General features: G+C 41.6%; 1 protein-coding gene and 1 pseudogene across 2 annotated transcripts; one reads left to right on the top strand and one right to left on the bottom strand.

Moving 5' to 3' along the window:
- The first annotated feature begins 241 nt into the window (after positions 1-241).
- Positions 242-203,863, top strand: TTC27 (tetratricopeptide repeat domain 27). 2 transcript variants are annotated; one of them, XM_050951326.1, is made up of 20 exons: positions 242-499; positions 3,699-3,879; positions 7,605-7,734; positions 28,958-29,098; positions 40,768-40,870; positions 50,928-51,092; positions 54,238-54,374; positions 58,616-58,728; positions 74,309-74,375; positions 113,151-113,264; positions 136,919-137,014; positions 140,684-140,806; positions 157,021-157,248; positions 172,557-172,655; positions 174,477-174,529; positions 177,332-177,497; positions 183,618-183,815; positions 188,987-189,098; positions 199,651-199,751; positions 203,479-203,863. In XM_050951326.1, the coding sequence occupies exons 1-20, from the start codon at positions 412-414 to the stop codon at positions 203,599-203,601; spliced, it is 2,538 nt and encodes an 845-aa protein (XP_050807283.1). In that variant the 5' UTR covers positions 242-411; the 3' UTR covers positions 203,602-203,863. The 2 variants fall into 2 exon arrangements, with proteins under 2 accessions (XP_050807283.1, XP_050807284.1); XM_050951327.1 differs by lacking the exon at positions 203,479-203,863 and having other exon boundaries at positions 199,598-199,676.
- Positions 106,213-106,331, bottom strand: LOC127050397 (uncharacterized; annotated as a pseudogene).
- Positions 203,864-204,729: the final 866 nt, after the last annotated feature.

The following is a 204,729-nucleotide window of genomic DNA, read 5'->3' as shown; positions in this document are numbered from 1 at the left end:
GTGAGGCGGTTCGATCTCCGCGCGCGAGCGGAGCGATACCCACGGCATTCTAAACGAGGTGCGCATGCGTCACTCTCCCGCGCGGGGGAAGTGGCAGAAGGGAGACGATGCCTCGCGCGGCATCTCACAGTGACACTCGTTCGACTGCTCAGCAATATGGCGCGCGTGCGCACTCCATCGGCCCCTCAGTGCGCGAGCTAGAAGCAGTTGGTTCCACCGCGCGTGCGCCAACGCTCTCCGCCCAACGTGCTACGCGACGCTGTCATGGCGGCTTCCTCAGACCGGTCGCGGCACATGGGTTGGGAGCTCGGTGTCTGCGGTCAGTGAGGGAGCAGCGCCGCAGTCTGGCTGGTGGGGGGCCAAAGAGTGAGTGCGAGGCGGCGACAGCAGCAGCAGCAGCAGGCGTGGAGGATGTGGGCGCTGGAGCGGGCGCTCCTGAGGGGCTTCCCCAGCGCCGCGGAGTCCCAGTGGGGGAAGCAGAGCGAGTTGGCCGCGGCAGGTGAGAGGCTGGGCCGGGGTCCCCGAGGCTGCGGCGAAGCCGGCCCAGTGAGACGTGCAGATGGTGCCGCCTGTTGGGGATGCTGTAACTGCCCGCTCTGCGGAGTGAACCCGGCCCCAGGCGCTCACCGGGCCGCTTTAGGGCGCCGTGCAGGGGACCGGGGGTTGTTACTTGTAACAACTCAACATACATCTGAGCAGGGCGTTACCAGCTCTGCTGCTGGTGGTGGTGGGGAATGGCACCTTGTTACCCTCGAACAGAAGGGTCAGGTACCATCGCGTCACAGAGTCTGTCTACTGCCACACGGTGCGCGCTCAGCTCGGGTTCCGTGGCTGTGAAGACAGCTGCGTTGGTTAGCAGCTGTAGTTAAGCCTACAGGGCTGCGTCTGCACGGCAAAGTGAAAGTATGATTGTAGCCGGGGCAAACATATTTGTGTTAGCCTTAATTTAGCTAGCTTGGGTATCAATAGGAGCGTAGACATGGTGGCACAGCCTAGCAACCTGAGTATGTTCCCAGGGACCCTGGAGGGTTTGTGCTCTGATTGCTAGCTCAGGTTGAAGCCTGTGCTGGTATGGCTTTGCTACTGTTGTTATCCGTGGTAGTAGACTAGAGCTAGCATAGGTATGTCTGTTTCTGCTACAATCACAGGTTCACTTTGCACTGTAGATGTCTCCTAGAAGGAGTTTGTGGTTGAACTTGAACAACTAACTGGAGTTAACAAGCTGAGTTGCTGTGTCTTCACTGCTATTTTAACCCAAGTATGGTAGCTTGAGTTAGAGCACTTCTTTCTTTGCCATGCTGACATACCCAAAATGACATAATTTAGCTTGTGTCAACCAGGGCTGACTGTACCTGATGCTACAATTACTACTAAGATAAAAAGTGTGTCTACGTTACAATTAAACACCATTGGCTGGCCTGTCTTAACTGATGGGTTTGCATGGCTATAAAGCTGCATCATAGACAGCCTGGCTCAATCTGAAGCCTTGGCTTTGAGACCCTCCTGAGCCTGCCTGCAGTTTTAAAGCCTTTCAGCCCAAGCCTTGCAAGTCCAACTCAGCTGACACGGGCCAGCCAGGCATGATTAATTGCAGTGTAGAGGTACTCAGCCATTGAGGATATCGGGGATGTACTGATTATTGTTTAACTGCACTAAAAATTCTTGGTTTGACTTTAACATGACAAGTTACTGGCATTGGCAAATTGAAATTGGTAATAACATGAAACTCTTTTTTATTGCAGGGAAGGAGAGCAAAACATTGGTACATGCTAGTTATTCCATATTTTTATCAGTCATGTAACTAATTGCAATGAAAGGTACTTTTCTTGAGAGGGTCTGATGAGGCTGTAAGTGACCATTTTTCTTCTAACACACTCAATGGCTTTTTAAATGCAATCTTTCATTCTTCGTGAGGAGACTCTTCTATATTTCAAGCACAAACAAGCATTTGCCCTCTCAAGCCAGTCATCCACCTATTGAAATACTTAAGTGTCAGTGGGGAGAGAGACTTTTGAGCTTTGACTAAGCAGGTGGTGGATTTTGAAAGAGAATGATACTGATCCAGATGACCCTTGTCTGTTTTACTCAAAGAATGTTTTTATACCAATTCCATCACAGTAATATCCAAGCACCTTCCAGTTTTTTATTCAGTGATGTGAACATCATCTGTCATGTGATTTCTCTATTATCTTCTCTCTGGTGAGAGAATTGTGTGTGCAAGGTAATACTGCTGTGTTTGTTTTGTAGAGACAGTAATGCTGAAGTGCACCTTGTACGTGGAACAGAAGGTGGGAAAGTTTGTAATGGTACTTAGTTCCTGGGGGAGTTCATTTTTACCTTCAAACTAGCCATTGAGAAAGTTCTGTCTGTTGCACATTTGTGCTTCACCCTTACTGTAGAGAGTCCTGTGGTGTTTCAGGAGTGGAGTTGTCAACCATGGTCTTCACCCTGGAGCTTTATGTGATCTTTTAGATATGCTGGGTCCAGTCCATTGAGCACCTTGAAGATAAGGTCCAAGATCTTGAACTTGATTTGCTTTTATATAATAATTCAGTTTATAGAATGAAGGAGAGGTTTGATGTACTCACAGTAGTAGCTTATGTTGTTGAAACGGATGTATCCAGGATGGGTTTCTTCATTGTTGGTCACACTATCACATTCCTTCCTTAAACAAGGGATAGGCTGTTCTGGTGAGTGGCAACAGTTGCTCACGACCCTTTCATCAGCCAGGAAGAACATGGGTCAAATTCACAAATCTTGGGTCAAGACAGAGTACTTACAGAGGTCCAGTGCTTCTTGAGGATTGAATGTACTGACCTGCAGGAAAACACGCATGCTATTTGTTGTCCATCATAAGGGAAATAGACCCATGCTGTTTGAGAAGCCTTCCTACTTTTCAGCAATGTAGGATGATAGTTTTTTGCAGTGCTTCACTGGGAATAGAATTAAGCCTAGCCTGAACATTTCTGAAAATCCCATTCCGTGTACAAACTTCTTGATAAGTGGTAAAGTTACCATGGTAAATAATTTCCTTATCTATATAAGAATTTATCTTGCTCATTCCTTGTGAATATCTTTGGCAGCTACAGGAAAGGGTGTGTGACATAGGCTGTTAGATGGAAACTTATTCTTTGAACTCCTTTTATAAGAGTGTGTTGAACTAATCCTTTCTCATTCCTTGTCAGAAAATTTTCTCATGATCTCTGAAAAGGTCTTCTAGCCTGTGATACGGAGCTAGTGTCTCAGTGAGTTACCTATGGCATTTAAGACATTTTTGCACTACAAGTGCTGGTCTCACTTAAGACCATTAAGATCTTGCTATTTATTTTTAATGTGTACATCCTGTACATGTAAAATATTTTCAGGTCTTTTGCCTGAAACTTGAGGTTTCCTTAGTGGTGGTGAAAAATATGATTGTTTATGCTTGAACTCCATAGAGCAGTTCATATTTTCATTGGAAAAGGTAGCACTGATTTGTAAAATTCATCTTGAACATTAAGATCTCAGCCTGCCGGGGGTGTTCTGTTTTGAAGAGGGTGTATTTGCATTTAATGTCAGGTGAATAGAGATTCTTTTTTCCTAGGATGAATGGGGAATGTTTAAAGTTTTGTTTTGGATCAGTCTTATGTGCCTTAAAACATCTATTGTTTTCTATCTTGCTGTCATCGCACTCTGATTTTTATTTTTTTTAATTCCAGGAAGTGAATCCTTGCTGCAATTGCATTTCGAAGGGAACTATGAGGCCATTTTATTAAGTGAAGTGATCCAGGATGTTTTCACTACACTCACGATGACAGAGGAGAATATTGACACCTACTTGGAGAAGCTGATAGTAGCGTACCTGGACTGTTCTGTTGCAGATGCTGATAACGTGGAAAGGTGGTAATCATTCATTTATTATATGTGAGGCTAGAAGAGGTTGTTAGTTTTATTAGAGGTCATTTTATCTTCTATAAAAGTTGACTGTATGGGACCTCTAAAATTTTTGTTCCAGGAGGACAGATGTCAGAGATGAAACCCAAGAAATCTATTTAGAAACAGAAAAATAAATAATGAGTTAATTTCTTTCATTATATTATATTTCAACATAGTGGGTTCAGGTGGTGGTGTTTTTTTGAAGTCACATCCATTGTTGGCAGCGTTTTTGTCTGAAGCTACTGGAGTCAAGAAGTTAATCAGTTTTAAATTAATCTCACCTTTCCTCTGCGTCCACAAACAATTGATCATTCTTTGTAATTCTGTAAACATCAGATTACATACATGTCAATAATTAAAGTTCCGCAAAACATGACATAACACAGTGTTTACATTATGCAGTGTGAGTCACACTGTGAAAATATTTTTATCCTTTTAAAATGACAGATCTTAACTCAAGGACTATTTCCTATGAATAAGAACTATTTTCTCCTCCTGACTTTCTATAAAGCATTTACAGCACTTCCACTGTACAGTACTTTCAAGTCCTCTTTCTAACACTAGATGTTAATATGTCTGGATTTAATGTTTGCAGTTTGTCACATAAATAATATATAGTTTAAGGATTCCTAATTGAATGGAGTTGTGAAAGTGCGGCTTTTTTTTTGCTGTTTGTTTTAGTTTGTTTTTTTAGAGAAAGTGGTAGCAAGGAGAGAAGACCCAGCCCAGTTGGTGTGGTGGGGAGTAGGGGCAGGGTAGGAACCATCTATATTTATAATGTGTACAATAGATAAGGTTAAGATTTTGTTGTTATTTTTAGTAAAAATCACGGACAGGTCACAGGCAATAAACAAAAATGCACGTAAGGCCATGACCTGTCTGTGACTTCTAAAAATTATGGGGGGAAATGCGGGTATGAGAGCCCATGCCCCACTATGGGTAGGGCCCTACCAAATTCATGGCCATGGAAAACATCATGGACCATGAAATCTGATCTCTCTCATGCACACGTATGCACACACCTGGTCTTGTGTGCTTTTACCCTATACACCTCTACCCCGATATAACACGGTCTTCGGGAGACAAAAAAATCTCACCGTGTTATAGGTAAGACTGCATTACATCAAACTTGCTTTGCCCCCCTCGTTCCTTTTTCCCTGACCGGCCCCTCCAGCGACCCCCAGGATCCCACCCCCATCCAACCCCCCTGTCCCCTGACTGCTCTGACCCTATCCACCCCTCCCCGCCCCCGACAGGCACTCACTGGCAGTGGCGGGAAGCGGAGCAGCCCCTCCCCAGTCCGCTCCACCCTGCGAGCTCCCAGCCACAGTGCTCCGCTTTCTGCCGTCGGTGAGTGCGGAGAGGTTGGGGAAAGGATGCCCCCCCTGCACTCACCTGCAGCGAGAAGCGGAAAGACGTGGCCCCAGCCTGCTCTGCTTTCCTTGCCCTGGCCTCAGCCGTGTCGCTGGTGGGTGGCTGAGGAAAGATCCTGCACTCATCTGCGGCGGGAAGCGGATCACCACGGCTGGCAGCTGGTGGAGTGGAGCTGGCTGAGGCTGGGCTGCTCCGCTTCCTGCCACCGGTGAGTGTGGGGAGGTTGGGGAAAGGACGCCCTCTGCACTCACCGGTGGCAGCACAGGGGCACCAACATGAGAGCTGCACTGACAATGGAGAAGCAAGTTGTGATTGCACTATAGAAGCTTGTGATGCCAGATTGATTTCTGACTGACTGGTAATAATTTGAAGTCAGGAAATCCACCATGGCAGTTGGCATGCAAGTGTGCAGGGCTGTTAATTGCCTCCTAATACACAGGACTGTGACTCTGTGAAATGTGCAGGATATAGTGGATAGTTTTGCAGTAATGGGGTTTCCAAACTGCAATGTGGCAATAAATGGCATGCATATCCCTATTTTAGCACCAGACCACAGAGTACATAAACAGAAAGAACTACTCTTCTATGGTAATGCAAGTGTTAATAGGTTACCAGGGACACTTTACCAATATCAATGTGGGCTGATCAGGGAAGGTGCATCATACGCACATCTTTAAGAACACAAGACTGTTCAGAAAGCTTCAAGCAGTGATTTTCTTTCCTGACCAGCAGATTATAATTGTTAATGTTGAAATGTGATGACTGCAGTACATGTAGGAATATAATATTTTCAGCGCACCTATTAATTTTGTTTGAGACTGATTTCATTAGTTGTGTGACACTGCAGTAGCGGGTAATTGGTTCCTTTCAGAACTGCTGAGCACTTGGCCACATATGTTGTGAACTAATAAAGATTAATTATGTTCTAAATAATAGAATTTTATTCTGTAACAAAATCAGTGCAAAAAAAACCTCATGTAATTTTAAAACATTAAAAGCTTAAGTTCTGTTCTATGAATGTGTTAAGGGGAAAGAACATTCATGTCCATTTCAGCTACGTATACACCAACCCTGGCTTTCACAGGTTAATGTATGTGAAGCTGTGATTGTCTTTAATGTCCCTCAACGTAGAGTGGTAGGGATACTTCTGTGACCTCCAATGCCACATGGAATGTTGAGGTGGGATATTGTGTTCTCAATGGGCTGTGAGGGAGGTGAGCCTGAGACTGACTGTTTGAACCTTTACAGGTCCACCAGAGTCTGCAGCATCTGTGTTTGCTGCCTGCGAAACTCTATTATGTCCTCGTGCATTTCCCTCTCCTTTTCCTTCTGGGACTTCTGGCCTTTTTCCTCTCCACTCTTCCCTTCTCCAGGCTATCTGCGATGTTCACAGTCCAGTGTAGCACTGGTTCGCAGATTCTTATTGAACACATCATCCCGAGTCCTCTTCTTTCACCTCCTTATTTGGCATAGGCATTCTGAGGGTGTGGAGGGGGAGACCCTGAAGTCCACGATGGCAGCAGCTGCAGATAAAATACACAGAGATACCATTGTAATTGTATTTACTTCAGAAAGAGAAACTCCTTGGCAGTGGAGTACAGAATGGTGACCAGAGTGGTCAGCATGGGACATTGTGGGACAGCTTCTGAAAAATAGTGAGGTTTGATGTAAGTAACACGGTGTCTGCACCATGCTGCTTTGACCTAAGTACATTGGTCATGGCTCTGTGTCACTGAGGGAGGTGGTGTTCGTCTGTTGGCATAATGGGGCTCTTACATCAATGGGAAATACATTTAAGTGTAGACATACTCACAACCAGGTCAACATAACTTTGTGGTGTAGACCAGACCATAAGAATGGCCATACTGGATCACACCCAAGGTCTGTATAGTCTAGTTTTCTGTCTCTGTGTGGCAAGTACCAAATGCTACAGAGGAAGGTGTAAGATCCTGTAGTGTGCAGATGTGGATTAATCTGCTCTCCACAGTAGGCCTTACCCTGGTCTCTGATAATTAGAGATTGGCTTAAGCAACGAAGCACAGGACTTAATATTGCTTCTAAAATACTTTGGTATTAATTATGACAACTCTGAATATTCTTGATATCCCTATAATATCCATATTCTTATTATTTTCCCCACACAGCTCTACAGTCTTGGATACTGAACTTCTTCATCTTTGTTTTTCTTTCAGTAAGAAATAGCAAATTTTAAGGCTTCAAAGTTTTTTTTTAATTGGTGTGAGACTAAATCTGTTCTAATATGTTTTTTGATGAAAAATATCATCAGTTAATTGCTTTGATTATCTGTCTTGCAGACAAAGGTTGATATTTCTGCTTGGTGTGGGCAGTTTGCAGCTCTTTGTTCAGAGCAATTGGACTGGACCTCCTGTTCACTTACAGCCTCAGGACTTTTTGCCATCTTCATTATTACACCAGTTCTGTGAGGTATGGTTACATTTTAAAAAGCTGTATTTTGGTTAATTATTGTCACTTCTATTCACTGATCGCACATCTCCTGAAACAAGCATACACAGGTGTCCTAAACAAATACAGGCAATGTGAATTAATAGAAATTTACTATCTGTAAGTGGACTTCTGAAACTGAAGCAATTCCCCAAATTCTACTGCTGCAGCTAGGGTAAATGTGAGAGTGTCATGGGGTTTTCTCATTTCTCTGCATGAGCGTCTTCCAAGTATAGTCTTAAGAGAGTATTTCAGAGTGGACACTTCAGTGTCTGGCAAATATAAGGTACAGAAATGTTGCATTCAAAGAACCTGTGGCAACTTATGCCTTGCAAACTCCCGAGAATCGGACTTCAGTTTCTCTGAGATTGTGGCTTTCTGCAAAGATCTGATATATTTCCAAAGCATTCATATTTTCTGTATTAAAACATTCTTCTTAACCTTGTTAACTCCCAGGTAATCCCAGCGATTCTCCACAAGCACCTATTTTAGTGGGCTTCCATGGCCATGCATTAGACTAAGGCACTGGCTTCAAAAGTGCAGTCATAAACTTTGGGAAAGGGGTAATGTCACTTTTGAGCACCTTCAAAGCTGCCATCTGGTGTTCTCACATAGAATAGCATGGGATTTCCCCTCCCCAATTCATAATATTCTATTCCAAACATCTCAAACTGGTCAGACTGCAGAACAAAATGTTACCTAAAAAAAAAAAAATCAGTTTCAACAGAACAGCCAGAGGCAGTGTCTAGGGCAGGGGTGACCAAACTTACTGACCCTCTGAGCCACATACTATAATCTTCAAAAGTTCTCAGGGCTTCAGCCCGCCGGGACTTGTAGCTTAAGCCCCACTCCTGCTGAAGCCCCAAGCCCCGACAGGCATCTCCTGCGGGGCTGAAGCCGCAAGAGCCCCCTGCCCTAGTCTGGTAGGTGGAGGATGGAGGGCTCTGTGAGCTGTACTTTAAGTGCAAATGAGCCACATGCAGCTCACGAGCTGTGTTTGGCCACCCCTGGTCTAGGTCATCTCTCTAATTTATTTGGGATGTGGCAGAGGCTTTAATTGCAATATAGTATATTCGTAATTGCTGTGAGAGTATTTAGCCTACAGTGTTTTGATCCAGTTAAAATGATTAACAAAGAAGCTGTTTCTCAAGGACTGTCAACAAGATTGTCCAACAGAAGGGAAACGGAATGCTTGATGTTCCTGAAACATGCTGAGCATCTATAGCTGAGGTGGATTTCAACAGGAGTTGTGGATGCTCAGCACCTTTTCAGGACCAAACCCTTAAAACATAGGGTTATCATTAAGCATTTTTATATTACTGAGACAAATGGATTTTTAAAGTTAGAACTGGTCGATAATTCTATTTACTTTAGAATCTTTTTCTTCATATACAACAAAGTAATAACTTTTTGAAGTATTATATTTTAGACGTATGTAGTTAGACTGAAGTGTAATTGCCACTTTCTCACCAAGACTTCTCTGTATCTCTCTTCCTGTACTAATAGAAGTTAGTGTCTGCAAAGATCTCCTTATAGGAATACAGTAGCTGATGCTGTTAGTTAAATCTTGGACAAATAAAAATATACATCATCATAGTTTTTTGCAGCTCTTACAGCAACTGACGTAACCATTGCTTAAAACAGATCAGGGAGCTGCTTTGTTTGCACTACTTCGTGATATCAGTTCTTGCATGGAGAAAACAGAACTTGGGACAAGAATAGTTGTATTATAGCTAGTGTAATTATAGACACTATTCTTAGTGTGTGACAAATGCTTATCCTAGTGAGTCATTGTGTGTGTCTGTCCCTAATGAATAGGAATGGGCCAGTGCTGGCTGCTCATCTTCTTAGCTCTTGCTTCTGGCAGGATCACAGCAAAGAGGAGCAGTGCAGCCAGCACTAATGAGTGCTTCTGTATCTGTGGTTCAGCATAATTTCTTTAGTATTAACTCTGTCCTAGAATAATGGAATCAAAGCAACAGAGAGACGCTAACTTCTTCACCCTCTCAGTGGCCTTCAGGGGAGAGTCTAGAGGATTCACATCTTAGTGCTCCCTGTGGTCTTGACTGGAAGTAGGACAAAATGTGTTTGCTTTTGCTTAGATTTTCTCCTTCCCCACTTTCAACAACATGACTACAGTGTGAGAATGAATGAAGATAGGGGTGGAGTTGTGGGCCGACTAAAGAGGGAGAATAAACTGACTACTGACAGCCTCCTAACTAGTCAAAAACAATGTTAAAATTTGGCTCTTCTCCCCTTCCCCAAAAAATGGTCCAGGGACCTTATGCTGTCAGGCAACTCAGCACACAATCGACCCAAAAGCCAAGAAGGGAATCCATGCTGGACTTGTAACTTAGCCTGTATGAAGCTGGAGAGCTCCCACCAACCACTGCCAGCTTAAGCTGTCTTCTAGACAGTAGGTGCTCTAACTTTTTCTCCCCAAGGCATAATTCCTTTCAGTAACTGAGAGGGTTAGCAGAGTTTTCACCTTAGTAGCGCAATATTATATCTGCTTGTACCTTTGCTGCAACAGTGTGTTAGGCGTTAGTTGCTATTTTGTAAGTTATGTTTAGCAACTTGTTGAGACATTAAGGAACTAAAAGTGGACATCATGGTTAGTGTGTACCCTCAGGCAGCCACAACCATACAAGAATAACATTAAGAGTAAGACACATGGTCTGAAAGTACTGATAAATGTACTTAAGCCAGTGTTTTTTCAAACCATGGGTTGCAACCCAGTACTGGGTCACGGCATGTAAGGCACTGGGTTGCCTTGCTCTGTTCAGCGCTGCTGACTGGGATGTTAAAAGTCCCGTCAGCGGTGCTGCCCAGCTAAGGCAGGCTAATGCCTACCTTTTCCGACACTGTGCTGTGCCCTGGAAGTGGCCAGCAGCAGGTCCTGCTTCTAGGCGGGGGACCACGGGGCTCCATGCACAGCCCCTGCCCCGAGCACCAACTCTGCACTCCCATTGACCGGGGACTGATCAACGAGAACAGGGGGTGGGCGGTGCCTGCGGGTGAGAGTCGCGCAAAGCCACTTGCATGCCTCCGCCTAGGAGCTGGACCTGTTGCTGGCCGCTTCTGGGGAGCAGCGTGGTCTGCGGTGCCAGGACAGGCAGGAAGCCTGCCTCTGCACCCCGGCTGCGCCGCTGACTGGGAGCTACCCAAGGTAAGTCTGCTCCCCAGCCCTGAGCCCAAACCCAGAGCCTTTCCTGTACCCCAAACCTCTCATCCCTGGCCCCAGCCCAGAGCCCTGATTCCCTCCCGCACCCCAACCCCCTGCCCCAGCCATGAGCCCAAACTTGGAGCCCCCCCCACCCTGAATCCCTCATCCCTGGCCCCACCCTGCAGCCTTCACCTCCACACCCCAACCCTCTGGCCCAGCCCTGAGCCCCTCCCACACCCCAGACTCCTTATTTCCAGCTCCTTTGGGTTGCGGGGATCAACAACTTTCTTCAGCTGGGTTCCCAGAAAAAAAATTTGAAAATCACTGTACTAAGCTACTTATTTGAGAAAATAATGAAACATAACAAATAGCAAGACTTGACTGAATTTAAAACGTGCAATATCTGCATTGAGAGCCTCCTGGAATAAAACTGAATTGACTTTATCTTTTGAAGGAATGCTCTTTGCTTCTGACAAATCCTCACTGTTACCCATGTTTTTAATTAGACTTAATTGAAACTCTGATATTAGTGGGCTGAGTGATTTATCAAATTGGACTTTTCACCACCACAAGGTCCATTTCTATTTAAGTATTGTCTGCTAATTTTACATCCATACCTGACTTGCTTTGGATATAGAATTATATTATGAAAAAGATTAAAGCAATATAAATAACTGTGATTAAAAACTACAGTATCAAGGAGATGATTTAATGAGCATGATGAAAATAGAATATTAGAAAAATATACATACAAGATTGTGTAATTTAAAAAAATCATTCTTTACTTCATGTTCTACTGGGAAGCTAATTACATTTGCGTGGTGAGGTTAGCCTGTTATAGTGTAGTCTGCTGGTATGTATTTCTAAGTATATTTAAATTCAAGTATGGTATTTTTATATTAAAAACGGACCTATTATTTTGGAGTATGTTAAAGGTGACCTGACCCTCGCCACAAAAAAAAATTGTGTTTTTGCATTTTTTCAGTTTGCTGATCTCCCAGTATATAAAGAGAGCCTGAAATTTCCTGATTGTATTTAACATTAGAAATTCAGATCTTGTTTGGGGTTCAAGAGACCACAGTGAAATTAGGAGGATTATGACTTTGGAAGCTGAGGACGTGAAACCTCATTGAGAGAGGAAAGGATGTTCAAAGTATTTAAAACTAATTCATTTTGACATTTTTGCCATTTGTAAGAGACTATTTTAGGCTGCCTTTATACATCAAAAAGAAGGCACAAACTGCTCCCTTTTTTTTTTTTTAAACCTTTTTGGCTTCAGTAAACTTGATTTGATATCTTAATATAAATTCTAAGAGTTAGTACATATGGGCACTATTGTGTAAGATGGATTTTAACAACTGATTTAGCATCCAGCAGCAACTAATATTGATTTGCCTTTGTCCGCTTCTTAGAGTACCGTATATACTCGATCATAAGCTTGTTTGTTTATAAGCTAACCACCCCAAGATGGATAAGTAAAAATGGAACATTTTTATAACCTGTTCATAAGTCGATCCTATAATTCACGGGTCAGCAAACTTTGGCTCCCAGGCCATCAGGCTAAGCCGCTGGTGGGCCAACATGGTTTGTTTATCTTGAGCGTCTGCAGGCAAGGAGGTAAAGCTAAGTAAACAAAGTGTCTTGGCACGCCAGCGGCTTATCCTGATGGACCGGAACAGCAAATGGTGGGGAAATATTTTTTTGGGGGAGAAGCTGGAAGTCAAGGGAGTAACCCCTGTGACTACCCCCCCACATGACCCCACCCCTAGCCTAGGACCCATACTCTCTCCCCATCCCATCCCTTCCCACCTTATCTGGGGAGGATGTCTCTGGCATGGCCGCAGCGTGCTCCAGCGGTCTGGGCCGGCATGGTCGCAGCCTGCTCTGAGGGGCGGGGCCAAGGGGCATGGTTGCAGCCTGCTAGCCCCGGAGCTGCAGCTGCTTTGGAGACTGGGGGGAGAGCAGCGTGGCCAGAAGCGGAGAGACTCTGGCTCTCCCTCTTCCCTTCTGGCTCTTCTGGCTGTGCTGCCTCTTCTTGCTCCTTCTGTTGGGGGGAGGGGCTATGTCCCACCTCTCCCCCTCTATACCCATTCATAAGCTGACCCCCTTCTCTGGTGCTTCCCTTTTTTATTAAAAAAAATTCGGCTTATGAACCAATATATACGGTACTTTTTTAACCTCCTTGGAAGGATTGTAAAGTCCAGCATTTGTGTCATAGATCAACTAATACAGAGGTCTCCAAACTGGGGGCGTACTCGCTAAGGGGGTGTGGCTTGGTTCTGGGCCAGCCCCCATGAGGGACGGGGAGGGAGTGCTAGCCAGCACCTCCCCCAGCCTCAACCCCCTTACCTCTGTCCATTTCCCCCACTCCCGGAGCCTAGACAGTTTAAATACAAAACAAAAACTTCCGATTTCTATTCTTTTTTTCTCAGTATTCTTAAACTTTCTAACCTATCCAGATATTAGTACTTAATTGTCCTGTTATAGATTACAACAAGAAATATGAGGGAAAACAGAAGAAATACTCTATCAATTAACAAAATAAAAGCCCAATTGAGATGTTTTGTTTCTCTCTGAATCCATTGTTTTTCCACCCTGAATATGCAAATTCAGAGAGAGATCAATAAAGAATGCTGCTGATTTTCTCTGTGCTAAGAAACCGTAGCCCATGCTTCCTTCGCCTACCACTATAACTGCTGCAATGCTTTCTCCTACACCACTTCAAGTCCGAACTTTCCGTACTTAAATGTGCTGCTGCCTGTTTCAAGAATAAAGAAACACAATCATGTCATGTTATCTTAAATACCATAATAGGCCTTCCTTTTCCCCACCTCTGCATCTCATTCATTTCAGAAGCATGTTCAAAACTACCCTTCTTGTTTTCAAAGCTCTATGTGAGCTTGGTCTTAACTTTATGCTGTTTGGTTTATGCCTGCTCCTAGCCAGCAGCAACCTCTCAAGGTATTTCTAATTATAATTGTACTATGAATGCGCTGATAACTGAGTCTGACCATAATTATTTCTGTCCCATGATAAATCAGGTGGAAGAACAAATTGTGAATACTCCTTTTTAGATTAGCTACAGGTCCTTATAGATGCCTTGCATGAGCAGTGTGTTCATGAGGGTGTATACATTTATTCTTCCCCTCTGAATTAATCCAATCCCCACTTAGATTATAGGTAAATTAAAGAATAATCCTGTGGGATCTTTAACAGAATTGAATTATGGTTTGATGCTTATGAGTATAGATATTGAGATGGTTTATAACTTCCAAATGGAGGAACAGCTGACAGTTTAGTAGTAGGTATGTGTTCCATTTCCCTGAAGTGATCTCAGAATGCACAACAACCATTAAGGAACTTGAATGCTTAAATAATCTTCCCAATATTGCCTCAGGTTTTGTATGCGAAATAGTGAAAACTGACAAATAATGACTCTGAATAAAAAAAAACAGGAAAAGAAAGTACATCTAAATTTTTGAACTGAACTTTCTGGGATCAAAAACTTTGGGTGGAGGGAAGAGGTGGCCTCTATGGTAAAAAGTTTTCAATCTGTGGCCCTGATCCTGCAAAGACTTAACCTGTAGTGTAGAAAAGCTCTATATCTGTGTAATTTATATCACTCCATGGTGTAAATAAGCCACTGCCCTGAGTGACATAAATTGCACCAACTGAAGCATCAGTGTGGACATTGCTATGTCAGTGGCAGAGCTTCTCCTGCCAATCTAGCTACCGCCTCTCGCAGAATTAGTTTTAATATCCTGACAGGAGAGCTCTTGCCTGTTGGCTTGGAGCGTCTTCGTCAGATGCGCTGCAGCGACACAGCTACATTGGTGCAGCTGCGCCACTGTAGTGCTTGTAGTGTAGATTAGTGCTTAGTCCACATAAACTGTTAATTTAGTTAAAATTAGCGGACCGGTGAAAGGCTAGGAGGAATTATTTATTTTAAACACCCTGGGGCTTAGACGATCAGTTAGTTTGCAGCAAGCTAGGGTGTAAAACTAGGCTGGTGCTAGCCTTCTTTGAAATGGAAGTATGTTAAAGAGCACTTTTAGAGAACTTTTAGTGTGAGCAATAAGGTCTATATGGCCACTTGGATTTACACCTCCACTTGCCACGAACTAAGTATTCTTGTAGACAAGCCATAGGGTAGTGGTCCCCAACCTTTTCGTCTGGTGGGTACCAGACGAAGGACCGTGGTGGCGGTGGAGCATCCGCCGAAATGCTGCCGAATTTCTGTGGCGTTTCAGCGGCGACGCCTCTCGATGCCGTCACCTGTCGGCAGCAAGTGGCATCATTGAGAGGCGTCGCCGCCAAAATACCACAGAAATTCGGCAGCATTTCAGCAGATGCTCGACCGCTGGCCAGGACGCCTGCACATTTAGATGCCGGCGCCTGCGGGCCCCGCGGTGGGGACCCCTGCCATAGGGTGTTTAAAACAAATAACAATTCCTGCTGGCCTTTCTCCTGTCAGTTCATTTTTATATCACTTTTAAATTGACGAGAAACTCTCTTTTAGCTAATGGGACTTTCATAAAAGCTTTGGGAATCCCTATCCTCACACATTCAAATTGGCACTTCATTTCTTGAATCCTTTTATACATCGTCAGACTGTTCCCTTTGCTGGAAAGTATTAGTATCATTTCACTAAGAGACCAATGAATCTATTCATAAGTCTTGTGAAAAAATGCTAGTGTACCTCACAACACGATGATCCCAAATGCCACATTAGGGACCCCCTTCCATGGCATTATTAATTCAGTCTATTGTTATATAATAAGCTTCATTCTCTTCCCACGCCACATGCAAGCTTATTTCCATCAGGTTTGAGTTAGTCTAATCCAGTGGTTCCCAAACTTTAACAACCCATGAACCCCTTTCACTAAAATGTCAAGTCTCATGAACCCCCTCCTAAAAATAAATGTTTCCAGGGATTTTCTCCTTTACCTGAGTAAATTATAAAAGCAGTGATCTTGGAAATATAAAATTTGTTTTATGACTTGCTAATTACTCACTTATTAATTATTTATCATTACAGTATTTCTATTACATTATGAAAACGGCAACACTGTTCCAAGATCTCACTTTCGTAGCTTTTATCACTTTGAATAAGCCTGTTGTAAGACGAGGCTCCTATATTTCATCAAGGAGTATCAGATGGGAAACGGCATGAAGGTATTTAAGAAGCCAACTCAGTGTTCCTCCTACACTAACTTTCAGATCTTGAGCAGTCCAGGCAAACAACACGCATTACAACAAAACTTCTTCTTCATAATTTAAAAAACAATAATAGCTGCATATTTAATTTTAAAAACAGCAAAAAATATCCACCTCCCTTTCCTATAAGGAGTCTTGGAGTTTAAATCTCTTTAGTGTGATAGATATGCTTGCTTTGATCTGCTTAGCTCTTGGAAGTCCAGGGGTCCCTATGGACAGCTCTGTCGGCCATGACGGATTTTTTTCCCTGAGAACTCCTTGTAACATTTCTTGAACCTCCAGGATTCACGAACTCCAGTTTGAGAACCATTGGTCAAACCTATCCAGAAAGTACAGGGAGTCAGAAGTATGGCCAAGTCAACTGAGCTGCCTGGAGAATTTCATGGAACCCAGTGTTCTGGAAGTTGAACCGCTGAAATTGTTATAACTACCTCTCCTGTTCAGGCAGATGTGGGGAAGTAGGTGTTGAGCCAGGCTGCCTTGAGAGCACTGCAGGAGGCAAAACATGGTGATCTGCTGAAGCTGGCTACAAGCTCCCTTTTTGCTATGCATGTACAGGAGGAAGGAGGCTCTTAGTAGGGCTCTCTGAAGAATATTGCTGCAGACAATGACTGGGTAGTTAGAGAGTGAAGTTAGGCCTCCTAGAGAACTTGACAAAATATTAATTATCAAAAATGTCCATATGTGAAGTGTTCCAGGCAGCCCAGCAAACCAGCATATAATTTTAGCTCACCCTCTGTTCCCTGGCTGTAACCTAGACTCCACTGCTGACTCCCTTACCTTGGCTGTTTGGCTCCAGAGGAGCACAGTGTAAGGAGCATGTGCTATAATACAATTAACTCTTTTTTTCAGGAACTACAATAGGCATAGGAAGTAGTGTCCAGCCTGAATTTGATCTTAGTTACAGAAAGACTACTAATTTATGGCTTGTAGAAATGAATGCATAATCAGCTGTGCTTCAGAGATCTTTTTTTTTTTTAATATTTAGAATGCCTTCTGAAGTATACTTTGTTTTTCCACTTGTGAGTTCATGAATTGTTGAATGGAGCTATTAGTAGGGAGTTTTGTGCTTAGCAGAGAGTTTTTTGAGCAAGTCACTGAAAGTACTCTCCAGTATGTGTTTCAGTTTCTGTATTCTAGCAAAATTGCTTGTCATCAGTACAGTCCTTTTAGGTTTTGGTTGCGGGTCTATTGGAAACTAAAAAACAAACAGTAAAAATTGGGGCAAAAAACAATGTGCAGAGGGAAAGCACAAGAGTTTGTTGGTGGAGGGAAAAAGGTAAAAGGGAGAAAGACGCATACTGCTCTTGCATGTCTTTTAGGTCTAATAAATCTAGACTACAACCTTGAGGATTTTTAAAGTAGTAAAAAATAAAACTATTTTGCTTTGAGTTCTGTAACCAAAATCATAGTGTACCTATTATATTTTGGTGGGGATTTGACTCTTTGCCCCCCACCCCCACCCCCCAGGTCACTCAGACAAGATTTTTTTTCTCTGTGTGTGAGATGACTGGGATGTGTGTGTGTTTGCTTCCTTTCCAAAGGCTGTGGAAGGGAGCTAGTAAGGAGCTGACATGAGATAGGAATTGCCAAATGGCATCAGCCCGTTGTTTCATCTACTCCAGAGTCTTGCATCTGACAGTGGCCAGTTCCAGATGCTTTACAGGAAGTGCAAAAAACCCTACAGAAGGCAATTTGTACAATAATCTGCTATAGGGTCTTGCTAGTCTCCATCAGTTAGTTGCAGCCGTGGCCTGCAAGTTTAATATTCCTTAACCCTATCTACTGTAGATTGTTATCCATAGTTAGGGCCCTGCCAAATTCACGGACATGAAAAATGCATCACGGACTGTGAAATTTGTTCTCTCCCTGTGAAAGCTGGTCTTTTTTGTGCTTTTACCCTATACCAGGGGTGGGCAACCTATGGCACGGGTGCCAGAGGCGGCACACAAACTGATTTTCAGTGGCACTGTCGCTGCCCGGGTCCTAGCCACCAGTCTGGGGGGCTCTGCATTTTAAGTCAATTTTAAATGAAGCTTCTTAAACATTTTAAAAGCCTTATTTACTTTATATACAACAATAGTTTAGTTATGTATATAGACTTATAGAAAGAGACCTTCTGAAAAGGTTAAAATGTATTACTGGCACATGAAACCTTAAATTAGAGTGAAGAAATGAAGACTCGGTACACCACTTCTGAAAGGTTGCCGACCCCTGCCTTATACTATACAGGGTGGATTAGATTTAATCAAATTGATTTAAATCACTAGTCAGGAAAACTCAGTTTAATCATGGATTTCTAAATAAAAGTGCATTCTTGTTGGTGATTATAACCTTAATATATATTCTTCACAACTCAGAGATAGATGTAGGTTTCATTTTTAGAAGGTACACACTATACATTTTTAAAGTGAGATTTATTTTGAAAACTTTTCAGATTAGTTTTACAGCTGTATCAGAAAATGAATGATAGTTTGGTTACTTCATTTACCAAAGGTAATTGAAGCAGATATTTATGAAGTCATTGGGAGGTGAGCTATCTCCAGTTCAACAGGTTAATCATTAAGATTGTATTTGGAGGATTTTCTTGCCATGCAGTATTAGTAGGAGAACATCACCAGACAGACATTTAAATTGTTTTATTTAACTAAACAACATTCTGTTTTCTGGATTTTTTTCTTCAACAGCAAACATATAATATTTTAACAAAACAAGCATATGAATTTTTGAATTTAGTTAAACATTCAGTTTTTTAAAATCAGGTTTTTTTTGTTAAAATTGTTTTTAACTAAAATAGTTAAATGAAATATTAAAAAAAAAATTAGACTATGTCAGCCAGGTCAACATGAGAAACTTAAAATATTGGCCTCTGCAGCTAACTCAGTCGTCTTCACCTTCATTTTCCTGTTTGTTCATAATCTGGGGAAAAAAACAAAAAAACAAGCTTTCCTGCTTTTTCAAGTCCCAAATGATTTCTCAATTTGGAATGAATTAGTCCAAAGGAAGAAAATATTCTTTCTACCGACAGAACAAGCTACTGCTGTTAAAAGTGAGATTATCACTTCAACGGTCTGTGAATCCAAGTGCTTAAGTGACTTCCACCAGTTCACTGGTGTGACTTTCTTTAAAACATCATCAGCAAACATATATTTCTTGAATGGTTCACCCTTAGCTTTGAAGTTCATTATAGTTGGCATTATGGAGGGATGATTGCTGGATGCCCATGTCATAGCCAACTCCTCTTCTTCAGCAGTTCAAGTTTGACCCAGCTACTGAGTATTGAGAATATTTGCAAGAAAATGAGCTGAAGATAATGCTTGTAATTTAACTCTGTCATTGAATGTTTTTCTCTTTTAAGATCTCACTCAGTTCCTTCCAAATGTCAACAGCGTCAGCAATAAAACAGCAATTTCCCTGCATTTTGTTCCAGGCTACAGAAATAGGCTTCAGGGTACTCAGCATGTGTTCAGCATTTCTCTTAAACCCTTGTGTTGAGAACTTTGGCTGTGATAGTGCCATCTATTTTTTCATGATTTTGCTTACAAACTGTCACCAGATTAGGTCAGTTCTTGATATAGTGCTCAAAACAGTCCACTACTGAGTTCCATTGCACGTCTTGTGGGAGAGTTAGCTTGGTTCCTCCCCACATTTTTCAGAGCAGCTGCTGCAAAGTGCTTGTTACGGAAGCATTTTGCAATTTCGAAAACATTAGCCTTTGTTTCTGGAACGCAGAAGTCTTTGGCTAGGAAGTGCATCAAATGAGCACTGCAACTGTATGTTGTTAGCTTGGGACTCTCTGCTAAATAGTTTTTTCTCATCTTGGATATATTTGCAGCATTGTCTGTGACTAAGCTGCATACTAGACATTTGAATTTTTTCCCCCACAGTTTGTTACAGCTTTCACTGCTGCTACTTGTAAGTATTCTGCTGTGTGTGCATTTCTTGATGTATTAATTGTTTCTGTAAGGAAGACATTCACTTCTTCTGTTGTCACACAAGCACATACAACAGGATCATTGTGGACATTGCTCCACCCATCAAGACTCAGGTTAACAATTTCACCCTCTAGACCTTTTGCACACTGCTCGATTTCTCTTTCATACACTTTATCCAGCAATTTGCCTGCATCATCTGCTCTGTTAAGTGGACTTTATCCTGGTTTTAATGACTGAACCATGTTAATGAAGTGTGGGTTCTCAGTCATACGGAAAGGAGAGTTTGTTGCATAAACAAACCTGGCAATTTTTCCATCAATTCTCTCTTTTTGTAATCTGCTGGTTCTTTTCACAAACATATCTATGATTGTTTCTGGATGACAGATTTTTTTTTTTTCTTTTTGCTACAGGTGATATACTGTGGCTGTGTGATATACACGATGTGACTGAAACACTGATTGGCAGATAACTCTGAAACTATAGAAAATTATGGTGATTTTGAAGATGGATAGTCTTCAGAATCCTGTATGTTGAGGATGGAGTCTCCTAAACAAAATAAGTCAATGCAGTTATTTAATTATTATTACCGTATTGCTCATTTAGTATTACTCATTGCATTCACTGACACTGTACACTTTAAAGGTGAAATTGTAAAAGGAAGATCTGTCTATTTCAGCTATTTATTTTTTATCACAACTGCATAGAGTAACAACTATATTTTTTGCTCAAACATGAGAATTCAAGAATAGTCCAGAAGGAAGAAGTATGAAATAAAAAAGTTTACCAAGCTGAAGATCCTGCATTTTCAGACATGTTCCTTTCATCATCTTCAATTAAACTTCCTCCTAAGCAGGAACACTTCTCACAAAGTTGTTTCATTTGGGTAACCAGGCCTTGCATTTCTTTGCTGCACTGTTTGCATTTTGCACGCATGCCTGTCTTACTAACAGGTCGAGGAACTTCATTAAAATATTCCCAAACTTGGTCTATTTTACAGCCTGTTGCCATTATAGGTTTTCCTTTCTAGTCAGAGAATGGTATGGTAGATCTCAAATCAATGAAGACTACACTCAAAAAGACCTCAAGACTTCTGGAATATGCTGCTCAAACAGTTTCACTTTTGTTTCTACTGCCTGTGCCTCCCTTCTCACATTTATCTCCAGACTTCTTCTCCTTGTCCAGATCTATTCAGCCTCCAACAATCTTCTATTCCTTGAACTTTTTGAAACTTGGCACTTTTAGAGAGACATAAGGGATTGACTCTGTGTACACAAATTTGCAGAGGGACCATAAGGTTGAGGTCTGTTGTTTCTCACCTCTATCTATCTAATCTATCTAATCTATCTATCTAAACATTTTTGCTATTAACAAGAATGTTATCTGTGGAGACACAAACCCCCAGTTTGATAACTGCAAAACTAACCATCTCGGATGATATCTTCTAGTCTGAGCACTGAGTCCCATTGGTAGATAGAAAGATTAACCTAAATAATGTATACAGAAGCCCCTTGAACCCCTAAGAGTGAGTCCCTAATCCATGAACTATTGGAACTCATTTACAAAACTTTTTTTAAACATTACATGAATGTATTGTCTCATACTATAGAATTAGAATTTATAATCCCTATTCCATTATGAGATATCTGAGCTATCATGTATCTTAATTAAAACGATCTTAGGTTTTTTCCTCAAAAAGCATTTTATCAAAAAAATCAGATCTAAATAAAATCCATTTTTTAAAATCATTGATTTTTATCCACCCTGTACTATACAGATTTCACAGAGGAGACCAGTGTTTCTCAGATTGGGGGTCCTGGACCCAAAGGAAGTTGCAGGGGGATCGCAGGGTTATTTTAGGAGGGGTCAGGTATTGCCACCCTTACTTCTGTGCTGCCTTCAGAGTTGGTGGCTGGAATGTGGCAGCTATTGGCCAGGTGCTCAGCTCTGAAGGCCGCGCCCCTCCATCAGGCAGCAGCACAAAAGTAAGAGTGGCAATACCATACCATGCCATCCTTCTGCGCTGCTGCTGGTGGCAGCTCTGCCTTCAGAGCTAGGCTCCTGGCCAACAGCCACCGCTCTCCAGCTGCCCAGCTCTGAAGGCAGCGCTGGCACCAGCAGCAGCACAGAAGTAAGAGTAGCAGTACCGCAACTTCCCCTACAGTAACTTTGCGACCACCCCACCACCGCAACTCGTTTTTGGATCAGGATCCCTATAGTTAAAACACTGTGAAATTGACCAAAATGGACACTGACACTAGCAGTTCTTATGCTGGCTTTTTTTATATTTGGTGTGTTTTCTGAAACCCCTTCCTGCTGTAGATTAAAGCTTTAAAATGCAATCTCTAATGGCTCAAACACTAGAAGGCAAATAAAAACTCAAAAATATATATATATTTTTAAAACCTCATGATTTCTAGCCAAATCTTAAGATGGAGGAGGTGGGAGTGAGGGACACTTGAGTCATGACTTTTGAATGCTTGATGTTGGTATGGAGATTAATGGAAGGAGGAGGCACACATCAGAGCCCTAGGGGAGCTCCTGTTAGGGCCTTAGTGGGCTCTAGGTGTTCGCTACTTCCTACCACCCAACACAGATGTAATGAGGTTGAATAGTGTCTGCAAAAGAGAAACTAACAACTAATTATTCCTTAAGAAAGGTTTTTAATGACTTATGACTATAAAAGCAGCACAGACAGAATGTGCCTGATGACTTTGTGCCTAATGACTTTGTGTACTGTAACCATCCCCAACGAACACAAGTTCATATGCAATACTAATACATTGATCAACTATATTTTAGTAACCTTAACCTGTTTATAACTTTAATCAATTTATAAACTTTTATTGACTTCTATGATAACTTGATGGTAACTTATACTGAAGACAGGCACAGCAGCTTGCAAAGCTACTATGATTTATAAACTACTAACTTTACCAACGCTGTACCTGTTTCCAGCAAGGCACAAAACATATACAGTTACTATATATTGATTAAACCTATAGTATTAATACAGATTTAAGATTAACCAGCTCGAGCATCACCAGACTGTTTTAGTTCATATCTCACCCTGCGTTCGTCCAAAGATATGTTACCTTTCAGTTGACCATTTCCTGTGCTGGCCAGGCACAAATAGTCAGTGAAGCACAAGTCCCTTTGGTTCAGGGGGTGTACGTGAGCCTCACAAAGAGCGGTTTCTTTTAGGTCAACACACACACACACACGCGCCTCTGCATCTTATTTATACGGTATTTGCTGGCTGTGCTTCAAAACAAGTCAACCAGTCAAGGTGGCCAAATATTCCAGGGTGGCATTTGCGGTTATTTTGAACTTATGAACTGTGCACCAGTGCTCAGCTCATCTCTTCTCTATGCGGCTAATAGTGGTTAATTTGCTAGACTTAAAAATGCTTGAATCAGCTTAAAGAGGTATTTGGTTGCAGAGCATAGTAACCACAAGTCTGTATTTACCTTGACAGTGTTTCCTTTTTAGTCTGTAAAGCTTCCTAGATAGATTTTGCTTATGCTTGCAGGATTTTACTGTACTCTCTTCTTACAGCTTCCGGAAGTTTGAGACCTAACAGTACTTAGCCTGAGACTACTTGACAAGGCTTATGCACATTAATCAGAGTTGGCAGTATTGTAAATGTCTAACCTTTTTTTGTATCTTACTAAGCTCTCATCCTCATTGATATCTTGTAGCAGTAACTTCTGTTGGTTTGGGTTTTATTCCTAAACGCAGTCTGGAGAGCAGGTTTAGAGGATCAGCTGTTGGCTTAGGTTTCTGGACATGAAAAAATGGACTCTCCATGTGGTGGTGGTTGCATGGAGGAGGGCATGACATTCTGAGAGCAACTTAAAAAGAAAAATTGCTATGGCTTTCTGGAAATTGCTATGGCTTTCTAGACCCAACTCTAAGTGTGGGACAGCATTACCACCCATCTCTACCCCTCTTGGTTGTCCTTGTGACACTGCTTTAACTGGGCAGATGTGTCTTTTATTGTGCTAGTGGCTTTGAAATGTGAACTTGTGCCTAATGGATTGCTGCAGCAAATAATTGTACTGTAGATTGCTGCGACATATCAAGGGTCAGAGAACTTGTCTTTATCAAAACAGACGTCTGGTTTGCTGATAGAAGGTGGGTATGCTGTGTGCTGCTTAGTACTTTATTTTATTGTATCTTTAAGCATAGGAAAAATTTAAAAAAGAAAAAAAAGTTTAAAATCGGCACTGAATTTGTGGGTGTATGCATAAATTAGTTTCCAAATGAATCCCTGGTGCTACTCTTTAGCACAATGGTCCCCAAACTTTTCAGATTTGCACCCCCCCCTTATCGCTGTCTTTGCCCCCCCAACTGGGGCCAGGAGCAGGGTCAAGGCTCCAGGGGGAGGGGAGCGTAGACAGAGGTAAATGTTCCGAGGATGGGGCCACAGCTGGGGTGCAGGAGTGGCACCAGGAGCCAGAGCCCCGGACATGGGACTGGCAGACAAGGCTAGGAGCAGAGCTTGGGTGGTGCTCCCTCCCCAGCCTCCATGGTGGGTTGTCATGCGGCCCCAGCCATGCCCCCGAATGATCCTCTGCACCCCCCTACGGGGGTATGCCCCAAAGTTTGGGGACCTCTGCTTTAGCATATTACCTTTTTCATAAAATGAGATCAGTTACGGACGTTGGTAAAATTCTTCCTTTGAGTGGGCCTGGGGTTAGGCTTTTGGTGCAGGTCTTAAACAACTTATTTCCTTTACTGTTTTACTCACAAGTGGTTCATCAGATCATCATAGACTTCATTTTCATGAATGAATTGAAATCACTATGCTGATGTCATGTAAAAATTCCTCTCGGTATCAAACAGTTTGATAACCTGCAGCACTGGCTGCAGGATACAAGGCTGAATTATCTAAATATATATAAATGAATTACAGCACTATCCAGAAAAATCAGGGAGGGAAAAAAGCCAGCTTTATTATGGCAAGGATTTGACTCCACTAAAAACTGAACAACTTCAGTTAGCAAGTTTTTCTTGAGTGAAAATTGACAGTCAAGGTGTTGATTATTGTTTAGATGCAGATAACTTTACTTCATTTGGGAACAAATTAATATTTAAACAGCCATATATATTGCTCAGCTAATATTACATCAGGGCTTGAATAATGCCCACTCACCCAAGATGGCTAAGAATCTTTCTCAGATGAGAGATTCTCCAGAGGTTGAAGGCAAAGCTATTACTTTTGGGGGAAAAAAAGTACATAACTTTTGTTTGCTAAAGAAAGCTTCCAAACATAAAGCAAGAGTAAACTGATGGAGTGACATGAAGACAGATATCTCCAGCTGCCTTTGTAAAGGGAGAAGGCTGTCATTAGTTGGAGGGATGCATGGACTCTGGGTTAAGAGCAGGATGCATTGTGGGGGACGGCACTCATAGCCCATTAAGCAGAGGAGACGTTCTGGAGGGCAGTCCCTTTAGCGGGAGCCATAGAACATAATTTCCCAAGCAGAGAGTTCTGCATGTGCATGAGGGACTGTGCTGACACTATCCCCATGAGAGGACTCTGTGTTGGGGGAGGGAGGAGATAACATGCACTAACTATTAGAGAAACACCCAGCATTAAGTTATTTGGACAATGTAAAGATACACTAAATTGACTTATTTGGGTGACTATAAGGTGACTTAATTAAATTATTGGAGGCAATTTTGTTTAGTTTGTTTGGTGGGCAGCATCGTTAATTGACATGGGATTTATGTGCTGTTAACTGGAGATGCAGACTTTACCCAGAAGTGAACTGGAGTCTTTAAGCTCAGTCTAGCAGGGATACCCAATCAGCAGGAGATGAAGCAAGAAGGGGCAGGCCTTGGGGTGGGGTTGTGGCTTGAGAGTACCAGTGTACGTCAGCCTGGTGAGCAGACTTTATCCTCTGGTCAGTGTGATATTCCCCTCTGGTGTTGTCTGGACCAGTGATCTGCTAGGCCATTCCAATCCTTGACTCTGGGAGCCAGCCTTACCCTGCTTTGCTGTGAGAACCTACATTCCTGGGCTGTTCACACACAGCCTCTGGCATGTAAGCTGTTCCCAGCTGCTTGCAACCGAATGATGCTAGCCCAGGGGTCAGCAACCTACGGCAAGCGTGCCAAAGACGGCACACGAGCCAATTTTTAATGGCACGCTGGAGCCTGCCGGGACTCCAGCATGCCACTAAAAATCCTGCGCAGCCCGGCGCGCTCTCCTCTGCCCTCCACTTCCCCCGCGGGGGCAGGGAGCAGAAGCATAGCCGTGCGCACAGGGTGGGCAAATGGCCCCACTCTCCCGGCACGGCAAGCTGCGGGGTCCGCGCTCCCGGGCCGGAACGCAGGGGCGAGTGCAGCAAGCTGCTGGCCCCTCCCCCAGCTTCTCCCCTCCCCTGGAGCCCTGCCGCCACGCACAGCGCTCTGGGGGTTGGGGCTGCGCGCTCCCGCGGGGCAGCGTTTGGCTCCGCGGGGAGGCAGATACGCTCCCTGCTCAACCAGTAGGGTGGGGCTGTGTGCTCCCATGGAGCAGCTTATCTAGCTCTGTGTGGAGCCTCATGGTAAGGGACCCAGGGCTGGGGGGGTTGGATAAGGGGTGGGGGCAGTTAGGGGACAGGGAGCAGGGTGGGTTGGATGGGGGGGTGGGATCCCGGGGGGTGGTTGGGGCAGGGAGGGTTGGATGGGGCATAGGAGTCCCGGGGTTTGTGAGGGGGCAGGGGGTGAATAGGAGTCAGGGCAGGCAGGGGACTGGGAACAAGGAGGGTGGGAGGTCTCTGTAGGGGGTGGTCAAGGGACGAGCTCGGGGGGTTGTATGAGTTGGGAGTTCTGGGGTCCTGTCAGGAGGCAGGGGTGTGGAAAGGGGTTGAGGCAGGCAGGGAGTGGGGGGGTTGGATGGGTCGGGAGTTCTGGGGGTCCTGTCAGGAGACAGGGAGTGGTTGGATAGGCATGGGAGTCCCGGGGGTCTGGCTGGGGTTGGGGGTATGGAAGAGGGTCGGGGCAGTCAGGGGACAGGTAGGAGGTAGAGTCCAGTCTGGGGACAAGGAACAGGGAGGCTTAGATAGTGGGTGGGGTCCTGGGGGGGGCAGTTGGGGACAGGGGTCCCAGCAGAGGGTAGTCAGGAGACAAGGAGCAGTGGGGTTGAGAGTTTTTAGGGGGGCAGTCACCCAGCACTCTCCCCTGAGCCCTGATCCTCGACCCCCCACACACATACACCACGCCCTCTGCCCTGAGCCCCGCACCCTCCCAGGCCCCTGCTCTGAGCCCTGTACCTCCCTCATACATGCTCAGCCCTCTACTTGACTCCTTCATCCCTCCCCCACCCGCAGCCCTAGCCCTGATTCTGGCACCCCCACCCATACCCAGCGCCCCCTCTGCCCTGAGATCTGCACCCCCTCACATACCCAGCCCTGACTCCAGCCCTCTGCCCCCAGCTCTCTGGGTCCTGGCCGCCAGCCCCGCACAGCCCACTGCTGGTCTGGGGTTCTGGCTGACCCTTGCCAGCCGAGGTCCCGGCCGCAGACCCCACTCAGCCCGCTGCCAGCCTAGGTGAACAGAACCCCAGACCAGCAGCGGGCTGAGCGGGCCGGCAGCATAAGATCAACATTTTAATTTCATTTTAAATGAAGCGTCTTAAACATTTTGAAAACCCTGTTTATTTTACAATACAACACTAGTTTAGTTATATAATATATAGACTTATAGAGAGAGACCTTGTAAAAAACGTTAAAATGTATTACCGGCATGAGAAACCTTAAATTAGAGTGAATAAATGAAGACTCGGCACACCGCTTCTGAAAGGTTGCCTACCCTTGTGCTAGCCAATAACCGAATGACGCTAGCTCTGGTCCCAGACACAAGCCTAGGAACCTCTGTCTTGCAGTGTCCAGTTATACTTGCTGGATGCTGCAAGCTTATATAAGTTTGTCAGTTTAACAAAGAAATTGATATGTACCAGGCTTGTTATCCCAAGGAGAGTCTCTGATCCACTTCAAACCAAATACGCTGCTTTAGGTAGAAGAAACAAATTGATTTATTAACTATAAAGGCAGATTTTAAGTGATTATAAGTCAAAGCATAACGAGTCAGATTTGGTCAAATGAAATAAAAGCAAAACACATTCTAAGCTGATCTTAACACTTTCAATGTCTTTAAAAACTTAAATGCTTCTCACCACAGGCTGGCTGGTTACTTTTCAGTCAGGCTCTCCCCTTTGATCAGTGTTTCAGTTGCTTGGTGGTGGTGTTTGTAGATGTAAGTGGAAGAGAGAGAGAGCATGGCAAAATGTCTCTCCCTTTTATCATGTCCTTTCTTTCCTCTTGGCTTTGCCCTCTTTACCCCTCCCCCCCCTTCAGAGTCAGGTGAGCATTACCTCATTGCAATTCCAAACTGCCCAAAGGAAGGGGTGACTCCCTCGAGGGTCCAACAGATTCTTTTGTTGCTGCCTAAGCCAGTGTCCATTGTTCCTATGAGGCTGGGATGGGTTTGTCCTATCCATGCCCTGACAAGGTGTGAACGGCGTCTCTGTTCTTGGAGAGTTTATGCATGGGCGTGCTTTAAGGCTTAAGCCATGAGGATACATTTTCAGCCTCATAACTGTATACATGAAATTATAACCTATAACCTTACTATAACATTACTGTAACAGTTACTATAACAACCATGCTCAGTGCATTATGAGCCTTCCGAAGACACCCAACATGGCAAACTTTGCATTGGATACCACACAGTTATTTTATAAAAATGAACATGGGAGTGTAGGCTGTTCCCCCGAGGTACAGAGCATCACAGTGAGGTGTTGAGTAATTGTTTTAAAGCCCTGTAATACATTATTTTCTATTTATGTGCTTTAATATTGTCTGGTGCTGATATTATTATTTGTTCTTTCTTTTTTCAGCCCAAAGCATTGTGTACAGCTGTTCTGAGTACGCTGGTTCTGGATGGTGAATCAGTCTATAATCTGACTTCTCTTCCTATCTTGTTGATGTTAGCCAGAGTGATTCTTGTGCATTCGAGACATAAACTTGCTGCTATTCAGGTATGAAATACGTGGAAAGAGTTATTGTGGTTGCCAGCCATGGATTGGTTCTCATTTTTCTTCCAGTGTCTCGTTCTGTCTACTATTTTCTTTCTCTTCCATTTCGTTTGTCTTCCCTCTTTTTTTATTGCCTGTTCTGCTTTCAGAGATGACTTACTCTAAAAGAACAGTTCTACAAAACAAAGCAGTGACTACAATAGTGAGGGAATTAAAATCAAGGTTTATCTTTTCTAAAAGATAAGTTATGTACATTGAATTTCTAATAGCTAAGCCAGAGAAATGACTACTGGGGCTTTTTCCTTTGTGAGGGATGAAGGCAGCTCTTTTTCATGAAGATAATTTCAGTGTTAGAATTTGCTCTTTTTCTTACATATGTAATTAGAAGAACATGAGGGTAAATGTACAGTAGGATGTATAGTTCTAACATACTGTAACCTTTGTTTCTCAAACTTTTACATACTATAAAGTTATTTAAAAACTGCTAATCTTTGTAAGCCAGTGCAGCACATTCTCTGGCTGTTCCCATTCTAGAAAGGATGATAAGAAATTCCTCTCCTTGAGTTTTGAATTTTCAGCTAGATCCTCACCCTGCCAGCACATTAGGAGTACTAAACAACTATGGGGACCATATCCCTATCCGCTCCCCTTTCTGATTTAACATGAAAGACAGAGAGGTTTCCCTGAGTTCCACCTTAAAAAAAAGTTTTCTGACTATTTTGCTCCTTTGCATTAGCTTAAAAGCAGTCTGATTGGCAGAGGGCGATTCTGGAGCCGAGGAGGCCCTTAACAGCAGTGACTTCCCTCCAATGCATTGCAGTTGAGCAGGCCCTGGCTTGAGGTCAGAAGGCTTCCTTGGTCTATCTTGGTGCTTGGGCAGGCAAACCCCTACTTCCAGCTGAATCTTCATAGGGGCCTGAGTTAAACAGTGTGAGAGATGTTCCTGGTTGTTTTGAACTTCTGGAAGGCAGGCTCTCTCTTGTTTTTCCTCTCTCACTCCGGATGAATGCTGTTCAGCTCCAGCAATTAGGTCAGCCAGAAGGGGAGAAAATGTACCTGGTGTACAAACGGGCGCAGTGAGGGACCTCCTCCTGTCCAAAGGCTTGTTTACACTATTAAAAGTGATAAAACCAAGTTTTAATGCTAGTTCAGGAGCAGCAGCTGCTGAAAACCATTTTCTGCAAGTTTCCTAATGTGACCCAGCCATTCTTTCTCATGTAAGTTTAAATCCAATGAAAAACTCTCAATATTTCAGTTCTGTAATATTCATGTAAATAGGCTTAGAATTGGATAAAATTCTGAGAAATCTACCTTTTAAAACATTAATATAGCCCTGTTTTTCACAAATACTATTCTACATGAAAGACTAAATACTTGTCAAATTTTAAAATAATTCAAAAGAAAATCCTGAAACCATCCCCCAAAAATTAAACTTAATAAAATAAGTGCCATGCACAGCTCAACTGACTTATCTGAAATTTTTACAAAAATGTTCTTTTCGACTCTGAGACCTCTGTGTGGCAAACTGTAGGCCAGAGGAAATTTTTATCACTGAGCTTATAATCCCCAGATATATCCTCAGCTACAGGGTTGTGAATAGAATAGTATTCATTTCCTAACACAGTCATGTTTAAATTGCCTTTGGGTTTCTAAACAAAGTGATTGCGGGGGAGGAGGGGAAGGATTTGACCTCTTTTACAAGGTCTCCTGTTTGTGAGCCATTGCTTTGTTCAGCTTGATATCATAAGTCATATTTCATTGCAGTTTAAAATAGATACTATTTTGTACACTTTGATAGCTCCTCTCAAGGCAGATTATAATCAACTGCATGGAAATTGGTTTAGATTTTTTCCCTAGATGCTGTGTGTTTAGTCCTTTTAGGTTGATGTACACTTACGTGTAGAACAGAAGTGTGTATATATAAATACTTTCTTGGCATTTATAGACAGCAGCATATTTTAACAGTTGCTCACACACACACACACACACACACACACACACACACACACACACACACACACACACACACACACACACACACCCAAAATTAACAAATCTGGTAAACATTAAGGGCTTAGTGCCATTCTGTATAGAGATTCATATATATTTATGGATAGTAACCTTACTGTTATATCTTATTTGCAAAATTACACTGCTTGTGAACTCTAGCATGCACATTCTCCCAGTGCAAGCGGAGTGGGATAAGTTAAATTGGGGTAGATTTTTGTATTGCTTATATGTGCACAACTTTAATCAGTTATAATTCTCCTTTGAGCTATGGTCTGAGATAGCCGTAGAACCTTGTCCATCCCTTGTATTACAATTTTGTTTGCCTCAGTTAGGTTTCAAAAGCAAATACTTCATCTTTGTCAGCTGTTCTTTATTATAAAAAAAGCCATTCATGCTTCCTTTCTGTAGCTTCCAAAAAGCTTCTAAAGCCTCATCCAGATTCCATTAAAGTCAGTGGAAAGGCCTCTGCTGAAATCAGTGAGAGTTGGATAGCTCAGAGAGAGAACTGCTTCCTGCTACACATAATGGTAAACCATAATTGAATTTGCATGTATGTGTTCATTTGTATAAAAATCCCTCAGTTTTATTTAAAAAAAGATGCTATGCACACAACATGCATACCTAACTCCAAATCACAAATACAATGAAATGAAAAGCTAAGACGCAATCAGTATGTACCCTCTACTCCTCCACCCACAGACATACCTTACCACTATTGCACCTGTTGTACACTACAGTCGTCAACCTTAATTCTGCTCCTGTTAGGGATGCTAGCTTCTGACCTCAGTATTCTGCAATATACGTAAACATACAGATAGGCGTGGCAGATCTTTGTTTGTTTGTTTATTTTATTTAAATGTTTGTTTTATTTTTTCCCTAAATTTAACAATTTTTATCCGTTAAAAAAAATCTATTTGTAAGTATTTTTATTTTTTTCAGTTGGGGGGTAGTTTTGACAATGGGGCTGCAGGGGGCTTCCTGCAGTGCATTGTGGCACTTGACACTGAATCCTTGCAGGCACAAGGTGAGAGGAAGGCTGGGGTCCTGGCAGAGAAGACAACACCCCCACTCCCCCCACATGCCCTCCCAGGTAGGGCCATGAGGAGGACGACAAGCTTCTGGCCGGGAAGGAAGCCACTCCATTGCTGAATGGCTCTTACTGGAAAAGGAGCCATTCAACAGAGGGGTTGCCTCCTCCGCAGCCAAGGATGATGATGACAGATCATTGCAGTTCTGCCTGGAGGTCTCTGCTCGGCCAGGACTCCCGTCTTCCCCGTGCCTTGTGTCTGCAGGGATCCAGTGTCACGGGCCCCACTCACCAGTCAGGTGTGTGTGAGCGCCATCCTTGGCCAGAAACTGTTCGGAAGGAGAGTGTCCTTCCCTGGAGCCAGGGGCTTGTCACCTTCCTTGCAGTTCTAGCTGGGGGTCTCTGCTCTGCCCTGCCAGGTCCACAGGCTCCCCACACACCTTGTGCCTGCGCAGATTGGGTATCACAGGCCTGAGATACACAGGGAGTCCTCTGCAGCTCTGCTGTCAGGACCTGCTCAGTCTCTGCTGTGACAGCAGGGCTGCAGGGGGCTCCCTGCACAGCCACAGGGCTGCGGACACCCAGTCCCTGTCGGTGCACTGATTATTACCAATTGATATTTTGTGTCAGCTGAAATTGACACTTACTCGTATGATCAGCAGGAAGGGCCAATGCAGTGACGTCCTCCTGATCTGGCCCTAACTTCTTTGTGCCCTTCCTTCCCATCCATATAAACTTCCTCCTTCTCCCCACCAGTTAAAAGGGAGCCCTTAAAGAGGCAACACACCTTTTCTTCCAGCTGGCCAGGCACAGCCCTCCCTTCTCTCTCCCCACATGAAGATCGTGGTGAGCACAGTTTTGGGGAAAACTTAAACCAGACGCATAGACACAAAAAGCTTTACTTCACACTACCAGTCCAGATGCTGATTATTGTTCACTGGAATTAATCCATAAATTCTCACTGTCCTCCTACCTTCCACAGAAGAAAACTGTGTTGTCAAATTTTGATTTCAGATAATAAATAAGACTTTAGAGGAGCTGAACTGTAAAGAAACAAAGACCCAATTTTCATGATTTTTTTGAATGCTCGAGTTTGTCAATATTGCACAGAATCATAGAATAATATTTTTGACTACAAATCAGATACTTTTTTTTTGCAGTGAATTTCATATGTAGATTTACAGAGCAAACCAGACACTTACCTTTATATTCTGTGGGCTTGTTTTAGATGATATACTGAAGATATTAAAATCTACCCAATTGTTGTAGGTTGTGCCTGATGACTCTTATAAGTAAATGAAATTATGTCTTTAAAAGCTACTTTATTTCTTGTAGTGCAAAAAGCTGCATTAATATATCATTGTGGTTGAAAAGAAGAAAATTCAGTTATGACTCCTACAGCAACCGTAACTGCTTCCACATATACGTACAGTAGAACCTCAGAGTTGCGAACACCAGAGTTAAGAACTGACCAGTCGACAACACACATTTGGAACCAGAAGTACACAATCAGACAGCAGCAGAGACCAAAAAAAAAGCAAGTACAGTATAGTACTGCATTAAATGTAAACTACTAAAAAAGTAAAGGGAAAGGAGCATTATTCTTCTGCATAGTAAAGTTTCAAAGCTGTATTAAGTCAGTGTTCAGTTGTAAACTTTGCAAAGAACAATCATAAGATTTTGTTCAGAGTTGCAAACAAGCATTTTCAAGGTTTTGTAACTCTGAGGTTCTACTGTAGTACATTTTGTCTGTCTCAAATTCAAGATTGCTTTAATATTTCTTTGTATTGATTTTATAAAACTATTAACAAGTGTGCTTAGTCACACAACTCACGATGTAATTCAGTATGCAATATGACTTATAAATGTTGCAAGTTTTTAATGTTCACATGTTTATATGCTCATACATTGAAATAAACTTTTTAATGTGCAGAGTTCAAAATATACAGAAGCTGGCCTTGCCTTTTCTCCTAGGTGATGCACATTCTTTGTTAACTTGAAATTTATTTTAAACTGAATTTCTCTGAATATGTCAAAGATACTTGGCCTTATTATTGAGGATAAACTTCATAAACCAGTCTGAAGTTTTAAAAATAGGCTGTTTCAAATTTATCTGTGCACAGTAAAAATGCAAAGCTGCTTGGCACAAAAAAACATGATCTCTTCATGTTCTGGAAACTTAAAAGCAAAGAATTAAAATTAAAGTTTGCTTGTCCTTACTAACCTCAAGCATTTAAACATCATGGTCAGCCTGCGCCGCTCCCCACCACCCCCAAATAAAAATAAAAATAAAAAAATTGCTAGTTTGAGTTAAAAATAATATTTTCAAAAATAATACATTTTAGGTTCTTTGTATTTACCTTCTGGCTTCTTAGTGTGCACTTACTTCACATTTTCAAGCTAAGGCAGGAAACCGTTTTTTAAAAAGCAAAAGGTGAGATTCTCATGTAAATGCCTGATTCCATGACCCGAGGTTCTAAGAGAAACACCAAATACAACCTGTGATAAAACTGCACTGTAATTTGCAGAGAAAAATGTGGAGTTTAGGTAACAAGAATGTTTGTTTTATGTATAAAATGTGGACATAAATATTAAAGCAGTTTTACAAGTATCTCATATTATTGACTACAAGTGAAAATGCAGTGTTGTAGCTGTGTTGGTCCCAGGATATATTAGAGAGATGAGGTGAGTGAGGTAATATCTTTTATTGGACCAACTTCTATTGGTGGGAAAGAGAAGCTTTCCAGCTACTCAGAGCTCTTCCTCAGGTCTGGGAAAGATGCATAGAATGTCACAGTTAACTACAAGATCAGACAGATAGATAGTTTAGCATAAGTAGTTAGCACATATTCTAGGGGACCATTCAAGGTGATGTGGCTGATTAACACCCAGCCCCCCACCCCAAAACAAAAAATGAGTTACGGATTATTGTTGTAATAAGCCCTAAATACAGTGTCTTTATTAAGACCATGATTTATAAATTTAAATTCCCATGCTTGTCTTTTGAAAGTGTTGCGTAGGTTTCCTCTGAGAATGAGGAAATGATAGGTCAGATCTAGAGTGATCACTTTGGGAAAAGTGTTCACACACAGGTGGTGTGGTTTTTTGTTTTTTTTTTTTGTTTTCTTATTTTCCTGTGAGAGTTCATTCAAGAGCTCATGACTTTTCTGGTTTCACCCACATAGTTGTTGTGGCATTTAGTGCTCTGGATATGTTATAATAGGCATGTGAAAATGTCTCTCATGCTATCTCTCATCTTTCCTTCATAGGAATGTATTGAAGTCTCAGAGTTTGGCTACACTTGCAGGTGTGCAGCGCTGGGAGTTACAGCTGTCTTCGTACAGCTGTGTAGGGAAAGCGCTGGAGTGTGGCCACACTGACAGCTACCAGCGCTGCAGTGTGGCCACATTTGCAGCATTTGCAGCGGTGTTGGGCGTGCTGCGTTATGGGCAGCTATCCCACAGAGCATCTCGTCCCATTTTAGCGCCACTTTGGCGTTGTGGGAAGGGGGCGGAGGGGGCGGGTCATTCTGCTTCCTGTACCAACGCCCCATGATGCATCACTTCACATCCCAGCAATCTCTGTTTTTCCTTCCACGTTTGGCGCCATCTTGATTCTCTCAACGGTTTCTGTGCAGCGCGATTTCTGTGGGAAATGGAGCCTGAACTGCTGAGGAGTATGCTGACGAGTCTTGCCAGCACATCACGTTTGGCAGTTGAGCTATTCCTTAGGATACAAAGTGATGAGGAGTCTGACAATGATAGCAAGTTGCCTGACGCGTATGACACTAAATTGCTTCTGGCATTCACGGAAATGCTCAGCACCGTGGAAAGCCGCTTTTGGACTCGGGAAGCAAGCGCTGAGTGGTGGAATCACATCGTCATGGAAGTCTGGAATGGGAGCAGTGGCTGCAGAACTTTCAGATGAGAAAAGCCACTTTCATGGGACAGTGTGCTGAACTTTCCCCCACCCTGCGGCGCAAGGACATGAGATTGAGAGCTGCCCTGACGGTGAAGAAGCGGGTGGCTATTGCAATCTGGAAGCTGGCAACTCCAGACAGCTACCAATTGGTCGGGAACCAGTTTGGAGTGGGAAAGTCGACTGTTGGAAACGTGTTGATGCAAGTTTGCAGGGCCATTAATCACATCCTGCTAAGAAGAACCGTGACTCTGGGGAACATGCAGGACATTGTGGATGGTTTTGCACAAATGGGTTTCCCTAACTGTGGAGGGGCAATAGATGGGACGCATATTCCTATTCTGACACCACCCCACCTAGCATCCAAGTACGTTAATCGGAAGGGGTATTTCTCTATGGTTCTACAGGCACTTGTGGAACACCGTGGGCGTTTCACTGACATTAACGCAGGCTGGCCTGGAAAGGTGCATGATGCATGCATCTTTCGAACACTGGCCTGTTCAGGAAGCTGCAGGCAGGGACTTTTTTCTCAGACCAGAAGATCACAGTAGGGGACGTTGAAATGCCCATTGTGATCCTTGGAGCTCCCTCACCCGTTAATGCCTTGGCTCATGAAACCATATACAGGGAAACTTGACAGGAGCAAAGACTGGTTCAACTACAGGCTGAGCCAGTGCCGAATGACTGTGGAGTGTGCTTTTGGCCATTTAAAGGGACGCTGGTGATCTCTGTATGGGAAGCTAGACTTGGGGGAAAGCAGCATCCCCCCGGTTATATCCGCATGCTGTACTCTCCATAATATTTGTGACAGGAAGGGTGAAAGATTCAGTCAGGCATGGACCTCCGAGGTTCAAAGCCTGGAGGCTGAATTTGCACAGCCAGAGAGCAGGGCTACTAGAGAGGCCCAGCACAGGGCTTCAAGGATTAGGGATGCCTTGAGGGAGGAATTTGAGGCTGAAAACCAATAGTAATGTTTGGTGCCTTGCATGAGAGCAAAGTGCAGTGGTTACAATGTTAGTAGGAATCTGTTTTTCCTAAGCTGATTTGCAGTGCCTGTTCTTTCCTGGGCTAAAATATCTTTGTCTTTCTGCAATAATAAAGACTGTTTTCAAAGCCAAGAATTCATTTACTGAAAAGAAAATAACTTTATTGACAGACACCCAACATTTTGGGAACCTAAAAGGGCAGGGGGGTTGGGTGGGGTGGAGAACTGTACAGTCACAGGTTTGAATATGTCCTGTCTGGAGTGCTGTGCAATGACTGCTGCACTTCAGGATGCTTATACTGCATGGTAATGGGGGTTGAGTGCAGAGGGTAAGGGTTGTAGTTCTCAGGGCTGGTTGGTGAACGTACAGGTGTTGGAGGCAGCTGGTGGTAGTAAGAACCTGGATGCTGGGAAAGGGGGTTTAGAGCTGACATTGGGGCACAAGGGAAAGAGCTTTGGGACGGGGGGAGGGGCCGGCGCGGTAGTGCTCTGCCTGCATGGCTACGAGCGCCTGGATAGAGTCCGCTTGGCGCGCCAGGATGCTTATCAGCTGCTTTGTGCTTTTCTTCCTGGCCGCTGCGTTTTTCTGGCGGATCCTGCTTTCCCTTTCCCTCTAGTCCTGCACTTTTTGATTCTCTGTGGCGGAGTGATCCATAACTGCTTGCAGTAGGTCTTCTTTGCTTTTTCTCGGCTTCTTCCGGAGGTTTTGGAGTCTTTGAGCTGTTGATAACACGGGCAGACAAGAACTCAAAGTTGCTTGTGGAAAGGCAAAAAAGGCAACACTTAACAGAGGCAGCATTGTTTATATATCAGACAGTTATTCCCACATAGTGAAGGAGTAACATTCTTCACAATAGCATGATTTTCCCATACCAAAGAGAGTGCACATAACCCACAGGAGCCCCGAAATGGTGAGTATGGGGGACTGATTGCTTCAGGGCTGTACTGTCCTCGGGGTTTCTATGCGTTGGGGAAAGCAAACAGCTGCAGGGGGCACCTACACTGAACACTCTCCCAACATTTTCCACAGGAGTTGATCCTGGAACATATCTCATTGCTGCGGGTCAGCTGGGAAGAGTGGGAGGGTCTTCTGCAGCAATGCGGATTCCGCCCTGGCCCCTATGCAGCTTGCCTGTGTGCAGCAATGGTCCCCCCACCCCTCGCAGCACAGTGACACGGACGCATTAGCCTGACTGGGACAAGGACCACGATGGCTCTCCCAATAAACTTGCACAAGCGCATTGCCCACGCTCTGGCTGAAACTTGAAGAGATTACCGAGGCCGATTACTGCGACGTGATAGACCACATCAATGCGCTATTCCAGATCTAGACATGCATGCAGAATCCTCCCTCCTCTCCCGAAAAATTTTCATCTTGAAAATAAAAGCCGCTTGCTGGGAACCTGCTCCTCTGTTTGTCCTCTACCACTTCCTCTTGACTTGAGAAGAGCTTCTGGTTGCATGCCACCAGGGACTCCGGGGTGTCTCCCCCCACCCCAGTACCCTCACTCTCGGTTTACTCCTCTCCCACTCTTCTCCCCGCCCCCCCGCTCTGAAGTGTCCATCGTGGTCCTTGGATTGGCGGTGGGGTCACCCCCAAGTATCGCATCCAACTCTTTGTAAAAACGGCAGGTCATGGGGGCAGCGCCGGAGCGGCGGTTTCCCTCGTGGGCTTTGCAATAGGCACTCCGCAGCTCCTTCACTTTAACCCTGCACTGCAGCGCGTCCCGTTCATGGCCCCTTTCCAGCATGGCCTTTGATACCTGCCCAAAGGTATCGTAATTCCTACGGCTGGAGCGCAGCTGGGACTGCACAGCTTTCTCCTCGCAAACACTGATGAGGTCCAGCAACTCGCCATTGCTCCATGCTGGGGCTCGTTTGGTGTGTGGAGGCATAGTCACCTGGAAAGTTTCACTGATTGCACTCCACACTTGGCTGAGCAAACAGGAAGGGGATTTTTAAAATTCTCGGGGCATTTAAAGGGCGGGTCACCTGAGGCCAGGGCAGTAGAGTTCGAACTGATGAGCAGAGTGGCTGGAGAGGCATTCTGGGGTACCTCCGAATACCTCTGAAGGCCAATAACAGCGCTTTTGGTGGCCACACTGGCGGAGCAGCGCTGCATCACCAGCGCTGCAGTCACTCCCCAGGCCAAAGTGGAGTACATGAAGCGCTGTAGCCAGGGAGATGCAGTGCTGTAGCCAGGGAGATGCAGCACTGTATGTGCCTTGCAAGTGTGGACGGTGAGTGAGTTGCAGCGCTGTAAAGCCACCACTAGCGCTGCAACTCTTCAGTATAGCCAAGCCCTCAGTACTTTTTAGTGTAGGTGTAACGACAGCCAGTATGTGTAGAGTAGATAAGGGTATGGCTACACTTGACATTTCAAAGCACTGCCGCGGCAGCGCTGCGAAGTGTGAGTGTAGTCGGAGCGCCAGCGCTGGGAGAGAGCTCTTCCAGCGCTGCACGTAAACCACATCCCTTACGGGTGTAGCTTGCAGCGCTGGAAGCCGCGCTCTCAGCGCTGCAGCACTGATTACACTGAGGCTTTACAGCGCTGTATCTTGCAGCGCTCAGGGGGGTGTTTTTTCACACCCCTGAGCGTGAAAGTTGCAGCGCTGTAAAGTGCCAGTGTAGCCATGGCCTAAGACAACGTTGTTTGTCTGGCTTGTATCTGTAGGATTGAGATCTAGCCCATGTGTTTGATGTAGATTGGATTTTCTGACTCACGTTGGCCTGCCAGAGCCTGGATTTAATTACTCTCAGGATAGGCTTCAAAGATTAGAATGTGGTTTATTTGTTGCAGTGTAGAAAGAAGTACACATGGTTTTCTGTTACTGGACAACCTCAGGAGAGAATTCCTTTATCTCCCTTCCGTATATTAATGGTTATCTATTTATGAATACTAAACTGCACTTTCAGCCATATTAAATTAGCTTGTCTTTTGTTGAGTGTGCTCAGAATGATCTTAATATGAAATCCTAAAATGTCTGATTCTGACAGTTCCTTTACGTATGTGGTGGTGAGATGTGCATGTTCCTTGAATCAAGGAATAGATATCTTGTCAAGGTGTGCTTTAAGTTCTAACATGTAGAAGAAGAAAAACCTTCACTGCCAGTCTTCAACCTGTTGGTGCAGAGCTGTGTCCGAAGAGACAAATGGTGGAAATTTTAAACTACAACCCTTAAAACAGCAAGGAGAAAGAGAGGCAAGGCTGTAGAGAATTCAAATGACAACTAATTGAATTCTCCCTTTTTATTGGGTGACACCTTTTCTCCATTTTATATCAAAAAGCTGTGCGGCATTTGTATTGAACTAGAAATCTGTCATAAAGATATAGTGATAATTGTCTTATCTGTGAGACAGCTTCAAACTTTTAGCACTCCCCTTTTCAGAAGAAAGGAGAAAATGTTTGGAAGGGAGCATTGTTGATTGAAGCCATCATCTGAGGGGAATACGAGAGGGAAAAATTATTAACTGTTAAGTGACTGAGCACCCATCTATATAGTAAGACTTTTTTTTTTTTCTTTTGACTCTTTATTCAGCCTTGATATAATTTGAATCTATACTTTAGGAAACTTCCTACCTTAATCTAATCTCAAATAGATCAGATTTGGTATTGAATTTTTATAAAGCAACTGTATTTGTGTTTTTGAAATTATTTTTTAAAAATCTGTTTATAAAAGAAAATCAGTTGTATTTATCATTCATTTCAAATATTCTTATTCTCCATTTTAGACGTTGCCTTGGTGGACTTTGCGATATGTGAATATTCACCAGCAATTGCTAGAGGAGCGATCACCTGAGCTCTTTGCTCTTGCCCAGAGTTGTATAGAACAAGGTAAGTTTCAAATTATTTGATTATGTTCGCATATAATACCAATCATTTATCAGAAGAGTTTTGTAGATGTGTCACAGTTTGCAGTATTGTGCCTATCAGGTGCTTTTGTAACTGCAGAGAGTAGAAAGGCACTTCTTAAATTTACGTTGGTTTAACAATTACTTCTTGTTGGTGGATGCTCTGTTGGTTAAGGCTCTGTAATCCTGAATACACTCTATCTGCTTGGAAACAAAAAAAAAACGTGTTTCAGTGGTATGCCACTGTTAATATGTATCAAATTGACTTGCAAGCCTTACGCCTGTCTTATCTCTTATTTAACAAGGCTCATTTGAGTTTCAAATGTGAATTCTGGTTTTGTGCAGCTTTGTAAGAGACACTGAGCAATTTTCTACTGCTCCTCCTCACAGAATGTCAGAATTCTTATCAACTTGAACCAGAAATGTTCGGTACCCAATAGTGTCCAATTCCAAAGATGTGCTGGGTTACGTTGCAGAAAAAGGGCATTATTTTTAAATTGAATTTTGAAGTGAATATTGATGCTGAGGAAAGCAGACTAATGGTCTTAGAATTAAACATAAATAAAATACCATTGATTTTTAAGACATTGAGTTTATTTGTTAGCTAAAGATTTTTTGCTATAACTATGAAAGCCTAAAATTACATTTTCAACAGTGTTTGACATTTTTCTTTCCCACTTAGACATGCACTGGCATGTATAGATTTTACCCTTGCCAAAAAAGGTACAGACAATTTTAAATTCCCTATTTTACAGGATGAACTTTTTTTTTTTTTGTAATGAAAGGTTATTTCCTGGGGTTTGAACCAGCTGTAGGATCAAGGCATGACAGTGATGCCCAGAATACCAAATAGTAGTTTGGTGCCCTTGCAAAATCACTATATGAATAGCAAAAACTTGTAAAATACAATGGTAAGATTGAGCATAGAATTATATTGGGCCCAATCCTGTGAACTGGTGAGTGATCTCCACTGCCATTGGGCTGCTCCACCATTGGGTCCATCTACTAAATTCTGTAATGTTTATCTTTCTCTGTTCGAGAGCTTTAAACAAATTTCCACACAGTTGTATTGTATGAGTGTGGGAAAACTTCATTTATGGACTATAAACCATTTAACTTCAGTAATATAGATGTCTAATTGACCAAGTGTCTTTAATCCATAACACTGGGAAACTTGCTGTGTAATCACACTTTTCAGAAGAAAGGAATTCTAGGACACCTTTACTTTCATCACATGAAATTAAATTAGCTGACATACAGGCCAAGGAAATCTTGGACATTAACTGACATCAAGATAAACAACTCTGATTTGAGCTCCTAATATCCTAATTAGCAAATGTATAATCATTTTAGCAAATTCTATTTTTAAGGTAAAAATCAGATGTACTGATCAGTGTCGTAATTGAGCACTTCAGAAAAAAAATTAAACCTAATCAACCTGTTGCTTAAAAAAATCCTATAAAATCTGACCTTTGACATGTGCTGCAAAGCCAGTCTTTCTCTCTCCACTCCACACCCCCCCCCCCGCCTTCTTCAAGGGAAGAATTATGAAGATGGTGAATTGTTGGAGAGAGTTGTTTTGCCTGATTTGCTGGTGAGGGGGGAGTGGGGTGGACTAGATTAAATGAAAATGTTGCTACTTAGTTATAAAGGAATGGGGTTTTGCTATTTCTTTTTTTATCTTCAGGACTCCTAGTTTGGATGGATAGCTGCTTCTTAAAAACTCTGTATAAAATTGACTAAATGTCAGACAGGTGGCTGCTGATGTTTGTTGTTCAGGTTAGGAAGGGGAAGGTGGAGGGATTCCAAAAGCTTTTTCATTATTATAGAGAATGCAAATGACCCATTTGTAATACTCTGCAGTGATTGTTGATTTGAATACAAGAGCTATATAGATGACTAATCAGTGAGAGGGAAACAGTGTCAACATTAGTCTATATGCCAACAGTTATTCAGTTGCACTTGAGACTGTAGTTTATCATTTATTTGGCTGAACATTTCTATGATGACTTTGCTGGAGAGTACAAAGAACGTTAAAAATAAAGTGTTCTTGCTTGTCTGAAACTCTTTCTCAAAGAATCAAGGTAGCAGGAAAAACAAAACCTTGTAATATGGAGTATTTTGTCAGACAGCGATTTTGAGTACAGATGTCCCCCGACTTAACGCAATCATTCTGTTCTGGAAAGCCTTGCATAACTCAAATTTTGCCTAAGTTGGAAACATATACCCATACATTACACAAAAATTTCTGCAACTTGAAAATCCTATTTCTGGCTTATGGAACCTTTTCCATAAGTGCGAATTTGCGTAAGTTGAATCTTGCCTAACCTGAGGAGCATCTATAGTTAGCATGTGTGTTGCCTTAGAAATTCTTAAAAATAAGATTTTAGAGCAAACCTAAAAATAGGATGCTATGATTGAGGCACACTAAGGTTGTATCTGCACTGGTGTGCATACCCTAGTATGGGTTGTGTTCATGCAGGCTTGAGCAAGCCAAACCCACACCAAAAGTCTACATTTGCTCTGCAAGATATGCATATAATGCTGTGTATCCATGTGCATCCACACTGCTGCTGTGGGTACACAAGTTTAGAGCTACTTTTTCAGGGACGGTATGCCAAGTTTCTTGGAATCACATGGAGACACTGTAGGAACCAGTTTTGGGTGTGGTGTTGGTACTATGTTGCAGTCCTTCTTGGACCCATATGTGGAACACATTTCTGCCTTGCCTTCACACATATGCTGATAACAGTTCTGGATCATGTTGCCCTTACTTCTGTTTCTGCAAAACTGGGTTGTAGTCATGGATCTATTGGATAAGCTGTTCCTATTCCTTATTGCAGGTCAAATGTTTATGCAGTGGAGTAGGTGCTTGGCAAGATGCTCGATGGCATTTCAGCATCATTTTTTGCCGAAATCAAAGACAGATGCTTGTAATAACAATTCATTTTTGGCACAGTGGACAGATATGCTGAATGCCGCTGTTGCCTTTGGTGTACCATCATTTCTGGTGCAGGAGAACTAGCACAGTGTGGTGGGATTGCATCATCCTGCAGGCTTGGAAGCAGCAGCAGTGGCTTCAGAGCTTCCACATGAGGAAACAGACCTTCATGGAGCTGTGTGAGACTCTTGCACAACCCTCCAGCACCAGGACACTTGATTGAAGGAAGCCATATTGGTACAGAAGCAGGTTGTTATTGCCCTGTGGAAGTTGGCCATCCCAGACGGCTACATGTCCATTGGAGTTGGAAAGTTCACTGCGAGGCTTGTGAGGTGATTAACACTGTGGTTTACCCACTGGTGGTTGGCATAAGAAACGATTCAGAAATAATAGCTAGTTTTCAAAGGATGGGGTCCCCAAACTGTATTGAGGCCATCAATAGCACTCGTGTATCCATCGTTTGTCACAAGGAACAAGCGAATATGTGAACCACAAGGTTACTATTCCATCATTATGCAAGGTTTGGTGTACTACAGAGGCAGGTTCATGATTACTAACCTGTGGAAAACTCGGGAAAGTTTCATGATGCTAGGGTGCCGAGATCCCCCTTGTACGTTAAGGGGGAAACAAGGACTTTGTTCCCCAGAAATGATATTGTTATAAGCAATGTATCCGTGCCACTTGTTGGTTTTGGGGGAACCCCACATACCACTTCTGCTAGGATTCATGAATCTGTACCCTGACATCAGGAATCCTGGAGAAAAAGAAATTAAATTTAAAGCTCTGTAGGTGCAGGATGCTCATGGAGTGAGCATTTGATAGGCTGAAGGCTCATTGGTGCTGTATATGAATCTGCCTGGATGACAGTGTGGCCTGCTTCACACTGCACCACAGTTACGAGGCTAAAGGCACATATTTCTGCACCAAGTGAACTCAGGATGCTTCGGTTTGCAAACTTAATACAGTCAGCAGCATCGTACACCTGTGCATACTGATGCTGGGTCCAGGCATGCAAAGGAAAATAGGGACACCATGTGTGTATACATCCTAGCAGCGCAGGGAGACAAAGGATGACATGGAACTTTTGCTGCTGCTAAGGGCTACCTTTATAGCCTTCCTGTAAAGCTGCTTTAACATAAGAACAGCCATACTGGGTCAGACCAGTGGTCCGTCTAGCCCAGTATCCTGTTTTCTGACAGTGGCCAATGCCAGGTGCTTCAGAGGGAGTGAACAGAATAGGTAATTCTCAAGTGATCCATCCCCTGTTGCCCATTTCCAGCTTCTGGCAAACAGAGGCTAGGGACACTTCAGAGCATGGTTTTGCATCCCTGCCCATCCTGGCTAATAGCCACTGATAGACCTATCCTCCATTTACTTATCTCTTTTTTGAACCCTTAACCTTTACAACTTCCTCTGGAAAAGAGTTACACAAGTTGACTGTACAGTAACTCCTCACTTAACTACAACGTTATGTTCCTGAAAAATATGACTTCATACAAAATGATGTTAAGCAAATCCAATTTCACCTTAAGAATTAATGTAAATGGAGGGGGTTAGGTTCTAGGGAAATTTTTTTCACCAGACAAAAGACATTATATACATATACAGTATACATTTTAAACAATTTTAAACAAACAGTTTAATATTGTACACAGCAATGAATGATTGTGAAGCTTGGTTGAGGTCCTGGAGTAAGAGGGTAGAATATTTCCCAAGGAATGCCTTGCTGCTAAATGATGAACTAGCACTCGGCTGAGCCCTCAAGGGTTAATACACTGTTAATGTTGCCTCACACTCTACAAGGCAGCATGGACTCAGGCAGGAGGTAAGAAACACAGAAGATGCAGGGCAGTAGCTGCAAACACTTCCCTGCAAAAACTGAACATCATGATGAGCCCACGCTATCCAGCTGGAGCGCACCACTCCCTCCTCCTGACAGCACATGCATGGCTGCACAGGTGCTGACTTTCCAAAGTGTTGGGGGGGCGCGTGCATGAGTGCAAGAGAGAGACACGTGCATTGCCCCTCTAAGTACGTTGACCCCACTTCAAGTACGTTGCCATTTTAAGCTGATCAGACAGGAAACAACAGTTTCCAGCAAGCGCCCTCCTTTCTGTCCCTGAGCCCTGTCCCCCTCCTGTGGAGAGGGGGTACAGAGTGTGGGTGGGGGGCAGGAGCAGGGGGACATCCTGATATCAGCACCCCTCTGCTCCCCTCCCCCAGCAAGCAGGAGGCTCCCGGGAGCAGCTCCAAGACAGAGGACAGGGCAGGAGGAGCACAGCAGTGGCGGGAGAGACAGTTGAACTGCTGCTGGGCAGCTGCCGAGCCAAGTACCTTGCAGGAAATTTATAGTAGCTTTTGGGGGGAGGGAGGGCGGGCCTGCTGGCTGCCCCCCCCCCCCCCCCCCGGTTTTAATCCCCACAAGGAGGGGCTGCTCTTCCAGAGAATCCTGCAAGCAGTGGACAAAACAGGCAGCTGCCAAACAACGCTATAAGGGAGCATTGCACAACTTTAAATGAGCTTGTTCCCTAATAGATCAGCAACGAAACAATGTTAACTGGGACAGCTTTAAGTTAGGAGTTACTATATATCCTGCAAAGCAATACTTCCTTAAACCTTACATGATGCACATGCCAAGCTCAGAGTGTGGTGCAAAAGTTTTTCTTAAGGGTTTTGTGTTCAACTGATTATCACTTGCTGAAGTTTTTACTTTGTTGGTGTTTTACCGATGCATATCTGTGTGAAACCCATCATTACAGGTTACTTCTAATGCATTTACAGTTTGGGATGCAGGTTGTGCTGGGGGCAGTTAAGATAGTGGTGTGACGCATTCCTTTTTCACCGTGCATGTGCTTCTCACTGTCCATATCTGTATGTAACCCATCTTAACAACTTTGCTCTGATGTGTTTACATCTTAGGGTGGCTCTGTTTCTGGCAACAATTACAGCCATTGTTGCTTTGTATTGCTTTTCAGTTTGTATGTGCAACTTGAAACAGTGTGGGGAGCCCATAGTTACAAGATTTCCACAATGTTTTATGGTTCAGTTTGCAGCTGCTGCTGGGGATTGTTGCAGTCTTTTTGAGACTAATTGGGTTTTGAATGTCCCTACTGAATAGTACTATTTATATCTGCAACTTTACTAAGTTTCCCAGGACCCACAACTGCACTAGACATCTCTCTCTTAAACCGCTTTAAAGCTATGCTGGACTGTGCTGTGTTTTCCCCCAGACCAGACCACCCACCCCCTTTGCTCTGTGTGGCCCCAGAAGACTGCATGTATCCTGTAGATAGGCCTGGCCTGACATTCCAGCAAAGAAAAGGAAGTTCAGAGAGAGACACTTCATTAAGTTAGCTTGGTCCCACAGCTGCACCAGAAACCTCTCTTTCAGCCAAATGCAAACCTATCATGAACTCTTCTGTGTTTCCCCCTGAGACCAGACTTCCCACTCCATGCTTTCCCACAACATTCCCTGCCTACCAGGCAGTCAGGAAAGACAGAGGCATGCTGATTTTTACCTTCCCAAGTTTCTATGGAATGTGGTCTGCACCTTAACCCATGCTCCCTGTGATCGTAGATCTTTGGAAAACAGTCAACTTAATGTTTTAAGATCTTTTCCCCCCAGTAGGTCCATTTGAGGGTTGGGAATAGCAGAGGCTGGTTGCAGGGGGAAAGGTGGAGGAGGTGGTATGGAGATGGGCCATCACAGTGGCATGGCTTCAGCATTATTCCTCGCACACAGTAACACACAAGGCAATGCTTGGCATATTATCAAGGGAAGAAAAATAATTGCACATAATTTAAAATATCCTTGATTTTAAAAGTGCAAACTTTGCACTACAAAAAGGGAGGAATATTTTGGAGGGAAGGAGCGGCTCGCATTATTAACTAATCAGCCTGGGATTCTGCACCTTGCCGAGGCACCAGTCCATCTTCAGGGTCCTCCGTAAGGGCTTCTGCAGCCTGATCCTCCTCCTTCCTGACTGCTTCTGGGTCTTCAGGGTTATCCTTGATATTTCTAGCTGCATCAGCACCCTTGTCACTGTCCCATTGAATTATGAGAATGGAAGGCAGGTATCGGGGTAGCCGTGTTAGTCTGTATCCGCAAAAACAACAAGGAGTCCGGTGGCACCTTAAAGACTGATTTATTTGGGCATAAGCTTTTGTAGATTAAAAAACCTCACTTCTTCTCAGACGCATGGAGTGAAAGTTACGGATGCAGGCACTATATAATGACACATGAAGAGAAAGGAGTACCACACAAGTGGAGAACCAGTGATGACAGGGCCAATTCGATCAGGGTGCATGTAGTCCACTCCCAATAATAGATGAGGAGGTCTCAATTCCAGAAGAGGCAAAGCTGCTTTTGTAATGAGACAACCACACAATCCGGGGCTCATTCACCTGCACACCTACTAATGTGATATATGCCATCATGTGCCAGCAATGCCCCTCTGCCAGGTACATTGCCAAACTGGACAGTCCCTACGTAAAAGACTAAATGGACACAAATTGGACATCAGGAATGGTAACATACAAAAGCCAGTAGGTGAACACTTCAACCTCCCTGGACATTCTATAACAGATTTAAAAGTCACTATTCTTGAACAAAAAAAACTTCAGAAACAGACTTCAAAGAGAAACAGCAGAGCTAAAATTCATTTGCAAATTTAAGTTGGGCTTAAATAGGAACTGGTTGGAAAGAGGTTAATGAATGATGGCGAACATCTGCAAAAATGGGTGTCTGAAGTTAGGTTCCTACGTCCTTAACACCTGACTAATGACCAGACTTTCAAAAGTGTTTCATTGGGTGCTGCTGAATACTGAGCACTTTTGAAAATCAGGCTATTTAAGTGTTTAAATTTATGCATACTTCTTGAAAACCTTCGCCCAAGTATCTTAAAACCCAGTGTATTCCTTTGCAATTATGCTACATAAACTCTTCTGTATAAATCCTGGGCAATGTCTACAACTTCAGTTTTAAGGAAATTGTACACCACTGCTAGCAATGATTGGGTGCTAGTGTGTACTAGCCTCTGGCGTTACCTTTGTGATCTGCACCTACAATGCCAGATGGACACTATGATTTAAAAAAAAAAATGTAAACAAGGTCATGGTAGTAGTAGTTCACAGTCCCTGTATCAGCAGGCAAACTGCAGTGTAAACGTGTTGTATTTTGGTAAAGAATCTGTTTTTGTACTAACCTTCTTGTGTTAGTACAAATGCTATTTCAAAATAAAAATATTAAAAAACCATATTGCTGCTTTTTCTGTTTACCTAGGAAATTAAAATTTCTGACATACTTTTCTTATATGAGGATCTTCATTTATAATGTGACAGGAAATTGGATTCCAAAGCCTACACTAATACATTTTAAAGAACCAATTACTTGTACCATGTTTCTCATGATTTTGTATTTCAGTTGCTTAGCTGAAGAACAAACTTGGGAATTCTTAATTCATTTTAATAACCAGAATAGAATGTTTAGTGAGAGAACAAGTAATCATGGTATAAAATAAAGATGATTACTAATAGGGTTGATTACTAAGCTTACTAATAGGGCTTAGCAAGTTTAAAAGAAGGAATTTAACTTGGGGTGTTACAGCTTATCAGAAGATAGCAAATCAAGTCACAATAACAGTAAATATCTTTAGCTTACATCTTGAAGCCTCTTCATCTCTCTGACAGCTGTCATTTTCTTGTGATCACAAGTTCTGTGCCATTTCTAGACTGTGATTGCTTTGGACACTCTTGATTTCTCTCAGCTGTTGTTAGGAAAGTAGTTTTCCTGTCATAGGTAGTGTTATGCTGAATTAGGGTACGTCTTCACTACCGGCCGTATCGGTGGGTAGCAATCGATTTCTTGGGGATCGATATATCACGTCTCATCTAGATGCGATATATCGATCTCCAAACGTGCTCCTATCGACTCCGGAACTGCAGCAACGCTGACGGCGGTAGCGGAGTCAACAGGGGGAGCCGCGGACGTCGATCCCGCGCCGTGAGGACAGTAGGTAACTCGATCTAAGATACTTCAACTTCAGCTACGTTATTCACGTAGCTGAAGTTGCGTATCTTAGATCGATCCCCTCCCCTAATGTAGACCAGTTCTGAGTCTCATCACTCTTAATGTATTGGCTTAGCAATTATTTCTAGACAACTAGCATTAAACTTGTTAATGAAACACAAGTATATGATATACACTTGTCATTCACAGTATCCTCAATTCAGGTGTGCAGTTACTGAGAAGTATTTAAATTAAAATAACCAAGTATTTATTTTAGTAAAGCGAAATAAGTAACAAAAGATTCTGTACACTTATCCGTTGGAACTGGTGTGAAGGTGGACTCTCCAGTTCAGCTGGACAGTCTGCAATGACTGACTTCTCGAGATACTTGGAACTGAAGTTCCTAACTAATTTTCATTCAAGGTGGCGTGACAGATGTATTCTTACTCTTCTCCATTATTGCCATGGTCACCCCAGTGACTAAAAGAGAGTTAACAAGATGGTTGTTTATGAAAAGACTGTACTTGTTATCCTCAGTGACCATCCAGGGGGCTCCAGTTCAGTGTCTGTTTACGTTCTGAAAACATCACATCAGTTCTAAATCAAGCTGAGCTCATTCCCCAAACACATTTCCCATGACACTGTAAATTGGAGAATGAATGTGATTACAAAAAGATAACATTAAATAGGCTTGTCTCTTTCACCAAGAGGATGTCAACTGATTGTCTATGAGTAGGATACCAGTCCTGTGTAGCTTTGCTGTCAAATATAAAAGAGGAAGTTTGAACTGTCCTTCATTTTTCTTATAGCTGATAAAAAAAAAAAAATTGTGTGGCTGTCCTCGCAGAGGAAACTTTAAGAAATTTCTTTAAAAAAAAATATATATCTTTTTAAAAGTTCTGATTAGATTCAGGTAACATATTAACAACCACTTCCAAAGTTTTAAATTTGTGGAGATATAGTGGATGATGGGCCCGCTGTAAGTTTCACAAACTTTCCTTTTTGGGATTTTCAGTCAGTGTTTTTTCTTAGAACTTCATTCCCCTGAGGGTGTTCTAATGTCTTTTTTTCTTCTTGGTTTTTATTTTGCAGTGACAAACTTAGAGACTTTGTTCACAGATGATGAATGTTGGCATTTGGCAGTTCAATTCCATCTTGAATGTGCCTATACATTTTTGAATTACTATGAGTATAAAAATGCTAAAAAGCATTTCAACGCAGCTAAGGACATAACTAAACTACAGATTAATTTGACAGGTAAGTTTTGTTTACAAATATTATGAAAATGTGCTTTAACTAGCCTTGTATTGCTTGAGATTTTTTTAATGGCCACAAAAAAATAGATGTGGTAATGTTTGGGAAATGCTTGCTTGTTAAGGGCAACTGTTCATTTTAAGTGGCTTTTAGGGGGGGAGAAGAGATTGATTCTTGAATTTGTAGCATATTCTGAATTTATATTGGTATCTGTGCAGTTACAGTTTGTGCTTCTGTTCTCTTGTAAATAGTGCTGAGAGGTGCAGAAGAAAAATTAGAATCAACACATCTTCTAAGATACATAGTGTTGTATTGTGATTTCATTTCTAAAAGCACCACTTCCTGAAAAACTGCAGAATAGTAGGCAGTCATTGTTTGTTTGTGAAACATCATTCTATTTCCTGGAAGTACTCATGTACAACATGGACAATGAAGAGTGTGTACGCAGACTGTGAATAGTAGTAACAAATGGCACAAACGGAACGTCAATAAACCCTCTTGCTGTTAGAAAATTAACCTTCTTTTCTGTGTCCTGTATTCTATAGCAAGTGCAATGGATTTTATTACATGTTTTTTTTTCTTCTGGGTATCAAAAGTTTATTCATGATTTGTGAAAGAAGATGTAATGGTAACTCCAGAAATACTACAGAGGAAATGGAGAGGACGGGAATAGAGAGAAAATTCCCCAAACTTTTAAAAATGTCATCTCTACCAAGATGGGACAAGATCTTAAAAATATCTGTCTCAACATCAAATTGACCAAGAAAATTATATACTGTACAGTATTCATAGTAACCTTAGTTTCAAGCTTTTAACATGTGGTTTTCTTGGTCAAAACTAGAATACCATATCCAATATATGAAATCTAAAAAGTGGATCAAGTGATGTCATTCACCAGGAAGGAAAAAGATTTTATTCTGGTTTCTTTGTGTGGTGGATGGTAATCTTTTAAAATCAGCTTTCCACCATCTGAGGAACTGCTTCATGTATTACTGCACTAGGAAACATCCTGATATTTTTCTAGTATCCAAGCAAATTCTTAATGTCAGTCAGTCTCCAGACCTGGCTGATGGCATGCTTCAAAATTTTGGACATAAGAATTGAAACCAATTAACTGTTGGATAGTCTATAATGATAAAACAAGAATGCATGGAGTCTGGATGGCTCAGAGGATTGGTAATTTGATTCAGTCTCATCTCTGTGGCACTGAATTGAGTCTAGTCTATTTCAGTAGAATGCAAAAGTAGTTCTGAAGATTGTTCAGTGCTTATATGGTGGCATCAGTCCAATTGGTAATGAACAGGTGTTGACATCACAGAAGACACTATCATGTGTTTTGGCAATGTTGACAGACAGGACAAGAACTGATTGGCTGTAGAAAGATGGAAATTGAATTGATTCCTCAGAGCAAGGCTTGGGCTTACTGGCTGGGCTGTACAGAGAATCTTGAACTTCTGTTGCCTCTGTTTATACCCCAGGCCATAAATATAGGATTTCCCAACTGTAAATAGGGCACTTTTTGTGAACACTGAGTTTACTTATAAGTCTTTTAAAATGTCTAAGAATGTAAACAAAAAAAATGTTGAATCTAATTTACACCTTCATATTTCATTCATATCTGGACTCAAATGGAAAATCATGTATAATTGTTAAACGAATTGTAAATGTGGTGTTTAAACTTTAGAACCTGGCTTCCTCCCATTTTTCTTCAAGCAGTGTATTCACATAAATGTTTTTCCTCTTAAAACTTAACTTTAGTAATCCTGTAATAAAAACATTGTGTGCTTATTGAATGTCCTTGTGCAACATTCGCTATGGCTTTCACTATTATGAAAGCCATAATGTGAACTCATTGCGGAAAATAATTGCTAAAATCATAGGAAGACTTTCCGCATAATTTGGAATTAATTCCCCAACTGTCTAACTGGCTCCACGCTTTCTTCATTATTCTCTATTTTAAGGGATCAGTAATTTCCTAATTGGTCTTTGATACAAATTGAATAGCATATTCTCCTTTCAGAGAGCCCTAGTACTTTAAGGATTAAGTGGTACATGGTTACAGAGCTGGTTGCAATAGATTTTGAATGTCTAAAAATGTAATATAAGAAATTGATGCTACAGCCAAGGCATGACATTCTGTTGTGTTTTGAATTAAGTGGATGTTAACATTCTAGTATGGAATGTACTACAAACTTGATATTCTAAGGTGGTTTTGTTAAAGTTAATTCAAATAGTTTTCTGTTCATGTATTTTTAAAAAAATCAGTGTCATATGGTAGAGAATCAGAACATAAAAGTTTAACAAGCTAAGAGACAAAAAAAAACACAGCAATGACAGTTGACTTTTGTCAACTGTTGCTTGATTTTACCTAAAACGGCTATAACTATTTTTTCTTAATAAGGGGCTTTAGGGAAATTGCTCATTCAAATGTAAAGATTTAATCTATAGAAGCTATTGTTAAATGGATAAAAATAGTTTGCTGCACTCGATATATGTGTGTTTTCAATTATTACTTTGGCCGGAGGTTGGGATAGCCCTAGAAATGAATAGTGGTGGTCATGCATTTCTCTCAACTAAACTTGTTGTAGCGAGACTCCTAAAAGTATTGTGGTTTCTCTCAGTAAATCTGTCAGAAGGGTTACGAAGATGTCTAATGTGAAGGCAAATAAAATGAGCATGTGGGGATTGTTGACATTCTAGACAAACTTGCTTTGACATTCATGTTTTGGCTAGATAGTAGGAATGTTACATCATCAAAAAAAATTCTGGGTTAATATGAAACATGCAGTCTCCCAGGAAATATAATTGTAAAGCTTTTAAAGAAATATTTCATTTTAAAAAAATGAAATATCTAATTATTTAATGACTATAGTCTTTATTCACTGAACATTTTTTCATCATGAACATATATAATTTTTTAAAGAAAAGGTGATAGTCCCCAGACAGAGTTCAGTAGTGAGCTCTGAATTTTTAAAGTCCAATATTTTAAGAACCAGGGTTAGAAAGAAATACAAAATGCTCCTGGATTTTGTGGGTTAGTTCTCATTTTGTGTTTATTTTACATGAAATTTGTAAGTAAATACATTTTCCAGGAGGTGTTGGAGATCCTGAATCCTCTTAATAGTCAATAAATCTTAATTTTCTGTAGGTGCTTTGGGAAAAAGGACACGATTTCAGGAAAAGCATGTAGCACAGCTTATACTTGATGTCCAAAGGAAAGATGATGTCTTGCTTTTTCACCATGAGCTAAGCCCAGCACCTACTGCTCTAGAAAATTTAACAAAGGTATGCACTGGAAAGAAATTTTGTTCTTTAGTAGTTCACGATTTTTAAAACCCATTTTAACACACAGAAAAGCTTCTTTTCTGGAACATTTGTGGAGAGGGGTCGAGATGTGAGTAGGATGGACTTATTCATTATTCTGAAAGAGTTTTGATTATGATTTCGGGACTATTAGTAGTGGATTTACTTGGTTTAATTTATTTGTTGTGAATTTTGAGTTTTGTAAGGGAAGCTGGACAGGTACTTCTATTATCTTTTATAAATCTAAGTAAATTACAAATAAATGTATATAAATCCCTAAAATGGGTTCTATGGCTTTAGTGACTGTCTTATTCTATTTGAAGCACAGCGATTTTCATGTGTAGATCATATCCAAATGTTGTGATCATACATTCAGTTGGCACACATTTTCCTCTTAAACATGTATAGTGCGCAGATAAAGAAGACTGTTGTTTAATTTAATAACTTTTTAAAGAAAGTACACCTATTTAATCAGGCCTCTGTCCCTGCCCTTATTTCCATCTCCCTGAGAGAGACTTTTGGACCCTTTCATAACCCAAAATGGAACTACTGAAGTTCACCTGGTCATCAGAGATAACACTACATTACCATGTAGGTTTCTAGCACCTGATGCCCTGTCTCTCGCAGTTTAGAGTAAAACTAGCATTAAATGGCTAGGAGCTAAATCTATTGTGGTGCAGAGCAATTTCCACCGACGTCCAAAAATCATTCTGGAGTGCAGTCTGGACCAGTGAGTCTGGGCCAGTTGTGTCAGTGGCGGCGGCTTAGAAGGCTTTGCTGCAGTTGTTCACAACCATCCAACCAGCATGTAGGTCACACCTTGAGTGTCTGTGTGTAGCTGCAGGCCCTGGTTCAGCAGCTCTGACTCCAGCAGCTTGCCAGCAACACACCAGTCACACGCTGGCTTCCTTGTTTACTACTTGCAGGCTGACCCCAACGCACTCCTACTCTGAGATTTTTCACTAAAACGTGCTTTGCAATGTCTAGCCCTCTCCTGGACAGTTCATATATTAAAGTTCATTATCTCTGTAAGGAGTCAGTATTCAACAGTTTGTTACTTTAACTTGACTTATCAAACAGTTCAGTTTAAACACAGCACTGGATTGGTTTAGTGTAAAAATAAAACAAGTTTATTAACAAAAGAAAATAAGATTTTAAGTGAATTCAAGTATAAGAGATAAAGTTAAAAATTATTGTAAGCAAATAAAAAAGAAACATGTCTGAAAGTCTAAAACTTAATCTAGTAAATTTTGGTTTAAGACTCAGGGCTGGTGCAGGAGGGGATGTGGCGTGTGGGCTCCGGGGAGCACTTACCTTAGGCAGCTCCTGGGAAGCGATGTCATGTCTCTCCAGCTCCTGGGCAGAGGCGCAGTCAGGGGGCTCTGCGTGCTGCCTCTGTCTCACAGGTGCCACTCCCACAGCTCCCATTGGCCGTGGTTCCTGGTTAATGGGAGCTGCGGGGGCAGTACATGGAGCCCCTGTGGCTGCCCCTCTGCCTAGGAGTCGGAGAGACATGTCATCCACTTCCGGGAGCAGGGCAGGGAGCCTTTCATCCCTGCTGCACCGGCAGTGCCACCAACCTGACTTTTAACACCATGGTCAGCGATGCTGACCAGAGTCACCAGGGCCCCTTTTCAACCGGGTGTTCCGGTCGAAAACTGGACACCTGGCAACCTTATCCCCTCCCCCTGCTGTCTTGATGACCCTGTTTCCTATTTATACAATAATTCCTCACTTAAAGTCATCCCAGTTAACGTTAATGTTGTTACGTTGCTGATCAGTTAGAGAACATGGTCATTTAACTTGCGCAATGCTCCCTTATAACGTTGTTTGGCAGCCGCCTGCTTTGCCCACTGCTTGCAGAAAGAGCAGCCCTTTGCAGCTAGCTGGTGGGGGCTTGGAACCAGGGTGGACCGGCAGCCCCCCATTCGCTCCCCTAAGTTCCCTGTATGGCAGCCGCCCAGCAGGCTATCAGTTGCTGGCAGTTCAGCTGTCCCTCCCCCCATTGCCATGTGCTGCTCCTGCCCTCTGCCATTGAGATGATCCCAGTAACCTCCTACTTGCTGTGCAGGGGAGAGGGGAAGAGGGAGGCTAATGTCAGGGTGTTCCCCTCCCCCCTGCTCAGGCACAAAATTTGCTTGCCTATCCTTTCATCACTTTTATCTTACGGTTATCATTCTGGCATTTGACTCACCCATCAAGTAAGATGACTTGCATGTCCAAAAAAACTTGTTCCAGGAGTGCGGGAAAGTAGAATTTCTTAATGCGGAGAGAATTAAATACTGTATCATAATGTATAAAAGTGGGACAGTTAAGGCTGTTTGTAACTTCTAAATCTAGCATTTGCTGATTTTTTTTTTGAGTGCATCCTTAAATTCCTCTGTGTTCTGTGGAATATAGAAAAGTCCACTTGACAAAAAACCTATTCATTGCAATATATGGTGAATAATAATTGTACAAAACAAAGCCATTATAGCCATCTGACTTTGTGCTTGACTAGATGGAATCAAGCTGACATAGGTACTCTCTCATGCCATCTGGTGCTGGCCAGCTTTAGGCGGCTACTTCACTGTGAGCTAGGGGTGTGATTGCCCTGCTCACATACACATACTTATGCTAACTCTCATTGAACTAGTGAGAGTATAAATTGCAGTATAGCAGAAGTAGTGTGGGTAGCAGCCGCAGAAACTCACTCACTGGTTTTCATGTGCGCTTAGCAACGGCAAGCTGTGCCTCTGCAGCTGTTATCCATTCTACCATGAGTGCACTATTTGTTAGGTCTGTGAAAGCCAGCATGACTATATGTATTCAGATCACACCCTTAGTTCGTAGTGTAGAGGTAGCCTTGGTGTGTTTGATTGCACCACAAGAAAACATATTTTATATCTCAGAACAAACAGTTTCAAACTTCCTTTTTGTTGCAGGAAGGTAGAAGAATAGAGCTGTGGGATGGTAAATTTCAAAGGCCTTGTCTATAGTCAGACTTACACGGGTTAAACTAAATCTCTTAAAATCATGCCTTTTAGTTAAGTAGGTGCAAGATTGTGTGGAGACAAGGCCTGAGATGTGGGGTGTTAGTTTAGGACTCTTAATGCAATTCAGGTGTATTGAATGTTCTTGGATTAGTCTAAATTGATATCTGAAAACACAGTCCTGATCAGCTTCTTTGTTTTTGCATGTAGTTTGTCAGCTTGGATTGTAAAAACATGTGTAAGACATGATCTAATCTCAGTATAACATATTTCAATTGACCGTCTTACATAAGTAAGTTAATGCGAACTAAACCTGTTCGGTCAGCCTAATGACTGCTGTAAGAAAATTTCTCTGTCTTGTAGACTAGAACTTGGAAACTGCTTATTGATGATCTTATAATGCCTTAATGTAACTTCAGTTACCTCTGATGAAGTAGAATCAGCTGCTCTCTTCTTAAGTGGCTGGCTCATATTGGAAGAGGATATAGCATTTTTTGTTGACTGTGCTTAGTCAATACATAGAAACTGTGGTGAATACCAACACACTCTTGAAATGTACTTTCAGTATACTTTAAAAACAGAACAGAGATGCGTATTTTCACATTAAAAACCCTGTTTGTTTTGAGGAAGGAGATGAATAGAACTTCTTTGTTCTATTTGACATATTGTTTTAGTTCTAAGAATTTTGTACTACCACCAGATTCAAGCTTTTTGGCCTCATGATTAAACTTCAAATTATTGACCATATAGATTATTTTTAGGGCTTAACATTAACTTCACCATTTACAGGGTCAGTAATCATAAAACACTGCATGCTCAGTGAGCATTGAAACATAAGGTAATTACTGAGAATCACTGTAAAATCTATCTTGTGTGACAAACCATAAAAACTGGGAAAAAAATCAGTGAAGATAGTCATAGTTGTTGCCCTTCTCTCTCTTGCAGACAGTATTCACTTTTCTATTAGAGCACTGAAAATGCCCCTAATGTCACATCTTTGACATTCTGCAGCATGATGACTATCATTCTGGCAAAAAAGGACTGGATGATGCTCCTTTCCACTGTTCAGTAAGCTGGAGGGGTTGCAGCTAAAGAATTATAAAAGCTGATTTTCAGTTCAGTTATTTTATAAAATATCTGTTGTGACATTCAGACAGTTAAATATGTTCTCTTGTGATATTGGGGCAACAAAATAAGCTCAAGGTATTACTGTAATATTTTGTCATTTACTTTAAAATGTTTTTTCAACAGAATTATGATTTAAATGATGAGACAGTGCTAAATGAGATAAAATTAGCAGATGCTGATCAGTACCAGTTGCCTGACCTGTGTGCAGAAGAACTTGCTGTTATCCTTGGAGTTTGGTAAGTTTATTGGTATCTTTGTTCCTTTTGTAAAATCTCCCTGGGAATTTTGGACCACCCACATACATAAAAATACTTTTATGTTAAGTTAAGACAATCCAATACATTAAATTAGGTATATATGTTGGTTAATAAATTAGTCTGTAAATGCAAGGCTGTCCCTCTAAGTGAGGCAGTGTAGTAAAAGATACGTGTGCATTTGTGTACATCAATATTTGAGTCCTACAAAAAGGTGCCAGAATTCCCTAGACTTGGCTCCCTGCTCTGGAAGGAGAAATGTCTCGGAAACCTGATCCACTCAGGTTACTCTGCCTCCACCTCTCCTTCCAGAGTGGGGAGCCAGGTCAGAAGTACTTTTTCTTTTCTCTGTCCCCTCCCCCCCCCACACCCATTGTCCCATCCACCAGTGTTAACCCCAATATTTACCCGGCAATTGTGAAGAAAAATTTTTTGCACTGATTGTCACTAATTTCTGTAATAAACACCCATAAGTTCCTGGTAATAGTAAACAAAGGGCCTTGGCTTAGGCTGTATTTACAGTAACATTTACACTCGGATTGTCTACATGTCACCTCTAAATTGTGGATTCTTTCCCTGGAGATCAAGATCATACAATCCAGGAGGGAAGGATGAATTGTACTTGATAACATTTGTTCTTCCCCTTGTTAGATGCATTGACTTGTCAAAAACATGCATTTACTATTGTAGCAAAATAAAGAGGGTAAACCAATAAATAAATCGAAATAATGATTTGAGATGAGAACATAGAGATGGAAGAGCCACTGCCAATACACTTATATTCACTGCTCACATAATTCTTCCCCCTGGAGAGAAGATGAAACAACAAACTACAGTAACTCCTCACTTAAAGTCATCCCAGTTAACGTTCTGTTGCTGATCAGTTAGAGAACATGCTTGTTTAAAGTTGCGCAGTGCTCCCTTATAATGTTGTTTGCCAGCCGCCTGCTTTGTCCAGTGCTTGCAGAAAGAGCAGGCCGTTGGAGCTAGCTGGTGGGGGCTTGGTAGTCCCCTATCAGCTCCCCCAATCAGCTCCCCATTCCCCTAAGTTCTCTGTGCAGCACCCTCCCCGCACCGCCGTGTGCTATTCCTGCTCTCTGCCTTGGCGCTGGTCCCGGAAGCCTCCTGCTTGATGTGCAGGGCAGGAGAAGAGGGTGGCTAATGTCAGGGTGTCATCCTCTCCCTTGCTCCTGCCCCTCGCTTACCCTATCTCCATAGAGCAGGGTGGGGGACACGGCAGGCTCAGGATGGAGAGAGCTTGCCAGAAGCATCTGCTGTATCAACTTGCTGGTCTACATAAAAAGGCAGTGTACTTAAGAGTGCGGTCAGCATACTTAAAGGGGCAATGCACATCTCTCTCTCACACACAGGGTATGTGTCTGTCTGCCATACTATCTCCCCTCCCTCTATTTGTGCTGCCTTGTAGAGTGTGAGGCTACATTAACAACGTGTTAACCCTTGAGGTCTCAGCCAAGTGCTGGATCATTTAGCAGTAAGACATTCCCTGGGAAATATCCCACCCTCTTCCACTCTCTGACTTCACCACCTCAAGCAGGCTTCACAATCATCATTGCTGTGTACAGTATTAAATTGTTTGTTTAAAACTTATACTGTATGCATGTGTTTTATATATATAAATAGTCTTATGTCTAGTGAAAAAAATTTCTCTGGAACCTACCCCCTTTCCCTGCCCCCTCCCGCCCCCATTTACATTAATTCTTATGGGGAAATTGGATTAGCTTAACATCATTTCGCTTAAAGTCACATTTTTCAGGAACATAATTACAACGTTAAGCGAGGAGTTACTGTACGCTGACTATGGTTAGTCATATTGCTAGTGTGTTACTGGACAGTGCGCTGACACTAAGGTGGTGGTGTGATGTGTAGAAAAGATTACCTTGGTACTGAGTTGATGGCAAGTACATTTGAACTTGATGGTTAACAGCAGACTCTCAAGATTTGTTGAAAGGAAGGATTCTCTAAACTTAAGTGAGCTTCCTTTTGTGTTGCAAAGCATGTACCTGCCCAACTCCAGGGTGAACCCACAGGCGTTGGCTCTCAGCTCCTATGTGGTTTTGATTATTGGTAGACGAGTGATGCTTTTGAGTAACTGCCCTTGGCACATTGTCATGATAAAGGATGTAATATGTTGCAGGAGGAGTTAATAGAGTAATTTCCTAGCTCAAGGCTCAAGAGTCCTTAGTTTTGCACCCCAAAGAATCTGCAGTTTCATTAACTTTCAATTTCCAAATCATTTCTGAAATTATGCAGACCTTGCTTTGTTCTGGTCTGTTCTTGTAATTAGTGTTCAGTACCACTTAAATGGCATACATTGCTAACTCCCATTCTTAGCAATGAATTTTTTTTCCGAATGTAAGTAAGACTTTGGGTTATGGAAATCCCATTGAAATCAATGAGAGCTTTGCCATGGCTAAGAGCTATTCAGGATCTGGTCCCATGTCTGTAGCAATACTTGGGGAGAGCACTGCAAATTAAGTTTTATTTCAGCTATTCAGAAAGTATTTAACCACAAATACATAGGATGCAATTGAATTCATAGAATACAGAATGTGTCCTCCTGCAAAAATTCTTAGATTCAAACTGGTTAAAATGCTTACGTAATGAAACAAAATACTATTGCAAATGTTTTCCCTCTAATAAAATTTTGAGAGGATATTAAACGTTTTTAAAAGTCTTAATACCTCATAGCAGATGTCTGCATAAAAATCCAAGAAACACCTCATGCAGTATGTTTGAGCCAATATGGAATTAATGTGTTTTAACTCAAACCAATTCATTTTTTTACCTTATGGTACAGTAACTTCTCACTTAACGTTGTAGTTATGTTTCTGAAAAATGCAACTTTAAGCGAAACGATGTTAAACAAATCCAATTTCCCCATAAGAATGAACGCAAATGAGGGGAGGTTCCAGGGAATTTTTTTTCACTAGACAAAAGACTATATTTTATTTTTATATAAAATATATACACACACACACAATGTAAGTTTTAAACAAACGATTTAATACTGGTACACAGTGATAATGATTGTAAAGTTTGGTTGAAGTGAAGGAATCAGGAGGTGGGATATTTCCCAGGGAATGCCTTACTGCTAAATGATGAACTAGCAATTGGCTGAGCCCTCAAGGGTTAACTCTCTCACTCTACAAGGCAGCAGGAATGGAGGGAGGGGAGACAGCATTGCAGACAGAGACACTTACCTGTGTGTGAGAGAGAGAGAGAGAGATGCGCATTTCCCTTTTAAGTACACTGCCTTGTTAATTAGATCAGCTTGCTGAGACTGCAGCTGCTGCCAGCAAGCTCCCTCCATCCTGAGTCCAGTCGTGTTTCCCCCCTGCTCTATGGAAGATGGGATAAGCGGGGTGCAGGGGGGAGGGGGACACTCTGACATTAGCCTCCTTTTTCCTCCCTTCCCCCCCGCACAGGAAGCAGGAGTCTCGGGGAGCAGCTCCAAGGCAGAGGGCAGGAGCAGCACATGGCAGTGCGGGGAGGGACAGCTGCAATTGCTAGCCTGCTGGGCAGCTGCTGCACAGGGAACTTAGGGGAGCAGGGAGCTGATGGGGGGCTGCCGGTCCACCCTGGTTTCAAGCCGCACCAGCTAGCTGCAATGGACTGCTCTTCCTGTAAGCAGTGAAGAAAGCAGGCAGCTGCCAAATGATGTTAGAAGGGAGCATTGCACAACTTTAAACGAGCATGTTCCCTGGTTGATCAGCAATGTAACAATGAAACAACATTAATCGGGATGACTTTAAGGGTATATCTACACTACAGGATTATTCCTATTTTACAGAAACCGATTTTTGGAAACAGATTGTATAAAGTCGAGGGCACGTGGCCACACTAAGCACATTAATTTGGCGGCTTGCGTCCATGTACCAAGGCTAGCATCGACTTCCGGAGCATTGCACTATGAGTAGCTATCCCATAGTTCCCGCAGTCTCCCCCGCCCATTGGAATTCTGGGTTGAGATCCCAATGCCTGATGGGGCTAAAAATTTGTCACGAGTGGTTATGGGTAAATGTCGTCAGTCAATCCTCCCTCCATGGAAGCAACGGCAGACAATCATTTCGCGCCCTTTTCCCTGGATTGCCCGGGCAGACACCATAGCTCGGCAACCATGGAGCCCGTTCAGCCTTTTTTCACTCTCACCGTATGTCTACTGGATGCCGCTAACAGATGCGGTACTGCAGTGCTACACGGCAGCATCCCCTTGCTTTTGCAAGTTAGCAAAGACGGTTAGCAGCTCTACTGTACCGTTAACTTGCAAAGCAGCAGGCAAAGACGTTACCAGTCATACTGTACTGTCTCTTGCTGTCATGGGTGCTCCTGGCCGGCCTCGGTGAGCTCAGTTGGGGGCACCTGGACAAAAATGGGAATGACTCGTCAGGTCATTCTCTTCTTTAAGTTTTGTCTAATGGAGAGTCAGTCCTGCCTAGAATATCAGGGAGGCGTACTAAAGAACCAGAGAGGCAAACGGCTGCTCCAGGTCAGAGCCCCAGACATCCTGCAGAAATGATGAGCTGCATGCCATTCTAGGGAGTGCCCCTGCAACAACGCCACTCGCCACTCGTTGCTTCCCTCCTCTCCCACCCCTCCTGGGCTACCATGACAGTTATCCCCCCATTTTTGTGATGAAGTAATAAAGAATGCATGAATAAGAAACAACGCTGACTTTATTGCCTCTGCAAGCAGAGATCGAAGCGGGGAGGGGAGGGCGGTTGGCTTACAGCAAAGTAGAGTGAACCACCATTCTGTACTTACTCAGCCTATAGCTGAAAATGGGAATCTGTGACAAGCACTAGGATAGAAGCACAGGCAGGACTGAATCTCCATTTGTGTGTGGGCCTTTGGTTGACACTGGTAAAATACAAAATGTCCCAGGATATGTATGTTAGGGGACAGTTCTAAATGGCAGCTTAATTTTTTTATTTGCGGCAAAATGTAGAGGTCTAAATATCTGATTGTGATCCCTGGTAGCATGGGTTAGGCATGACCGCACAGTGCTGCTGACTGGGGAGAGCAGCCGGAGGCGCAAGCCTCCAGCTGCCATGATATTCCAGGCAGGACTGAATCTCCATTAGACAAAACTTAAAGAAGAGAATGACTTGGAGTCATTCCCATTTTTGTCCAGGCTCCCCCAACCGACTTCACCGAAGCCGGCCAGGAGCACCCACGGGATGACAATGATGGATATCAGTCATATTATACTGTCTGCTGTCTGCAAGGCAAGGGAATGGGATGCTGCTGTGTAGCACTGCAGCATCGCATCTGCCAGCAGCATCCAGTAGACATACGCTGACATTGAAAAAAGGCAAGAAATGATTTTTTTTCCCTTTGCTTTCACCGGGAGGGGAGGGCTGACATATACCCTAAACCACCCATGACAGTGTTTTTGACCCTTCAGGCTTTGGGAGCTCAGCCAAGAATTCAAATAGTTTTCGGAGAGTGCAGGAACTGTGGGATAGCTACAGTCGTCAGTTGCCCCTCCCTCCGTGAGTGTCCATTTGATTCTTTGGCTTTCTGGTACGCTTGTCTCAGCTTAAGTTTCATGCAGCACTGTGTCGAGTCCCTGTTGTGGCCTCTGTCCATTATAGCCTTGGAGATTTTTTCAATTGTTTTGGCATTTCGTCTATTGGAACGGAGTTCTGATAGAACAGATTCATCTCCCCCTACAGAGACCAGATTCAGTATCTCCCGTACGGTCCATACTGGAGCTTTTTTGATACTGGGACTGCATGGTCACCTGTGCTGATCAGCTCTCCACGCTGGGCAAACAGGAAATTAAATCTACAAGTTCGCGAGGCTTTTCCTGTCTACCTGGCCAGTGCATCCAAGTTCAGATTGCTGTACAGAGCAGTCACAATGGCGCACTGTGGTATAGCTCCCAGAGGCCAATACTGTCAAATTGTGGCCACACTAACCCTAATTTGAAATGGCAATACCGATTTCAGCGCTACTCCCCTCATCGGGGAGGAGTACAGATATTGGTATTAAGAGCCCTTTATATCGAAGTAAAGGGCTTTGTTGTGTAGACGGGTGCAGGGTTAATTCAGTTTAACGCTCCTAATTCGAGATAAACTCATAGTGTAGACCAGGCCTTTGTGAGGAGTTACTGTACTCTTACACCAGTATGGCAGGGGAAGAAGGGAGAGAAACCCATTGATAGTAGTTTGGTGTAGCATATTTAATTTTCCCTTTATATATGACATGTTACTATGTGCATTGTCTCCAACCACTTTTCTGTGGCTCCTTTTGTCTTTGCTATGGCACCTTTCATCTTAAATTTGTTGATTTTTAGTTATCTTTTCAATCAGTCTTCATTTGGGTGACTACAGTATTTGGTAGTTTTTAAAATGCCCAGCTGTGGCTTGGTCTGCCTCAGCATGGACATGCTTTTTCTCCTCTGCATCACGTTCTTTGACGCTAAAGATAACTACTTTAAAGCCCCTCTCCTCTGCTTATTCAGTTTGATTCCAACTTCAATCATCACAGTGCACAGGATGGTGATCAGAATAGTGTCTAGCCACCCCTCTTTCTTCTCACATTCTTTTTCCCAAAAAATCCATAATGTCCAGAGAAGCTTTAGTCTAAGGAAAAATAACTTAATACATGCCCCTTGTGGTTTTGAAACAACTGCTGAATTGAGCAACGAAAGGCAAACTCACTTTTCTTAGCTCACACAAAGGGGTCAAGCACTGCAGCTCCTAGCCTTCATGGTATCCAGTGGCCCTGCCTGTATATGAGACCTCTCCAGGCCTCCCTTCTGTCAATATGGGTTCAGTGTCCCTGTGCAATCTGATTACCTCACCACAGCAGTAACCCAGTCCCTGAGGTGGGGGAACAAATACAGAAACCTGATTAAGGGAAAACGTCTAATGGTCAAAATCAGATCCCTCCATCTTTTTGTCTGGGAAATTAGTCCTCCCTGGAATGCAGAAGAAACATCAGTTTGCTGGAACTATGGGCAGTTGGCAGTGTTATGAGACACTTAGTGACCTGCATGATTGTCACTTCTTTCATGATGTAGATCAACAATTGCACCACTGTAGCTTATGTAAACAAAGGAGGATGGGATATACTACTGAGAAAAGAAGATATCTAAATTCTCCTTTGGGTCGAAAAATGCAGAAACTGACAATCTTGGTCTTCTAAGGGAAAACTCAAAATTTAGGTTGATTGACTGAGTCACCCAAACTTGTCCATAGAAGAGCAGGAACTGGACAACAAAGTATTTTAGCTATTCTCCCTGGGATGGTGGTACCACTAGATTGATTTAACTACATTGAATGGGTAATAAATAGTTGGACCTCTTCTGTTCCAGATTTTGGGAGAAAAAGACAGATAACTTGTCATTCAGTTAATCAGACTATCAACTATGTCTTTCTCCAACAAAGCTCTGGTGGCCAGGAAAACTGTAGAGGACAAAGTCATCATCCTACTGATAGTGCTGAATTGGACTTTCAGATCCTGGTTGTCCCAGCTGATGGAAATGTCACTTTGTCCCCCATGAGAGTTACCCCATATTGAAGACCACTGATACAGGAGCTGATGTGTTGTCCATATCAGGGCAGTTTGGAAGTGGTGACCTGTATCTTATAGAGAATACGTCCTTGGAAACTTGGTTACCCTAATCTATGGGTTGATGTCCTCCTTCAGTCTAGGAACGATTCCACTTCCAAAACCTATTTGGCACGTTCTCATCTCCTACAGATGGGTCTCAATTTAAATCAGCATCTAATAAATCTGTCTCCACTTTGATGGATTCATTGAAGGGTTGAATTTTGTATATTAAGTTTCCATGTGGGTGCATGTTAGAAACTTTCTGTGAGAAGTATCCACATGGGAAAAAGTCTTGCATTACAAACTCACGTTTCCATACTGATAAAAGCAGTGGGAAAGCTTCATCCTCTTATAATATATTAACATCATCTGGAGGTTCTATGACAATTGAAAGGGCATCTCTTTGAGCATATGGCTACGACATCATTGTTTTTCTTACCCACAAAAAGCCACTTTAATGGATATTGCAAGAAGAATCAATTGCTTTATTATCTTGTCAGTCAAGAGAGTCTCTTCAGCAGTTCTTTCCTAGACCAAGTGGTACTTCAAACAGCTGAATTTTTACCTAGAATTGGCTCTCCCTACCCCTTAAATGAAGGCCTTACTCCTTATTCTTCCTTTGTTCAGCCCCAATTCTTCTATTTCCTAAAGAAGTTTAAATGGCAGCACCTAGTTGTCTGTAGAGCTTTTAAACTCTTTTTGGACAAGACAGAGTCTTTCAGGAAAACCAATGCTTTCTCTGTCTGATACTGGAAAGAAAAAAGACTTTAAGCCTCTAGTCTAAAGCAACCATAATCTGGCAGCAATAGTTGAATTATGTAGGAAAGCTGGTAAAACTCCTCCGCCTGGTTCTAGACCTTATTTGACAAAATCTATTTCCACTTCTTGTCCAGAGAGAAATAGAAGCTTTCAATAAGGAAATTTGCAAAGCAGCAACATGAACATTTTTGTCACTCATTCAAAGAGGATTATGTGATGTGTAGATCTCCTTACCTCAGATGCAGCCTTCACTTGTTGGGTCCTGCAGTCTACCTTTTTTCTTTGATGCCTATGTTTCAGATGCTCTCTTCCTCTCTTCCCTTTTCTGGATTCTGGATTGCTGATAGTATATTCCAGACTGTTGTGTTGCCTGTATATGATAATACAAGTTTGTTCTTACATGTAAATTTGTTCTTCTGTAAGTCTGTGTATTACCAGACTTACAGTTCAAATTTTAAGCATGGGAAGTTATCTAATGGGGTTGCGTATGTTTATTTTATATTTAGGGTGCTAAAAATTCTGATTTCGCAATGCCTGTTGTAAAAAGACAAACCCATAGGTCAGGTCAACATTTTCTTAATGACCAAGACTGCCAAGGGGAGGCATAGCAGGCGTCCTGGTGGATAATCTGGCAATAAGAATCCCCTATCCTAGTGCCATCACCACCTTCCGCAGGAGCCAGTATTGCACCCAGACTGAAGTGCCTTAGATTGTCTGGTTTGATTCAAGACAGGCCACTTCTAAAGGATACCGTCATCTCTGGTAGGGTATCCAAGCCACTGTTGCACCCATGAAAAAGAGAACCTTTTTTACTTACTAATTTAATACTTTTTCAGGTAATGTAAAAATCATCAGGATTATGGAAATATTTATTAAGCCATATCTATAGTGATATATAAAAGACACCTCTTGTAATGAAGTTTCTCTGTGCATAAGCAGACACCACATCCTATAGAAACTGCACTGTTGAAACACATAATACCTGTATCCATGCTCGAAAAATATATCAGACAACATAATAATCAAAGGTTAATACAAAAAAGAGAGAACCACAGAGATATTATGGGATAGCACACTAATGATAAGCCCAGTATGCTGCCCCTTCCACTTGGCACTCTGGCTGATATGTTAGGGTTTCCACCAATGAGCGTCTCCTTAAGCGTCCGTTACTATTGATAGACACTTAAGCTTAGTTCAGATAATTTTGGAGTGCTCACCCAACTCCAGCATAGAAATGCTGGAAGGGAAGGGGATGCTTTCTTTCTCTCACATCTCCTGGTGGTCTCATCTCCTGGATTTTTATGGCTGCTATAGCGTCATTAGTGAAATTGACCCTTTTTTGAATATTGTATTCTGTTGCTCCTGCTGGGGAAGCCCTATGTGCAAGAATAGCAGATGCAGGCTATGACCTTCACTGCTTTGTGTGTTCTGTGTGGGGAAATGGCAGAAAAAGAGAGAGAGGTGATAAATAATTGATTTCTTCTTTCACTGTTCCCTCCCTCATAGTTTCTTCAGTAACAGCGGATGATTTGCTGGCATTGTAGAATGAAATTTCCAAAAGAAGTCCGTTTTACCTCACCTAATGTGCATATCAAACAAGATGATTTGTAAGAGTTAAACTCTGTTGTTTGAGAAGAACTGTGGGCTGAAGGCGTACTATATCATTGCAAGCCTGTGTGACTAGGAAAGTACTTTCTCTTCCAAGCTGTGGAGTACTATGTGTAACCCACACACCTTCAGGGTGTGGTGTTCTGTCCCATATAGTAGCACCAAGACCACTTAGAGCAGGGGTCTCAAACTCAATTTACCTTAGGGCAAGTGCCAGTCCTCAAATTGTCCCAGCAAGCCAATAATGTCACTGAAGATGGTGTTCAGAAAAGATAACGTTTATATTGTATTTATTTTGAATTTCTTAAAAATAATAAAACTGTCATACAACTTCATACAATTCTTCGCCTGCCAGAGAGTTTTTAATATTTGCCAGACACTTGGCAACACTTCAGTTCTGTCAGTTTGTTGATGTTTGGCTTCAGTGACTGAGCAGTTGAAACCTTCAGGATTGCAGCAAGGTGTACATGAGATAGTTGTGTTTTGGTATTTTGACCTGTTTATATTTGTGGAAAAAAGTGACACTGCCTCCATGGCTGACTCTGCCCAGCAACTAATGATGCTGCCTCCATGGCTGCCTCTGCCTGGTGACTAGTAATGGTATCTCTGTCCCTTTCCCCAGCTAATGGGAGCTGCAGGGGGTGGCGCCTGTAGCAGACAGACCCACGGGGGTGGCTGCATGCATCTCTCCTCTGTGGGCTGCAGTGGGGTGGTTCTTGGGCCACAGATGGCCCGCAGGCTGGGACTTTGAGACCTCTGATTTAGAGAGAGATTAATGAGTTTGCTCTACAGCCTTAGCTAAAAGCCTACTAACTGTTAGCTAAGTCTGTAGAGCGGACTCATAATATCTCTTTCAGTGGTCTCAGTACCACTATATGGGACAGAACACCACACCCAGATGTTGTGTGGGTTACATACTTTGCCTAGCTGAGGAAGCGCATTCCAGTTGAAATCCTGGACGAGCCCCCACTTGTAATGCTGACAGACTCCGGTTGGCGGCGGACGGGATTGAACCTGGGACTTCAGTGCATGAACCTCTACCGCATGAGCTAAAAGCCAGCTGCCTGTTAGCTAAGGCTGTAGAGCAGACTCATTTTTTCTCTCTCTCTCTAAGTGGTCTCAGTGCCACTAGATGGGACAGAACATCACACCCAGAAGGTGTGTGGGTTACATGTGCACAAGTGACTTTGGAAGTCCAGACCTTGTACTAGTTATTTTAGTATAAGGCTTTGTCTACACTGCACAGCTTCTGAAAGGTATGCAGTGTAGCCGTTTTTTGTTGGCAGGAGAGATCTCTCCTGCCGACAAAATAAAACCACCCCCAATGAGGTGCAATAGCTTTGTTGGTGGGAGCGCATCTACTGCAGACACAGCGCTATCCATACCAGCGCTTTTCGTTGGTAAAACTTTTGGTCGGGGAGGTGTTTTTTCACACCCTCAAGTGACAAAAGTTTTAGCGACGGAAGTGCAGTGTAGACATAGCTGAAGAGTAGAAGTCATGCAATAAAATTTCTGTTTATAGGTAGGCAGTGTTTAAAGGTGGTGAAGAGCACTAATAAATATTTGTTGGCAATATGACTCAACTTTAAATTCAGCTCATGGGTATACATTTTTGAGAACAAGCCAGTTAGAAAGTGGTGTCAGACATCTTGCCATGGTCAGTTTGTAATATATTTTTTTAAATTCTAAAATACATTGCTGTACACCAGTAACCACAGCTGTGTTAAGAGAGTCCATTCAGGAAATCATCTTCCTGTCTTGCCATTCAGAACTACTTACATAATGAATTTGTTCATGAATCTGAAGTGTCTGTCATAGAAATTATAGCTCTACAAGACTAAATGAATCATCTTGTCCATCTCCCTGTAATTGCAGATTTCCATTTAAACATATATACTCTGTTTAATTTGGCTTCAGATGACTTGAGCAATGAAGCTTCCACTACTTACCTGGGAACATTTTCCTGCAGCATTATATACCCCATTCTAAGGGTATTTTTTCCTGGTATCAGCATAATTTTATTAATTTAGTCCTTTTATTTCTCCGTCTACTTCATTGGAACACCCATGATGCCTGGTCTCTGTTGTTTATATTGTACATCTACTGACACACTATTATAACCCCTCTTAATTGTTTGGCCAAGGTGTACATAGAAGTATTTATCAATTACAGCAACCCCCTCAGCCTTTTGATTGGTTTCTTTTTGAGTGCCGTGCAAGATAGGACACTTTCTTATATTCCTTTTTTTAGCCTGTTATTCACTGTAGTCATTCTATATGAATTACAGGTTGCTTTTTATTCTTTGAAAAGTACATTTGTCATGCAAATATATTTTCTTGGGATGAAAAGAGAAGGGTAACTGCACATTTTGATTAATAGCTTTTGTACTTTGTGTAGCATGCAGAAGTGGAACCAGGAAGATTCAATTTTATCAAAATTTGAACTCTTCTGTGCTTGCCCTTATTTTTTCTAGATCTGCTGTTAATTCATCTAAAATAATTATGGTTATTAAGAGACTTTTTTTCTGATTTTTATCTATTTTTGGGGATGTTGGGCATATTTTTTGTAGAAATAGAAAATTGACTATCTGCTCCTGTTAATATTCCATACATAAAGTCACAGTCCTATTTGTGAGTCCATTGTTGGTTGCAGTGGAGATGGCTGTAGTGTTCCCCTTAACAGCTGATTTCAGGTAAGGGAAGAAGCAGCTGAAGCCGAGAAAATCTTAAGTTACCAAGTTTCTATTTTCATGAAAACTGCTGTGGTAATTTTTTTTAAAGGAAGGAAAAAAACAGACTGTGACACAGAGGCAAAATTGTTTCTAAATATAGTGTTCTCCAAAGATTTCCATGAAGCATCGGTATCATTTTAAAGAAACATATATCTTCAGGTGGTAAGAGGAAAGGGATGTTTGTTATTGAAGTATGGAAGTAGGTTGTATTTAGCCACATACGTATAATAGCTAATATACAAACCCTTTAGTAGTTGTTAAAAAATATATTGTATTATTCCCTTGGTTACAGTAGTTTTGAGTGTTTTATCTTTAGCTTGAAGGCTGGTATCCCTTTACATGCTTTACTAGATAGTTTACACTTCATATTTGAATGTTACTACTTCAACGAAAAAAAATGAACCAATAAGACAGTAAAATATTGGAAGAGAGATAGCAGCTCTTGTAGTAAGAATACCTCACACTTTCTATTATAACTCCTTGCCGTTTGTAACTTTGAGAAACTTTAACTATCCAGACTGAAACTTTTCATGCTTTGTCTTTGCCTCATATTGACGTTATTTGAAAAGTTTCAGTAAAATGTATGAACTGCTTCAAAGAAGGGAGCCAAATAGAGTTGATCATGTCTGTACAAGCAGCAGGATAGGCTCGCTGCCCCAAGGATGTACACATCTGAGCCTCAAGGCATGTACTTGGAGCCGATAGCACCTCATGTTGTTTCAGCTACACTCTATTTTTAGTGCGCTAGCTTGATGAGGGCTGACGTGAATATAGTTCCTTGACCTAGGAATTACCACCAGCTCCAAATGTAGACGTATCCAACATTACTTTTTTTTTCTGTCTTGCTCACTTAGACTGTAAGCTCTCTGAGGCAGAGGAAACGTCTATCTGTTTGTCCAGCACCTAGAATGATATGGCGTTTAGGCACTATTGGAATACAAATAAAAATTATTGTATTTCTCATCCTCCTTTTTCCCTACTGTGCCCTCTCTGAGACCCCATTATCTTTTTTATCTATGACTGAGTTCTTGAGTCAAATGTAGAGCTCTAGATAAAGTTCCTTGGACAAGGTATCTCTTTCCTTTGTTCTGCAAAACCTATGGTATGCTTCTCGGGTGCTATGTACATATTATATTTGTTACTCTGGAGGAAGCAAAATGGTATTCAATAATTTTTTTTAAATGGGATTAATAAAATCCCATGAGCCGTGAAAATTCCTTCCCAACTCTGAATTAGGTAGTTTTGGTGGATTAGGAGAATGTTCAGTGTGGTGAGAGCAAAGAAAACAAAATGTAGATATATTAGGTACAATACTATATAAAATTTTCAAGTTAAACTTTCTCTATAGATAGACTTCAGTGAGGGAATACATTCTGTATTGAAATTATGTTCTGTGATATTAATGAAACATAAGGTTGAAAAATATAAATGGGCAAAATTCCGGAAATGAAAATATTCTCATTTAATATGCAACTTTAACTGTGTCCATTGTGCTTATGAATGGTGACAGTCTTTAACTACATAGTTGCATATTATGGCTATAATGCAACTATACAATATATGCACAAAGTATAATTATTATTAAAGTTGGAGGATAATTAGATTGGAGACACAAAATTTCTCCCATTTGAAGGATATAGAATTAAAGAGCATAATCACTTTTCATGTTCCGTGGCTCCCATGAGAATCTTTGCAACTTTACCTGAAGAACATTACCACAGTATTCTTTGTATTTTGCAATGTCAGGTACTTGGAAAAAGCAGTTATAAAGTTTCAGTGGTGATCATTATTTGTTTATAGTGTGATTTAGGCCTTAATATAATTTGATGTTTCACATGGGGCTGGAATTATAACCCTGTCGTCCCCTTTTGTACCATTTGATGGACTTCATATATCACTTGTAGTACATTACAGGATTTGGTGAGCTGTTTTGAGTTGTTTGTGTAAGAAGTATCCAATTATTTGGAGTTGTGTACCCATTTCCTTTTTTGGCTTTACAGATACATCCTACTGTGATTAATATCCTTGCCATCTCTCACCTTCTGCTCTGTTTTTGGCTTTTCCCTTGTGTTTGCTTACTACAGCCTGCTGGCAGCTTACTGGACGAGGAGCCTCTGTCAGTGCTCCTTGACAGATTGAAAGGAGGTTGCATGTTTGAGAAATCTTTTACCTTTCAGTACTTCTCTTTAAAGGTTATGGACTTTTTCTCTTTGAAGAAGATTGAGACCAATTACCCATTGATCAGTAATCCTAACACAAACAAGTTTCTGGAAAGACAGAAAATGGATTTAAAATACTAGCTTAATGTATCTCAATTTACACTGCTGATAAGCTTAAACTAGATAAGGTATCTTGGCTTGTTTACAGAAAGAGTGGATAAAAAAAACTAAACACATAACATTCCTTGAAACTAAACCCTTTCTCTGACCACTCTGCTTCTCTGTGTCCCCCTTAACACGCTTATTAAATCCTTCCTCTAGTTCTCCCAGTTTTCTGAAGGCAAAGAGCTATAATAGAAGTTCATAAAACAGTTTTGCTCTCCACTCTCTAGAAGATGGCACTAAGGAAGAGAAAACAATGATTTAATGCCACTTTGAAGGGCCTTTAACAACCTGTCTTGGGTATCATCTTTTGAAAACCTCCTTGACTGGATGTAGCATACCCAAATGTGTTCTTTTTTTTCAATGTTCTGTGATTTATGGACAAAGGCTCAAACTCTCTTGCACGTAAATAATAAAACATTTTTTATTCATAAAAAATGCATTGTCTTCTATAAGGTGTTTTTAGCTTTTTGCAAATTTGAGAAGCATGCTTTATATATAAAGATTGTATTGATTGAACTGAAATTATTTTGTATGTACTGAAATAATTCTTGTTTTACAGCATAGATTTCCAAAAGAACAACCCAATACACAAGCTAACTGAAGAGGAGCTTTTAGCATTTACATCAGTAAGTAACTTATCTCTATATTGTTTGTTTGTTTTTATTATATTTATATCTTCCTTCAACATCTTTAAGTGAAGTACTAAGCTGTGATCCATCAACTATTTTGGTGAAATTATTTATGAATAAAATGTAATCTAGTTTTGGTCTGTTGCTTCCACAATTATGAAAAAGCTGAAATTCAGCCTTGTTTGCTTCACCAGCTCTGCACTATAAAGTTTACATTTAAAAAACCCCACATACTATTTTCATTTCAATGTCTTTTACAAATGTTTAATAAGAGAATTTCTGACTATTTTAGATTCTTATTCCCTATTGGGAGTTGAAATTTAATGATACAGGTCAGGCCCTTACAACAAATTCTTCACACTGATTTAGTGCTGAAAGTACTTTCCTACCTTGTGAACATATAATTCTCAAGAGTCTTTTTTAAATTAAATAGAATAGTGCAGTCAGAAACAGTATTCTGATCCTTGCGAAGCCTTAAACACAAGAGCATACATATTCTTTTTTGGGAGTCAACTGAACTAAAGTAATTGAAAGCTAAATGTGTATTGTTTACACATTTCTTTAGCATGGTTTCTATCTGTTATATTTGACTTATGCTGAAAGTGAAGGATTTTGTAGTGTGCTTTAGAGTGGCCCACTAAATCCAGGTTTTAGCATTAATACTGTATGAACTTGTTCTGTGTTCCATTGTCAAGGTTCATCAACATGTCTGTCATGAAGAAAAGAAATTTGTGGTGGGATGAGGAGACTTCATTGAAGTATTCAAAATTATAATAGTGTTATGAAAATTTATTAATCAGTAGTAATCCAATAGTTGTCCAGTAGTTCAAGAATAAGTGTGTCAGTGAGTGGCCTAAATGCCTGTTAATTGAAGCATTTGTTGTTGGACAAAGAGAAAAAAAATCAGAGGAAGATGATATGGAACTTGCTTACCAATGTGGTAGTGTTAACAGATCAACATTTTAGGGTCTCTGAATCTGGAGTGGCAAAAGCTGACTGGTCTGTAGTTCCCCGGATTCTCTCTCTTCCCTTTTTTAAAGATGGGTACGATATTTGCCTTTTTGCAATTGTCCTGGACCTCCCCAGGCTGCCACAAGTTTTCAAAGATAATGGCCAATGACTCTGCAATCACATCAGCCAACTCCCTCAGCCCCCTCGGATGCATTAATTCCAGACCCATGGACTTGTGCATGTCCAGCATTTCTAAATAGTCCATAACCTGTTCTTTCACCACTGAGGGCTGCTTACCTCTTCCCCATACTGTGCTGCCCAGTGCAGCCATAGGGAGCTGACCTTGTCTGTGAAGACCGAGGCAAAAAAAGCATTGAGTACTTTAGCTTTTTGCACATCTGTCACTAGGTTGCCTCCCCCATTCAATAAGGGGCCCAAATTTTCCCTGAGCACCTTCTTATTGCTAACATACCTGTAGAAACCCTTCTTGTTACCCTTCATATCTCTTGCTGGTTGCAACTCCAGTTATGCTTTGACCTTCCTGATTACACCCCTGCATGCTCAAGCAATATTTTTACACTCCTCCCTAGTCATCTGTCCAAGTTTCCACTTCTTGTAAGCTTCTTTTTTGTGTTTAAGCTCACCAAAGATTTCTCTGTTAAGCCAAGCTGGTCACCTGCCATATTTACTATCCTTTCTGCACATCGGGATGGTTTGTTGCTGTGCCCTCAATAAGGCTTCATTAAAATACAGCCAGCTCTCCTGGACTCCTTTCCTCCTCATATTAGCCTCCCTGGGGATCCTGCCAATTAGTTCCCTGAGGGAGTCAAAGTCTGCTTTTCTGAAGTCCAGGGTCCGTATTCTGCTGCTCTCCTTTCTTCCTTTTGTCAGGATCCTGAAATCGATCATCTCATGGTCACTGCTGCCCAGGTTGCCACCCACTTCTACTTCCCCTACCAATTCTTCCCTGCTTGTGAGCAGCAGGTCAAGAGGAGCACGGCCCCTAGTTGGTTCCTCCAGCACTTGCATCAGGAAGTTGTCCCCAACACTCTCCAAAAACTTCCTGGATTGTCTGTGCACTGCTTTATTGCTCTCCCAGCAGATGTCAGGGTGATTTGAAGTCCTCCATGAGAACCAGGGCCTGTGATCTGGAAACTTCTGTTAGTTGACCAGAGAGAGCCTAGTCTACCTCATCCTCCTGGTCTGGTGGTCTATAGCAGATGTCCACCACAACATCACCCTTGTTGATCTCGCCTCTAAACTTAAGGCTGTTCAGAGTTTTTGGGTTTTCTCCATTTTCATACTGGAGCCCAGAGCAATCACACTGTTCTATTACATACAGTGCAACTCCTCTACCTTTTCTCAGCATGACCACTGTCACTTGAACTAAATTAACTTCAGTGTAGATAACTCAAGTTAATTCTGAAGTGAAGGTTAATCTTATTAGAAGGTAAAAGGACACTGCTAGAAAATAGGTTGGAGGAAACTGACATCCCTGTGAATCGAGTTGTTCAGGGACACAGCCATAAAGTTGATGGTGATGTCTAGTTACATCTTCTGTTCTGGTCTGATCAGAGCATTTTGGAAGATGGGGGCGGTGGGGGGAAGAATTTCTGGGACTCTCCCATCTCACAAGGTCACAGAGCTCCAGCGCTAGCCCAAATGCCTATAATGCGATTTTTATAGCCCTGAAGTCTGAGCCTGAGTCAGCTAATACAGGCCAGTCCCAGTTGTTTTATTGAGGTGTAGACATACCCTGGGCTCGTCCAGACTAGGGGAGGAAAATCGATCTTAGATACGCAACTTCAGCTACGTGAATAACGTAGCTGAAGTAGAATATCTAAGATCGAATTACTCACCCATCCAGATGGCGCGGGATCGATGTCCGCGGCTCTCCATGTCAATTCCGGAACTCCGTTGGGGTTGATGGAATTCCGGAATCGATATAAGCGCACTCGGGGATCGATATATCGCGTCTAGATTAGACGCGATATATCGATCCCCGAGCAATCGATTTTAACCCGCCGATACGGCGGGGTAGTCTGGACGTGGGCCCTGAGTTACTGTAAAGGAGTGTGGTGAAGAGGTCACAACTCCTCTCTGGTTACCTCAGACTCGCTCTTTGGGTTGTCTTCCTCCTAGTATATCTTTAGAATCTGCCTTTGTGGTGCTCATATCTGTCCTCAGCAGCAGCATGATATTGACATTCCTAATACTGTAGTTTCATTGCTACCCAAAGATTCTAGATAGCAGCCGTGAAACTAACCAGAATCTTCTAAAATTCCCTGAGTCATGAACAGAGAGGCGAGGAGATGGAGTTGTCTGCAGAGTCAAGAAGACAATGCTGCATCATTCTGTTCATGTACAGTATGGTTGCAAAGAAAATTTTAAGGCTAGAGATTTCTGCTTTTTTTAATGAAGTCTTGCATTCTGTAGAAATTCATAGCTTAGTTTTCTATGCTCAGCAGGAAAAGAGTGAATTTTTCATGCCCTGTCTATAATTTTAGAGAATACTTAAAACTGAAAAGCTAGATTTGTAAGGAGTTCTGGCTGTTGGAGTGCAGTTAAAACTATGATGAGATGATAAATATGTAGTCTGATTTATTTTTAAGCTCTGAGACTATTAAATATTCAATCTTCCTGGGAAGAAAGCATTTAAATATTCAAGTGGGGAAAATTTCCTAGCTTTTACTGAATTACCTCTAGTGATTTGAGACACTGATCTTTTGTCACAAAATTAAGTATTGAACCAAAAACATCTTTTGTCATGATAAACCAATTTCAAGTGCACTTGATGTTAGACCCCATATTTCTGATGCCCCTTCTTGAAGTCTCTTCCAGTGAGTATCTTCTTTTAGTTAGAGGAATAAGAAAAAGGAAGCAGAAGTAGACGTTCAATAAGGATATGCATTTAGAAATTCATTTTTATGTCTGATACCACTGAAAGGCAGTAAAATTACATTGAACCAGTAAATTGTTTTCCCTTTCCTCATCCCCTGCATTACTGTTAAAAATGATGGCTTTCCACACTTCTAATACCAGCCACTGATGACTCCTTTACTTATCTTTTGTTCTTCCCTGGAGCAGCATCACAGTGTCCCATCTCATGTTTTTTTTCCCTTGTGGAAAAGCAGTGGACTATGATGAAAACAGCAGAATGACATATTTGGAGCTCTTTCAAATCTAGTGTCAGGATAAATGGGGAAATCCACAAATCTGTTTTTATCTAGAGTTGGGCAAATGCTGAAAATTCATGGGCATTAACTCAGGTAAAAACCATGAATTTACATTGATTTTTGTTCATTTTCCATGATTGTCCTATGAATTCTATTTTCTACAAGAAAGTTTGTTATAAGAAATCTCATGAATATCCATACAAGTATGTTCACGAAGATTTGCTCTGATTTATTGTGACCTAAGTGATCATTCAGATACCACATCTAATAATTAGTTGAAGATAAAATGTAGGTGAATCATTTGCAAACAGTGCAGAGGTTGAGAAGTTTGCATAGGATGTTTGAACAATTCTGAAGAACAAGCTAGCAAAGATCAGTCTGCTCTTGGGTAATTCACAAACCAATAAAAGGGCTGACGTTGTCAAATTCTTCATGGTTTATAGCTCTGTTTGTACCTGCGTGATGGGACACAGGGCTCTGGGTTGCAGCATTTGAAAAAGATCTAGGTTTGAGGTATCAAATCTCTCTCTGAATACAGGTATCCAGCTGGTGATCAGATCTTGATTTGAAAAAGTTCCTAAAATGCAAGTCAGCAAGATTTAACCATTAGATTGTTAAACCTAGTGGTTCAGGCTACATTTCTGGAATATCTATAATTTCGAGAGTAGGACTGTGAGAGTATCTTAAAAAATCCATAGCAGATTACAAATTGCAGATATGTTTTGTTCCTCAGCACTGCAATCATAATGTGTTGTTCTAGAAAGATATCTGCCACCTGAGGAAATAGATTAGGATTAAGTACTAAGAGTAAAATCCTGACCTCACTGAAGATGGTGAGAACCCATTGATTTTAATAGGGGCAGGATTTTGCCCTGTAAATTTACAGTTAAGTAATGATTAAAAACAGAGGTTAACTACACTGAACTCTTACCAATCTTTATACTAGATACAAGAAATCAGACTATGAAATACAGAAGTAATATTTCTGCAACAGATATAAATTTAACATCAGTTGGCCAGCCTTGAAGTGGTGGTGGATGTCAGCATTGTATTAATGTGAAGTCTGTTTTAATCTTTTGCACTTCTTTAATGCTTTCCTTGAGAATCTTAAAGCATTTTACAAACATTCAAGGAAGTTTTGTATCTTCACTGAAATACTTTTACAGATGGCTAAACAAGCAGAGTGACTTGCTTTGAAGGTCATACAGCAAGTCAGCAGCACTGGAAATAATTTTTCTCCTTGGCTTGCGGAGCTCCATATGACAACATAATATGTATAGGTGCTTGTAAGTAAATGGTTCAGGAAGCTGAGTGTATCACTATATAAATTACTCACATTTGTTTACATAAGCTTTTCAGCCTTGTACTAGCAGATGATTTAAAATTAGCATTGCTGTGATAGATATATTAAGCCTAGTGATGTACAAGTATTTTTTAGTTTACACACTGACAGCTGTTGTTTGGGTTTGAATTAATACTTTTAAAGGGGAAGGGGGATTGAAAAAGAGTTGGGAAGGAGAAAGATGAATGGTGAAATAAGGGGAAAGGAGAAAGAGTTAAGGTATGAGGGAAGAGGAGAGAATGAGGCTTTACAAGATAATTCCAGAATGAAGGAATAAAAATATTTGAAGAAACGTTAAATGGGGACTAAAAATACAAGAGCGGAGGGAGAGTATTAAAACACACAGTCAGAAAAGAAAAGAGAATTAATGAATTTAGAGAAAAATATGTTTAAACTTAGAAACATTAACCTAAAGGAAAATACATGAGGGTGAGGAGAGAAGATACAAAAAGATATACACTATTAGGAAACAAGAATGTATAAAAGGGGAAAAAACAAAAATAAGATTATCAAGTTTAAACTAAATTTTATATTATAAAAAGTTTGCTAGCATGTTATCGTTATTCTTTGAGTGATGGTCCCTGTTGTATTCCACTGAGGTCTATGCGCATGCGCCATGCATCCAGAACCCCATGTTTTCCTGTAGGTTCCATAATTTTCATAACAAGTGTCTCTGTCTCACTTGTTTTGCTGGAAAACAGTAGATATTGCTAATTATTCGGTGTACTCTTGTGGAAACTCCAAAGTCCTCTTACCCTATTTTAAGTTCTCCATTGCTCTATCAAATTTCCTAGGATCTTCATGTCTTCAATTTCCTGCTCTTCATATCTTTGCTACCTCCTGCACAACTTAATGATGGATGAAATACAGCAACAATCTCTAATTAAATTACTAATTTAAATCGTAGAATCACAGAATATCAGGGTTGGAAGGGACCTCAGGAGGTCATCTAGTTCAATCCCCTGCTCAAAGCAGGACCAATCCCTAACTAAATCATCCCAGACAGGGCTTTGTCAAGCCTGACCTTAAAAATCTCTAAGGAAGGAGATTCCACCACCTCCCTAGGTAACCCATTCCAGTGCTTCATCACCCTCCTAGTGAAAAAGTTTTTCCTAATATACAACCTAAACCTCCCTGACTGCAACTTGAGATCATTACTCTTTGTTCTGTCACCTGGAACCACCGAGAACAGTCTAGATCCATCCTTTTTGGAACCCCCTTTCAGGTAGTTGAAAGCAGCTATCAAATACCCCCTCATTCTTCTCTTCTGCAGACTAAACAATTCCAGTTCCCTCAGCTTCTCCTCATAAATCATGTGCTCCAGCCCCCTAATCATTTTTGTTGCCCTCCACTGGACTCTTTCCAATTTTTCCACATCCTTCTTGTGGACCCAAAACTGGACACAATACTCCAGATGAGACCTCACCAATGTTGAACAGAGGGGAGTGATCACATCCCTTGATCTGCTGGCAATGCCCCTACTTATACAGTCCAAAATGCTGTTAGCCTTCTTGGCAATACGGTCACACTGTTGACTCATATCCAGCTTCTCGTCCAGTGTAACCGCTGAGTCCTTTTCTGCAGAACTTCTGCCTAGCCATTCGGTCCCTAGTCTGTAGCAGTGCATGGGATTCTTCTGTCCTAAGTGCAGGACTCTGCACTTGCCCTTGTTGAACCTCATCAGATTTCTTTTGGCCCAATCCTCTAAGTTGTCTATATAATCCTTTTAATGTTAAATTCCATCATTTAAAAACTATAATTACTAAAAGACAAAACCAGGACTGCCCTCACATGTAAGATATGTACTTATAAATGACCAAAGTTTGGACTGAGACCTACCTTTATAACTTTCTCTTCAAGAATATAAATACTTTTGCTCAGGTGTTAAAACAGGAGACATGAAACCGACATAGCATGTGGGCTATGCAGTAAAAGTCTTATGATCGCTCATGTGATATTGCTTAGGAAATCATACTAACTGATATTTGTGAAATGGCAGAGGCCCATCTTTTGGGTGAATTCTTCATATAGAGCAGGCCTGCACAACGTGCGGCCCGCAGAGGCTCACTGTGCAGCCTGCAGCGGGATTCAAAAGGCTCTGAGCTGCCCGCAGCGGCAGGGAGCCCAGAGCCATTTAAATCTCAGCCGCGGCCGGGATTCAAAAGGCTCTGGGCTGCCCGCAGCGGCAGGGAGCCCAGAGCTCTTTAAATCTCAGCTGCGGCTGGGATTCAAAAGGCTCAGCTGCCCGCAGTGGCGGGGAGCTCAGAGCTCTTTAAATCTCAGCCGCGGCAGGGATTCAAAAGGCTCTGAACTGCCTGCAGCGGCAGGGAGCCTAGAGCTCTTTAAATCTCAGCCGCGGCTGGGATTCAAAAGGCTCTGCGCTGCCCACAGCCGCGGGGAGCCCAGAGTTCTTTAAATCCCAGCCGCGGCCGCGATTCAAAAGGCTCTGAGCTGCCCGCAGTGGCGGGGAGCTCAGAGCTCTTTAAATCTCAGCCGCGGCAGGGATTCAAAAGGCTCTGAACTGCCTGCAGCGGCAGGGAGCCTAGAGCTCTTTAAATCTCAGCCGCGGTTGGGATTCAAAAGGCTTTGGGCTGCCCGCAGCGGTGGGGAGCCCAGAGCCATTTAAATTTCAGCCGCGGCCGGGATTCATAGGGCTCTGGGCTGATGACAGCGGCAGGGAGCTCAGAGCCATTTAAATCTCAGCTGCGGCGGCGATTCAAAAGGCTCTGAGCTGCAGGCAGCCGCGAGCTCAGAGCTCTTTAAATCTCAGGTGCAGCCGGGATTCAAAGGTCTCTGGGCTGCCCGCAGCCGCAGAGAGCCCAGAGCCCTTTAAATCTCAGCCGCCAGGGTCGGCTTTAGGCCAATTCAACCAATTCCCCTGAATCAGCCCGCCCCTAGGAGGACCACATGCCCAAGCCCCAGTACGGTGTACCCGCAAAAGCCAGTGCGCTGTAGCGGGGTGGCCCAGCTTCCCTAGGGGGCAATTTAAAAGGCCTGTGGCTCCCAGGCCTTTTAAATTGCCACCAGAGCTCCATTGTTGGAGCCCTGGGGTAGGGCTGTGGGGCTCTGGGGGCTATTTAAAAAGTCCGGGGTTCCCATCACTTCTACCGCCCCGGCCCTTTAAATAGCCACTGGAGGCCCACCACTTCCCCAGGGTTTCTGTGGTTATTTAAAGGGCTGGGGCGGTAGAAGAAGGGGAGCCCTGGGCCCTTTAAATACTCCCAGAGCCCTGGGGTAGTGGGGGGCTCAGGGGGCTATTTAAAGGGCCGGGGCTCCAGCTGCATCTACCGCACCGGTCCTCAAATAGTCGCTGAAGCCACACCACTTCCCCAGGTCTCCTGCAGCTATTTACAGGGCTGGGACAGTGGAAGCAGGGGAGCCCCAGGCCCTTTAAATAACTCCTGAGCCACAGGCTGCTACTGCTACCCTGGTGGGGGAGGCAGGAGGAGTGGGCACTCACCATACAGGATGGGCTGTACCCCACGTTTCTGCACCAGTTGCCCGCAGCCAACCCCTGCCGCACCTCCTGCCCTGCCTGCACCAGTTCCTGTCTGCAGCCAGCCCTGCACCCCCTTCCCTGTCTCTAGCCAACCCCTGCTGCACCCCCCTGCCTGAAGCCAGCCAGTCCTGCACTCCTTCGTCCCCAGCCCTGCCAACCCGTGTCGCACCCCCCCTGTGGCCCTGCCTGAAGCCAGCAAGCCCATCCCACACGCCGTCTCCAGCCTGCCCCACACCCCTTGCCCAGCCTGCAGCCAGACCCTACCTCCTGCCACCTCCCCCCCACCTCCAGCCAGCCCCATGTCCACTGGTACCCTGTAGTTCCCTGGGAAGTAATCCTGCACACCTGCTTCAATGAGGTGGGCAGGGAGCAGCTGGGACCCACATGTGCACCCTAGCACACCCTCAGGGAGTGGCGGAGCTCATTTCTAGTTCAGGCACATCTTTTTAAAAAAGAACTTTAGGTAGGTTTAACATACATCTGTACTTTCCCGGACATGTCAGGCTTTTTGGATCTTAAATTGCCATCCAGGAGGAAAATATGGACGTATGGTAACCCTATTGGTACAAAAAATACATACTGTGGCAGAACTTTTTATAGGGAACCGGTTGCTAAGAAATGAGAGGCTTTTTTTTTTTTACAATTTTTTTTCTTTCAAGTCATCCCTGCCGAGGCCCGCCAAAAATGTTCGAATTGGGCCCCCACACTTCCTAAAGCTGGCCCTGCCAGCTGCGGACGGGATTCAAAGGCTCTGGGCCCCCCACAGCTGAGATTTAAAGGGCTCAGCACTCCCCGCCGCCATGGGCAGCCCAGAGCCCTTTGAATCCCGGCGGTGGCTCCAGCGGATGTGCTGGGGCTGGGATTTAAAGAGCTCGGGCTCCCCTCAGCAGCAGGAGCTCTGGACCATTTAAATCCCTGCCCCAGCCCCACAAAGCTCTGGGTTCCCGCAGCCACCGGAGCCCCGGGCCCTTTAATTTGACCCTGAGGGCTCCCAGCCAGCTCTTCAGCTGGGAGCCCCTGGTTGATTTAAAATCAAGTATCACCTCCCACCCCCAACCTTCCTTTTTGGCCCACAGCTGTTTTGGTGTGGCGGCACTGGGAAAAGAGGGTTTGTTTCTGCAGAGCTGGGCGGTGCTGGGGCGGAGTGTTTCCGCTGGGCCGGGGGGGGGGGTGTTTCCGCGGGGCTGAGGGGGTTTCGGCCCTCAGCTCTTTTCTTTGGAGTAATGTGGCCCTCGCCGCTTTACGAATTAGAGAAAAAAAAAAAAATAGAATAGCTTTATCATGCCATCTAGTGGCCAACTATTAGAAAATCATGGTGATTTTTACTTGTACTCCCTTCTCAGTATTAGTGTCCCTACCCTCTGTTTGTCAGAGGATGGAGATGGATGGCAGAAGAGAGATCACTTGATCATTACCTGTTAGGTTCACACTCTCTGGGGTACCTGGCATTGGCTACTGTCGGTAGACAGGATACTGGGCTGGATGGACCTTTGGTCTGACCCAGTATGGCCGTTGTTATGTTCTTAGACTAAAACACTTTGAAGCACTTGCCTAGGACCACATAGTTAACTGCACACAGTGACCCTAATCCAAATCTTCATTTCATCTTTTGAGCCAGTTGATCCCTGGCCGCCTTATTGTAACATCGTAAATCCAAGTAAAAATATGTGTGGCTTGTAACCACACAATCCTAAATCTTGCCTGGAATCAAAAGGCACAGATTAGACTCTAGCCTTCATATGGTACTTTATATCAACAAAGGCTTTCTTTGGTTTATGCTTTAACCTGAAATTGTATGTAGTTAGGAAAGGGTCTTGTGGAAGAATCCCAAGTAAAATCTCTGACCTACCCTGCAACTGAGAGAATGAGTCCCATCATATGACTAGGCAAGCCAAATTACATTTTCTGACCTTACAGTGGGTTAAAAAAAAAATAAAAAATGGGGAGAGTTGTCGCATCAAGGGCTCCTAAAGCATGTATTAATGAAGACTTTTAACGGGCACTACATGTGCTTATTTGCTTAGCAGTTGTTTTTCTGTAAATTAATCAGTTGCAATTAATTTAAGTTAGTTCAAAGCACCTTTTAAGCATATAAACAATAACTATACAATGAAATTGGGCAAAAAATCCATATAATAATGCTGCCCTTAGTTCCTCTAGCATTATTTAAACTGCTGTGTGTATGTGTGAGCAGGCATCTTTTCAGCCTACATGTGGATTCCTAAATCTGCAGGCTGGTTAGATGGTTGTCATACGTTCATCTGATATCTGCTGAAATGTGTCTTTCCTGGAAAAAGGAATGCCTTTCAAGATATCTTAGGAAACATCAGAAATCTTAAATCACTTTAATAAGGCAGTGGATCATCATGAGACCCCTTTACTGTGGGCACCTTTAATCGGGAGAGGTACTTGTGGCCTGCAGTTCCCTTTTAATGGATGTAGTTAAATCATAGTTAAAATAGAGGTAGTACAGTAGGGAACATTAACAAAATAAAATCACACTAATGGCCTGATTCTGCCAGGTACCCAGCACCTCTTGGAAGGTTCAGAGTGCTCTGAACACTGAGTGAAGTCTATTTGAGTTGAAGATCTTGGTATCTATCAGGTTCAGGTCCTTAATTGAATTTTTGTATCAATGTTGATTGTAGTCCTAAAATATTGAGAGCTACAGTGGGAACATGAATCATGCTACAAGAATACTGTAGTTGAAAGACATGATTGAACTTGACAGGGAGTTTTGGTATTGCCCTAACAGTACTGATTATTAATTAATAAGTACTAATTAATAGGTACTGTTAATACTATTGAAGCATTATTTTTGTGTCAAATCCTGTTTGTGTCCATAATCTCATTGACTGCAATGGGCCTACATCTGAGTAGGGCAATCTAGATTTAATGTATAGAGTTTTTTGCTCAAACTCTTTAATCAAACATTACATACGCAAATATTTTAATAGCATGTTTTCTTTATATAGTAATTTATAGCTGAAATTAAAGAATCACAATACATAGTAAATTAACTTTAATTTAAATTACATTTTGGGTGTACATAGGACTTTTATCTTTGAATTTAATAGCCTTGGCTGTGCGCAGCTATATGGTAATCTTCAAGATTTTTACAAAAGTACCAGATTGGACACTAAAATTATAACTCTTTTCTAGTGTAGTCATTTCTGGAGCTATCACATTCTTGTGATTAAATTGTTAACTAGATGTCTTCATGGTCAAGGTTTTGGCTCCTATACAAATTATAGTCATCACAAAATGAGTATTTGGATTTAGGTGCGGCTAAAATAGTGATTCCATATTTTACCTGTGTGTTTAAGGATTTAAGGACACACTTTTCTTTAAAGGATTATTTTATCTTATTTCTGTTGTGATAGCACGTGGGGAACCCAAAGGGGAATTAGGGCCCCATTGTGCTAAACATTGCACCATCAAGTAGAGTCCCTGCTCATGGTTAGGCATGTATCATTTTTTCAGACCTTTTGTGTTGTCTTGTTGAATAGCACATAAAACCCAGTAATTTTCAAAAGGGAAAAAATGCCAAGAATTATGACAACAAATGTGCTGTCACCTCTCTTTGGTGCTACTTACACTCTTACACTTCTCTGTCATTATCATCTCTTCAGAATTTGCATTTGTTTCTTAGAACTTTTATGTAGAAAGTGGAAAATACTTAGGTCAAGAAAACAAAGGGGAAGCTAATTCAGAACCTTTCCAGATACTGATTTTATATTGTTTGGGTACTCCCAACTCTGCAAAGATTTAAAATCCCCAAAAATGTATATCAAGTTACCCTTTTTTTGGTTGTCAATGGATTTTCTTAGTTTACGGCTAAGTAATTACAATTGTAGCAGTTACTGGTTTGGTGTAATATTGGGCAGTATTTTTTCCCTACAAGTTCAAAAATATGTAAATAGACGACCTCATGTTTGTGCCATTAATATTTGTATTGGAGTAAAATTCCTTTCCGTGAATCAACAAAAGTGAGTCCTTAAAAACCAAAACGCCCTTTCTCTGTTAAATTTTTGCTCATTTCATTTGTTTACTCTGAATTTCTTTGATCTGGTTAGCGCATTCACTACAGTATGTTTGAGAGGAACAAGTGAACAAGGTAACTGTATGATGTACATGAGACTTCAGAATATTTTGAAAATTAAAAATTGTTAAAAATGTAACATTAAAATATCTATTAAATATGGCTTGTGTGTATACAGTGACCTGTAGGGCAGGAAAGTTCATTATACTGTTACTGGAATGTAAAGTAGTATTATAGTACTTCTGTTGCTTTCTGTAACAGACTGTTGTTATGGCTTCATTTTGTTAAATTCTAGGTTCTTCTCACTCCTTGTTGACATAATCTCCTCCCCAATTTCATGGATTCTATTCAGAAATGATAGACATTTCTGTGAAAAAGGGAGATGCTGGGGACAGGGTAGGGCCGAGCTTTGCCACACCAGTTCAGTGCTATGAGATCCTTTAGATCTCAGGCCAGGGGCATGAGTTAGAGCAGCACAGGGAGGAGTGTTCATTCTTTACACTCCTGGTATATACAATGATCAAAGGACTCGAGCTTCAATAGTGGTACTAGGAACACAATAGTGGGGAGGGAGAACAAATACAAATGGTGCAGGGGAAACTGTCACTATGTGCACCCCACCTTTTCTTGATTTCATTCTCTATCTCGATTTGCCTGTGGAGTGATGAGGAGGAGAAGAGAGGACAAGAAAAGGTGTACTGCATTAATTCACTGTACTTTTAAGATTTCTGTGATTTATGGAGAGTGGAGCAGCTTGGTGCCTTTATTATGATGCATAAAATTGGGCAGGGAAGATTAGCTGTTGTCTCCCTTCAGACATTTTCAATCTGCAAGAGATCTTTTTCTTACCATTTAAAGGGAGAACAAATCTTACATAATAGTTATCCGCCTTACTGTTCTCTTCGTGTTGATCTGACTACAAGAGTTGAACATTCAACCTTCTCTTGCCAAGGAAAATATAGGAATAAGTTAGAAAAATCAGATGAAACACATTGAAAAAACAAGGTATGATTGAGAGGGGGTAGAGGAACCTGTCCAAACCAAAGGAACCAAAAATGGACCAAATGGTAATGCTAGCCATTCTTCCTGTTCCTTGGTTTTCCACTGTGCTGATCCATAATTCCATAAGACTATTTTTACTATGGAATTTGATCTTGAAGTTGGCCTGATTTTTTCAAAGGAGTTGGGCCTCCACGGAAGTCAGTAGGATCCAAAGGTGCTTAGCCCCTTTTTAAATCAGGCAATACATTTTGGTAAACATTTTATTAAATGTATATACATTGAGATTTTTCTCCCTTTAATTGTATGCATTTTTCCCCTTTGTTCTTTTCAACCTCTATATTTCATTTGAGATATTAAAGGAGAACTAGGTACTGATCAAATCAAGGCACATGACATTTTCAATGTCAAATTTTTAGTAATATCTCTGTAAAAGTAACGTGGCAATTCGGTTTATAAAAACTGCTTCTTTGGCTTAAATAAAAGCAGTTCATTTTTGTCTCTGCTGAGAAGAGGAGTGAAGTATCTTTGTTTTTTTATAACCAGAAAAAATACTGAGATTCTCATTAAGAATGCTCTCCTGTTGGAACTTTTGTGGCTCTATAAAAAGTCTTTCACCTTCTCTTCTGATCAGCATAGCCAGAAATGACAGATTCTGTCAGTTACAAGATTATAACACTGCAAAGACTTTCTCACAGCAGAACTGTACTAGTGCCAACAAATGTAAGAGGGTAAATGATTTCAAGACCATTCTACTCTCTTTTTTCCCTCTTCTCTAAGGGGCACTAGTGAAAGGAGTGAATCACTTTCTAGGAATGTCAAGATCCAAAATTTTACTGCTAATTTAATGTATGTATGCTTTCTGGTCCAACTTGCATTGCTGGGAAATCGGATTGCTGCCTCTTGAGTACAGTAGAATCTGAAGTTGCCTCTTCATGCTGATGAGTTGTCATGCACAATGGCTCAAACCGTTTCCGGGGTTCTTGTTCACAAAGTTTTTAGTATGTATGTTTATAAGGTATTATGAGTAGGATTAGCAAAGAATTCTTAATGATTTCTGCTGTTACTATTTTCATTGTGTTTGTGATTTCAGGTTAAAAAAATTAAATGCTGTAGTTCATGTGTCGCAGGGAACAAGTTTGCATTCCATTCCAAGACTGAGATTAAGTAATGGTCAGTTTGAAGTTGCTTTATTTTATAGAACATCATATTTATACATAACTGGCACTTTTTTTCCATGTCCTTAAACTCTATTCCCGTCTCTGGTCTGTGTCTTCAGTGGGTCCACCTGACTGACAGCACTGCTTATAGGAGAGGACTTATAGGAGAGGACTGCTTTAGTAATGTGGTTTGAGAGCAAGAATCTGAAAGAAGGGAGTTTTCAGACACACTTCCTTCTTTGGATGGTTTGTTGTTTGGTACAGTCTGCAAGGAATTACCCAAGCAACAGACTTCAGAGGTCTCATTAAACAATATTTATTAGGAAAAGAACAAGAAAACCACATTAAAACAAAAGAAATGGTTTGGTAGTCTTGTGCTCTGAAAAGTTAAGAAAACTAAATTTGATGACAGTGACTAACAGATTTTCTTCTCTGCCTTTTTATTTCAGCTGCTCACTTTTTCCCTTAGCCAGCCTGGTTGCTGTGTCCCAGGATTCCCCATCCCACCCCTATCAATTTTTTTGGTCAAGTTGTAACTACTATAATTGATTTCAGCTGAAAGATTTTAGAGTTCCTTATAAAACAGGAAGAAGTTACATCCACATTTCAACAAAGTGCTGTTTGATGTGGTGTATCTACTGGGGGCTGATGAAATAGTCTCTGTTCTCCATACGCTGGTTAGTGTCCCTTCTTTATGCTAACATTCCCCTTACTCTCATTTCTACCTCATGGCCTAGTTCTGCAGTGGTCCCCCAACTTCCTGGTTCTCAGTCAAGTGTTTTAAAGGTGGTTTTGACCTTCCTTGCTCCATAACTATCCAAAAAAATCCAGAATTCTGATTTGCATGTTAAATTGTTTCTGGTATTTGACTAAATTAGCTCAGTCTGTACTGTTTCTGTATATTGGACATTTCAGAAGAAATTATTTTCTTCCTGCTAATTCCCTCATATCAGTCATTCTGTATTGTTAAATAGGAATTATTGACAAATGCCAGATCCTTTGTCACAGTCGTATATGACTGGTTATATTTTAAAATTGCAATTAAGTACAATCATTTGGTACTTTTCATTCTGCCTAATCGGCTGTGCTATTGGGAAATATTTTCATACCTTGAATTCATATATTATAACTAAAGAAATCAATGCTAGAAGAGCTTCAATTGGTGAGGTCAATTTATTCTACTCATCTACCTGTTTGAAAAAATAAAATTAATTAGATGAGGACGAACCCAGCTTGAGTCTTCCTTTTAAATGAGAGTTGAGGTGGTTTCTTAATGTAAACATTTAATGTTTTAGTGCAGTTGGAGGTAGAATTGCATGTAAAATTTAATTAGCTCCAGAATTTTAGGTAAGCATCCAAACTTTTATGCATTCTCCCAATTGGATTGTACTTTTGGGGATTCATCAATTAAGACTCTTGTTCAAAATATTTCAGTCCATAAGCTGCTGGACAGAGAAGGAAGAGGCACAAAGGAGGAAGGTTTTTTTTTATTTTTTATATATTGTTTTTTAGTTAATTTAAGGTTTATGGCTTTGATTCTGTGAAGTGTCCAAGCATATGCTTAAGTATTTTCTAAAGTGCTTTGCTGAATCAGGTCCTGTAAAAACACTGGCTTGAGCCAAGTATAATGTGGGAACACAAACAGTAAAGATTCTGTGTTCAGACTTTTAGACTTTGCTGTATTTTCTCCTCTTGTCTCTTAGTAGAGAGTATTTTATTGAATAGTGGGAAAAAATACATTGTAAACATTACTGACTAGAGGTTAAAGCTAAGAATAAACTGAATTTGAATAGCATTTAAATACAGCAGCAGCTACACAAGTATGTTTTATATCCTGAGACTGAATATTGATTGCTCTGAGAGATTCTATATTTAGGGGAAAGGAAGGAACCGTATATCTGGCAGGTTGTTTTGATTTTATTTTCAAGATCATCTCAGAGATTCAAAACAGTTCAAAGATTTGGAGCGTTAATCGTGATCCTGTGGGATATGGAATAGCAGTGGACAGAAAGCAAATATGGCAGTTAAAGTTGTGTGATTAAAGGCCATAATTTACATAGTCCTGCAGTTTATTTCATGGTTATCACTACCATTGCAGTGGGTATATTATGTATTTCTGTCCACTGGACACTGCAAAAATCATATGATTTTTAAAAGTAATATCACATTGTTTCACCTTCCTCCAATTTCTTTTTCACTACTTGCCCACCCCCAGTTCAGGTAAAAATCCAACCATGAATATACCCTTGCTGTTCACTCCATAAAGAGGATTCCACTTGCCATCTCCTCCCAAGGGTGAGGATAACTGCTATTCTCTTCCTCTCTGTCCTAGTATTGCCAGCCACATGTGTTCCAAAATCATGAGTCCAGTGCCAAGAAATCATGACTTTAAAAGGTTCCTTGATTTGCCTTCTGGTTTTTGAGTTTTAAGTTACACCGAATTCATGTTCTCAAGCTTTTCTTCATAGACACAAGAGCTAGAACTGTTTGTTTTAACAAATGTTGAGAATCTCACCTAATTATAATGCCTCAAAAAGCTAAGACTTCAGTTAGCCACCTCCTCCCCACTTTCATCTGCTTGCCATAATTTCCGTCCTCTTTCCTAACACATCCTCCTCTTGCTGCCCTCAGTCTCTTTTGTTTCTGCTTCCTAGCCCTCACATAGAAATTGAAGAGGCCACCATCTTCACTGAGGGCCACGTGGCTTTAGGCCCATTGGAAAACACTGGAATGTAAAGGCCATCTTTGCTGGGCCTGGAGGCAGTCTTACTTTCACCTGTAAAGATTAAAGGGACTTGCTGTTGCTGGGGACAGTCTTTGTCTCATTGATAGTAATGGGAGACGGTGACAATTTTGGGAAAGGGCCAAATTTTGCAAGACCTGAAGGTAGAAATCAGAAATTCATGAGAAACCTTAACCCAAATACTGTGATTGCGGTAATAAAATTGTGAGTTGGTAACATGAGACTTGAAGAGTGTTCTGGAAGGTTGTTGTGACAATCCCAGAATTTCCCCTATAATTGTCAATACCTTCATGAGACCGAAGATGTAGCCCACCAAGTGGCAGCTGAGGTGTGTGTGCGTCTTTCACTCAGCAAGTCACATATGTGAGCGAATTTCTAGTGGTACAACATATAGGAGACTGAACATGTGAGACAGTGGTGGACAGAATTTCTCTGGTGAAAGCTGGCTTCAAAACTGGGTAAGCCAGGTATGCTAAACTCCCAGTAACATCTTGCTTGGAACTGTGGATGCTGCCCTGGTGTGCCTGACCAGTCTGGAAATGTTTTGGTTTTCCCTTGAACTTAACATCACACACCTTAACAGCCTTAATTTTATTATGGCGTTGCTTGATAGTATATTTAGTGCCAAGTCGGTCATAAGATAGGGTTCTCCCCACCTCCAAACTGTCCCTATGTGAGGGGCTGCAGGTAGGGAGCCATAGGATCCAAGTACACCAGTTCTACACTTGCTCGGGACTCCCCCAGGCCAGGGGAATCCACAGCAGGAGGCTTGGGAGGGATTTCATTTCTCGTGTGTTAATCTGAATGGAACAGGGCAGAGACTCTGCCACAAAGTATTTATTGATTATGCTCCCCTGACGTTCTTTAAAATGGTGTCTTTTACCCTGAAGGTGAAATGATTGGAAATCACCAATGTACACATATCGTTTCCTACAGTGGAGACACTTCATTGTCTACAACAGTGGTTTTCAAACTATGGGTCATGGTCCAGTACTATAAGGCACTGGGTTGCGACGGCTCTGTTGAGCACTGCCAACTGGGCTGTTAAAAGTTCCATCGGTGGTGCTGCCCAGCTAAGGCAGGCTAGTTCCTACCTGTTCTGACACTGTGCTGTGCCCTGGATGCAGCCAGCAGCAGGTCCGGCTCTGAGGTGGGGGGGGCCACAGGGCTCCATGTGCTGTCCAAGCACCAGCTCCGCACTTCCATTGGCCTGGGAGCTGAGGGGGCGGTGCTTATGCGCTTCCACCTAGAAGTCAGATCTTCTGGCCGTTTCTGGGGTGCAGCATGGTCTGCAGTGCCAGGACAGGCAGGAAGCTTGCCTTAGCATGCCAGCTGTGCTGCTGACCAGGAGCCGCCCTAGGTAAGCCCGTGCCCCCAACCCTGTGCCCCAATCACCTTCCCTATCCCTGCACCCCCCCAACACAGAGCCCCTTCCTGCACCCCAGAGCCTGCACCTCCAGCCTAGAGCCCTGACCCACTGCCACACCCCAACCCCTTGCCCCATTCCAGAGTCATTTTTACACACACTCACACTCACACTCTGAAGCCCTCATTCCCAGTCCAACCCTGCAGCCCTCACTCCTATCCCTCAGCCCCAGCTCCACTGGGTCGTGGGTATCAACAATTTTCTTCAACTGGATCACCAGAGAAAAAGTTTGAAAACCACTGTTTTACAACATATAAATTAAATCATTCTATATCACGTCCTAAGAAAATCTTGCATTAGTTGCAGGAGTTGAACTACTTTGCAAAACTTAAATTGAACTCAGTTTGTAAATTGTAATACTGAATGAGTTTATTGAAAAACTGAAATTTGTGTACACTAAAGTTCTCGAGCACATGCTGCATTTACATCCTTGGCATTGAGTCTGGAATTTCTGATGCTCAACAATTATGAGACATGCATTATTGTTTAATGTCTAGGGAAATCCTTATCAGTGGTCTCAAAGAGTTAATTTCTTCTCATTTGAATCCAAGTGCCTGATTTATTGCTGTTAAGATTGGACTTTAGGAAATAAATGCAGTACTGTGATGTGGTGTGGAAGTCTGCCCTTACGCTATTTCAGGAACAAATCCAAACCCCAAACCTGAAAAAAGACAATGCTACTACAGTCAAACCTGACTGAAGTGGTTTTCAGCATAACACAGAATAAGTGATATGTTTGGCCAAGTAGAGTATGTCAGTAATATGGCTTGACTCCACTCTTTAAGTGAAAATAGAAGACATATCTTATGTGGTTTCACCCTTCACTGGTCATTGAAAACAAATTTCTTTAAATAAAATAGTATCCTCTTTCTTTGTGACATTTCCTTGTCTTCAGTTTTTTTCTTCTCCTGAAGAAAGTTTTTATTTTAGTGGTGAAATATGTTCCTTAAAACTCTCTATCAAAAAATTCCAGTTAAAGCAATAACAGCACCGAAAATCATCTCCTATCCTTTACAAATATAGGAAGGCTAAATGTATGTACTTCGTAGTATATTTGGAGAGTGGTGAGCTCTTAAAAGCTAAACAGGTACCATTCTACTTATATCCGTTCTGATAGAATATTCAAATAATGGAAGTTTTAACATCGAGTGGATTCTGCAATTTGCAGGGATAAAGTATTGGTGTCAATACTTGTTTGATATACCTATAATATCTTTAGAAAGTGAATCCTAGAGTACACCTCTACCTCGATATAACGCTGTCCTAGGGAGCCAAAAATCTTACCGCGTTATATCGAACTTGCATTGATCCACCGGAGTGGGCAGCCCTCCCCTCCCCACACCCCCCCAGAGCACTGCTTTACCACATTATATCTGAATTTGTGTTATATCAGGTTGGGTTATATCGATGTAGAGGTGTAGTTATTGTAGAAAGTCACACGTCTGTGAAAACATTTAGTCACTAAGCCTGATTTAAATATTTGTTAAGGATGGGATTTTCAGAAGTGCCTAAGTGATTTGGAATCAGATTTGTGCCCCTTCCTAAGCCACTTAAGGCATATGTACACCACCCTGCAGTTTGGACTACTGGGGTGTGAATAGCAATACACAACACAGTGCTGTGATGTAACAGCCCTGTTTGGACACTATTGGTGCAAACTAAAGGGTTCCTAGTTCACATTAATAAATCCTTTTCAAGCAAGATTATTACTAATGCAAACTGGGAATCTTTTAGTTCATTCCCACAGCCTCCATATGGTAGTCCAAAGTACAGGGCAGTGTAGACAAGCCCTTAATTATCTTTGAAAATTCCACCCTAAATTTAACAGCTAAAGAGTGGACTGCATTATGCATAAATATTGAATCATGCTCTTGGCTGTGTATGTAAGTAATATGTCTGTCCTTGTTACTATTTTTATTCTTCTCCTTTGAGACAAATTAGTCTGAATCTGCTTTTTGGTGTCCCTGTGATATTCAAGTCCAAATCAAGACTTTTTATCTTTTGCTGTCCCACATTAGAAACTCTTCATTGCATCCAATATATTCATCTCCTGCATACTTTCACTTAGATATTAATTCCATATGTGTGCTCTCCACCATGAGCTGCACATCTTATTCACTCTTCCATCCACCTGTCCATCCACTGAGACTGATATTCCTCCAACACTCACTTCCCCTTTAACTTCCTTTCCTCTTATACAATGTGCATTGCAAGAGACACTGTACAGCACTCCCATGTGTGCTTCTATCCCCAGAGAAGGCAGGGTAGACTCCTTTTGCCTGGTCGCCTGCTGAATGAGAAATGAAAGTTCTGCCGCCCATTACTCGCAGTTCACTAAAAAGAAATTGGGTCATCTCGTGGTTGGATTTTTTTCTACACATGACAGGATGTCGGGTTCCAGTATATACAGCTAGAACAGATGGGTTTCTTTTGCTCCATAAAGTGTAGACATATTTTGTGTCAATGTGAGACAGGAGATCTTGCAAGAAAAACGGGAAAACCAGCCAGTTTAAATGCGAAGTCATGAAATGATTGATGTTTGTTGTTCTGAAGGAGTTGTTAAAAGCAGGGTGGAGGACCAGGTATGGAGATGAGCTTTGGACAGGAATACTTGGTGTGTATTCTGTATGAGCATTGTGTAGTCTCACCCTATTCGTCACTACCTCACTAAAGAGCAGTTAAAGTAGTCAGAAATGAGATGGTCTTCTTGACTAACTCTTCTCCCTCCCTTTGTGTGTAAAATGAGAATTGGAAGGGAATGACAGCTTCTTTTGGACAATTCTTTCTCTTCCCCTCGTGGATATCTGAAGAGAAGTGGGAGCTGGAAACGTCTTGTCTTGTCTTCTCATTCTCTTCCATCCATTTCCTGAAAACTCCAGAAAACCCACTGAAGAGAAGTGCTGGGCAAGAGATGGCTTGCTCCAGCCCAGGGCCGCCCAGAGGATTCAGGGGGTCTGGGGTCTTCAGAGGCGGCAGGTCCCACTTCGGCGGTAATTCGGCGGCGGGGGGGTCCTTCCGCTCCAGGACCCGCTGCTGAAGTGCCCCGAAGACTTGCGGCAGGGGCCCCACGCCACCGAATTACTGCAGAAGCGGGACCTGCCGCTGAAGTGCCTGGTCTTCAGCGGTAATTCGGTGGCCCCTGAGCAGAAGGACCCTCCGCTGCCGAATTGACGACGACGACCCAGAGTGGAAGAAGCTCTGGGGGCCCGGGCCCTGGGACCCGCGAGAGTTTTCCGGGGCCCCGGAGCGAGTGAAGAATCCCGCTCCATGGGCCCCAAAAAACTCTCATGGGGGCCCCTGCGGGGCCCAGAGCAAATTGCCCCACTTGCCGCCCGCCCCTGGGCGGCCCTGCTCCAGCCTCCAAACCTATGTCCACTAGCCAGAACTGAAGAAAAAGGGGACTTTCCTGGCTCATAATACTCTTGCTGGAGCAGAGACTCTGCTTAGGGCAGCCTTGCATGGCTTTAACCACCACCACCTCCACCAGCGAAGGAAAGATTAAAGAGAGGTGGTCTATCAGGCCCAACTCTTGTTTTCCTCTATTGGACATGGATCTTTTTTCACTAATGGTCCTTCAGCTTTGTTTTCAGTTGAGCCCAAATACCATACACAAATTAATATGAATAAGGAAAAGGGTAGTGGATAGGAATTACCCTTATTTAATTATTTGTAAGACAGAGAAACTACTTTTTAGAGCAAATAGAAGAAATACATAGAAAAGAGTAAAAATGTATGAAGAGCTCTAATGAGGAGAGTGGCATAATATTTTGGAGCCAAGATCTAAGATATTCTTTGCAACATTGTGTTGAAGTTGAAACAGACCCTTCACTAATAAGTAGCGGATACATTTAAGTGATTTAAAATCCAGTACTGATTAGCACTATTCAGTATTGTATCCTAAATATTTTATACTAAAAGGGGAAAATTTGTAGCCTTTTAAATGTAAATTATTATTCCTTATCTGTTTTTCAAAGTGTTAGGTACAGAATGTAACTATTTTGCCTTTTACAATATAGAAGCAACTAGGAGTTTTCACTTCTTTATTTAGAAGGGTAAGGACTTGTCTACTTGGAGGAAAAAGCCTGGAATAGCTAGTACATTTTAAATTCACACCATACTTGCTTTGCACTAACTTCCCCATGAATTCCCCATGTGGACAAGCCCTAACTCTATTATATGTGATTCTTATGCCTTTTTAAAGAGATGTTCAGTTTTTATAGCTGATTTCTGTAAGAACATTACAGTCATGTCTGCAGCCTTCCATCTGCTTTCCAGCACACAGCTGGGTATCTGAACAAGTGCCTAAACTGATATAACGTACTCAGCAAATTTATCTATGTCTCAATAGTTCACTTAACACTGGGTGGGTAGCCATAATAGGATGCAAGGCAACCCGTGATCTCTCATTAAGTCAGCAATTTTTGAAGTAAATAAAGCTTCATTTAAGTTTTTTTTCTCCCACCAGAGACAGAGGAATAAAATTACAAAGCTGTATCTTCATGTCTGTTAAGAGTTGAGGAATCAAGTGTGAGCCAAGATTGGAAAATTTATTTTCTCATGAACAAAATGATTGTTGCCAGTCCTCCAAACAGGTTACTATGTCATACAGCTTTGCAGGAGGCTGAAGTACAGTGGGACTCATATACATTACAGAAATGGATAAAAGGGACAGCTTGGTTTTTGTGCCACCTACATGTGAGCTAATAAAGAAAATAGCATTGTCAGCTGCCCAAAGATGATAGCGTATGATCAGCATTGCAAGATGCTGGTAAAGAGCAGCATCTTGCAATGTGTCTTCCTATAAGCAGAGTAATAGGGGAAGAATATATTCAAACTGAATAGAGCCTTGTCTACACTACCGCAATAAGTCAACCTAAGTTATACTACTCCAATTACATAAATAATGTAACTGGAGTTGATGTAGGTTAGGTCGACTTACTGCAGTGTCTCTTGACTTACCTTACTCTTCTTGTTCCGGTGAAGTACCAGAGTCAACCAGAGAATGCTCTGCGATCAGTTTAGCCGGTCTTCACTAGACCTGCTAAATCAACACCTGCTGCAGCACCAATCTGCCAATAAATGTAGACATGACCTTGGTGTGGAGGTAAAAAGTGAACCAAAGAACCCCACTGGGTTCAATCTCGATGTAGAAGGGAGAGCTGCTCTGTTATGGCAGTGCAGGGCTTGTGCGAGGGGGGAGTGAGAGGGAGTGGAAAGTACACTTTAAAATAGCCTTTTCTGTCTTACACATTGTAATAGAATACTTTCTAAATGTTGTGAGAGGAAAGTGTTTTTCCTTCTAACCTCCTGTACTGTCACACAGCTTGATTATGCTGAGCACCTTCTTGGGGATGCTTAGCATAACTTCAGTTTCTCTCGAATCCAGTGGGAACTGAAGGCATTCAGCCTCCTGCAGATTCAAAGGTAATTAAAGATATTTAGGAAGTTTAAATCTCTATTTTAGATGAGTGCAGTCCAACAGCTACAGGGCTTTGGGATATCATTTGGGACTATGCCAAAGCCTAGTATAAGGACTGTTCTACATCAGAAAATTAGATTGACCCCACCTATATTGCTCAGGGGCATAAAAAATCCTCACACCTGAGTGACTTAGTTAAGCTGACCTAAATCCCATGAAGACAGTGCTTGGTAGATGAAGGAATTCATCTGTTGATCTGCCTACCATCTATTGGGGACGTGGTTTTACTACAGCAATGGGAGAACTCTTCCTATCACTGCATTAAGTGTCTACATTAAGTGTCTACTGAAGCCCTATGGCAGCGCAGCTGCAGCACTACAGCTGTGCCATTTTAGCATTTAAGTGTAGACATAGCTTAGGGAACAGTACGATTAGCTGTTAAAGGCAAACATTTGGAAAAGTGCTCTGATTTTCCTGCTGGGAAAATATGCTTGTTGATGTGGTAACTGATGGGTTGGGGGAGAAAGGGAGGAGAGAAAACTTGTAATAAAATCCTAACGGGGAAAATGCAATACCTGGGTGTATGCAACAAAAAGTTTTTACTATTGTTTTGAGGTGAAAATTCTAGTACAATTATATCCAGCTGTAGCTAATTGTGAAACAACTTATTCGAATAAGCTTATTTCACATGAATTAAAATGTAAAAGTACCCAAATATGTGTTTCACTTTTAAATTACTTTGAAATTTGAAATGGGCAAGTTAAAACCGAAAGTGTAAGCTATTTTTATAATTACGTAATGTTATAACTTTAGTGCATAGGATACTAGACAAGACTAGACAAAGCAAATTTTAAGAATACTTTTCTAATTAAACTGTCCCTTGGTGCAGATCACTGTGTGTGTCTTGGCCTTGCTCTTGATTTTAACACCAGAAGAGGTATTTCTAATGGCTGTGGTTAAGAGCTTTAAGCCCAGCCCTGCTGATGTTCAGCTAACACCTGTTGTGGTGAAATGCTATTTTAGTTGTACATTCCCAGGATTAGTTTTTATGGACTGAAATAAACCCTTGTCATATGCTTGAATGAGCAGCTCTAGTCTCTGGAAAAGACATACTGAATGTGTGGTCTAAACCAACTGAAAAAATATATGGGATATTAGATTAATAGTGGAAAATGGCACTAGCTGTGTGTGCTGATCTCCCAAGCCAATACAAGAGAGTAAATCTCTCTTGCCCTGTCATTCTGATAATTTTAAGATTTCTGTTTTTTCTCTGTCACTTCAGGTGAACAATAATCAACGCTTTTTAAAACAGATAGTGAATTAACTGAATGCTCCAATTCAAGTGTTCAAATAACAATTTGAAGAGATGTGAAAAATGACACCAGTGAAGTGATAATGGGGATATTTTCCTCCTTTTAACATAAATTTTGTAAAAAGTTATGGCTTGGCAGAGCATCTGATCATACATCAAAAAAACACCTACTAAGCTGTTTTAAAAAGCAACACCTGACAGTATCTCTTGCAGAATTAGTTCTTGTGCAGTATTTATGAACTCTTTACCTTATTTCAAGTCCAAAAGGAGGCAGTTAAAATTTTGATTTAAGTGGGACCAGAAAATATGTAAGACATAACCAAGATAATGCCACTTTTTTCCTACATAACATTGAAGGAGTCACATGAATAGGCAACTTCGAATACTAATCTGATATTTTGGGTAGTAGAGCAATTGGATGTTTTTTCACTTGCCCTGTGAATATATTTTTCTTCGTGAAATATCAACTAAAGTAGCTACAGTCACCTTGAATCAGTTGATTCAAGTTGATTATACCGAAAGAATCCCTTTTTTACTAAATGATTACTGGAAAGATATTAAATTATATTTTTAGAGAAAGGAATGTAAACTGAGGGAGAGACGCATTCAGGGTCTGTTAGCTTCACCACATAGGTTTCTGGGGCCACTGGTTTTAAAAACTGAGAATGCTGTTACAAATATCTGGAATGTAATTCATTTTGACCACACAACACAAATCATGAATTTTTCACTAGAAATAGTGTTTTAATACTGTTGCTCCAATACAAAAGTTAATTCCCTTTGCAGGCTTTATCGGCAAAGATTTATGGGTATTTTTCTAAAATGTTTAAATCTAAGTGAAAAAATGTACAGTCAATTTTCTGCTAAAAGTACTACAAGCACAAAATATAGAAAAATATAGGAATTTTTAATAACAAATTGCTTTTAATACCCTACTAAAATTTATTTTCTAGATTTGTAGCTGAAGTATTGGGTTTTCATCCAAAATCATTTTAATTTTTTTCTTTTAAGATCTGAATTAAGTTTAGTGCTTCTGAAAGTGAGACATTAACAGATATGTGTTGAGTGCAGCTTCTGACAGCTACGCGCAAAGTGTCTGCAGCTTGTTTCAGTTTTCTCCCTGTTCAGCATTCTTCTGTCTGTGAGATGTGGAGCAAGTAGGAGATGAGGCTACTGACCACTACAAGATTTTCACTTGTTCCCTAAATGAAGATTTAGAACCTGTTTTTTTTTTTAATGTGGAAAGCTAATGTACTAACTGTAGCAACTGTACTGAAATGTACTGAAGAAATAAATATGTTAACACAACACAACCACGGTACATTATAGGTGCTACAAGGCTCAGCTTAGAAATGCTGTAGTATTAGGGATTCATCTTTTTGAACTGGACCTGATGTACTTGACGCTCACTATTAAGGGGTGTGTATGTAGTTATCTTTCAGTAAATGAGAAGTGGCAGTGCTACATCACAGAACTTTATATCACCAGTTTGCTGAACAGTAAATCTAGGGAGTAAAGGAAAAGGCATAATAGCATGCAAGAGACTTGACTGCATCCATAGAAAATTGGAGGCAACTTCTTCTGAGATGGACTTCTCACAGTAGAGAAGCCATTTGTCTGAGTACAAGGCTATGTTCTCAAAGGGATCAGTGAAAATCAAAACTTTCTGCATAAAGTGGATGTGATGGAAAATAAGGCCCAAATAGTCTCAAAATTGTGAGAGTGCTAGAGAAGCTGGAGCAAAAGCCCTTCCATGTCTTGTCTTTCTTAAATGGATTATAAACCTCTGAGACAGAATCTCTTCAAGTCATCGAATTTCATTTCTGCCTAGAGACTGCTTCTCTCTGTCAAGACTGCACTTATGTCCTTTTAAATTATCCTTATAAGAAACATAATTCTTATAACAGCTATATTTGCAGGGCATTTAAATTTTCAATAAATGAGGGGATTTACAATGCCTATATAGTATATCTCTCCAAGGAGATAACACTCTTAAATGTTGAAAGTCAGCTATGCTGAATAGGATTAGAATTTGTAATAGTGTATCTAGAATAACATGCAGTGAAATTCTACTGGAATAATCTTCTTCACAACTGTAGAAGATATGAAAGTTTTATAGCAAATAAGATGTAAACATCCATATTCACTAATCACAACTTCTACTCAGATTGTTTTATACACAAAGTGACCTTATTCCTGTAAGCAATCAGCTTACTTCTGTTCAAGACGGCGAATCCTTAGAGATACTCATTTTTTTTCATATTAGTATGTATCATCCTGATATTGATACATGAAATGAAGTATTAACTGCATCCCTTGTGCAGTACTTATGAGGATGAGGAATTAATAGAAGGTGCTCAAAGTACCACATTGAGTGGTGTAAATTCCCAAATAGTTATTTGGAAATACTATATGTCATACCAGTGTACTGTAGTACAATCTCTTTATCACAAAAGTTGAACTTACAAATGTAGAATTATGTACCAAAAAAACTGTTTTATTTTTTAATGCAATGTAAAACTTCAGCGCGTACAAGTCCACTCAGTCCTACTTCTTGTTCAGTCAGTCGCTCAGACAAACACATTTGTTTACATTTGCAGAAAATAATGCTGCCGACTTCTTGTTTACAATCTCACCTGAAAGTGAGAACAAGTATTTGCATGGCACTGTTGTAGTCAGTGTTGCAAGGTATTTTATGTGCCAGATATGCTAAACATGTATATGCCTCTTCATGCTTTGATTTGTAGGATCTCAAGTTTTACATTGTTTTGGTTTTGAGTGGTTATGTAAAAAAATTCTACATTTGTAAGTTATGTATAAAAATACAGCGTATCCTCCTCAAAGTCACAGCACTTATTCTTTAACTGTCAAATGAATTAACAGACAATTTACGAGTAAATCTCTTAATTAGTTTAGGAGTGACAGTTATTGTAAAACGTGTAACATCGTGAGAGAATAGTTAAAGTGTTAAGTATCTTTTAATTCAGTTTCATCTGGTCTGGGAGGACTACAAACATTAAAGCTACTTAGTCATAATCATATAAATGTTGCAAAGTAATGCAGGTCAGAGTTAAGGTTGTATAGGTGCCCAGATTGTGCATTTTCATACCTTAACATGTTTGGATTTAAGTTTAAACTCTCTCTTTTCTGTGAAAGAGAGAGAATTGAAGTTCTATGACAAACAATTGGTTAATCCACGGCCAAATTCCATAACACTAAATGCATACACTATTAAACTAAGCTAGCTATTGGAAAGATTTAATAAAAATAAGATCACCCATGAGAATGCTGAAGATATGTACTGGGATAATTCTGTAAAATTAAGCTATTGATGTAAGTAGAACTAAAAATTAATAGTTTTCTTGTGAATTGCCAGATGTGCTTGTAACTAATGTATTACTTTCCACAAAAATTTTAGTCGCTAAGCAACAAAATATTTTGATTGTATTTAAATCTCTATTTAAATGATTTTCTGCTCTTAAATAGAACAGTGCTATAAACTGGAATGGCAAACACTCTTTTTGTTGGGTTTATAAAGAATCTTAAATACAGTTAGTGTAACTTAATGGTGTTCTATTAAAATATATTTGGTAATATACAGTATAGTTGTATGATTTATTTTAGACTTTCTTAGTACCTTCAGCCCAACGAAAGTTTGGTGAACAATAGAGTGATGTGATAGAAACTTGATAATAAGTAAAAGAGCCCATCCTTCAAAATGCAAATGGAATATGAACGGTGTTAGTTTTTAATTAGAATGTTTATGTTGACTGGTGATTATCTGTGGAGAGATGTGCTGTTTTGATTTTTTGTTTTGTATATATTTTAATAAGAAGGATACATACAGCCTAGATAGGCATTTATCTATGTTGTATTTTAAACCAAAGTCAGTAAATAACCTCTGTTTGTCAAACCAGAAATTTACAAGTTCGCATACAAAATAGCTGAACAAAAAATGTTAATATAAACTGACTTGCTGTGTTATGGACCAGGACAGGACAGGAATCTGCTGTCAAAACCAAACTTGTGGTTACAATTAAATCTTTCTCTAAGACTCCCTGATGTATATCTTTGATCCTTCTCATTCAACCACTCAGATGGATTTTGCATGTGAAACTTCTTGTGTAGCAGTTTGGGTGTTTCACTGCTGTGTGCATGTGTGCCTTGAGAGATCCAGTATGCTTCACTTCAGCACTCAGTTCTGTGAGTTGTTGTGTTAGTAGCAGTGCACAGGGGTGGTCTTGCCATGTTGATTGTCAGCAGTGAGATGGGATATGAGTGGACTGTGGGTTTAATCATGAGTAAGTGAAAGTATAGAATTAGTTGTCAGAGTGGGCATAAGGGTGAAGTGATTGTAAAATTTAGCAGATGTGATCATATTTCTGTGTGTGTTTCTAAGTGTGTGTATAAAGCAGGTGTAAATTTCTCCTGTTCAGTACAGTTCTTGCTTTGTGTTCTGAAAGTTCCACTGTCTACAAAGGTAGAGTGTGCATGTCCCATTGAGCCACTTAATTCCTGTGACAATATACTGCCTTTAAAATCCTTTACCTAATCTTGCTGCACATACATGTGTCAATCTCTTTTGTGGTTTAGATTGTTGTGTACCATTCTAAAGAGCCAAACTTGTCTTTCAATAAACAGCATTTCCAATAGCGCTTCCCCAAAGGGGCAGTAGGTATGGCACAGTAGCTGCGATCAACATTGTAACTGAATAAATCAATTGGGGGACAATCAGAACCATAGTTTGAGCCCCACATGTGCACAAAAAATAAGAACTTAATCATGTAAAATTCCGGGGGAGGGAAAGCCTTGCTCAAATGACCTCAAATTTGAACCACGAACCGTATCCAGAACTCGGCAAAGCGTGGCAAATTTCAAGTGAGCAAGTGGGTTTTAGAGCAGCCTTGTCAAGCTTAACTACAGCAGAGCTGATGCCCTGCTATGATATTTTCTTTCAGCTGAAATGAAGAATATCAAAAAGCCTTAGCAAATCAGTGGAAATCATTTCACAGTCAGAAAGTTCTATATTCTGAATATTATCTCCTTGATCCTGGCTGTGAGGGTGCTGCTGTCCAGTTCACCATCTACATGCAGCCTCAGAGAGTTGGTAAGATGTCATGGGCTCATGTGCCAGCAATTTAAATATTGAGGCCCATTGCTTTGATGAAATCAGCCCCTGGATGAAGAACAGCAGATTGAAGCTGAATCTTAGCAAAATGCTGGTGGTCAGAGATAAGCACTTTGAGGAGGCTGTACCCACAATATGGTTTCCTTTGGTTAAAGGGCACACACCCAAAACTGGTGAATTCAGTCCATTGCTTAGGTGTTCTCCTGGATTCCTCCCTGAAGCTAAGCAATTATATAAGTGTTTTGAGTAACAGCTAACCAGAGACAGTAGAAAGTAAGAGATTATATCCCATCTTGGTGGATGATGAGGTGCCTCAGTTGCACATGCCTTCAACGCCTCCCAGCTGGACAACAGCAATGCAATACACTAATGCATGAATCCATCAACTGCTAGACTATTCCAACTAGTTTAGCATATGCCAATGTATTTCCTCAATAACATGCACTTTTATCAAACCTGGCCTCAGTCCTCTGAAACTCTCTTCCAATAGAATATTGAGTCAAGTTCAAGGTTTCAGTCCTTAATTTTTTGGTACTCAGTGGCTGGAGCCCAAGATAAATGAGAAATGTATTAAAATTACAAACAAGACAAAAACACAAGAAAATTGTCTTTCTTTTAACCAGAATATTTACCCAGAGGGAAATGCACCATTCCTGGAAACACTGAAATACCAGGTTGATGCATGGAATGAATGGAGCAAGCTCCTCTTCCACCTCCCTTCTTCAAAAATCCATTTAATATAAAGTTCTCAAAGATAGGCTCTGAAACTCTAGGATCAGGACTGTAGTCAACATTGTAAGTCTTTCCATTGACTTCAGTGCACGCTGCATCAGGCCCATAAACCTTCAGGCTAAGCCTGTCATTTTGGCCAAGGAAGCCAAGTACTAAACTAGACCTCAAATTTTATTGGCTTCTAAATGTTTTCGTTCTTATTAACGAAGGTGGAAAAGTCAAGGTGCCGCAAACTCCTCCCACTCTTTTTGGACAGGTTTTTCTTAAAAAATTTGCTTTTTAACTAAGCAGACTTGGAGCTCTGTTTTAACTTTTAAGTTAAACTCTTCAACAGTTTTCTCATTAAATGGATTTTAGAAGTCTTTAATGTCTTAGAGGGATGCTGTGTCAGTTTATGGAGCAAGGCCCAGATCTTGCAAAGATATGCTTGAGTAACAATGCAAGTGAGGTAGTTGCGTTGAGATCACTGTATCTACTTACTTGTGCATAGTTGGTTGCAGGATTGGGCCACTTTTTAACAAGATACATTGTTACTAATACTTTACATTAATGCCAAAAGGCTCTTTAAGTGAACTTTTCAAAATTAATGCTGGTGGTTTCCCTTTAGCCTTCATTCATTCCATTGTATGAAAAGAAGTTAGTCTTTCATGTCTGTTTCTAGTTAATTTTGCTTTCAACATCAGTACTTCAGTTTTGGGTTACAGATACTGTGTCAGAATATATAAATGCAGCCACGCTTCTAAAGGAAACCCTTATGATCAAGTTTCATAAAATCTTTTACCAGATTTAAATTTTGGGTCTAGACCTCTCTGAAAGTGTGCTTTTAAGACCAAATCATATTTTCCCTAATTTCATTTTCTTCTTCTGGTCCTCAGGATCATGTTCCAAGTTGTTTTTTTGCCTCTAAAATGTAGAAAGACCCTTTCTGAGACACTTAAAAATAAATTAACTGTACAGTAGATGTAAAAAATGACACCCACCAGAAGTGAAGTAACAGGTGTGTGTGTGTGTGTGTGCTACCCAGCTGAAAAATAACCAAGAATTTTGTTCACTTGAGCCCCTGCCACAGGTGGAATAACTTACAAAAGCTTTCACTTTGCTTTTGTTTGTATTGATATAGTATTCCAGTATAAATTACCTGGATGAATTACTGAAACAGTTTCATAATTAGTCACTCATGGGGATAGTGCTCTACTTCATTTGTATATGAGGTTTATTTTTTTAAAAAGAAGTGCTTGATGTCTGGTGATTTAACATGGCAGAGCTTTAGAAACCCTCTCAAAGTAAAAATTTTGCCTGGGCAAGTAGCCTGAGTGGGACCAGGGAACAAGTGGCTCTTTGACTTGAGGTCACAAGAGGAAAAAAGTAGCAGAACAACTCAAGCTTCCCAGTTACTTAAGGATCCAAATGTCCTGTTCTTTTAAAAGGGATGAGGAGGAAAGCACAGAATAGCCTAGACACTACTATTCTTCAGGATGATTCTAGGGGTGTGTGAGCAAGGCAGTTGCCTTGGGTACCAACTTCAAGAGAACATCATACCTCTGTGACACTCAGGGTTTTTTGGCGAGTGGCGGTTAGGTGTTGTGTTTTGTTTGTATGCCTGACTGCTGGAGCAGCAATTAACTTTTTTTCACCCTGGCTGGTAAAATTGCTTCAGGCTGCTCCTGATTCTTCTCTAGGAAGAGAAGCGCAAGATTGTAGAATGGAACAGATGCTACATCTCCTTAAAAAGGAGGAGGAGCAGGGTTGCTGGAACTGCTGCTGTTCATTTAGTGGAGTGGTGTCAAGAAGCCAGACCACTCCATGTGGAGAAGAGCTCCTGGGAGGCTGAGGGTTTCTTGCAGGGCCATCCTTAGGATTTATGGTGCCCTAGGCGGGATTATTATACTGGTGTCCCTGTGCCTGTCTTGCTCTTAGCAACACAAACATAAGCTGACACTATTGAAAAACTTGCCACATGCATGTTATTAAAACCAGTTTAACTTAATTAAGTACACTGTAATGCTGATGGACGAGCGCTAAAGAAGTAGCACTATAGAAAAAATTCTGATTTGACAGAATGATGCAAATAATAAATTTTAAAAAATATATCAACATTTTATTGGAAATTTATATTAAGAGGTATTGAAACAAGGATTTGTTTTTAATTAAAAGCAATCTTTCTGGCTTTTTTGGCTGCAAAATCAGTAATAACGTCATTGTATGACAAAGAAAAAATGATGTCTTGTTCAATTGAAAGAATAGCAAGACCAGTCAAGTTTTCTTGACTCATTGTAGAGCGGAGATAGTTTTTAAAGAGCTTTAGTTTTGAGAAACTCCGTTCTCCTGATGCTACTGTTTACAGGAATTGTCAGTAGAATGCGAGTGGCAATATGCACATTAGGATATATGTCAACACGTTTGCTGGTATGAATAAACTGTACAATCTCTATCATCGATTTTGCATGTGGCAACAACTTAATTCTTCATACAGTTCAAGTCCATTTAAATCAAAACGATCACTGTGCTTCAGGAGGCTCTTTAGGTCAGGGGTCACCAACATGGTGCCAGCGGGCGCCATGGTGCCTGCAGGGGCCTCTCAGTGCACCCGCGTACTGGCCAGAGGATGAGCATCTGCTGAAATGCCTCCGAAATTCGGCGGCATTTCGGTGCTGACGCCTCTGGATGACACCATTTGCCACTGAAAGCAGTGTCATCCAGAGATGTTGCCACCAAAATGCCACCGAATTTCGGCAGCATTTCAGCGGATGCTCATCCGCCACCACGGTCCTTTGTCTGGCACCCGCCAGGCGAAAAAGGTTGGGGACCACTGGTCTAGGTTCTTGCACTTTGTCATTAGTTGCTCTTGTTTTCTTATTTCATTGAATTTAGTCCTGCTCAGCCCGCCTATCAGCTGAGTGAATGAATGAATGGAACCCCAGGCTGACAGCGGGTTGAGTGGCTCAGCTGGAGCCTAAGCCGCCGCTCTACTCAGCCCGCTGCCAGCCAGGGGTTCCTTAGGGGTCACCAGGCCAGCAGTGGGTGCTGAGTGGGGCTGGCAGCAAGGATCCCGGATGGCAATGGGGCAGCAGCCAGAACCCCACATCAGTGGCGGACTGTGCTGCTCAGCCCGCCGCTGCATGCCATCCAAAATTAGCTCACGTGCCACCTTTTGCACATATGCCGTAGGTTGCTAACCCCTGCTCTATACATTAGTAAGGAGATGAGCATATTACAATTGTTGGAGGGCTCTATTTAGCAGTAACAGGGCTATAGGAAAGTCAGTCAACATTTTTTGTTTCTCTGATGAAAACTGGCCCACTCCCTTCCCCATGCCAAACTTGTCACAAATAATTGTCGTCAACTTAATTTTCTGTTTTTGGCTAAGATATTGATTATTTTTTTTAAAAAATTAAAATTTAATTCAGGATTGTTAACAAGCATATTTGGCAAACAAATTTGTTAAATGACAATCTAAATGGCAACACAGCACTGCTTTCATGCTTGGCTCATCCCCTAGCCTGCTGGTCCAACAGCTGCAGTAGAGGAGGAGATAGGTGGAAAACTGCAGGACCCCAAAATCCACCTCTTGGGGTGCAGAGTGGCCACAGCAGCAGCAAACCCTCAGGTCCGATCACACGCCAGTGGGCACCACCGCCAGGCCAATGGACCATGGTGAAGTTAGCACAGCATCTGACCTCAGGGACGGGGCACCCATGGAGCCACAGCAGCTCACCCTGCCCTGTGCAGCTCCCCCCGGATGAGATGGATCACTACCAGCCCTGGGGAGAGACACGCTCCCCAGCTAGGGTGACCAGGTCCAGATGTCCTGATTTTATAGGTCCAGTCCCGATATTTGGGGCTTTGTCTTATATAGGCACCAATTACCCTCACCTAGCGTGACCAGACAGCAAGTGTGAAAAATCAGGACGGGGGATGGGGGGAAATAGGAACCTATATAAGAAAAAGGCCCCAAAATTGGGGCTGTCCCTGTAAAAGTGGGACATCTGCTCACCCCACCCCAACCTTCTGTTCTGATTTTTCACACATGCTATCTGGCTATCCCCAGCGCAGCCCTGTGCGACCATTCCAATCCTGGCTGCCTGCCGAGGAAGTGAGTTACTTTCACTTTCATTCCTCAGCAGGCAGCCAGACAACCCCCTCCCAGCACCTCATCCAACCGATCCCTGACAGGGGAGGGGGGAGAGAGAGGTGCTTCGTGTGGGGGAGGGAGAAAGGGGGGTGCTCCGTGGGTCAGAAGGGAGAAGAATGGACATTATGGTGGACAACAAAGGATAATGGTGCCAGAGCCACCGAGCCTGCCTCACTTCACGTAGGGGGAAAGAGTCACACTCACAGGTGAGTTCCTTCCCCAGCTTCTTCCCAAAGACCTCAGCAGCCAGTCCCCTCTCTCAGGCTGTGCTGCATTTGGCTCTCTCTAGGACCCAGCAGCCCTGCTCTTACATGCTGCACTGCTTCCTGTGATCATGGTATCTCCCCTGCCAGGTATGTCTGTCCAAGCTCCCGGCAGAGTGGTGCCCCCAGACCTAGTGGTACCCTAGGCGGCTGCCTGTTCTGCCTATGGCTAAGGACGGCCCTGGTGTCTTGCATGTCTAGGAGGGCTTGTTGTTTATTTGGGGCAAGGTGGGAGTCCTAGACCTGTTTAATGGGGTTGATACAAAGTATGCTAGCCTTGTGGAAGATTACTTGTTTTAGTATGCTCCATTCCCCAAAGCTGCTGCTTTATTAGTTCTCATGTCTTCCCTACTCCCAAATAGTAATTGCTGTACTATTTCTGATTGGAAATCATCTTATCCATTATTTATACTGTGTAATCGAAACCAAAGTGCCACATTGTCTGTTGCTGAGAATCTGTTTATCTGCTGTATTAGTATTCTGTTTTTCATTTTATAAATATGGAAGAAAAAATTTATCAAGATCCCTTGTTGGTTGGTGAAGAGTTCTCTTTGCTGGGGAGAACTGAAGCAGTGAATTTTACCATTTCAAAATGTTCTATTTTGTGTCCAAAAAGTTGCATAACTTCGTTGGTCTTTCCATTTTTTCTGTCCTTCCAACAGCTGATCTCCTTATTTTTTCCTTTTCTGTGTTTAATTTCTAAAATGAACATAATGAAGACTTCTTGTGAAGATTCTTTTTCAATGAGCAGATTTATTTCTGAAATTGTTTTATTAAGCAGTTTTCTTAATTTATAGTAAGCACAGTACGTTAAAGTACGTTATGCATGGTTTTTTTCCAAGTTTGATTTATTTTTTTATTGTTCCCAGGTATATTATTTTAAAATATAGTGATGTGTATTAATGTCTGGTTTTAGCCACAGGTAGAACTATAAAGCCTTAAGTCGACCTACCCCGGTAGTGAAGACAAGCGCAGAAAGTCTCAGTCTAGGCCTAGGTGAAGTCATAACTATTGCTGTTTCTAAAGTAGTAATAGTTGACTGACAGGGAGAGGTGTGGTTTTATACCTCTGAAGAAGATATATATTCATGTCTATTTATTGTTTTGTCTGCAAATTACTGTTGCAGTCTATGAAATGAAGTGTTGCCCTTGTCCAGATTTTAGTGCCTGAAAGTGTACTTAGGAATGTTCAGTTACTTAATCATTTTGGGTTGTGGGGTTTGTGTTTATATTCCCACATTTGGGAACCTTGGATGTAGCTGAAATACCTTTCACTGAGAAATTTATATTGGCATCTACTTCCAACTAGTTAAAACTTTTTTTTTTCATTTAGTAAAAATAAAATGCAAACACAGATAATGGTATCATACCCACATCTGATACCAGACTGGGAGGGACTAAAGAGAGCCATCTATATGGAATCAAGTGTGTTGAGGCCACTCTGGCTACCACTTTCTTAATGACCTCCTTTGATGAAGTGGCTCCCCTAAAAATTGTCGGTTAGAGATTGGATGATAACTGGTGAGGTTGCTGGCATCAAGAGAGGGCTTTCTGAGTAATAACCTCACGCTGTTTCTTTAAGGGCAGCTGTCACTCAGCTTCAATATGGAGGAAAGTAGGATGAACTAAAAACTCAGCACTAACCTACAGCTATGAGTTAAGTTTGTAGCTCAGTAATGTTTGACCACCATGTCCTTAACACATGTAGCATAAACCTCAGTGAAAGAAAGTGGACAATACCTCACCATTGAAGGTGGCACACGTATATAATCTCCTGCTTAGATTCATCTCCCATGGTGCTAAACAAATCAGCCCATGGAAGACGGATATTTTCAGCTAACAAGTAGAAAACTCCACAGAGCAAGAAACTGCATAGAACAAAACAAGTAAAATTCACTAGATTACCAAGAAGTCTGATAAATTCTGCTGAGCACAACTTTGTTTATACTGTATCACCAAATAACTACTCTTTTGCTTGTATCAGAGCCACTATTTAGGGAAATAAATAAGAAACCCTCCTTCCTGTAATCACCTTCCATGTGTTTTTTCACCATTTGTTCTCAGTCTTGCTTCCTTGTTGATTCCCTAGTCACAAGTTCTATTCTGTGTGCGCGCGCTCTCTCTCACACTCACACACTCTTTTTCTCTCTCTCTATGAGATGAACTTTATTCAGATGAAATGGCATAGCAATAAATCTTTGATCCAGTCATTTTTGGCCCATGGTTATCTAATAGACCAGCAAATGCATACATGTAATGTCTTCAATTTACCAATAAGATACCATGACAGAAAATGTGAATTTCAGAATAGACTGCAGTTTAGGCATACCTGCTTGAGCAAGTGAGATATGTTGAAAATTACCATCAAATCCTTTTTTTTTTTTTTTTTTTTTTTTTTTTTAACCACTTTAACCTTTTTTTTTTTTTTTTTCTTTCATCCCTTCATTAGTGTTTACTTTCACAACCTAAATTCTGGGCCATTCAAACTTCAGCCTTACTTCTCCGGACAAAGCTTGAGAAAGGAAGCACTCGTCGAGTGGAACGGGCAATGAGGCAGACTCAGGTAGGTCTTCCATTGTTACTGCTTCCAATCCTCATACATATTCTCTTACAAGCATTTAGACAGCCAGCTTTGAAAGAAAGCTAGCATTTTTTCAAAGTATTTAATTTTGTAAATAAAAACACTTTTTTACATTAATCCTTTGGAAGGTTGAAACCCAGAATCTGGTTCCTTAACTTTTCTTCTTTCTGTGACATTCAAATGGTTATTTTGTACTGGTTTGTGAATGCAAAACCTATTAGCTAACAAAATCCACAAAACATTTCAATTGTGAGGTATGTTCCCTTATCTATAATTCTATAGAACTTAATAGGGAAATTTAATTTTTCTGTGGAACATTTTTTAAAATAGTCTGTCATCTTTACAAATTTAAAGTTGGTTCATGTCAGTGGTCAGCAGGCATTTCCCATGCATCTGTTTTGTCCTTAATAGCTCACACATGTAAATTTCATGAGTTGAGGGTTGTGTGGATAAATCCTGAGGAACTGTTGTTTCACCAGAAAACTTTATTAGTTAAATGTGTGGTGAATCTGCACTGGGGCAAATATGTTGCTGCTTTTTTCTTCTGCTAGCAGGGGAAGATCCCTTGGCAGTTAAGAAGAAGGGTGTCCAAAGTCTTGGGATAAGTGTCACATTTGAAGACAGTTAGAAGAGGGCCCATCAAGTGCTAGAGCCGTAGAGTCTTATCAGCTGAAGTGCCTACAATATTTGCCTCAGCCATACTACACCGGGCATATTAACAGAGACTGTCAATACAAAATTGGTAACATAGCGTGCTGGAATCATCACTAGTTTTATAAACTACCACTTTCAGTGCTCAGGAAAGTAGTTTAACTAGTAGTTACCTGAAAGTGAGGAGAGATTACTCTTTCTTGGGTTTTTTTTCTGGATACTTTTGGCTGTCCTGATCAAATTTCTGCATAATGAAGTTTGGATCCATGAAAATAAGGTTAGAGTGAGTTTTCATCCAGTATTTTTCAGGAAGTACTAGATGAAAAAACAGGAAACAGCAATCAAGAGCTAAAACAGAGAGCTCTACTTGAATGTGTTTAAAGATGACCTCGATAATATATTAGTGTCTAAATGGGGCCAATGATTGTCCAAAGATACATTTTAGTTGGCATTGTGTGCTTTTTTTAATGGTGATACTCCTGAGCGTAAATTCCCTGTACCCTTGATTAAAGGGGTTGAACGAAAATGAACAGACAGTATGGATGGGGTAGGGTGAAGAGAGGAAAAGTGGGAGAGGAGCTGGAGGAGAAAAGTGATAACTTTTAATAGCTCTCTCCCCACAAATGGTAGCTGCCATTTCAGCAGCAGTTTTTGGACCTCAACCCATTTTCTGTTGTACAAAAATAAAGTGGGAACCGTTAATAATGGAAGGTGAGTTAGAATAAGTTGTTGAACCACAGAATGTTACCAAAAGTGCATCTGAAGCTTTATGATAGAATTAGAAAGAAGAGGTTCAAATAGTCCAGGAAACTTGTTTGTTTTAAAAGAGAAGAAGAACAAAAAAAGGTAGTTGAGTGGGGAAAGAATAAAAAAAGATCTGTTTTTTAAATATTTGAATAAAGACAGGGCTATAACTTACTACTGCAGGGGTCGGCAACCTGCGGCTCGTGGGCTGATTTCTAGTGGCACGCTGCTGCCAGCTGGGGTCCCGGCCACCGGCCCCTCTCAGCCTGCTGCTGGCCTGGGTCGGCAGGGGGCTGAGCGGGGCTGGTGGCCGGGACCTTGGCTGGCAAGAGGCTGGTGACTGGGACCCCAGACTGGAAGTGGGCTGAGCGGCTCATCCTGTCTGGGGTCCCGGCTGCCGGCCCCACTCAGCCCGCTGCTGGTCTAGGGTTCCATCTTCCGCCTGCGCTGCTGGTCTGGCATATGAAACCTTTTACTGGCACGCGAAACCTTAAATTAATGAAGACTTAGCACACCACTTCCCAAAGGTTGCCAGCACCTGTACTACTGTGTCTGATGCATATGTGGCATAAGTATACTTCACCATCACATTGCTTCTTACAAAAAAATTTTTTCTAAAGAAAAGGAAATTGATCCTTACCCAGTAAGCCACTTCAAGGAGTGTACAAAGCAGCTACTTGTAGATTACTTGGGCAGTTGAAGGAGTGAGACCAAAGTCATCCTGCTTCACAGTACACACAAGGCCTGGTATCAGTAACCTGTTAATGCTCTCTCTATTGTGGTTTGATCTTTATGGTTACAGTGGATACCTATACACTCAGAACTTTTGTCAGTTAGTCAGATTCCTGCTTTCCTAATCATGTTCTCTAGCTTGTTAGCTGCACCTTGTGGTAGCACACTTCTTTGTCAGTCATTTCACATGATTCTCCCAATATTGCTAAGATATAGGGGGCGAGGGGGTGTATTCACACACACACACACATAGCTGTATCTCTTGCTTTCCTTTCCTTGGCAGCCTAGGAATTTGCCTGTTAGCAGGAATGAAATGTCTTTGGAAAAAAATGTTTTTAATAAGAGTTTAGTAGAGCTGGGAGTGGAGTGGCAATCTATGGGCTAATCATTGTCTAAGATTGAAAGGTCACATGAAATCTTGTTTTACGTCTCTTAGTCATACACAGATGTATGTGGTTGAGAATTTGGTCCCAGCTGCTGTGTAATTTTCACTTACTGAACTTTGGAGTGTTATTTTCTGCAAGCAACTGAAGTTTTTCTGCATGTATCAAAAAGAGAGGAAATGATTTCTTGGTTCTAATTATTTCTTACTAGAAGGGCACTAGACATTTTCTTTTCTGCAGTTAGTGTTTAATTCTTTCTAATTATAAAAAAGTGTTTAGTGTGTGGTTATGGAAAGAATAGAGAAAGTTGACCCTTATTCCTAGTCCAGATCCCTTTTTCAGGAGAAAGGTCTCTGAACAACAGGATATTCCAGCAGATAACCAGGTTCCTCAGAACACTAGAGAGTCCTCACTAATTCAGCAGTCAATTGCACAGTTGCAAACTGCTGCATCAAGGAGAGTGACAGCTTCTGATCAGGGTTGTGGATTCACAGTATTGAGTCTGTTATACCCTGAAGAGCCAACATACTATTGTAGACCAAACAAGACAAGATACAGATAATTTTGATAGCACGTTACTGACTCACAGGTCCTCGGGTTTTCCATTTAAATCACATAGTGCTTGGCACCATCTTTGTTCCTTTCAGTAAGCAACTACATTCTTTTTCAAAGATCCGCTTCCACTAAAATCTAGGAAAAATGAACCTGGCAGTGTGACACTGAACAGGATGCTCTGCAGAAAGTATGATATTCAGAAGAAGTCATCCAGACACTTCTCACAGCCTAGAAACCTTCTACCACACAGCTATGTTCTGCACATTTGAATAGGTACATTATTTTGTGTATAGAAACAATTAACAACCAGCTGTCTATACTACAGTTTCTGTGGAATATTTCAGCCAATATTTTTAAGGGACAGGCCTCTGCACTTATTTTGGCATTATACTCATAAACATTTTCTCAAAGCAGCTGAAAAAGTTAAACCTCCTAGGTTTTTTTCAAATGCTTCATTTAGACCCTTAACTCAATTTTGAAGGTACTTAGCTCTCTTCCTTTAGAGCTTTTCCATTCGGTGTCACTATATTTCATGATGGTCTTAGTAGTCAGTCTCAGCTTGGAGACTCTCTGAGCAGGAAGTCCTCTTAGTGGAAAACAGTATTGCACTTTCTGCACTTACAAAGTGGTATCAAAAGTAATTACAAAGAAGAATACAATTATCCATAAATCCCAAGCACATAGTGCACTTTTTTTTTGTCCACACCCTAGGGTGAAAGAACAGATGATACTACCTTGATTTTAACAGAACTGAACTGTTGAGAAAATCCAGATCCCTGTTCTTTATACAGTCAACCGAGCTGCAGGGTATGGAAAGCTCATAAATATCATCCCCTAGATCTAAAATTGAGTAGAAAAATTCTATGCAGCCTGAAAATGCCTTAATGCCCTCTAAGAATCTGCGCATTAAGTCTCTGTTTGGACAAACCCTTGATCTGAAAAAGCCTATGCATTGGCAGAAGAAATTGATAAAGCAGCCATGCTGTCCAACATATATGCCTGTGCTGGATGCTACAAAATGGAGACTCTCAGTTGGCAGCTGATGCAGCTTTTGGCAGGAGGATACTTCACACTGAAACTCTTACTGTGCTCAAGTCAGTAGTGATCATTGGTCATGTCCCCTCTTTTCCTTCTCTTCTCCTCACTTTTCTTTGGCTGCTGCTGGCTACCCCATGAGTAAGGGTCAGTGAGCAGGCTAACTCAGGGCAGAAAGATTGTCTAAACTATAATTTCTCTTTCCCTAAGAAAGGCAGGTCCAGTGACCTGAAATGCACACACAAACACACCAAATGAGCTAACCTAATTTTGGGCTCCTTTTGCATATATAATACTTACGTGTTCAGTTCATGATAATAACTGGGATCAATAACTTACCTTTTTCAAAACTTATATCTGGTCAGGAAGCAAAGGGGCCAGTTTTAAACACATCCTTAGTACTTTAATCGACAGCTTTGGGTGCTCCAAAGACTGCAGAGAAAGTATCTGACCCATAAGTAAAATTTGTGGACATGATTTTCTCAGAATAAAAATTAATAGTGAGACACACATTTTTTTCTTTAAAAAGAAAAATTATCCAATAAGCCACCCCTTCTCTACAGGTTAGTTAAGGGGAATTTAGATGTTTTTAATTACGCTCAGATTCTAATTTATATCTGCAAAATATATTGTTAAAGCAGACTAAGAAGTATCTACCATGAGCAGATTCATCCTACATGAAGTCTTCAATGACTTTTAACATTGAAAAGTATACACTCAGCATTGATTATCAGTGAGCATCATGCTCAACTTGTCCAGAACAGGAAACTTGTTGTTACATTATTATTCTCATAGTCTGGAAAGGAAGTCAAAGTGACTTCTTTATAATAACACACTTCATCAGGGTGTTAACTATTGATGACAGTGCTACAGATCCAAATGATAATAGTATGGGAAGTGCTGTATGTATCCTCTTCTATTGTTTCCCTCTCAGCTAGAAATGGAAAGGAAAAACTACGTCAGATGTTCACGAGTGAATTATGTGCCACTAGTGACTGTGACCTATTCTGTGTTAATTTGATAACTAATGCTTTAGATTTATGTGGCATTAATTGTTGAAATCAGTTCCTACTGTCTGCTTTCTTCTCTGCCTCCTCTTCAAAAAAAAAAACCCTTTTTTTAGTGTAAAAAAAAAAAAAAAAGACACTGACAGCCTAAATTAATATTATAATGGTGCCACAGCACCTCTGTAGTTTAGGTTGCATCACAACTTCTGTTTAAAGGTTAACCTTTCTAAGTCCTCTAAAATTGATGTGCTTAGTCAGATTCCTTTGAAATTTGATGTGCTCCAGAAGGGTGCAGAATAGGGTTAGTGACCCAAACATGGGATCATTTGAGGTAAGGGTTATGAGTTTCAGGGTTAAGCACAAGTAGCAAGTAAGAACAATATGCATTTAAAACATATACCACTGATTTGGCATTAATGTCACCACGCAGTCCTGAACTAAATAAGCAGCAGGCACTCAGGTTTTTGAATAAGCTTTCAGAGTAGCAGCCGTGTTAGTCTGTATCCGCAAAAAGAACAGGAGTACTTGTGACACCTTAGAGACTAACACATTTATTTGAGCATAAGCTTTCGTGGAAGTGGGCTGTAGCCCACGAAAACTTATGTTCAAATAAATTTGAAAAAGCTGTTATTCTTTGCCTTGTGGTTATCTGCTGCAATTAGTAAAAGCAGGCCTGTGAACATCAGCCCTCAGGGCAGAGATCTTCACCTCCCCTGTGGTATGGTTGTCTCCCTCTGGGTCTGGCTGAATTAACTGACGAGTTTGGCATCTTTTTTTTTCCTTTATACTAGGGGGTGGAATTGGTCTCCACCATTGGAGATTCCCTGCTAAGCATGCTGCATGGGCTCGTGAACTTTTTTCATTTTTGTTTACCTGGTAGTCCCAGGCTAGCTGGAGTCAGGGGACAGCTGCTTCACTCTTCTGGCAAATAAACAAAAAAACCCACTGAGTACTGCTATTTAAAAGGAGCAGCAACAGAAGCATGGGGTACGTGAGCACAGGGATGAGCTGCATGTGTGTACCTTCAGGATCCAGTATGCATAGTTTAGTGGAGAATTTTATATGTTGTGTAATTAGCAGGACACAGGTTTTATTATAAAGGATATTGTCAATAATAAGCTGGAGTATGAGAGCCTTCTACGCATTTATTATCTGCATGCAGTCTAGGTAAAGTGAGAATGACTGGAGTCAGGTATAGCTGTACCAAATAGTGGAGACAGTAATTAGCTCTGCTTGTTACGTGTATGTTTGCAAGGTCTGTGAATTACTTTGAGGTTGTGTGACAGAGCTGTGATCATGATTTGGGGAGATTTGTGTTTTCCATCCTTTTGTCTAATGAAGACCCGCTAAATCAATGGCAGAGTGCTCTCCGGTTGACCCCAGTACTCCAGCTCCCCGGGAAGATTAAGTCAAGTCAGCGGGAGAGCATCTGCCGTCGACATGGTGCAGTGAAGCCACTGGGGTAAGTTAACCTAAGCTACATTGACTCCAGCTACGTTATTCACGTAACTGGAGTAGCATAACTTACGTCGACTTACCCCTGTAGTGATGACAAGCCCTGTGTATTTCCTGGCTTTCAGAAGTTTGAGTTTTGCTCAACTCAAAGTTCTGCAAAGGGACAACATACTATCAAGCAACCTTATCTCTGGGCGTTAATATAGTTTTTTGTCATTGGACTTTTAATTAGTTTGCTAATGTTAGAAATTTAAAAATGAGATTTGTTTGCACAGATTTGTGGTCTGACAAACAAAAAATATTCAAGGCTTAGTCTCTATCACATCAATCTTCCTAAAAAAGTATGTGACTTGGGGCATTCCTTCACGTCCGAAACCACCATATCTTCCAATACTGTCCTAATCAGCAACCCCTGGACCAACATACTCTAATTGCCAGTATGTTCCTGTATTTCAAAGGTTTGATACAGTGTGAATTCATGCAGGCAAACTCCAGAAATTTTAGAGCCAGCACAACTGTGCGGCTGCTACTTTTAGCTGTCATCTTTATCTAAATACCTTAAGAATTCTTAACCTTCCCTCCCCCCTCAATGTAGCAGGCTACTGTAGATAGGATACCTTAGTGGGAGTTAGGAGAGGTAGGTGCTTTGTTCCTGCCTGTGTTACTGATTCTACTGTGTGATCTTGAACAGAACACTTACTTCTCTGGTTCTCTGTTTTCCTCACCTGTTAATGGAGGCCAATAATAATAATAATAATATTATATTATTATTATTATTATATTCCAGCTTTGTAAAGCACTTTGAAAATACTGATGAAAAGTGCTATATAATTGTGCTAATGTTTCTGATTACTTATTACTGTTTGAGCAGCTTCTCAGGAATTAGCAACAATAGACTCTTACAGCCACCCAGCCTTAAAATTTAATCTATTCTGAGGAGGATTTCCTGGCACCTGCCCCTGCAAGGAGAATCCCATTGAATAACATCTTTAAAAAAGATGCTCCTTTCCTTCAGGACTTTGGGAGTTTAAGGATGTAGATGATGATGGAGGATTTTATGGTCTAAAAACATAGGAAGTACCTGGGTTCTGTGAAGGAGAAATGTAAAGAGGAATTGTAATTTGGTCAAATAAGTGGGGGATAAATTACCAGAGTTAAAAAAAGGAGAGATGGATACATAGGTGTTACAAACGTTGTACTTATAGCTGTCTGGCATTTTCTATCATTTAAAACAGTAGTTCTCAAAGCCAGTCCGCCCCTTGTTTACCTGCCGCCAGTTTGTTTACCTGCCGCGTCTGCAAGTTCAGCTGATTGCGGCTCCCACTGTCCATGGTTCGCCGCTGCAGGAAGTGGCGTGGGCCGAGGGATGTGCTGGCCGCCCTTCCTGCAGCCCCCACTGGCCTGGAGCTGTGAACCGCACCAGTAAACAAACTGGCCCAGCCTGCCAGGGGCTTTCCCTGAAGAAGGGGCGGACCAGCTTTAAGAACCACTAATTTAAAACATATCAGAAAGTTATATTACTAGGACAGCACTGTGCCAGAAAAGTGAGGAATGTGAAAGACACATCAGAGTAAAGGTGAATGTATGAATTGCCTATTTGTCTATTCAATTAAAGAGGGATGAGACTTGATGCTTTAATGAATTTTTAAATGGTCCAGTTTTCTGAAATAAGGATCATATTAAATGTAATAGATTCTCAGTGTTTGTTAAAACAAGAAAGAGTCAGGAAAAACTGACTAAAGCTTATAAAGTTGGCATAATGGCAATATACCTTTATGTTGAGTTTAACATAAAATTTTAATCCCATTGTGGATGAATAAATAGTTGTCCACTGCAAGTAAAAACAGAGGTTAAGAAGTAGACTGAACAAATCATGAATGCATAGAAGGACCTCAATGTGTTTCAGTTTCAGGGATTCACCATAAATAGATATGCAAACACACATTTATAAGATCAGGTTATTTTTTTAAAAAGAGGATCTGTTTTATAATCATTCCATAAAATAACTGCTTAGGAGCTAAATTAAAATAAATAGACAAAATATATCTTACATTTTGAATTTTATTTATGTAGCTGTCAAGAAAAATGTAAAACATCCCTATGTAAAGTTATAGGTTCCCTAATTAAAAAAAAAAATTAACTTACAATTGCATAATTTACCTCCAAGCAGCAATAAATAATCATACAGTAGAATATTAACTCAGACACCCAATATACCAAAGCATCAAAAAAGCCCCTTTTGCACCATCCACTCCTCTCCCACAGTAACCATCTTACCCCCAAAGCCTGTCAAGTAAATGGCTTTTGCAGCATGCCCAGAAGTTTCCAAGTGTAGGTGATTTTAGATCAAAGCAAGTTTGAGAATCACAGAGCCAACCCCCTTGGTCCAGCTCAGGCATAATACTTGAGTAATTTTTTAAAAAGTTAGTTTAGTACATATTGGAAAGGTTTCAGCTTTGTTCTGAATATTTCTTCCAGTAGGTGGTTTGTTGATAGTTATTATTGTGCTGTTTTTTCCATTGCAGGAAATAAGATGCTGATCTGATTTTAATTTTAGAAGTATTTAAAGTCCAAGAATCTGAAAATAGATGTGGGTAGAATAAATTGTAGTGTATAGAAGTTGAAATAGGTAAGAATATGTTTGTAATTAATTGACCATGTAACTCTCCATTATTAGAGCCCTGCAAATCTGTAGATATGACGGACCATATTTGCGGAGCAAATGCAGATACAAATTGTGTACCTCGGCAAGGCTCTAACCATTATTAATCCTCAGTCTATCTTGATATACATGCTAATTTGTTTCCATTACTCTATAAATATAGTATCAGTTGGGTTTTTAATACAGAAAATATTTCTGTCTTTCTTTCTGTCTTTCTTTCCATCTTCCCACCGTGCTCTAAATATAACAGTGTGTTAGGTGTGGTTCTAATTCAGAAGCTTCCTTACTATTAGAAATGATGCTTCTCAGCAGGAATAGTAGCTGTAATTTCACATAAACCATGATGTGGAAAAAGAATCCCATCACATTTGCTTTAAGTATAGTAACAAAAGCTGAAAGAAATTGTACTCAAGTTTGGAAAATAGAGGAAAATTAGAGTAGAGTCTTAGACCATTATATTAGAAACATTTTTTTATTATGTAGGTCAGCACCACAGACAACGACATGAAAATCTTGAGCAGATTTATTTCTTAAATGTCAGTTAAGAATTTGATTTGATTTGATCAGATTTAGCAATAAAATTAGAACTGTGTGATATAAGCCTCCCAGATTTTTATGCCTAGACTCAAAGGGTATTGGTTCAGAATTACTGGGGTGGAATGATGTGTGGAATGTTGTAAGAAAGGTATTAAAACCAGCGACAAACCTTGTTAATGGAGAAATAATGAAGAAAAGTGAGGATCGTTTGTTTGTAGATAAAGGTCCAGAAATTAAAGAAGGAATGGAATGTACAGTAACAATGTAATTACTGAGGGGAAAATGATTTTCCTTTTTTCTGGCTTGATGACAATACAAGTATAGAAACTGAATCTAAAAATTAAAATACCACCGCTAGAAATGTATCTGTAAATGAGATACTGGAGGAGCAAGTTGTAAATGCTCTTCCCAACAGACCCTCCAACAAAAACAGAATCTCCAACATTCCAAAAAACAAAATCTATAATTTATAAATTTACAAGGGAGGGGAGTGTGTGTGAAGCTAAATGTTGGTGACTGTGTGTGCTTGCTGCACCTCTGATGTCTGGAATGCGCATTTAACAGACTTGTCAGTTGGAAGCAGCTGCTCTGGAGTCTGAACCCAAGAGCAAAGGGGGTTGGATGTAACTTGTGAATAAGGACTCACATGGTGGGCTAACTCAACTTATTTCATTGTTTTATTTTTTCATTGTCTTTCCAATCCAATGACAGTTATGAAATCAAAATACTTACTTACTTTAGAGGATCCCAAACTGATCTGTTGAGCAGTTTGTGTTGCTTAATGGAGAGCTGGATGGTCACTGGTTCTCTTCATTGTTTTCACTTTCTTTTACAGTTATCTAGTGTAACTATGCTGCCTCTGGCAGGACACAACTGAGAGCATCAGTTCAGGACAAACTGCTTAGAGCAGGGCAGTTACAGCCCAGTGCTGGGTTTCCTTTATCATTAAGGCACACCAAACCAGCCAAAGAGAGAGGACTTCGGTCTCACCCCATTGGCTAACCATAAGTCATACAAGCAATTCCCTTAGACACTCCAGTTTCCTAGTATCACCACCAGTGCCACTTGTTATGGGGACGAATGGTTATGAAAACCAATACCCCAGTAAAAGAAAAAAGGTTCTCTCGATTCCAAAGACCAAGCCCCGGATCCAGGTCAATATACAAGTCAGATATTACCCACAAATCATGCTGTTGCTAATCCTTTAGAATCTAAAATCTAAAGGTTTATTCGTTAAAGAAAGAAATATAGATGAGAGCTAGAATTGGTTAAGTGGAATCAATTACGTACAGCAATAGTAAAGTTCTTGGTTCAGGCTTGTAGCAATGATAGAATAAACTGCAGGCTCAAATCAAGTCTCTGGAGTATATCCACAGCTTGGATGGGTCATTCAGTCCTTTGTTCAGAGCATCAGTGTAGCAAGGTTCCTCCAGAGGTAAGAAGTAGGATTGAAGACAAAATGGAGGGGTTTCCAGAGCCTTTTATATTCTTTCTCTTCTGGGTGGAAACCCCTTTGTTCTCCAGTGCAAAGTCCAGCAACAAGATGGAATTTTTAGCCACCTTGGCAAATCACATGTCCATGCATGACTCAGTTTGCAGGCAGCAGCCATTGCTGACATGCTAGTTTGAACTTTCCCAGGAAGACTTCTCATGTGGATTGGCATCTCCCAAGGTCCATTGTTAGTTAAGCGTTTCCTGATTGGGCACTTAATCTGCAAATTCCTTTCTCAAGAAGCTGACCAAAAGCTTCACTAATACTACTTAAAATCAAACACATTGAGATACAAGTACATAGCCAATATTCATAACTTCAGCTACAAAATTGATACATGCATGGAGATAGGTTATGATCGGCTGGTTATAATTATGCTTTCCATAGACACCTTACTGGACCTCCTTTGTACAAGATTTGGTGCAACTATATGACCTTGGTTGCAACAATGATCTATACGGTACCAGTTCATGTCAATAACATCACATCTAGCCCAGGGGTTCTCAAACTTCATTGTGCCATGGCCCCCTTCTGACAACAAAAATTACTACACAACCCTAGGAGAGGGAACCAAAGCCTGAGCTGTAGACACTGTGTAAGTCTATGTAAGTTATGTCAACTTAAGTAATGTAACTCATGTAATTTAACTAGTGTAACTTAAATCAACTTACAGCATTAGTGTAGACAAGGCCGCAAAACTGTCAACATTGACACCGCTAGCTGGGAAGATGCAGCTAACAGTCTATGCTGGGGGGCTGCTCTGGAACAGGGAGCCAGAGGCAGAGGAAAGGTGGTTGAGAGAGGGTAAAATGAAGAAAGCAAAGAGGAAAGCACAGCAGGTCTCAGGTGCTAATAGTGTGCTCTCTTCATCTTATGGCCCTGTGCTTTACACCTGTATTAACTATGGCAAGCACCTTCACTCAAAAATTGGACTCTTCAGTCACACATGATACTGTAGCATGACACAGTAATTGAATTGTTTTGGTGCTTACACAACCATTTCTCAAGCTGGAAGGGTGCCATTATATTACCATATATTGTGTGTTTGCCGGGTCAGGCCCAGCCGTTGAAAGAGTGTTTTGTGCCAAGTGGTTTCTTAACAAAAGTTAACTAGATATCTCTCATGTTTTCATGTTAGTTAGGGCAGTCATGTTTGGGAAAGAATGAAATGTTGTGAAGAGGAAAAATAGTAAGAATCTGACTATTCTGAAACAGTTTAATCAAAGGCAGGAGTAAAGAGACTGAACTTGTTTTTCCTGTTCTGCCTCCACTGCCACCCTCCAAGTCAAATTAACAAAAGATGTGTTGTAATTTGTAATTGATTGAGCAGAGTAAAAATGCAGACCCAAAAGAGCTTTTTTGGGGTCAGATACATTCCCTCCATCTTCTGACACTTGTCACCATAAGAAGGAACTGTTATTGTTAAAGCTTAGGTTAACTGAATGTCTGTGGTTTAGAAGCTTGTACTCAGATGGACTAATTAGATAAAAGAGTAGATGTAAATGTTTTCTCCACTTTGTGGGCTCTTCAGGAAAAAAAGGAATATTATTGGTAACATGAAGCAGTCATCCAGTTTCAGCTCATGTGGTAGGTCAGAATTGAAATACCTGGAAGATGGAACATTTCATTCATTTTCTACATTTTTACCTCTGTGAAAGAATAGGGTACGGTTAACAACAAAGTCTCTATTTACGAAGAGAGAAAGAAGCAGGAAATGAATAATTTGTGACTGATAACCATGTCTTAGAGACTTTTCACTAATATCCTTTTTCTTTTTAATTGTTTATTGAATGGAGTTGTCTTTTTTTAAATATAATAATCAAATTCTTAGGGTTTTCTAATATATGTATTTTTAAATTATAACAGCTATTTTGCAATCTCACAAGCTTTTATCAGTGCAGAATCTTAATTTTATGAAATCAAGTTGAGATTAGGCTTTTTCTAATTGCTTACATAAAGAATGCATTGATATTTTTATGTATTCTTCATAAACATACCATGAATTAGTTAAATGCACTGGAGGTACATAAGATTAGTTCAACTTAAACCATATAGCAATAGAAAATTTGCAAGATGATTCTTTCGGAATGTTCTCTTCTGTACAGTGTAAACACAGTTAACAAGTGAAAAGGATCATAAGGAGACATGACTTTATTCAAACAGCATACATGTAAAAGCAATGAAATACAGTACTTAAAAATATTTTTAAAAAAGATTGATTAGGTCATCTCATTGTGTTTGTCTTTGAGGATGAACTCAGTCTCTTAAAGAATGCAGCTGTTATGCCGTTAGCCCAAGTTTTTGACATAATTTTTTCAGCACATCTCTTATTGTAATGCCTGACTTGGGAAAAAGGTTGCAGTAGAAAGCAATAAATGATATCTAATTTCTTTTTCCTGTCCAAAATATAGATACTGCCCTTGATACAATGATTCTTTTCCCATGGTCTTTTCTTAAAGGAGATATCAGTGGAAACTTCAGAGGCATTGAATTTGCAAATGTTGGAAAATCCCTACATATAAACAGTGATGGGGAAACATCCTATATTCTGTTTAGGGTGATGCTAAGAATCTGTAGAGCTAAATAAGCTGGCTAATACCTAGAGCAATATCCCACTCACCAAAGGCTGGCCTGAAGAAACTCATACTAGCATTCTTGTAAGTCCAGGGAGACGAGAAAGGGCTGACTACCTCTCTTGATTTTAAAGAACGAGGAGTACTTGTGGCACCTTAGAGACCTAAGGTCTCTTAGGGCACCTTAGAGACCTAAGAGACCTTAGGTCTCTAAGGTGCCACAAGTACTCCTCGTTCTTTTTGCTGATACAGACTAACACAGCTACCACTCTGAAACCTGTCTCTTGGGTTTGACCTTCCTCAGGCCACCTCATAAATGTCCTTGTCCTCAGTTTTCTCTCAGTCCTGCTGATACGTCCTCTGGTAGTGCTGAACAGTCCTTTCATATCACAGATACTCTATCAGCATTAACAACAGAGGAGCCAGAAATGTTGCAGTGAAATATGCCGCAGCGCTTCTGCCTGCCTAATGTGCCCAGAAAGACACTATACTGGTTGAGTGCAGAGACCAAGTATGGACTGAGAGAAAGGAATAATGGGGAGAACGTACTATGTTCTCTGCTGACACATGCTCAGATTCAGCAAGGTGTTTAAACATATGCATAACTTTAAACTTGTAATTCCATTGGCTTGAAAGACTACTTATGCTTAAAGGTGTTCAGTCAGAGCCATAGTTGTGACACAGGATATGCCTGACCAGTACATTAATGTATGACAGAGGTCAGAGTCTTTCACCATTGTTTGAAGGTAAATTCTACTATTAATTAAAATAATTTATTAGAAACCTATGTAAAATATGCAATTATTCATATTAAGCTACTAACGTTAGTTTTCTGTTCACATTGTTTTAAGAGAAACATTAAACTACCGAACGTGTACATTTTCTGCACAAATTGTTCGCGTGCATAACAATATTTACCTCTCAAATCTATGGAAGATACATTTTTACACATGCATGAAAACAGCAGAACCTTAAAACTTGCAACTTGCATGTTGGTACTCTTCATTGTGGAATAGTTAGTGTCAGGTTTTTTGGTGTTTGGGGGAACAAATAACTCTCATTTAAAGTCACTTAAAAATGTTATTTTTATATGGATAAAGTTCACTCCCATTAATACGAAATTTCTGTTAAGTTTGTCATTGTATAGTTGCTGGTGGAATTATCAGTTGGGGTTTCAACACTCTGCAAAGGCAGGAGTAGGTCATAAAACAGAATATAAATTCATCCCCCATAAATACTTCCAATTTCTTGTCACTTTTTATAAAGGTTTCTTTCCAGACTTTTTGTTTCGAAGCATTGAGACCTAATTAAAAGTGATTTTTTGGTGGCAAGTTTGGGGATTGATTTGGCCAATTTTAAGTTATCAGCATATGAAAAAATTACTTCAATGCAAAAACAGTTAAAATAACTAATGCAAAGCTGCAGTTTAAAGCGAATTTAAAGGAAAAAATAGTACGTTTCACATTATTTAAAAAACAGTATGTTACAATGAAATTAAAGTCATAAAACAAATGCTCAGAGGGGCAGAATTAAGATTTTGCATTTATGCACTGTTTCTGTTCTCATTTGGAATCTTGCTGAAGGAAACTGTCCTGTTGTTTCCATCCAGGTAAGGCTACAGGAAGTTGGGACTAGATCATATTTTGGGAGGATGGTGACCCCTAAGTCTAGAGATCAGGTGGCAGTGCCCTTTACAGCCTTAATGTAGTTATTGACATGTTATATTTGATACAATAATAAAGGGGTTCTTGTTAAGAACACCTAATTGAATGGTTCATAAACCATTCATAATACAGTCATTTAGGTTTGGAAACTTCCACCTTGCCAGAAACCCGCCAATTGGAATATTTTTCAACTAAGCCTGATTTTAAGTCTGAGGTTGTTTTCTAGCACTAATTAAATTGCTGTGGCCAACCAATCTTTTGCTTTTGCTTTTCCAAACTGCTCTCTGTCATTAGCTTTATGGCATAGATGGCCTGTGCTATTAGACTTACTAATTTTTTTTAACAGACTTTAAAGCTGCTCTCATACCATCTAATCTTATAGTGATATGTGACAGACCACTCCAGATCTTAAAGAATACTATTTTTGACCTTTGAAGTAAGCTCATAACCTACTGGCAAGGATGGAAGCATGAAAGAAGGACTATAAGGGACATAAAAGGACTCCCGGGCAACCCTCTGCTCCCTGGCAATATATACACCTGCCCAAAAAAGAAAATACTACAGGCAGTCCTACAAACCTAGACTGGTGACTCAACAGTTTTATCATTAGCCATCTTATGATTCTCCTAGTAAGAGACCAAGGGTACCTAAGTCTCATTTCACTACACCTTCCACATCTACAGCACTGTCTTAACCCCATCCCCCAGATAAAAGATATTTTTGTCAGAAGTTCAAGAGCTGCAAACCATCAGGGGTGCCAGCACTATCCAATCCCTGCATCTCCTTTCAGGGTCATTCAATACTTTTTTCCCCCTCACAAAAAAAGTTACCCTGTTCACCAAACTCCACCTATGCTGCTTTCAGGCCTGGCTCCAAATACTGTATTCCCCAATCAAACATAACATAAATAGCATGATTACAATTCCTTCCAGATAACCTCACTTTTAATGTGGTAGAAGTATCTCCATCAAATATGTGTGGGCATAACTTCCTATTCCCTTCACTGGACAAGACGATCATCATAAATGTCTCCCTCTTTGGCTGGGGAGCCTGCATGGACGGCCACACAGCACAGGGTGCTTGGATGCCCTGAAAGGTCAGGATTCATATCCACCTTTTGGAACTTCAGGTACTCGGAGAAACTTGCAAGACTTTTTTTTTTGCAATTTAACTAGTCCCGCTATTTTCATATATCAGAGAACGTAATGACTATCTTTTACTCAACAAACTGGGATGGGTGAGATCCATTCCCCTGTGTATAGAAGTGATCACCTTATGAGATTAGTGTATCAAGAATATAATCACTCTGTTGGCATCTTACTCCTGGGAACTTAGAATATGTTGGCGGACCCCCCCTTAGCAGGCATTTTGTCATTGATCACATGTGGGAGGTGCGCAACAGTGTCTTTGCTCAGTAGGGGAATCCCACTTGTGATCTGTTTGCCTCCCTAATGAACAGGAAATGCAGCATTTACTATTCCAGAGGAACTCTAGGTCTATATTCTCAGGGCAATGCCTCCATCTCCCCTGTCAGACCATATGAGCTTTGTCTTTCCTCCCTTATTGATCCTACCTTGGGTCTTATGGAAGATTTTTCAGGACAGGGCATGAGTCAACCTCATTACCCCCAATTGGCCCAGACAGTTTAGGTTCCCAAATCTTCTACAAATGGCATCTCGTCCTCCAGTATCTGGTCCTTTCCCGATCACTTGACCCAGGAGACGGGCAGGATCAAGCATCTCAACCTCAAAGCACTTCATCTCAAAGCTTGGTTTTGGATGGGTATCAGCCCTAGAATGTTCCTGCTCTGAAGCCATCCAAACCATCCTCAATAATAGCAGAAAAGATTGGAAGTGTTTTGTCATCTGGACACAACAGAAATATGTATCTGTTGAGTACACTAATAGTCCCAAATAAGGGAAATATCTTCTTTCTCTCAAAATGGCTGGGCTCTCATAGAGTTCTCTAAGAGTCTAGATGTCAGTAGTCAGTGCATGCTATACACCATCAGATGATTATTCAATTTTTACTCACCTGTTAGCTAACAGATTCTTGAAAGACCTAATAAGAACCTTCCCAACAGAAAGGAAACCTACTCTTCATTCAGACTTAAACCTTGTATTTTTGGCACTCACTTAAGCCTCTGTTTGAACCACTAGTTACATGTTCCATGTTTCACCTGTCAATTAAAGTTCCATTCCTTATGGCCATCAGCTCAGCCAGAAGGGGTACATGAACTTGGAGCCTTAATGGCAGACCCGCCATATGCTAAATTTCATAAACCAGTTAATCTACTTACTTATGTATTTCCCCAAATCTCCTGCATCTGAGGAAGAGAGGGGATTTCACTCCCTCCATGCGCAACTCACTGTGGCCCTGTATCTACAAAGAACAAAACCAATCAGAAGATCGCCTAGTCTGTTTCTCATTGTAGAAAAATGAATCCAAGGTCAAGCTATATTCTCCCAGATAACCTCTAAATAGATCTCTAGCTGTACTTTGCTCTGTTGCCAGTTGGTACTCAGGATCTGAGAGTTCAGTCTACAAGAGCACAAACAGCCTCAGTGGCCGCGTTTCAGGATGTACCTCTACTTGACATTTGCAGGCAGCTACGTGGAGTTCCATCCACACGTTCATGAAATATTATACTCTAGTACAGAACTCGTCCACTGATACATCCTTTGGGGCAATGGTTGTACAAGCAACTGCATCCTATATCCTCACACCCTCCCCCTCTTTGCTGACTGCTTGTACGTCACGCAAAGTGGAATATGCAGAGGTTATGTCTACACAGGGATAAAAGACACGTCCTCCCCAGCCCGAACTAGCAGCTGAGCCTGGCACAGAGTAGGAGCCACCAGCTGGGTCTTCTCCAGTTCTACCTTCTGCCCCACAGTGATTTACCTCTCTGCCGGCTGCCCTGTGCACCCAAAACATAGTGCTGGGGTTGATCGGATGACCGCTCTTGTGGCTTCCCTTTGCTTCCCCATCACAAAGTCACTTTTCTGCAGGGGACATAAATTCTGTGCATGTGCAGTTGCGCAGAATTCCCCCAAGAGTATGAAATAGAAACTGGCCCACTGAACTCAGATTCCCCGTTAGCTGTCCAATTTGATGTTAGTCAGCAAGGCAAATTGTCCAGAGGGACTTCAACATCTGGGTATGTTGAAAAACCTTTCTGTTTACACAGGCTTTTCCCGAAGGCAGTGATTAAGTAGGAAGGATTTTTTTGGAGTGGGATAGGGGGGCAGGTTGAGTGTGTGAGAGAATTGCTCATTTAGTTTCGTTGACTTTTTAAGTTTTGTTGATTTATAGTTGTATGGTTTATTTTCAGCTATGGAGTAAGGGTAGGATTCTCCCTCCCTACACGCTAGCCACATTTTAAATTTTCAAGCATCATTTAGAAACATATAGTTCAATACTCTCCCAGTGATCTGTTATCCACAGATCATTGGCATACTCAACCATAACAGCTCCCTGTTCTTAAAACATACTTGGGAGCGCTTAAATCTATGAATTATAAGAAATGCTGTGGTCTGTTGCATTTTTTCTTATCTAGGGAGCTTTTAATCTTCAGATACTTTCATGTGTAGTAATTTGGAACTGCAGACAGAGTACAGTCATTACTTTCTGTTGGATGGAGGTGAGGAGTCTTTTTTTTTTATAAATATCCATATTCTAATACAGCATTTTATTTACATTAAGCTGTTTCCAAGCATCCAGCATAGCAGATGGAGTTAGTTGGGCATTTTCTGATGAATCCTTTTGCTTCCAGAAAATGCCGTTGCTTCAAAATTAAAGCTTTCTGCAGGAATCCATGTCAATTTCAGTGAAATTACATTTTAAAGATAAATAAAACGAAGCATTTTGCTATTGTTGAAAAGGAATATGAGACATTGGACCCCATAATGCTTTATAGAAATATGCTTATGAGTGTAAATATGACATAACTGGAATATGTTTTATTCTAGATATGTCATGTAACATATCTTTGCAAAGGTTATGTTCTACTGAATATATTCAAGCTATTCGTATGCATGTATAATTTTTATATCTGAAGTTATGAGTGTTGCCTCTGCCTGTATTTAAAGTGTTTGCTGTAGGAAGCACATAAGGCAGATTTGGTCCACCTAGTGTGAAGGGGTTTTTCATGTAATTGGGAGTACTTAGCTGACAATAAACCTTGAGAGATGCCGATCAACATCTGAGCTTTCCTGGGAACTTTGAAACTAGCATGTAGACAGTGGTGTTGGCCTATAAAGAACTGAGTCATGCATGGACATGTGACTCCAAAACTCCATCTTGTAACTGTTATTCTGCACAGAAGAACACAAGGGGTTTTCACCCACAAGAGAGAGACCATATAAGCCCTTGGAAACCCCTCCATTTGGTCTTCAGCTGGCTCAGAAGATAGTCTCTCCACCCCAAAGAGATGCCTGAAAGAAACTGGAACAAAGGGCAGTAACTACAGGGGTGTGAGTGATTGCTGGACCTTTATTCTGTCTTATTACTTGGAACCACCTAAGTCCTACTTTTTATATTTAATAAAATCACTTTTTACTCATTAATTAACCCAGAGGAAGTATTAATACCCGGGGGTGAGAGTGGGGATGCAAACAGCTGTGCATATCTCTCTATCAGTGTTATAGAGGGCGAACAATTTACAAGTTTACCCTCTATAAGCTTTATACAGAGTAAAACGGGTTTATTTGGGTTGGATCCCATTGGGAACTGGGTATCTGAGTGTTGGAGACAGGAGCACTTTTTAAGCTGTTTTCAGTTAAACCTGCAGCTTTTGAGGGACGTGGTTCAGACCTGGGTCTGTGTTTGTAGCAGGCTAGTGTCTGGCACAACCAGGCAAGGTACTGAAGTCCCAAGCTGCCAGGAAAAACGGACTTAGAGATAATCTCGGCACCTCAGGTGGCAGTCCCAAGAGGGGTTCTGTGACCCAACCTGTCATAGAATTTTTTTGAATGTTTTTGTTTCAAAATTACTTAATATAAAATAATTTTTGAAATTATATTATACCCTATAATATATAAAACAAAAAAAGTCTAAATCAAACAAAACATTTAGATTTTAATGAACTGGAGCACTTGACCCCAAACTAGTCTTTTCCAGAACATTTTGAAATTTTTTTTGTTTTGTTTCAATTTGGAGTAAAACCAAACCTGCAAAATCATAGAATTTCCCACCAAACAGAAATCCTGATTCCTACACAGCTCTTGTAAAATAAATAACACACACCTAATGAACTGGACAGTTTTACTGTTATCTTTTGCTTTACTGGAATGTGTATAGAAAAATGTAGCCTACACTTCTAAGTGATGTCAGAATACAGTTTGCAACTATAGACTGTGGTCAATTAACTTCTTTATCTAAATCATCTTGTTTTGCACAGCGTATTAAAAAATGGTTTGAATCCCTCCTTGGACTACATAGAATGATGCATAAGAATGTGACATTACTATTCTGTTTCTTTGTGGTTTGATGGAAGATACCGTACATACACCTCAGCCAGGCGCCTGAGGTAGATTCTGATTAATCTCTGAGACTAGGGCTCCATAGAAATAATTTAATGGGAGAGAATTTAAACAAAGGCCAAGGTTTTAAAAAATAAGTGTTTAAAACTAGGCTTGTAATCCACAGTCAGGCTCCTAAATCACTGGCTTGATTTTCAAAAGTGCAAAGCACCCAATAGCATCCACTGAAGTCACCATAGATCCTGGAACTAGGCCCCTGGGCTTGAAGTGGTTTCTATTATATATAGGGTTTACAGTTTGGTTCAATGGCTCTCAGCACCCCCCCCCCCACCTATAAAAATTGTTTCAGCACTGCTGGAAATCACTGATATTTCCAAGTTGCTCAGTAATTTTAAAATCATATCACTGAGATTGCTAACATTAGGCACCTATTTTTGAAATTCTTGAGCTAGCTTAGTAAATCAGTAGCTAGTTTTCAAAATGTATTGCCCCCACAGGTCACAACCCAACTTCTCCACTTCTTCGGAGTATTTGCATTTTTTCCCCTAGTGGACAAGAATTGAGAGAGAAAGGACGAGACATGTCTCTAACTTGTCTCTGTGCTGAACTGTGTACACATAGTGGCAAGAGGAGCCCTTTTAGGGTTCTGCTTTAAGTGGTTGAGTTCAATATGAGATTTGGTGGTCAGACTAATTATGTGAAAGCAAATAACCTATCTCTGGCCTTACATGTGCTTCCATTTTAAATATGTGGATTTATTGGTACAGCCATCTGAAGGAGATTCTTTCTTTAAAATTCCTAATCTACTTTCTAGCTGTAAATAATTCACACTGTTTTTTTCTTATCCTGCTAGCTCTGTTGAATTTCCATATGTTGACTTGAGACAGGTTTACTGTGCAAAACTAACTTACAGAGATAGATGGGAGGCAAGAACATACATTTCTCTCTCATAAATTCACATTTGTCCTGAAGAAAAACATGAATTGAGTTGTCTTCCCAATTAGACCAGTGTAGTCTATGTTAGAGGTGTGGTTATGAAAGTCTGACTTGGAGAACAGTGGGCTTGACTTTGATGTGTTTTTTCCCTACAGACTTAAGGTTATTCAGTGTTCTCTCTCTCAGAAAAAGCTAAGTAGGCACTGAAATATATAAGCTGATATCACCTTAACTCCAGTCGTCTTATCTTTTGTCAAATATTCTTACATAACAGCATTTATTCAACATATGCATAATGGCAGGGTTTTTATTGTTTGGGTTTTTTAAATTGCTAAACTGTTTGGGTGGGAATTAGAAATTTGATTCTTTCTTGTTCTTGCTTTATGCAATGTAAGGTTCTATTGTATTTGATAAGGTTTGTATGCTCTTGGAAGTTCAATTTTATGTATGTTTTAGTATATAATGGAGGGTTTAAATTTGATTAATTGTCTTGTATGTAAGTATAGCCCATCTCCTTGATAAAAATGTCTTTTTTTTAATCTCATTATAGCATCGCATAAGGAGGGCAGAATTAAGCTTTTGTGTGCCTGGCTCCAAACATATTTGTGGGCCCCCATGCAGGCAATGGAGCATGGCATGGGGAGGTCAGTCTCCAGAGCGAGGGGCCAGCCAGGGGCAATGGGGTATGGCATGGCAGGGGCCTCCCCGCTCCGCCTAGCAGTTGCCAGATGCACAGTGGCCTGCCCGGCTCTGTGGTGCCAGCGTGCCCCTTCCCCTCATGGCAGACCCATGCCGTGCCACACAGCCCCCACACCCAACACAAACACACACACCCCGAATCCCTATGGCCTTAAATCTTCCCCCCGCCCTCTTCTGGGCCCATTATGCCCAGTGCCCCTCCAGACTCCCTCCACAAAGGCACGACACACTGCACAACACCACCTCTGCCCATTGCCCCCCTGCATACAGCCCCACTACAACTGCCCAGAAGCCCCATTCCCTAGTGCCCCAACACAAACATCTTCCCCACCCCCTCACAGCCCAGCACCCCCCCCAAGTGCCCCAGAAACCCACTCCCCCACGCCCTGCCTCCCACCTGCACTCACCGGCCCTGCTGGGAAGCGACTATGTTTGCCAGGCTGATCTGGCAGTACAGCCAGGGCTGGTCCAGGGGCCGGGAAACACTCTGGTCCCTCAGGAGTGGCGTGATCAGCCCGGCCAGGGCCTGACCTGGCTGCACTCCCTCAGGATCCACTTGCCTAGAGGGGCCCAGCCAAGCCCCACACATTGTCCCACCTGTCCCCAAACTGACCAGAACTGGCCAGGCTTCTGCACCAGTCCCAGGTGACTCAGCTCTGGGAGACAGGCAGGACCGCGCAGGTAGTGGGAAGCAAAGACTGCCCGGAGCTGGAGGTGCACTGGGGTCTGGCAAAGGGGCAGATAGGAGCCAGTGGGTGGGACCAGGGGGCAGAGAGGAGCCCTTGGCTGGGCTGGCAGGGTCTTGGGGGTAGTGCAAGCAGAGCAGGCTGGGGCCCCTTCTGAGCATGGGCAAGGCTCCATGGTGCCACTAGCGCCATTGTAAACCCGGTACTGCTAAGTTAGACTTGAATACCTGATACTGTTATAGCTGCTATCTTATAGCTTATATCAAGGGCACCTACAGTCTCAGGCACCTTTTTATACTTAAATAAATCTAAATAATAAATGAATATGCTTTGTACTTGTAGGCACTTGCAGATCAGTTTGAAGACAAGAAAACAGTGGTATCTGAACGACTGAAGATTTTCTATAGTTGTCAGGTGCCTCCACACTGGGCCATAGAGGTACAAGCTAACAATATGACATTTACTCTAGATACCATCAAATTATATTTGATATTGCATGCTATTTTGTGAAGTACCATGTCCTGGAAGCTGCAGTAGAAACCCACTGTCTGCTGCATGTTACCATATCTAAATAGGAAAACTTGTTGAAAAAATTGGATTAACCTAACAATATTGGAATATGTAGTGTTTTGTTTTGTTTTTTTTAAGAAATCAAATTCTAGAACATGTGCAGCTTTTTTATATACATTTCTGTCATACACAGAATTGACTGCTTGCTTCAAGATGTTTGCTTGCAAAACAGCTTTTCTGTATGGTCTTTTCCTTTTTTGCTTTAATGGAAAACAGAATAATAATTCTTCAAAATTAGAAGGAGCAAATATAGTTAGTGTGTTCTACGGTTACCAAAATACCATAAATGAAAAGAGATGGTTGCCATTCTTAGGGATCTGCTTCCTGTTTCTCCACCTACCCATTAATGAGGTAGACTAGGTCTTGTGGGAGGTGGGTCATGGCCAGAGTACTCTGCGTCAGTGGGTGTTTCCATTTTGTTTGTTTCCATTTTCCACATAAGCCTGAAGTCCTTGTATACCTCAGTAAGGTTCTGCCTTCTAGATGTTGGCCTTTTACTTTGGTCCAGGCCCACTCCCCTTCTCCACTATGTGATGGATTTTCTTAAGAAATCCCTCTTTTCCCCTGTGGAATCTGATACCTCATCCCACAAGAGGACTGCCAAAGCTGAAGCACTCTTATTTTCTAGTCATGCACCTTCTTTTTTCGTAGGATGAAGAGGGCATTTTTTTCCAGCTATATTTTAATTTTAAGTGGAAGGTCATGCTATTCTAAAAATTTCAGACTGTGCATAGTCTTATCTGGTATTATTATATTTAACCCTAAACTTGAAAACTATTAAAATAAGGTTCAAGACTTTGAGGCTAAAAGGTTTCCCTAAATCATGCATTTTTCTTATTTTTAAATGTTTCTGTTTTATGAGAGTTTTTCCTCTTTTGATACTATAGACTCATAGACTCTAGGACTGGAAGGGACCTCGAGAGGTCATCGAGTCCAGTCCCCTGCCCTCATGGCAGGACCAAATACTGTCTAGACCATCCCTAATAGACATTTATCTAACCTACTCTTAAATATCTCCAGAGATGGAGATTCCACAACTTCCCTAGGCAATCTATTCCAGTGTTTAACTACCCTGACAGTTAGGAACTTTTTCCTAGTGTCCAACCTAAATCTCCCTTGCTGCAGTTTAAGCCTATTGCTTCTTGTTCTATCATTGGAGGCTAAGGTGAACAAGTTTTCTCCCTCCTCCTGATGACACCCTTTTAGATACCTGAAAACTGCTATCATGTCCCCTCTCAGTTTTCTCTTTTCCAAACTAAACAAACCCAATTCCTTCAGCCTTCCTTCATAGGTCATGTTCTCAAGACCTTTAATCATTCTCGTTGCTCTTCTCTGGACCCTCTTCAATTTCTCCACATCTTTCTTGAAATACGGTGCCCAGAACTGGACACAATACTCCAGTTGAGGCCTAACCAGTGCAGAGTAGAGCGGAAGAATGACTTCTCGTGTCTTGTTTACAACACACCTGTTAATGCATCCCAGAATCACATTTGCTTTTTTTGCAACAGTATCACACTGTTGACTCATATTAAGCTTGTGGTCCACTATGACCTCTAGATCTTTCTGCCATACTCCTTCCTAGACAACTATGCATACTGTCTTAACCAATCGTCATTTCTTCCAGTGTTGCCCAAAGTATTCCACATGTAATCTTTCAACAAACACTTCAAATAAACACAATCAAACCTAATTTTCATTTCCAGTTTTCAGAGTAAGTGTGGCACTTTTCAGTCCAAGTCAATTTTCTAAGTCAATGTTAGAAATGCTAAAATAGAAGTGTACTTTGTAAAGTGTGGCAGTCTTAACTATAGTCATTACCTCTCTCTAAATTTTACCAAATTTGACCCAGAGAGTAAATTAAATTTTAAATTTTCCTGTATGTGGAATTAAATATTTTCCCTGAATAGACTCATAGCCTTTAAGGTCAGAAGGGACTATTATGATCATCTAGTCTGACCTCTTGCACAATGCAGGCCACAGAATCTCACCCACCCACTCCTGTAACAAACCCCTAACCTATGTCTGAGTTATTAAAGTCCTCAAATTGTGGTTTAAAGACTTCAAGGTGCAGAGAATCCTCCAACAAGTGACCCGTGCCCCACATTGCAGAGGAAGGCGAAAAACCTCCAGGGCCTCTGCCAATCTTCCCTGGAGGAACGTTCCTTCCCGACCCCAAATATGGCAATCAGTTAAACTTTGAGCATGTGGGCAAGACTCACCAGCCAGCACCAGGGAAGAATTCTCTGTAGTATCTCAGATCCCATCCCATCACAGACCATTGGGCATATTTACCTGCTAATAATCAAAGATGAATTAATTGCCAAAATTAGGCTATCCCATCATATCATCCCATACCATCAAAGTCTAGAAAACACAGCTTAATACAGGGGTGGGCAAACTTTTTGGCCCGAGGGCCACATCTGGATATGGAAGTTGTATGGCGGGCCATGAATGCTCACGAAATTGGGGGTTGGGGTGCGAGAGGGGATCAGGCCCCTGGCTGGGGTTCTGGGCTCTGGGGTGGGTCTGGGCAGGAGGGGCTGAGGATACAGGAGGGTGATCCGGGCTGGGACCAAGGAGTTCGGAGTGCAGGAGGGGGATCAGGGGTGGGGCAAGGGATTGGGGTGTAGGGGAATCCAGGGGTGCAGGCTCCGGGTGGTGCTTACCTCAAGCAGCTCTCGGAAGCAGCGGCATGTTCCCCCTCCACCTCCTACACGGAGGCACGGCCAGGTGGCTCTGCACACTGCCCCATCCACAGGCGCCATGGTTCCTGGCCAATGGGAGCTGTGGTGGCGGCGCTTGGGGCAGGAGCAGCATACGGAGCCCTCTGGCTGCCCCTACGTGTAGGAGTTTGAGGGGGGACATACTGCTGCTTGTAGGAGCCGCGCGGAGCGGGGCAAGCCCTCGACACTGCTCCCCAGCTGGAGTGCCAGAGTGGGGCAAGCCCTAGACCACGCTCCCCAGCAGGAGCTTGAGGGCCAGATTAAAAACATCTCAAGGGCTGGATGCTGCCCCGGGCCATAATTTGCCCATCCCTGGCTTAATAAATTAGTTTAAAATGGAATTACTCATTTGTAAAAGTTAAATAAATATTGTATTGCAAAGCATCTGCTCTCAAATCTTTGCCTTACCTTTAAGTCAGATTTGTATGGCTGCTCAAACTGGACTGATGTGCCTTCTGGAAGTAGCTCTCAATTTTTCCAATTTTTTTTACATAAAAAATTATTTATGGAGACTGTTATATTATGTGGACAAGTTTACTTTAACTATATTTGAAACAACGCAGAGGAATTTTTATTAGGATGATTTGTCAGTGATGAACAATTTAGACGTTTGATTGGGATTAATCACCCAGAAGTTGTACCTTATCCAAACTTTATCCCAACTTCATTAGTCTTCAGAGTTAGGATACAAATCTCAGGAGAACTGTTTCTCGTATTTTTTGTATGTTTTCTGTTCAGGCCAGAAATACCTGTAACATCTTTTCTAAAAATGATAATGAACATGCATCTAACTTTTTTCTATTTTGACTTTCAGCGACAACTTGCAAACTTACTCTTTGAACTGGGGTGCACAAGTTCAGCTCTACAGATCTTTGAGAAGCTGGAAATGTGGGAAGCTGTAGTAATCTGCTATGAAAGAGCAGGACAGCATGGGAAGGTGAGAGAGTCTTATTATCTGAGCTGAGTTTCTTGGATTTTGTTATTTATATTACAGTATCACCTAGAAATCCTGTTGTGCTACACACTGTATACATGTGTACACATACAAATACAGAGGTGTTATGTAGTAATATAAATAGATATTAACTCATCCAACTTTTTTCTATTTAGCAGTTCAAACAGTGGCTGATTTATTCTCGGTGTCATGGCAGAAGTGAGTCTGGAGAAGGTATTTGAACTGGGAGAGTGTAGTAAAGGTCAGCCTACGGTCAGCATCCATGCACAAGGAGAAGTGTGTGAAGAAAATATTGGTGGGAAAAGAGAACAAGCAGCAAATGAGTTTAGCATCATTGGTAGAACTGAGAGGACCTGTGGTTGGGGACACGGTGGGAGAGGATTGAGTGAGTGAGAAGTGGCTTTGGAGGTGAGAGCAAGAAGTTTGAACTTGGGGTGTGTGTGAGAGAGAGCAAGAAGTTTGAAGTGTGTGTGTGTGTGTGTGTGAGTGTGTGTGTGAGAGAGAGAGAGAAGGGTGATGTGGTCCTGGCTATGGACAGTGAAGATTGTTTTGTATGGCGGGGTACAATGTGAGTGTTACAGATGAGGAGGTTTAAATAATCAAAATGGGGAGTTGCTGAGGGCCAGGACAAGAATTCTGACTGTGAGAAGAGGTAATCCAGTTATAATCCCTACTTAACTTTAGTTCTTCTTCGAGTGATTGCTCATATCCATTCCAGTTAGGTGTGTGCGCCGCGCGTGCACATTCGTCGGAAAACTTTTACCCTAGCAACTCAGTGGGCCGGCAGGTCGCCCCCTAGAGTGGCGCCGTCATGGTGCTCGATATATACTCCTGCCGGCCCACCCGCTCCTTAGTTCCTTCTTACCGCCCGTGTCGGTCGTTGGAACAGTGGAGCGCGGCTTAGCTGACCTCCACTTCCCTAGCTACTCGTAGTTCTCGTATATAGTTATGCAGTTATAATCCTTTTATATATATTTGTATAGTTATACGTTTTTTCTTTGCTAACATAGTTAGTTTAGTAATAGTTAGCGGGGTTCAGGAAGTAGCCCCTTCCCTGCACCCGGTGCCGGAGCCCATGCACGGCTCACCGGGTTTTAAAATGGGCTCGGCCTGCCAGAAGCCGATGCCGAAGGGAGATCCACACGACTCCTGTTTGAAGTGCCTCAGGGAATCACACTTGACAGCTAAGTGCCCCATTTGCAAGGCTTTTAAGCCGAGAACAAAAAGGAGCGGGACTTTCACTTACCCCTCCACCTTTGGCACCGAGCGATGATCAAGCGGCTGGCAGAAGCGCCTCCTCGGCACTGGACCCCGCCGGTACTGCCAAGGCCTTTCGGCACCGGCCGTCGCCGGCACCGAAGTCGACTCGGCACCGCTCCCTTCCTCCGAGGTCGAGAGAGCCTACAATTCCTGCTGGTGCCTGACGGCTCCCCGGCACGCGCCGTGGTTGAGCCCCCTGCTCCTGCTGCTTCCGTGCCACCTGCATTGCAGCCAGAGAGCTCGTCTAAGTCGGATTGCCCGGCACCGACACCTGAAGAGGCACCGATGACATCAGCACCGTCGATTCCAGTCCCCCAGGGCTATTGAATCCAGTGCCTGACAGCTCCCCGGCACGCGCCATGGTAGAGCTTACTGCTCCCGCTGCTTCTGTGCCAACTGCACCGCAGCCAGAGAGCTCGTCTAAGTCGGATCGCCCGGCACCGACACCTGCTGAGGCACCGACGACGTCGGCACCGTCGATCCCGGTCCCACAAGGGCCGTCGAATCCGGTGCCTGACGGCTCCCCGGCACGCGCCGTGGTTGAGCTTACTGCTCCTGCTGCTTCTGTGCCAACTGCACCGCAGCCAGAGAGCTCGTCTAAGTCGGATCGCCCAGCACCGACACCTACCGAAGCTCTGACGACCTCGGTACCGTCGATCCCGGTCCCACGAGGGCCGTCGAATCCGGTGCCTGACAGCTCCCCAGTATGCACTGTGGTTGAGCCTGCTGTTCCCTCCACGCCGGAGACATTACCAATGGCGAGGGATCTCATTGCCATGACAGTCGATGCTGCCTGACCCCGGCACCGCCAGTGCGGGTAATACAGTCTCTTCATATGACCGTCCTCTGCCAGCACAGCAGAGCGGCACCGTTCATGATCACGGTCCCGCAGACGCTCCAGGTCCCGTCGGCACACCCGATATCACTTGCAGTCCCGGTGCTGTTTTCCTCATCGGTACTGGTCGCACTCGCCGCACTGGTCGGCATCCCGTTCGCCGACCCGCTACTATCGGCACCGTTCCGACTCCCGGCACAGCGACAGGTACCGTGACTCCCGTAGCCTCTTCCCGAGCCTCGGGATCTCGGTCGACCTCCCGGCACCGTTCTGGTTGCAGCTCTGGATCTCGTTCCAGGTACCGGTACGCCTCCCGGTGCCGGTCCCCGGTGCCGAGTTGGGCAAGGTCTGATAGAGTCAGAGACTCTGCCCATGCCTTTTTTTAGTACCTCCACAACCTGAGGTGGAGGAGGTCCCAGAGGTAGAGGACCCGGTATGGGGCCCTCTAAGGGGTACGACTACTCGTCTGTCCGCTCTCCTCTCTGCTCACTAGTCTTTCAGTCGGTTAAGGAGAGGTATTGGCATGGCCAGCGGGCACCAGCCCCGAAACCAAAGGAGGCTTGGCGAATGAACCTACTTGACCGCCAGGTGTACTCTGCAGAGGCCCTGCAGCTCTGGGTAGCAAAGCAACAAGCCTTGCTTAACTGCTATAATTATAGCACCTGAGTGAAGGTAGTTTAGTTTATGGAGTTTCTCCCTCAAAACTCCCGCCAAGAGTTCGCTGCCGTCTTCGAGGACGGGGGAAAAAGGTACCCAGAGCGTCCCTCCAGGCCTCGTTGGATGCTGCAGACTCAGCAGCCAGGACTCTGGCCTTTGGTGTCGCCATGAGTTGCATCTCATGGCTTCAGGTTTCAAACCTCCGGCCGGAGCTGCAGTATGCCATTCAGGATTTACCCTTTGTTGGTAAAGGCCTCTTCGCGGCAAAGACAGCCCCAGGCTGCGAAGCCTATGGACAATAGGGTCCTAATGCGCTCTCTCAGCATGCATATGCCAGCGACCAAACGCAGGCCTTTCTGTCCCCAGCCGCCATACTCTGTGCCTAGCCAGAGACAGGACTTTGGCAAACGGCGAGGCCAGGGTGGTCGCAGTCGAACGTCAGGACCCCTAAAGAGCCAAGGTCAAGGTCCCTCGCAATTACCACTGGGACCAAAGACGAACCTTCCAAGGTGCGCCTGAGGGCGGTGTACCAGTCACAGGCCGGGATCCCAATCCCACTTTCTCCTGCCGTGGCCCCAGTTAATTTCAGATTGCTGGGTCCTGCGCACGGTGGAGCATAGGTACCACCTCTAATTTGTTCCAGCCCTGTCCCCCTTCAGGGACCCCTCTCACGAGCAATTCCTCTTACAAGAGGTGCAGACGCCGACTGACGAAAGGGGCAAGGGGGTCTACTCCTGTTATGCCCTAGTCCCCCACTCGAACGGAGGTCTCAGACCTTCCTAGTCCTGCGTGGACTCAACCAGTTTAGGATAAGGTTGAAGTTCCGCATGGTATCCCTGGGAACCATTATTCCATCCTTGCCTCCTGGGGGCTACTATGCCGCCCTCGATATGAAGGACGTGTACTTTCGCAACGCCATCTTCCCTCCGCACAGGAGATACCTCCGCTTTCTAGCCAACCGTCAGTACTTCTGGTTTACGGCCATAGTCGCCGCCCACCTTCGGTGATGTCGGATATGCGTTTTTCCGTATCTGGACGATCCGCTTATCCGAGGAGACTCCGAGACACAAACCACTCAGCACGTGGGCATCGTCACGGTCTTATTCACAGGTCTAGGGCTGATGATTACTATGGAGCAATCCAATCTGGTTCCCACGCAGAGGTTGGACTTACTAGGGGCTATCCTGGTCTCCAACCTAGCCGGAGCCTGCTTATCACAACTGCGGTTTTAGGCGATGGCAACAATCATCCGAGGTCCGCAGACTTTCCCAACGACCTCGGCTCTCACTTGTCTCAGTCTCCTGGGTCCATGGCTGCCCGCAAGTTTGTAACCAAACACGCCAAGCTCCGCCTCCGTCCTCTCCAAGTCCGGCTCACCTTGGCGTACCACCCGGACAGGGAGCCAATGGTCATGGTAGTCACCGTTCCCTCAAGCACTTTAGGCTCCCTAGAGTGGTGGCTAACTCCCTCCCTGGTGTGGGCAGGGATGTGGTTCCATCCGCCCCAGCCCTCACTGCCTCTGACGACGGACGCGTCATCTCTTTGCTCGAGTGCTCATCGTCACCTCCGAGCTTAAGGCCTTTGGTCTTCTCGGGAGCTGGCATTCCACATCAATGCCCCAAAAATGAGAGTAGTCCGCCTGGCGTGCCAGGGGTTCCAGCGGCAGCTGCGAGGCCGTTGTATCTTGGTGTTTACAGCCAACACAACGGCCATGTGCTTCATAAATAACCAGGGAGGGACATGGTCCTCCCCCCTTTTGTCAGGAGGCCATCCATTTCTGGGACTTTTGCATGGCCCACTCGATGGAGCTGGTGACGTCCTTTCTCCCAGGCGTTCGGAACGCCTTGGCGCTTTGACTCAGCAGGTCTTTCCTGTCTTACGAGTGGTCACTCTGCCCCATGTGAGGTGTTCTGCTTTCCAGAAGTGGAGATTTTTCCTCACATAGACCTGTTCGCTTACTGCGAGAGCGGAAAATGCCAGATGTTCTGCTCCTTCCAAGGTCTCTCCTCGGGATCGATCTTGGACGCATTCCTGATGCCGTGGAAAGACCAACTCCTTTATGCCTTCCCACTGTTCCCACTGGTTCATTAGGTCCTACTCAAACTCCGCAGGGGCAGCGCGCGCATCATCATGATCACTCCAGCCTGGTCCAGGCAGCACTGACATACCACGTTGCTCGGCCTGTCAATAACCGACCCAATTACCCTGCCACCCCACCCAGACCTCATCACTCAGGGCCACGACAGGCTTCGTCACCCGGACCTGCAGCCTCTTCGCCTCACGGTGTGGCTGCTGCGTAACTGAGCCGGGGTGACAGGAAGCCTTCCACCTGGTCAACGTACCGGGCCGAGTGGAAGCGTTTCTTCTACAGGTGCAATACGCTCGATCTTGCTCCTACCGAGGTCTCGATCCCCTCTATTTGGCCTGCCTCTGGCCTTCAGCGGCAGGGCCTGGCGATATCATCGCTGAGGGTACACTCGGCAGCCATCTCTACCTTCCAGCCAGGCTAAGGTGGACGTTCCGTGTTCTCACACTCTGAGTTCAAGGTCCCTCAAGGGCTTGGAGCGCTTGCACCCTCGGGTGCGCCGCCCAGCCCCAACCTGGGACCTCAACCTAGTTTTAACCAGACTTATGTCTCCCCCATTCGAGCCGTTCGCGACCGGCCCTCTGCTATACCTGTCTTGGACGACAACTTTCCTCATAGCTGTTACATCGGCCAGACGAGTCTCCGAGCTCAGAGCTCTTACGGTGGTTCCGCCGTACACTAGGTTTCACAAAGACAAGGTGCAGTTATGACCGCACCCGGCTTTCCTCCCTAAGGTGGTTTCGGCCTTTCATGTTACCCACAGCTCAATGCAATGGGCGCAGCAATTGCACTCCCTGGACATCTGTAGAGTGCTCGCATTTATATTGCGCTGACAGAACTATTTCGTAAGGTGCCCCAGCTCTGTCATGGTAGCAGATCAAAGGGAAGGCTTGCTTGTTTTCCTCTCAGAGGATCTCATCTTGGGTGATGGCGTACATCCGCACTTGTTATGATTTGGCTCATATTTCCCCAAGCCACATCACCGTACATTCTACCAGGGCTCAGGCTTCATGTGCCGCCTTGCTGGCTCGTGTTCCTACCCACGAGATCCGTCGCACAGCTCCATTGGTCCTCGGTCCATACCTTTGCTTCGCAGTATGCCCTGGTTCAACAGTCAAGAGATGCTGTAGCCTCTGGCTCAGCAGTTTTCATTCTGCCACATTTCACTCCGACCCCACCGCCTACGTAAGGCTTGGGATTCACCTAACTGGAATGGATATGAGCAATCACTCGAAGAAGAAAAGACCGTTACTCACCTTTGTAACTGTTGTTCTTCGAGATGTGTTGCTCATATCCATTCCATACCCACCCTCCTTCCCCACTGTCGGAGTAGCCGGCAAGAAGGAACTGAGGAGCGGGTGGGCCGGCAGGAGTATATATCGAGCACCATGACGGCGCCACTCTAGGGGGCGACCTGCCGGCCCACTGAGTTGCTAGGGTAAAAGTTTTCCGACGAATGTGCACGCGCGGCGCACACACCTAACTGGAATGGATATGAGCAACACATCTCGAAGAGCAACAGTTACAAAGGTGAGTAACCGTCTTTTCTCTTTTAACTGTAGCTCAAACAGACATATGCTGTACATTTTGTTTTAAAAAAGTATAGTTTTAGAACATCATTAAGATAAAGAAAACAAATAATCAGAAAATGCAGTTTTAAGACTGGAAGTTCCACTTTACCTCTGCCTCCTTGGTTGTTTATCTGCTGAAGTTTCTCTGAACTTCTCTCCATTGACCTAGCACTTGTGGCCAGCAGTGGAAGCACTAGTGCAGGCTAGCCAGTTGACATTTACTGCTGTCATTGTCCATAGACAGGACCACATTTCCTCTCTCTCTCTCTCTCTCTCTCTCTCTCTCTCACTCACACTCTAGCAAGTTCATCAAGGAATATGCTGATGACACAGTAGTATAAAGCTGCTGGTGACTAGTCTGTACTAGCTCTATGCGTTGCTCACGCCAATGAAAATGAACGAGTGCTAAAGCACTGATGGAAGGAATTAAAGAAAATGCTTACTGGATATGTTGCCTGCTGCCAGTCTGGGGTTCCGTCTGCCAGCGCCTGTAAATGTAAAATGTATTACTAGCACCCGAAACCTTAAATTACAGTAAATAAATGAAGACTTGGCACACCACTTCTCAAAGGTTGCCAACCCCTGCTGGTACATGGAAAGATTGGGCTTACATTGAGTTAAGGTTGCAGAGGCAGTTGTAAGCCTTTTTATACAGAATTGTAACTTGTCAATTAAAACAAATAACCTAGAATTTCTTATAATGCCTTATGTAACTTTTTCCAATTATACTAGGCCAATATGTAGATCTTGGTAATTATAAACTGACAGATCTGTGTTTCACTGCCAACTGCCATGTCACGTTATGCATGCCTTGGGGATACTGTGCTACTATGAGGACTCTTTCAATACAGTAGAGAAATAAAGGTCAATATTTTCCATTTCCTGGAAACACGTTCTGTTCTAGTTAAATTCACCGACTGCCCGTAGGGAGTTATGAAAATGGCATTCAGACAGAGTATCTGACACAGGAAACTGCTTTCAAAATTGATGTTTGTAAAGCACTTTGAAAATATAAAATGCTATATAAGTGCTAAGTAGCAAGAGTACTGAAAACAAGGTTAGATCTGGAGCAAAACGACAAAAAATACAAACCTTTAACTGTAAGACAAGGAGTGAGTACATTTATGCTCATTATCAAGAGAGCTTTATTAATGTGAAATATTCCTATTAAAACCACACCGTAACTAGACTTGTGGAAATGTATGAGAATCTGGTAGTGCAAAATATTGTCAGTGGACGGAGCAGCCTCAGAGCAAGCTGTGTTAGACAAGGCTTTGTACCTGATTCTCAAGATTGCTATTGTAAAACAAGAGTAATGAAAAGCTGAAAAAACTTACAAAATGGTCAAACATTAGAGAATATTAAGGGGGAATACTAAGCACTAGAGTCACATCATGCTCCTTATTTCTACTTTTGAATACTTGGTTGACAAAAAAGTTACAAACATCAACAATGCAGATACAGAAGTGAATAAGTAAAGTAGTGCCACAACAAATATTGCAGCACATATTAGATTCATGTATTAGATCTAATATGCTTGAGAAAAGCCTAAATGATAACTGAGGGAGTGCATATAGCAGCATAAAAATTGCTAAAACCAAGAGGTTACTAAAGTTTACTAAACTGTTTTCTGGTGGTGGTTGTTTTTTTTATGATTATTGGATATGATTCTACTTGTTTATTTCGTAATATGAATATAATTAGTGGAATCTGGTATCATAAAGTGAGCCAGAAAAAGAGCAACACTGTTCCAAGCAAGGCGCAAAACAGGACACTTACACAAAGAGAGCAGTTTAAGATGTGAACACGCAGTGTGTTGATAGTTACTGATGTTGTCATTCCAATTTTTTTACTTATTGCATTCCTCCATTAAACCTATTGAAGAGCACATGCCAGTCTTCATGGATGTGATGAAAAAAGTAGGCTGAGGACAGGGGCCTGAGCCTGTCAGTATTACTGAAAACTAAAGAGAAGCATTTGTACCAAGTGGGAATGTTACTGCGAGCATAAATGTGCGGGCGGGGGCCATGGCTATAGAAGCTAAGATGGTCCCTTGACCTTGGAACCTCGAATAAGGCATCTGGTTTAAAAATATCCCCCTAGCCTCCAGCGCCTGCCCTGCGCCCACTCTTCCCCTTCCTCTCCCCTTTAGCCAGAGAACTGCATGTTTTGCCAGCTGGCTAGTAGACCTACACCCACTACTTCCTATCTGCTTTGCCTCCTCCATGCTGCTTGGTCTGTGTCAAAGGGGTAAATGAAGGATTGTTAGGAGCAGAGTTCCCTCCTCAGCTTCTCCTGCATTAGTTCCAGCCATTGAACGCACTGTGGTTCATTAGGGTCAGGTAAGACATCAGAAGAGTGGGCTGCTAGCTTGGTTCTTAAGACATCTTCAGGACAAGACACACTTCCTTCTGTCATCATGGAGGCTTGGTGGGAAATTGTTCCTTACCCTAATTTGGGGGTAAGGTGCCTGCCCAGCTCCTCATCCACCTTCCCTAGCCTTTGATTTACCTGTGAATTTCCACATTGACAAGTGCCAGTGTAACAAGCCAGTAGATGCTTGTGAGATGGACACTGCTTTGGAGGAGGGGAATTGCTCCCCCTAGGACTGAGGTATTTGGGGACAGAGTTGTGGGGAGCCTGCGTAGGGGTTGGCCCCCCTGACCATTTTCCGTGTTAGGGAGAGAGCAGGAATGTGATGAGAGGGAGGAAGCAGAGGTGTTAAGGATATTAGAATATGAAAAGTTCCTGGAATGGGGTGGGGACTCCCTCATGTGCAGGAGCCCTAAAACGCTGCTTCCCCTTCTTCCCCAGGTGGGAAAAGCCAGGAACAGAGTCCAGCTTTGCAGCTGCAAAGGCAGCAATCCATATGTCAGTAATCATCCTTGTCACCACAGGAGAAGTCTGTGAATGCAAAACCACAAAACATTACAAATGTTACTTCATGCACAGGAACAGCAATAGGAAGAGCTGTGTCCTAGTGTAAGCTGGGACCAACATGCCTACAACACTGCCTGTGCAATTTGTGGCAGAAAAGGAGTATCATGAGGTGCTGTGGAGCACAGGAACATGGGAAGGGGAAAGACAGGACAATTTAGATGGAATATCAGGAAAAGCTTCCTCAGAGCAAGATCAAACCTAGTATATAAATTAATACTTTACATGATGCTTTGAAAATGTAACTACTACCATTAAATTAACAACAGGTTTGTGAGATAAGGGGGGAGGGATAGCTCAGTGGTTTGAGTATTGGCCTGCTAAACCCAAGGTTGTGAGTTCAATTCTTGAGGGGGCCATTTGGGGAATTAGGGTAAAAATCTGGGGATTGGTCCTGCTTTGAGCAGGGGGTTAGACTAGATGACCTCCTGAGGTCCCTTCCAACCCTGATATTCTAGGCTTCTAAGTAAGTATTCCCTATATGTAGATGAGAAAACTGAGACAGACTATTCAATGAGTAAGTTCCAAAGCAGGAATTAGAATTTGGGAGTTTCTGTCTCCCACCCTCATGCTCAACCCATTCTGTCATACTACTGCTCTAGTAGACTGTCAAATACAGTCCCATTTTTAAAGGAACAGTCCCATATTTAAGCCCTCCTACGTGTCCCAACTTTTTCTTAAAAATGGGCAAATTGTCCTGTATTTTGTGTCCCCCTCCTCCCCCTCTGTCCTGTTTCTCTCCTCCCCTGAATCAGTACTGGTGGGTTCTGCTGCTGGCTGGATCCCTGCTTGCCAGCTGCCTGCCCACCAACGGAGAGTAGAAGGATCCAGTGGCCGACAATGGGGGTGGTTGTGCAAGGCTGGTGGCAGGGCAAAGCTGCAGCCCACCGGGCCAGCCACTCCCCCTGCTGATCCATCAGCACAACCCCCTCTGCATACTGGCTGTCAGCCAGCAGAGCCTCGCCCCAATCCCGTTTCTAGTCAGCACTGGCTGTGTTCCATAGTGGTTAGTGAGACAGCGCCCAGTTCTGCGTTGCCTCTGCTGCCCACCCCATCGGCCCATTACATGTTCCCCCCTCTCGTCGTCCTCTCCCTGCTTTGCCCCTTGACCCCCGCCCCCAGCCCCACTGCTCCTCCTCCATATCCCCTTGGACAGGGCACATCCTGCTCCCAGCACTGTGCGGAGAACCAGCCCCTCTGGTCAGAGCACTCAGCTCATCAACAGCCTGGCCAGCAGGCTCCTGCCTTCCCCTACTGCCTCTGGCTGGGCCGGTGCCCGAGGAAGACTCAAGACCCTCTGACCCGTGCATTGGCCAGGAGGAGACAATCCCTGCATATGCCAAAGCCCCACACAGTGCTGGCCTCTCCACCCCTCAGGTAAGCGGTGGAGTGGCGAGGGGGAAGCGATTGCCAGCCTGTTCGTGTCCTGACCCTGAAGGCTCCACAGCAGCTCCCCGGGCAGCGGCTTAGCAACCTCTTCACCCACCCTTCCCTGCTCTGTTACCTAGGCACCCTCTGCTGTTGAGCCACCTCTCTGGCTAGGTTCACTGAAGCCCCTACAGTCAGGTTCCCTGGGCCTTGGTGCACAATGCATCTTTATGGCTTAACCTCTTCTTGCCCGCACTGTAGCCAGAGGACAGGAGGTGGCTGGGTTATGTCAGTGGCCATCAGCAGCCTGGAAGTATTAGCTGCCTTTCAACACTGTGTGGGCAGGAAGGGACAAGCTACTTCCAGCCACTGGAGGGTGAAAGGGATGGGGTGGGTTGGAGAAGGAGAGATGAGCTCTGCAAAAACACAGGCCAGGTCATTCCTCCCCCCTCCCCGCACAGCTGGAAACAGCCCCTCCCGGCCCCTCCTTCCCGCACAGTGCCGAAAGGCTGCTACTGGCCACGTTCTGGTGTGAACCCTGGCAGAAATCGGGAGGGGGGGATGTGATCCTGTGCCCACCCCCCATGTGTTGCCTCAGGAAGACACGACACCAGGTACCAGGAGAGGCGGATCCGTCCTGGGGGCCCAGCTAGGCATGGAGGGTGGAGAGTGCTGGGAGGGGAGGGTCGGTCACAGACACACGCGCTCATACACACACATACCGTGTACGAGGTGAACCCTCATGAACCCTAAAGTCTTAAAGATAAGAAGGTAAATAAAAAGAATCCAACTACGCAGTATTTCTTTTTAACGAGCTCAGTCAACTTGATGTTAATTTGGACATTTGTACTGCATAGTTGAACTTGCCAGTGAACTTGCTTGAATATGAGCAATTTTGCCAGGTGTCCTGTATTCAACATAGGGAAATATGGTCACTCGCCCAAGGGAAATGATGAAAATTTCATTTTAGGATATATTTAAAATTAGATAGTCCAAAGCACAAAAATATACAGCATTTAAGACTGTAGTATAATGAGTGAGTGACGGAGACTCATGAATGGAAAGAAAATAGGGTCTATAAAAGGGAAAGAGCAGATGAGTAGACACACTGATGGACATTTTTGAGGCTGAGAAGCCTATTTCTGGGGCAGTGTTAAGCTTGGTACATGGGAGTCTGCAATGAGGATCAAAAAGGAATTAATCACACTTGTGCATTTCTAGCTACCAGCACATTCTTTGTTGTTCTCTCTCTGCATGCTTAATACTCTGTTTTCGTTGCTGTATCCCAACACATCAGGTGCATGCTCTTATATCTTACTTCGTGTTTTAAATAAGTGTCTAGTGAACTGAGCTCTTGCTTTCATTCCAGTTCAGCTTGGGCACTCCTGTCCAAACCATTTAATTGTAACCAAATCTTGTTTAAATCAGCAATATTTATTAAACTGTAAGTTTAGTTTTTATTTACCACGTTAAATTTCACCTTTTTCTAAAGTTAAATTTAAGAAGTTTTGTGAAGATTAAGAAAAATAGCTTGTTCTATGGCTTGGGGACATGCTCAAAATATATTTTTCAAAAGTTCATTTTATTTAGATTGCATTGCTAATTATGTAACATTTCAAGTTATTAAAATTTTAGTTAATGATTAAGAATTATGAAATGAATCTCTCACATAGTGATTACACTTCATTTATCTAAATTATGGTCTTACCAAGAGAAAATCACCACTCAGATCCACATGAAGGATTTTGCTTCCAATATTTTTCTTTCCACAGAACCAGAATTCCCGTCAAAGAGCAGGATACCAGTTTTTGCTCTTAACAAAAATGCACAGCATAATGGGAAATCTTGATTTAAAGCATTATCCAGATTTGTATGAGCAAACAGACTAATCATTTTTTTAAATCCAGATAAATTTGTGACTTTATGATAAGAATCATTTGCATTAGTCCTGTGAAGATTAGAGGAACAAAGAGAGGATGAAAATCCAACTGCATAATATATATGGGAGGTGAACAGCCAAAGTATATTTAAGTATATTTAATTATTCTGTTTTATCTCCAAGCTGGAATATTTATGTTGGCAATGAATCCCTGCAAATTCAGGCCAAAACATACTGGTTTTGCGCACTTACATGTAAAATGTAATCAGTGAATGGCTGGGCTGTTCGTGTAGTCTGTAACAGTACTAGGCACTACCATACAGAGACCTGGGTTTGGGAGTGACTTACACAGGATGAGGTAAAGGAGCAGCATGCAAGGCCCTTTTCACCTCATAGCTGCTGTTCACAGCAGAATTTCAGTCTTGTTTAAAAAAAAAAAAAAAAAGCCTGAACTTTCAGATGATGCCTGCTATGACTGCAACTATTTTAACTGTGTGGTTCTCTCTGTTCTAGAACCATTCATCTTTGAGATCAGCTGTCAATATTTATTCATTTAATCATAGTCATAGATAGGGTGACCAGAGGGCAAGTGTGAAAAATTGGGACAGGGGTGGGGGGTGATAGGTGCCTATATAAGAAAACAATAAAAAATAAAATCGGGATTCTCCCTATAAAATCAGGACACCTGGTCACCCTAGTCATAGAAATTAGAGGTGAGAGGAAACATTGTTTATCTAGTCCTTCCCTCTGCCAGTTCAGGGTTCTTTGTGAAGGTACGTTTTTCTCATCCTTTTCCCAGTCTAATAATAAATGTCTCAAGTAATAGAGACTTCACAGCCTCATTTAGAAAACTCTTCCACTGCTTAAGAACTCTTACTGGTTAGCAATTTTTCCTGAGACTCAGCCTACAATTTTCTGCTTCTTAATTTGGTACCATATTTTCCAATTATGTTCCTATACAACCCTAAACAATTCCTCTCCCTTCTTGATGTTTATGCCCTTGCAATATTTGCGGACTGTTATGTTTCTACTAAATCTTCACTTACTATAGATGACAGCGAGAATATCTTGTTAATATATTAGAGACGAAAAAATTCACAACAAAGTGAAACCCTTGAAAGGGCTCTTTCTTTCTGAAGATTTCTGAATGGGCTCTTTGAACTTTATCAATAGTCCAAAATTAACCTGAATGCCCAAGATTCAGGAAGGGGCAGTAGAAGACTGCACACACATCAGCCTTTTTTTCTGACTGAATTCCCTAGGGATTATGCAAATATGAGGAAGGAAAATAGCTTTCGTTAGAACAGGAGAGAGAAGAATCATTCCTACATGAAGATCAACAGTGCAGTTGCCTTAGGTAGATGGAGTGGCACACTGCAGGGGGATGTGATTAATAATAAACTGCTCAAACTTGGCTCTGTGGCAGGATTTGTTGGATTTAGCTGTAATCTCATGTGGTTCAAACTGATCCTTTCAAATAGAGAGCATACACTGAGTTGAATTCTGTATGATGCTGCTAATATCTGTGTATGTTATGTGTTGAGGTTACATTTGGGAGGGGGGATATTTATTTATTTATTGGTGAGACTAAGGAGAGGAAAGTATCTTTTTGAAACTTTGAAGTTAGAGAGAGAGTGGAACCTGGCACTGAGGAGAGTAAGCCAGAGTTATAAAGGGTATTGTAGGCAGCTCAATTTTAAAAGGTCTTGTGGGAACTCCAGCGTGTATCCTCTCTTCCAAAAGCCTGCAAAACCTCTGAAGCTTGCTTTTTAAATGCTTGCTTACTTTCTGAGCATATTTTTATTTCCTACAGTTAGACCAAAATATAGCTTTTATTTGTATGTTTTGTAGAACAGTAGCAGCCGCAGCGAAGAGGGAGTGAAGAGAGAGGTAACATAAAACATGTTGGAAGCATTGCCTCCAGAGGGGACAAATTAGAGATCAGAAAACGGAATAAACATTGAGTATACTTAATGAGGTGATTCAAACAAAGAAGAATAAAAGCAGGCAGGGTCTGTCAGTAGCCTAATAGTAGCGGCAGTGCACTACCATGTAGGAGATACAGATTGGATTTCTAGGGTTGGTATTTGCTCATTGGGCAAAAGATACAGTTGACGCATGAAATGGGAAACAGCTATTTGCAGCTTTGACATAGTGACTCTTTTCTCAGTACAAAGAAATAAAGGTTAATCCCATTTTGAACTGAGGTGCTCCCAGGTTGTACCATATTTCAAAATTTTACTGGGGAAGAATTCTCCTTTTCACATAGTCGTCCTGTGCTTTATCTCCAAATAGTCCTCTGCCTGAAAATGTAAGAGTTCTTTGACTTCTTTGAAAAACAGTTTGAAAAAATTTCATCTCTGAAATGACTTAATTTTACCACACTAGAGTTGCAATGAAAATGAATATGGCTTTAGGATTTAACATAAGTAAATTATGCCTTAAGGTTCATGTAGACATGAACAGAATTTTAACAGCACTTAAATGTTAGTCTTTGGGCTTTACAAGATGTAAAAGAACTTATGGAGCATTTTTTTCACAGATTTATCTCTGACACAGACTTTGTTCAAGATACTGTTTTGTTTTTCAGATTTCTTGACTTTTCTTAGATTATGTAAAAAACTGCTACGGTGTAAAATCTGAGGGACAATGGTAGTATATGGTTAGATTGACCATGGATTCTCCTATTAAGGGGCTCTGTAGAGAGGGTTTGTCGGGGTTTGTCCCTCTCTGGGGCGGTGAGGACCCACACCTTCTCCCTTGGTCCTGGCCCAGCCCCTTGGGGAATCAGGCCACAGGAGTCCTGGCTCACGCCATCCAGCAGGGGGCTGAGCACACACAGATAACAATTAACAGATAACTAGCCCAGGCCCTGGGTCAGGGCCGGGGAGTAAAGAGTCCAAGGCTCAGGCCCTCAGGCAGGGGCTTAGCAAACACAGGTAAATAGCACACCCAGGCTCCAAGCAGCCTGGGAAAGGGGGAGACTGCCACCCATGCGTTGGGTGGCGGGGGGGGGGGACACAGGCCCTCCCACTCCACTGCGTCCCAACCCAGTGCCCTAGCAGTGGCCAAAGGCCCACTGCTGTGTCTGTGGGGATCTTGGCCGCAACTTGCTGACATGAGTTCCAGCTGTGCTGCAGCCAGATTCGGGTTGGCTGCCCCCAGGCTACTTCCCAACTCTCCCTCTGGAGGTATCTGGGTCAAGGTGGTGTCCTCAGGGGGGTCGATCACCGCTGGATCCTCAGGGTAGGGTCAGCGACTCTTCGGGGTAGCTGGCGAGAAGTAGGCTCAGTTACTCTCTGACACGCAGGTTTGTGTCAAGTGGCGGCCAGTCAGGCCAGTATCCAGGTCTGCTGCTGGTTGCTGGAGTCTCTCTGGTGGGAGCTGGGCCGGAGGTGTCTGGCCTCTCCAGCAGCTGCCTCCTGAGTGAGCTCTAGGATTGAGCTCTTATACTTCCTGTCCAGCCTCTGACCCTCTGGGGGGTGGGCTTGGAGTGCTCTGGCTCCGCCTACTCTGGTGTTTGGTGGAGCTTGTCCCTCTCTGGGGTACCAGGGAACCACACCGCCTCCCTACAGTCTCATTTCCTTTTTGTTTTTATAATAGGCGGAAGAAGTCTTGAGGCAAGAGCTAGAAAAAAAGGAAACACCAGGATTATATTGCTTGCTTGGCGATGTTCTTAAAGATCACCAATACTATGACAAGGCTTGGGAGTTATCTAAGCATCGCAGTGCCCGGGCCCAGCGCTCCAAAGGCCTCCTCTATCTTCGCAACAAAGAGTTCAGAGAATGCGTGGAGTGCTTCGAACGTTCGGTGAAGATTAACCCCATGCAGGTTGGGAAAGAAAAACAAATATGGTTTTTAAAGTTAGGATGTTTACTTTTTAATTGTTGTGTTTTTAATGTTTAATGTTTTTCAAAATTTAAAAACAGGTTAACTGTGTTCACGAATGGTCAGACTATCAGTCTTAACTTTATTAATTTATTAATGTGGTAAATATTGATGATCTTTAAGATGAGAGACTAAGAGCTCTGTCTAGAAGCAGCATAATAAGGGAATGGACATGTACAAGCTTTCCTATGCAGGCTTTCTGCCAAAATTGCGACTTGGCTTGTTGCATCCCGACTGTCCCCAAAATGCCAAGACACTCCTTCCTTTTCCGCTGGCAAAAGATTTTTAAACACTAATATATTTATAAATTTCATTGACTGTCTTGCATCCTAGTTAAAGAAAATAGAGCATATAGATTTTTCAGTAGAAAATCCTGTGAAAGAGAGTGGTAGGAACTAAATCAAGGGAAAATCTAGAAACTGGAGTTGTCTTTATACCATTATGGATTGATGGGATTACACGGCAGAGCTGATGACACAAACCTCTCTGGAAGATCCTGGCTAACTGCACTAAAAATGCAGCTGATACACTAATGAGTTGTTGTATATTAATGAATTTGTGTAATAATTAATTAAGTCTCAGTATTGACTAGGGACCCGGAAGTGTTTACCTACTGAGGAAACAGCTTCTGCTGCAGTGTACAACTGTTTTGGGTAGTGACAGGCTTATGGGTGCTGCTAAATCCGTTCAGATTTAGAAACATTTATGTTGATGTTTCAGTTTAGGGCTGAATTGTGTCTTATAGCTAATGCCTTGTTTTGGGAATGGATTAGAGCTACCACTTCCCAGCAGGTACAGTGCTTCATAGATGACTCCTAGAGCTCCTTAACAAACATGGGGAACACACCCACTGCTCACACCCCATAAGACCTTCCTTGGACTCATTTCTTCTGCACATCCCTTGGCTGGGTAGTGATTCTAGACCAACAAAGTTTTTCCTCTTGGATGAGTTTGAGGATTTTTGGCTATGAATAGGCTTGCATGAACAGCACAAGCCAAGAATGGAGTCTTATGGCCTATCCCTCCCTCTGTGCAGTAGCTAACCCCATTCTGGTCCTTTATGAAGAGATCTGCAAACCAAACAAATAAGCTGAAAAGGTCTGGGAAAGCAAAAAAGATCCATCTCTTGGTTCAAGGAGATTGAAGTAAGTTTGGGATCTTCTCACAAAGCCAACCACAAGGAATAAGGGAAGAGTGAGCACCATGAAAAAGGCCTTGATTTGCTGTGAGAATAAGGGGATCCTGCAGTTGGAGAAAAAAGGGTACTAATGGGTACAAGCAGTAAAGTAGCCTTATCCTTTAAATTTTTCAGATTATGATTTCTGGTACCTCTGTCATCGTGTAACCAAAAGCTTTAAAAGAAGATGCCAAAGAACATGAGAGAGAGAGAGGTTGGGAAAAGGGTACATTTGGGAGAAATTTGGTCATGTGGATAAACAGAATTCAACTAAGGGGAATGCCATGCAAGACGAGCCGTGGAGATAATACCACATCTGAGTTTGAAAAAAAAAAGGAGGTGGGGGGTGGACTTCATCACTCAGGGGTGAAAGCGAGGAAGAGGAAAACACTCCAGAGCCAGTGTCTGTATGTGTGACTGACTTGAGCCATCTCTGTGAGTTGGCAAGAACTTTCATAAATTGAGATGATAATGAGGCTGTTAACTGAGGCAGGAGAGAAACATAGTAGAGCTGCATTAGAAGGTTTTTGAAAATTAGAAATTTGAGGTACATCGAGCATGTAGGAAATAAAAAAAATGACTTTGAAAATGTTGCTAGCACAGTAAAGGAAAGCACAGAGAAAGGTGCAACATTCCAAAGAGTTGATTGAGAACCTTGAAGAAAAAGATTAATAGACCCTGATTATTTTATCCACAAGCTAATTAGCAATCTGTAGTAAACAAAGCACTTAACTGTTTATGCCAAACTAGGTTTCTGATTGAGTGTTCACCTTATTTTCTGAAAAAGTTAAGTGAAAATAAAAAGAAAGGAATGTATTAGTGCAGTGGTTCCCAAACTGGGGTTCACAAAATGTTACAGGGGGTTCTTGGGGGGAAAAAAATCTCTAATGGCAGACAGAGCTGTCCCTAGGGATCCCAGGCATCACAGGGCCAGCAGCTCAGAGCTCCAGGGACTTCCAAGAGCTATGCAGATCAAAGCAAGCATATCTGTCACACTCAGAAGATTTAAACTTCAAGACGCCTTATAAGAAATTGAAAGGGAGGTGGATTTTTTTTTGCTGTTTTTAAAATTAAATAGGCTGCTGGTATTGTTTTTTAAATTATGAAGAACAAGTTTAAGCTTTGTGTAACGTGCGTCGTTTGCCTGGTCTGCTCAAGACCTGAATGTTGTGTAGGAAGAACTCGTTGAGTTAGCTTCTTAAATATCTTCATGCTGTTTCATATCTGATACTCCTTGATGAAACATAGGAGCCTTGTCTTATAACAAGCTTAATCAAAGGGATACAAGCTACAAAAGTGAGGTCTTGGAAGAGTGTTGCCGTTTTCATAATGTAATATAATACTGTAATGATAAAAACAAATTTTATACTTCCAAGATCATTGCTTTTGTACTTCATCCTCAGGTAAGGGAGAAAATCCCTGGAAATATTTATTTTTAGGAGGGGGTTCAGGAGACTTGACATTTTAGTGAAAGGGGTTCATGGGTTGTTAAAGTTTGGGAACCACTGTTTTAGTGTCATTGTGCCAAGAAATAAAAGTATAAAAACCTGCAAGCAAATTTAAAAGTCTGAGTAAAAGCACACTTCTGTAGTTAGAATGGAGATAGTAATGTTAAATAGTTTACTTTCCAGCCTGAGACCTTCAGAGACGCTAGAAATTCATTGTTAAAATTGAACCTGCAGCTCACTTGGAAAGGTTTGTTGTGCTAAAGTATTCTGGGCAGTTCACTCCAGCTATTCTGTAGTAATTTGGCTGAAAGTAGGTTAGTGAACAATGTTACCTGGCATCCAAAGAAAAATAGTAAATTATTAGTAAAGAGCTCCTGTACTACAACAGGAGAATTAATTGAGGTTTTCAGAAATTTAATGATAAGCTTCTTTAAATATGGCTAGTTTTCTTTTTAACACCCCTCTCACCCCCTCTGTCCCCCGTCCCCCCACAAAAATAGAAAGCATCTGTTTCCTTGCTCTGAGATTTGTATTCCTGCTCCATAGCATGTTTGTTTTCTCTCTTGACTTAGCAGGGAAAATGAAAACAATGCACTGCCAGTGGCAGTTGCTCTTCCTTAAACTTTATTACATGTGGTGACAATTGTTTGATGAGATAAAAACTTGTATTTCAACAGAAATTGTTTTTTTTACAAGACTAAAGTAAACTGAATAATTTCCACTGAAGTTATTTTTCAGCTAAATCTTCACATTTGTTTGTCTCACAGTATACTGAAAGCATTCTTGATGTATCAGTAATTCTGCATTTTTGGTGTTGAAATCTATAAATGCTTGAGCATAACTCTCAAGCATTATAAGGTAATGCACGGAACACATTTCACCTGCTTATTTTGGCAATACCAAAAGCTTGTTCTAATGCAGATTATATGGAAGATTGTTGATTAAGATCTTCCCACTGTCACAGAGACAGCTGTGCTAGAGAGAGTTCTGGAGCCATCTATAAGAAATAAAACCAGTAATTCAGCATCTGTGACCTTAAGCTACCTTCATCTGTGAAGCAGCTGGCAGCCTTACTGTTCCATTTTACAGTCTGCCTTCTAAAGTCTTTCTTCAGTTTGTAACAATTTTCTCTGATGGGGAGGAAATTTGAATAAAACTGGTCTTCTGCACTGTTATGTCCAACTTCTAATACATATAGAAACAATTTAATCTTCCTACAGCAATCTCTGCGAAGTGAACTACAGTGTCTTCGTCTCTGTCTGCCTTTAGAGTTACTCATGATTAAGGTTAAGTGTCTGTCACAGGTATTTTTACTAAAAGTCAGGAACAGGTTGTGGGCAATAAACAAAGATTTACGGAAGTCTGTGACCTGTCCCGAACTTTTACTAAAAAATATCTGGGAGGTAGGGGGCTAATAGTGGGAGCGGTGCAGGGGCTAACCTCCAGCAGCTGCTCCAGCTGCCCCATGGATGGCCCCAGGCCACTGCTCTGGCGGCCCTATGGAATGTTGCTCCGGCAGCCCTGGGGCCGATTCTCTTCCCCCCACACACACACACACACAATTTCTTCAGCCCCAGGCCGCTGCTCCAGCGTCTGTGGGATTGACAGCTGCTTCAGCCTTGCTGATGCAGAAGTAGTCATGGAGGTCCTGGAAAGTCATGGAACCAGTGGCCTCCATGACAGAATTGTACCCTTACTCATGATCACTACTGTGCTTGTGGTGGTGGTGGTAATTTGCATTAGAGTAGTACCTAAAGGCCTCATTCAAGATGAGGTCACTGTTGTGCTAGGCACTGAATGAACATATAGTTTACAATCTGAATAGACAAGACAGAACAGGTTGGCAGAAAGAAAGTGATATTATCCACATTGTATAGAGAGAAAAGTGAGGCACAGGTATTAAATTACCTGCCTGTGGTCAGCAGAAAAGTCTGTGCAGAGCCAGAAATTGAGCCCAGATCTCTTGCATGCCTCGACTGCAACACTATCTTTCATATCAGTTTTGAGTAGTTTGACAGTTCTTCTCCAACCTCACCTTTCTAAATATTGTGGTAATTAGTTTCTCTTACTCCTCTATTTTTGGGTGCAATTGACATTCATAGAACTATTTTCCTATTTCTGTGCATACCAGAATTTCTGTCTGCAATTAATGCAACACAGGACTTCTGCTTTTCTTTCCAAAGGCGAGTGGCTTGTCAGATCCCACCCACATTTACCCCGCTGTATACAGAGGTACATTTTCTGTAGCATCAGTTTTTTGGCTACTATTATGTGTGATGCCTACTCCAGTAATGTCTGTCCTTTAAAGGATGTAGATATTTTAAATATGCTTTCCCCTCCTCTATGTCTGTATATTGTGCTTCTCATAACTGTTTCCCAGCTTCATGAGAAGATGGCATAAAATTCCTCCCCCTCCAAATCTCCTGTCTTTCCACAGAATCGTACCAAAACCACCACTGCTACTTGTAGTTCTACACAAACAAATCACCCTTCTTCCTGTAGGAAAATATTTCCCTGAAGCGTTAAGAATTTTAATCCTGAAGTGATTCAGTGCTTAAATGACATGTTTGATTCCAGTGAGTCAGAGCCTGATTCCGATTTATACAAGGACTCAAGGTCACTGAAACTATATACACATTAGAAGCTAAAAAAGGAAGAAAGATCCATTCTTGTCTTCCTGTCCCTGTCTCCCACAGGAAATGCAAAGGGAAAAAAAACATTTCAGGTCAAATTCAGCTGGTATTATTCAGGCAAAATTCTCACTTAAGGCACAAGGAGTTTTGGTTAATAAAGGGCAGCAGGTTTCATTCCTTAAAGAGTAAAATTAACAAGCATTCTTCTGAGAGGTGCTCTTCATTTTTTGTGTTCCATCCAAAAAAAGCTTTTAAATGAAAGCCAATCCAAGAAAAATAAAAATGAGCAGCTTTCCTCCATATAGGAGAGAGAAATTTCCTGTTCCTCAGGATGCTCTACCTAAGATTTAGAGGCAAATTGTTTGAGACAAGTTGGACAAAGTGATGTATCTTCTCCTTGCCCCCCCACCCTCCCCACCCCCGGATACTGAAGATTTTCATACTCCATTGTCTTCTAAAGATCTGCCTAAAATATATCCTTCCAAAAGTTAATTCTCTCTTCCAGAATATCTTGGAAGAAATGTAGATTCCTCCCAAAAATTATGAATGATTCAACTACATAAATGATACATTCTCTGTTGCTAAGAATCTATTCTTCCTTTCTAGCATTGATCAAAAACTTCCTGATTTCTGTGGACAGAGTCCAGTGTTCCCAAAGATTTCTTAGATAAAGAAATTGACTATTCTTTCTAACCAGGTTTTTGAGACTGAGGTTAGAAATGGCTTACGTTTCCACAGCCAGAGTCTTGCTACAATGGGTTGTGGCCATTCCAGTGACAATTGGCAGCCAAGTAATCTGCCAATGAGAACTCTTGATACATATACAATCCCATTCATGCTACTGCTTCACTTCACCAATAAAATTACAGCATATGAATTAGAAGGCGAGGAGAGGTGATAGTTGAGATAACTTGAGAAGCCTTGAGAAGTTCTGGTCTCCCATGTTTAAAAAGGATGAATTCAAACTGGAACAGGTTCAGAGATGGGCTACTAGGATGATCCGAGGAATGGAAAACCTGTCTTGTGAAAGGAGACTCAAAGAGCTTGGCTTGTTTAGCCTAACCAAAAGAAGGTTGAGGGGGGATATGCTTGCTCTTTATAAATATATCAGTGGGATTAATATTAGGGAGGGAGAGGAATTATTTAAGCTTAGTACCAATGTAGATACAAGAACAAATGCGTATAAACTGGACACTAGGAAGTTTAGACTTGAAATTAGACGAAGGTTTCTAACCATTAGAGGAGTGAAGTTCTGGAAGAGCCTTCCTAGGGGGGGCAAAAGACATATCTGGCTTTAAGACTAAGCTTGATAAGTTTATGGAAGGGATGGTATGATGGGATAGCTTAATTTTGGCAATTGATCTTTGATTATCAGCAGGTAAGTATGCCCACTGGTCTGTGATGGGATGTTAGATGGGATGGGATCTGAGTTACTGCAGAGAATTCTTTCCTGAGTGCTGGCTGGTGAGTCTTGCCCACATGCTCAGAGTTTAGCTGATCGCCATATTTGGGGTCGGGAAGGAATTTTCCTCTAGGGCAGATTGGCAGAGGCCCTGGAGGTTTTTCGCCTTCCTCTGCAGCGTGGGGCATGGGTCACTTGCTAGTGGATTCTCCGCAGCTTGAGGTCTTCAAACCACAATTTGAAGACTTCAGTAACTCAGACATAGATTAGGAGTTTGTTATAGAAGTGGATGGGTAGGATTCTGTGGCCTGCTTTGTGCAGGAGGTCAGACTAGATGATCATATTGGTCCCTTCTGACCCTAAAGTCTATGAGTCTATAAGACTTCTTCCACCTATTGAGTTAACACCTTTATTTAGCTGTGACACTTGAGTACCTTTCCCAGAGCTGAAGAAGAGCTCCATGGAGCTCAAAGGGCTCTCTTGCACTAATGGAAGTTGGTCCAATAAAATATATTACCTCACTCATCTTGTTCCTCTACTATCTTGGGACCACCATGGCTATAACAACACTGCAGGCACTTTTCTGGAAGTGGCAGACTAAAGCATGTGGCTGATATAACTTATCATGCTAGCCTGCATGGATTTGAGAGAGCCTGCAGATAGGTCACATATCAATATCTCTCTGGAAGTCAGCTTGCCATCGACTGCAACTAGATTTCAAAGCTTCAAACAAAGCAGTAAAAGTCTTACTCTCAGGAATCTCCCTTTGAAAATCAGCCAGCCTTGTAGCGAGTGGCAGTGGGCAAAGGTAACTTATGTAATCAAACAGGGTTGAACTTTTATTCTAAACTTGCCTTGGATTTCCTGGGGATAACACAGATCTGAGCCTAAATTATCATCATATGATGGTATCTGCCCTCAATTGAGTCTTAACAGTTCCCTCTTATCTCTGTTTTTCTAATCAGTGGAGAGACTTGGACCTCAAGCCAACAAACTAGTGCCAAAAAGGAACTTTAATCTAGTTTTACAAGCCTTGACAAAATTGTTTTTTGAACCTCTGACAAAGTTTGCCTTATGCTACTTTTCAGTCACTTTCTTCAGAGCAATTATTACATCAGCCAGCATAGTCCGATTTGATGCCCTGCCCAATAAAGTGGAATTCTTATTCTTTCTGCACAGAATATTGCCAAATGCGTCTCTAAACTAGCAACTTGTTCACTTTTCATCTTAGTAAAAAATGTCATTACTCACCTTAGAAACACCCAGAGAAGGTACATGTACTCTTTCTAGATGTTCAAAGGGCAGATAAATGTTACCTCAGTACAGCAGAGGATCGAAGGAAATTTATTCATTAATTGGTTTTGATGGGGGTCACAAAAGAGGCATAAAAACTTCAAATGCCGCTTCCTGTAGTAGTCAGAATGGCCATTACTAAAGCCTATGGACTTGATTCTGAGAAGCACCTAAGGTAGGTAGGTCCTAAGCTTTTTAGAACTTACAGGTCAACACCAGCTCCTTACTGGGAGATTTTCAAAGATGTATATAGAAATCAAGCATCTAATTTGCATTGAAAGTTTGTCTTTTGAAAATCTTCCTTTTAAATTCCACCTAGAAACCCACAAGCAGCGAGTGCAAATCATAGAGCACTGATCTCTTATGCTCTCAGTGAAATACTTAATTTACCAGGGAAATAAATTCTGTGTCAGCTTCAGTTTCCAGATTATTTTAAGATATAGCCCCAGACAGAGTATTTTTTAATACTCTAATCTAGAAGTGACACAGAAGTATGGATAATAGTCACAAGGTCTGTATCTGAAAGGAACAGTTGCAACCTCCTGGAGATTCTTAAATCGACCCAGATACTGAGTATGCTCATTGGCTGCTTTGCCCAGATATAATGAAATGGAGTGCATCATCATCACCCGGAAAACACTGCAGCCCATGTCTCCTTAATTTACCCAGCATACAGGCTGAACAACGTATTTATTGGGTGCTTTAAGTTTCTGTCCTTCCAAATAGCTCTTCTCAGTTTATATATAATCATGCACAAACTATGTTAAAAACATGGAGGTCTCTTATTTACTGGGCAGCTATTCAGTATTTTGTTTTCTCCTTGTTCAGTGTGTGGCTCAGTGCCTTATTTACTGTACACTATTCAACCCCTGCTATTGAGACAGAATTAATTTCCTCATGGTGTTTTCTATGACGCTCATCACTATATAGTATCTGACTGTTTCATAAATGATTTATTATTTTTTCCACAATACCCTGGTGAAATAAGGGGGTATTACCCCCATTTTACAAAGAGGGAACTGAGGCACAGAAATTAAGGTCAAAATTTCCAGCTAAGTTTGGGTGCCGAAATTGAGACTCCTAGGACCTGGTTTTTCAAAGTACGTAGTATTTAAATCATTCAAAGCACATTTCCCATTGACTTCAGCTCCAGTTGTGAATGCTCACCAGTTCTTTAAAACAGACCCCACAGGGTGTCAAGTTGGGTATCCAGAAAATGAGGAATGCACAGTTAGTGATGCCTATAGAAAGTTTGGTGTCAGTGACTTACTAGCATCATATTGGAACTCTGTGGCATGGAGAGAATCCAGTTTTCTAGGGCAGCATTCAACTGTCTTAATCATGAGACTGTCCTTTCTTTACATGAATCCGCTGCCTCATTCACTGTACAACTTCCAGATTCTGCAACAAATGAAGCAGACAATAGTCTCCTTCCTTACATAAACCTGTGAAATAGCATGAGATTGGAATGGAACATGTTGCCAGTGGGTTTCACAGATATTTGTGTACAGCAAAGGAATATTGAGACTCTTGAATCTTGTGTTCCACTCCAGGCTCTTGAGAGGACTGTGCTCTAGTAGGCACTGATTCTTCTGCCTGTTTTCCCCAACCTTGACCATTCTGTCTCTTCCCCCTACCTCCCTTACAACCTGTCGCTGTCTTTGTCCCACCCCTGACTCCTCACCCCGTCTCACTTTCCTCACTTATCCAGTCCCACTCTCCACTCCTCAGGCTTTTCATCCAAGCTATAGTCTCACTGCTCAGCAAGCCTAGCTCCACCCTGCTGGCTCCTTGTTGGATCTGTCTGTTTCTTTCTTGGCCTGTGACCACCCCTGTGCTCACATTCCCTGTCTCCATTGGCTTCTGGTCCCAGCCTCCCTCTCAGATCTCCTCAACTAATCAGAGTACTCCCAATTTCCATTCCCAGCCAGTTCCAGTTCTCCTCTCAGTATCTAGTTCCTCTCGGTATCTAGTTCCTCGTCAGATCTCTCTCATTTCTCTCTCCATCTCCTTGCTCCTGTCCCAGTCTTCTTGCCCAGTGAGTCCCATATTAGGGGAAACTATGCTGTTTTCCCATGTTCAATCCAGAGGGGATAAGAACTGGACCTTGGGTTGGGGAGGGAGTAGACTGGTATAAGGAGCCTAGGGGGAGAAGACTGAGACTGGAGGCTGGAAGTGGAAGGAGAGAGAAACTGACTGGCAGTGAGACTATGGCTTGGATGAAAAGCCTGAGGAGTGGAGAGTGGGACTGGATAAGTGAGGAAAGTGAGACGGGGTGAGGAGTCAGGGGTGGGACAAAGACAGTTTCTCTCTCCTTCCACTTCCAGCCTCCAGTCCCAGTCTTCTCCCCCTAGGCTACTTATACCAGTCTACTCCCTCCCCAACCCAAGGTCCAGCTCTTATCCCCTCTGGATTGAACATGGGAAAACAGCATAGTTTCCCCTAACCTCTGTTTCAGAAATGGCTGAACAGTGTTGGCTGAAATTTTTCTAAAAAGATTCCACTGGGGGAGACACCCAGCCTCAAAAATTTCAGCCAAAACCGTTAATGTTGTAAAGTTCTAAGCAACTGAAAAATGGGTCTTACAACAGGAAGTATTGGGCAACCTTGATAGTAGTAGTGCCAAACCTTTCTTCTGCAATGATTTTTATAAATGTATTTTAAAAGCACCGATAATCGTTTTCCAGAATCTAAGCTTTCATTGTTTTAAAAACCAAGTTTGTAGACTGGCTCCAATGATTGCCTTAAAATGTGAACTAAATATAAACCGATGTAATAATGTCTGCCTAAGTCTGCAGAGAGCCTGAAAGGTTTGAATTTCTCTCTTCGTCTCCGAGGGATGTTAACTCAGAAACCTAACAATACTTTCAGTGTCAGCATAGCTAAGTATTTCATGGATGATCGCTTTAGCGGAAAGATCAAGCTAATGTACTACTTTTATTGTTAGGTGTTCCTGCATATGTTGGGCAGGGTTGGGTGGTTCTTCCTAATAAGGTTTCCTGGGATGAGGAGTGAAGAATTCAAGTCTTACTATGTCCCACATCTAGAGTCACCTTCTATCCTGCCAAAAATGTAGAGAGTGGGATAAAGCAAATGCAGCCGCTCCCCAATACCAAAAGCCTCGACTGCTTTGTGGGTGTCAAAAACAACTCCCATACAGTCCTGAATGCCAAAAGCCTCACCTGTCAGCTGTCAAACCCACATACCTTCCATGACTTGTAGAAGGCCTCTGTGTCTTTTCAATACAGATATCTTCAGCCCAGTGAAAACTGAAAATTTTGAAAGAATAAAATCAATTAATTTTAATATTAATAAACAACAGGGAATTACTGGTCTGGTTGGACTGGTGTGGGGCCAATGAACTGAAAGTAGGAGACTAGTGTGGATAGAAATGTACATCATAATGAACTTCCTGATGCAGCGCTCATTTGAGCTACCAGCTTTTGGTCACTAACCTTGTCTGTGCCCTGAATTGCAAATGGTAACGCTTTGTATGTACAAATAACTTTTATACTTGCATAGTGAGAGCCTAGGTTAATGTCAGAACTGCTTGCTACAAGACCAGCAGAAAATGGACCTGTTAATTTTGTTACAACAAGGTCATTTGTGATACCTTTACTTACATAAAAACCTTCCTCCACAAGTAGTGAAGTTGAAATCAAAAAAACAGTGTGTGGAATAAGATACTGCTACACAGTATGAATTAAGGATAACTTAATCTGACACAATTTTTTTTCCTTCCTAGAAAAATAGTGACCTTTTCTTTCATTGTTCTTATCCTGGCACTTTGAATGATGGAGGCTTTTTACGGTAGATATTAGAATCTGGAACAATTCCCCAGCTGATTATGAAATGTTGAAATCCAGTTTGTTTTTTTTCGTGGAAGTGTTTAACCAGCAAGGACCTCAGAAAATGTTTTATCAATGTATTTAGGACTCAGTATCTAAACCAGATTACTTGTTCTGAAATATAATAAAGTTTATCTTAAGTTGCTGCTTTTGGAAAAGTTACTGTTTGACCAACTCAGACATTAGCAAGAGCATTCACTTCTTTGGCTTTTCAAGACTAAACCTATACTGCACACCTCTTGTGATGGCATATAGGGTATGGGTAGTTGCATGCCGCAGTGAAAATCATACTGCGCCCACACTGTGGTGTGTAGCTACCTGTCAGTGAAAGGATCTGGCAGTGGGGCGGCATTGGGGGAGCGTTTCCCTGCTGCTGAAGTCTTTCCCTGTGTCAGGGAAAGGCTCAGACAGCAGGTTGCTGAAAGAGTTTTCCCACTGCTGGAACCTTTCTCTGCGATGGGAAAAGCTTCAGCAGCAGGACACTACACTGGTAAAAATAGCAGTATAGACAAGGGAGAGACACAGCTTGGTGAGTAGAGGCCCCTGTAGGGTACATATCCGTATACATACTCTCAGGGTTCAGGAGTGTCTTTACTCGCTTAAGCAGTGCCTTAACATCTAATTATTGCACAAAAAAGGATTAGAGGTGTGTTTGTAGGTAATGCTAGTTGAAGCTTATCAACACAAGTTTGCTGCATTCAAAACAAGAAAACTAAACACATTAGTTGGGCAGTTTTCTCTCTCTAAAAATGTTAGGGTTTTTTAAAAAATTGTAATTAGTGGGAAAATTTAATATTGTAACATCATAGCTTTTGCAGCTATAATTCATTTTTAATTATCCAAAATTTTAATGTAGAAAATATAATTTTGTACTGCAAAACACATTTTCTACCATTAACAATGATATTTATAGCCAGGACCCAAAAATGAACATAATTTTCTCACAAAATACAACAAAAGATGCAACCTTTTTGAGTGTTATTCACTTGCTTTTCTAAATGAGTGTGCATTGGTGCTGTTCACTGTAAGTGCAAACCTTGTGTGGAGAATGAAGCATTTCTCACATATTTTATACTTTTGTATATCCATAATCGTTAAAAAAAAAAAAACTTTGGACAAAAACTGCTCCATATTTTGTTTGGAAGATATTACTTATAGTAATACAAAGTTGTATATGAATATCTAAATATCATCTAGACAGAGTCCCCACCTGATCCCAGCTCTTCTAAGAGCATGTCATGTGGAAAGGGAGGATAGTGGCCCTCCTGCAGCCCCCGGAAATAGTGTGTAACCTTCTTCCATCCACAGGCCCGTATAAATGTTGGGCACCCCCCCCTCTGCCGGGCACCCCCCACCCACTGTACCTAGAGAATACCAGACACCTCATATCTGTCAGGTACCCTCTGCCCCCTGCCCACTGGTCCTCCAAGAATATTAGTCACCCCTCACCTACCATCTGTTCTCTCTGTGATAGCAATCCATTTTAGTTGCTGGAGTAGGCCTTTTCCGAGACACAGTTGAATTTCTCTGCCCTGTGTACTTAAATTGTGTGCAGAGAAGGCCTCATTTAAGCATCAGTTCACAGTGTGAACTGCTTCCACTTTTCATTGATCAAAATCGAAAAACTACATCTCGACTTTTTCAGAATATAAAAAAAAACCCTTCCGTTTTAAAAAAAAAAACAGAACAGGAGTGAGTTTGAATGTTTGCACTGCCCATGTTGTGCCATAGAAGTTGGCACCTGGGCTCACCAGATTAAAGAACATTTGGAAAGTAAACTACATTTAAGGCTAAGAGATGAAAGCAAAAACAGAAGTAAATGTACGTTGGAAGCAATATTCACACATGCACGGAAGAAAAATCAAGATTGACGTGACGTAATGAGTGAATTTCTCTGCGCCCTGTGCTTCTCAGGGCAATAGTTAGGCCTTGGTGATGGTGATGGTGTTTTGGGAGATTCTGTGTGAAAGTTCTGCCTGGCTGTGAAAATCCCTGCCAAATTCAATCAACCTGACCAAGTCATATTTGCTCTGCTCTGCCTCTTACTGCGTGAAAGTAACACAGGAAGTAAAGCTGAATGAAAAACCTGAATTGCTTTGTTTGTCTTGCCAAGGTCATCTACTGTGCATTGCTCTCTCATGCAGTAGGTATTCCAGAAATGGCTAATTTAAGGAGGTTAATAATTGAAGCGAGTGCTATTTTTTGGTATTCCAGTAAAATGAAAAATATCTTCTGTGATGTCTGGAAAGAGAACAAATTTGAATGCAGCCTTCCAATTGCCGTGATACTGAAAAGATGGTGTAGTTGGTAGTTAGTTGTACAGAGTGTTCAGAAGGCATGGAGTATCCTCATTCAGCTGTAAGATTCTGAAGAGTTCAGCTGTGCAAAAGCTGAAAATTCAAGCAGCTACTCAAGAAACTAGGCAAATCCTTTGCACAAAACTCAAATTTTGATGAAAACCCTTCAGTCATTGTATGAAATATAAAAGAAATTGGAATCTTGTTCTTCAGCAGACACAACGTTCTCTAAGACAGAAGCATATGGCACTCTGGTCAACAGTGTCACTGCAGAACTTTGCACAAAAGCACATCTGGGGAGATTCTAGAAAAAAATAAATTCTTTCATGTCCATTTTCTCAGTCAGCGAGCAATACTGAGAAAGGCTTTCCACAATTTTCATGCAGAACTATGTCACTCGTGTCCCCTGAGGCTTTTAAGAACAAATTAGCATTTTGGAAAATTATTGTGCTGTTTGACCATCATTGTAGTAGTGTGGTCTCTGATAATATATTTAATGAAGAAAGGGCTAACCTGAAAAGCAAGCTCCATACTTACATGGTGATGCCTTCTCCAGCCAATGGCGGCACCACTCCATTTGAATTCTGAAAAAATCACCACACCAACTTTCCAGATTTGAGCTATATTGCTTTCCTCATCCTCAGTGTCCTGCCTAGCTCAGCTGACGTGGAAGGAATATTGTTCTAAATTCTGGTACATCCAAGACTGCAAGAGAATGAACTTTTGAACAGACATTTTGAAAAAAAAGCTGAAAACCTATTCTACCCAGGACTTTTGGATTTTACCCTGACAGCCTTTATCTCAAGCATAACAACTGTAAATTGTTTTAAAAGAAAAAAATTAATCACATCAGTAAACTTCTTTTGCTTTCACTACTTAGTTTTCTGTTTTTTCCCTCTCCCCTGTCCCCCAGCGTTAACCCCAATAATTATCCAGGAAACTGTGAAGTTAATTTTCACCATTTTTTCAAATGCAATAAACACTAAAAAAAAAATTCTAAACAAAATAAAAACTGGAAGTGAAGGGCCTTACATATAGCGCAATCCCCTATAACACCAAGTAATGTATGGATTTGAGCATGGAGGAATCTTAACTAATTTCTTTTGGGCAGAACATACATACTGAATTCCCTTTCTCTTTGTTTTCTTTTCAGTTGGGTGTGTGGTTTTCTTTGGGCTGTGCCTATTTAGCTTTGGAAGGCTATGACGGTGCTGCCAAAGCATTTCAGCGCTGTGTGATGTTGGAACCTGAAGTATGTACAATTTATTGAAGATTTATTTTCGCTCATTTAATAGTTTGTGAAAGCAACCAGTAAACCCCCCCAAAAAAAAAAATGTGGTTCATGCCTTAGTTCTAATTGTTCAATTTTTACCCTATTCATAAAGGATGCATTTTCTCATTAAGCATCACAAAAATATTTGCTTGATACTTGACTTTTCTATTTTATACATATACATTCACACACCCACACATGGTAAAGTCCTTTATGGTGTCATACAACATTAAAATAAAGCAGATAATGCACAAGTTCTTTTTGATTAAAAAAATTTGACATGAAGGAGCATATTATTAAACAGATAATTTGTTAAAATGCTTAGTCCACTCTAGACTTTAAAAGAGCCTCCTGCATTCTTCAGTCAGCTGTGCTGCTTAATTAATCTTTCTGTGGAAGTGGCGAACTAATCTCAGTTAGAAACACTCACTGAAGAAATGGCAGATAATTGGCCTTTGGGACTAAATTTGAGATTGAACTCAGTCTCCCACAAACTGGGAGGTGTTTGGGATCCACCTTTACAGGTGTGCAGCATGCAGGTGTGTGTCCACCATTGCCATGCTCACAGGATGCCAGCAGGATTATACTCCCTATGTTTTTTGTGTGTAAGTTATATAGGGAAGAGTGCTTTGAGTTTGCACAAGGGTATGTTGGCCTGTACTGTTCTATCAGCAGGTCTGGCCTGAGGAGTAGAAACCTCTATCTCATCCTCCTTGCTTCAAGAGAAGTATCTTGATAGCATTCATTTATTTTTACTTAAATAAATAAATTTAAAAAACAAATTATCTCAGTGTAATCTGAAATGTAACTCAGTTATGCATTTTTTTCTATCCATGAATATGAATTGTTAAACCGTAAATTAAAACCAACTTTTTATGGAAATCATTCCAACTTGTTTGGTACAGCTCAGTCCTGTCTGTATGCACAAGAATAGACCAGTTGATTTCCTAATGGCTTAAATGGAATTTATGCGAGGAGAGGATGCAGGATTGGGCTCTTAATCCTGGTCTACACCTAAAATTTAGGTTGACCTAGCTATGTTGTTCAGAGGTGTGAGAAATTTATATCCCCTGAGAGACTTAATTAGCTTGTTCTCAAGCCCCACTGTAGACACTGCTACGTCGATGGAAGAGTTCTTCTGTAGACCTAGCTATCTCCACTCTGGTGGTTGATTTACTACAGCAACGGAAAAACCCTTTCCATATCTGTAGCAAGTGTCTTCAGTACAATGCTACAACAGTGTAGCTGCAGCACTGCAGTTGTGCCAGTATAGCACTTGTAGTGTAGACATACTCTTACTCACAGTAAGTGAAATTCACTCTGTGCAAAAGTCTATCACAAGGCCATTACACTAGTTAAGTCTAAACTAAGCCTGCAAAACACTGGGGCCTTCAGTGGTCCATAAGTCTGTTGCCCTCAGCCCCAGAGTTATTTTCGCTGAAATATTCTGGTTCTGTTCTTGTTTTGGGTTTGCACCATTGTCACTCCAGGTTTTCATCGGTGTAAGTGAAAGCAGAATTAGACTCAATATGTTCAATGCCAGAACAGAATTAATTTAACCATTTCTCTTGTATTTCTGATTGTTGCTATCATTTTGTTTAGTTACCAGGCAAATTTTATATTTTTAATTAATATTATTGCCACCTTAATATTTAATATGTATGTGCATTTATTAATGTATGTATATGATAAGGAAAATTGGTCATGTAAATCTATTATTTTTGTTTTATTCAAATGATTTTTCCCAAATAAGTGGAATGTCTTTGATTTTGTTAAGTGCTTCCTCTGTTGTAATTGCAGAATGCTGAGGCCTGGAACAATTTATCAACTGCATATATCAGATTGAAACAGAAGTAAGTACTTCAAAAGGTTTAGAGAATACTGCTTCCAAAATAAATATTTCTGATTTCCTTTCTCCTAACACTGAGATATTATTCTCACAATGTGATTTACTCATTAATGCTAGTCCTCTACCCTTCAGTCTAGTCTCCCTGTACGTTTCCTACAGTGAAACTAATTAGAAATTAATCATCTTTCAATTGGAGAAAAATATATTTAATTAGCTTTTAAAGAGAAAGATAATTTGGAGCTGATATTTTCAAATTCATAATTCATCACTTATTATACACTAAGTACAAATGAATCAAAATTATTCATACTAGAAATGGAAATTAATTGGACTATGAAGCCAAAAAAGATGTGTCCATTTTAAAACAGAGGATATAGTAAACCTGTGTTGATTCATGCTATATTCAGCTCATGAGATCTGAAGGAACAAGAAGTAGTTTACTATTCATATCATAAAAGCAGATGGAGATTCATAATAGGCTGCTTGTTCTTTTCCCTCCAAAGTAACCATTAGTAGAGGAAACCCAGACTCAAAGCAGACTAACTTCTTATTTCTGCATTTTGACTTGTTGTAATATTAAAGTTCCCTATAGATACCTTTTGGTAATATTCTTGCAAGGCCTTAATATTGAAGAACAATTTAATTGAGATAATACTCTGTACTTGGACTGTGTCCCATTATATTTTCTACCAAAAAAGAATAACACTTTAGAATGAAAAGTAGAAGCATGAAACTGTCAGTATATTGAAATTGCCAGGGTTTTGTTTTAAAAACTGACAGCGTGAACAATTTGTCGTTTAACTTTCATGAAATGAAATAAAAATGAGAAGAACAGTGAGTTCACGTGAAGTGGTAAACACATGAAATAAATTCCCATGAAAACGCATTGTAGCAAATGCTATAAATAAGTCTGAGACATTTAGACATAATTATGGAGGGACAAGAGAAGAAAGCAAGGGGTAGAATGACTACCCAGGCTGAAATGAGGAATAGAAATAAACAGATACCTAGTTTGTTTGACCAAATGTCCTTTTCTTCAGCTCCTGATGCCTTCGTGGAAGTGTTTTGAAGGAACTTCACAATCAGTTATCAAAATCAGGAAGATTGAATCAGACTATTACTTATATATTTGTTGTCCCTGTTGAATGCTAAAAAGGACAACCTGTTACCTGTTCGCAAGATAGTGTGGTTATACAATCACTCAGAATTCACTGTTTTAATTTAGAGGTATATTAATTCAAAATGTTTCCTCTTCCAATTAGCAGATGTTGGTGTTTGACTCCTACTTCTCAACCTACAGAGCATGCTATGGCACTTCAAGGGCTGTATGCATTGTCCTACGCCTAATAATTAGAAGTATGCTTCATCAGAATGATTTCCACCTGCCCGTTTACAGCATAGGGCAAAATCACTATTGAGTGATGTGGTCTACTTTACTTTTTTTACTTTGACTTCAGTTTTATGGTATCAAGAAAAACTCATGCCAAAATTGCCAAGTATTTTATATCCTTAACATAGACAAAAATATTAAGCGTTAAAATATTTTTGATGTGCTGTGAGTTGAATCATCATTTTCGTATTTCTTTCAACTGTAATAACTCAGCATTAAAAAGCTATTTTATTTTTCAAAAGTCGATTACAAGTGCAGCGAGAGGTTGATTGCATTGTCATTTGTTGGCAGAATTCAGAGTCAAGATATCAATATATATGGCCAAACTGCATGAGGAGATTTAAATCCAAAGATGCTTTTAAAATAACAGTGGAAACCGTTGTGTTGGTGAAGTTCTATGGCCTGTGTTTTATACAGAAGGCCACACTAGATGATCAAGTGTCCCTCTGGCTTTGGAATCTCTTAATCTACTGTGTTCTTTTTTTAAAAACAAGAAAAAGTTACCAAGCAATAAGAATGACAGTTTTTTATTTTGCCAAAATGTAACAGCATTTACAGTTAATGAAATGATTAAATAAACACCTTCTTTCTATTTTCTTTTTCCTGTACAATTGTTGTATTTATTGTAATATTTTCTTGTTTACATACATAATATTGTATGTATAACAAACAATAGTAAAAGGTCTGTCCATTATACTAGGTATCTTTCATTGCTGTTAATTGGAAAGGGCCAAAGTTGTATTTATCACTGTTGATTAATGACAGTTACATTTTTTTGTTTCTTGTTCAAAACCTTATATGATCTGATCAAGTGTTTGCAGACAACTTACTACAGTAAATTTTTTGGTTTTTCTTTTGTAGATTACGTGTAAGGGGAGATTAATGGAGTATTTTTCATTATCTGCGGTTGCTGAATTTAAGGGCTAGCTCAATGTCTTTTCAAAGGAAGGTGGATAACAAATAGGTCCTGCAAAACACCTTATTTATTAACAGCTGAGGTTTCTGAGTATTCAAGAAGCAAATCAATAGTCAACTTATGTTGCTGTCCCAGGGAGAAAGGATTTGAAAGTAGTCAAAGACCACTGACTCAATATATATCACTAGAACAATAATAGAGGAGGAATTATTGCAGGAAGGCCAACAACTGTGTCATCTTCACTAATGCCAACTGGTATCACTGAGAGAGAGAGAACGATATCTCAGAACACGTATGAGATAGTGAGCTATGTAATCAACTGGTTTGAGCAGAAGGGCATGAAAAAAAGGGATTCTCAGGCTGTCGTGTAAATTCTGAGCAACTAATCTTAACATTGCATCTGTTTTCAAAATATGTTCATGAATTATGTAGCCTTTAAGTAAATACAGAATGCTTTTAATATGTTATATGCTGAATCTTTTGTTTTTATTCTTAACTAGAATCCAAGCATTTCGCGCACTCCAAGAAGCTCTCAAGTGTAACTATGAACACTGGCAGATTTGGGAGAACTACCTTGTTACCAGTACAGACATTGGAGAGTTTTCAGAAGCAATTAAAGCTTACCATCGGCTCATGGATTTACAAGAAAAGTACAAAGATGTGCAGGTGGGACGGATTTATTTTTGTGTTTTTTTACATGTTCATATATTTTCATTTTTCTTGTAGAAATTATTTGCATCAAGTACATTTCAATAACAGTAGCATACTTTACAGTGAAAGACATCCAGGCAAGTATGCTTCATTACGAGACTTTGATTGTAAAGAGAAATAATTTAAATTGGAGAGGAGACCAAAACAATACTCTGGATTCCAACATCCCCAGGCTTTGGGGAAGAATAAATTTAGAGTTTGCTGGTCAGGTCCTTCCCTAAATTGAACTGTTGAGGATTATTTCATGTTTCACACCCTTATGTATCTCACTGTAAACATTAATACAGATTGTTTTAGACCTTACAGCTGTAGTAAGGTTATGATTTTCCCCCATAAATTTGAAAATGTGTATCCTAGACAACCAAACCTTTACAAATGAATTATATTTCACGTACTGAAAAATATGTAATTGCAGTATTAAACCTACATAATCCAGTACTATGAAAATATAATGGATGAACTTCATATGCCTTTCACTGTAGTAAATGAAAGCCAATATTTGTTTTTATGTATTAGATGTGCTTTATATCCCTGGCAAACTTTGAGTTTGATCAGGAGATGTAAGAAATATACTGTACTATGACTGTCAGAGGCATCTCACTTGCTCTTTTTCTTTTTCAGTTTACTTTTTACTAAGAATGCCCAAGTATTAGTATTAATCACTTGTATAAAAACCACCATACACAAGTCAGCCTGTTGTTCCATATGAGCGAAATCAATCAAATTTGAGATAGCTGAAGTTGAAAAGGTTTTAAAGCTCTCTAGTGTATTTCAATCACAAATCAATGTCTGTGGAAACATCTGTAGTTTTCCATGTGGTAAGAATTAGTCTATTGGCAGCTACAGTGCTGTCATTAGGAAGGAATCATGTTTATTCATGGGGACACAGTGTAGATTTTTCTGGTTAGGAAGTGCCTTTTTTAATTACTGATTCAAATAATAGTTACATTACACATTGCACTCCAGAAATGATCCTAATATCACTTTGGTCAGATTGTCATTAGCCTACAAGAAGTAAAGTAACGTGAACAAATTTGCCTTTTCTGCTGTGACAGTTCACGTGTTCTGAGCTGGTATGTGCTCCTTTTATCATCAAGGGTGTTCTTTTAGGATTTTTTATTGGATATTCAGTTAAGCTTTTTGCATATTCCTTAGAATAATTTTCCACTTTTGTCGCATAATTCTCCTTTCTGTTCTATTTTTTCATACAGTTTTTAATCACACACTTTGTTTAGGACTGTATTGATGTTAAATGTCCTGAGTTTTTGTTTAAGATGTCCCGATAGAGATGGACCTTAAAAAGCCTTCCAAGTTTCTGCATCTTCTCTTTAATATAGCTATATGCAATTAGAGGGATTTTCATACGTGGTTATGAATAAGCCCAAAATCAGATTAAGGATTCCAGGAAGGCTTGTATTAATAATTATTTAGGGAAGAACAGAATATTCTAGTAGCTAAAAATGAATAGATAAAACTAAACAGCTAAGTTATAGTTCTTAGATGAAACTCACCCTGTTCAATATTTCCAGAAAGTCAGTCCCCTAGACTATCTACCATCCCACCTTGCAGCCTGACTTCAGCATTAGTTCTTTTCCTTCCCTCTGATACTTCATCTCCCCTTCAATGGATTAGCAGCATACCTGATAATAGACACCTAAGTAAACCATACACATGGCTAAGTGGAAGTTGGTGTGTCTATCATGTGCCTCTTTCCATCCCAGTGCAACTTTATCTTCTTGCTAGATATATTCAGCAGCTCTGATGTTATTTTATTAACTGCTGTACTAGTTGACATGTCAAGAAAGAGAGGGGGAAGAACATAAAAACTTTGTTACCTAATACTGATTTAACCAATCTAAACTAAGAGGATGGATATACAAATAGTGTGCAACACATTAACAGTACAAGCCTTTGTGACCCATACATAAAAAATCACCCATCCTGTGCGTCATAGCCCATTGTTCTAGGATCCTCTGATACAAAAATAAATGTACCAAATTAGTAGTATATAATGGAAGTAATTTAGAATATCCCTGGTTTTGTATGCTGGGGTCATATTCTTAATATTATTTCACCATAGTATTCAAAGATGTTTTTAAACTAATACAATTTTATTAACTCTGTAAAGGAGTTTGTAATTGAATTATAATATGTTTTATATTTGTATGTTAGATCATTGCTTTTCTGTTTTGGATTGGTGACCACAAAATGTAATTGTGGGAAATTATGGTTCTGAGTTTATTCTAGTTATCTAATGATATCACAGACCCCTTAATGGCAGGAAATACGACAGGCGGTAGAATATTGTAAAGTTGAATGTATACACATATGGATGCTAGAGGCAAAATTCTAAAGGGAAAAGTATTAATAATCATTCTCATATATACAGTAAAAATGATCTGAGGAAAAAACTGAGATGTGTCACATTAACAATAATTGATCTTTGCATGGATCATGTGTCTAAGCTAACACTCTGGACTTTTTATGATGATGTTATTAAATAGATATATTGTTAAAAGTGAACAACACTGTCTTTTTGTATGTAAGAAAACTCCCTCTCTTTCTCCTTAGCCTACAGATCCTTCTCAGCGTTGTGATATGAACACTTGCTTTAAAATGTAGACATTGTAAATGTATGTTAATCAGAAAAAAGTGGTTGGAACATATTGATGAGAGAGCCTGTGAAATCTGCATGATTGCTACCCAGACTATAACTTCTCTGTGGCTAAAAGGAGGGCTTCAGTCACTAGGCCTGTCAATCTTGGCACATAGATGTCAGATGATTGAAGGAAAAATATTGAAGGAGAGACTCCGGCAGCTTTTTAGAAGCCAATTGGCAAGTTTCTTAGGGTCATGCCTGTATGTGAGACAAACTACAGTTTAGCCAATAATTAAGTCACAATTCCCTCCCCCCCCCAAAAAAAAAAAAAAAAGACCTGGGAGCAGAATCTCAGCTGGTGTAAACTGTCTGTACACCAGCTGAGAATCTGCCTCCCTCCAATGATTTAACATCTGGTGTGTATGGGAATGTTATCCGGGGGCCTTCAAAAAGTGTTAATCACATAACTTTTTACAGAATGCAGATCACTGAAGCCAAGCAGTCGGTATTTATCTATAATGTTAATATGCTGAGGATAACAAAGACACTAGATGCTCCATTGATTGGTGGGATGTTTTGCAACATCGCTTTCAGAAGCAAAGCTACATACTGTACTGTTTGTGAATTCACTGTGCGCAGTTGAACGTGAATACAGGATCCCACACAGGAAACAGCACAGAGTGAAGGTTCCTACTGCCTCTTCCCATTATGTATTATCCTCATTTAACTGGCTCATGCTGCTAGAATGTTTTGTATTAAGAGGCAGAAGCAAAAGCTTTTTGTGCTTGTATTTCTGTAAGGACACTTTCCAACAGGGATTTTGAATGAGGAGGTGGGGGATTAACATTTTCAAGAGATACCTGTGTTCTCAAGCTGTTCATTAATGATCACTTCCTTGATTTTAAGCTTTAATTTGGGAAGGTATTTGCAGTGAGTGTATTTACAAAAAGCTGCCTTACAGAGTGCTGCCTTATCGTGAGAGGCCTGTTATCTGAAGGTTCTTTTCTCACTTGAGCTCTGTCAGCTTTGATTAGCATCAGTGCAGCTTTTGGACATGTTTTGACTAGTTGAATTTTTATATGAAAGGAGCTTTTGTACAACATAGTAATTGTGAAGTGAGGTAAACTAACATCAGTTAAGATGTTTTAGGGTAGATTTTTTTCTTGTGTTTTTGTTTTGTTTTTAATAAATTAGTGTGGGTCACAAAAAATAGATACAAGAAAGGAGGTGGAATCCTGGTATAGTGGAGCACAGTTAAACACACAGATGCTTTGTACAGTGGTCATATAAGGCATAGATTATTAAGCAGACATAATAAAATAAAAGCTGTTGCTTGCACACAATCCTTTTTAACTTGACATCTGTTGAATGTGGTGGAGTATTAGTGGATATGGTAATTTAACTTCCCTCAGAGGACATTTAAATAAAAGTTTAACCATTAAAATTGTGTTCTGAAAGTAGAAAGTTGTGTCTTGATTACTAACCCTGTTTTGGTGTTTAGATACAATTAACTTGCAGTTCTAACAAAAATATTTTTAACAGGCAATATAACCAAGACATGATTATGTTTTAGCCCCTTTTCAAGTAGAACCAATTATATAGTATTATAATGTATTATTTATCAGTTTTATACTATTGAGTACGATATAGCAATAGAATATAGTGTTTTTACATTACAGAATAGTTTGGTAGACCTATTTTGTAATATTACCCATTTTAATTTTACTGTGCTACTGACCAGGAATTTGAAATACATAATTGAGAATCACTTGATTGCTGTTTGTTTTGACCATACAGACTAATGCAATTATACTGTTGAGAAAAATATTTGTAATAGAAACATTTAGCTGTTTCATGAAAAATAACTGTTTTTTGTTTGCTAGCTTAAAGTAAAATTGTTTGGAATGTGTAATATTATTGATTCTTATAAATAAAACAATTATTATGAATAGCACAGAATGTGTTAAACTTAGTGTTTTTAATATCCTGTACCCATCTCCATTTTTAAGGGTTATAAGATTTTCATATTTTTAGCATGATAGTGGTACATCAGTGAATCATTCTGAGTAGTCATAAATGTAACTTTCTAGCAGGATTAATATCTTGTATCCTAACTACAATAAGGATTTTATTATCTAAAAAGTGTCTTATTGTTAGGTAATGCCAATTAGCATTATTTCTTTGATATTTATGCTAAATGATTTATTAATACTATACAGGGGAAAAAAACTTAAAGAATGTTATTAAAGGTTGAAATGCCAAGCAGTAAGAAGTCAGAAAAAAACAAAATTAAGGTTGTCTACACAACATGCTCCCCCCACCCCCAACCCCACCCTTTTTTCCTACCTCTCTTTCAGCCTCAGTCTTCATCCTTGTCTACTGGTCTCCACCTCCCTAGTCCAACTCTTGTCCCATCTACATTCAAATGAGGCAGCACCCCAGGTGTCACACTCCTTGGTGTGTCAGTCCAGCAGGGTGGCATTAGCAGCACAGGAAAGAGAGGGCCCTTGCTCTCAACTCCTGTGCCTGGCCTCCGCTCAGACTGCAGCACCCCAGAGCTACAAATGCAGAGAAAATCCTGCTCAGCCCTAGGCTGGAGTATGCTCAGTGCAGACAGAATCTTCAGGGAATTAAGCTGCAAAGCTCTAGAAAGTATCTGCTGAGCATGTGCAAATGTTGATTTTTCTAAGATTTATAACTTGGACAAATTGACAAGTTTTCACAGGTTGGGCAAAAGACACATCCCTGACACGAAGGTCATCCCTTGCCAAATTTCAAATCCCTGCTCCAAAGCATGAAGACAGTAGAGATTCTCAAAGAAAAGTTTTCCAGAATTTTTTAACATGAGCATAACCATGTATTTTCCCCTAACTTTGTTCTTGGAAATGGCTGCCCTGAATTTATTGAAATTTTCCAGTAAATTCAACCTGAGGCAGACATCTAGCTTAGAAAATTTCAGCCAAAATGGTTAAAGTTCAGTTAAGTTCCAAGTACTTAAAAGCAGGGTCTTACAATGAGACGTGTCAGGCAACCATAATAATAGGTGGTGATCCAACTCCCACTTATAATCTAAAACTGTATTTCTCACATGCAGCATCCTGCTCCTGGACCACTCCTAAAGCCCGCTTTCACTCCAGCTTTTTTTGGAAAAGCACAAAATTTCCACCACTGCTCACTGGAGGCAGGACAGAAGCCTCCTGCATACTTGCTCCACCCATAAAACTCCTTTGCAAAAAGTCTAGATGATGTTTAAATGGGTGAATTTCACTCATAATATACTTGTTGGTATCCCACATAATTGTATAAGAACATTTTTGTAAGATTATTTTGCCATGTTTCTGTTGTAAAGTCTTTGTAATTTACTAAATTATCAGTGAATATATACTGGAGTCCAAATGTTGCAGAGATATCAAAAGCCAAAACTTGTTTGTGTTTATCAGAATATAAACGAAAGATCCCTCTGACTGCTTTCTAAGGTGCTGAATATTCTGGTCAGGGCAGTGATGGATGGAATGGCTGATCGCAATGGAGAGGTGGCAACGGGGTTGAAGGGGAAATTGCAGGAACTGTTTGGCAGAGTGACTTCAAGAGTGACAGGTGATGCGGAAATCTGGAGACTGTATGCCAGACTCTGTGGAAACGGACACAGTGATAACCCTGAAGATACTGAAAAGGTAAATGTTGAGATGGTTTTTTGTTTTGTTTTTGTTTTCTAAAATGTTAGTTTGTTATAGCAATAGAAGGCTGTTATCCTCTAGTGGACCAGCTACTGTAGCAAGATACAGCACACATGCCATGCCACTGTTCCTGCATTTTGCTGCACGCATTCTGTCCTTTTGGGTTTTTTCCCTCCACATATATATTTTCTTTAGGGGGGAGGAAGATTTTTAAATTTTCCATCAGTTTGTTTTTTTAAATATGCATAATTCTGTCATTCTAAACTTGGACATTAATTTGCTTCAGAAGAAGACATTTCCTATTACAGCATCTATTGGTTACACTAGGTTCATATTTTGAAGGTTTTCTTTGCAACTCTACTGGCTAGAGATTTAATTTTAACTCAAAGCTTAGATTCTGGCAATAAGGCTGCAACCTCCAGAAAACAGTGGCTCACTGAGTCATCGTAAGTTACCAAACTCAATTCTGGGATCATAGTGTGGAAGCATATTTAGGGCTTGTCTACATTGCAGTAATTCAGGAACAGCTAATCCTGAAATACTCCATGTGGACACATTCCAGAATAAGAATGCCTTGCTTCTGTTTAGCTTAAAGTGGGTTTGCTTCCTCCACTTAATTCTTAATCTGTTGAAGTGTCAAGGCCTATGTACAGTTCTCTGTCCTAATAGAATATTAGCCTCTAATCCTTATGTCGTCCTCTTTCCCTCAGCCTCTCAGATCACAAATTGAGACTAGAGTGATTGCATTTCCAAAATAACTGCTACACACCTGGAGCGCTTACTTTGTTATTCATGCTGGATGGTGCTTTGCAGTTTGGTATTAAGTTTCCAAAATTCACATAACCATGCAAACTCCCAAAATAGCTCCGGGTTATCAGATCTTCACTGAACCTGAAAACATAAAATGTCAGCATTCAGTATGTGTTTTCTAATGGCACTCCTTGGCCAGGGCAGAAATTGCTCAATATTCTGTGATAAGTACATGATGCAGATTGTTGGGCTTGTGGTTCACCCATCCATGGTGGTGTACTTCTAGTCACTTTGTCCTTCCTCATTCTATTCTCTTCAAACTCTCCACTGTGGACTTGCATGCTTTAGCCCTCACTTGCTTTTCCTCTGACTTTGATTTGTCTGATTCTCCCTCTCTCCTTTACATTTTTTTCCTTTATAGATGAACAAGGAACATGATTTTACCCTTTTTGTATTCAGAAGTGCAGAAGTTGCAATATCATGTAATGCATCCCTAAATACTAATCAGACACAAAAAGTAACTCAGAGCTTGTCTACACTATAAATGTAGTCATGTCAGGGAGCCGGGTTACATCATGGTCTTCCCCTAACCCAGTTACAAATGTGGTTTCACTGTGTAGAGGAGACAGGACTTTAACTATGTGTCATAACCACACTGGTTATGAAACATGGTTAAAATCTAGTCTACCGTGCAAATTGGAACCATATTTGTAAAAGTTAGGGTCCACTTTTGTCAGTTCCCTGACATGGCTGTATTTTAGTGTGGAGGGAGCATGAAAGAGAACTGAGAAACTGAAGTCTCTACATGCACAACTTGAATTAATTTACAGTATCAATTTATAAAACTTTTATTGTATAAAATTTGAAAGGCCACCAGTAAGCATTTCATCTCCTCACTGCCAAGAAGGTTTTCCTGTGCCTATTGGGCATTAAATCAAATTAGCTGTCTATGGCAGTTTTTCAAAACCCATATAGTGTGAAAGAAGCAAAGAACTTGACTAGAATATAAAATAATGTTTGCAGTTTTTATAGCATCATAGATGGGAAAAGGCCTATTAGATTATTTTGTCCCTCTCCCTGCAAATGCATGTCTGTCCCCTTTGAACACAACACTAGAAAATGTTCTAGTTGAGGTTTAAAAGACTCAAGCAATGATGCTGCCAACAGTTCCCTTGGGAGAATACTCCACAGCCTCATACATCTGGCTGCTGTTAAGATTTTCCTGGTATTCAGACTAAATTTTTCCTTTCCTAATTTTCTCTCTCTGTTCTGGTGCTGGCTGGTGTCCAAAATAGTTGCTGAGGCGGCAGGTAATAATCCACCACACTCTCCTTCATGTTAATCAGTGTTTCAAAGTGAAATATAGAGACACTGGTAAGGAAGCATATTTTAGGGGAAGAACATGGTTGATGGGGAAGTGGGAAGTAAAAGGTCCCAGTCCTGTACTTTCAGAATGAAAAACTTTCAGAAGGAAATGGTGGTATGGGAGAAAATATTTATCCCTCAGTCACTCATTCATTGTTCTCTCCTACTCCCAACCTCCACCCCTCTGATCTAGCTTTCAACTCAGCAAGTACACTCTCTCTCACACACACACCAATCTATTCACAACCTCCTTCACTAATTCATTCAGTTTTCTCCTCTGCTTAACGCAGTGCATCCCTCTCTCACTTCAGAACCTTCTCAAGCCTTCACAATTTCCAATCCAACACCAACTCACACTTGCCCACAAGGCCAAGAACCCTTCCCATTTCAAATTAAACTCTCCATGGCTCAGTACCCTCTCTCCCCAGATTCATCCAGGCTCAGAAAATACACACACACATGCACAACCCTCCAGCCTCAGATCTTCTTCCCTTCCTGCCTGACACCCACGTACTCAACTCCTATTTGTTGGGTCTGGAAAATGAGATTGCAGCAAGGAAGCATTTGCAGGCAGCCCTATACGCTGCCTCTCAGGGACTAGCCCCACAGAAACCTGCATTCCCCATTGTGTGCCTCCTCTATCTACTACCCGCACTGGTACTGCAGGGCCAGAATTCCCTGATGACAGCCAGATGTATTGGGTCCTTCAGAGACTGGTAAGTTCCAGCTCCATCAGAGGCCCCCAGTGGCAGCAGGCAGTACAGCAGGTGGGGCTTGGTCCCCTTGGCATCTGATGACCAATCTTTGCTGCATTGCTTCTAATATCCATAGAATCATAGAAATGTAGGGCTGGAAGGAACCTTGAGAAGTCATCAAGCCCAGCCCCTTGGCGCTGTGGCAGGACCAAGTAAACCTAGACCATCCCTGACAGGTGATTGTCCAACTTGTTTTTAAAAGCTTCTAATGATGAAATTTTATATGACTTCAGATTTTTCCTCTCTCTCCTGTTTAGACTCTTCAGATGGTAGTACAGATGTCCCTCTTAGTACATCATTTAGTCAAGTGATAGAACTTTAGCATCTTCAGTTTTTTCACACAATGTGTTTAATTTTTGTTTCAGTAACACTCCAGCCCCTGTGGGAAGGAAAAAATAGTAAGCAATTGTTAATTTTCTCCTTTTTAAATTTCTCCCACTCACTGACGTGTATCTTTTTTAGATTATTTTTCACCAAATGTATGAGCCTCTGCATTGACAAAATGCATCTCATTTTGTTTTTTTCTTTTTTCAGTGTATCTAATCTCTCTCCATCCCTTGGTATTATTTCTCTTTCCTAATTTGTGTTCATAGCTTACTTCCAGTCTGTCATCTGCAAATTTCATTAATGTGCTGTTTATTCCTGTGGTACACGAAGGGCTGGGGAGTAGCTCCCTTTTATGAACACCCAGCCTGTGGACTTTCTTTTACCTGTGGGCTTGTTAATCCTTCACAGGTAAAGCAAGCAGAGAACAGACTAGGAGTGATTTTACAGCTAACTGGCTGGCTGAGTGTCCATAGTTCCTTTTGATGGATACCCAGCCAGCTAGTTAGCTGTCAAATCCCTCTTGGTCTGTTCTCTTCTTGTTAACCTTTTACAGGGATTTTACAGCTAACTGGCTAGCTGGGTGTCCATCAAAGGGAGCTACTCCTCCCAACACACACACATACACGTTTCATGTATCACAATTCCCTTTTCCAGATAGTGAAGATGTTGAATACGACTAGATTCTTTTAGTACAAAACTGGATTCCTATTCCCCAACTTATGTTCCCATTTGTCTGGCAAGAAATGCTCTTCATAAACTCATAGTAATCAGTGATTATGGTTCTGTTACAATTTAGATATTTTCTTTCCCTTTATTTGTTCCATTATTATACTAAGGACAGAAATTGTATTGAAAGGGTGATGTGGCAAATTGCCGACACTATTATGATGGGTCTCACGCTTTCTTTTCTTTGGGGGGGGTTCAGGGCGCCATTTCTTGCCTCTAAATTGGAATATTAATTGCCCCACTAGTGTCCTAGAGCAGGGGAGTGGAGAGGGAGGGACCTAGGCCCGCCCTCTACTCCATGTCCCACCCCAAGGGCCCTGAGGATAGTGGTGAACCACTTGAACTGACGGTTCCTTCCCCTGGGCTACTTCCCTTTCCTGCCCTCCCTCTGCACAGGCAGGTGCCCCTTACCTAGGGTCTAGGACTTCTTAGCCCACCGCAGCACTTCTCCAAACTGTCCTCCGCTCCAACACCAATCCTTTGTGCTCCTACTCCCACACCATCTGATTGAAGCATGGGTTTTTATCATATGACTGACTGCAGTGGCTCTAATTGGCGTCAGGTGCTCTAGTTAATCTATGGCAAACTTTCTTCCCCTTACAGGGAATAAAGCACCCTTCTAACCCTCTCCTGCTGCCCCCTGACCATGCTGTATCACAGTGGTTATTGCCAGAATCACTCTTCTTTCTTTTATACATTTGTTTAATAAACTGGTATCACATTTGTTTTTCATTATAAGTTTCCTGCTTACAAAAATTCTTCCTTGATTTCTGTTTACATTCATTTTCTATACTTCTGTTTGGTTTTGGGAATAAATGCAGTATCAAAGCAATAACTCAGTCTGAGAAAAATAATACTGGTAATATTTTTGGAAAAAAGCCATGTAGTATTTAACTATATGTTCCTTAGGTCCAGAACTGCTGTTCAAATATTAAATATAAGTGTTTTTCCTTTTGGATATGCTTTTAATTATTTTGACCTGGCAAACATGGGTCACGTCCGTCAGTCTAGACAAATTTTTAAAAAATAAAAATGGTCTTCAGACACATGTTATTTTATATGCCTGACATCCATGAGAGGCAATATCAGTGAACATCTGTGTTACAGCTGGCGCTAATGGTTGCAGAGAAGGGAACCCTTCTAACGCTCAGAAAATCTATCAGTTTTTTGGGAGGAGTGTTTAATATGTCCATAAAGCTAAACTGGAATTCTTTTATAATTTTGCATAAATTGATTGTTTTGCAGTCACTGCAGTATCTCACCAAGGCACATAAATGTGAAATGCAATCAGCAGATTGGGAGAAAGATATATCATCTTTTAAAGAATTGGTGAAAGGAGCCATAGAGCTTGCCCATGGTATGTTCACCCTGAAACGTTACATTTTATATTATTCATAAAGAAGAGAGAGAGTACTTAAGAAACTCACTAACAAAATATGTTCTTACTTATCCTCAGATATTGGAACTGATATGGCACCTATTATTTGGGATATAATCTTGTTATTGCATGTGAAAAGTTTAGTCTGGGAGCAGTGAGCTAGAGTTCCTGAATACAAGATGAGGCAGCATTTAAAAGGCCTGTGAGCCAGCAAACACTGTGAGCAGCACACAGTAGAGATCCCTGAAAATTCCTGAGAAAATATGAGAGAAAATTATTCCTGTCTCAACCGTGAAAAGGGAGAGCACATTGGGGGAGAAATATTGTAGTGGTACTCTTCAAAGCCTCCACAAAATAAGCTCAGCTGACTTGAGATACAAATTGAGGGGCAATTCTTGGTAGATCGTGTAGCTCTGGACTCTGACAGATTCTTTGCTGTTGGCTCCCTCTCAGTGCGATTCAGATAGATATACCACCTATGATCTCTGTGCTCCTTGGCTTCCCTTCATTGGGGCTCAGATGTTCTTCTAGAGACCTTGGCCTTAATTAAGGGGAAAGGGGAGGAAATAAGTGGTAGTTCTCTGCCAAGCCCACCCACCCACAATGCCAAAATGAGATGCTGCTCAGAGTAGATTGTTCAAATCTTCATAATATACTTCCTTTTCTTACTTCACAGCTGAAGAAGTGAAAGATGTTAATGGTGAAATTTAAAGGACCAGTCTACTTGAAGGAAATTAGCACCAGTGTAACTACACTGAGGTATAGTATACACTGGTGCAAACTCCTAGTATAGTTTCTCTGCAAGTGTGTAAAGTAGGGCTTAGACAATTTCATCCAGCAACAAACAGCAGTTGAGATCACTGGAAGAAACCAAGAATGCAAAATTAGGCTGAGCCACAAAGAAAGAACCCTTCTCAACAACTACTCCTTGACACAATGGATAAGCCAATAGTGGAGAACAAGAAAGTAATAAGAGATTTGGCAATTAGAGTAATAAGAATAGCACAGGACAAACATCTGTTCAGGAGGATTAGGACTTTGTGCGGAAGCTAAATTATTTCTTCATGTGATTCTTCGACACTTGAGGATGTTGGGCAGATGCCTGCACTATATTTACTCTTTCTTTTTTGAGTGATGTTCCCTGTTATATCCACTAAGGTTATACATAGGGCCCTACCAAATTCACAGCCATGAAAAACACGTCACAGACCATGAAATCTGGTCTTTTGTGTACTTTTACCCTGTACTATACAGATTTCACAAGGGAGACCAGCATTTCTCAAATTGGGAGTCCTGACCCAAAAGAGGATTGGGGGTGGTAGCATTGCCACCCTTACTTCTGCATTGCCTTCAGAGCTGGTGTCCAGAGAGTGGTGGCTACTGCCAGGTGCCCAGCTCTGAAGACTGCACGCTGCCAGTAACAATGCAGAAGAAAGGGTGGGAATAGCATACCATGCCACCCTTCTTCTGTGATGCTGCCTTCAGAGTTGGATCACAACCCCTACAGTTATAACACAATGAAATTTCAGATTTAAATATCTGAAATCACGAAATTTACAATTTTTTAAATCCTACGACCATAAAATTGACCAAAATGGACCATGAGTTTAGTAGAGGTCTTGTTATACGCATGCGGCATGCATCTGGAGCAGAAGATTTTGAAAATAGTAGTGTCTATTGGTCCACACACATGCCCTTGCTCCACCTCATGGTTTCGTCCGAGGCAATAAAGGGCGGAGCTGACCAATGGCACCCTCAATTCTTTCTCACCGCTGCATGGTCCAAGTCGGAGTCTCTACTGTTCTCTCCTGTCTTGTGACACATTTTCTAAAAATACAGAAACAAGACTGTTTTTACCCTTGTATATAGTTAGTATTTTTGTTGTTTTGGTAGTAGTTTTTAGTGTTGTTGTAGTAGTATTTTTTAGGAATTAAGGACTTTGGATGCCATTTTGTTGGTCTCCCACTTCATTCCTTCCCCCTCCCCAGGACACACGCCCAGGTATTGGATTATGTCAAAGACACCAGGGTCAAGATCTGCACCTCCTGCCTTTGCTTGTTCTCAGTCAGTGGTGACAATCACCAACGCTACCTTTTCTGCTTGGGGGAAGCCCCACATCACATCAAGGTGCAGTTTCTGCTTCTCCTTTCCAAGCCATACCCAGGAAGGCTGGGCCCTCTACCTCAAGAAGCATCTCATGGAGGTCACCATCAGGCTACAGTCGGATCCAGGCTGAGGAACCTGCCCTGTACATTGGCCTGAGAAATCGAAGAGAATGCTTTCTACCGTGGCGCTCCAGCCTAGTTCCACTGGTATTAGTGCTATGGACCCCGTGCTGGGGCCTAGTTGTGATGCAAGAAAGCCTTTGCATGAGCATGACAGTAAGTCTTCCTCAAGGCCCAAGAAGGGCACTGCATCATCTACAAGTTTCAGACATGGAAAAGCAGCGTGTTCCACGGCTCACAAACACGACACGAAGTTGCACAAAACACTGGACCCGCTGTACCCCTTCCACTTATGCCTTCCGGATCAGCGCCACCAAAGTTGAGGGAACCTTCCGTTCCAAGACAGTCCTCTGTTCTGGCTTTGGTTCTGACTACAGAGCATGTGCTGCTGACAATGGAGAGACTCAAGTCGGCACCTGGACCTCATGAACTCTTTGCCTTGGAAGAGGTGAGGTCTTCACATCTCCCAGTCCACTCACGCTCTAAGAGAATCCACCTCTCCTGCTTTGGACTTAGCCTTTTTGAGTTGTGTTCCTGACCACTCCCCTACAACTTACACGGTTCCGATGGCACTGCCATTTATTTGATTAAGGTTCTGACTTCTTGGCATCGGAGGACTCAGACAGAACGCACAATCTACGTCTCCTGTACCATCGTGATGACTATCGAAAGTTCCTGCCATCTCAGTGGCAATACACTCTCTTTCCTCAGCACAGGAGTCTTTGGTACCCTGCTACATGGGACCCTCTGCAGCAACCACCAAATCTGCCTGGTTGGCATATTGGGGGTCTTGGCCCCAGTAGCCGCCTTTGGAGCCTTCCCGATCCACCTGAGAGGAGTCACTCATCTGATACCAGAGAAATTTCTCAAACTCCATTTTGTATCGCTGGCTTTCATTTTAAATAAGCATGAGTCACTCTGCCATTACAAGCTGTAGGTTACAGAGCACAAAAATAGAATTGGCGGGAAAACCAAAGTAGGGGAAAGGTCAGCAAATTATAACTCTGAAGAAAACAACGGTTGCAGGTTAAAAATAGAACTGACCATTTGGAACGTTTGGAATGTTAGCATACGTCCAAGAAAGATCTGACCAATATTAGCAGAAGTGTCTAGAAAGTTCTGATAGTATAAAAGTCCATGTGTCAGTGGGCAGAAGCTGGAGGTGGTCAGGAACTGACTGTAAAGAAGAACCTGCAGCAGAAAGCAGCACTAGAGGGAGCCCTGTCCTGCCACTGGAATGAAGAGACATAGACTGGGACACATAGGGAGGAAATAAGAGAATGGTAGCAAAGAAGCAAGTGAGAAGGCAGCAGCCGCCGCAGAGGGAGTCCTGTGACTGGAGCAAAGTTATCAGACAGAATAGGCTTGTCAGTTAAAGTTATAGTCATACTGTAGGATGGCCTACTGTTAGCGTGTACTTGGGGGTAGGGTGGCAGGGGTAATAAAGATGTGTGTGTTGATTGTGGAGAGAATGTTTATATGTATGACCTAAAAAACTGTTCTTGGTTGCTGTCAGGAACCTACACCAGACTGTCCATCTGAAGCAGGGCGCAGCCACTTAGGATAATTTCAAACTGCAAGGCAATATGGTTTAGGGTGCTCTTTCATTTGTTGTAAAAGATTTATGTTTTTATCACATTAATATTATTACTGTGTGTGGGATTGTTTGCACCAATTAAAAGGTGCCTTGCTTTGGAAAAGAATACACTTGTGGCTGTCAGTCATTTATCAGAAGGCTGTGTCCATGTCCTCCAGGTATTTCCTTAGCCACCCTGGAGACCTATATCTTAGGAGAACAGATTGGTGATAGGTGAGCTATTTTGGGGGTACCTTAAATCTGTTTTTGGGGTAACAAATTGGCAAGCCAGCCAGGAGGAACTTAAGGAAAGAAGACAATTGACACAAGACAGTAGTGGTTATTTTGTGGTCAGGACTGCTAAATTATCCCGAGTGGTCATGACAACCAAGAAATAGTGATTCTGTGAGCATTTTGTCTTGTCAGTAGCTAGATTAGTCTTTGTCCATGATTTATGGTATAGGATTACAGACCAGTGGGTTTGAAAGGTGAAGGATCATAGACACAATCCCACAAGCAGGAAGATAGAAACTAGGGTCACAATCTGTTCCTGTCTATGTCCCTGTCATAGGGAACCTGGGACTCCAGTATTATTACCTTGCTGTGTGTGTCTAATAACATATAAATGGCAGCAAAGAAAGGAGAATCAAGTACTGTTAAGGGTATGCTATTAAGAAAAGAGAGAATTTTGTTTTAACATATGGGAACGGTCCTTGGAAGCCTGGCACTTTGGACCTAGTGCATATGAGCAGTTATGTAGGCAATGGGAGCTCCAAAGAAAAAGGCGGCTTTACAAGGTTTATTAATGGTAGCAATGGTTTTAGAAACAAAAGTACAGGAGCTAGTTGAGGAAAAGGGGAAAGACAAGGAACTGACTAACTTAAAAGCAGAAGTTGATATTCTGAGAACAGAGGCTGACACTTTAAGACGGGTTGGCAACCTTTCAGAAGTGGTGTGCCGAATCCTCAATTATACACTCTGATTTAAGGTTTCACATGCCAGTCATACATTTTAACATTTTTAGAAGGTCTCTTTCTATAAGTCTATAATATATAACTAAACTATTGTTGTACATAAAGTTAAATAAGGTTTTTAAAATGTTTAAGAAGCTTCATTTAAAATTAAATTAAAATGCAGAGCCCCCCGGACCGGTGGCTAGGACCAGGGCAGTGTGAGTGCTACTGAAAATCAGCTCACATGCTGCCTTCAGCACGCATGCCATAGGTTGCCTACCCCTGCTTTCAGCAATACTACTTTAATGCAGGAAGCTCATGCTGCAGCCACACAGAAGGAATTAGCTGATTCAAAGGTAGAGGCTGAAATTCTGAGAGCTACTGTGCTGGTATAGTATCAGAGGGGTAGCCGTGTTAGTCTGGATCTGTAAAAAGCGACCAAGAGTTCTGTGGCACCTTATAGACTAACAGAAGTATTGGAGCATAAGCTTTTGTGCGTGAATACTCACTTCGATACTTCTGTTAGTCTATAAGGTGCCACAGGACTCTTCATCGCTTTTTGTGCTGATATAGTCTACCCAGATGGATATGTTGCAGGAGGAATTGTATAGTTAAGGAATACACAAGTTATAGGTCTCAGAAAGGCTGGGAGATTCCCTAGATCAGAATCAGCAGCTCCAGCAGCAACTGGATTATTGTTTTAGGGAGAAGGCTCAGCCTGAGGCTGAGAATTCCACAGTGCAGGTGAATACTTTAAAGGATGTCCTGCAGATTGAAAAGCTGTAGCACACTTATGATAAGCAATGGCAGAAAATTAAGATATTAAAGGAGCAAGATTGTTGCTTCAGGGAAAACCATACTGCCACACAGGCAGCAGTAGCTGTAGTTCTGGATTCTCAGGACCAGCAGACCATGACTGATCATGCACATTGCCAAAAGACGGCTTGCTTGCAGAGGGAGATGCAGGCTTTGCAGATGGTTAATAGTGTGGCTTAGGAAAGTGGTGCTGCGATGGTCATTGAGAAAGCTGTGCTCATAAGTTTGAAGGAAAGGAACAAGGTTAGCCCTGGTATTAGTCCAGTGAAATTTTCTGAAATCCCCTATGGAGGTAATGTGGTGAAGTCTTTCTTTCCAGGAGGGGATTCTGTGATGTTCTTTCTTGAAAAGAAACAACAGTTAAAGGCTGAAGGGACATTGGTTTTGGAATTAGGCATGGCAATGGAAGTAGTGGCGTCATCTAATAATTCAGGTGCTGCTGTGGATAATGTAGGAAAAACTGTATGTAAAATACAAAAGGAAGGATGGCCACCGCTGAGAAAGAAGATTGAAAAGGTATCAGTAGTGACCTTTTCTAATAGCGGTCCTCAGGGAAAGAGAGGATCAGCAAGGTAGACAGAATGGGGGGAAATGAAATAAAAAGGAAGGCAAAGGTAGAAATTTTAGTAGGAGACAGTGGAGACCCTCAGACTCACTGAGGAGTTGAGTTTGAAAGTGGCTATTGCAATATGAGAGCAGGGACCAAATTGACAGAATGCATACTGCAGAGCTGCTCAGAAAACTAGTGGACTACGAGGGAGCTGTACCCACATCTTCCCTGCCTTTCAAAAGTTCAGTATAGGGAAGCCAGGCACCCCCAATCTCCCCAGTTTCAGCACAAGATTCTGCTGGTTTAGGGGCACATTTAGATCAGGGTACCTGGAGAAGACATGACATTTAATAAGGGAGCATTTAAACAAGATATGCTGATACACGGGTGCCACTTACTCATTAATTAGTACTAAGAAATAAGACTTGTTTGGATCCCCAGTAACAATAAAAAGATTACAGGGAGTCATAGTAGAACAGCAGAGCATAAATAATGCAACTATTTGGTCTGTCTTAAAAGCAGATAGAAAAACTTGGAGATTAAACAACTGATTTTAGACCACTTAACAAGATGATACTTATCACTGCCCCAGTAGTGGCAAAGTACCTGGAGGTCATGGCATCCATAGCTGGAAGAGCTCTATAGTTTACAGTCATTCTTCCCAACTGAAGCAATGGAAAAGAATTATTAATGTGTATAACTGTTTAGAAATGAGATTACCTAGTAACTAGAGATGTCAAGCAATTTAAAAAATAAATTGTCATTAATTGCGCTGTTAAACAATAATAGAATACTATTTATTTAAATATTTTTGGATGTTTTCTACATTTTCAAATATATTGATTTCAGTTACAACACAGAGTACAAAGTGTATAGTGCTCACTTTATATTTATTTTTGATTACAAGTATTTGCACTGTAAAAAAAACCAAAAGAAATAGTATTTTTCAATTCACCTAATACAAGTACTGTAGTGCAATCTCTTTATCATGGAAGTTGAACTTAAAAATGTAGAATTATGTAAAAAAAACAAACTGCAGCATTCAAAAATAAATTTTACCACCCACCTTCTGCACAACAGTTCGGAACTCCTCAGTCCTTTCATCAGCAACTCTACAAGCGTCCTCGTAAGCGTCAGAAGACCAATGGTCCTATCCTCTTGGTTTGCCCATGTAGTCTTGAACACCACACACTCAGTCTTTGCATAAGTGATATCTGAGTGCATCTAGAGAGCCGTCAACTGCCTTGCATCCTATCATACGTGCAACCTGCCCCCTTTGGGGGACATCTAGCACTCTTTTTACCAGCTCGGAGTGCAATAACAATAGACAAGTGGGTCCTGGATGTCATTCGACATGGCCATCTGATCGAGTTCATGATGCTACCTCATCCACATGCCTCATCCAGGACTACTCTCATGACAATGTGCTTGCCCTAGAGGTAGACTCCTTGCTGCAAAGGGGATCGATAGAGCCTGTTCCTATGGCATTTCAAGGTGCAGGGTTCCATTCTACTTATTTCCTGGTGCCCAAGAAGAAGAGAGGATGGAAACCAATCTTAGATCTCTGTCGTCTCAGCCACTTCATACGTAAATGAAAGTTTCATATGGCAACCCTTGCAGCCATTATACTCTCAGAAAGAGATATGTGGTTTATAGATCTTGGTATGCAAGACGCTTATTTCCATTTAGACATCCATCCTACCCACAGACAGTTCTTGATATTTACAGTAGGTCCACGACCCTTCCAATACAGAGTTATACCATTCGGACTCACTACTGCTCTATGGGTCTTCACTGGTATCAAGGGGCTCTTATATTCCCTTATCTCAATAACTGGCTGTTACAGTGTGATCCAGACAAGAGGCTCAAGCCTCAACCTCTTTGCTGCTCCTACTCCTTTCCTCCCTAGGGTGAGCATATCCCACACAGTCCGTATAGTACTTCAGGGCGCATATTGATGTGGTCTATGCATATGGCTGCATACCAGAGGATAGATTTCAGGCCCTGCGAGCACTGATTACCACAGTGGCCGCCAGTACTTCTGTTCCAGCCAGAACTTTCCGGTCCCTTCTTGGCCACATGGCAGCATGCATGTACGTCACTGCCTTCACTCATCTCTGCTTCTGATGCCTACAGCTGTTGCTCAAGAGAGCCTATTATCCCACACACCATTCTATAGACCACTTACTAACAGTTTCCCCCGAGGTTCTCTGTTCCCTTCAATGGTGGATGGACCCGGTTCAGGTTTTCACTGGGATACCCTTTTTCCATCTTCTCCAAGCATAACAATCATCACAGATGCATTGCTCGACAGATGCGGTGCCCATCTAGCCCCTGCTCCCTGGGGCAGAGTGCAGTGTAAAAGCCACTCATCACAGGCAAGGGGGTTCAGACCTGCTGCCTTCCTCTACCACCCAGTACCTCTATGGGCCTTGGACCAGGCCCTGCAGCCTGAGGAGTTGCCAGGCTGGCGCTCCCCTGCTCCTCTGGCTTTCCCCAGCCCTGCTTCACTCCCAGTACCCTTTCTGCCGGCAGCCAGGCCCTGCTCTCTCTCAGCCTGGAATGAGACTCCTCTTGAGTCTCTGTCTCACATCCTTTTTATACAGGCCAGCTTTGGCCTGATTTGGGGCATGGCCCAGCTGTGGCCACTTCCCCAATCAGCTGTCCCCAGCCACAGCCCTCTCCAGGGCTGCTTTCAACCCCTTCTAGGCAGGAGTGGGCGATCACCCCTCTCCAAGCCCCCATTTACCACATTCCATAAGGATAAAGTTTCCCTGCACTTGCGTCCCCAGTTTCTGCCAAAGGTTGTATCCCATTTTCATCTCAACCAACCCACACACTTACTTGCTTTCTTTCTGAAGGCACACACCTCAGTGGAGGAACAGAGCCTTCATTCACTCAACGTCTGCGGGACCCTGGCCTTCTACTTGCAGAGGACAAGATCATTCAGGAAGTCCCGTAGACTTTTTATTGCTATAGCAGAAAGGATTAAGGGGCAAGCAATCTCTGCTCAAAGGATTTCTCAGTGGATTTCAGGATGCATTACACTCAGCTATCTGATATTGGGACACACACACACACACATGGTGTATACCTTCTCTTCCCAGTACACCTTGGTGCAAGACTGTTCAGCATGGCTGTTCTTCGTTCCACAGTTCCATCATCTTCCTTCTCACTATGTACCACTTGTTAATTGCTGTCACTGGAATACAATAGGGACCATCACTCAGAGAAGATGATGAGGTTACTTACCTGTAATTGGAGATTATTCAAGATGTGTGGTCCCTATCCGTATTCCAGTCCCGCTCTCCTTCCCCTGTGGTGTGGATTTCTTGGTTCACAGTGGAGAAGGAGCTGAGAGTGTGGTTGTTTCACCCTGCCCTTCATCGCCTTGGATGTAGTCATGAGGCAGAGCAAGGACACATGTGCAGACCAGCAGACACTACTACTTTCAAAATCTCCAGCTCCAGATGTACGGCATATGCATATAAGCCTCAGCAGAGTACAGATGGGGACCACATATCTTGAGGAACCTCTAGTTACAGGGAAGTAGCCTCCTCTTGTAAAGATGAGGTACTGAGATGTCAAAAGAAGAGGTGCTGGAATATATTGAAAAATTAAGGAGTATCAGTTGCCAATTAAGGATCATAGTGTACATACAAGAATTCTGAAGGAACTTAAGAATGAGGTGGTTGAGCTGTTAACAAAAATGTGCAATCTTATTAATATTAGCTTCTGTCCTGGAGTATAGTAAATGCATCTATTTTTAAAAGAGTACATGGGGTGATAGTGAGAATTATAGACCAATAAGCCTTACAACAGTACTGGTAATTACAAATTTAAAAAATGGAAATAGAATTATATAGCACCTGGATGATCTTGGTATGATGGGAACTAATCAACATGGCTTCTGCAAAGTAAAATCATGCCTCAGTAATCCCTCAGAATTCTCTGAATGTGCCCAAAGAATCAGCACACCCATGTAGACATCTGTGCACCAGTGAAGTGTGTGGTGTGGTGTGTTTTCTTGTAGAGAAATATGAGGTCAGGGTTAAGGTTTTGCTTAATAGTGAAATCTTAAGGAATGTGGTGTATACGTAGTGTATGTGTTGGCGGTATATGGGACTTTTTTTTTATAGAGTGGTAGGGTCTGTCAATACAAGTAGTGAGTATGACTTGTGAAGGTGAAGGAATCATAAAATATATCTTAACTGGACATATACTTGTTTACAGTTTTGTTTTCTCCTTAAGCAAACTTACCACTTTTAATCAAGTTTTCTGTTTGTGGGACATTATGTTCAAAATGTTTTATGACAGATCTTCAGTGTTCTGATTAAGTGTTGGATTTATACTTACAGGCTATCATTATGGTGTTAAATGTTTTCCCCCCCCCCTTTGCTTTGACTTTTAGTGGCAATAAAGTGCAGTAAAAACAAATCTAATCACCAGGAAGCTTTGCAGATACTTTCTTCAGCTCGACTCAACCTGCGTGGCTTGTCATCCAAAGCAAAGGTGAGATTGGTTTAGAAATATCTCAAAGAATAAGTCTCTATGACTTTATCCCCCAGCCCACCTCCTAAATAGAAGACATTTATAGATCAGATAATTCCCATGAATCACATTACACTATAGAGGGATGCTCATTTCTGCTTAGTTAAGGGTCATTATTATAAGCCACATTTTTCTCTCCCCGGCTTTGCCTAAACCAGACCAATCATCCTGAATTTTCACAGGCAAATGCTTAGCCCAAGTTAGAATTTTATTGGAAAATGTCACAGAAACTGGCACAGGTGATTTGGAGGGTTGGAAGGTTTCAGAAATTGAGTTATGTTTTATTTTCCATATGTGGACAGCATGAGAAGAATGCCAGGCAGGAAACCATTCTGGGAGCAGGGGTTGTAGGAGACCATCTGAAAAGCAATGAGCTCCAGCTATACATAGATTGTAAAATCTGCCAGAATTATTGCGACTCTTGGCATTATTAAATATTTTTTTTTAATTCCTAGACAAAATATTTTAAAATGTAGTTAGGTGTAAATAAACATAACACTAACCTTTTTGAAAATGCCGTAAAAATGTGACAATTCAAAAATAAAATTGAAAATTTGTAGCTATGCAGTCATCGTTAATCCTGTCCCTGTACAACCATCAACATTCTGTCTTTCACTCTTCCTTCCCTTCACTGTATGGTGTAAGGTGTACTCATTTTTTAACTAAAGCCTGTTCCTGAATATATTTTTGTTGAATAAAAACTAATGTTCTTATCTGATTTTAAGATAGCTTCATCCTGTGTCTGTACTTAGGCAACATGTGTAGAGTGTGAATTACAGAGCATAGGTTTTATATACATGTATATACATTACAAACTTGGCTAACTTAGTTCTCACCATTTAAGTACTGTAATTTAAACATCTGGGCCTTGGAAAGTTGTATCTCTAGATATGTAAAAGCAGCAGAAAGTCCTGTGGCACCTTGTAGACTAACAGACGTATTGGAGCATGAGCTTTCGTGGGTGAATACCGATGCATCCGATGAAGTGGATATTCACCCACGAAAGCTCATGCTCCAATACGTCTGTAAGTCTATAAGGTGCCACAGGACTCTTTGCTGCTTTTACAGATCTAGACTAACACAGCTACTCCTCTGATACTCTCTAGATATGCTGACTTCATGACTAATGACACTTGTTTAAATGCTGACTCCAGTACCTCTTGGGAATACTGGGAAATTATTTCCGTTTGTGTGTTCTGTTTTGATTCAGTAAATAGTAAAGGACTGTATGTCTATTCTTTAGACTGAGTATGACTCTTGAAAGGAGGCAGGAGTCCCTGGCATGAGTGATGTAAACACAAGTCCAGGTGGTTTAAATCATTCTATATGGTGCAATCTTTGGAAGATTAAGAATTAGAGTCTAGTAAAATGTGTTCTTAATTCCAAAAGTTACTGATGAAATGAACTTGTATGTTCCTGGCAGATACGGGTGTCTAAGTTTCTGGTGGTTCTAAGAGAAGTGAAATGGGCAGAGATTAAGTTGCTTGGGTGATCTGAATTGATTTTTATATACGTTCCAATTTTTTGTCTTAAATTTTAAACTTCACAGTGCACTTCCAAAGTTTTTTTGTGTGTTGTTTTTTGTTTAAATACTACCCCCTTCAAAAGTTTAGTGTTATACATGTCTGCTCAGCAGTAACTCCAATATAGCCATTTTTTCACCTGGTTCTTGTCTTTAGTTTGAGGACTCAGTGTTTGGGGAGCTTTTTGAACAAAGTACTGTTCTTTCAAGGTACTAAGAATGATCTTAGGTCTTAGACTAGTGACTTGTTCTTCAGAAGAAAAGAAAGAGCAGAGAAAATAATTAAAGATCAACTTCTAAAGCTTCCTCACCAGCAGAGATGATATGAACAAATCAGTACAGTTTCTATTAAAGTAATGTTGATTAGTCTAGTTCTTCAACAACGTTAAGAAAGTAGCAGATTAAAAAAAAAGTCAGTGTAATGTAAGTAATGCTGAGCCAGTGTAAATTGACTAGCTGCATTACACAGAAAGGACCTAACTTGCCTGCCAAATTCCTAGTTTGAGTTTGCTGGGCTGAGTGTCCAAAAAAAATTGTATGTGTAGTTGTTAAAATGAACAAATCTATATTTCTGTAAGAAGGAGTTCTTTGTTCAGTGACAGAGTGCTTGTGAAGCAAGTTGTTGACTCATGCTATGGAGATCCGAATAAACCTTTGTTTATATGTCCATCTTATTTTCATATATTTTGATAGTGGTGGTGACGTATAAATCCCATAGCAATCCTTATACCCTTCGTTGGTTTTTATCCTATCATAAATTTAGGCTTCACTCTGTCTTTTAGTCATTGAGTTTGACGAAGTGAATCACTCTATATATTTCCTTTGGATCAAAAACATGACATTTATGGCCAGATTTCCCTTTTGATCAGAAGCATGACATTTATTCTGCCACCCATATTCATGCTAAGTGGTACCTCACTCCTCAAATAGTCCCATGCATTTCAATGAGACTAACTTGAGGAAAGCAACATGACTAAGGGTGGCAGAATCTGGCTGTCGGGTAGCATTGCCTTTTAGTGGATAGTTCAAAGGTGCGACTCAGTAAGTCTTGAGATCTAATCCCAGTTTTACTACTAACATGTTGTATGAATTTAATCCAGGGATCGGCAACCTTTGGCACGTAGCCCATCAGGAAAATCCGCTGGCAGGCCAGGACGGTTTCTTTACTTGCAGCGTCCGAAGGTTCAGACGATTGCAGCTCCCACTGGCAGTTCCCAATAGGGGCTGTGGGAAGCAGCGGCCAGCACATCCCTCAGCCCACATCACTTCCCGCAGCCCCCATTGACCTGGAACGGTGAACTGCAGCCAGTGGGAGTTGCGATCAGCCGAACCTGCGGATGCTGCAGGTAAACAAACTGTCCCGGCCCACCAGCAGATTTTCCTGACAGGCCGCGTGCCAAAGGTTGCCGATCCCTGCTTTAGGCAAATCATTTAACCTCTCTGCTTCACTTTTCCTATATGTAAAGGAAGGATTACAGTATTTTACAGGATTTATTGACAGTGAAATTTTAAGAATATAAATCACTGTATAAGTGCTTAGCATTATTATTACACTTCAGCTTCTTGTTTTCTGTTGATTGAGTTAATTATTGACAGATGCCTGCAGCCACCCACTCATGTTCTGACATCAAATGTGACAACATGTTTATTTTGGCAATCTGGAACAAATTATATACAGTATAACATACTAGGAAAAATTACTAAGTCAGTTAAAATTCAGAACGACTTCTACTTTACCAAACAGATCAGTCCACACAACAGTGTTGTGTGAACTTCAGTGTGAAGGGAGGCTCTGATCCTGCTTAGTGAGTTTAGTGGCAAAACTTGTTAGATTTTATTAGTGGGAGGAGTGGGCCTTAACAGAAACCTGGCTTTCCTAGGCAGACTGGAGAACGTCAGGAGTACTGAAAAGGAAACACGCTCTGAGTCTAAGAAGAGAATGATAGTCATTCACTTCTATGTGTGCCTTCTGTTTGTTCACCACAAAGTGGCATTGGTGGATCAAGTTAAGATGAGAGAGACAACCATGGATGCAAAAAAAAGAGAGAGAGATCAGAGGTCATGATATGCAAATTGGGGACTTTAATTCTGTTTGTAGGATGATCTCGCTGCATCTAGTTTAGATTATGACTGTAAATATAATTAAATATTGTTTTTGTTATGCAGCAACTTTTTGCCGATGCAACAAGCAGTGAGGTTTCCAGTGAATTAGTTGATGACGTAACAGCTATGGACAGCATGATTGCTGAACTGCAAGAAATGAGCAACCAGCTGAGGAATCAGTGCTGAGATAAAAATAAGATTTCCTAGAAGGAAGACAAGGATGACATGCTTTATTTGCTCCAGTTTCTGCTGATGAAATTGCAACAACTGTAACATATAACACAAATTTTTAATAAATGTTTTCCTGTACAATATTGATGTCTTTACAGTCAGATTCCCTAAGCTTCTAAACTGTTTTTAAGGTCATGTCTACTAAATCTCTTAAATCGTGTGTCTGCTTCTGTGGGCCTGAGTTTTCTGGAATAAAACCAATTGTATTTATAAGGCATTTATTTAGGATTAGTTCTTCCTGAGTGTATTATATAATTGACTCTAGGATATAGCTGTACACTGCTGCAGAGTGGAGACAGTAAGAGATCCCAGTGATGTTATAGCATAGGAGGAAATGCAAAATGATTTAAATCTTGTCTTAATTGGAAAAAGAGGAAAGGTGAGAAATAGGAAAAATTCTAGTTTGTTACGTTTTTTTTATTTTCTTTTATCTCAAGCAAATCATGTTGTCCAAGTAACTGGGTACTTGCAAGGTGAATATTTAATGAAAAGTTATTAAATGAAAAATATAGTGATGGACATAGCAGTATTCAACTTGCATCATTTAAAGTAGAGGCCGTGAGACACATAGGGAGACTTATGAATCTCAGCCACCAGTTGTTTTTTTTGTTTTGTATTTTTTTAAGAATATCTACCTTTTGGTACAATCTGGTTTATTTCAAAAAAAAGAAAAAATGCTTTTTAGAATAATTTTTGAGCCCTAGCACTAAATCATCTCTGGAAGGAAAGTTTTACCATTATCAAGAGAGGTGTGAAATCCATCACAGGCAGGGGACCCTCCCAAGTTCTCCTTTCTACCTGGTGGCAGCTTTTAAACAAGAACCATCCCACCATCACCTTGGACACATGTTTCTTAGATTCAGCAGTCTTGATTTTTCAAAATAAATAATGATGGCCACTGATTCTGGGTGGCATACACATTTTTAACAGAAAGTTGAAGATGTGCAGCATGAGCTCATTTAGCAATCTGGGAGTAAACCCTCATTATTTTCCACTTATACACATCTATCTACCCCACTATAACTATTTCTTCACTTGATGTGGCCACATGTAAGGGTCCTCCTCTCTTCTAATGCAGCCTGT

This window comes from Gopherus flavomarginatus, chromosome 4, assembly GCF_025201925.1.
Source record: "Gopherus flavomarginatus isolate rGopFla2 chromosome 4, rGopFla2.mat.asm, whole genome shotgun sequence".
Taxonomy (NCBI): Eukaryota; Metazoa; Chordata; order Testudines; family Testudinidae; genus Gopherus; species Gopherus flavomarginatus.
The sequence above is the reverse complement of the archived record's forward strand: the minus strand, read 5'-3'. Positions and strand labels throughout refer to the sequence as shown.

Coding starts and splice junctions, on each gene's coding strand:
- TTC27 (XM_050951326.1), top strand. CDS start 412: ATGTGGGCGCTGGAGCGGGCGCTCCTGAGGGGCTTCCCCAGCGCCGCG. Junction 7,735..28,957: donor TATTACACCAGTTCTGTGAG/GTATGGTTACAT, acceptor TTCTTTTTTCAG/CCCAAAGCATTGTGTACAGC. Junction 113,265..136,918: donor GGGCAATGAGGCAGACTCAG/GTAGGTCTTCCA, acceptor TTGTACTTGTAG/GCACTTGCAGATCAGTTTGA.